The sequence below is a fragment of the Bactrocera oleae genome, chromosome 3, assembly GCF_042242935.1.
Source record: "Bactrocera oleae isolate idBacOlea1 chromosome 3, idBacOlea1, whole genome shotgun sequence".
In the NCBI taxonomy this organism is placed as follows: domain Eukaryota; kingdom Metazoa; phylum Arthropoda; class Insecta; order Diptera; family Tephritidae; genus Bactrocera; species Bactrocera oleae.
Window position 1 is genome coordinate 75,781,638 of NC_091537.1, and position 241,589 is coordinate 76,023,226.

At 33.9% G+C, this 241,589-nt stretch overlaps 5 protein-coding genes and 1 long non-coding RNA gene across 12 annotated transcripts; 2 read left to right on the plus strand and 4 right to left on the minus strand.

Annotated features, from left to right (window-relative positions):
• The first annotated feature begins 8,799 nt into the window (after positions 1-8,799).
• Positions 8,800-100,773, plus strand: stol (voltage-dependent calcium channel subunit stolid). 3 transcript variants are annotated; one of them, XM_014239928.3, is made up of 18 exons: positions 8,800-9,425; positions 21,751-23,101; positions 40,738-40,819; positions 69,614-69,724; positions 89,510-89,986; positions 90,048-90,329; positions 90,408-91,115; positions 91,181-91,278; positions 91,352-91,467; positions 91,533-91,744; positions 91,890-92,104; positions 93,528-93,560; positions 94,885-94,989; positions 95,134-95,395; positions 95,458-95,931; positions 97,090-97,245; positions 97,304-97,460; positions 97,535-100,773. In XM_014239928.3, the coding sequence occupies exons 2-18, from the start codon at positions 22,992-22,994 to the stop codon at positions 97,726-97,728; spliced, it is 3,792 nt and encodes a 1,263-aa protein (XP_014095403.1). In that variant the 5' UTR covers positions 8,800-9,425; positions 21,751-22,991; the 3' UTR covers positions 97,729-100,773. The 3 variants fall into 3 exon arrangements, with proteins under 3 accessions (XP_014095403.1, XP_069963007.1, XP_014095404.1); XM_070106906.1 differs by having other exon boundaries at positions 97,304-97,451; XM_014239929.3 differs by lacking the exon at positions 93,528-93,560.
• Positions 100,774-115,268: 14,495 nt separating this feature from the next.
• daw (activin beta chain dawdle) lies at positions 115,269-139,814 on the minus strand. 2 transcript variants are annotated; one of them, XM_036376563.2, is made up of 5 exons: positions 139,047-139,814; positions 119,891-121,289; positions 119,527-119,784; positions 116,113-116,495; positions 115,269-116,027 (listed from the first exon to the last, which is right to left on the minus strand). In XM_036376563.2, the coding sequence occupies exons 2-5, from the start codon at positions 120,927-120,929 to the stop codon at positions 115,857-115,859; spliced, it is 1,851 nt and encodes a 616-aa protein (XP_036232456.1). In that variant the 5' UTR covers positions 120,930-121,289; positions 139,047-139,814; the 3' UTR covers positions 115,269-115,856. The 2 variants fall into 2 exon arrangements, with proteins under 2 accessions (XP_036232456.1, XP_014095405.1); XM_014239930.3 differs by lacking the exon at positions 139,047-139,814 and adding an exon at positions 122,942-123,147.
• Positions 139,815-160,699: 20,885 nt separating this feature from the next.
• Positions 160,700-161,860, minus strand: LOC106625867 (uncharacterized). Its single transcript, XM_014245686.3, has one exon. It carries the CDS (start codon positions 161,769-161,771, stop codon positions 160,953-160,955), a length of 819 nt encoding a protein of 272 aa, XP_014101161.3. The 5' UTR covers positions 161,772-161,860; the 3' UTR covers positions 160,700-160,952.
• A 4,707-nt stretch (positions 161,861-166,567) lies between these two features.
• On the minus strand, positions 166,568-168,072 carry G6P (Glucose-6-Phosphatase). The gene is made up of 5 exons (XM_036376561.2): positions 167,981-168,072; positions 167,733-167,897; positions 167,194-167,665; positions 167,019-167,137; positions 166,568-166,926 (listed from the first exon to the last, which is right to left on the minus strand). The coding sequence occupies exons 1-5, from the start codon at positions 168,058-168,060 to the stop codon at positions 166,740-166,742; spliced, it is 1,023 nt and encodes a 340-aa protein (XP_036232454.2). The 5' UTR covers positions 168,061-168,072; the 3' UTR covers positions 166,568-166,739.
• On the plus strand, positions 166,872-169,383 carry LOC138856301 (uncharacterized). Its single transcript, XR_011395472.1, has 3 exons — positions 166,872-166,973; positions 167,028-167,680; positions 169,199-169,383. It is a non-coding gene; the product is annotated as an uncharacterized lncRNA (long non-coding RNA).
• A 1,334-nt stretch (positions 169,384-170,717) lies between these two features.
• Duox (dual oxidase) lies at positions 170,718-213,683 on the minus strand. Of its 4 annotated transcripts, XM_070106907.1 has the most exons (14): positions 212,878-213,683; positions 205,369-205,412; positions 204,666-205,296; positions 180,191-180,271; positions 177,489-177,838; positions 177,205-177,409; positions 176,741-177,144; positions 176,405-176,682; positions 174,402-176,050; positions 174,220-174,343; positions 173,900-174,150; positions 173,005-173,837; positions 172,809-172,937; positions 170,718-171,442 (listed from the first exon to the last, which is right to left on the minus strand). In XM_070106907.1, exons 3-14 carry the CDS (start codon positions 204,817-204,819, stop codon positions 171,314-171,316), a joined length of 4,587 nt encoding a protein of 1,528 aa, XP_069963008.1. In that variant the 5' UTR covers positions 204,820-205,296; positions 205,369-205,412; positions 212,878-213,683; the 3' UTR covers positions 170,718-171,313. The 4 variants fall into 4 exon arrangements, with proteins under 4 accessions (XP_069963008.1, XP_036232452.1, XP_036232448.2 ...); XM_036376559.2 differs by lacking the exon at positions 205,369-205,412 and having other exon boundaries at positions 212,975-213,683; XM_036376555.2 differs by lacking the exon at positions 205,369-205,412 and having other exon boundaries at positions 204,666-204,846.
• Positions 213,684-241,589: the final 27,906 nt, after the last annotated feature.

Sequence of the window (241,589 nt, forward strand, 5' to 3'; positions counted from 1 at the left end):
ACACATATACATACATATGTGTTTAAACAACGTTGCGGCCAGTTGTCCGATCACCTTTGCTGCTGTTCGCTTTAAGTGGCATAATTTATTGCATTTGACCTTTCGTGCAACGGCTTTTCATCATCCACTCGGCTCGGTTCAGCGCAGCTCATTATGGCGCGCCGCTACAAGTTTGACTACTATTTATACTACAAGTATAATACAATATTAGCAACAACATGTGCGTACAAGAACATATGTACATGTGTGTGTGTGTGAGTGTGTATGTGCATTCAATTCCACTTGCGCATTGTTGTGGCGTTGGCCAAGTTGGTAAAGGAATTTTTCCGAACGTTTAGTGAAAATGAAATAAAAAGTTGGCATCGCAGCGCTTAAATGCTTCATATCGGGCTTTTACCTACCACATCGGTCGGTTAATCATTTTGCGCGCTATTTATTGTTGATTTTGCATGCACACGTAAACATACGTACATATGTACAATTTTATATATTTACATTTGCCTTAACATGCAAATTAATTGAGCACTAGTAAAACATGTTGCAATTTAATTTCATTGCAAACAGCGGCTAGCAATAGAGATCTTAAGATCTTACTGAACTTGCAGGAATTCTTAATTTTGTTGGATTTTACAGAAATTCTACAACTTTGTTTTCTTGGTCAGGGAAATATATGTACATATGAGTGTACGTAAAAATATTTATATCAATGCGTCTTAAGGAGGTGTTCTAGTCTAGAGATATGAATTTTATCGTCGTAAAAATAAGGCTATCAATGTTTCTGTTATCGATTTTTTTTATCAGTTATTTATTATGAGTACAGAAAAAAATTTAAAATCTAAATTCTGGCAGCTGATAAAGTGATGATTTCAACCCTCCTAGTCATCTGAAATGAAAAAAAACAGATTTTCAATCTGCAATGACGTCGCAATTGTATAAACTAGTGTAGGTAAAAAAACTAATTTAGACAAAATGGCGACTGTTTTTTTTTTAACCATTTTTTTTATTTTCGCGTATTTTTTTAAAAATAGTAAAAATTTAAATTTGGAGATGAGGCTAGTACATACTCGAGAGAGGTATATAAAGAAGATTCTTTGAAAATTTTAAGTAAATCGGTCCAGTAGAACTCGAGAAATCGTGAGAAGTCTAGTCTGAGAAAAACGCATTTAAAGTTTCGCGTAAAGTCTTTTGTTCGATTAGACCCAGCCGAATCAGTTTGGTGGCCGGGTCAGTAAAATGTCTATATCTTCGAAAATATTTTAAATTTTCAAAAATCCTCCCGTAGACATATCGATCATAATCGATCTTTTGAAAATTCTACACTAGAATACCGACTTAAATGTAAACACTAAACTAATTTTATTTTGTTTATGATAATGCGTAATGCGCTGATGGTTTAAAAAACGCTGAAGGTTGCCACTTTGTTTTATCATTTATTCAAAGCAAGAAAAAACTTTTATTTCGGTTGCACCAAAGCTATACCTTTCACACATTTTACCCTTCACAAATAAAAATGTTTTCTATACAAGGATTTTATTTTGTTGGCGCAGTTTGTATGGCATCTATATGCTATATGGTAGTACTCCGATCTGAACAATTTATTCGGAGATTGTTGCTTTAAACAATAATCTATCCCAAATTGACATTTACTTTTAAGAAGACTCAAGTACTCAATTTGAATAAGATATTTCAATACTAACCCACATATTGGGTATAAGTCTTAAATAACGAAAATCATTATATATAAATAGTATATGGGAGCGTGGCTAATTCGTCGTCCAATTTCATAAATTTTCGGCGTTAAACTGTAACTTATATTGTACGTCATTTTAATTTTGCTATGGGAGCTGAAGGGATGACCAGATGTTATCAATTTTAGGCATAAGGACACTGTTATTAGAAAGTGAGGTTTTCTGAATGATAACACACATATTGAACAATATATAAACTATACTATCAACCGGAAATTAGAAAATTTTTTTATATCAGGTATATAGACTCGATTTGATCCAAGTTATTATCGGAAAAAGATTCTTCAATGATATATTTTACAGATTAGCCGATACTTTCTAAGGTGATTCCAGAAAGATTTGTCCACAGCATATTTGGTTGATATAGCTTTAATGGTGTGTGAGATATATGCATTAAACATAAACAAACCACAGTTGTTTCTAGTACCCTGATTTGAAGCTTAATTACGACACTTTATAGTTTTTCGATTAATAGCAAGGAATATGTGTATCAAGATGTCTTGATTTCTACCCAAGTCATTGCTTGCACGAATGGACGGACTGGGACTTCTTCCCAGTGCCTCAACCCTCAACCTTAAAAAGTCAGAAGAAGTTTCTGAAGTCAGGCATTGCTCGCAGTAAAAGCACCCTAAGGAAACAAACTAATACCCATGGTTAACGGTGTACAAAATTTGCAGGTCGAAATTCAAAAATAAAACGCAAAAACTTAAAAGCGCATCTTTTATGAAACACTATTTCCCAAACACCATTTCATTTCCTATATTAAGGCACGAACCGAAGTTATAGAGCCACTACTGCTAGTTAGAGAATAAGAAATATTGGTCATAGCGTGAAAAATTAAAAGCAGCAAACCGGCTGAAATAGATGGCATACCAAAGAGAGCCCTAAAGGAAGCGATGACATTTAAACCAAATTGGGTGAACAGGGATACTCCCCGATCCCGATGGAAAGTACAGCGATTGGTTCTACTTATTAAACCAAAACAGCCACCGCAAAAACCTTCATCATATCGACCGCTTGCATGTTTAACACGATTGGCAAATTGTACGAAAGCATAATGAGAAATCGCTTGGAGTTAGCAATCCAGAAAGCCGATGGAACAAATTCAATGAAGGCATAAAGAATATGTGCCTATGGTTCTTCTCGGGGAGTTTAGAACTGGCTGAGCACAAGAAGAACCCTTGCTCAAAAGCATTAAGATAGTGGAACAAATAATATTGGTCATCATAGGGAAGTGTCCGATTACTTAACAGACACAACAGTATCTGGAAATAATATTGGACTCAAGGCTCAAATTTAATGAGCACCTGGAGTACATTTAACATATACACGCTTTATCGAGAAATATGACAAATAAAGGCTGCGTGAGTTCTAGCTAGCGATTTTTATGCGCAAATGACTAATATAGATCCACGCTCTAGACGCAGTGCAATAAGTTTGTAAGCTACCATTAAAGATTCATGACTTAAGTTCATACTGTCCGACGTGTATTTGACAGCACTTCTGTGTCAAACCACTGATAAATGAAAAACTGTCAACGAAGTATACCATAGAGGAAGTCATACTTAATTTGGTAGTTCCATAGGAGAGACTTGAGTTGGAAGTGATTAGTTTGGCAAACTAGTAGCTATCTATGACGGTGAAGAAAAAGGCGAAAATAGACTAGTTACAACGTAACAACAGCGTAACAACGAAGAAGCAAATAAACGGAAAACCAGCAGAATTTAGGAGGAAATATTTTAATGTTGTTTTTTGACAATTAAATTTTTAAAATTATTATAAATTACACAAAATAGACATAGAACAATAATTAAAATGGAATAATCAAATATGCAAGTAATTCAATCTCCTAGTACTTTTAAACTAGTTCAAACCGGTAATTAATTATAATATTATTATAATAAATTTTATTTAATATATTGGATATATTTAGAGCCTTGGGTCCCACCAAAAAAAAAAAACTGTACGCAATAAACAAAATACGTAACGTAAGTTTTAATATTCAACTAAATGGAGCCAATTTATTCATTCATATTTTTTTATACTAGTGACTTGGACGATTTACTCACAGAAAGAAGGTAGCAACTCGGCGTGTACAGTGGTTGAAAGCACCTTGTGTGTAAAAGTGTGTGAAGAGGAAGCACTTTCCAAGGGCTCGAGGTCATACCCCAGGTACTTACTCACACATATAAACAGATAATATAATCATTTAAAAACATCATCGTTTATTAAAAAACTCCGAAATCCACAAAAAAGATAATTAATTACATCTACAAAAAAGTTTACGATGTATGAGCAGTAAATTGTTTTAGGAGAATACTTCGGAAAAGACGAAACAGCAGGCAAGTGGAACATGGCAGAAAAGAGAAGGAAGCAGGAACTGCTAAAAATAGTAATAGAGAAATTAAAATGATTTTACATAAATTAATATAACTAAATATGACATGTGATATACTGTTATGTAATAATTAAAAATAATAAATTTTAATTGAGTTTCTGCAATTTGAATGGAATTTGATTTGTTATTTAATCTTTCAGTAAATCAAAGTTATTAAAAATTTAACTAACTAATAGCATTTATATAATAATGTCTAAATATTTGTCTTAATACAACCACCTACACCCTTACTGCATTTGCTCTTAAATTTGGTGTAGTTTGAACATTTTCCTCGGTACCCTCTTGTGTTTCGGCAGCTCCATTCACACAAAATTCGAGATCATCTTTACAAAGTGCATGAAGATTGTTGTATTTGCTCGAGTTTCAAAAAACACGATTCTCTTTAGCTGATCCTGGGCAGCCTACACAAATACTGATATTTTTCGCTCGTCACAAACATCTTTCAGACATAAGCTCATATTGTATTTTCTATCAATGTCGTCGTGTTTCCTAGATTTTGCGGAACAATTATAATGTGGGTTTCATCAATGCAACCTAGATTATTACAATTTTAAAATTAGATCTCTTAATTGTTAACAAATTACCTTCAGCTTTAGTAAATCCAGATTTCTACTCGAAGAATTATTTTGACTGCATTTGGCCACTTCATATATTAAGATTTTAAAGAGCTCATATACATCGAGGCTTGTACAATCATAATCGAACCGATCACCTACATCTCTTAAACAGCACACCTCATGACTGAGTGAATTGGACGTGTTTCTTTGAGGTCTTAGAATATTTGCTACTAGATTTTCACCGTTATAAAAAAATAGTTTTGTTTGTGACTTGCCTGCCTCTTTTCGCGGCAAATTTGTTAAAATAGATTTAACTTAAATTAGAATTTCTTTGATCAATTAGCTGCTTCTCCGTTGCCTTTCTCCTTTTTCGGTTTTGCTTTTGCTTTTGGAGTTGAGTCAATGAAATGACAAGCAAGGTTTTAGCGCAGAAGACTACACATATCCACTGACAAGTGTTCCCAACTCTTTTCTAGCAGCGGTATGGCCTCTGAAAATAGTACGGGGTGTACACCAGATATTTTGGAGGAATTCTAAAATTTTGAGAACGCCTCAAAGAGACAAAAATGAAGAGTCCACTGCTGTTTTACCAACAAAAAATTGTAAAAATGCCGACCAAGCAAGCAAAGGGGTTCATATGGCAAAGAATCAAGTCGTATGGCAAGGCTTTTTTTGAGGAGGCTTGCACCTACTTGAGAATTACCATAGAATATAATATGAAACATAAAATTATAATATATCTGGTTTTTTACTCACTATAAGAATATTCAGTTCCCCGGGATGTGAATTTGCTTGAGTTAAAAAAAGAAATTAAACTATACAATAATCACTATTATTGAGCTCTATAGAACCGTTACAAATCCAGCCTCTCTAGCTTGCAATGCAATCGTTTTGTATTCTCGAATTAGATTAAGGTTTGACGGCAATCCACTAACTAATTGTAAGTCTGGGCAGTGATTAATCCGCTCCAGAATTGTATTCACCTGATATGAGGCGTTGTCAGCGTTAGGCAAAACTACACAAATTAGCGTGTGAAATACGATCGAAAGCAACTTCGATAAAAACAAAAATGCATATCCGAGAGGGTTTGGTATGGTACTCTGATAAAATAAGACTGTCCTACAGACTAATATATATGGCCTGTTTTTCGCAGACAGTGGAGGGGAATTCGAAGGATATCAGTATTTCTTATTTAAAAACGCTCTTTATAAGTATTATTTAGTATTTGTAAAAACTTGCCAGTTAACACAGTTTTGTGCTAAATTTTTACAGATAGTTTAAATTTCCATTATTCTCATAGCTCTTAATACCGATTGTAATGTGTACCACCCTTGTAATTAATTTTATCCCATATATATTGGTTGGTTTATGAGTAATCTTCAAACAACTGTTTTATTTATCATTGTTTATAAATTTACAACGGAATCATTTAATGACCATTATGTATTCCTCATAATCGCTACATGCTAACTGCATTATCATTTCTCTACTTCAACTGCCTTAGCAACCTTAGCAGAGTTCACAACCCATCTTAAACACGACCTGTTGTTGTCGGTATGACAGTTTTCGGCGCAGCATACAGAGTGGCCTCGAGCAATTACATATAATTATTATATTTTAAAGTCAAACAGATAAAAATAAAAATTTATGTTAATTAAGTGATTCATAACTTTTATCAAGTTATACGTTGATATCAGGTTTATAACGTATTTACCGTAAAGTATTTATGATTGTTTTAAATTTTTTCTTATTTCATAAGCTAATATTCTCGCCTTGAGCTCCAAGTTACAATAATATAATATTTAATTAACATGTATAAAATATTGTTGAAATCATTTATTTATTTTACTTTGGATTTCATTAAATACATTTCGCAAGCATAGACGTCTGAATCCGCTACTGAAACCACAAAAAGTTCAAATATAGCCAATTAGTTACTTTGCCTGATAACACCTACCACTATCAGTCACATACATACCAACTAGAATTTTTACTAATTATGGACATTGATAAGGTTATTAAAATTAATTAGTGAACACATATGCAGTGCATTAACTTTTAATTAAATTGCATTAGGTACAACGGAGGAACTTGATTTGTAAAATAATGAGTATAAAGAGATTAACAAAACACACAAAAATAAAATAATAAAAAATAAAACATTATTAAAAGCCAAGTAAGAAAGGGCTGAGTTCGGGTGTAACCGAACATTTGATAACCTCAGAATTGGCTGCAAGCAAAGCTGAAGCAAACTGCTAAGAGCTCAGCATGCCTACAGCAAAAGCAGGTCGGTCGATAATGCCTTCAACTTAGTAATGTCATGGGCCTTCAATAATGTGCGACCGGAGACTGTTATTAAGGTCCTCGAGGTGGAATCGCGTTCCCAGCAACTCATTTATTGTCGCCTTTGTGACAAAGCGACAGAACCGTCGTAGCAGTGTGGGGTAGTGCACCTGTAATAAGTGCTTACTGAAAGAACTCGAAGAGCGTTGCTGTCGGATGATAGCATACGCTGACGACGTTGCTATTATTGTATTGTAAAAGAAAAATTTATTACTACCGTCGACGAGCTAACTCTAGGATACCTCAACGTGATGTCCAACTGGGAGGTACGGCCTAGCCGTTAACCTAAATAAAACTGAAGTAGTTTTATTTACGTCCCTTTCCTCTCATTCGGAGGTTCACGCTTCCTTGGATAGGAAGTATTCATTAAGGAGAGGGTAAGACAGGCAGTAGCGCTGTGAGAATCACGAATGGGTCGACCGACGGAGGGAAGTTTTCAGCAAGCTCTTCGTAAAGTTTAGTTCTGGCCTACTGTATTAATGCTGTGTCTTTCAGGAAGTGCCTGCTATTAAGGCAGCAGTAGATGTATTGCTCAGAAGTGCAGCTTCTTTCTCGGAAGTGAACATTTCTTTCGTCAGTAGAGCGGCAATACTAGCTTTGAGCTCGCCCACTGTGCACTTAAAGTTAGTCAAGGAGTGTCTGTCCTCACTAGAAATAGCGAGATTCTTCTGGCTTACATAGATTAGAACGTAGAAAATCTACTGAACTAATTGCTCTCAGCAAGGTTCATCTTCTCACATGCGGTAAGGGTAAATGTCTTATTGGACGCCAATTATCAAAGTTGTATGGAGGAAGGTGAGGTTGAAACATACAAGCACTTTCTTCTCTATTGTTCAGCTTGTGCCAGACTGAGACTAAAAAATCTCGGCAGTCGTGCTCTTGACAACCAGGAGAGATAGCCAAAATGAATATTGTCGCGACAAGAAATTTGTTCAGGTTCAAAGCGCTTAGTCGGTAAAAAGTTGACTGAGTAGGTACTGGGTAGGTACTGGGGTTCACATGTTTGATACCTGGGGGCTTCTTATCCGCTTTCGACTAAGTTTAGACATGATATGGCATACCTTCTAGGCAATATTACTTATATAACCAAGTTTAGAAGGAGCCCATTTTGCTGTTTGCTAGTAAACTTCATAAAAATGTATTTTATGTATTCTCATTGCTATATATATAATATCACATCACACTTTCTTCCCGATTACGTTGCTTGATCGGTGATTGTTTAAAGTATAATTCTTATTGCGAAATTTATTATGGAAATTTGAAAACTTGGACGGATTCGAAGATCAGCTGCAATAATTATTACAATTATATATTTTTTTACGATTCTGCAAACCTTTATGAATTAAATTATTATAAAGTTAAGAGCGTGTTAAAATTAATAATTAAAATTAATTGAATAACCTTAATTAAAACATAAGGAATATCAACACTGGCAAATATTCTCAGTTTCGAAAATATTTATCTTTTCAACCGGATGCGTACTTAAGAGTTGCATTATTCGACTTCGAATAACAACTGTAATCTCTGCTCAAACAAGAGCCAATGCTCTCCACCATTGTCTTTGGGTGGGCAAAATAGAGCGAGCAAGTTCGTTTTACAGCGCCGCTTGTGTTGCGGAATTCGACTAACGGTGCATGTGTGCGGCAAACGGTTTGTGTGAGGGTAAGCGCCAACGACGAGCGGCGATTGCTTTGAATGCGAGTTTATGCCACACAGCAGCGTAATGCGATTCTCATTTAGTACGGTGCGTAAACCCCTCGCGAATGGAAGCCTTTTCGAACTGAGGCGCTGGTCAAACGCAGTGAACGTGACACCTAAGCACATATCATACCACTACAGCACAGCAAAGCACAACCAAGTGATTTTTTTTTGGTGAAGAGGAAAAATTAAATTTCACGCTAGTTGAATAAAAGATTGTGAAAAGGCCGAAATCAATGGATGAAAACGCATTGGAAATGTGCAACGAAGTGAAATTTAGCCGATTTTCAACACGAAAACGTGTGGAAGGATAGTGAAATTCGTTTTTAAAACGTCTAACTTTTTTTCGGCATTTGCTCGCTTTGGCTCTGGTTTTGTAAAGCGTGTAGTAGAGCAATTTCAACTGTAATATTGTAGTACTTTTATGCTAGAATTTTCGAAATCACCAAAATATGTGAAACGAGTGTGAAAAGTGAATTGTAAATTGGAAAAACGAAAGGAATGAAATTAAATTTCTAAAGCGAAATTCATTTAACAAAAACGCGAAGAAAAGTTGAGCAGAAAATACGAATGTGTGTGAAGCATGAAAAAGGCCATTAATTTTCGAAATAAATATCTTTCGGCAGTGATGTGAATACATATGAAAATTTGTGTGCGGAAATTTTGCTGGAGCATTGAATTGTAAGTCGTTTTCGTCGTTTTATTATATATTTCATACATATCGTTTCATTTCTTTTACTCGGCTGCTGCTGCTGCTGCTGCAGTGCAGCCCCACAATTCCGAATGAGAAAATCTCTGTACACCACAATTTCTTATGCGTCGGGCGAGTAAAGCAATGTTTTCGGGTTGGCAGGCAACAAAGCCAAGGGAACGGACATGCACATACATACAAACACATAAGTGTGTTTGCGAGTTAAACCCAACACGACATACTCGACTTCGTCTACGCTGGCTTCTTTTCGTAAGCGCCAACCGCGACCCCGCCGTTAGTCAGGCGTTGCTTCTGGGCCGAACGGCCGGTGGGGGTATGCTTGTAAGGGGCTGGTGCTGGCAGGTGTCCCATTAAGAACAGAGGCGCGCCGCTTTGTGCTGACAGTGTATGCCACAATTACATACACACACACACACACAAAGGTACATAAACAATTCGTAATATATTGACTGTGGGGAGGGTTGTAAGTTTCAAACCCCAAGGGCTGAAAACAAGTTAGGGAGCAAGCATGAAATGAAAAAGTACGCGTTCAATGAAAAACATTCGAAATTTGGCATTTTCGAATATTTCACAGATATTCGGCGAAAACGGAAGTAAACTGTTTTGGCATGCGGATTTTCGGAGATGCAGAGGCGCAACGGTAAAATAAAAAGCGAGTATAGGGGTGAGAGCGAATGCATAATGAGGATGATGCAGCTAAACGCGCGCAAGCACGTGAGCGAAGTTAGGTGTGCAGAAAGAGAGACAGAAGAAAGAAATGTATTAACAGTTAACTTTAGTGCGAGTGGGACGGTAGTTGTGTGTAAACATATTTACTACACATTGTGTGAGAGCGCAATGTTTTCTACTAACGAGAGCGCTTACGAGGGAGAACGCATACGAGCGAGAGCAGATACGAGTGAGAGCACGTACGAGCGAGTGTCCTTACATGCGAGCGCTGCGCTCCGAGAGTGCGCAATTTGGAGTGGGATTCAATGCAGGCGCACACACACACAGCCATCGTTATGTGTGCGTAAAGGCGCGCGTTCGGGAAAGCTCGATACTTACTTACTACTGAATGAGTCGTTGCATTATAATTGATTTCATGCTTTGACATTTCAAGGATTAAAAAAGGAGTCGACAATGTGCATATGTAACGGTGCCACAAATAAATGCGAGTATGATACTTTAGCGCCACCGTTGCGTATGTGCGTGTGTGTGTGTGTGTGCGTATTACATATTGCCATTGTGGGTAATAATTTACGGAATAAAATAAAGATATTTTATTTTAATGGCGCTGAAGCTGTTGCTTTGTTCACACCAAAAGCACAAAAAAGCAGTGGTAAGCGTGTAAAGGAGCTAGCGGGTAGCGATGTGGCGTGGCATACGCAATGCTGAGGACAACGGGCGAAATTGTGTGTGAAGTGTGATGGGTATGGCAGCGTGTAGAAGTGTGGCAAACAGGCACATAATTTTCGGGTTAGGGTGGGCGCACAAACACACAGACACAGCAAGGTCGTGTACAAGCATTGCTATTTGGCCGAGAAGATGTGTCCAAAAATACGCCTCCTACCAACGACTAACGGGAGCTCTTGTGCTCATAACGCTTGCTGCCAGCAGACCGCTAGAGGTAGTGTGATCGATGAGGCGGGGTGTTGAAGGAGTGCCGGAATATGCATACGTATCTATCAAGGCGCTGCAAAACAAAGCGCAAAAATGTAATAAGAATCAACTGTTCATTTGTGGACAAAAATATACGTTTATTATATAAATTATCAAGCTCTTAATGTGGCATTAGCAGGCGGAAGAGAATGGGAATGTAGTGTGCACGTAACTGTTGTTGGTGTAGTGTAGTGTAGCTGTGTGTAGTTGTGCTACTATGAATGCCAATACTAACAAAAGCAACAACAACAACCATCACTAACCACACCACTACCAATACCGTTACGCACTTGCGACCATATGCGCCTTTTCGACTATGCTCAGCTACTACACTGACACTACTACATATACAACTTTAACTACTACTACTACTACTATTACTACTACTATTATAACTAAAACTACAACAACAACAACTATGACTACAACTACTACCACCACTGTATACAATAAAATGCATGAATATGCCTACACATATACATACAGACATATATATATATAATAAAAACTAACAACGACCTGCCGAGGACAACTGCCATTATGTAGTGCGAGTACGTTACAATAACGGTTTATCGTAGTACTCATCTGCGAAAGTGGCGATGCTGCTGTATTCAAACAATATGGCCAAGTTTTTGACGATATGAACGACCTGAAGGATGGATGGACAATTGAATACACACACATGCACTCACACATACATATGCATATACTTACATATGTATGTATATACATATATTCAGCTTTGCGTGAATTTGTGTGCGCTTGTGGCCTTTACAAGTCCAGCATAATGACAGTTATAAATTTTTTCCCGCTTCCGCACACACACACACAAGCATACATAGCTTAATTTGTTATATATACATACACACACTTATATATGTACATATATCTAGCGTGTAGTAAAAAAATTCAAAGTTTCTCGCTTTTCGATAACTTTTCATGCGGTTTTAGTTTCTTCGCCCATTTTTGTCGTCGCCTTAACTTCGTATTGTCTTTGTTGCTGCCACTACTCTGCCTTGCCTTATTGACTGGCATCTTCAGTGGTGGTTTCAGCTTTGCCAACTATTTGCTCTGATTTTTTTCCAACGGCCTCAAAGTGCCAAAGTAAAAAAGTTCGATTGCACCTGAAATATTTTCGACTGTGGTCGTTTTATGGTCCCGCAAACCGCAAAACTGAAGTAATATGGCATTGTTTTTGTTTTTCGTAACTATTAAATCTCTTCGCCTATTATTATCCATTGCCAGCAACGTTTCTTGAATTATCATTTTTGTGTTGATGCGTTTTGAATATATTTACCACTTTACCGTAAATTTAGTTCACATTTTGTGCTTGCACTTCTTCAATTGTTTTGCTTCCGCTTTGAACGTTTTATGCGCACACACAAACATACATACATACAAATAAACCTGCGTACTTATCTATGCGCTGCTCCTTCGAGAGTGTCCTTCGTGGTGCAATGCACATTAACTTGCTGTTGCAACAACAACAGTAACAACAACAACACGTTTGAGCACAATGATAGTTACAACAATCATATGAATATGATATAAAAAGTTGTATATTATAAGCTATTGCTGTTTTTGTTGTTGTTTGTGTTTCAATTAAAACTTAAATTTCCCCAAGCAACTGAATGGAAATTGTGTGTGCGCCAGCATAGCGTAAGCGAGGTACTCAAGGTGGTCACCTCGGCTTTCGGTTTGTTGAGTTTGGTCCAGTTGGTTTTTGGTATTGTTGTTGGATGCAGCATGCCATGCCATTTGGGATATACTTTGTGCAAAATATTCTTATGAAAATAGATTTAAAGGTTTTCGTTTTATAACATCTTGCAGTTGTTTTTTTTTATTTATTTTTTGGTTGCGTTTGCATTGTGTGTTTCCTCGGTAATTTACTGCCGGGATTTAATTTGAAGAAATGTGTATATGTGGTGGTGTATTTCTTTTTTTTTTTTTCAATATTATTTCTTATATTGCTATATGTTTGGGTTGGGACGGTGAAGCGAATACTACTCACAAAATCTGCCCTTTGGTTCAACTCAAATTGTTAAGAATTTTGACAGGGTAATAGTAATCTCACAGGAATATTTATACTTATTCCTGCCATAAGTTCTGTTAAGGTTTAGCTTGTTATAAAAATATAAAAGAAGAAAATATTTGGTTATGCATATATTAAATGAGCGATGTACAGAATTTTATTTAAAATTGTCACATTTTGCTTTCACACAACCTTCAAACGAGTCGGCCATTGTTCAATAGCAGCGCGCATAGTTTCTATTGGTATTGACGAACAACGATTTTTTGAGACTCTTCAAATTTCTATGAGGTATACGACAGGCCAATGTTCTGCAATTCTGACCAGAAACTATTTATAATCCAATGAATTCAACTCTGTACTTCAGCACCAATGAAACCAGGAATTTTGCTTTTGAGCCACTACTGGGTGGTTTTTGTGTGCTGGCGTAGAATCTTGCTGGAAGATCCAATGCTTTCCATTCAAGAAAGTATTCCCTAAGTATTTTACCACGTCTTCTTAAACGTCTTGCTGGTGCACTTTCGAACGTGTTTTAAGCCATTTTACACAGAAGTGAAGAGATGTAACAATAAACTTCACATTAAACCATTACTACAGCTGGATGGTAACCACGTTGAACCCTTGGAATAACATTTTGAAAGTTTTTGCAAGAATAAGTATAATAAATTGCATGTTTCTTTGTTTTCGAGCTACTTAAGGTATATAATATTTGTTTGTGCTACTTTAAGTAAATGAAGCCATCTTGGAATCCATTAGAGCAATCTCTTGGAATAGTTTGATAGGAGACTAGTATGTTGTAGCCAGTTATTTACTTGATAACTGCTGGAAAGCTTTACTAAATTCTTTAGATGATAGAGGATGGCGTCTAATCTTTTAGTATAGTCGCTGGGATTATGTCTGAGTAACTAAATACTCGTACCTTTCGCCGTTTATTTTGGGTACTATGGCGAACCTTATACTGGCTTATTGTCATGCCATACACTACCATACACAGACCGACGAGTCTTTTGTAATACCAGATGAAGGTTCAGTTTAATTCGAGGCAAAAGTTACAACATACCGAATGTCAATAACTTATGTGAAGTTGAAGTGAGACTTGATATAATTTTAATATTTCATCAAGTAACTTGAGCTGCGAAACTCCTTAATATCTGAGATGTGTACCAGATAAGCCTGATTCCTTCGATCTTTTCGATCCTGTACGTGCTTAAGGCGTTCCATTTCACACTAATCCGTTATCAGCTCTTTCGAAAATTTCATTGTATATCGTTTTTAGCGACTTGCATATTTCCTGTACTGGTTCGTTAGCTAAGAGAATAACATCTTTGGCAATCTCATCTTGCCGTCGTTTTTTGGCAGCGACTATATCTACTGCCCCTGCTTCTTAGGACATCCTCTGCCGCAATGCCATGTGAGATTATTGTTTCAACTACCGCTGGGATATCGACGTACATATCGATAAGCAAAGACTTTTGCCTGGCAAATACTACAGTATTTCCGAAGATTGAAGACCTAGCTCTGCGCAATAGATTTTTTTGCCCACTGCAACAGCCGTTTTTGATCAGTTATACTTTCTAAAAGCTTTTATGGCTGTTTTATGTCTCTTAAAGAATAATAGCGTTAAATTAGTTGAGTTTTGTTGATAATACGTTGTTCTTTTGAAGGCTAGTAGATCTCTTTTTTTTCCAAGCAAGTTTGATTACAGGAATGCAACAAGGCATTAGCTAATGGATTTGGTTGATCCTGGAGTTAAATTTCATATATATTTCTGCTGGGCTCTTTTTCTTTCTTTACAATAGGAATACCAATATCTTTGTGCATGTACCATTGTGAACCGGTTATCGTTATAAAATTTTTTACCTGCAACCTTTGTATTATGTCAATGATATCCGTTTACAAACGGACTGTTTTGTCGCCCAAACCCGGTTTTTGGTTGCTGAGGGAACTATAAGGAAAGTCGAAGGAACCGTGCTGCTCGTGCTCGGATTTCATGCTTTGTGTTTTTGTTCGTAATTATTCGCTGCTAAGCAATTCGGCATTCCTTTTCAATTTGAAACTCTTTCCATTGCTGCAATTGCGTTCGGATTCAAATAAAGATTTACAATATGGTCGACAATTTGATTTTGATTTTCTACTTTTAGCATGTTATATGCAAATATAATAGAAAAGAAAAATTTTAGAAAAGGGTGTATGAGAATAAAAATTAGATAATCAAAAATTTTGCGTGCACCTCGTACAAGTGAATAATGTGATATGAAAACGAATGTAGAAATTGTCCCGATGAAGTTGGCGAACTCGTGTCGCTCGCGTGTACGCAACGAGCGACTCCAAGAGACAATTTGCCAACAATGAGCGACGACAGAGTCCGTGTGTGAACGTAGTCTAAGACAGCTGCATTTGTCATTATATCATTGAATTCGCTATGTTTTGATCAATATCTCTAGCAGAGTTGAATAGTTCTTGAGTGGGGTTATGTTTCGAAACTTAATTTGAAAATAACATCGATTATCATCAATATGGTGGATTAAAATTTTATATAAATATAATTTGTTCAGTTATCTTCGCTTTCAGCAATTATTCAGCTGGAAAGAATGCTAGCTGAATACGGCATTTTAAGCAAACATATCAAAAAATTTGCTATGAAGTTGAATTCTTATATCCAATTCATATATGGTAGCACTTTTGCTTCGCTTTGCGTTAGACATTTGTTTTGACAAAAAAGTTCGATGTACGCTTTAGTATGAGTTCGTTTACATTAAAAGTGTTCGGCGCGAAGTCAAGCAAAATGTTCGGCTTCTCTTTTCGTTTTATGCTTTGCTAAGCAACAGTCGCCAGTTTTATCAGTGAGAAATACAGAAAGCAAAGCCTTCATTGCGACATACCCTTTCCTTTCTGCGCTTCGTTGTTTCAGTATTCACTGTCACGCAAAGCCGTTGTATGTGAATGGGGATTTAGAATTTCTGGACTCTAAGTGCAGTTTTGTAAGATTTTCGTGCTCTACGAAGTATATTCCCTAAGGCAAAAGCATGATTTTAGAGTAATACTTAGGCACTGTGGGATATGTGTACTTCATATGTATGTAAAAAAATGTTGTTTAGTCAATTAATAAATAATTGAGAGCACTTCTGCTCATGTGCTTTATATATATATTATACATACTGTTCCTTATACTCATATTATATAATATATGCAGGCTTGCAGGGATTCTGTGCGTTCTTCTTTAGCTATATTTGTGTTTGCTTTGAATTTCATTGAAATATGCGCACCATGCGTTCATAAGCTATACTTACTATATGTACGTATGTATGTATATATGTAAATCTTAGCTTTAATGTGCCATTCTGCATGCGATTGCTGGTACATTCATCCTGTCCATAAATGTCTTTCCCACATATACCATATACATATATAAAATATACATACATGTAATGTATGTAAGTGTGAGAGTTTATTCGCATTTATCTTATATATGCCAGCACGTTTGTGACACTTTTATTGTAATGGAAATTATCATGCGATATCCGTTAGGATGTCCTCGGTCTCATCAACTAACGCAACCATATTCACACTCACTCTCAATTATCTACTTTATCACACTCACTTCATCTCTCCGACTCTCTTTCTCCTTCGTCCATGTGTGCTTTAAGTAGTTTTTGTTTTCAAATTGCATTCGTACGGTATAGAAAATATGCTTTTAGGGCGTTCCGTGCTGCATTTTTATCTTCTTCATAGTTTTTTACAGTGAGCTTTGGTATAATTTTTGATTAAGATTATACGTTTTTTGCTGTTTTATTGGTGGATATGCGAATATTAGAGTTGAATAGTGAAAAGTTTGCACTTTGCTTGTTTTGGTTGATGTGAGTATAGTTCCACTGTACACAATATGGATACTGATCTCCTATTTTCACTTTGCTATTAAGGAGTTAAGTTTAAAAATGTCAAGCATCATAAAGTTTTGAATCTCTAAAATTGAAAGTGTACATACATATGTATACACTTGAAATTAATTTATTACTAGCTTATATTTACTTTTTTATATTTACTAATTTTGAGAAGAACAGGAAAAAGTGGTATTTTTTCACTTCTTTTTATCCCCAATAATGACCAAAATGTTTCCATACTTAAGAGCGGTTATTGTAATCACAGTGGAAATATTTTCCATATTCGTTTTAAGCTTTGAGGCTCACTCAAATAATGAGCAATTTTTCTGCATTGAGTACTGCCGCTCGCAAGACCTTTATAATTTGACCAACTGGATTATCTTTCGAGTAAAAGTATAAGAAATTAATAAAGAGTTTGACAAGCAGTACCTCGTAGAAAAATTATTTGGGGTTTGAAATCGTTACTTCGTCGTGATGGTATAGAAATATGTCCATTGAAGCAGAAACACTCTTATTCATTGATTTTGTTATTTACCATGTTTTCCAACAACGGCCATTTTTAACTCAACTTGCTTCGTGGGATGACAACTGATATATTTAAGTTTAAACAAGAAAATAAATAAATTTCGGTTGCATATAATACTCCTCACAAATACAAAAGATTCCCTACACAAAACAAAATGATTTCATCCGTCAGTTTATATAGTAGCTATATACTATAATGAGTGTATCTGAACAATTTCTTCGGAGATTGTGCCGTTCCTTTGGGCAATAACCCATGAAAATAGCTTGTAAAATAAAAAAAGTTTTCCATACAAGGACATGATTCTGATAGTTCAGTTTGTACTGTATCTATATGCTATAGTGGTCCGATACCGGCGTTTCCGACAAATGAGCAGCTTCGTGAGAAGAAAAGGACCTTTACAAAACTTTATATCGATATGCCATAAACTGAAGTACTAGTTCGCGTACAAACAGACAGACAGACGGACACACGCGCATGGTTAAATCAACTTAACTAGTCACCCTGAGCACTTATATAATGAATACTAGAAGACTATAACACACGTTGAATGCAATTTTTCCGATTTTTAAGCTACATAGTTTTGCATACATAACATATACATATAAACTAGTAAATAGGTGGTTACATACCTCTGTTATAGCGCTGTGTGAAAAAGAATTTGCCTATTAAGCGGAGTACAAAACGAATATTATAACAAAAGGATATGTGGATATGAGCTGAGTCTCACATGAAGCACAAAGTATAATAGCTAATCTCGAAAGAGCAGCTAATCGTATTGTTAAGGGTAAGGTTTCGATCATTATCAGGCAGGTGTCATTGGGGTGTCCTTTTTATTGGAAAAAGACATACATTTTTATTTAAACTATTTAGATTTCAAACATTAACCACTTGCTTTCACTTTATAACACTTTTTTGATTTCACTTACGTCAAATTCATCCCACCCTAATGTTTAAATGCAATTACTAATACGTGTATATGCTTTTCATTTAAGCGCGTGTGGTTTTTTTGCGTATTTTTCTATGAGCTTCCTCCACAATCGCACTCCTGTCAATACAGGAATGCTAAAGCTAATGCACATGCGTGCAACGTGGTGCACATACAAACACATTCAAGTTGCGAGTTTCTATAGATGCTAGTATGCTTTTGCAGCCACTGCGCCTGAGGGTATGCAATACAAGTGCAGCGACTGGTCGTTGTATTTATAGGTATATGTGTTTATGACCATTTTCTAGGTCAACTTTTTTTATTGCGACGAATAAATGCTTATGTAAAGACACCATATGTATGGAAGTGTAAGCATATATTTACATATACTTGTATTGCTTATATATTATATAGTACAAGTTATGTGATTGTGGCAATTTCCGTCACTGCCCGATGTAGCGTTGCAGCGTGTGTGGAGGAACGAAAATAGTGATGAATTTATTAAATTCTAACAAATCAAAGGTTTTTTTTAATACTATATGTATTGACTTATATAAATCTTGGAATATATTTATCAATGCATCAGAAATAAATTTCTTTTTGAGGCGTTAAGTAATAGTGTTCTATATCACAATGAGCACGCCATCGACGATAGCAAAAAGAAAAAATGGGAGGAACTACGCGAGGATGTTAACAAAAACCCCTGGACACTTGGGCACTTGGGTAAAAAATATTAATGAAGAAACTCGGAGTTCGAGCAAAACCAACCTGACTTAACCGCTGCCAAAACGGATCACACCGTAAGCGTACTTTTCCCCACACATGAAAAAAGGTTTAATACTCCAGAACACCGGCAAGCTAAAGACTAATAAACCACCCGGCTCGGACGGGAAATCCTTAAAAAAATCGCAGTATTTTTGAATATGTACAACGCCTGCTTCGATGCCGGAATATTCTCTGAACCTTGGAAAAAACAACGGCTGCTAATCAGTAAGAGAAAAGGTGATCCCAACTTGCCATCAGAAAGGCTACTTAAACCCAGACTCGAAGCGGCCATCAACTAAGCTGGAGGACTCTCCCCTAAGCAACATGGCTTTATAGATGTAGAATCCGCACAGCGTAGATGCCATAAGTACAAAATAGTAGTTTTGCTGGCGACTCATCCATTTTCACACTGTCGGTAGTATTTTAGCTAAAATGGTTTGGGAGATATCTACAATAAACCTTTCAGAGGGCGGAAACCCACCCATTTTTTAAAAATGTTTAAGATGTTAAGACTTTCTATTTGTTGTGGACTTTGTGGGGTTATGGCTCAGAGCTGATCTGGTCGGAGTTCAGTTCATAATATCCTTTTTCTTTCTTATGGAGCTGCGAAATATAATTACCATCATTATGCTAGTGACAAATTCCGCAAAATCTGGTGGCGATTGTGAAAACTTTCCATTCAAAATTTGGTTCTGACAGTCATAACATCGAGGTTGAAGGCAATTTTATATCATGAAACCAGCTTCTGTATTCAAAATAATGACAGTTTTGAAATTCTATGTAAAATAAATTCTTGCTATTTGTAGATTAGTAGATAATTGAGAAGTACCTGAAATGACACTCTCGACAAATAAAATTAGAACACTCATCATAAACGTCAAAAAAAGGCAATAATTCTTAGAAGGAAAGAGTTTATTAAATATTTGTGAATAAAGACATCAGAAAGTATTCAGGTGTAACATGTAGAAGGTTGTAGTTGATAAAGTAGGTATCCCGTTCATTGATAAGATCAGATGGAAAGGTACTTTGCTTCACTTGTTGTTTGAAATTGGTTGTCAACTAAGAAGAAGAAAGGTGAGCCAAATTGTTCTCAAAATAGCTCAGGCGATAATAACAATAATTATTAAGTTGGAATAATTTTGGTATACTTTTTGGCTAAGTGGAAATGTTTTCCCAGCCTTAATTTGAGGTTGTATTTACAGATTAGCGGACTTGTATTTTAAGGCATTACTCCAATAGTTTTCAAAAGAAAATATGCTTCTTATACCCATTTAAATAGAAATTTATAATTATGGTTGGCAATACCGTGTCATTAGTAAGCACTATTTAAACGTGTAACTAAAAAAATCTTAGTTGATTGGTTGTTTGAAAAGGAACGCGCAGAAGACCGCAGGCGGCCGCACTTAAACAATCTTTAAGCCTGTTGTGCTCCCAGGTGATAGCCAAATTAAGCCTTATCCATCAACTAGGTAGATTTGGTAAAACACCAAATTTTTTTCCACACCAGCTGCTCAATGTTTCTTAAATTGAAGCATTAAGAGCCGTGTAATATATCATGTCTTACCCGGCTTATGGCTGGATATTCGCAAAGATAATGTTCCAGCATCTTGTTGTCCTCCGCGCATGCCATGAATTCCGCCGAATCCACTGTTCCAATTTTCAGAAATTGGAATCTTAAGAGTAGGTACCCTGTGAGGACCCCTACAATATTATATTATATTTTTGTGTGTTGTTAGCGTTCCGAGACCTGATGTCTTCCTCTCGGCTCCACTGTTTCAAACAACCCATGAAGGAGCTGAATGGTCTGTTCAGCTTGGGATAATTATGTTAACAGCTGCTCCCGAGCGGGCTAACTGCCCGTCTGAATTTTCGTTTTCTTCTATTCCTATATGCCTAGGTACCCAGATAATATTAACCGAGTTGCCTGCTGAGAGTCTAGTTTTTGCTTGCTTGCTAAACCTATCCCATTGAGACTTTGTACTGGGGCTATGGATAGCCTCAACTGCCGCTTGACTGTAGAATTAATATGGAAGTAAAATTATTTATGTACAAAATGAAAAAAAAAATAATAAAAAAAATGTATAAGTATGCGAATGCTAAGAGCTTAAAATGTTGACCGTAAGAGACAGATGCCAAAACAATCACAGAAGATCTAGATCTTCTCAAAATCTCAAAGACCCGTACAAAACCTTTTTAGAATAGTTCATAGAGGAATGTCAGCATGCGCTTAAAACAAAGACACCGTACATTTCTACTACACTACAAGACAACAGAATTTTCTCCAAATTTTAATCTGTTTCACAGTTGCTGCCAATAACTTTGTGCTGTGAAATTTGCTTTAAATTTTTTTTTGTAAATTATTGAAATTCCTAAAAATAAATAATAATATATAATCCAAAGAACATTAACTGCATCTGTCATATTATTCCAATAAAAATTGTAAACATTAATCAATTTTTAGTGCACAATTCCTGAGAAACTTGAAATCAACTGAAATCCAATTTATTTTTCATTTTTCTATTTGCAGTTTCACCGCTGGTACGCAGTACACCCACTAAACTAAAACAAATTACATGTCTCTAAATGATTATAAATCAACTAAAAACACATATCGGTTTATACAATAATATTATATATTAAAAACATTAAACACACATATACATATATATAAGAACTAAAGTAAAATTAGTGAAAATATTTTCGAACCTTTTTGCTGAATGTTTCTTAAAAATATGGGCAAAAAGCGAGTGGGTCAAGTGCTGACATCTAATTGGGTACAACAGTCCAAGGATTACAGCATGGCGAGCAGGTGTGCGTAAATTACAACTCGACAAAACATACATAAGTTTATAAAGTGTGATTTGAAGTGTGAGTGTGAAAATTATTAGAGGAAAATATAAAGCACATAAGCGAATATATGCGTATTTGTGCTCAGTTGAAGGCGTTGAATAAAAAAATACCTTGAAAACACAGTGTAAAACACATAAAAACCGCACAAGTGCAACAACAAAGAAAAAAACACAACAAACACCAACCGCAATACCACCCGCTGTGCAACTAAATATGAAAATTACACAGTTCACTCGTTCACATTTTTCGCTAGTTTGCTGCATGTGAATGGTCGCGCACACATTTAACTCACATTTACGCATTACGTATACGCACCGGTGAGCGTGGCATTACAGATGGGCCAGTGCGTGTCGAGTGACAAAAGGTAGATAATAAACAACGTAAGAACAATAAAAACAATCAAATAAACAGCAGGCCAATAAAAATACAATAAAATAGCCAACAACAACAACAAATAACAACAGCTAACTAATTATCTACAACCGTGTATGCCTAGTGTTGGATAATGACAAAAATTGTCCAACAACAAGCATAACACGTAGCAAGCAACGATAAATTGAAAGCAAAAACAACAACAGCAACAATTAGCCGCTAAATACACAACAAAACATCATCAGCAACGCTTACACGCGCTCGGTGTCCGAAAGGCCTACTGTCTATGAAAACAAAGCAACAATAAGAGGCCGTAAATAAAGCGTCAAAAGCAATTTGCCAAAACTATAAAAAGCGCATATCGCGAAAGCGCCAACTGACAACAACAAAAAAAAACAATATAAACATACATAAATATTGCAAAAATAGTGTTGTAGCGCATATATTTAAATTATCAAAACAAAAAAAACAACAAAAAAGCCAGAAGTCATATTCACACACAAACACTTCCGCTTTCGCCGCGACACGCGACGCTACGTCCTCATAATGGAGCGCAAACATTTGGGCGCTTTGGCGCTTTGCTTGTTTGTTTTGCTGTTTAAGCTAAATATTTTCGCTGTGGTCGCCGAACAAGATGAGGATATACCACATAATGAGTAAGTTTGTTATAAATTCATATCTATTGTTCTATTATTTACTTATGTTAATATAATTTGACTGGTTTTGTTGTGTATGATTTGATGATTGAAAAAATTTTAAAATAATTATTGCGAAAATTAATACTTATAAATATAAATGGAGTACACACACATACATATTCTAATTTGACTCATTTATCATGTACGGAAATATTTATTATAAGAAACCTAATTAATGTTTTATTTACATCTACATATTTAATCTGATACATTTGGCAACCCTTTTTTAAAATATTTAGAGCTGTAAGGACTCGTTAAGTTTGAAGACTACATTACATTTTTGATAAAAATAAATTTAAAAAATTTGAAACTGGTGGCAACACTCATTCAAAATGCACCTAAGTGGTTTTTTATATGCTTTATTCTTATATTGTAATAATGTCATAATTTAATCAAATAAATTTATTTATCAAAAGATTTGAAACAGGTGGTAACATTATTTGAGAATATTTAAGTATTAAATTTTGACTTAAACATTTCAAATTAGAGGCAACACTTCTCAAACACTTCGACAAAATAACAAAACTTGCATTTTTTGCTACGCTTATTTTAATTTTGCATTTTTAACAAATTATTTTAAATATTTTTAATTTAATGTCCATGTTATAAAAGTTATAAATTATTTTTCGTTTAACATTTTCAACAGTTAGCAACCTTTCACTAAAATTATTTTCACTTATAAGCTTTTTTGAACATCTTCAGTTTGATATCTGTGCGATAGATTGAATCAATTTTTCAAAGATTCGAGTTATAGGGCATATAAGACTCCTATGTACGAGGAAACGAGCATATTGGAGCGAGCCAAATATCATATAATCTGTCGAATTGAAAGAAGTACTTTTATCTTGTTAATATTATATAAATATCTATGATAATATATCAAAATGTGCATCCAAAGATTCAAGATAAAGTTATAATTGAACCAGGTCAATTTATCGACTGATCGGACCCATTTAGCATAGAAATCACTAAATATGAGATTCCATAATGATACAAAAATTTTTATATTAGTTTATGAACGTTAAAGTTTTCCAAAAAGTGGAGGTGGCAGCACCTATTGCTAAACTTTCTAAATGAGACACACTAAAGTCAAATTTTTTGTTTAATAAATTCAGATAGTTTGAAAAATGACGTAAATCCAAGTCTATCCTTAATTACTTGCATTTAAAAGTTTATAGCCAGCGTTCATTGGCTTTTTAGCGAATGGACTCTAGATTTCCATATACTTGTATATGTATATGTAAATATTCTTCTCTGAAAACAAGTAATACTTATCAAGCTCCTTAAGAGGTTAGCGGCCTTTAAAATATAAGTACAAAAATTATTTTGAATACAAAAGAAGCTGAAGCTATACCTAATATTTGTATACTGTTCGAATCAAGTTTTTGACAGACAAAAAAGAACGTATGCATACATAACCCTTGCTACTACTTTATGCCTAGTACTTCCGCTTGGAAGATGCTGTCTGAATTTGGTAGACGGATAAAGAGAGAGAGAGATGTCAAAATCAAACTTTGGACCCGTTTGTATAGATTGAGTTAGTGTTCTCCACCCCTACTAAGCCTCTTCTCCATTCACATGTAGAAGCTATCCTCACCGGGAAATCAAACCTTGTGAGAGAATTGTCTGATTTATTTACATCTGTGAGCTGATTGAGGATATTTATATAATATGATATGACATAATCCTTTCGCTTCCAACCACCTAACACCTTAATTCTTAAATCAGAAAAAGCTGCTACTGAAAACTTTTATGGGCAGTTGATGCAGAAGCATACTAAGCGCATCAGTCGGAATGATTTAATAGCTCCGATAACTCCTACACAGTCTGCTCTCTGTATTCCATTTAATTTCTTGATGTATGTAATATAGCGTATCTTTAATGCTGGCCATCGAAGCAGTGCTCCATATGTAGGAAATGGTCTAATGACCGCCGCATACATTCACATGACTATAATATATATATATATATACTATAATATATATATATATACACTATAATATATATATATATATATGTGCGTATATGGTATACCAAAGGTTGTGGGTTACACTTATGGTTTAAAAAAATTAACCGTTTATAAGTAAGTATTTGAATAGTTCAGAAATTAATTTTTCGCAAATTAATGCTTGATTAATATTGGGTAAGATAAGAGTTATTACATCGTCTCCACTTCGATATTAGGTTTCACAATTTCCGTTCATATAATTTTGTATAATTATCAAAGAAGAAGCTAAATAATTTCTAATAAAATGTTGCTATCTAATTATTCTAAATTTTATATGCACAACTACATATATATGCATGTATATTATGTACGCATTACATCTTATAAATATTTTATATGTGCTGTCAACTTAGCTGAACTCCAAAAGTAAACTTCTTACGTATTTGTTCAAAAGAATTTAGAGCAAGAATCAGTGATGTGGAAAATTGTTATATTTATAAGCGCATATTTTGGCAATCTTTATAGCACATCCTCATATGAAAATATATTTGAACATAGTCTACTTATCATCTACCATATAAATATATAAAAGATGTTTGAATATGTAAGTATTGAATATGTATATGGTATATACATAGTAAAACAGCACATACGCGCGGTAAGTGCCCTGTGAGAAAATTTGGGCGCAAGTCAAGAAAATTAACGTCGTTAGCGGTAAGCATTCTCTCACCTATTCGCGACAAAACTTGGTAGAGATGTGAAAAAATATATCCACAATTTTCAAATAAATTATTCCTATTCAAACAAAGTATCGCGTCGATTGGTCGAGAGAAATGTTAAAAAAAAAATACGATGGCGGTGCTTTACAAAACGTCTTTGACATCGTGACAGCTCATGAATCGTGGTTGCCGCTTTTTTTTTTGGAAAAACTGGACATGTCGCAGCCATACCACTACAACACTCTGAGCAGTAAAATACAAACATTTGTTGATGAGTTATCCACCACAAATAAGGAGGTCAACGTTTTTCAACACCTGAAGGGGCGGTTGCTGCGTTCAGAGTGCATGGTTTGGAGATACCTGAATCAGAGTAGCAAAAGCGCTTCGACAATTGATTAAAACGCATACAAAAGTGTAGAGATCTTTATGGAGAATAATTTTCGGAAACAACAAGGCGATTTTCGATTATTAAAATCGTTATCCCGTCAAAATCATTATGCATTTTGAAATTTATTTAACAAATGAAAGGTTCTACAAATTTGGAGTCCGTCAAATTGCTAATGCATAAAAGAGCTTGTCTACACGGCAGAATTTATTTTCCAAAGTGCTTTTCGCACACATTCTTTTTTTTTCATATATATTATTTTATATTTACATACCATATGTACATAAATATGTGTGGTAGTAATTCAGACGTTGACTTTCGTCGAATACTCGTAGTTCAATAGCTCAAAAACTGAGAGATGAGCATTGACTACATGTGCGCAATTTTGGTTGACTCCCGACACGTGCCTATGTAAAAACTGATGTTCTTATTTTTATATATGTACATATAGACGAGATACTTAGAACGTATAAGTAGAATGAAAGGCAAATAATGAATTAGAGGAATTATTAAGATGACAGAGAAAGTGATAATATGATTGTGGCGCACGGTGTGGTGTCAGCGCGACGATACTGAAATACGGCTATAATTAGTGACAAGTGTATTAAGGCTGTTTGGGGATTATATATTTTGTGTCTGTTTTATACGGTTTACTTCTTTGTTAGCCAATGCAGTGACTTATGAGCGCAGCGCTACGCTTGAAGGATGTTTTTGGAGCACATAAAGACGGCTCGTCATGCATGAGTGACTGCTTATGAGTACACAAAGTACAAACATAGAGGCATAAATATGTACTATGTATATGCTTAGGTAATGTTAATGTAAATGCATGTGTTTTTAGCTTTTAAGAAACTTTTTTGCTTATAAACCTTTGATCATAGAGTCCTTGGCATATGTGTGCGTGTGCATGTGTGGCTTTTACTTAGCTACTTTTACTTGCGCATTAAATCAAATACTTTCATGTTTTTACCAACAAATACAACAACACAATTTCATATGTAAACTGCTTTGTTAGGTGTGCTCATGTCATTGTGAGTTCTTATGCGTGCTACTTTGGTCGAGACATTTCGTTATACAAGTATACGGTATACTCGTTTAGAAGTACGGCCATCTGCTTTTACATTGAAGGTAGTTTGACATTGTCTAATGTTAACTGTTAGACCTCTGTAACAAGTTGAACACGCTTTCAACACATTATGGCAATCAAAGGAAACTGTTTAGCGGAATGGTGGGAAATTTGAGGAATTTTTAATTTAATTAATTTTTAATTTCAAGAATAAAACGCATATAATTTAATGTTATGGATAAGAAATTAGCCTTGTTATAATGATAAGGGTTTTGCGATTATGGCCCAATTTTTGACCACTTCTTGCAGCAATTGTAGACATATGATCGCAATAACGCGCCGATTATACTCTTCCAAAACTTCAAGCGACTTTACACAACCCTATAAAAAAAATAGTGTAGCCGTGTTAAATTGCGCGATCTTGGAGGCCATGCCAGAAGCATAAGACGCGAGATAATGAGTTTACCAAAAGTTTCCTTCAGTAAATTAATTGACTGTAACATTATGGCCGGCTTAATTTTTGAAGAAACATGCACCAATGATTTCTTCTGCCCATTGAGCACACCAAATACTGACTCTTTGAGGATGTAACGGCATCTCAACAATGGATTGTGGATTATCATTACTCCGAACGCGACAATTTTGTTTATTAACCCATTCAACCAAAAGTGAGCTGAACAAAATTTTCTTGTGAAAATCGGGATGGGTGGCCATATCTCGCTAACTAAAATTCTTAACAGTAACAGCTCAGTAAAAGCTGTCAACAAGACGAAAAAAGTGTTGCTTCACTTTAAATCACACGTCTAGTGTCTTTCAGTAATGCTATGGTTGAATTTATTTTTCAAAAAGATAGATTTTGCCAATAATTTTATAACCCCCACTTGTAAGTCGGAAAAAATCCGTTTTTTTCAAAAGACATTCTATTCACTTACATACATTTATAGAATTTATTGTACTCGTACTTTAATCATCGATGATTAGTTTGAAAAATTTTGACATTCCTTTGATTCCGTAGCCGATCCCCAGGAGTACGTCCGCAAAAAGATATCTGGCGGTAAGGAAGATTTTTCTGCTTTAAATTATCTCAAATCCAAAACCAAACAAATGTATTATTACTATACAGGCAATGATCGAAAAACTAGTCGAAATTTTTATTTTTGACAAAATGGCGTCTTCCCAAAAAAAAGTCGTTTTTATTAAAAAAATTTAAAGAAATAAAAAAAAGACCACGGCTGTTTAAAAACCCAAATTATTATCAAAAATCTTATTCCTTCGATCATTACCTGACATATATACCTAAGAAGGTCGTGTGAAAATTTTAAGTCGATCGGTCCTTTCGAAAAAATTCGATTACATTAAGTTAAAAAATTCTTACAAATTCATTCCACTGTTTGCCGAAACACCTTCCAACTATAGTTAGTAAAAAGCACTGTCAAAAGCATGTGACATACTGAAAATATATCAAGAAAAAGCTTTCAGCTATAACACACAATAGAAAAACCTTGACAAATTGGCAATCTTGACAAATTTGAAAGATGTGGAATTTGTCAAGCGCACAGAATATGGGTTGCTGTAAGTCTGCGATTCTTTGCAACCACTCTAAAACAGGAACGATGTTGGGCGCAAAAAGTTGATGGCTGAAAGGTCAATGGATCGGGATATCAACTGAATGAACACATTTGTATATCAAGTTAGCAAACACCATGCGAATTTTGGAATTTATATCTGACTTTTCTCTTTGAATATCACTCGAGAAGTTGAGCGAATTTCTAAACAGCCTTGTAATCTAAATCAAACTTGTTTATAATAACAGATTTAGTCAGTTTCTATATTTAGCTAATGACCTTTCCGATAACACTCACTATATTAAACAATTTGTAAAAGAATTAACCATTTCCTGCTGCTATGTTCTTAGAGGTAGACAACCATTTTCGTACAAATCGTCGGTAATTCTTGAGTTTCCTTTCCAAAATTCACAAATGAGACCAAGAATCTAATTATTATTATATTTTGTGGAGCGCTTAAGTACTTGCATAAGCCTAACATACATATTTATAGAATTTGAGGATTGATGATATATGTATATGTCGAAAAGTGTTTATACATATCCATACATACATACAATTGTACATACATATATATATATACTTGTATGCATATGCATGAGCATATATATTATATGTATACGTCTATATACTGCATGCGTTTAGCTAAGTCTTGTGCTACAAAATAACGGCATCGTAAATTTTTTGTGCGTGCAAGCGTATCTAATGGATTCATAATAGGATTTCGCATTTTTACGCGCACGCGCACCCATTCACACGTACAACACTGTTAGCGTATCCATATGTATTCTGCGTACGACTGCTACATAGTGAAGATTCGTAAGAGTTAATGTCGTAATTTTTGAAGGCCTTAATTAACACTAAGTAAATGTGCAGAAAACGCTTTCAATGCAAGCAAGCGTAATGCTAAGTTGCTGTAAGCGAGCGGTGCGAAGGATTGAGCGGGTGGTAGCTGTTTTCAAGCTTGGAGCGTATTGTATTGGTGTGTGTGTGTGTGTGTGTCATCCTCGTGCCTGTATTTCTATTACTTGCTTGTTGTTGTTGTACTCTCTGCGTATTATCGAAATTAACAATTGGTTGTAACACGCTCCACTTTTGCAGCTGACTAGTAGTAGTAGTTGTAGCCAACCATCTTGCCGCCATACCTAGCTGCATTTCTCGTTAGCTGCTGCCCAATGCGCGAATATTTACAAACTTTTCATAGCGTTGAATGCAATTTAAATAAGTAGGCAAAGCAGCAAGCAACAACTACACAAAATCCGAAAATAAGTGCATGAAAAAAGTCACGAAATTTACTTAGTAGAAATGAAAATAACAACGTAAAGTAAAGAAAGTATGAAAAAATATAAAAATTGCAAACTGTTAAGTAGTGCAACGAAAGCGCATACAAAGTGCAAACAATAGCTAACTAAGAGTAGTAAAAAAATATATTTTCTTATTTTCTTACCTTTTAATAAAAGTAAATAGCAAACCTATTTATACTCTTGAAAGAGAATTCAATTACTCCAATTATATGCGCGTCAGCACCAACGCTTAGCCAAGTACATTCGCTGGCTGTAACGTTGCACAGTGGGACAAAGTTGTGCATAGTCAGCCAATATGTGGTATATTTAATGTTGGTCATAGTCCTGTTAAATGAAAGCTTAAAGCTGCAAAAATTAATTTTTTTTCCGCGTATATTACTGTCATAAACAAACGTTTGCCGAGGTTAAGAATATAAATTAATATTTTTGTTTAATAGAAAAACAGTAGAAAAAGTCGGAAACCCTATAAAGTATTTTTATAAATGATCAGCGTGATGAGTTGACTCAATTTAATCATTTCCGTCTGCCTGTCTGTATATACGCAAACTATTTCCTCATATAAACTGGCCATACACCATGTTTGCATGAAACTATCTATCGGTAGTTTCAAAACTATCGCTACTGATTCAGTCCACTCAGTATTTATTCCAATATATACTTGTATATTTTTTAAATTATGTAAGGCTAGATTTGGTCGTAGGGTTGTTGTTATTCGTTGATCTCACTTGGAAAGCTTTGAACGTTTGTTCTTTGTGATACCTAAAAATTTCTATATATAGATCACCAGATCCTCATAGATTCACGAAGTGTTTTGAGCTTTTTGTTAATTCGGTTAATATAATCTCTTTAGTACTTAAAGCCGTTTTTAAAATTGTTTTTTTTTCTCTCTTAATTTTGTTGTTTTGTTATGAGTCATTTACAGTAAGAAATCTAAGTAATTTTATTCTACAGAACCATATACAATAAATTAAGAAAATGTAAAAAATTAACTTCGGTTGCACCGAAGCTATATACCCTTCACGAATACAAAAGATTCAATACAAGAACTTCAGCTATAAGCTATCGTGGTCTGATCATGAACAATTATTTCGAAGATATTTCGCCTTTTCCATACAAGGATTTAATTCTGTATGTTCAGTTTGGATGGCAGCTTTATGCTATAGTGGTCCGATATCGACGGCTCATATGAGCAGCTTCTCTGGGATGAAAGCACGCGTGCGAAATTTCTTATTGATATATCAAAAACTGAGGGACAAGTTCGCGTATATGCAGACAGACAGAAAGACAAAATATGAAGCTTTGAGTAGAACACAGAATAAATTTTTTGCAATTAGAATTTAATGAAATTTTTCTGCACAAATAGAATACCAAAACAGATGATGAATTATGAAATCACGTTGGAAAACCCGAAACTATGCCGGCATTCCCGGATGATCTTTGTTTGTTCGCAAAAAAAAAACGATTACTTGTTTTCCGTTTGAATTGTGATGTGGATACAGGAACGACAGAGACAAAATTGACGTACGCCACGCCATAAACGAAACTAGCTACGACACTTTTATTGTACTTGCAAACAAAGTATTCCGTCTTTCCGTTCATGACGTCACAAATAAATGTGTTTTTCTGTCAAACGTCCTCCAAAAAAAATAGCGGGTGCGAAAATGTCTTAATCTCTAGTTCTATCATTCTTGAAGTGATTGCAAAGGCATAACAACAAGATTGCTAAAAATTAAGTGGAAACTCGGTATATATAAGCTATCAGATATTAATTGTTTTGTATAAAAGTTTTATCAAATATGCCCATAGTGCTTCTTTAAAGTCCTACATCGCCTCTCAATGTTGCCAATACTAAACTGCCAGCTGCTAGACTACAAGCTGCATATTATGGCATTGTCGGTGATGATGACATTACTGCAGCTCCACTAGGGCTACGTGCATTTTCCTGCACTGCTGGCGCTGATGGAGTGACCCAAATGCGAAAATACATTTGTTCATTCATATAAATCGCATAGCAAAAGCAAGAAGAAAAAATAAAGTGATTTCGAAATTATTAACCCTTATAAGTTGTATTGGTATAGCAGTGTTATATTAAACTGAACCACCTTCAATGAAATTTTTTGCTGACTAAATTGTTAATATAGACTCCAGAGACATTTTCAAATCCAGCAATACACACTTTCGATTCTGATCTATAGCTGAGTTTTATCAAGTTCCAAAGAAATGTGCAGCAGGCTCCGTAAAAACTCTATAACGATGGAATATGCCAAGTGCTCATTAATGGTAATGGCGAGTTTGAGTTACTAGAAGTTTTATACATATATAGATTAGTTGTTTTCTAGTAAAGCTGCAATGTCCACTTTCATGTCAGAAACAACGTTTTTTAATAGAGTCTGGTGTTGAGGAAGATTTTTTTTTGTTCATAACAATCGCAAAGCCAAAAACCAAAAAATTTTACTATTGGCATAGAGTAATACAAGTAATAATTGAAAAACTAGTAAAATTTTTGATTTTCAAATAAAATGGCGGTTTTCTAAAAAAGCGGCAAATTTTTGTAGAAATAATGTATGTATGTATATAATGAATGTGTAGAATAAATTTACGCTGCAAAGCGGTTTTAAAAATCAAAACTCTTATTCCTTCGATCATAGTATGGCAAATGTATTTGAGAATGTGGTGTACAACTTTCAAGCTGATTGGTCCAGCCGTTACGGAGATATTTTTCTCACCGACTCTGAAAACAGCTTTTCGAGAAAAAAAAGTTTTAATAGCCGATTACATTTCATTAAAAATTTCTTACAAATACGCTCAAATTTTCACAACTACTTGCCGGATCTACCTTTTCGAATTTTCGGAGAATATTTTCAAATATATATATATTCGATATATACATAAACAATATTTTGAAATTCTCAAGTACAACTCAGTTATGTCAATGCAGATCTCAACTTTTCTCTAGAAAACATAGAACCGTTTAGCACTGACATCTTCGGAAATGCAGTGTTTTGATTGGTTGAACGAAGTCTTCATGCTAGTAAAGCTCGTATAACTAATATAACAAAGCGCTGGAGCTCCATAAATCTTTCATTGAACAAATTAGGGAATGACAAAACTTACAGGGTGTTCTATTTATTCGACTAGGAAGTATTAACATTCAGTCTGAGCTATTTGTTGTAAAGAGGAACGGCTTGTGGTGATCGTTAAAAGGCTTTTAGTCTTCCGTAAACTCTTCAACCGAGTGTGTGAAAAAGCTAACTTGGAGCTTTATCGAACTACCATTTGACCCGGACTAGTCCATTTAAACTGCGCGCGCAAATCGAATCGATTACATTTTTGTCCTAAATTGGCACAACCTTTTTTATGTTCGAGTGAAGTTTGATCGCCATTGATCGTATGTTTGGCTATTACTTTTTAGGAAACGCAAAGTTTGTGGCGCGATTTTTACCATGGAAAAAATTTTAACAACGAGTTTGCTTAAAATTTGTGTTTTTAATGCAATCACAGCTACGAAATCGTTGAAAATATTGCGGACGTGTTTTGATGAATCTACTTTATCACAAACAAAAGTATTTAAGTGGCACAAAGCTTTCAGAAAAGGACGAGACGTTATTGAAAACTTACCGCAGGCTTGAAAATCATCGTGTTGGTATCAGATAGATGGCAGAAGACCTCAACATCATTTTGGTTAATGTTTTTGGTATGAAGCTTGTCAATGCAAATCTCGTTCCAAAATAGCTGAGAACCCTACATTCATCAAAGGCATCATTACTGGTGACAAGACGTGAGTTTATCAATATGACGTCGAAAGTGTTCAACAAACTAGCGAATATCGCTCCAAAAATGAGCCGAAACCAACACAACCAATATTCTCTGAAGACACTGAAGTCGTAGTATGGAAAACTGGATTAAGATAGAAGAGTGATAATTAAGATTTGAATTAAAATATATAAATATGTATTTGTTTTTTGTCTGTCCGGATCAAATTTGATCAGATGGTATGCTGAATTGTCACCGGGTGCTTATAATGAACGCCTATAGACGAGTAACGTAATGAAGAATATATTTTTTACAAAGAAAAAATTCTGCTTAGCTGAGTCACCATTTGCTTTTGCTTCGACCAGCGAATTTAGTTTCTTCATCACGTACGCGGCAGTGGCAGGCGAAAAGAATAAACTTTACTCGTGCTTGTGTATGAGTGTGTGTGTATGTGCTAATGTGGGTGAACAGAAGAAAATTTGTGTTACACAAATTAAAAATCTTAAAGTAGCACAACCTTCATACGGCGCTGCCTTTCGCACCCTACAACGCTTCGCTTTGCCAGCATATGCAACAATTTATGCTCAGAATTCTTGTTGCTGTAGCTGTACGAAAATTGTGAATGTTTTGTCTTTTAGTTTGCTGCCTTCGTTAGGAACTTTAATACGTGTGGAAACTTAAATTGCTAAGTGGCAAAAATAAAGCAAGAAAAAATCACCAACAACAAGAACAAATTATTGAGGCCATCAAAGGACAGATGCAACAAGCGACGTTGCATGTGCGGCTGCGAGTAATTGAATCACAGCGGTGCAGAAAACTCAAAAAAAATCATACATATAAAATCAACAGCAACAATAACACGTGCACAAACAACAAAAGAGCAATAGGAGAAAAGTAGTTTGTGAGCATCCTTGTGCATGGTTTTAAGTGTTTTGCGACATTTTTTCAAGAGTTTATTGTTAAAGTTGCTTTTGCTGATTTCCTCGGCGTTGTCAACTATAAATGATTTTTGCGCATAAATTGCTCGGTTTTATGCGACCCTTCACAGCATGCGCTATGATCGATGAGACCATGATTGAAGGCGGCAAACGACATGTTGCAAAAAATAGGCATTTTAATAATCCTCGTAGAAGTCTTAGAAAGTGAGACAAGGTCGATAAGATACGCGTATATACATATATATATATATATATATATTAATTACAATAAAAAATCAAGAGAAAAGCTTACTTTCACATGTGCATTTTTATAACACAAAATTGTATCAAAAAGATATTTATCTTGATTGTTAACGGTCTGTTTGTATTCCATTTATATGGAATAGTGGACCGATCCGGTCAATTTGTTCGGCGAATGCTGTCTTGGACAATAATCTATGCCAAATTTTGTGATGAGATCTTGTCAAATAACCATACGAGAACTTGAGTGCGATCGGTCAGTTTGAATGGCAGCTATATGATATAGTTGTCCAATAATGGCATTTTCGATAAATGAGCGGATTATTGGTAAGAAAAGAACGTTTGCAGGATTTCAGATCGATATCTCAAAAATCGCTTAGCCTATTTCGATCAATTTGGCATTGGCAATGACGGATATGTGAAACGAAATGTGGTTATGGTGGAAGAGCACTCTATCCGTCTCCATATGTAACCGTTTTTACTGAAATTGAGCATTAAATCGGCTTAACAATTCGGCCTAGCAGATAAGACAGTCTTCATCTTCTAGGAAGCAACTTCGTCGTTGTGGCAATTTACGCAATTGTGACACACGATCACGCTAAAATACGTTAACCAATTGTTGGCAATCGACAACAATTAGTTGAAAATCATTTAACTTAACGGTCAATATTGAGGCAATAACGTACTAGCTCCATTAACTACATTCTGCTTTTAAAATAAGTTCGAACCAATAACGCATTCGGCAAGTAAAACATACCAAACAGTAATTTTTTCGATGTGGAAGGCAGCTTAGAAAGTCTCGTTATATCATCACTGAAAATGATATGGTGATAAGAATTTAAATATTAGGTCAAGCAAAGATAAATTCACAATTTTTGCATTAAATTGAAGCTTTAATTTAGCATAGTAAGAATTATCCGGTTAGATGAAATAAGCACCGTTTTGTTCGATGACTTCTTGACATTTTGAAGGTAACTTTATAATGCCACTTTCATAAAAACCCTCCTTCCTATTGGCAAAGAAAGACACAGTTGATTTTTACAAGCTTCTCTTTAGGCGAATTTTTCACAGCAAACTCATTCACCATAGAGAGGAATAGGTACTAATGACTTTATGACAGGTCCAAACTATAAGGCGGATGCATAAAAACTTCCCAACCAAGGTCCCGAAGCTTCAGGCGAGTCACTATACAAGTAAATGTATGTGAACTGGCGTTGTACTGATCGAACACAATTTCTCTCTTATTGGCCACTTATGTACCTCTTAAAATATTTAAGTTAAGGTGATTCTCTAACATTTCTATTTCTATTCGCCGAATCCTATTTTTTGTTCTAGTGCTAACTAGGCGCAAATTTCGTCCCCGTTAAGTCACATAACAAAAAGAATGTTGTGTTCGACCAGGCGAAGTTGTAGGTTCGAACTATCACTGCGAATGTTCGCTTATTTGGCGCCTAAACATTCGGAAACGTGGTATTCACACATTGGTATCATGAAGGTGTGACTGGATGTTGCCACTTAGTAATGAATCGGTTTGTGCCACACAAATACATGCAAGTCAGTGTTAATATAAAAAAAATAAAATTTTATTCGTGCAACACGTCGATGTGCGCGTCTCGTAAAAACTTTGTTTATTTGTTGTTGTTATTTTCTCCTTGCATTTTCCTTTTTTTTTACCCCTGTTGCTTATATAGAAATACAACAATCAAGCCGCTAACATGCAAACAAGTTGGTTGGCCCTATAAAAAGTCGACAAGTCACTTTGGTAACGACAACAACAACAACAACAAATTATGTGTGGAAATATCACGCGACTAGCTGAGTTTCACTTTCATTGCGCGTCGCTGTTTAACCGCCTACATCACTTTACCTTTTATGCTTTTTGCTAATCGCATTGTGTTTGATTTAAACAACTGTTTGCACACCTACGCATACATACATACACACACATGTGACTTTTTGCTAGCGGGTTTCAAACTGGATTAGCTTTGAAATAAGTGGGCGACGAGATCAAGAGACACCCACGACAATGACGCAATTGTCACCGTTATGTCCTGCATTGACGGATGATGCTTCGCCTGCTCGTCGATGACATCAACTACACAAGCGATTTACGCACTAAATGATTACCTAGAAGGTGGAAAATGTAATGCTATAACTTTTTATTGGCAAACATTATTAATTTCTATTTAAGGTTGATTTCTATACTCGAGCGTAGCCTTGGTTATAGTAGTTTCAGTTTACTTAACGGTTTTTTGTGAATGTGTTACACGCTGGAGCAAAATACATTTTTTGAAAAAGCCTGTCCGTTCATCTTGTACGGTAATAAATCGAGTTCCCTAATTAAATTTAGTTCATTACTTACGGATTGAAGTAAACAGACTGGTCGACAACATTATATTTTATTAATAGAAAACAAGAAAAAAACATTAACTTTAGTTGAAATTAAGGTATAAGACCCTTAAAACATAAAAAAGTTTCTATAAAAGTATTTGCTTTTGATCGATCAGTTTTTTTTCTCAGCTATATGCTATAGCAGTCCGATTTGAACAATCCTTTCGGAGTTATTTTCTCAAATAAAATAGTTTTCCATACAAGAACTTGACAACTGAGCATCTCTTTAAAGGGGAAAGACCATGTGCAAAATTCCAGATTGATATTTCAAAAACTGAGGGACTAGTTCGCGTATATACAGACGGACAGATGGACATGTCTAAATCGACTATTCTCGTCACGTTAATCATTTATATACATTGTGATCAGAAAGCTTCCGGAAATTGTCATTTAAACTGCCTGCGCTGAATATTTTTCAGCATTCTTTTTTTGTTAAGTTGGTAGCACTGTCCTTAATTGCTATGCCAAAAAGAGCGCGATCTGTCAACCAGTTTGTTTGCCGCAGCTGTTGAAATCAGTCGACCTCAGTAGTGTTTTGCGATTTTTACAATTGAAAAAAATATTGAACAAATAATTTGCATCAAATTTTGTGTTTCGAATCAAATTTCGGGTGCGGAATCGGTACGAATTTTAAGAAAGGCTTATGGTGACTCTATTCTATCGAAAAGCCAAGTCTACGACTGGTACAAAGCCTTTAAGGATGGTTACGAAACCGTCGAAGACATGCCTCGTTCCGGCCATACTTCGACGTCTACCGCTGACGATAACATCAAAAAAGTGAAGGAAATCGTGCTCGAAAATCATCATGCGAGTGTTAGAGAGATAAGTATGCTAAACATCGGCAGCTCGTTTGATTTTGATCGATAATTTGGGCATGACGCGTCAATGCTTTGCTTGTTCGAAAAGAGCTGAATTTTTTGAACGATTTTAAGACCAAAAACTCGTTCAATACCATCAATCAACCACCGTATTAACCGGATTTGGCTCCATGCGACTTTTTTTTTTTCTTTCCAAAACTCAAGTTACCACTCCGTGGAACCCGTTTCGCAGATGGAACTGAAGGCGATCCCGGACAACGCCTACAAGGCATGTTTCGATGGAAGGGAATTTTTGGAAAACATATGTTTATCATGTGCTAGCATTAGGAGCCAATGTCGATTAGTAGTTTGTTTTTAACAACAGAAAATGTTAGTCATGTTTTTGTGTGCTCTTCGATTTTTGATTTTTAAAAGAAGTGAATCAAAGAATATGCATTAAGTTTTGCGTAAAAAATGGAATAAAGCGCTACCAGGCACTCGAAATGTTGACTGTGGCATTCGGCAAGTTCACTTTGTCTCAAAAAAGTGTTTATAAGTGGTGCAAGCGCTTGAAAGTAGACCGAGAAGATGTTGATGACGATCAGCATCCTGGAGGTGCGACCACGTCACCAAGCGAAGAAAACATCGAAACAGTGAAAAAAATTGTTCCTTAAAACCGTCGAGTCACTATTATGGAAGTTGCAGAGGAGCTTGGCATATCTATCGGCTGATTCCATTTAATTTTCTTCTTGCTAAATTTTGAACAAAAGCAATGTCATAATAGTATCGCGCAGGATTTGTAAAATGACGTCAGCAAGTATCCCGTTTTCCTCAAATGGTTATGACCTCGGTCCCAAGGCCCAATCATCCCAATGAAAGCTGCGAGATGAGCCAAGGCCGAAAAAGACACGCCAAGTTCGAGTAAATGTGCGGGCTCACTGTTTTCTTTGATTACAGGAATGGTGTGGTGCATTATAAGTTTCTGCCAAAAGTTCGTACAGTTAATAACGAATACTACAAGGAAGTTATGCAACGTTTCCGTGAAGCTCAAACCGGCTCAAACCATCAGAAATGTGGAAAAACAAATTGTGGATTCTGCATCACGATAATTCACCAGCTCACACATCAACGATAATTCGTGATTTTTTGACCACAAAAAAAAAAAAAAAAACGTAATAATGCCTCAACCACCGTATTCGCCAGATTTGGCTCCCTGCGACTTTTTTCTATTCCCAAAAATAAAGAAACCAATGAAAGGAAATCGTTTTGCCACAATTGATCAGCACAAGTCAGAATTGAAGGAAGAACTAATGGCCATACCGAAAAACGCATATCAGAAGTGTTTCGAGGATTGGAAAAAGCGTTGGCACAAGTGTATTATATCCCAGAGGGATTACTTTAAAGGGGACAAAATAGATATTGATGAATACGATCGTAAATAAGTACTTTTTGAAAAAATGTAAAATTCACCTTTTACTTTGAACACACCTTGTATATCAGATTTCAAGGCTGACATTGCTGTATTTTTCTTAATTATTTATTTTCGTATTTTCCACGACAAAACCAGCTCCTATTGTCATATATAATATTATACATACATTGTGTATTTTTGTTTTTGCACCTTTGTGTATTTCTTTTATTACTCAATTTCTGAAATGTGCTCGATTTCTGCTCTTTGCTCCTGCCATTTTCAATATCGCGATTTTTACCTTCTTCGAACCTGTTATTTTGAGTAAGCTAACAGCGTAGCTTTTGCGCGTCTGACGTAAAAGCATTTAAAATAGCATTCGCGGCGTTTATGCGCCTACATACTATATGGGTGCTGCGACAGCGCCGGGCAGTCTGATGAAAATGTACTGCCTTTTTTGAGCTTTAATGGAAGCTTTTTGATGTCGGCGCACATCCGCTTAAAAAATAAAACAAATTAGCTGAAGTATTTTATGGGTTCAGCTAATGAGCATATGCACTTGTGTGTATTGCATGTAATTACATACGTATGCATTTGGGCGTTACAGAATTGTTGAAAACGCGAGCTGCGAAATAATTGAAGAAGTCGAAGACAACATTTATTCTCCTTGAAATAAACGAGTTTAAGTTCTAAATTTTTTTACAACCTTTCACTTAGTAATAACTAACTCAGAAACTCTGTCGAAAGAATTTTTTGTTTATAAAAGAGGAGGATATATTGTTCACTTAACGGTTATACCTACATTTATAGTAACAATATAATCGAGATGAATTCTAATTTAATTGAGGTAAGAAAGAAAATTTCTCACTTGTGTGTGCTTTTGTGCTGATTGAAATTATGTCCTGTGTAAACATTGCTCGTTAAATAAAATAATTGAAAAAAAATAAATCAAATATGAGATCTTTAGTTGTTTAATTTATTTCAAATTACCCAATAAAAACTATTTTGGAATTAAACAAATGTTTATTATGTTTAAAATACTTTACAAAAAACTCTTAATATTTTTTTAACTATTTCCAGAGTGCGAAACTGGGCGCTTAAATTTGGTGTGGATCTCTGGGAGTTCGGGCGACAGTTTACAAAAATGAACGAAATCAAAAATGTAAGTAAAACATATACAAATATATTTTTCACTATTTATTAAAATCAATTGGTTAATTAATACGTACAACGTTAAGATGGTCCAAATTGAAAGCTCGAGTAGTCTCTTTTTGGGTCACGAATTGTCGTTTAGTCAATAAAATCATGCTCTAAGGGAGTTTCAGTTAAAACGCAATATAAAATATGAAACACCCTGTATTTACCATAACTACCATTTATAGGTATAATGTAGAAGTGTTGAGGGGATAAAAATATGTAGAACACATCCTCACATAAATTTTGAAAATTTCATATTTTACATTCAGATTATCTCACACTCCACTCAATTACCTTGAGTCCTGACATATATCGGTACATTTGTACAGATATACATATGTGCTAGTAGTATATTGTTCGCCGTTACCTTTACCAAAAATGTTTAAAAAGGCATTTTGTTTCGTTTTAATTAAATTTTTTAAATTTTAACGAATCTTCAACACTGCAGGCAGTAAACCGTTTCATATTCCGCCATCTCTATATCTACATAACTTTAAACTCACACACATTGTTCAAAGGAGTAGTCACATGCCACAAAAAAAAAAAAAAATCACAGCGCGACATTACTAACCACATACGTAAAAGATTTTCTCCCAGCACAACGAAATCCGTTAAAATTCAACCCCAAAAATGAAAAAAGGAAGCCAAAATGTTATAACATGGAGATTGTGTCGTTCAACCACGCACCGCACAATAAAAATCAACGTCTCTCCTGAGAATATTCGGCTTTATTAAACATTTGTATGTACATATATACATATATATACATATATGTAGAGTTTTGGGTATCTAGGCATGTATGTGCCACACACTGTCTGTGGCAATTTAATTTTTAATTAGCATCCAAGTATTTACATACGAACTCACCCGAATGATTGACTGCAACCCAGCGAGCAAAAAATCCGTCAAATCAAAGACATTCCGACTCAACTTAGAAGTATATATTATACTATGTCGTTCGAACAGATTAAGGAGTGAAACCATTTAGGAGGCCGAAATTCGACTGTTTTTTGTGATTTTTATTTAATTGAGAAAGAATACTTAGAATTCGTTTAAACTTGCAGGGTAATTTATTCCTATTTTTAACTAAACTTTTAAAGTTAGAGGGTGGTGTCCATAGACGATCGCTATCAGAGTTGATTGCTGGCGGTACACGGTACGGATCTGAAATCATTAATTTTTTTTCTTTCGTTAGTAACATATTTTCTAAGAATATGAGCCAACTCTGGCCAAAAGTGTTGAAAATTAAATGTTTTGGAGCAGTTTGAATTAAATGTTATGTTTTTAAATATTTTTTTCACCTTTCTTACATAAAACATTATATTTTACTTAGTAATATAATTCCAGAGTTTGGTTCATATTTTTCGAACTTAAATAAAGGATATTCATATACATTTTCAGATCGATTCCTCAACAAATTTTCGAGCTAGGATTCCCGCAAGTTGAAAAAAAAATGCGCTTCGGCACTGAATCGACCGGTGTTTACCTTAGTACTCATATCATCGGAACAAATTGCAACATATTCTTGCAATAAGCAACATATTCTTGAATAGTTGTACTAACAATTTATGCAATAAAAAAGTCGATTTTTTTTAATCATCTAAACTGGTTTCCCCCCTTAATTTGTTTGAAATAAACGGATTCAACAGCAAAGGTTCTTTCATTTTTTTAGTCTTATATGTTTGACAAGTTGAATTAATTTTTACTCTAAGAAGAAATCGCTTTATTTTCACAAAGTCCAAAATGATGGCATTTTGTGAAAGAACTTAACAATTTCTTGAAAATGAAAAATTCAGGCTTTGGGTTTTTGTTCATAATAGTTCGCTGCTACGCTATTCGGCATTCCTTTTCATTAAAATATTTTCATGGGTGTAGTAGCGCTAGGTTTCAAATGAATATTTACAACATGTTCGCAAATTTGATTTTTATTATCTATTTTTTTGTATTTAATATGTGATTATGTATATAAAAGTCCATAATATAATAAAAATGTGTTGGAAAAGGGACAAGGATACACATTAGCTAACCAAAAATATTTTGTTACATGAAGCCTACAAGAAATTGAGAATGTGATATCAAATAAAATGCAGAAAATTGTCAAACGAAGTTATCGGACTAGTGTCGCTCGTGTGAACGCAATGAGTGGTGTCAAAGGAGAATTTGCCAATAAAGAGCGACAAAAGAACGCAGTTTAATAAGCATATAACGAGTAAAAGCTCGTAACATAAATGCTTGTTATAATAGAGAGTTCTCAGGTTGTTTCCATTAACTCAGATTGAAGCGGTAGTAACTGAAACTGAAACTGGTTTTAAATTAGTTTCACATTTTTAAAAGATAAGTATTTAAGTCTGTTGAAACTTTTGTTTAGAGGTTTAAAGTGTATGGAATTAAGATTGTTTAAAAGAGGGAATATATTTTTCCCTAACTTATTTTCATGTACAAGTTCTTGTTCTCTTTTAAGTTTTTCCGTGTCATAACAATTGTTGGGTTCTCAATCAAAATTCACCAATTTCTCTAAAAACACATACAATACAGGTACTGTGGTTGCAAGCCCAATAGTACTCAATTTTATTCAAATGAAAAGGTTTTTCATAATTGACTGCTGAACCTCCTCAGATGGTATCGAAGATATTTTCAAGTTGAAAAAATTGATTTGGATCAACCAACAAATATTGGATCATATTACTTCTTTAAAAGTATTTTGTGCTCCTGGTGTTGTGAGATTAAGGTTATTGCTGAGTTACAAGCGACTTGAAAACCAGATAGGATATTTATTTTGTATTTAAGCAATCGCAGCCAACAAAATTCGAACCCCTGCAGGTAAGCTGTGGAAAAAATGGTATCACAGAATTCCTTCACATATTTTTCATGTCTAAGTATGTTTCGGATGGACTAATTTGGGTTGACTTTGAAAGCTCTTTGAATAAATACCAAACAGATAAAATCTTCAACATATAAAGTGCTGCCAGTCTCGTTGAATAATTGCAGAGAAGTGCCAATTCCATTAAGCATTTTTTAAGCACTCGCTTACAAATAAAAAAGGAGCCATATAAAACATTTATAATTGATTTCATTTATAAATAACGCTTGCTTATTACTCAGCTCCGTATCCAAGACGGGACAATGAAGGTGAGGTATTATACCTTACCATAATTTTAACTAATTTTTACTAATTTAAGTATATATATCAATAAGTACCCCATTTTATTTTGAAACAACTGAATTTTGACATTTATTGCGCTGTGGGTTGGCAGCTCTATTATATCGTATGCGTTCGGTTGCGACGTGGAATGGGAACGATTCAGTTGTCACCGTGGCATGGATAATGACTAATGTTTCGGGTAGATATGAAATGGCTGAGAGGCTTTATGACATTAAGTGTGGCAGATAAGTTCTAAAGCGTTGGGTAGAGTATTATTTTATTTATGCGTAGCATACTTGTGGAGGAAGTGAGGTTATCTACTTTTAATTTCATGTAATTTACAGTCTGTACACACCAATATACATACATACATACCGCCATTATTATAAATACGATGTATATGTATGCATGCTGTGTAGGGCGCGTAAAATATAATATTTAATGAAAAAAGTTGTGTAAATTTTAAGTATACATAGATATGTTAGGGTTGAAAGAGTTTGGAGCTTGTTCGATTAAGGTAAGGATTGGTAAGAGATTTGTAGATTTGAGTTAAAAGATTTTCAACGAAATATATATAAACTTTTCAATAGAACACCAAATTTTGGAAAAGAAGTGAAGACGCACACCTTTGTAAAGTTTTGTATTCGATATAAATCAATAGCTACTTTTATAAAACGATATAAAATTGTCGAAATTTTTCGTTGGTCTTCGAAATACTTAATTAATAGAAATTATTGTATTATTTGTAGTATTAAAATGGCGCAAGGAAAGCTGGCAAAGAAATTAATATATTTTTGTGTGATTTTACATTCAAGATCAAAGCTTACACGGACTGGCATTTTAATAATAATAATTAATTTAATAAATTCTTTTTTTGCAAAATTTTTTTAACCTTTTTCATGCTAGTGTAAAGTTTGATCTCCATATGTCAATTAGTGTGTATTTAGTAACCGTTTGTTTACGACGCCAATAGTTTTTCTGGCGTGTAGGAGTTCTTACTAGACATTGTACAATAGGCATTCATGCGGTTACCTGGACGTTCACAATTAAGAAATTGATTTCAAGTTGGAAAACACTCAAACTTCTCTACTACCACACTCTCACTTTTTAACTTCAACCATCAAGTCAAAAAATCTGATCAAATAATTTTGAAAAGAAATGCCATGAAATTGTCGGGAATATGAATATTTCGTTGTATCGTTGAACTAATATCAAAATAAAGGTGTATAAATCAATTTCTGCAGAAATTAAAGTGTTTGTGGCTCGCGAATAGCTTACTGTGCAAAAAAAGTATAGTTGAAAAAAGCAAAAAAATGTGGATTTTCAAATTATTCTAAAGTTATTTTCATATAGAGAGATAATCTTTCTCTACTCTTTTCTTATCATTCCATCTAGCCATTAAATTATTTATTTCCGAAAAAACTTTCAATATTTTTAAGTTGTTTCTTTGACAACGGCATCTTAGAACTATTACTGATTGTCAACTTGCTTGCAGCCTATGTTACGACACAGCTGTCAATTTAAATAATTGTTGACAAAGAACAATTTGAATGCGAGTTCATGATTCATTTTGTAGGACGTAAATTTTCAACGACTTACGGAATATGATGCAGTGGAAACTTCCAGGCCCTTTCTCCTTCAATCTACAGCTTTTGCAAGACTAAAGTTAAAATATTTCGACAGTCATACTTTCGATGTACCAGGAGACATGGGTGACACTGACATTAGCCGCCTAAAAAAATTTGTGTTAGTCTTAAAGCGCATTGTATGTTTGCCAGCGTCCTTACGATTAATTTTAAAAAAGTTTTAGGTTCCGCAACGGACATAAAAATGGCAAACTGGATAAATAAGAAATATTTGATGAAGCAAACGCCTTCGTATGAAGAAAAATTGCCTCCCTTTAAAAAAGTATTAACAAAATTTTGCTGGCATTTTAACTCGAAGAGACTAGCATTGCTATATGATTATGATACCTTAGGTGACCTACCAGTTGTTTGCTTGATTTGCTGATCTCCAATTGATACCGGTTAACATTTGGTTAACTCTACTCAAAAAACATTTATAAATTTAATTTTATATTATATATTTGTAAAAATCATGGTCCAGCTACGTTTTGCTTATACTCCTCTATGTATTGTGTGCCTTAATATTATGTGGCAAAAGGGAAGTTTTAAGCTGCTTTCCATGGGTTTTAGAAGAAGAAAGTTAAACTGGACTATACACTCGAATATGGTATATTATAATGAAATTTCTTGCTACTATTGACTTGCAGTTTTACAGTTCATAACTTCGGGCATGCAAGGGTAAAAAACTGATTTGAAAATTTAAAAAGAAAAACAATAATTTAAAAATATTTTGGCAATCGTAAATCTTCAATACAATTTCGCATGCATGTAACCTCAAAATTTTGGTCAACGTTGGAATATATCACGATCTACAAGTATATTATATGATACACGGGTGGCGTGAACTATCGATAAAAATTTCATGATTTTGTGCTTACTACGCTGATGCTACACAGAGAATTAGCGTTATTGAAATTTCTAATAAATTTATGCTTAAAAATACACAATCAAAGCAGTCTAGCATTCTACTCGCGCATAGCAAAGACAATCTGGTGCCTCCACATAACCTCAAAGGCTAGCAAAATATTTTCGCTTTTCAATTAAAAAATCTGCTTGTATGACGGCGTAGTTTGCAAATTAATCCATTCAACTTACCACACGTCTTAAAGGATAAATATTCCAGACTAGACTAAACATGTTATTGGCATTTTCGGCGCCAACCAGCGCACACACCAAGTCTGTGTATTGTAACATAATGAATTTGGCGAAACTTTTGAACTTTTGCATGGCGTTTGACTTAAACGATTATCATGGCAAAATGTTTAACACTAATAAAACAACAATAACAACATTTATAACATGCACAGATTTGCAAAACAGTATCAGCTATGAGGAAAAAACCAACCACCAATGTCCTTGGTGGCATTGAATGAACGCTAAAACCAGAGCCGTAGCAGCGACGGAGGCGGCAGACGCAGATGCAGCGCCAAAAACATTCCTAACAGCCATTGTTGCCGAGAAGTTGCTAGACAAACGAGAGTTTGAGCGCATATTTGATGTGTGCATGTGTATCTGCGTGTGTGTGTGGCGAAATGAGCGTACGCGCTGTTCGGAGTCACCATAAATCAACGCTGCATCAAAGCTGGAATGGCGGGTGGATTTACCAAATAACAATGCTGAATGGGAATTGGGAGACGAAGAAGAAGCAGCAGCAGCATGATTGCGGTGCAGTGACAACAAGCATACAAATCTGAGCAAATGTGCGGCAATCCACGCATACATACATATATAGGTAGTACATATGTGACTGCTGCTGCGATGCCAAATAATCCAACTCCAGCCGATTCGGTCGCAAACTGTGGCCGGAAAGTCTGATCACTGGCATATTTTGAGCCATTTGCCTAGCTTGCTAGCGACTAGCGAACGGCTGGCGATTCAATTGGTTTACTTGGTTAACACATCGACTGCTGCCTGGTTGCTGCCAAGCGATGGCTGTTCGACGCCGACATCACTCTCTCACCCGTTGGTAGCGGCGGCGGCCTTTTCCCACAACAAAGTTCTGTCAGATTATGCAAATATTTACGTCTGGCAGTGTCGTTTTACTAGCGGCACACACCAAAGCTAGCGCCAGTTTAAAATGCACCCGCACACAGTCAAAAGTACACACCAGTATATTTATATGTATGTAGTGGTACGAGTGTAAGGACATTTCGAACTACCGAGTAATGGCGTGTGCTCCATTGTCATTTGTGGAGCAGCCGCTGCTGCCGCTTTCGCTGGCTGTGTCGGTTGAACATTCCTCAAACCCGCCTCTTTGCCAGGCGCTTGTATGTGTGTGTGTAGTTGTAGGTTTAGGTGTTTGTAGTTGCTCTTGACACGCACCAACATAAATTATTTTCTTATTTAAATTTTGGTGGTGAATTCTGATTAGTATAGCTGGAACGTTGTCGCTGGCTTTCAATTAAAACTCCCATCTACTTTTAGTACAATGAACATTCGATGGCGTTCACAATGCCAACAATGTGCACAGTGAACAACATTCCCATTAGGGTAGTACACCAGTTCAAAACTGTTTTCGTTCTTACTTGTATATAAACATTATTAGTTTATTTTCATGTGTTTGATATTATCCAAAGCAACTGATAACTTTACCGTTGCGATGTCTTAAGAAATAACAAATTATATTTTTTTCTAAATATAATACTTATAAAAGGAACTTAACTAATTGTGTCGTAAATATAACAATGATTTATTTTTAAATTTATTGCGTAAATTTGTGTGAATAAGATTTTTTAAATTGGTGGCAACGCTTGCCAAAAATATTTCTGGCAAAGCCCTGTTTAGCTAAATATCCATATGCCAAATCTCACTTATTGATTATATCTAATAAAAATTGCAAACATACATACATATGCTCATATGTTCACTGTTCCAAAAAATAAAAAAAAAAAAAACTAATGTTACGACGTCGTCTTTGTTTGATATACATACCTTATAAATTTGTATACTCTTGCAATATGTTGCTACAGAGTATAATAGGTTGTTCATAGCATCTATAATAATCGAGTTAGATATAGGGTTTTAAATATATAAATGATCACGATGCTGAGACGAGTTAAAATCCGGGTGACCATCTGTCTGTCCGTCTGCCCGTACAAGCGATAACTTAAGTAAACATTGAGATATCTTGATGTAAATTGACATATATATTTCTTGGTTCACAAGAAGAGTTGGTATTGCAGATGAACGTAATTGGAATACTTCCACGCCCACAAAACGCCATTAAACGAAAACCTATAAAGATTCAAAGCTAAGCAATATCTCTATCTTCCAAACTACTCAAGCTAATCCAACCAAACTTGCTGATAGGAAGTCATTATGGCATTTTTTCATACACTGTGAAGATGGCTAAAATCAGAAAATAAGCACACCTACTAGCAATATAATGGTTATGTTAAAAATTACTAAAAGTGCAATAACTCACTGCCTAGAAGAACTGCAAACATTCAATTTTACAACCGGGATAATAGGAAAGAGCTTTATGGGAGGTGTTAAAAAATGGACAATGGGTGAGGCACCGCCCACTTTTAGATTAAATCTTATATCTCCGGAACGGCTCGACCGATTTCAACCAAATTTGGTGTGTGATGTAACCCAAATATTCTTATAAGTCACTGTAGAAATGACAACCACGCCTGCTTACCATAAAACAAACTTTTAAATTCTATTTAATTCTTACACTTCGCCGCATTCAAATCAAGCATCAATGAATTTATCGCAAAAAAAATCTGTGCCCTCAAGTTATTTCATCTTACGTCCAGTAAGTTGTGCAACATGAAATATAACTTGTGCCAAATTGGGTAAAATCGGGTTAACACTTACCTTAGCCCTTATACGCATATATGGCACCTAACATAAATACATTTTGGATTTTTGGGTTCACTTTATACCGCAATAATCGGCCAATATGTATGAAATCTTATTGAAATTCAGAAATAGTCGCTTTCTAATAACAGTGTATTCTCTTGCGCTAAATGGATGAAATCACAGTGATACTTTTCCAAAGTTTAATATAAAATTTTGCCAACACCTGAAGGCTTTGCCCAAGCTTTGATCTTTGCAAGCTCCGAGAATATAAAATGTTCGGTTAAACACGTACTTAGCGCTTGCGATGGCAGAAATGGATAATACCGGTTCAATGTATGCCTAACCCTCGCATAACTAATACAAGAATTTCAAACTTCCGGTTGGTTTTGTATCGTATATGGTATATCGGTCAACTTAAGAAAGTTAAGTGAATTATTGAATATACTATAGTTTAATGCAAACAATTTGTGAAATCGGTTCATGAAATACCCATACACTCCATATAATGATTTTCATTATTCTAGCAGGCTCTTTACTGAATATACCTATCTGTCAACATTTTCTTTAATATACTTGAGTTTAAGTATTATACTGTACAATCAAAAACTATATACAAAACGATTTCACTGTGATGACGCTTTTTGTACTACAAGCGTTACGGAATTTCGTTACGCAACATAATTTCGTTGCAGTTTTTCTAACTAACTACAAAGTCTAAATAAATTTCACCTCAAAATAAAATAGAATTTATCTCACTTTTCTAGTTTATTTATGCACTTTTGATAAATTGCTGATACTTTTGGTCAACCGTTTATTCAATTTTCATTTCTGCGTCCCTAACGTCTGAGCGCGTCCTGATAAATTCATTATGTCAGAAGTAGGACGCACCAATTTAATTCTGGTTGCCATTTTAGTCCTCAGTAAATGTGCGTGCAGTTGGTTACATGTATATGTATGTGTGAAAATATATGCACATGTGTATGTATTTATGCATTATGTATACATATGCATGTATATGTGTGCATGTACGTAGTCCCAGCTTCCGTCGATGTAAATTGTTTTCTTCTTTTTCGTAAACTCAACAACTCAACAATGTTACATGGTCGCAATTTTTCATTTGACAGTTGGTTGTCCTTCAATTTATTACAACGAGAATCGAGCGGATGTGACTGCAACAACTACAACACTCGCATTGCATAAGCGCACACATATGAATGAGGAACGACACCATTGCAAGTGCGAACAAATGTACGAAACAAAAAACGAAAACGAAAGAAAAATACTTCATAGTTGTAGAGAGAAAAGTGAATAGATGAAATGCTGAAAGATGTTTTAGAAAAAATTTTGCAAAAAAACAAAAAAAAAAAACACAAAATACACTAAAAGAAAAAGTAATAAAATGTTAAACAAATGGTAAATGAATAGCTGGCGACGCACGCGCCAACACAGGCACACATACATACATATATAAGTATAATAGAGTGTGAGTATATAAGTGTGCGCGGCACATTCACAGTTGTTAGTTGACACGGTTTCGCATAACATCTACATAACATAAGAGCATATAAACGCACCAACATATATACATACACACAGTGAGTACTCGACGCTGGTTGCTTAGAAAAGTCACAAAACTACATTGACACGCATACAGACTGACACACCTACCAACATACATATATACATGTAGATACATGAGAGTAAAGTGTCATCTTTCTGTAGGTGCGCTTAAATAAACACTTTGACGCGCAAATGGTGAATGGTGGGTGTTGAGTGTTGGCTGGTAGAATGCCTCTTGTCTGTTCTATCTGTCCACATGCTCGCCTTTCGCTAGCCACTCCTTGCACTGCACTTCGGACTTGCTCGCTTGTGAGCAACTGACAAGTTGACTAACAGGCTTTGGCTGTCTGAAAACCCCACATTGTAATTCAATAGTTCGACTGTGTGTTGGCAGCCGCTTATAGAAAATTTCCATTCTTTACTACTATATATGTGGGCGATGGCGCACACCTAAGCGAAAGATATGGAATTTCATAATTTTAGTTAAGTTTCGCTTAGATTTTTATATAGATGGAACGAACCTTTAAGGAAGCACAAAGTTCGGATCGAATAATGAAGGCTCTGTATTATACCTCTTTTACCTATTTAAGGCAACAAATTACTTTATTCTGTGTGTAGCGTTTTTAGTGTAAGGAATATCACTTATTTAAGAAAACGTACCGACGGATGAAAAAAGTTAACTTCGGTTCCACCGTAGCTAAGTGCAGACAAATCAAAAAGTTTGCGATACAAGAGCTTGATTTTGCCAAATAAAATTTTTTTCCATACAAGAACTTGATTTCGATCGTTCAGTTTGTATGGTAGATATATGCTATAGTAATCCAATATCGATGGTTTCGACAAATGGGCAGCGTTTTGAAGAGAAAGGATGTGGTCAAAATTGCAGATCGATATTTCAAAGTGCAGACAGACGGGCATAGCTTATTCGACTCAGAACGTTCAGCTAATAATTTATACATACATATATTTTAAAGAGTTACCGACGTTTCCTTTTGGGTGTTACAAACTTCGTGTCAAATTTAGTATATCATGCGCATGGTACAGTTATTACTTTTCTTTATATTATTCCTTTTCTAAGCCGATGTGTGTTTGACCGTTTGACTTTACTTACGAAAAAGTTTGAAAGTAAATCATAATTATTTCATCACTTTATAAACTTCTTCGAGTACAATTCGAATTCAATATGATCATGTCTAAAACGATGTTAAAAACGGCACTTGAAAATATAGACAACTCGTACTCGTGTAGTTTTACGACTTATTCCAGCCTTATACTTTTTTTCCCATTCTAAATATTGTATATAGAACGCTTTAGAACACGGTTCTAATCGGACCATTGCCTCCTAAATGGTTTAATGTACATATCCTACAAATCACTTAAGTTATATTATCCAAACTTGCTGGAAAAAGTCACTTTGTCACCTCAAATAAAAAATGGGTAAAATCGGATAAAAACCACGCCCACTCACCATATAACAGTTATGTTGAAAACTACTAAAAGTTCGATAACTCACTGAACAAATGAGCCACAAGCTCCACCAGGATCTGGTGTGAAAATGTGACATAGGGCGTAGCACCACCCACCTTTAGATTAAATCCTATAACTCAGGAACTACTCGACCGATTTCAACTAATTATGTGGTGGTGTGTGTGGTTACCCAAACATTCCTATAAGTTATTGCAAAACTGGGTAAAATCGAATGAGATCCACGTGTTATTCCCAAATAACAAACTTTTAAATTCCGTGGGATTCATTCACTTTACACTATACAAATCAAATATCAATAAAGCTATCAGAATAAAACTTTACACAAATAGTGCGCTCAAGGTATTTCATCTTACGTCCAAAAATTGTAGAAATCGAAATATAACTTGTGCCAAAAATTGGTAAAATCGGGTCAACACTTCCCTTAGCCCTCATATGTATATATTACCTAACATATTTATGTCAGGTAATATCCGATTTTCCGGTTCACTTTATACCGCATCTATCGGTCGATATAGAAATCTTAAAGAAATTCAGAAATAATCTTTTTCTAATAACATAATTTTAATAATTTCCCTAAATGAATGAAATCACGGCGATTCTTTCTTTATTTTGATATACAGTTTGCCAAAACCTAAAGGTTTTTCTCCGCCTTGCAAAATTATGAAATGTTCGGTTACACTCCTACTTAGTCCTTCCTTACATCTTTATTAAGTTATTATTTAAAGTGTAGGCTTTTAAAATATGCAAAAACCAAAATCTTTCTTATTTCGAATTTTCATTCAGAGTAAGCCTCTTAAGCAGAAAAGTATCGAAGTACTAACCGTATATATTAGGGTGGCGCGAAAAAAAAAATTTTTTTTTTTTGCTTAGCCTAAGGGTAAAATTTGTAGATTATAAAAAAAGAAAATTTTAGGACAAAAAAAATTTCTTTTTAACATCATTCGTAAAAAAATTTTGATAAGTGTTCTAGAAGATGTGGAGAGTTCTCTTTCTGGCCAATTAAAAGTTAACAACTTAAAAACTTTTTTGTGGTCATTATTGGAGACATAAAAAAAAAGTCTTAAGCGGCAACATGCTTTCCTAACGGGTTAAAATATTTTGAGTCAAAAACCGTCATATTCGGTAATTTTTATATAAATGTAAAGAGTTTAAACCAAAAATAATTTTGGTTGGGTATTGTCCAGCATTTCATTGTTTGTTGCGGGCGTTGAACAATATGCTGTTGGAAGCTGTCATTCTGCTTTCATAAATTTAGGGTCATCTCAAATTAACAGCATATAAACTTTAGAGTTTTTTGCGAAAGAACTCTTGGGACAATCCTCTAGCTGATACTTTCTAACCTTCAGAAGTTTTTGGCATCAAAATCGACTTTTCTTTAATTATCCGAATCAGATGTCCATCTAAGAGATCATTCTAATACCTAATGCGAAGACTGTCGGAAGTATTTACACGATTTTATCTGAAAAATATTTTTATTGCATTCTAATAATAATTCTCATAGTTTGATCGATATTTTCGGTTAAAATTCAGTCACAGCCGCTAAAATAAATATATTTGGTATCAGGGGTCTTGAAAAGTCATGGTCCAATTTTAAAAATTTGTGCCATCATATCTCACTTTTAACTCAAGTTATCACTTACACGAACAGACAGACATACAGCCACGCAGAATAAAACTCGTTTCGTCATCCCGACCATTTCGCTTAGTTTCAGGTGCTCTAAACAACCATTAATGTTAAAGAAATAAATACAATCTCATGTAAATTTAAGCTTCAGGAACTCTATGACGTTGTGGAAATTATTTACTTAACATTGTTCACATTGTTTGTTACCGGCTATTCTAGCAACTCTTTTCCAATTTAATTTAAATATATTCCCTGAACTTCGTTTACAACTCCCATTAGCCTACACTTCACAACATTATTTTGTAGTTTCATTAACGAACGCCATATGCCCCTACGCCACATTGTATTCCTTACCCACAAAGCATTTATCTTGGAGATTTTCTGTCATCTATTTTTCATGCCATTCTCTGGCACTCTTCTGCTTCTACTTACTGCCATGCTGCTGACACGCTGCTCGGTAGCTGCTGGCAACCATCGGTAAGTGCCCAAAGGATTTTACACCTTTCTGACGGCCAACACATTCTTCTAGAATTTTCACTTAAGCCGGTTCCAACAATGAACCAGTTAGTCGAGCGACTAAATGGCCACCTATCACGAAGTGAGGCAAGCTGCCCAAACTCCACTCTGACTGTCACACACACACGTACACACAGAGCACCGACTTGGCTTTATTCCAATGTGTATCGGCAAATCCAAAGGCATCAAAAGTCCCAGCACTGATCGCAGCGCACTTGCATACTCTTCGCTGTAAGTACGAGTTAATATGTCTCGGGCACACAAGCGTACGCCTGCGAAGTTGTTGGCCGACAGTTGTGGCAACTTACCTGTCATTGCTGTTAACCGTAAGGAATCTCATTTGCTGCAGCACCAACTACAAGGACCCAATGCTGCACTAAATCTCTTCCACAGCCATCTATATATGCTTGTGCGTGTGTACTCCATAAGCGAGCTCTCCGGCAGGCAGCTCGATAGTATCCATCCTGCGCCTGAAAAGCGGGCACCCTGAGCAGCTTTCAAGTCCTATCAACCCAACAGAATTAATATACATATAGCCCAAACTTGTACCCGCACTCTTCTCTTACATAACTGCACACACACATACATTAAAGCGCACATATATATGTAGGCCCACCTGAAGCTCTTTAGTGCTTTCCATATGCTGCAGTCAACCTGCCACAAGTAGGTGTATCTGTCGCGTCGCAATGAAGATGCAATGTGCTAATTAGATTTTAATGGAGATATGAATGCACTTTCAACAAAATGAAGATTTTACACAGGTACTTCATACATTCTATGCATTCGAGATAGCAGCAGCGTGAAAACGAGCAACAATCATTGCGACAACTATGCAAAGGACGAACGGCTCCACTCTGTTTGCAGTACCACATACACCATTACGTAGCAGCGTGACGAAGTTGCTCCACTCTCTTCCAAGCAGGAACGTTATCAAAGCTTTGAAAAATATATAAGACGCTGACAAAGACGAGGCAACGCTACAAATGACGCCCATTACCATTTGGGGTAATGAATCTCAATGGGTTGACAGTTAATTGTCACGACATGACACGGTAGAAATGTGAATATTTAATATATATGTGCGCACTTTGCAAAATGTGCGTACAAGGTTTGATTTTCCGCCACAGCAGGAAAAAATTGTCATAAACGTTAAAAGAATGTGATACTTAAGACATTTTTAGTACATTAGTATACATATATAGTGTGTAGTACTGCGACGTACGATACGTATATTAAAGTATTTGAGGGTGATCCTAAATTCATTGGTATATGAAACAAAGTAGACAAAGACGTCCAGTTTTCATACGAAACTCAGTTATTACAATTCTTCATCAAACCAAGGTGAAAGAAAAGGTTACGGACTTTTATCCGGTTAGGCACTGTCAACTCGGCAGCATGAGAATGCTTTGCATACTGTTGCATACAATAGAAATAGTGTCTAGCCAGGTATTCCAAGTATAATTACTGGCTAGTTAGGCTACGACTAACATACCATCCTTCTATACAGAAACAAGTATTATTTGATTTCTTTCCACCATATGTTCGCTATTACATGAGCATTTCCCGAAGGTATTTTTTTGAAACGTCTATATGTGGCCATTTACCCCTAATAATCCTTAACCAATAGGTTAAATGGAATGACTTCAATTTCAAAATTTAGACCATATATACTCACGAATTGAGCTTGCGCCTTGTTAATTGTAAGACTAAGCTGAATTGTATTTATTTAATCTCAAAAGAAACAGCGTTCATGAGTATTGGTATCCGCGGAAAGAGAACCTTCGCATTAATAAATTCTTTTTTGAGTATTATCATGTGTTTGATAAGCGTTAAGTCTCTTAAAAAAGATTAGATCTTCTGGATCATAGCATTTTTAATAATATCACTCATAAAAGCCCAAACTAATCTACCGATATGCTTCATTTAAATTTGTCAATACAAATCGCAGACAAGCTTATAGCTTGTTTATACTGACAGTTAGCGGCAGTGGAATGTTTCAAGAATTCCGATATTTTTCCGCATGTCTGCTTACATAATTGTTTCAGAGTCATAGAGACGAATCGATTTCATAGTAGTTTTTAGTGTTTTTATTTCCATTTCTTTTCGGTAAATATTTCTAATATTTTAATACTCATTCTTCCATTAATAGCTCTTACATAACCTCTACGCTAGATTTCTTTACTACTCAACAAGATATGTTATGGTACATGAGCTGAAAAGTTGTGGAGCGCAAACAAAAAATGATTTTCCTTATTCCTGTCTTAGGTTACTAATCTTAGACTGAACACTGCTCAAGTTTCCTGACATTTCATTTAATCGTTCTCAAGTTATTGGTTTCAAAGTCATGAAACTTCTGCTATTTTTGTTTAAAAAGGAAAAAATGTAAATTTTGTGTCGAAGTTGATAAAATTTTGTTTCTGATGGTCAAAAACACCGTTTATGCAAAGCAACGTTTAGATATGTGTTACGGCCCAGTATATTCAATAGTCAAGTACTGGTTTCATAAATTTCGTTCAAAAGGGACACAAAAGCCAGTAATGCCAAAAAACTTCTGGAAATTGAGCGAGGAAGTTGACTTTATTGGCATCACAAAGACAAATGTACGAACGCAGTCAACCTATGATACCACCGATAAATTGAAGGAATTATGCATTATGCCACACCCGCCATACTAGTATTCTGTAGATTTGGCAGACAGGCTCAAAAAGTTGTGCGCTGAAAAAAGTTTCACTCAAGATGGAATCATGTGGCATAAAAAATTGAAATTTGCTAGCTTCATAATATTGAAATAAAATGTTGTTGAACTGCTATAACAAATGCATTAATCTAAAGTCTAGATGGAGATAATGTCGAAGAGCAAAGCGATATTACGACTCATAACAGTTTTTTCATTATTAAGCCAAAGCGTTTTTAGAGGTAGTAATGTATATTTCAATGCTGCTAACAGAACATTTTTGATGGCTTCAAAGGTAACAATCATATTTACTTAATCTTAAGTTAACTCAGATTAAATAAAAACTATTGATAATAATCCTTTCTTAAATATAGAAAAACTTATTTCATTGATTTTAATATCCTAATCAATCGAAAAGAGATTGCGGGAAAATGTGTCGAAAATCGTTGGCTTTTATACAAAACCAAAAAGTCGAAAAAATATTTGTTAAATCTGTCAAATATTTGCACCTTCAAGTTCTTTATGTTTATAGTTTAGCGCACTTTGAGCATACTACTAGCGTAGTGTGTTGGCTGGGGCGTATGAGCAACATAATAAAACAATAACTTAATGCCGGAATGGGTGACACGCTCAAATTTAGCCAGATACAGTTTTCTCTATAACACATCTGCTTATATATAAGCAACAAATGTGCGTTTATATACTTAGAAGTATCTAAGTTAATACATACATACATATGTATATGAGCATAATTTATGTATATGTATGTGCAGCGGGTGTCACACCGACGCACGTCCTTGCTCCACTTTGAGTTTATTTGCGCTGCAGGGAGCGTTAAAACTTCGCTAAATGTGTATTCCTGCTTACACGAATGTGTTGCACTTTAGTGTTTTTGTTTTTTTTCTTGCTGGCATATATTTCGGTTGCCAGTTTTAGCTGTTGTTTTTTAAGTATTTTGTAGCTTTTCGTTTTATTATTATTGTTGTTGCAGCGACGGCTGCTTTGGACTGCAGCTGACATCGCCACTACCAGCACCGCCAACAACAACAACAGTGGTAGCAACAGCACTTGCTTGCGGCTCATATTCATATGCACTGCGAGGCATTTATATGTATACTTAGGCGCATACCAACAATTGCACTTAAGCACATATTTATTGCATTACGCGTAAATGTGTGTGACAACAACAGCGAACGCAAAAACACTGCGCATACTTCAGCGTACGCGCGCATTTATAGCTTGCGGTTGTAGCGTGTCGTCTTTTGTTGCGGTTGCTCGCTGCCTCATTGCCTCGCACCCAACGCCACACCTTGCTCACTTACTTGCATATACATGCTTCGCTCGCTGTGTGGTGTTAGCCATGGAAAAGGAAAACTTTTCCACTTGCCACATGCAACGCACTGACGCATAAGAAAATGTGTGTGGCAAGCAACTCCCATTTCGTGCCGCGGCAGCAAAATCTCCCTGCAATTCCGCGCTGTGGTGGGTTTCGGCTATGCGTGTGGTGGTGTGGCTTGCGATCACTTTTTGCCTTCATCTTCTACGGTTAGCTGCGCCGTATACCGTTGCGCTGCCTTGCGTTGCGTTGCGCTTGTTGCGGTTGAAGTTGCACTCTGTTGTTGCCAGCGCTGGTGTTGCCACTTCTGTTTTTGTTGTTAATGGTGCTGATGTTCTCACTTCGTCGTCTCTTTTTTGTGACCGTCTTTTTGTGTTATTTTGCAGTTGCTTTCATTTCTTGTGCTACGCCGAGCTCATGTCGGCACTTTCATTGCATTATTTGTGGCTGTCGCTTCCTTGAATCGTCGAAAATATTTTTTTAAAACTTTGTTGTTGTACTCTTTCAGCTTTTTGTTGCTTTTTTTGTTGTTGCATAGTCAGCTACATTTTTTTGCATCGTTCTGCATTCGGCAGCAAGTTGCTCATAAAACAGTTTATATATGTATGTATGTACACAGAAGCCAACTCGTATATTTTAAAGAAAGCAAGACCAGAAGAACACACTCCCAGTGGAGTTAAAACATGCAACGTGGTTAAATTGAAAATTTCGTGTAAGCCAGTATACTCCAGTAGCTTGTATCAAACTTTCATAAATGCGGCATAAATTTCAATAAACAATGCCTAAACACAAATGCGGTATGCAGCTTTTATTAAAAGCCCAAAGACACTCGTTTCCTGATTCAGAAATTCTGCTAATTTATAACACACGAAAGCATCGAAAAAGTGATGAGTATATGTTTCCGATAATTCATTGCAAATTTGTTATTATTGCACCACTACCACACATTCTACAACTTCTGTCCAAAAAATTGTTGTTGGAATATTCAACGCCCTCTTCATATAAGGCATAATATTTCCCCATTCTACTCAGGCAGTACCCTGATAACTTTTTGATTCCAGTAATCCAGGGGACAACTTCGGTTCTTATCTTTTACCTTTGTGGTGTTGTTGTTCGGAATTTTTTCATTTTCCTTTAATAGCGTTTAAAAGTTTTAACTTTTCTGTACATATCGGTTTATTTAACCCTCTTTATCCATAATGACACTCACATGGATAACTTCTATAATTTCTTTTTTACATTTTATCAATATTTTTGTAGATGCATTGGAATATGCAAAACTTTTTTTCCCCAAAAATGCTTAGTTTTGTCTATAGATTAGAAAGGGCGAAGAGCTCACTAGACCATTTGCAATCCATTTAGCCCAAAAAGGATCTTGCGACAGGGCAAGAACTAATGGAAGTCCAGTTCTGGCTAAGTTCCCGCGAGTTCCATCCATCCAGCAGGAATACACGAAGAGAGCACCGACCCATTCCCTTTATACTGCCAGCGGGAGCTAGGGTGCCTTTTCTTGTCAGCACGTCTGTTTTACAGTTAACTTTGACTTTTATGTGACTTGGTATCCATACTAGTCTTATCACAAGGTGTTCTTTAACCCGCCCTCAATGCACAGGTAGTGAGCTCAAGTTTAGTATTATCGCTCTGTAATCAGAGTGAGTATCTTCTTTGAAGAAGGCTGCACCCCAGAGCAGTAGATCAACGGCTACCTAAATGGCAGCAATTTTGGCTTGAAACCCGATGCAGGATTTAGGAAGCCTTAATCTGGAGCTGATATATATCTTGAACAGCCCGCAACAACCTTCCCCCCACTAACCCTCTTCAGCAGCAGCTCCTACCTTACCGCATCTGACTGGTAGGTATGTTGGCAGAGAAAATTTCACCAGAGTTTCCGAGTCTTCATACACATGTTTCTTTAGATATACAGATTCTTTGAATTGGCTAGAAACTTTGAGAACCTCAGTAATTATATTTTTTCGTACTTTATGAAGGTTATTTTAAAATATGGTTTTGCTCACAATTGAAATAAAAGTCTCAACTACGGAAATTTTGGTACCCCAGCATATCACTATTATACACACCATACAGTACGAAAGCCAGCATAATCGGTGTATGACCACGCCTACTACGTTTATAACTGATAAATGTGTAGGTATCCTATCATTGCTCGCATACGAGGCAGAGCTGAGTAATATTCTATAAGAATATACTATATATATAAGCAATACCTGTTACTAAACTCTTCGCTGAAAACTACGTGGTTAAATCAGCGGGACGACTACGGGCTGCAGGAGAAATTACATTTGGAACCTTCCGGAATAGCTCGATAGGTAATGGCGGCTTGACAGGCATTAACTAAATGTTTTCACTATTAAATTGTGAAAGAAGATTCAGAATCAACTCAGAAAGGGATGGTCGGCGTAAAGGTATCACATCATTATACATTTATACGGATGACTCAAAAATGGAGAACGGTGTTGGTCGGGGATATAATATCCGGAGTAAGGTATAAGATAGCATTGAATGCTGCCGAACTAGTATACTTCAAGCGCACCGGGGTGCAAATCGACAAAAGCCATGTGTAAAGCGGTAGATCAGACACATACAAAGGTTTTACTGGCACTTAATAGAAGGGACTTTAGGAAAATGATTGGAATACTCCTCATGAAATACGTAACGACACTCCATTTAATATCGCTAAAGACCAAAACTGATCTATGCATGGCTTATTAGCCTACCAGATTAACCTAATCTAACCTATTGAAGTTGAATGAGACTACGCTCTTCCAAGGTATCTACTCTGGACTGGAAATTAGTACGCTTACTAATAATATGTTCTATTCCTCTGATAGATAACTTAACATATTCGAAGCTTTTTCCGTTATAGGGATTTTTCGTCTGTACTGGCTTCCATAACTTTTTCGTAAAAGAAATATATTTAAACAACTCCGTTTAGGTCCTACATCCTTGCAGATACGATAATTGAGAAAATACCCTCGTTAGTTGGCTCAGCGGTGCAGTGGTCTAGATAATTGCAGTAATACATAAAAATACTACACAAAAACCACTGTAACAAAGATGAATGAAAGAAAAATTATTTTTGCTTTAACATTTATGAGCTATTATTTTGACTATGATGCAGGGCTTTGATGACCGATTGATCTTGAAAAAATTAACAAAAAATCAATTGAAGTCTGATTTTATAAAGTGCACCCTAATATACGTATGTCAAGCAAAGCTTTCAAAATCCCATGGCATTTCAAACACAACTAAACTGAAGAGAAATAGTAGAGAAATCCAAACGAAGCACCAAGAAAACACAAATTGCAACCAGCGCCCTATTCTGTTTAAAGAAAAAGGAGGGAAAGACGTTAAAACCATTGCCCAAGTAACCGGACGAAAAAGGCAACGAAACAGAAATAGTATTGCGTTGGGAAGAACTTCAAATTAAAGAATGTGTTACTCCGCTGGAGATGCCACATTTTAGTTACTATCTCTTGGTATGCACTTGGTTGCATTGTCTTCTTCTCTTATGCATAACTGCTTGGCTGCTGTCGTTCTGGCGTCGCACACGCACACATAGATACATGTATTTACAACAGAAGCATTTGTGATAGGAGCAGTTGCAAAACAAATAAAAAAGTAGAAATTTCAAGAAAAGTTTTCACATCGACATTGCTGCATAGAAGTTGGGAGAATGCAAATGATGACAGAGTGAACAGAAGAGAGAGAGATAGCGGTGGAGGGTCGCAGCAGATAGCTTCAGCTGACACTGTTATGTGTCAGTACTATGGCGTACGGGTCGTATACGTAACATTGCGCCGTTGATAGTCATCATTACAATAAATATTATGTAGATGATTATGTTGATGATGAAAATGAAAATAATGACTACAATGCTGAGCGAAATATGTTTATGCTGTCACAGATTTATCTCTAGCTCCACCAAGGCGTTCAGTTAGCTTCTCTTCGCTCCTTCTATGGGTCTTTCTTCAACTCCTCTTTTTATGTAAGAGTATTTGCATATGCGTGTTTATATATATATTTATATATATATATTAGTGTGGAGCGAAAAAAAATATATATTTTTTTGCTTAGCCTGGGGGTAAAATCTGCAGATTTTAAAAAACAGAAAATTTTTGGCCAAAAAATAAATTTTTTTTAACACCTAGAGACGTCGCACTCAGCTTTAAGTTTCGAGTTAAGAGCTTTACTTTAAAAGTGATTGGGCTGCCTCTAGATATTAAATCAAATATTTTTTTTGTTAAATTTTCTTTTTTTATAATCTAAAACTGTTACCCCTTTTTTTTTGGCCAAAAATTTCTTTTTTTTTAATCTACAGATTTTACCCCCAGGCTAAGCAAAAAAAAAATTTTTTTTTTCGCTCCACCCTAAATTATATGTACCTATATATATCTATATATTATATTATATATACAATAATCATTCAAGGCAGAACGACTTCAAAAACCTTTTAAAAACTTTTTTCGATTTCTATTGTACTGCGCCCATGACACACCAAATGTCACTCGCCCAATTTAATTATGTCCTATTAACTTTATCTTTCTGCTGATTATGATGACGGTACTAAATTCAGAAATTCAAAATAGCTAATTACAAGCTAGAAAGGTATTTCATTTAAAGATTATTTTCCTACCCTACGTTTATACTTATGTAGATTATTGTATTGATGAGGCTTCATTGGTCTATAAAATTGTCTAACATCTTATATGTACATAAAATATAAACGCTATTTCGTTATGTACCCGTAGAACGTCCGAACCACAGCACGGAAAGACATGAAAATTTGCACATTCGTTTATTCTTGCAGAAGGTCCTAACGGAGGTCTTTTTTTTGCAAAATCACCGTCAATTTTGCAATATACATATGTATTAAAGAAAGTCGTGTTCGTTACACTATTTATAACACAAGAACGGCTGAACCTATTTGTTTGAAAGTTGATGGGGAGGATACTTTTTATCTTTTTATATTAAAAGTCAATAATATTCATATGTATCTACAAAAATTATATTTCTTATCATAGCCATGTGTTCATGTAAAGGCTCAGTTATGCATACATAGCACAGCACTATATACTCGTAGACAAACACTGCATGTAAAATATAGCCGCACACATAAATGTCAAATATCCCAAATAAAAATGCCAAATTTAAGTGCAGTGTTACCAACGTAGAATTTTTCCCCTAAATTTAGGAGTTAAGAGAGTCGAAGGGTATTTTTAAGGGTATTTTCTTAACTTTAAATATTAATTTTGTTTTACTGAAAAATTGCTTACAAATAACGTTAACAAGTTATTGGGTAACTCTCATTTTCTTACGCTGTGACAATCTGACATATTTCTATTATTTTCCAATATGTTTGAAAGCGATAACGTTGATATTGCTAGACTATTTGAAGCTCTATTTTCATTATACAACAATTTGTAGCACCGACTTGTTGTACCATGTTATTTAGAGAAATTTGTGGACTCGGAACTGATGGAGTTTAATTCCAAGAATCATTTGATGTACCTAATTATCTTATACTTCAATCAGATCTCAATAATATTTTGTTTGCTGCCATCTTCAACTAAATATGAAGCCATCTTTTCTTATTTATTTCCCAAAATCTCGATCCCCAATACCACATCGTATTGTATAGAGACCACGCGTTTAGATATCGAAGAGAATATTGCTTAACTAACATTTTTGATAAAGTATTCGATCTTGATACTTAATTATACTGAATGACTATTCGAATTATGTCATACTTGTTTGTCGCTTTTGTCCACCGTTTCAGCTCAAAATCCGTCTCCATATATATTGAAATTTTTAATTAAATCTCTGGTTCGTTCTAATTATGTATGTGGAGTATTGATTAGGAGATCTTGCTACATATAAGTGTCACAAAAAATCTATTGAACTCTATATCAGTTGTCAGTTACTTAACTTGAAGTATTTAATGATGTTAATATTGCATATATTACAAGAAACGTAAGACTTGCCATTTTTTCTCAAAGTTTCTGGATTAATTTCTCTTCTTAAAGTTTAGAGAACAATTTTTCGTAGTCTGTGGTGTTAGAAGAAGCAGCAACTCTAATTAAGCTGCTTAAACATAGATACCCACAATAATGATCTCACTCTCCCACCAGCACAGGTCGTACCCCAACGTTGTCCTATTCTAAACGCTCTGAAAATTTTCACTTGTATCTTCTAATATTTTTAAAGTAGAGAACGCTGTTGAGGACGCCAGATATAAATTCATAGTCATCCGTGATATCAAGTCCTACGAGCAATGGGCAGACTATCAAAGAGCAATGTATTACTAAAAGGGCTCATCCACATCTTTGAGTTTGTTTAGTTGAAAATAGATCTAAGACTGCTCAAAATACTTCTGCAATATTTTCAACGATTTTGTAGTCGTGATTCAATTGGAAACACAAAATCTCAGGCAAACGTTGCTAAATTTTTTTTTATGGTAAAATCGCTAGACAAACTGCTCGCGGCGCAAACAAACAGCTGTCAAACCCACATTAATTGACATATGGAGATCAAAATATTCACAAACATAAAAAAGTTTGTACCAATGTAGGATACAATTTTTTAACGATTCGACTTGCGCGCGCAATTTAAATGGGCTCACCCGAGTCAGATTTTATCTGGAGTGTATTACTGTGAAGAAGTAAACATTAAATCCATTTTCAAGTTAAAACTATAATGGAACTATATGATATCATATTCATATCTATGCTAGTTTCGGTGAACTTAAGTGTTTTTCGTACGCACGCTGTAATTACCACCAAAATCAATAACGGTTAGTGGATAATTCGCTCGACTGTTGGGTCTACATAACTGAATCAGACCCCGATTCGTAACCTGTCAAGAACTGTCAACTGGGCAACATTTCTTAAAATTCGTTTGGCAATATTTTCTGTTGCTAGAACTAAAACAACAAACTTCACGGAGCCACCTACTCGACAACTGTTGTGCGTCAGTGTTGAGCCTTTAAATTTAAATTTTTTGTTGAAAAAGACATATATTGTTTTTTGTGAATAATGACACCTTTATGTAGCAGACGCGTATTTTCAAGAGAACTTCCTACTCTAATATACTCACGCAAAACATGAGCGTGTGTACCCGCCTACTCATGCACACATCATTCATGCGTACGCTTATTTGCGCCGGTTTCATTTCTATTAAAATTTTTTGTGAATTAATTAGAAAACTTTTCCCAACTGCCAGCAAAAGAGTTCTACGCATTATGTATAGAGATAGCGAAGAGCTGTGAAGGCAGGAGAAACATAGTAAAATGATTGAATGAATGTGGGAATACAGTTATGCCTGCGTGGCACAATAACAAAGCGAGATATGTATGTATGTATGTATGTTTGTGTGAATATAGTGTTAAAGTAATGAGCTTGCTCCAACCAAAGAATTATCCTCAGAATCCCTCCAGCGCTCTTTAGTATTCCAAATCTCTTTCTATTGCTTTACGCAGTGCAATCGTTAACTGTGTAGAGTATTACACCTTCTCCTCGGTAATCCAACTCAACTTGAATGTGGAGTTCAAAATATTGGGTTGACTTGAGCGTTGAGTAGAAATGAAGTGTATATTTTGTTTAAAGTCTGAAAGACAATTGAAATGAGCTAATTTTAAATTGAATAAAGCAAAGTTGAATCACTATACAAATGTAAAAACTCTCATATAACCATGTGCATGAAAATGCCTCTCAGCTGTTGAATTGAGTGACGCCTCAAATAATGCCAACGAAATTCTCAATAATCGAAAAATTCATCTGAAACCATTAGGCACGTCTGCAAGTTTAGTCATGGAAAGATTTATGTTATTATTTTGCGAATATACTTGTATACACAATAACAGTGAAAGTTTAAAGTTGAGTGGAAGTAAATAATTTGCGAAATACTCAGACAAATTGGTGATTTTCTCTGTCTGGGCTGTCTAAGTTTAACATTACATAAAGTACATTATGGTATTATTTTGAATGCCCGCAGCGTGTAGCCTAAGTGTTTAGTGCTAAAATTTAATTTTACCTCAACTGATTGGGTGTGGCACTTGTGCGTGGCGTTTGACACCACAGTGCGCCAGTTAAGCAATTACTCGCCTAATTAGTTAGTTTTACAACTTTCATTAGTCAAACAAAAGATAAAGTTATTTCCAAGCAATATTTAAGACTAATGGAAGCATTTTCATTGATATAAGGTTTACCGTACATTTACTTAACCTCTTTTACACTGAGAACATAACCTTCTTTAATTGAATAAGTGAAGAGCGATGTTGCCAAATCGTTGGCTAAGCTTCAAATTTTTAGTCTTAAAAGTACTAATGGATCTATAACTATATTCACGTGTTTTTGTTTTTTATTTAAAATGTAAACATATACTTAACAAACCATTATATAAAATATTGCCCATATAAAGCTATATATTTTCTCATCTCTCTGACAATTTGTGGATTTTATCCATCGATTGGCGATCAAGACCAAATCAAGCCTATTTTTGATACCCGGTTCTGATGTGAACCGTTTTTCAGTGAGAACGTTCTGCATCGACTAGAACAAACGGTAGTCAGAGAGGACAAGGTCAGTTTTAAACCGGTCTTGCAACATTAGGCCGAACGTTATCATGATGGAAAACTATTACCTCGTCTCTACTCGCATATTTTGAGTATTTTTCGGCAAACGGTCGCTTCAATCAATAATGATATGTTGTCGGTAGCGTTCGCCATTAAGCGTTTTACCGGGTGTTAAAAGTTCATAATGCTGCTCCTTCTGCAACCTTCAAATGCAGAGTATTACCTTGACTTCATAAATAGCCGGATTTGCCGTTGATTTGTATGGTTGGCCAGCTTTCACATATGATGTTTTGCGTTGGGTTGTTGTAATGGATCCATTTTTTGCTACCAATCACAATCCAATACAAACACGATTTTTTTGTGGCGTTCAAGCAGCATTTCTGTCATTCAAAACCATCTCTGAACGTCTCTTGGCTTTAATTCATATGACATCTAATTTCCTTGCTTTCGAATGTATCCGGCTGCTTGAGTGACTTCCAAGATTATGGGAGCTCTTATTGGGTTATTCTTTAATCTTTAACAAGTAATGCTTTCAGTTCGTCATCTTAAAACTTTTGGCCGCCCACGACTAGAACATATTTATACATTCATCATAAACTTCCACCAAAATACGATGACTTTCGGCTGCGGTTTTCCCCTTTAAAGTACCAAAGACAGTGGCTTTTAACATAAAAGCCATGTCTTAAATATCCAACAGTCATTCGAAGGCGTTTTGGAGGGTAATTTAGTTTATTTTCCGGCCTACACCTGTCTCCGTACTTGAAACAGGCACGACATCGAACATTTTCTGGTTTATACTAAAGTAACTGAAATAGTTAATAGAATGAAGGTAAGGAAAGTAAAGTGAGGCTGATCTTCACTTTATTCATATCAAAAAGATTATCACAAACCAGGTTACTCAACCGGTGGAACATATCACTCTCTTTGGCTTGAAATAAATGACGTTATGTTTCACAGCTTGATAGTTAGAATAAATCAATTTCAAAATGCGCTGGTTCTCCCGTATTGATTCAATTCTGCATAATTGTGTGATTTTAATTGTTTAATTAAAGCAACCAAGCGGAAAATAAAATATATGAATGATTGCTTGTATAAAAGAAAGTTATTCGATTTCGATGTTTCCGACAAATAATCAGCACAATATCAGAATACAACTTTGTATCAAAATTCCTTCGGATATCTCAAAAATTTACGAATACATTTTTTTTATCCCTAAAAGCTAAACTTTGCTTTAAAAATCACTGGCTTAAAATCGGTTTTAGGCACATAGTTTCTCAGAGAAATTTGTTAAAAATAATTTCCAGAATATTTACCGCATATGTGAAATAAAAGTAGATCTAAAAGTGCAATATGAATACTGTTCTTAGAATGCAATTAGGAGTACCAGTGCATATCTGATGACTACTTTCCCATAATATTAGACTCTCTCACTCTAAAATTTAAAAAATTTAAATTCAAATAGCACACAGGTCGAATGCGGAGGAACATGCCTTCCTGTAGTAATGCTTTGGAATCTCACTTACTGAAACAGGCCGAAAGCGAAATTTGAAATTATCAGTAACCAATTATTACAGTCATTAATGTATATTATTTTGGATCTCCAAGCTTTACCCACCTTTAACAGAAGATTTGATTCTATTAATAGTACAATTATTTTTGCCATCTATGTAGTATATGTATGTGTGTATATCAAATACAGAGGCTGTGGTTAAATATATTTTGCCGTAGCCTAAAATTAATATCATTAAGTTTTATTTTGGTTTATGATGTATCAATAACTGCAGATTTCTTCTCATTAGAAATCGAAGTATTTTTAATATAACCATAAACTTTCGAAACCCAATAATGGATTTTTATACATTAAATTTAAGTTTGGCATTGTGAAAGAAATGAATTAAAATCAACTCCCAAGGTTCTGTAATTACACTTCTCTGGAAATATTCTCACTAATCAGGTTTACGTAAAAATCTTGTGAGTGACTAATTATACAGATTTTGTAGCCTCTAATTATGAACAATTTGCTGTGTTGCAGGGCAGAGGTCAGTGACAACAGTCGATGAGAGAGCTCTGAGGCATTGTGACTGTTAATAGCAAGACTATAAAAAAATTTATGTATATTTATGGATCCAATGACGTCGTTAAATATCTTGTAATATGCAGTTTTTCAAGTACATATTATTGTAAAGAATGTTATTCTTTTTTTATGAAGACTCTGCAACATATGCGTCTTATATACCTTAACGGATTTCACGAAACAGCAGGAAAATCAATGATAAATCAAAGTTTCTTAATGAAATCCAACCAATCAAGTTAAAATTTTAATATCCTTGCACATCTTCATAAGCGTACAGTTTTCACTAATTTTTGCTTTCATTTTGCGCTCTTTCCTCCTCACAGCGTTTTAAGGACAGTGACATCGAAGTAAAGCGAAAGGATGGCATCATGTTGCTGCGCGAATTGGCAGCTGAGGTGAAAAATTTCATGGATTTCAAACGCAACGCTGTAATGGTAAGTTCACACATACATACATACGTACATTAATATATTATCAATAAACGTAACTGTAAAGCTACATAACACAGTTATGCCGAAGCCAATGCCAAACTAATGAAGGCGGAAACGCCAAAACTGGCAAAGGCGTCGCGAGGGCGGAATGAAAGTGCGGCGCGTTGGCGCTTAAGAGCGACGTAGGTTGGCAGCCAACAAAATGTCCTTATGGCGCTCGAAAGTAGGCAAAAGCGGGAGGGACGAACGTCGCAAAGCACTGTCGAAGCAGTGAAGTGTTTAAAAATTATAATTTCTTTGATATCCGCGAGCGATTTTTTGAGAAATTGTAACAGAAAGCAACGTTTTTGTTAGTGTGCTTCACGCTGGTAGTGTAGGCATCCATATTATATGATAGTATGGGTATACAATTTTGAGGCAAGAACATGTAACGTGAAAAGGGGAAAAGTGTCCAAATAAGCTGCAACTTCAAAATAATGCCGTTAGGCTTTTGTGGCGCGTAATAAGAAGAATCTTAAAAGTGCAGCCATACAATACAGTGGTTAGTTGTATGCCAAGAACTCTTCCACAGATTATGAAGCTTCTAAAATTGTTGAGGCAATCTTCTGGAGTATATGCATGAATATATAAGTATATGCATATATACAAATATATATCAACAAAAGTTATGAAATAGTGTAAGTAAAAGCTTAATACGATTCCGCTATTTTATATAGCTGCGAGCGCTTACGCTTGCGTCGAACATAAAACGTAAAGACTCAGCTTTCCATGATTTTGCCATTATGTTGCGTATTTATTGGGTAATAAATAAAAAAGGTATGCATAAACTTTAGTTACCTTAAGATAAGCGCGCGTGTGCAAATTTTATTTATTGGCTGAACGGCATGCCTTTAATCACATACAACTTATTATTAGCGGCTGGTCAATCGATTGCAGTAACTAACAAACGCTGAGGTGTTTTCTCGTTTTTATGACTAGTATAATATTACTGCTTACTTAGTGCGTAAATTTTGGGTCATTGATTTATGTTTCTGCTGTTTTATTTCAAAAGCTCACCTGTAGTTAAAAGATAACAGCGGTTAGTTTTGGATAATAAAAATTAAATAACACATGCGCGATATGATACGGTTGTAAGCCGTTTTACTTTTTAAGAAGTGTTGGGTTCTGAAAAAAAAAAATAGTATGATATTCATAGAACAGTGCGCTGCTTTAATACCATAGATATATTTCCCGTACATAAATTAGGCCCATTGCGAATTTGTAAACGCCTTACCGTTTACGCTCAAAGTTCCTTATACTTGTAGGCATAGCGGTCTAACGGGCTGCCCTATAATCGCATGTAGCATGTTGTATTTAAACTTTCAGTATACTGTGAGATACAAGTATTTTCCACGCTATTCTGGAGACAGATTCAAAAATCTGACCAAATTTATTGCCAAAATTATCATATGTATAATATATGGCGGAAACGTGCCATGAAAAAAATTTTTTTTTTTCCAAAAATTTTCTTTTTTTATAATCTACTGGACGCACAGGTTAAGCTGAAACAAATTTTTTTTTTCGCTCCACCCTACTCCCTATGGTTCTAGGAAAGCCATTTTTACCATCATATCTCAAGTTATTGTTTACAGAGACAGACGAATGGACGGATAGACAGACAGCCATGAAAAATTTAACTCATCTCGTCATCTTGATCATTTATATATATATAACTCTATATCTCTTTAGTATAGTTTTCGGTGTTAAAAACCAATGTTGATTGAAAAAAACTAATATACTCTGGAAGAAAATATTGCGAGAGTTTGAAAAATATACATAACTAGCCAAACCTTTGCATTTTAATACGCAACACTAACTCATGTAACAGATTAGGTAGAGTTTAAAGTTAAACGCCAAATTATTTTGCAACTTCACATCGCTATAGTGTATATTTTATTCACGAACAAATTTAAATATTGTTTCAAGTTGAGAAAGTAAGCTTCGTTAAGCTTTTGATGAGCCAGCAAATATTTGTATATAACTCATATATGATTTAGTAATTGTGGTAGAAATAACTAAAACAGTGTGGCATGCAGCACTGAATCCTTAAATAGATGGCTGTTTGCGAAAAATAAACTAAAACAATATTCAAAGGCAGCTAAATGGCAACAACTGAACCCCATAATATGTGTATATAATATTTTTAAAATTACAACAACAACAACAAATATACACTCTTTGCACACCAATTTCATTTTGCACCTTTATCCTCCTTATGATATTTTGCCTGCATTGAAGACATTACTTTACTGCTGACACGGTCCAGCAACACCACAAACATCTGCCACCCGCAGCCGTAGTCGAGCCGCATCCGCATCCGCATTTTATATGCAGAAAACTTTGGCACAACTTTTCAGTTTTCGTTCGTTTGCTTGCCTCTATTTAATATTAGGAGAAAAAAAAATTCCGAATTTTCTTACGGTGCCTCTACTATGAAAAGAAGCGTTTGTAACGTTTGTATATGTATATAGTGGTAAATACTCGCCAACAACAGTGGTCCCATGCCACACAACTGCTTCCACTCACACGCTTTCATACCCTTTTCACATATAACACTATTCTGTGAAGGATTATGGTGTCGCTCTTCTTGAAACACCTATCCGAACGTACGGAACCAACTGTGAAGGGATATGCATCGGTTAATATATACACATGTCTTTAGGCATCTATTTGTACATGTTTAGGCGCACACGTGAATTTGCGGCTGCCATTGCTACGAAGCGGGAGGGGGAGCTATCGCAAGCTACGCTTACCTAAATTCATTGCCTTCGTCCATCATTTTATGCGGATATATTTGCCTCCAGGCTCTGTTATGTCTATAAGTGTGTATTTACTAATACATATACAAAATTTACCTCAGTCACATTAATATTTATTGGCCCAAGTATCTTTAGCATTTTTATTATGCATATTTGATAAATTTTACAAGCTTTGTTTTTTTTTGTTGTTGATGTGGCTATGTCCGCACATTACTTTGGATTGAATTATCCAACAAATCTACAAAAAACCTTTAAATGCGTTTACTAGGGATGCAGAAATGAAATGCTTACATAAATACATTTATGTAAGTTGTGAGTGTAGTTGATAGTTCTAAGTGTGGAAAAAATTTCATTAGATTTGAAAAAAAGATCTCAACAAATATTTAGAATGTGTTAATTTAGGACTAGGCTAAATAATACAATACATTTCTTTAAAATACCCTGAAAGTGTTTAAAAATGCTGAAAGAATTTTAGACGTAAAATTTTTAATTTAAACTCTTAACCTGAGTTAGAGTACACAAGTTGTTTCGGTAGAACAAGATCAATTAAAAGCGTTTAGCATGTGTACATGCATTTTAGGACTTCTGTTAGACTTCTTATAACAAATTTTGTGAGAATCCTTTAAAAAGAGCACATACCTTTTTGATAGAACTAAGTTTTATTTACTCCCAAATTAATATTAGGCCAGTTATATAGTAATTGACTAGTTGTAAGATATTACTACAACTAAAACTAAAACAAGGACTGGTCTGGGAAATCCGAAACGCTTAATTTCTTTATAAACGCTGCTCGAAAGAAAGCGCGTTGCATATAAAAATTGCAATTAGTCAAATTTAAAATAAATTAATCGCGTATTCAACCCGGACTTGTTCCATTTTTTTTTGGCGATAACTGTTTTATATTCTAATTGGATATGTAAACAAGTAAGAAACTGCTAAGTTCGGGTGTAACCGAACTTTTCACACTCTTGCAACTTGCAAGGGTCAAAGCCGGCTAAATACCTTCAGGTGTTGGCAATATTCAAAATGGTAGCGAAAGGGTTCAACTTCATTGCTCAACGAAATCGTAAATGGGTTACAATCAAGTTTGGTATCATATGAACTTATTTTAAAAGTCATAGACTGCCTTAGTTTTATTACTTATTTATATTGAAGGCCAAGCCATACATATAATTTTAGAAATTTTAAGATAACGTATCCATTTAATTTCATTAAAATATCACACATTTTGTTTAACCTAAACGGTTGAAAGTCATTACACAGGACATATTGGGTGCAGAGAAATGGAAGTGCTAATTGCATAATTTTCGATATTGCACAGTTATACTTAAGAACTTATATTCATGCAATTTTATAAATATATAAGTATATGGTAAACATATATATGAAATAAAGTCAGCCGGACGTTTAAAACACCTAAAGATCAGTTATATATGGGTCTAAGGTAAGTTTTTGACCGATTTTATTAATTTTAGGCAAAAAGTTACGCTGTTATAAGAAAAACACCTTCTATCAAGTTTATTAAAATAACTCCCACATTGGATATTTTTGGAAAAAAATCAACTGGAAGTTCCAAAATCTTTAAATCAGGTACACAAGTATAGTAGGATGGAGCGAAAAAAAAAATTTATTTTTTTGCTTAGCCTGAGGGTAAAATTTGTGGATTATAAAAAAAGAAAATTTTTGGAAGAGCTGCCTATTATTTAAATAATAATTTAAATTTCGAGTTAAAAATTTTTTTTGGCTTAAACTCTTTACACTTATATTAAAATTACCGAATTTGACGGTTATTGAATCAAAATTTATTTTAACGCTTAAAGAAAGCATGTTGTCGTTTAAGACTTTTTTTTAAAACCCCAATTATGACCACACAATTTTTTTTTAAAGAGGACTTTTCACAGCTTCTAGAACACTTATCAAAAACTTTTTACGAAATAAAAATTTTAACTCGAAACTTTACTTTAAAATTGAGTGGGATGTTAAAAATGTTTTCTATAATCTACAATCTACAATCTTCTTTTTGGAAAAAGAAACAATTTTTTTTATAATCTACAAATTTGACCTTCAGGATAAGCAAATACAATTTTTTTTATTTCGCTCCAATCTAGTCTATAGTTCTAACAAAAGTATTGACCCAATTCAACCCATTTTGGACACAAGGGTATATTATTATCATAGAAACATTTTTCCTGAATTTTAATAATATATCTCACAGATTGATCAATACAAATATTTTCGGCAAAAATTCAGCCATGCGCACTAGGTCCTCAATACGGTATGTGGGGTCTTAAAAAGTAAAAGTGCAATTTCGACAATTTTTGGGCGTAAGATGAAATACGGACTTAATGTATTTGTGCAAAGATGTGACTGGATACATTGATTGCTGCTTGATTTGTATACTGGAAAGGGAAGGAATCTAATGCAATTTAAAACGTTGTTGTTTGGGAAGTAGGCATGGTTTTTGCCTGTTTTCACCCATTTTCACACTGGCATGGTTTTTGCCTGCTTTCACCCATTTTCACACTGTAATGAGGCATGTCAGGATAATATCACACAGCATTTATTTGAAATCGGTAGAGTAGGTTCTGGGTTTTTCACCTTAATTGTCCAAATTTGATACCGAAGTTCTGTAAAGTCTGCTCGTGCCATCTCGGGTGTAAAATTTAATGTATCTGAAGAATAGATTTGATTTATCGCGCTTTTAGTAGATTTTAACAAATCCGTTGTCTGGGGAGAGGGAGGAGTTATAATCCGATTTCATTCATTTTTGCACTATTGGTAGGAGTTTTTGAAGAATTTTTCTCAAGCGAATTTGATTATTATAGCTTTAGTTATATCAAATCTATTAGAGGGCGGAGCCACGCCAAATACCAAATTACAGTTCTATTTCTTAATTTATTGCTTAATTATGGCATTTTATGGCTTTTCGATTAATGGCGTTTTGTGAGCGTGCCAGTGGTTTGATTATGCCCATCTGCGCACTCGCTAAGGTATACGTGTACAAAGTTTCATGGCGATATATAACTTTTTACTCAAGTTACAGCTTCAGGGCGACATCCGTATTTCAACTCGTCTCGTCATGCTGATCATTTTTATATGGTATATAAACCTATATCTATCGCGATTAGTTTTAGGTAATACAAACATCCGTTAGGTAAACAAAACTACAAGTATTATACTCTGTAGCAACATATTGCAAGAGCATAAGAATCTTAAGAAAATTTTAAGAAGGTGGTTAATTAACCAACAGCTATGTATTGCCATTGATCCCAAAGTATCATTTGTAGAAAAACATATGAAAGACGGTTAAAGGAAACCAATTTTAAATTCATGGAAAAGATACTGATTCATAAAAAGCGATACAGATGTTGAGATGATAGACGATGCGTTTAATTAATTGTACAGTGAATAAAGTAACAGAGACTACTTTTTATTGTTTCCAAAGAGAGAAAATAGTATACATATCAAGAAGGCAGTGATGATTGGAAACAATAAAAATATTAGAAAAAATAATTATTGTGAGTTTGCAAAATGTGATTGGAAGCCCAGAGACCCTTAAGTAGGGACAATATTGCCTTCCCACAAATCATGTACCAGTAGAGCTTAAACAGCCGGAAGGCAAATGAACTAGAAATGTACAACAATAACGAAATTTAATATTTTGCATAGCAGCTATAGTTATAGCTTCTCCGAAAGAACCTAATTAAGGATCTTCCAAATCTAAACGAATGTTCGAACTCGAAAATTTGCTCTGGTTATATATACGTTTTCTTTAAGATCAAAGTATACCTTTTAATATGGATTTCGTCGTTATTATTGATCTAAAATAGGTCAAATGTTCGCATAGGTCGAGTTTCGCATAAACTCTAGCTAAAAGTATTATTGAACGGATTTCTTCTTTGACTATAATTCTACGAAATTTGATTGGTAACAATATAGCTTACAAATAGCTAATACCAAAAAATGAAACAGGCTACTGCCAACTTCAACGGAATTAGAGCATTTTTTGTGCTTGTTTCTTAGCTTCCATAGACTATAGAATCCGTAACAAGAAAATTAGTTCCGGAAAGGAAAATACGATAATACACAATGAGTGAAAAAATTAATAGTTCAAGGTCCTTATTATGACGTACTACCAGGTTCTTTTAAGATTTAGAGCATCATATCTTTTGAGCGTAATGAACTCTTAACCTTATATACGTTTTCGAACTACTGCAGAAATGTATACAAATATTACAAGAATTTTATTAATACAAAGACGTTTCACATAACCGAACGTTGGGGGTAAAGTCCATTGTAAGCTTTTGGACAACGTGTAAAACGTTTCAATGAACCCACAACCGCTCACCACTCCGTTTCAGTATTTTATTAACGATATTTCTGTTGCTTTCTCAATTAAAAAACCAGACTGTGCGACCCAGTCTACAATAACAAAAGCAAATCAGAGAGCGTAAATAAATAATTCGGCAGTTTATTTGAGCATCCACCCATTTACCAAAGCAATTGACGCTCGGTTTGGTTATTACCCGCACAATTGGTATTTAACAGAAGGAACCCCTGAAAATGGAAGGCAGCGAGTGCGGGGATCTCTAGTGGCTTGTGTTGCTGTTGTCTGTGTGAGGTTGTGTGGCAGCCAACTATTGATGAAACCACGGCAATCGACAATTCGATGACTGCCGAATGAATGGACCGTTCGTGGCTACCACAGGCATGTTGTTGTTGTTGTTGTCGTTGTTATTGTTATTGATGCTTTTGCACGTGCAGCGTGGTCATCAACACCGCCAACAAAAAATAAGCGTCGCGTCGCATCAACATAACCGCATAGCTACCCGCCTGCTCAAACGTCGTCCTTACAATTCACCCGCTTTTCCCACCTTCGCACCACCGCAACCGCAAATGCCACATTGGCAATTTGCACTTGTGTTCAACATGAAAGTAATGAAAAACAATTCGTGCATGCGGTGAGCCGACTAGACAACGAACGCGGCGCGGCGCAAATGCATAACTTCGCAGGACTTTAGAGACTCTAGAGAGATTCATGCCTGTTGCCGGGGTAGCGGTGTCATGGGTCAGCTGTCTGTAACAGGCGCCCATAACGAGCAGCCAACAACTGCTGCAGGTTGCACTTCCGCTTCGTATGTGGCGGAAAATAACAACTACAATATGCTACAAAATAAAACAAACAACAACAAAACAGTAAGAAAAAAAGTAACGGTAAATACAGTGAAATGGTAACGCGGCTCGCGCGGCAAATGCCACCTGACAGGACAGCAGAAAGCTACAGCGCCGTAGTTGGTAGGTGGACAACTTTATGGCCAGTGCAAATTGTTTGCCTGTGGGCCGACCGAACTATGGCAGCCACGCGAATGCACCGACAGACAAACAAGCGGACAGGTAGACAAATGTGCAGACGGGATGGCAAGCGCGCGTGTAGGCGTGTGTGTGTGAGTCTGGTATGTGCATGAAGCTGCTTTGCATTGCGTGCGAATCGGGTCAATGCAACGTGGCACTGAGTACATGCATCATGTCGGAGTGGCAGCATAACACCTCAATGATGGTGGCTGGGTCCAAAAAAAAAAAATGTTGCATACAAAGCAGAATGCATGGAGATGAACATGCGAACAAAGAAGGATGTGCAAGTCAGTTACTCAGTCAGTCGGTCGTTTGCTTTGGTTAGTTCGTTGGTTGAAAGTCAATGACTGAGGAGTCTTTGTGATTCTTTGCTTGCGTTTTGTTGTTTTTTTGAACCTTAAACGAGTGGAAATAATTGATTTAAGTCATATAGTTCATGAAAATTTAGCTGAAAAAAGGTTTAGTCAAAAAAAAAATTTTCCGTTTATCGTACTTTGTATTTGCAGTTTCGTATACAGGTTCTGACTTATGTGTATCAACAACTATCCAAGCATTTGAGTTACCCTAACTTCAGCGATTTATTCTTTACAAATCTTTGAAAAAATCTGGAAAAAAACAGCAGTGAGATGGTAAAAAGCCAACATTTGCCAATAACACAATTCTATTATCACTTTTGAGCTCAATCTTTGAATGCCTTAATATTCCCCATAATTTTTAATGCTTAGCAATACTGGAAAATCCGAAACATGAAAAAAGACATTGTATTTACATTATCTGTTAGGATACCCACCAGACATTTTATCCGAGTATTTATATAGTTAGAATTATATTCTACAAGCAAGCTACAGTGATGTGAGTTCGCATAAAACTAACGAAATTATTTAGTTCAATAAAACTTACAATCACCATATTTTTTTTTTTTTAATAAAATATTACGATCAATTGCATCTTAATATGTTGTTATAGCAATGCCTTTCATTTATCCATTAGATGCTAATATTTAGTGGCTTCATAGTTTCCGATGTGTTGTCGACTGGTCTCCAAATATCAAAATAGCTACTTAGAATTTTGTCTCTAAGAGCAACTTTAACCTCTTGCCATCAGTTTTTATTAACCAATCATAGTATTTTGAAGGTATTAAGGCATCTTTTACTACCTAGTCATAGCGTCCGCTACTATCTATTAAAGTTAATTAATGGCGTCCTAAATACTGAAACACAAATGACAAATTGTTATTTTCATCTGCTTCTTGGGCCCATTTTATCGCATATCACTGTATTTAATTGCCAATTTCGACTATTGCAGCCGCAGTCGCTACAATATTTACACTATTGCTGCAGCCAACGATATCGGAAAACTTTATAGAAACCATATTTTCTAAGAAGGTGCTCCTAACACTGTCAAATACCCAAATATACTTCGGTAATGGAAAATGTCTCATCAAACCCAACTGCTAGTCGGCTGAACTGTTTCAGAGCCATTTAAAAGACAATATCGAGATGGGCACGCAAAATACGTTGCCATCGAAGCTATAATATCCTTCACAAATAAAAACATTTCCAAAAAAGAGCTTGATTTTGATGAGGAAATTTGTATGGAAGCTATATGCTATAGTGGTCCGATATCGGCGAATCCGACAAATGAGCAGCTGCTTGGTGAGAAAAGGAAGGACGTGTGCATAATAAATAGCATATATATAGACGAACAGACATGTATATAAGCGAACTAGTACCTCAATTTTTGATACATCGATCTGAACGATCGGAATGAAGCGCTTCTATGGAAAACTTTTTCATTTGACGAGATATCTCACGAAATTTGGCATAGATTTTTGTATACGGCAATAATGCAATCTCCAAAGAAATTTCTCAGATCGGAATCAAGTTCTTGCAAGGAAACTTTTGTAATTGTGAAGGGTATTCTAGCTTCGGTGCAACGGAAGATAATGTTTTTTCTAGTTCGTTCATGCAAGCATCACGTGATCCTTATTCTCAGGCTCTTTACCGAAAATTTGCGAAAAATTAGGCGAAATGCTTTAAGGCTTTACTAAAAATCAAACGCGGGGATACCTAGAATTACAGTCTACAAATGTTCTGTTTTACTCAATGCAAATTTCGCTTTCATTTCAATTGAAATTTGCACGGACTACTCAAAAACAATGATGTCGCCAAATATCCAGATATTGATACAGTCTACCAATGGATGTAAATAAGAGGGTGAAACATCTACACCATCAAAATGAACTCAGTGATTTAATAAGTGATCAAGTTAGAAATTATAAAACAATTTGTTAAAGCGCTGGACGTGGAAGGATATTGTTTTAGTGACTTTTGTAGAAAATTTCCGAAAGTATGGAAAATCTGAAAGGTGGACTCCTTGTTGGTCCTCGACTATGTCAATTCATGAAAGATACAGTTGTTTCAAAGTGAAGCTGGAAACCCCTGAACATCTGCTGATGAACTGCACAGCAGTCTGCAGACGCAGAATTAAGGCCATGGGATCCATGTTTCCACACAGGGATTGTATCACCTCACTAGCACCCAGCAGAATTTTGGAATTTATCAACATGCTGGGCCTAGATAATACGATATGACTTAGAGGAGGGCACAATAGACCATAGATCGCGGTGCATACCTCAAAACTAATATATTCTATTCTATTCTATTCCAAGTGTAGCTTGGAAAATTTTAGTGTTGACAGTCGAAACTTTCCTAGGTAATCATAAAGCACCAAATTAAAAATACATTGTCCAAAATATGTTGACAAACATTTACATTCTAAGAGCAAATAAGAGTATTAAGTGAGATTATATTTGCAATCATTTGTATAAATTTTCGGATACGTAAGACAATTATGGTGAGAAACCAAGAGAGCTGTTGTTGAAAGAAGTAAAAGTGATGGCAGAAAGGTATCAAGATTGTTGAGATTATCATATGAATATTAAATATATATAAAACTATTTATTAATACTACTAGTATTAAAAAGATATTGTTAACTAGAAAATCATAAAAGAAAAACTCAAAGAAAACGTTTAATAAAGGCATGACATATGTTTTCGATATTTGTCTCTCTGTTTATTTCGATGCATTCTAATTTTTCAAAACTAAAGTGATACTATAAATTTATATGTATTTATTTATGTTCATGCTTTTTAATTTTTGTTATGTAAAATGAAAATAAAGATTAAAAATAAGCGAGAGCAAATCTTACAAAATCATTGATAGTTTCATGAATTGTGAGCACAAATGTATCCAAAAACGACCTTATATCTAGGGCAACAAAACCACTGTAGACAGTATAAGTTATATATGTTGATATATACTTTATAATGTCTCCGACGTTTTCTTTTAAGTGTTATAAATATCGTGGTAAACTTAATATATCCTGTTCAGCGTATAATACATATGCTTAGGAAAAATGATAATTTACTCAGGGTTTCACACTACGTTTCTGAGCATCTGGTTGTATTATGCACAAAACATAAACCGGAACAGCTTCACAAAGCTTAAATTAGAATTTTTTATATGTTTCTCCAGTGCGAAAAATATATTTCATTCACTGAAACTACCAGGCAGGTTATAAAGTACTATGTATCGTTTTCTTGAAAGACCACAACTACAAGTCAATACAAATACTTTATAGTTAGACTTTCAATAAATGAGTTTATACATTTTACAGTTATCGGGCAATTGGTCCGCGAGATATAGCCCGTGATATAGAAATGTAAGCTCTTGGAGGATAAAAAACGCTCTTGCCTAAAAGGTCTCGAATAGCGTCAAAATGCACTCTGAGCTTTGATAAAATTCAGTCAGAAACCGTAAGCAAATACCAAACTCTTCAATATGTTATTTTTCGTTATTAAAGTCAACAACATCATCCCCACCCACCCAGACGCACAACCGAAAGAATGAAGAGTGTAAAAGTGATGAAAAAGTTGTTTAGTTCGCATCTTCGCAGGCGACATAATTATCACCAAGAAAATTATTTCCTAGTACAACTCAACATGCGCACAAATTGACACCCACCAGAGTGCAGAAAACCAACAACTCGACACCCAAGAGCAATAGGACAAAAAAGTGTAAAAATATCTTGACTGACTTGTTTACATGCACTTTTCCAGTGATTCTTAAATATGTGTTTATTTGCGTGCATTTATTCGGTTTTTTCGGGGTGAATATGAACTGTTACGCAATTGCACAGACAGTGCAATGGCATAGAGTGCTTTAAGGAAGCATCCACAGCAAACACAAAGTGGATGGAATTTAAACCTTGAAAGTGTGCATCATCCACAGCGAGGCAGCAAATGTGCAGAAAGAAGCTTAAAGTGGAAGAAAGATTTAGAAAGCAAACGGCAAGATGGTCAGCTTAGACGTAAGCATGGCAGCGCCAAATTGCAAAATTTAAGGATGAGAAGGGGAGGGGGGGCTGTAAGTTTATAAAACAAACATGAACAGGCATACATACAAGCAAAGATTTTGAAAATAAAAAATAATTTAAAAGCCGGGCAAATGAACACGCAGACATCTTGCAAGGCAATCGCAGGCAGATGAGCGTAAGTGCGGCGAACCGAAGGAGGATACGAAATAGCTGTGTAAAAACACAACGCCGTGTTTGTTGGCTGTTAGTTTTGCGCCTTAACACGAACGGCGGATGGGTGATTATGGGACAAGCCTATGAACTGCCGGGCAAACGGACAAAACGTAAAATAACAGCAAACAAACAAAGTAGCAGACAGTCAGACTTGCAAAAGTAAACGCTCTCCAACGCCTCCGGTGCGACTACGCTACACGCAAGGAGAAGCAACAACAAAGCAACAATAGTGACGCTACAGGAAGTCAATGCGCACACTCACACACACACCCAACTACATGCACATGCACACAGCTAAGCAAACGTAATGCAATTCGCATGCGTGCACATTTATCATACGTTTCGATGTCCTACTCCGCAGTACGTTTATCATACGCCCGGGTGTACCTTCTTTAGCACAAACAAATGTAGACATGTGTTGGCGCATGCATTACGAAGGCGTCGACCCAGCAGCATTTGCTACGGCTGTTGTTGTTGTTGTTTGTTAGCTGCCTGCCTGCTCGACTTGTTTGTCTTACATGCGAGTTTTTGCTTTGACGCTTTGACTATTTGTGCAACAGCAAGACGATTGCATTAAAAAGCAGGCAGCATGTTACACTTGCGTTGACTTGGCCTCCGACATGGGTCGCTGCTGCTGATTTCTTCTTTTCTGTTTTTTATTTTCTACTTTTTGCTGCTGCTGCGCCATCTGTCAGCACACGACATGTCGGCAGCAGGGCAACGCATGTTGCCAACATTAAAATGCACTCACTCAGTCGCATCGCATCGCATTTGGTGAGCATATTCAGACAAGTGCGGCGTAAAGTGCACAGCTCCGTGTTGGACGCCGGCGTCAGCTTTACAAATACACCATTGTCAGTCATTATTAAAAAAACACACACACACACACACATAGAAAAATGGTGTTGGCGAACAGGATTCCAACGGTGAGTGTTGTTTGCCAACGGATTTGCAACAAGATGTTTTACTTGCAACATGACGCATTCGCACTGTCCACACTTACACTAGAAGCTACATTTTGGCTGCGAAATGTTAACATTTGAGTGAGTGTTGGTAATTTTAATAGACGGCTTCTTATACTCACAAATGCGACTTTTCAATATTTACAAAGTTCTCTACACACTAAAGTGGCTTTCTGTACCAAATAACTTTCCAGCTACTTAAAAATATAGTGACACGTTTTTTTTATGAATATCTTCAAATACTTTTTTTTATAGACGTGCACTTTAACGCTTCAAGCGGTAAGCATAACGATAGCAATGTCAAAATTTTAAGATCGCTTGGCTTTCACAGCAGCATCCTAAAATATTTGTTTGAATAGCGCGCTCTTCATTATTTATTTCATGTCCAGTAGCACTATTAGATATACTTCTATAGCATTCCAAGGTGATATAAAAATATCAGGGGGAAATAACTGGCACATCCCTTATCAACTCTTCCTATATTGCTGACAAGTAAGACGGGCCAAGTAGATAACTGAAATTATTACAATCAAATAGGTCAGAGAGTCACTTAGTTTAATTACTTAATTTTACTTATTTTAAAATCCACCGAATTAATTGAAGTAAAAAATGTATGATATAAACTTAATTAAATGAGCTAAGTTTCATATATTTGATCTGACACTTAGGTCTAGGTCTAGACCAATTCATTATTAACACTACACCACATTATTTTGAAGAAATGTATTATATTTAATTTCATTCAAATGTCCTACACTAATTTACAGAATTAAGTTGTAGTATGTACAATATATTTTTATATCTTACTGATCGACAAATACGAGGTGTGTACCATGGAAAAGGTGAATTTTGATTTTTCGTGAAACATACGTGAGTACATACGATTATCGATATTTTGTTGTTATTATAATCGGACATGTTTATCATGTGTTAGCATTAAGAGTCAATTTCGATTAGAAGTTTGTCTTTGACAAGGTTAGTCATGTTTTTGGGTGCTCTTCGATTTTTGTCTTCTGAAAGAAATGGATCAAAGAATATGTATTAAATTTTGCGTTAAAAATGGAATAAACAGCTCCGAGGTACTTGACATGTTGACTGTGGCATTCGGTGAGTCTACTTTGTCTCAAAAAAGTGTTTTTAGGTGGTACAAGCGCTTTAGAGAGGGAAGATGCTGAGACGATGAACCTCCTGGAGGTACGATCACGTCCAGAAGCGAATAAAATATCGAAACAGTTAAAAAAAATTGTTCTTGCAAATCGTCGAATCACTATTAGGAAAGTTGCAGAGGATATTGGTATATCAATCGGCTCATGCCATTCAATTGCCTCGAATGTTTTGGGCATGGAACTTGTGGCAGCGAAAAGTTTTGGCACAAGTGTATTATATCCGAGGGGATTATTTTGTACGGAACAAAGTAGATATTGCTGAATAAATAAATTTACCTATTCACTTGAAAACACCTCGTACGCATTAAACTCGGGAATAAGTTTAAAATTCGTACATTAGGTAGCTTGAGGCTAGGATTATTTCTTGCCCACACTGTTGCTAAAGAGTGGCCATCTGATATTTTCTTTAAGTTATGTCACATATTGACTGTTAAATACGGTATAAAGTCCAAAGGAGGTTCGAAAGTTCTTCTTCTAAGTGTATGGTTGCTAGGGGAAGTATTGAATCAACGTTATCTATTTTTGGCATCACGACATATTCTTTCTAGAAAAAGATGTTTTCTGATTTTCAATGAGATACCTCACAGATTGACCGATATTTCCGATCAGAAGTCAAACATAGACACTAAAGTCCACATATTTGGTATGTGGGGACATAAAAAGTTCTGATCCGATTTCGACTATTTTTGGATGTCAGATTTCACGCCTTATAAAGAATATATGTTCAAAGGTTTATATCAATATATTCTTTGGTACTTGATTTGTATACTATAAAGTGAACGAATAAAATGGAATTTAAAATTGTTATATATAGGAAGTAGGCGTGGTTGTAGCAGGATTTCAGCTAAACGTGGGCGATGCTCATTGTCCGATATTTACACCGGCACAACCGACCATTTTATACGTTCGTGCTTGTCAGCGAATCAGCTAAGAAAATATTGTCAGGTGTTGACAAAAGTGCAAATGCAATCAATATTCGTTATTCGATCAAAGTAAGAATAAATTACAATCATACTAACTTACATCGTATATCAAATGTTTACTTAGTTTCATAATTGTATTTTGCTAAATGACTACTACATATAAATATTCTTACTTAATTCTGTGCAGGCATTTTCTATTGAGCCAATTTTCGATGTGTAAACTCAGTCTATGGACGAAATTTATTATTGATTTATATTATTGGTTATATGGAAGAAAAGTCAGCAAAGTGCCGGAAATTATTTTACCTAAATATTCGCGGCTATCATACACAGCGCTAATTCAACTGGAAAAGGCTTATTATATTAAATACATTTGAAATTTGGATTGATGGCATTTACCTTTTCCATTTAAGGTGTCTGACTACTCTAGTGAGTGAAAAATCAAGTGCAGATTCATTAATTTTTTTCGTGATCTATTCATTTATGCACTGAACTAATAAAACATTTATCAAGTTTGAACATCGAGCTGATGAAAAATTATTATTTTCGGTAAATTTTGTTGACTATAATAAAAAATTCATCGCACTGCGGCGAGAACAACCACAGTTGGGTTGCTGGAACAAAATAAAAACGTCCCGAATCTACATGAAAATATCCATATAAGTATGCAGGGAAATTTTAAAATATTGATACCTTCAAAAATTATAGCCATTTGAACAGAAAACTTAAATTTTTAGTCAATACTTTTGTAATAAACTCGTTTCAAGTTTCACATATAATATTATTGAAATAGTCATACCATGTATATGTAATAAAGTCGAGTAGAATATGGGGGTTGGGATAATTTAAATGTATATGGAGGTCGAAATAATTCATGAACCGTTTACAACTATTTTCCTTATAACCAAGATTACTCGTTGACTTAAATTTGCTGAAATATCCGATTTATACGCTTATAAAGTCAACTGTCAGCTTGGAAATTCTTATATAGCATATAAAAGAGATGCACTGAATCGATTTAGTTCATGTTTATCATCATGGCAGAATATTATCCGGAAAAGATATTCTCTTCATTTCTTTGAAATATATTATAAATTGTTCGATATTTTCAGTCATACTTTTCGAGTTAGTCCTATTTCGTCATATATATCATATAGAAAATAATCCTGAACATAGCATAGGCGGATCAATAAAGAGTACTAAAAATAATTGTGTCGGCTAGAAAACAATAGGCACAAATTCATGCTCATGATATTTTAAAATTGTTCCTGTATTTTGTTAAAGAGTTAAATTAGTAGCCAAGATAACTAAAAACTCTTAATTTGAATGCAAAATAATTTTAAATTATGCGGAGTTTGTATGTATGGTTACCTCATTTATTTCAAAGATTGCTTCAAACTGCGTTGTTTTAATTTTATGGTAAACTCTATTTTACTTCAATACCTCACATTTTAGCCATTTCTTATTTCCACATAAATAATAGTTATCGTTCTGAGAGGTTAATGTTTTTCCTTACGTACTCAAAGTTCACAGATGCACTTTACTGGCTTCGTAAAATTATAGCAAAATTCTTTATATTAGTTGTAGTAAAAAGAAATACATTATTTTTGCATAAAATTGCATGCTTTAATAATTACTCCCGTCTTATTAATATATTCGGTTCAGTAGTTTGGAAATCAATTGGAGTTTGTATAGCCCCTATGTTGTGTAGATGGTTTACTTCAAAAAATAGGATCAGATAACTTATATAGGAGGTTATTTTTATTCAATTAAAAGTGCGTAAGGAAATGAAAGAAAGAAACTTTCTATGGAATAATGACAGTTCGAATATTTTAGGCCGTACCCTTAACCGTTACATAAACATTCAAATGTCCGAAAGTTTGAGTTCAACATCATGATATCTAGGTTTGAACTTAATAGTAAGCTAGTATAGCTATGGTCTAATTTCCTAACAATTAAGCGACCCTGTGAAGAAGATTTCCACATCTAACTAAAATATAAGCGCAAAAATGTTTTTTGGAAGTGTTTATGCCAGACTTACTAAAATTTACTGCAACAAAATGTTGTATAGAACGTTTCCCAAACCTTACCTACATATATTTTGCAAATCTAATAGAGAGAAATTTGTGTAGATAAATGAAACTCGCCAAATCACTTAAATACACACAAATAGTATTACAAGTGTTATTGAACTCCCAAAAGTAAAGCAACTCAAGTGCCAAGTATATGCGTTGTTACATTTGCTGCGTAACGTAGTTTGCCGGTCAAGATACAAATTTTATGTTGCAAATTTGTTTATGCAACGCCTAGACATTGAAGTGTTTCTGCAATATATTGCAAACATAAATAATTGTATATGTTCGAATGCCTGCAATCAAGCGACATTGGCCACCGTTTCCGCTTAAGTGTTGAACGATGTTAGCGATAAAAATTCATATAAACAAAATATCGGTACGCATATTCGAAACGTAATTTTGATGCATGCCTCTTCAGTACTGTTAATATTTATTATACATCTAATACACTCGCATATATTAAACTAAAAGCTTAAGCTTCTTATAATTTTAATTATGAATCCATTACAATAACCCTAAACTCAAAAAATCATATGTTACACCTAGCCAAACAGCCAAATCAAAGGCGAAGCCGAATATCCATGACGTCAAGGTAATATTCTGCATTTGCTGATACCAGAATGGCCGGTTGAAATTATTAATGGGGAATGCTGCCGACAACAACTAATCATTGCAGCGAGCAATTACCGAAAAATTCCCGGAATTCGCGACTAAATACGGGGCAATAATTTGATATCATATTATTGCTTGGCCTCATGTTGCAAGATCGGTTAAAAACTGGTTAGAGAACAGTGACTGGAAAGTTTTACCTCATCCGCCTTATGGCACAAACCTTGTCCCTTCTGACTACCATTTATACTATTCGATGCTGAACACTCTAACTGGAACACGATTATCATAAGAACAACAAGGTATCAAAAATTGTCTTGATTAATTGTTTACGGCCAAGCCGGCGAGGCTCTTTGAGAATGGAATCTGCAAATTGCCAGAAAGAAAGGAAAACAATATAGCTTACTTCGAATAATACTAAACTAACGTTTAAATTTAAAAAAAAAAACAGAAACGCACGTATATAAACGTTAGCTTAGGCTTTCATGGGAGCATTTTGTAGTACGATACTTTGTTGTTTAAAGATAGGACCTAGTTTTCTAGTTTTTCAGCAAGTTGTAGTAGTAAAGTCCAATTCATATAAATTTGCCGTAATTTTCATTTACTCTTTACCGGTGTTTACGATAATCAAATATTCCATTAATGCTGCATAATGCATATGTTATAGGTTAAAAACATTTTTCCTACAAAAAAACTAAAACTATTTCAAGATTATCTACCTCAAGCTCATTCCATTTAATATTAAACTTTTAAAACGGTAACTTTTCTCGAGGTTCTTACAGTAAGTATATGCTACCGCAAATGTTAAACACCTATACCCTTCCCCGAAAAATTTTAGTGAGTCAGCTGAAAAGCGATTATATATACTTATCTTGTCATTTATGGATCTTTGCCTTGAACTTGATATAAAACCAGTAACCTCTAAATAGTTGCTCTATCAGATATTTTACGAGACCCTAACAAGAGAGTTTATGTGTAAATCACAGCGTTGTACTTGGGATTACTGAGAATCAAAATCTCGCTCTTTACGTTTTGTTAAACTTTTTTTGATATGTACCTTCTATTTTGGTTCAATGTCTCATATGATATTAAAATACATCCTTATTGGACTTAAAAAATATATCTATGAGTTCTCCTTATCAAATCTCTAAAAAAATTCCAATCAATATTAACTGCATTTAACTAAAAACTATTTATTTCCAACAAATTTATGTTTATATATAATATCGCCATCTTTGGAAACTTATTCACTTGCCTAAAATCTTCGACTTTATTTGGTTACTAACTTTTTAATTGCTTTCTTCTCTTGCAGCGTATTATGGACTCCGCAGAGCAGGCCGCTCTCTCCGAGTTGGAATCACAGAACTCTCACAGTACTTCCGCGACGATAAACAATCAGCACTACGATGCGCGTCGCATCAACGAATACAATTCGGATGGCAAATTGGCGGATGGCGCACGGCATATGGACATACGTTTTATGCGTCGTTTTGAACGATTGCCCGTCAATCTCAGTCTCAGTTCCATTCTAGTGCCGAACTCTGTCTCACTTGATGAGCCTGATGTAAAGTCAGCACTACAATGGAGCGCACATCTCGATCCACTCTTTCAAAACAATCTCGAACGCGATCCAGCACTCTCGTGGCAGTATTTCGGCTCATCAACTGGTTTCCTACGTCGTTTCCCCGGCACTGCTTGGCCACCGGAGGGTTCAAAGGGCAGCAAACAAATACATGACTTCCGCGCACAAAACTGGTTCGTGCAAGCCGCATCGTCACCGAAGGATATTGTAAGTTTGTATGTGTGATTAAAATGTTACATTTAACTTATTTTATATTTGCGCAACCCAGATGATTTTATTGGATTCATCGTCGAGCATGTCGGACAAGTCTTTCGAACTCGCTACGGCTACAGCTTTTAATATACTTGACACGCTAGGCGAGAATGATTTCGTCAACTTGATTACCTTTGCGGAGGATGTCAAAACGCCGGTGCCGTGCTTTAAGGATCGCATGGTACGCGCCACCCCAGACAATATACAGGAGATCAAATCGGCCGTAAAGGCAATTAAGCTAGAAAACAATGCTAATTTCACCGCTGGCCTGGAGTACGCGTTCAGCTTGCTGCACAAGGTCAGTTGTTTGTCTTTAACACATACATCTTGTCTACAACTTTTTCATCGGTGTGATTTTCTTTATCTTTCATTTTAGTACAATCAATCGGGCGAGGGCAGTCAATGTAATCAAGCCATTATGCTCATCACTGAGAGTACGTCCGAGACGCATAGCGACATAATCAAGCAATATAATTGGCCTCACATGCCCGTACGAATTTTTACCTACCTAATCGGTTCCGATTCGAGTAGTCGTAGCAATTTGCATGAAATGGCCTGTTCCAATAAAGGTTTCTTTGTACAAATCAACGATATGGATGATGCACGCAAAAAGGTTATCGACTATGCACTAGTAATGGCACGTCCCATGATAATGTACCAGGCCGATCATCCAGTACACTGGAGTCCCGTCTTCGTTGCCGGCAAGACTGGTGGTTTGGCACGCGACTCTGACTACCAGCGCAGGCTGGTGACGACAGTTTCAACTCCGGTCTTCGATAGACGAAACCATTCGGTGCGTGTGGCGAATTTACTCGGTGTTGTTGGCACCGATGTGCCCATCGAGGAGATACGTAAGATGATACCGCAACATAAATTGGGACCGAATGGATATTCGTTTATCGTTGATAATAATGGGCGTGTACTGTATCATCCAGATTTGCGTCCATTGAGTGATGGTAATCAATATATCGACCAGTTGCGGCCGCGGTACACGTCAGTCGACGTAACGGAGTTGGAACTGCCGGAAACCGAAGTGGGTAACGAGCATGAAATTGTCGAAATGAATAAGAATCTCTTATACGATGTGAGTAGAGCGCGAATGTAGTGTTTGAAGCATCGTATATATATTAAATACCGTTATTTTAACAGATGCGCAATGATATGCTCATGCCCAAGGAGGGTGAAACCGAATTCACGGTATTCAATCATTTTGACGAAATGAAACGAGTAACGGCGCGTACACAAAGGTAGGCTCCATCTCAAGCAAAGTATCTGATAATTCAGTACATGATAACTCAATGATATTCTCTTCAATTTCAGGTATTTTTATGGACCTATTGAAGATACGCCCTTTACCTTAGCTGTTGTACTCCCTGAAAAATATGGCAGCCACGAATTGGTCTCCCAACAGGAAATAAGGCACTCGCGCAGAAATGGTATAACAATTATAAGGCTTCTCCTTAATCTTATAATTTAACTTACATTACATATTACCTTACAGTGACCGAGTACTTTAAGGGAGACAATTGGCGCGTACATCCCGATTGGGTGTATTGTGAGTACAATAGTGTTAGCGATTTAGAGAAGGAGCGTGAAAGCTCTGGCGAATATCTCTCAGCCTCACGTGAACAAGAATTAAGTTTCGGCTCACCGGAAGAGCAGGTTTTACATTTCTTGGGACGTGCAGGACGGCCAGGCTGGAAGTGGATGTCGGTAAGCAAATTAATGGCAAAAGTTATTAGTACAATAGAAATATTAGAATCCAGACGGGTAGTATTGTCTGCTAAATTATTCTATGAAAAAAATTAAATAATTCGCTGCACAGTTTTGATTAAATTTATCATTTTATTCTTCATAGGTGCGACCGAAACCACCGCAACCACACCATGCCATGCATGGCGTGACACCTGTCGGCCATTTTGCTCAGCATCTAAATAACGTTCAAGGTTCTCGCAAAGCCGAACCCTACTATTGCGATCGAACCTTGGTACAGAGTTTAGTGCGTGATGCTATGGTAACAGATGGTCTGGACCGAAATTCAACTGGAACGTCCAATGGGAAGGAGGATAAACAGTATGTGTCTGACAACACGTGCTGCATAAGGAAGCATGCATTTTTTCTTAATTTTCTTCTAGATTTACATACATATCCATTTTTGATTTGACTCCGCACAATGAAAAGACGTACAACATATCCAGATTGCTAGTCTAAATCTGACCTAGAAAATTATTGAAATAATTTATTATTGTGGAGTCTTACATGTTTTGCCGCAGAAAGTTGCCATCCAATTGCTTCTTTCTAACTGCGGCGTCGAAGAAAAGCAGAAAATTATACCCATTTGCAGCGCCTTCAATAGCCGCTCTACTAATACGAGATCATTGTCTTTTGTCACGTATCTTCTATGGTAACTGTTTTCGTGACAGCTTGGTGTAGGACATCAGAAACCGAGCATTCAGCACTCTTTGATTTGACTACGGAATTTTCCTCCCAGAAACAAGAGTCGTATCACCGGTCAATATTTCTATTTTCTTAAAATCGCGGATTTGCCTGCTTTCACACGTGGTCGTAGTCTTTTACGAGAAGGAGTAAATTTCTCTTTCGATATTGCCAAAATCAAACGGTAAAACTTAATTCTTATTGATCCGCACACGTAGGTTAGTTGCAATTGCCCATAAGTTTAATTTTCCGTTCAGGAAACCCGAGTACTATGACATAACCTTCACTTTACTCGAATATTTTTTGAAACGATTCCAGTTAGAATGACTTCCATAGGCTTTATAGAAGTATACAATCTTATCGAATAAACTTAGTCCTGCCATAGTTATGTTACAAGTCCAGCCCGTTTTAAAATTGAAACTATAATAATTTTATTTAATAACGCGTATATTAAATAAGCGATGTACAAAATTTCAATCAAAATGGTCACTTTTTGCTTTCATAAAAGCCCTCAAACGATTCGGAAATAAAACACTGTTAAGTGGTTCTGGGTTTGTGTACCTTTTGCGTCTTTGTCTTTGAAAACCATAATAGGGTTATAAGTAAATAGTAAGCTCAACTCAGCTCAACAACTGGATATAAACAACTTCCATATGTGCAGAGTATTAACGATATCGTTTTTAGCTAATTATCTTTGATTTAATTCGATTTAAAGCACCATTTCCAGCACAAATATACCATATACTCTTTGATTATAATTTCATATCAATTCAAGTCGTTTAATAAATTGAAAATTATTTATTTGAAAGCAAAATCTTTATGCACTAAAGCACAAATTTCTTTTATATTTGTATTTCTACTCTTTTTTACTTTCTGGCTATTTGTTTTGGTTACTATCTTAATGGTCTATATTTCTTATAAACATAATCACTTAATGGATATACGCTTGTGTTGTAATGAAAATAACATTACACACGACATAATTCCTTCTCATCTATGCAATTTATATATTTATACATATGTTTTTAAACAAACAAAAATCTCATAAACAAATCTATAGTCCAATAGCCACATTAATGGCAATTTTGAAGAGGTAAATTACACAAAATTCTCGTATCGAATAAATTTTATTGCTACGCTGCTTTCGAAAGCGATGCTAATGTAAGCTAATGCTGCCTAGAGACGCGTTGGATATTGTAAGCTACACATTCACGCTAGTTACGACGGATATTGTAACATATTCATAACTTTGAAATATGAAAGTACAACGCACAAGTAGTGAAAGCTTTCGTGGACTACCCAAATCTTCTTAGATCAACGACATATTTTAGTTGCCTATGTTATCAATAAGTGCTTGAAAATTATTTCTTTTTAACTCCAATACTATATTGCATCCAATCATTTAATATCTTTCGAATATGAAAAGTTGTGTCGGTTTAACATTTGATTAATTTTATTACACAGATTTTTTTGTTCCATGTTACTGTTGTTTGCAACCCTTACCCAAATCCTATTAGAATGGGAATGAGGCAGTGTTCTACTGGCATTCACATGTCAAAGTTGAATGAGGGAGGATGAGATGGAAACACGAACAAGGCGACCTGGTTGGAATTGATATTAGCCATCTCAATAAATTTGTGGCAGGCTCACGTCGCTTTGTAAATATGCGCCATTCGTTTTGATACATACCTAGGAGTTCTGGGCATCATAAAGAACAGGCATCTCTAGCAGTCGAAATGAGATTATTCATGGCCTCATGAATATCTGCCTTTCCTAACCTACGGTTGTTAAAATTCATTAAATACAGACAGATCTTCGTTTTGTGACTAAGTTTACAAATTATTTGTTGCGTTTCTTTTAATTTAATTTAGTTGTTTGTCACCGAAGGTCTGACTAGTGCTGTCGTAATAGTCGGAATGTTATCAAAAAGTATTCCGACCTCTATTTAATCAAAAATTTAGATTTTTGAAGAATCTTCAAAACTTCCAATTATATTTTCTATTTTTATACTAACTTTGTTTACTACTTTAAGCTCACGTCTGGAAATACGTTTTTTTTTCTTGAAAAAGATAAAACTTTTAATCTGCCATTGAATTATTCAATTATTGGGTTTCTAAGACTGTTTTGACAGCTTGTTGTACTACTTTACAAATACAACAAACAATATTTTGCATAGGTCGTTCTAGGTCAGAAAAGCTCTAACGACTAAGCGCTTTAAAAATCGTATATCTCGTATCATTAATATAAACTTTAGCTCTCACAAAAGACCGACCTCCTTATTCGCAAATAGTAACTGGAGTTAAAAAAGAAAGTCATATGCACAAAGCCCTTATAAAATTTCCAGCTTTGGCGTAATATTTTGAAAAAACGCCTATTTCCATTTTCTTTATTAAATCAACCCTTAAATATAATTTCAGACAAGGCTATCAAAAGTTTTTGGTTGCAACGTCTTTTGTGGCCACACGTTCGGGTCTGCTGCGTTGGATTGATCACATCAAGAGACCTGAAGACTCGCCTGATCCGTAAGTGCTTAACTCATAATACCAATGGACTTAACCATTTGATTTGAGTCTGAATCCCAGGTTGATTCGACCCTATTTTGAACCATTAAAGTTGACTTCGATTTAAAACTTGCAGAACTCAACTGACAATTCCTTTCCTTGCAGCCACTTCAGTGAAGACAACGCACGTGCCATGGATATGCCCTGGTACAAACGCGCTGTCGATCAGCATACCGTCGAACAAGATAGCTTTGTCTATAGTGTACCATTCGCCAATGGGTATGCACCTAAACTGAATACGACGCTTGTAACCGCATCGCATGCTATATTTGTCGAACATCGTGGCCACAAAGCTATAGCTGCGGTCGTGGGACTGCAATTCCAGTTGGACTCACTTGCGAAGCATTTCATAAACATTACCTCAACCGTAAGTAACGCAAATATAATTTCAGATATATAAATACAACATATATATTATTCTGCCTCCAGTGCACCGGCATGACAGGCTGTCGTCGCACATGCGCTTCCGATGATCTAGATTGCTATGTTTTGGACAACAACGGCTTTGTGATTATCTCCGAACAGAGTGAGCAATCAGGCAAATTTTTTGGTCAAATCGATGGTACCATCATGGATTCCTTGGTGCAGGATCGCATTTACAAACGTGTCACGGTCAATGATTATCAAGGCGTTTGCTCTGACTCTGACAATCCGTATACGGCTGCAAGTACTTCACTACAACCACATCGTGTCTCTACTTTTTTAATGAAATATTTGGTATCGTTGAGTGCCACTTGGTTATCGCTATTACCAACACCTTTAAACGCATGGCCACAAGATGATTACACCTACAATGAAGATGTCTTTGAGGAACCTACATATACAGATGAATACGAACCCTTCGAGGATTACAATGCACAGATCGATGAGGAAATGGATGAATTCTTCACTACCGCTGATGTGGTAAGTAAAGTACCTAGGGTAATTTAAAAAACCTGGATGAATTGTTATTATCAAAGAACGTTGATACCTTAAGCTTTTGTAAGTGACAGTTAGATTTATGTGAGGCCTTTTTAACTATTGCTAATCACTACGATATATAGAAATACGAATGTTGACAGGAAACTTTCAAGGAAGCCATAGAGAAGAGAAAGTTGAGGAGAAGTCGGTTGTCTTCGTATTGTATAGAACTTAGACTTCTGTTATTGTTCATAATAAATGTCAATGAAACTACGTACTTGTATAAGGTGCGTTCCAAAGTAAACGGGACTTTTAAAAAAAAGACAGAACAAATGAGCATGTCGAACGAGTGTTTTAGCTCGTTGCCCGGTATGGCCGCCAGTATGCCGGTGCAAGCCTTTTGAATGGCCTCCAATGCATTGCAGGCGCATTATCGTGCAACAAACGCCAACTTCCATTTTCTCGACATTCGGGCCCGTCAAATACGGCGCACCAAACGCTTCAAAACTCCAAGGTAGAATACCGCATTAACGTTTTGGCCGGGTGGAACAAATTCTTTGTGGACAATACCCTTGGAATCATAAAAAAAAATCACCATTGTCTTCACATTTGACTTCTCCAGGCGCGATTTTTTGGGTTTCGGCTCGTTCAGCGCCTTCCATTCAGCACTCTGGCGTTTCGTTTCGGGATCATATTGACAACACCACGTTTCGTCACTAAACGAAGAGTTTAAAATTCAATAGGAAGGTTGGAGGCTGAGCAAATTGTCGCGAAATATCTAAGAACTCTACACCAAATATGGCTTACGACCCCATTTTGAATACGGTAAGTTTTTTAAAACTCTGAAAATCTGAGTGTTCGGTTAGATCTAGAATCAAGAGGACTTTAACGTCATCTCTGATTGCTTAAAAATTCTATAAAAAGGGTCCGAAGATATCTACGAACTCTAATTTGAGACTTTCAAAACATCGAGCTTCATTCGAACCACTGACTGTTGTCTGTTTGCAACCTGAATAGGTAATATTTTTGATGCCGGAATCAAAACTATAAAATATGATTTTAGTTTTATTTTATAGGTCTTTTAAAAGTTTCTCAATACTATTGAGCTGGAGTATAATACATATGAAACTCTTTTCTAAATGGTCTTAATTTTATAACTAGGAATACACAACACCAGCCCCTAAACAACATAAGCCACACACCGGACCACGCGCCTCTCCCGACCCTCAGCATGCACGCCGCTGCGACCTGCGTACAGATCTTTATATGCTGCAACCAGAGCGTCTCAACCAAGGCGGTCAAAACAATCCGCTTAAGGTGAGTTTTGCAAGTACTCGAAAGTTATAGGAATATCGCAAAGATTTCTCATTTCCAGGGCAAGCTGACAAATTGTCATGTGTCGGGTTGTGAACGCCCCTTTAGCGTACAGAAAATACCACATAGCAATTTGATATTGTTAGTGGTGGATACCCTATGTCCTTGCGGCTCCAAACAGTTGGACATTGAACCACTTGAGGAGTCGGGTACTATTGGTATAATTGGAATTTAAAAAAACTAAATCACAAAACATATTTTTTTACCAAATTTTCCCCAATCAATTTTCTAGGAGCCTGCAGCGCGCGTCGCCAATCGCAGGAGAGTACCAAGCGTCGCCGACCCAAAAAATGCATCAATTATCATCCCGAGGAAATTGAGATACAGCAATGTGGGCGTGCCACAGCACTGCTGCAAGCGCCCGTCTCGATCTTTGTAGCGCATCTGCTTATGTTGGTGGTGACATTTACGCTGACAAACGCGTGATACTAAGTGCAGTACTACTAAGCCACTAAACCACTAAACATCACAAGCTACAGGTCAAAAAAGCTCTACGCATAGGTGTAGTGAATAGTGTACTACATACCATACAAATACAGAAATGAATGACTACGAGAAACAACGCAAAAATACTTACAATAGTTATGCCAACAAAAATTCAACAACAAACCCACTAATTAACACAACAAAACAAATGTATTTACGAGTATATTTTAACAATAGCAACAGTTTTGTCTTAGAGTATTCATATATTGTATTTATAAGTATGAGTATATTAGTATGTTTGTGCAAAAGTAAGTTTTTTTAAGTTTCGACTTAGACAAATATTAATTCTAGATTGATTTTTAAGAGCGGAAAGAAATTTTAGACGATTCATGCCCCGGAATACTTACATATATATGTACGATACTCAAAAAGCAAATTTTTTTGTTTCAGAAATAGAAAAGTTTTTTCTCCTTAGAAATAAAAGAATCTAGACATACTTTTGAGTGTAAAAATTATTGGTTTTGAATTACTGTGAAAGTCATTTCACATCTTTATTTCAAAAAATTATTACCGTTATACTCGTATGTGCAGTATGTCAATGACTTCCCAAATTGATTTTATATTTCAATAGTAGCTATAAGTATAGCAACTATATTGTAGAAAACTCTACATTACAGACAGTTGCTTTATAGTGTACAGTATTCTGCACATAATCGATCTGCTGCAGGCAAACCAAGAACAATTTTTTCTAGGTATAATTGCTTAAAATGTGTGTGATTACAAAAATGTACTTTCACCTTGTCCATTCAATGCTGCAAAAATCATTACAAGGAAGTACTTTATTCAAAAAAAATTGAAACAGAAATTTACGTTTAAAAAAAAAGAGATAAATTCTACACATTCCTGTGGCAATAAAGAATATACATCAAAATTGACTTTAGACGGCATCCACTTATATCTACCACCTTAGCAGTCCAAAGTTTGAACCAACTGAACAAAATATTGATACCTGAAATTGTAAAGTCTTTTATCCCGCGGCTGCAACTGTTATTAAATATGTCATAGCTGCTGTCATTTATGTGATTCAATTTTGAACATGATAGAAGAAATAATATATAGGTATGTCGTAACATTTCAGTTTCAAACTGGCTTCAAACGGATCACTTCGTTTAAAGTCGCACTGGTATTCGTAAAACATAAATTATTACTTATTCTTAAAGTACCATATCAGCAGAAAGTTCCATTTCTAAATTGACAAATCTTGATTTGGTATCTGTCAAATTGCAAGCCAAAATAAAAATTGAATTGTCAAACTTTGGAAAGATATCTCCAATATTAATTTATTCAATACAAGGTGTATAGAACTAAAACCCGTTTAATGTGGTCAAAAATTGTTCGATATTCAAAGTTATATACAATTAAGTAGAGAATATTGTACCTTGAGCATATATGGTATGTGTTCTTTAGAGCTTCCTTTTTAAAAGTAATCAACGAGGCATTTAAAAAGAATTAAGGAGCGAGTTGCCTTTCCCACGATTGTACTTAGTTTTTACAGTAAAGATGAGATGCATGTCTTCCGAAATTACTTCTTATATCGCTCCAACTAACAATGGAGGGCAATTTCATTTCATTGTATTCTAATTCTACCGCATAATCTACAGCCTTGAATTCAAGACTATCACTAGAAAAATCGTTGAAATAACGTTTTCGGTGAAATCTTAATTATATTGGTCCTAAAGTAGTCCAAGATGTATTAAAAACACCAACATGCTTTTAATCATAAGTAACTTTCGAAACTTCTTGTCCGTAGATATAAGTATTGAATGTAAGGCTGTGTCACTCTGGAATTTCCAAGAACAGTCACACCTTTTATGAAAAGCAACTTTCGAAAGTGAAGTAATAAATACTTTCAAAAAGTAACTTGCCAAGCAAGTGCTTTCTCGCTGTTCAAATTAGCAGGTGTTTCTTATTATTCGCAAGAGGCTGCCCATTTGTCGGAACCGTCGCTATCGGACTACTATAACATATAGCTGCCACATACAAACCGAATGATCAAAATTAAATTCTTGAATGAACATTTTCTTTTATTTTATGAAATATTTTCATGAAGCTTAGCATGAATTATTGTTTGAGGCAAAGCCACAATGTCTAAAGACCTTTTCCATATGGGACCACTATATAATATAGCTGTCGTACACACTGATCAAAATCAAAAGAAACTTCTTTATTTGTGAAGGGTATTCTAGCTGCAGTGCAATTGAAGTTAACATTTTTTATTGTTTTTTTATTTTATTACCTAGTAGGATGCAACAAATACCGCACAACCCAAGCCAAATGTAAAATTAAAAAATACAAATTTCCGCTCTATATTGTGTATTAATTTTTTTCGAAAGCAAACCGAAGTGAATTTCATGATATTGAGTAATTAAATGCAAATGATGATTAGTAATCATAATTTGTAATTAGAATATTTTTTGTAATTAAATAGAAAACATTGGAATAAGTTTCTTAGATGCCTCCTACTATATTAAATTTTCATATAAGCTAGGACGTAGTTAAATTGAAAAACAAATAAAAAAAACGATTTTGTGTAAGTTGGTAGACAATAAAAACTTAATTTAATTTAAATAATTTATAAATTCATAAAAAATTAGATCCAATTAGTTGTATTTAAACTCTTGTTAAAGAACAGTTAAGATGGAGTAAGCAAACTTAGTTTATGTAAATTAGTAAAACAACAAAAAAAAAGAATATCAATGACCAGTAATGTTAATATGATTAGTAATAATTAGCGGGAAAATTATATAGACATATTTAAATAAGTACAGTGGTACTATAACGTAAACGCGTAACAAATATTACTCTAAATTAAATTTGAATAAGAATTATTCGTTATTGCAGATATATTTATAAATTTGTGATTTATTTTGTTTTCATATTTTTTGGAGAGAAATAATTGTTAGTTGTTACATTGCGGTGTCATATTTTATATATGAAATTTTATATCGTAAGCCATATAATTAACACAGGGTTGCAAATAATGCTTCAAAAAACATTTGAATTATTATTATTTTTTTTGTTTTGTAATTTCGAAAATCTTCATTAAAAATAATTTTTTAACCCTAAATACTGGAATGAAGAAAATATTTATTACAAAAAAAATAAAAATATAACTTTAAATCCTTATCCCAAATACCGGATTTAAAGTAATATAATAAGAATTATTAAAGAAAATGGTTTTAGAATTTTTATTTTGCACATTTGCGTATATCGTGTTCTACCTTTATGGTTATCTTTTGAAAATAAAAGCTTCTTTTTTGTAAAATATCAACATAGTTTGGCTTTTTTTGTCTTATCTATATTTAATTATTTTAATTATAGTATTTCAGTTGGACATATAAAATCGTTCCCTTTTATCTCTTTTCATCCCAGCTTTTATTTTGAAAAAAAAATTTTATTTGTTACTCAAACTTTTATATTTAAAAATTTTTCATATGCAAGCTGTTTGGAATAAAAAGTTAAATTTTAAATTTAATTTTTAAAGTGTGATCTAAGCTTTGGGTATAAAATAATTAATACTGAAATATTAAATTTTTTTATTTAAATTTTAAATTAAATATTGAAAATTTTAATTTATCGTTCTAAACATACGGAATTATTAATTAAATTAAATATTCAGTTTTTAAACCCAAAATCATAATTAAAACTAAATTTTTAATTCCAATATTCCAACATATTAGAAAATTATATTTAGAATAGAAAATTTAATTTTTAGTTTCAGAATTGGCATAAAAAATATAAAATCTAGTGATTAATTTACAATTTTTTAATTGAAAAATTCGCAACCCTGAACTAATATAATATTATATTTTTTTAATGTTTTACAGATTTGTTTTTGTTATTATTTTAATTTTATTTTAACTATTAAAAATATTGTTATTTATTGTAAATTTTTTTTTATATTGATTTTTTCCGCTATTGTTGAAAAATTAAAAAAAAAAAAAAAACAATTTACAGTTAGTACAGTGTCATACATTTAGCGTAAATGTAGTTAAATTATTGACGTTAAAAATTTGAAATCAAAATTTTGAATGAAATGGCAACAATTATAAATAGTAAAGTATTTGCCGTTATAAACATTAAAAAACACTTTTTTGTAAATATTGTTGACAGCGAAAAAGAAAGGAAACGCAATTAAACAATTTTGAAGCAAAAAAAAGTAACAAAAATTCCTACCGATCCGTTTTTAAAGCAAAAAAAAAAAAAAATAGTGGTAATTTTCTTTATCAAATTTTCTTCGCAATTCACGCAACAAATATCAAGTCAATAAAATTTGAGAATCAAAAAAAAATTGAATGATTAAGTTAATATATTTATAAGATTGGAATTAGTAAGAAAAAAAATATATTTATATTAACAAGATTTATTTATAAAACAATTTTTATTTTAACTTAAATTTTTTTTTTATGAAATTGAAGTTAGTTTTTTTGTAAATTCAGCATTTTGTTGTCATTATTTCCTTGCACCAACTACAAAAGCGCACAAATACTCGTATTCACTGCAGTGTTAAAGTTCACTTTTAAATTTATTTTGCAATTAAGCTTAACTGATACCATGAAATATACTATATTTAAGCATAATTAATATAAAAGACACCACAGTAACAAAATTACATATGAAAAACGATTCAAGCAAAGTTAAATGAAAAGACTTAATGCAATTATTGAGCGTCATATCAGTTTAAATATATATATATATATATAAATGTGTATATGTATGTATGCAAATATTGAAAATATTGATGGTACTTATTACCATACTGACAATTTATGCCACACAAAACAAAAAAGAAACAACAGCTGTTGCAGCAAAAACATAAAAAACGTTTTCCAATAAATCCGGTGAGAAGTAAACGCAAGTGTTTAACAGGCGAAGAAAACGGTACAGCAATAAAAAACGAATTATATTATACTAACACTACTAAAATGATATGAGATAACATATGAAGCATTTTTGTTGGTATTTTTACTGAAACGATTTATTTTATATAAAACTTTATACAAAACGAAATGCAGAAGAGAAAAAATGTGCAAAAAAAATTTAACAAAAATAATAATAAATTTTCAATAGCAAAAAAGATTAATAATAATAATTAAAAGCATTAGTCCTACATAATAAAAATTAAAAACTAAATTAACAAGTAAAAATTAGCAATGCAGCAGCAAAAAAAAGTCAAAAAAAAGCTGAGTAAAATTAAAAAATATATATTTTTTTGACTGTAATTGCAATTGGCAAAAATATCCAACTTTAAATAAAATTAGAACTAAAAAAAAAACATAGTAAAAAGCGAATTAAGCCAATAAAAAAAAATTAAACATATCGACTACTTCATAAACTAATTGCGTTTATTGTGAGTTTACTGCGAAAATTTTGCTTTACTTTACATTTTTATTGTTGTAATTTTTTTTCATTAAAAACTAAAAACTAATACAAATGCATAAAAGTCAAAAACGAAATTAAGTGTGAGGTTTGGAGAATATAAAATGAAAACAATACGAAAACTATAAAAAGATTGCAAGGCAGCGTTGAGGCGTTAAAAAATTCACACACACACACACACAAAAACATTTTCTGTGTCTTAAACTTGTATAAAAGAATGTCTTCCATTAATTAATACTAAACAAAAAGTAATAAATTAAATACTAACAGTAACAAAAAATAAGAAAATTATTAATTAACTATTAAATATTAAAGAAAATACAACAACATATGCATACAGGCTTCATAAGTAAGCTCACACACACACATACATACAAACATCACAATTTTACTTACACACACAGCCACACAATTTGCATCGGAACACTTGCATACTTACTACTAACTAGTAAATAACAAATTATAATAGAGTAAAAGTAAAAATTATTACAAAAGAATACAATTATGAATATTGAGTAAGGAATTTGTGCAATTTTTTGAATGTATTGTATGCGAGTTAAACTAAAAAGTTGTATATATGTAAGCTAAGAGTGTGCGTGGCTTTTGTGTTAGGCAACAAACAAATCTTGTACTAAAAATTAAAGAAAAGATAAATGTTAAAGGTTTGCAAAAAGTGATTTTTCAGAGTGTTTGAAGAAAGGAGTAAGGTATCGACATTCAGGAGCTTTCAACGGTAGGCTGAAACTTTGAGGCGAAACGAACAAGCGATTGGTATAACTATAAAAGACTCGCATAAACAGATAAAAGATCAAAACTAAGTTCGATATTGAATATATGTGGAAGAATAGATACTCAATTAAATTGAGTAAAAAATTATTTCTTCTTGGTCTTGGAAAAATAAAATATATTTCTAACTTCATTTATGTCGTATCGTAACAATTCGTTCTTCGTAACTTTTTCTTAATAATTCGCTAACTGTTAATATTATATAAGAGATCCGATTTAGCTCAAATATACACCGTTTTGTTCGACAGCTTGTTGCCATTATAAAGGTAATGCATGAAGCCCCTGTCATAGAAATCCTCATCCCTATTGTCAAAAAGCTGAGATAGTCGATTTTCACAAGCTTCTCTTAATGCCAGTGTTTCATCAGCAAAATCATTCGCCATAGACAGAAACAAGTAGGAAATCAACTTTTCATAACCAATAACCACCCGTTTCAGAAATGGATCGATTTTGTTGCGATTCAATGGCGATTCCCAGATAGAAGTTCGATCCATAAGGTTTTATTGCGTTAATTCCTGTGATACACATACATCGAGCTTCTTCTTGTATTTCTGCAATTTTCTTCAGGATTGGAATAGACGAAGCTATGCACATCATTAGCATTACAGTGTCAGGACCTTAAACACTATTCACATTCTTAGTCGCTTGACTTAAAATATGGTGTTTATCTCTTTCTTGTTGTCCATCTTGGATGAGAGCTCTAACAATACTGAGACAAATAATCGCGAAACTGTTTGAGAATTTATTTTAGTATGAAAAGCCATCTACTGGAAAAAACAATGAATTTCTTTTTACTAGACCCAATACATATTATAAAGTAAATTATTCGCCTTATTCGTGGCGTTAACCGACATTCGGCTCAAAAATTGCAACGGACTACCACATTATAGAATGAATCAAGTAGAAGATATAAAAAAATTGTCCAAATTTCATTGTTATTTTATGCATCAAGTACAAAATGCAAAGCTGACGTCACCATACTTTTTTCTTAAATACTATTACAAATGGCAGCACTCCTTATTGCGGGATCGGGAAATTATTGATACTCAATGTAGAGAGTAACTTCAGGTATTATGAATACTGCAGAGAATAGTATGCTATACTGCCATTTGAAATCACAAAATCTATACCCACTCGTGAATACCCTGAGCACTTAATTCAATATTCAGTGATGAAATGCCACTTTCTTCAAGTCAGACATACTCTCTATTTTTGTTCAAAAATATTATATTCGTTTTTTTTTTTTTATTGTTTAAACTACTAATTTCTTCACTAGACGTTTCAGACATTATATATACAGATGTTTTTAAACCCCGCGCTAACCTACAGAAATAAAGTTGTGCCGTTATCGTATCGTAAAATCGTATAACCCAAAACAATACTCGTTTTGTCTCTTTCATACTGCATTGTGACTCACTAAAAAAATATCAAATTAGAAAGTATACATATCTCCTTACTGAATGTAAGATGGGGTCCAAGCATAAAATGTATATGAATGCTAGAAAATCGTACTAGTATATTTTTATTGTTATAAAATGTTACTGCGAATATACAAAATACTTCCGATATGTGTTAAAAATTGCAAAACATCAAATTTTTTTATGTTTAACTAAAGTTTTTGATCTTTTGAGTTATGGCACTATTCTGATAAACCAATGATATTGTCGTGGAAACACCACTTAGAAAATGTTAGTGAGCTAGATGGTCGATATTGTTTCGTAATACTGATACCAACTTGTTCGGGTATACACCGGTTCCTGTACTCGTATTGCTTTTATTAAAACAAAAATTTATGTTTCTTAAAAATTTTGTTTATAGAAAATCTACAATATTTTTTGTTAGAGTAAGTTTCATCAATTTTCTGCTAACTAAAAATCAACTGAATGTCAGTCACTTGCTGCGTAGTGAATACACATGGAAAAGTGCAAAGATAATTGCCAATAATTAGGTTCAAAATGTTAGAATGATGTTTGTTACAGGATTTGAGAATGTTTGAGCAATTGCAAAAGACAAAGGTTGAACTTAAAAATGCGAGTAAATAGCATAAGTAACTGTAAACTTTAGTGAATGAGTCCGAATTGTGTAGTATTAATGAGGTAATTTCCAACGCGAAAGAGTGCGAATTTGAGCGAAAGTAATGGAAATGTATGTAATTATGAGTAATCATTACAGGTGAATGTGGTTACAATATGTGGCATAAAAGCAAAACTTAAGCATATTTGTTATTAAGGTATGTATATGTAATTTTCATTGAAAAAAATTTACCTGGTAACACTAGACATAAGCACATACATACTTACAATACATACATATATACGCGCATACATATAAATGTGTAAATTAAAAAAAAATATAATGAAGACAGAAATAATGCTAGCATAAATAACGGAATGTATACATGCATATATCTGATGAATTCTAGTGTATTAGGTAATGCATTAAACAATTGAAAATGTACCGAAAAGCAGTTTATTAAATACTGGCAAGCAGTTGAATGAGCATAAAACAGAATTAAAAGATTTATGTAAGATAAAATTTTGCAAAGTTGTATGCAAAAATGTTTTTGAGAGATTTTGCGCAATTGTTTGATAGTTGTTTTTATTGAAACGAACTAAACAGAGATTTAAAATAAAAAACCAAAACCAAAAATGGAACAAAAAAAAATATATTGAATAATGCAGTTTTTTGAAACTAAACTAAAAACATACTTCTAACCTATCATAGACATACATATATACATATATATATATACAAAGAAGACATTTTCATGCGTTTCATACCGAACTACACACATACACACCTACATAGATTTCTACGGCATTAGCGTATTCTTAGATTAAAAGGAAACGAAACAAAAGAACAACAAACACTCTGCTCTCAACTAAAGTGAATTTTTAAGCTTCATCTACTAAAAAAAAGAAAATACGAAAAATACATACATATAATAAAAACATACATTTATAAAGTCTTTCCATTATTACTCGTATATTTTGCTGCTAAAAATTGTAAAATATATTTATAAAAATAAAAATCTAGCAAAAAATTGTGAAATCCAAGAACTCATTACCAATCTCGAATTTGCTAATCTGCATGTAGTAAATTAATCAAGCTCAAACGCAATTTGGAAATAAATTGAATACACACAGCATTAAATGCATTTCCATGCAACACTTTGTTTTATAAAAGTAATATAAAATAATATGAAAAATAATAAATTACACTATACTCTCACGCAGTTGTTAAAAAAAAAAATTTGAATTTCATTTTCATTAAATATGCAATGGCTTTGTTAGTTATGGCTTGGAGCTGTCGTGGTATCCGCTTTCAGCATGCCAAGATGAGGCTGAATTTTAAATTCGATATGCAGTAGTGGTGGTATACAAACTATTATTAGAGGAAGTGGAAATTTACCATTCTTTTACAATTCTGCAGATATTTTTCTCCTCAATTTAGTAAGGTAAACTGGTTTATAGTTTCCGATCTACTTACCTTACTACTATGAAAGAATGCTGCATTGCGTTTGGCTAGTGAAAGCAGTATATTTCTAAAGGCAGATAACAACCTTGAGTTGAATTTTTGAAAAGCACTGCTTTAGGCAACTGGCAGCATTGCTCAAATGCAAGCCAGAATTCATAAACATAAAATTTATATTTTTAGTCCCGATTTTGTAATTTTTGTATACTAAAACAATTTATATATTACCTTTAGTTCAAAAATTGGCAACTTGCTGGTAGCCGGTGCCATGCATGATGGAAATAGCGTTGTAACATTAGCGTTCCCTGTCTTAAATTCAAAATAATTTCGCTTGAAGTTTGGTATAATCAAATAAAGATTGGCTCCTCTAAATTACACAACCGACAACAAAAAATTTGACTAAAACTTATTGACAAGAAAATATATTAACAGAGAATATGCCGCTGTTTGATGTGCGCAAAGAAAATTTGAAAAAAATGCACAACAAAAATGTCATTTCTGGAAATAAGCATTAAGAAATCTGCTCGGCAGTTGGCATGAAAACACATACTTTTACACAGACCATACGCGATCTGTGAGTACAACCCTTGCATATGAAGGGGCATGCGGCAGTACTTCAACTTTGACACAACGGCTTCTTCTTTGCTGTAGATTTTCGTGATCCTTCTGATAATTCGTTGTATATCAGAAAATTATTTTCTTAAATAGTTTGTTTGTGAAAATTTCATTTTCAGTACTTCTAATAATATACACACCATATATACATATGTAAAAATTAACCGTTGTTGTATCGGCACAATATATACTCTAAATTACTATGGGAAATGTTGGTGAGACGACACAGCTTAGACGAATATACCATAAAAAATCGGTTTTGGTAGACCAAATCTGAATATCGAGAAAATTTTTAGAAAGTCTCTCTCTTATTAGTTTTAGTCAATTTAAAAGGCCCGTTCTAATAATTTTAAACTTTCCCGAATTCTTTGGATGCTAAAAAGTTGTTACAGACTCACTTGCGTGATCCGAGAGTTAGTTGCCATTCAAAACCATGTATAAATAATTTTCTGGCATTAAGGAACCATTGGAGTACCCATAATAGTAATATGAAATTTCAGTTTCCTAAAGCATCTTAATCGAAAAGATGCACTACTCCTCAAAACAATTTGAGGAAAGTTGTCTGTCAATGCGACGGGAATAACAAATTATGATATTTAACAAGCAGTAGTGTTGGAGATATATTTTTTTCTTATATTTATTCACGTATTGCAAAGTGTTTATAGGTAAGAAGCCAAGAGAATATATATAGTAAATAGTCAATTTCAATTCAATTCAAGAGTATTCAAGAGTATTCAGTCTCCATGAAACGACATTTATATTAGGATTTTTAAATCAACTGTTGAAGTGCAGAAGTTTTCTAATCGCCGCAGCTGAATATTTGTATCGTCGCTTAATATTAACTTGGGTTATTAAGTAGTAGTTCAACTCTTCGGAAAAGTTTAGCACTCTAGCAACAACTTATAGGCTTAGGTGTAGTCAGAGACATGAAAAAATGATAATTTAAAATATTCTTTTTTGTCAGTAAATATTTTTATTTCACAAAAGCATCAATAAATAAGAGTTATGTTAGGCTTGACTTAACAGAAATTAAAAAAAAAAAATTTATAATTTTCCCCAGTTTCAACCGAAGCTCCTTGCGATGACTGTAACTATTCTTTGAAGATTCATCTGAAATCAAATGAACAAAAAAAAAATATTTTTAATTATAGATAATCTAGTGCTGATCTTAGCTGTTTTCAATTAACAAAATGGCAGCATCAGAGCAAATCTTTCCAGAATTCTCAATACTTAATTGTTAATAAAATATTGAAAATAAAACTTACTAGTTTCTCATCTTTAAAAAAAATGGAGCTGTTTAAATTTTATTGGAATCTATCGAACGGTTTAGGAGGTATAGTGGTCACCAGTTCAAAATGCATAGTTTTAAGAAAAACGCATTTGAAGTTTTAACGTTCCAGAGCGCCCGAGAACTCTTTGCTAATTAAAAAATAATTCGAATAAACTTTGTGGGACTTACTTCAAACTTTTATATTTAATTGTAGGGCGCACATTTTTTGTTGACAACATTTGGTTGAATTTTAATTCTGTATTAGAACAGAATGGAATTAAAACAGTGTGCAATTATAATAAAAAAAACCGTTATAATTATAGTTATTAAAAGAGAGTGAGTAGAAAAGTCACAGTTTCTCCAACAATAAACTTATAATTCAATCATGTATATTATTTCTCGTCTACACCTTTTGTTTTGAAAGTTCGTTAGTGAGATTAAACGCCCGAATAAATGTAACCACGCTAGAGCTAAACAATTTGGTTGAACTTGAACTTTCTTTGGCCAGCGGGTTTTTTTTTTTTAGAAAAATATTGACTTTAACTTTAAGTTGTTGTGCTGAAAAGCAAAATAAATCGTTTAATGAAGTGATTAAATTCTTGAATGCAATTGAAGGAAAAGAGGCGTGAATCACTAAAGAAGTAGTGAATTTTATCGGCAGTATGTTTTGTAGAAATATGATATGACACATTTTAATTTTTGTTTTTCTGAAATTCAAAGGAAATTAATGCTGCTTATACATTTTAACACTTTGCTTATCACATATTTTTTATTAACTAGTTACACTAACTTTAAAACTGATGAATTTAGTTCAACTACAAATTCTATAATATAATAATATCTAAACAAATGCAAACATTTTATGATGAAAATTTACAGTTACACTAATTTAACTTAAAAAGAATATTGATAAAAATAAAATTTTAAAAGCAATGCATATCTATAATAAAATATCAGAACAATTTCATAAATGTTTAAAAAGTCAGCAAAAATAAATTGTACAAAACAAAAATTGCAAAAATTATTAATTAAATAGTCACAAATTTGTCATTTTGTCTCTTGGGCTAACTTAAATTTTCACAGTAATTAAAACTAAACGAAAATAATGTATATATTGTATGTACTTAAGTATACACACAAAATTTGAAATTAACCTTTCTGTCGCCTAGCGAGGCACAACACCAGAACCCACAATATTAAAATGACAAACTCACAATTCTAAAAATATGCACGAAAACTCAAAAACTCCCATGCACTTACACATTCACACATAAGAAGACTTACCATACATTAAGAGAATTTTATATACAGCAAAAATTGCATATTGAACTCACTTACTTAATAAATAAAACAGAAAAAACTGTAATGCAAAATAATGAAGTTGCAAAAAAATTTCGAGGCATCTCATATGTAATTCTAAAAACAAAAAAATTAAAAATAAGAAAAAACATGTAAAAGGATTTAACTACAAAAGTCTCATTCAAAACTGATATATAAAAAGTTCATTCGAGTTAAACTACTAAACATTATACGAGATAATTATTTATACATAAATATTATAACATTAAAGTTCATTACATTGCTAATACCAACTAAATACAATTACCAAACCAAAAAATCCAAAAAAAAAACAAAAAGCGAAAAAGTAACAAAGAAAATAAGAAGCATGTAATAAAAATAAGTTAATTAAAGTATTGAGAAAAAACACAAAGTGATTGCTACCTAACGTATATTATTACAAAAACATACATTTAAGACAGGGAAGTGTGGGTGAAGAGCACATTATAGAACCATAAACAATGAATAAATAAACAGGTGAAAGGTGACGTTAAATGATAATGAAGCTGGAGATTAATTAAATTTAAAAAATAAATAAGAAGAAAACATTACAAAATATTACAAAAAAAAACAAAAATCCAAAACTAATTTACTCATTTAATGACGCGAAACAAAGAGGTAGGTATATATAAAAAGTCTTTCTCCATTTAATTCATTTGGCATATGGAAACAAATTCAGCCTCCGTGGGGAAACATCTCCAAATGGATTGAGGCTCATTGACTTCAGCGGGGCGCGCACAGCTACAATCACAACCGACTCCCGAACGAGTTTGTACTCGACTTGTACTACTGCTCTCTGAGAGTACTCAGCAGCAACTCAGAACTATAGGATGGTGTCTCAAGCTCCTGAGGTACAGCTGCAAACGACAATATTGGTTTTTGGAAACGTCAAAAGAAGAGTTGGTATGATGAGTATTGTGGTGTCAGACTGACTGCTTACCTGGCAACGTTGCGATCGCTTACACGAACAGGATGAGATATACCGAGAGTTGAAGAGAAAAGCGAGGCGCATATGCAAAGAAAACAACAAAAAACAGTAACTTCGGTTGCCCCGAAGCCTATAATAACCTTTACAAATACAAAAGATTCCTTACAAGAACTTGATTTTGATCGGTTAGTTTATATGGCAGCTATTTGCTATAGTGATCCGATCTGAACAATTTCTTCGCAGACTACACCATAGGCAATGACACATGCCAAATTTCGTGAGGATATCTCGTCATATTAAATGGCTTTTTATATAAGCACTTGATTCTGATTGTTTGTATAGCAGCTATATGGTATATGGGTAGTTTCTTGGGGAGAAAAGGACGTGTGTAAAATTTCAGATCGATATCTCAAAAATGGAGGAACTAGTTCGCAAGTAAAATCGACTCAGCTCGTCATGCTTTATACGGTCTCTAACCTTTCCTTCTGGGTACTAAGAACTTTGTGGCAGATCTAATTTACCCTGTTCAGGGTATAAAAACTAAGGGTCCAAAATGCGTTTTCGACGACTAACATAAGGTTTCAAGACCAGTTCTGATTTTTCAGACTTGCTAAGGATGCGGAAATATCTTTGAACCAGCATTATGTAACACCAACAACAATGTCAGCTTTGAATTCCAACGCAGAATCACTCTTATCAACAAGTGCTGCTTAAGTCATATTGTCTGGATGGAAGGTTACCTCCGATGAAAGCAGAAAAATATCAACCCTCCATTGGAAAAAGGACTTAAGTGCACTTGGCATCTCAAAGTGGCGCCAAATAGCGAAAAGCAAAACGGCTGGCCCGCTGTTATTAACTCGGATATAGCGGTGTCTTGCCAGTAAAGAAGAAGAATATGGAAACAGATATTTTAAATTTACATTCCAGTAAAAGAAAGTACAAGTTCCGAAATCAAAAAATTATTATATTTTTGTAGATTCTTGAAATATTTGAGGAAAGAATGGCACGATCCCGAAAACTTCTTGGTTAGAATACAGAAATAAAGCTGAATATATAGTTTTGTGTGCATCAAATTCACTCCGATTGTTAAAAAGCGTTAAAATTTAGGTGAGAAAAATCCCAGTCGCTTAATAGAATCTGAAACTACAGATCTTGCTTAACTATGACTTACAACAATTTAGAGCGATTGTTAGTCATACGATACTCTTCCAAAGACCTCATACCAAAATAGTGCTAAAAGCAGCCTATTTCACTTTTGCCTGCTTTATCAGATATACATTTTGTGGGTAACCACTCAAAGTTTGGTATCTGATAGAATATAAGTACTCCCTCTCTGTTACAGAATCAGGCATTTTCTTAGAGGTCACAGCTACGACAATGATTTTTACTATGAGGTGCCAAAGCCACTATTGTGGTATGGCCTTTTGTTCTACTATTCTCTCTGACTTCTCATAATGGAGATAACCACACTTAACAGTTTCTGAGTTCGATGTGGAAATCTTTGCACGGAATCACCAAGAGAGAGTTATGTCGCCAAGTAGTCAGCTCTATCAGTTTATCGTTGGCGACGACGACCATTTTAGATACAATCTAAAGCAATCCGGTACTATGAACAATTGTATGACAAAATTGGAAAAATTTCAGCATTTAACATTTGTTCAGTTGAACTTTATTGAATACAAATAGCAATAAAAGCAGTTATTAAAATAACAGTAGTATCAAAGTAAGATAAAAAAATTTAAAGGCTCCAAAGATTATGTTAATATTGGAGAAGGCGGGAAGTGGTGTCCTTATTTTCAGAGTCATTTGAATACAATGTTTTCGAAACACCTTCTTGTTTATACTAAATTTTTTTTTCAACGTGATTTTAGATTTCCACAAATTTCTAAATCTATTTTTTAATACATTGTATCTGCTTAGCGTTTATATGATTAACTAATAACAATTTTTGGAATTCGGCATTCAGGTTGGTAAAAATGAACGTGGGAACTCCACTCAGAACCTTTACGTCATTATACCCGCTTCGTCAACTGACCCAATATCAGAGAACATATTATTAGAATGTTTTCTGTCCAAACTTTCTTTCGTAGTTCTTTTTTTGAAACTATTATGTTTACCACGAAGTTTGTAAAACCCAGTGCCTATAAAATATATGCATTAAGACCAGAAAGTTTGTGGAAATTGTTAATAAAACGAAAAATGTTTACTCTTCATCAATATTTATTTTGTCGCCTTCAAAATATGCTACTTCTGAAGCGATACACATATGCCAACTCTTTTTCCAAACATTGAAACATACCTTGTAGGCGCTGTCGGGGATCGCCGTCACTTCTCTCTGCAAATTTTCTTTTACGGCCTCAATCGAGTTGAAACGGTTTTTACAGTTATAACTTGAGTTTTGGGAACAAAAAAGTACGTGAGGCACTCGGGGACTGGCGCGGTAAAGCTATTGCATAGCATTTTTTGTCGTCTTATGCAATTATTGTTATTTATTTATTTTTTATGCAGTATTTTTTTTTTCTTGGAAATTAATTCAGGTTAAACTTTTTGAGTGTGGTGATCGATACGAAAACATTTTTTTTCTTTTATTGAATAAATGAAAAGTTAATATTGTTTAAAATATAGGTTACACAGGAATTTTTATCATTGAAACTATAGGTTTATTGTAACTGAAATAAAAAACATAAGTTCGATGTTGAAATCGCCAGCCAAGATAAGTGTAAATTTATTACCATTGATAATCTGATTGAAATACCTAATTTCAATTGCAATGTTCAATTCAAACGAGGTACTGTTCCAAAAGGTGGGGTAGCTATTTACCAAAATAATAATAATGTTACTAATATTATGACTCCGAATATTGAATAATTTATTTTTTATTAATTTATATCTATTAAATTCTATATTTTTATTTGCCATTAAAAAAATTTTATTGTAAATGTTATTATTTTTGAATCACCCTGCTGCTTGTTCCGCTTGAGATATACGAAAATATGCCTAAAAGTATGCAAGCATTTTGCCTTGTTATATCTTGTAATCGTGTTAGTTTTATTTCCGTTACGAAATTTCTTGATTCAGTCGTCACGCTAAAAGCTCACCATAAAAGCTATGCAATAGCTTAAAAAAGTCGCATGGGGCCAAATCCGGCGAATACTGTAGTTGATCGTTGGTATTGGTCTTCACATCGTTCATTATACTGTATAGCAACATGTTGTACCATAAAACCAGAAAGTTTCCGGAAATTGATTTTTTTCCATACTCGCGGTTTGGTTCATAAATTCGTTCCAACGGGACAGACAGTCAATAAGTAGAGTACTATTTGAGCGTTTTAAGGCGTTTGCGCGAAAACATCCGCTTCCGGAAACTTTCTGGTCCTAATGACGCTAGACGAGCTGGGTCGATTAAGCCATGTCTGTCCGTCTATGCATCAGTCGGTCAGTTTGTCTGTGAATACGCAAACCAGTCCGTCAGTTTTTCAGACATCAATCTGAAATGATGGACATTTAATTTTCACCCCAAGGAGCTGCTCATTTGTTGGAGGCACAATTTCCTATGCTAGCAAATGATTCGTTTAAGTAAAGATGCCTAAATGTAGGCAACGTTTACTCCACTTATCGTTTAATGTCCGTTAATGCTGTGGAATGGATTCTGAATGAGATGGACTACCAAGTCCGAAAAAAAGATTACATATTTTACAGTGTTTACAAAGTACATTTTTTGGTTTTATTTTTTCATTTTAGTTAATGTTACTTTTAATTCTATATTTTTTAAATATACTAATGGCGCTCGAGCTGCCCAATATAACTAAGCCTTAAAAAAAGTAATTAATTAGAAATTGAACTAAATGTGTACAATTCCAGAGCGTAACTACTTAAATTATTTTTGGTAAAATTCTAATTAATACAACATCTTAACAGATATAGTAACTAATATCTCTTCGAGAGCTTAAGTACTGAGCAGTTCTTATAAAAAACAGCAGAAAAAGATAAAATCACTTAAGCCTACATATAAATTAATTTAATTTATGGCAGCGATTTAAGTTTGATGAGCATTTGCAACAAAAAAACTAAACGGTTTAACAACGATAATGCTATTGGTTGGATGGAAAAACAAATGATTACTTAAAGCTAACTGAATGAAACTTATAATTACAAAACGGTCATGAATGCAATGTTTATGGATTTTCAAATTAATGCGAGACATTTGAGACAAAAAAAGCTTAGAAACTAACGCGATAATACAGTAATGTATTCAGCTGGTGTCGCAAGCCAGTGACGACTACCGACAGCCGCACGACTCAATAACCATGTTTGGAAATGTTTTCTGTGTCGCAGTATTATTGCTATCCATAAAGACGAGCTTCAGCGGGGAATACTGTTTGGCGGTGCAGCATGGTACCAGCTCAAGCGGTTGGCTGTCACGGTTGTTGCGACGCGACAATGCAATTTTCTACAAGAAACAACAATACAGCGAATAAGTACAAGTTAAACGAAAAAGAAAATGTCTATCTAATAGTGGAAGCAATATACAATACCTGCAAGAAGGCACTGTGATGCGTCGCCGACTGTGCTACACTGGCTACGCTGCCACAGGAGCCGCGACAGAAGTAAGCATCATAGCCGCGCGGTTGAATGATCCAATCACCCCAACCAATCTCATCGAATGAGATGTAGAGCTTCTCACGGCAGCACTCCGTCACACCGTCGGTGCAATTGATGCCACGTTTCTGGCGTGAAGCGCGACGCCGATTACGTGTATCGACCATTATGAAGGGCCGATAATCCTTGTCAACGGATATCATTTCCTCCATTGAGGCCATGTCGCATGTGCGGCATGAGATGTGTATGAGATGGCTGAGATCGTGATTGCCGAACCAACGTTTAATAGGCCATTCAATATCGATCTTCATCCATTCGTCTGCAATTAAAAAAACGAAATATGTATGTCATTATTAAATTTATTTCATAAACAGAAATCAGGCGATATATACTTGTAATATGATTAATAATAAACTTAAGGCTGTGCTAAAACACAGGCATAAAAGGGAAAAAAAAATTTTTAATTTCGCTCTATAATAATTTGCTGAAATTTCCTTGGTGTTGCGCAACTGATAAAAAGGTCTACCATATAAATAAAAAATGAACTACTTTTAATACTTTTTCGTCTTTTGATAAGGAGTTCGGCGCATCGGCAAAGTGTTGAAATATTCAAATTTTAATTACTATATTTTAATCTAATTTTTTTACTGCCTATTTTTGTACAAATTTCCATAGCAATTCAAACTTGGAAATTGAGGGGAATATATTTCACTATAATTCAAGGTGCATATTATGTAACGGTATGTCATTGTCATGTGTTGTTATTTTAATAATATTGGTCAGTTCGAATGAAAATAGTCATAAATGTAGGTTATTCGTTCCTGAGTGAAAGGTATTTTATTAACAAACTATATACTAAAAGGTATTTTATTAAAAAATATTTTTTGTTAAATTTTTTTTTTAATTTAGGTCAAAATAATATAAATAAATCTTATTTTTAATAGTTTAAAGAACCTTTGTATATATTGAATTATTATTTAATTATTTAGTGTTCAAAAAATTTATGAAAATGTTTTTTTAAACTAAATTAATTTTCCAATTTTTTTTTAGTTTCCATTAAAAAAGACACCTGAGGTATTTTTTCTAATTGCCTAAATAACCTCTCCGTAATTTTTTAAACAAATTAGAGTGCAAGTGAAAGTTTTATCTTTGTAATAAAATTTAGGAAAGCTTCGAAAGCTCTGCAGTTAACGTATTCTCAATGGCTTCAAATAACATAATTTAGGTTTTAAGGCAAGAACTACAAAATTACTTAATTTTCAATAAAAATTAAACTTTTTTCAAAACTTACATTAACTTACTTTTTTAATTATATAATATATTCGATAGCTTTATTTTCAATAATTATGGAAAATTTTTGCTGATGAAGCGCTAAAATCCAAAGAAAGTGCTTCCGGATGTACTTTTAATATACCATAAAATTATATTTTTCTTAATCAAAGAGGTCAAATGACCAAACCAATGGTTCTTTAAATTTAAGAAAAACATCTGTTAGCGTGCAACTTTTAGAATTTATTAGCAATAATAGATAACGTGAAAGCTATTAATTTAATGAATAATCACATATTCGGTTATTTAATAATCAAAGTGTTGTAGTTTGTTATTTATTCTTTGTTTTTTTGAATAATAATGCGCTTTCACTATTCCTTTCTGCGCTTTATGATTTCGAATTTATCATTGTTGTTGCAAATTGTTTTCATATTGTTTAATTTTAATTTTTGCTTGTTAATTCTTTTTTTTAGAAAACAAAAATTATCTCTGTTTCAGTTCATCATTTCTTTCATTATTTTAAAATTTTTTTTTATTATTATTATTTTTTTTTTGTACACTGTTCCTTACTCTTACTTGTTTATATGGTATATTTTCTTTTAGACTCGTGATCGGCGAAAGTCCAAAAGTGAATCGGTATTCGCGGGATTTTTGTTAGATACGAAAAATGTAACGTGGCTTATTTACTCACACTTAAAAATAGCTTAAGTCTGTCCAAATTAAGCGAGACTCAAAATTGTTGTTCGTCTTTAACTATAATTTAGTATTATAGTTTTAAATTGTAAACAGGAATTGAATATAAAGAAATTAAAAGCCAAAAATCAGATAAAATATTCAAAATAAATTTTAAATATTAATATGTCGGATTGAAAAAAAAGTTTTAATCCCAAGCTTGAATTAAAATTAAAAAAAGAATATTTTTAGATTTAAAATGCTAAATTTAAATTAAAAAAAAAATAGAAAAAAATTTGAATTAAAAAAAATGTTTGTTTAGCCTTTGACAACTTGTGCTTTTTAATCATATCAAGCTACATAGTTTAGCCCTTTTTGTCTTATTTTTATTTAGTTACATTTAATTATAGTTTTCAGTTATAAATGTGTAAATATTTCCTTTTTTAACCCTTTTCATTATAGCTTTTAATTTAAAAAATAATTTTTTTATTTGTTACTCCAATTTTAAATCAAAAAATATGTCCAAAATTTTAATCCATGATATTTGGGATTTAAAATTAAATTTTCGATTTCTAGTTTAAAAATGAAAAAATAAATTCATCAATAATCAATGATTAATTCAAAATTTTTTAAAAAATTCGCAACCCTGAATTCATGTATATATTTCAATATTTTAATTATTTTTAATCTTATATTTAATTCCATTGACTTATTGATAAAAAATGACACTTTAAAGACCCCCACGTTATGCTAAACCAATTATTTTTTTTTTAGTATATAATTATTGTTTAAGTGTAGGTAAGTAAGACAAGCATAATTATTTTTGATAGTCATCAATCGTTTCTTTGTGCTTAACTGACTTAATGTATTTTTATTGAATTACAAATTTTTACAGCTTCATGAATTTATATGCTTACAGAGATAATACAAGCGCTGGAAATAACCGGTTTTATGAAATAAAATCAACTGAACTATTATCAAGTTCAACATCTCTTAGAATATACTTTAAGTTGGGTGCAAAATATATATACGTTGAAATATACACTGTATACAAGCTTATTATTTAAACAGCATATAACGGGTTTCCGGTTTATTGCGACTTATCAGTTTAATAGTAATTAATCAGAAATATATTTGACTAATTGAAAATGTATCAAAAGTTTGAAAATTCGTCTCAAATTTAAAATTTAAATTTATATACACATGTAAATGGTTTTTTCGGGTCAATATGACCCAATATGATCACCAGCGTATTAAAATGTATTTTAAAGCCTCAAAATCAATATTTTTTTAGGCCCACCGTCTAAAAACATTTCATAATTCTTAAATTACTCGATTTTGTTTCTTTGTCTACCGATATTTTAAACTCATATACCATAATAACACAGTTAAAATGATCTCACACTCACCTTGCACATCGATCGCCTGTATGGCGATGGTTTTCACGACTGGTAAATACGTCGGGTGTGTGTTTTGCTGCACTTCCGACACGACAATGGTTTGCGGACTTGTACGCGGCCTCTTACGCCTATGTGCGCGTTTGCTTTTACTTTTGAATAGCCAGAGCACAGCGGTATTGACATCAAAGCCATCGGCATCAGCATCGTCGATTTTGAACGAGAAGCACATGGATGAATTCGTGCCCAACCGCTGACATTCGCGTTTTTCTGCAAACGAAAAATGTTTGTAGGTGAGTAAAAAATTGGCTAGAGAACATTAAGTTCAAATAGTACAATAATATAATAGTTTACTCTACAATTCCGTTACACTCACCTCTCTGTAGGAAGATGAACTTTTTGCTCGTACGCGCATAGTAATCATCGACTTCCTTATTTTTAGCGCCGTCATCTTCCTCTTCATCGATGGTTGTACCCTCATAAATGGGTTTTGGCAAACTGACCGCCGACACATTGGGACGCTCTTTCAGTCGCAGCTTCTCCAAGATCTGTTGTTTCACATACTCGATGCGCAGCAGTGTCAGCTCCTCCTCGCTAATGTGTTGGACGCGCCGACTGCTCTCACATTTCGGGCAATCCGTCTTGCCGCTGCGTTCTTTTTGCTTTACAGCCTCTGAGCTTTGCTCTCTCTCTACTGACTCCGACGATTCCAGCGAATTGCTCTGCTCTGCTTCCACCGTAGGCGCCAACAAATCATCAAGCTCATCAGAATCGCCTGTGTTCTCGGCCAGCGGCAGCGACACATCGAAACGTTGCGACTCCACACTGTCAGAATTCGGCGCATCACCGAGCATTACATCCGCGGTGCCGCCTAAGTGCTGCCAAATACGTGGCATGCGCATATTGAATGGATACAGCGGCACTTCGCCGCGCTGCTGTTGCTGCTCTTCGGACTGCCACTCTTGCGAGCGTCTCAGCGTTTGCTTTACGTTATGGCCGTATTCTTCTTGGTGATGACGCAGATGCTCCTGCTGATGCGCCATGTGACGCTGTATGTGCACGTAGCGTTGCAGCGCCGCTTCGGCTTCTTCGCGTTCCGCACGTCGCTCTGCGCTACTTATACTATCTAGCGGCACATTCTCTTGCCACGACGACTGTCGTATGCGTCGCGCCTTAGCAACACGCGGCCGATTGTTCTTCACATGCGGCGTACGCTTGTCTATGTGTGGCAATGTGTGTGCCGGCAGTATTTGGCGGTGGTTGTGGTGTTGTGCTGGACGCATGTGTTGCGCAATCGCTTGCCGGCTGTCAGTGTCGCTTGGACCGTGTGTGTCACTATGATAACGTCCATAGATAATGCTGTGATCGAGCACGACGAAGGCGATCAGTATGAATAGGATAAAACATTTGGCCATGGCTGTGCTTTTTAGGTTGGACGGTGTGCGTTGGCGGCGTTTGCTTTGGTGTTTGAAATTTTCGTAGTCTAAATCACTTATTTACCGTTAGTATTCACTTGGTTTGATAGCTATTTATGCTTTGTTATTGTATGTTCACTAATTTACTATCTTTTTGGTAACATTAAAAATCCCACTTTAGTCCGTTGTTGCTTTAAAAACATAGAGGTGGTTTACACTATAGTTTTGTTTTAAGCTGTTGCTTTTGTTGTTTTTATATGTTTAGCACTTTTTAAAGCAAATTCATTTAGATATATTTATAAGCACTGAGATTTTTCACTTTGTGGGCTTTGAAAATTTTTATGTGTCATGAAATTGCGCCTGTAAAGAGAGGAAGCAGATAATTGGTTATTAAAAAGCACACTTTTTATATAAAAATATTAAAAATTTCATTTATTTTAATTTGTTAAATATTTGCAATAATTAACATTTCTTCGCAGTACAGTGAGTGTCAGAAATAAATGTGTACTCATATACATAGCTGTCGAGTATTTATTTTTACTCTTTAAAGTATATTCGCAATTGTAATGTTATAGTAACGTTATTGGTATTCGACACTAGACACCGCTTCGTTATTGGCATACAAAAAAGCGCTATGACGCCAATGGCGCCAACAGTCACTAAATTCGTCGCGAGTTCAATCTATTATCAATTCTGTGAATACAGAAATGTAATTTGCATAAAAATTCCGGAGAAAAATGTATTTGATTTTTTTTATTGCAATATTTTTTATATATTAATAACGATAAAAATGCAAATTTCTAGAAGAAATGTTCAAAAAAAAATTTAATAACCATTATTTAACTTAGTTCACTACTAAAATTTTGTTTTATGCAAAAAAGGATTCTAAAAATTTTTGTTGGTACTTTATTACTGTTCAAAACTATTTCTTAGTATTTTCTTTTTCGCACTGAATATTTTTTAATAATTTCTCATGATTTTTTTCAATTCTGTTTTCCAAAATTATTTATATATTTTAAAAAGCAATTTAAGAAATTATCTTATAAAATTGTATTTTATATATTCTTAGGAAGTTTTTCTATAGTTTTTTTCATAATATTGCCTTATTTCATTTCCTATTTACTTTTTCGGAAATCTGTTAAATATTTTTTATTTTTTTCATAATTTTGTCATTTTTTCATATATATTTATTTTTAATCACTTAAAATAATTATTTATATATGTTATATTGCTACAGGATTTATTTATAACTTTGTCTTTTTATTAGTTCTTATTAACTTTATTTGAATAATTTTTTCAATATTGTTTACAATTTTATCCCATTTAAAAATTATTTAATAATTTTTTTTGTGTTTTTAAAATATTTATTTTTTTTATTTTTTTATATCTATTATCGGTATATATATTTTCTGTTCTTAATTTATTTATATATATTTTTTTATAATAAGTTTAAGGAATTATCTTATAACATTTTATTTTTTATTTTTTATGAAGTTTTTCTGTAATATTTTTCTGATAACTTTTAATTTTTCGTTTCTTATGAACTTTTTTGATTAATTTTTTAATAATTTTTATAATAATATTTTATATAATTTAAATTTCTTTAATTTTTTTTCTTTTTGTATTAGTCCTGATTTTATTAAATTTTTTAAGTAAACGTAATTTTTCACATTTGTTTCAAAATATACTCAAAGTATCATCACCAAACCAGTTAGTGCGCATTTAATAAATTAAACGCTCGCATATCGATCACACGTATGATTAGAATACTATCAGCTCATATTCAGCACACATTTCGCTTAATTTTTCGGAGCGTAGTAGTGCATGGCAGCAATTCTTTTTAATATAAATTAGCTGCGTAATTTCTCGAAAAAATTTTAAGCAAAATTTTTAGGTGTGTATATATTTTTAACTAATACTTGAAAGTCGATTGTCGCGCATACATTTCCTCATATTTAATGTAAAGCATTATTGCTTCATCTATAAACTACCTGAGTGCACTTATTGTATACCTTTGAGGAGCTACAAGCTTATCTGCATTTTTGGTACTTGAAATACTTTAGAATTTACTTCCTCCAAACAGTTGCAATTTGTTGCTAATTGTTAAGCAATCCGTTTCAACGCGTTTCGACTTTGTGATTTATAGCTTTTTAAATAGACACCGCAGCGACACGCGTTTTGCCACCTTGCGACACATTTGATGAATGAAGTGACAGACTAACGAGCGTACTAGATTTATTAATAAACTACGGAACGCTCTGGCGGCAGCAGCAGCAGCAGCACTAGCAGCGGCGTCACTAATAAGTGATCAAAGCAATCACTTTGCTTACAGCTACAAAGCAATTGGGCGAACGCTATACACCCCACACCGCGTAACCGCCCTTTATCGCTCAGCCCACCGGCTACTTGAGACATTCACAAACTACACACTAAAAACTGTTTATGCATATGTGTTTGTGTGTAAGTTTGTCTGCGTGTAAGTATGTAAGTATCCTCGTATGTATGCATAAATTGCCTTCTACACTTTTTTGTGCACACGTGAATGTGTGTTTATGCAAAAAATATACAAGCTTGCACTATGCAGACAGAGAGCGATTACCTTTCGTCATGAAATTACTAATGAAATTGCATCAGCTTACAAAGCACAACGCGCTGAGCGTGAGCGCTTGGCCCAAACATTGAAATATCAAGTATGCGCGTATACCGCGCTGCAGACATTGCTTGTAATTTAGAGGCGCACACACATACAAACGTATGCGCTTAGCTGGCGGCCAAGCAGATAGTGACCAAAAGAGATCGTCAAACATTTGCCACACACACGCGCCGCGCACACATTTCGGCTGTGTATCTATAAGTAGTATAGCATACGACAAAGTCATATAAAATGCATGAACGCGCGCAGGTATGTGTGTGTGCGCATTGTAAGAAATCAAATCTCGTACGTCAGCCAGACGATCGTGATTACGTTTGGGTCGCAAGCCAACCCATTCAACGACTCGCATTACTACGCGTCACTGCGCGTGGACGACGGCTTCGCAATGCAGCAAAAAAAATAATGTAGTATACGCTATTTATGCAAGCGTTGGCAAAATTACATAGCACATATACCTTGAGCGCGGAGCGGAAGAAAAGGTGCAACAACAAAAACTGAATACAAGAAGTGATCGCTGCTTTAATTACATCGCCCGCAAGAATTTGCAATTCGTGGCGCTAACACAGTCAGACACGTTTTTGTGCTATTTTTACTCAAGCCGCAGCGCAGCTGTTGCATTCAAGAATATTCCCGGCGCCCCAGTAATTTATCTAAATTTAGCGCGCCGATTCACCACAATGAAATTCCCAAGATCAGGAATGCCAAAAGTGGCGCCTACAAACAAAAAGCAAAATAATAGAGTTTACTGCTCGCGGGAATAATTTTTGTGCAATCATTATTTCAATTAACGAATGAGCAATTAGATCAATGATCTCACGTAGATCACGTCGTGACATTTGGTTGCTGATGCTTTGTACAAATTGTTATCATTACAATTAAATACACATTCGTACGTGTTTCTGGCACGCGGCAATAAATGCGCGCATACTCGCATGCTTAGGCATATGTATATATAATATATATGTTTTTGAATTTGTATATTTAACTAAATGCGTGATTAATTACATGAATATGATAATGCTATCAATTTGAATGCCATACTGATTGAACCGATAGAGTGCTAAAGATCACCATTGACAGGTTCGTACGCTCTATTCATGCTAGCAAGCTAGTAAGTTTACATACATACGTGCTAGCGCATATCGATTTCATCAGCTGCTGACATTAAAAATTAATTATAATAAAGAATGTCCGCCTCAGCAATTACAATTGCTTGACATTGATTAGGAATGGAATTTTTTTTTCGACTTTTTGCTTTCGTAAGAAAGTCAAAAGTGACCCTAAGTCGTTTTGGCTGATAATTTACAAATCTTTTACAAAGTAAAAAATTTTATTGCAATATTGGAACGAAATTTGCGAAATTTACTATGTTTCCTTGAACTAATTTTATTGAATTGAAAAAAGTTTATAAAATAGTGATCAGCATCCAGCTGAGCTGCTGACCAAATGCTTTAAAGCTATACATTTGAGCTATGTTGGAATTGATTAAATAACGGAATATAAGTGGATCATAGAATATATTAAAATAATCTTTAGACATTTGTTAGTTTTAAAGCAAATCTGCGGCAAGTTTACTACATATGATTAAAATTAAAGCTAAACTAATTAAGATTGTATAAAATGCGTTAAATTTCCAAGAAAGTATTTACTTTTTAAAATACATCTTATATTATATATATACAATTTGACACATCAGGACTGTTAATAAGTTCTTATGAGGAAACTAATTCCAACAATTCAATTAAATTCTAAAAATAACGACCTAAGCAAGATTGCAAATAATGCATTAAAAATATAATTGAATTAACTTTTGAATTTTTTTTTTTAACAGCCAAACCTTAACTGAAAATAATTTTTAAATTGTTTAATTCAAAACACCGCATTGAAAAAAAATTGTAATGACAGCCACCACAATTTTTTTTTAATGTGTTAAAATTTGTTCTTTATTTTTAATCCGATTTGGAAAAAAAAAATTCCAAACATGTTCCACCATTTTGAACTAGAGCTCGTACCGAGCCATCATGCACTGGTCGGCAAACTTACACATTTAAACGATTTCAATTTAGCTATTTTTAATTCTGATTATGGGATTAATAATATTAAATTTTTATATTAAAAAATAAACAAAATGTTTAATTAAAATTTTATATTAAATAATAAAAAAAATTTTCAATTTTTAATTTTTAATCCCAAATAGCTTGCATTGAAAACTAAATTTTCAATACCAAGCATCTTGGATTAGAAACTAAATTTTCAATTTTAAATTCCGATTTTGGGATTAATTTTTTTTAATTTAAAAATTCGTAACTTCGAACGTAAATATGTTAAATTTTTTAGCTGAACTAGTAAAAGATTTATAATTAACAGATAAGTAAAATAGAAAAGGTTATCAGGAAAACCAAAGGCACAGCTTTGACAGTCAAGAAGGAAAAAGCAGCTTTTAAGAAATATAATATAAACAATGAAACTTTAAAAAATGTTGTTTTGTTCTCATAATAGCTTAAACACTTCATATTTTATGTTAACAATTAAGAAATGTGTTATTAAAAGATAAGTCAAATACAATATACTGTCGTCTCTTAATAGAAGTATAATTGAAACTTGATTCAAAATCCTTACACAATAAGCACTTTTATAGCAAAGTTCTTAATAAAAGATTTCTGGAAAGATATTGATGAAGAATATTAAACTTCTGAAGCTCAATAAAATATTTGCTTACTGCCATCTGTTAATATAATATATAATTGAAACTGAAAGCTCACATCGCAAAAATACATACTTGTTGTACCAGAGAATGTTGATGAGTAGAGAAGGAGCAAATGTTAGCAGTACCAGAGAATGTTGATGAGTAGAGAAGGAGCAAATGTTAGCAGTACTAAAATGTTAATTACGATGGAGGAACATCGAAAACGCGCAAATTGGAAAATAAAATTTCACCACAACTATCAGGGTACGAAACGAACTACACCACTCTATAAGCAAAATGTATACACATACATATGCACAGATGTTCTTTGATATGCGCATAAACAAAACTTAAAATAATAAAAACGAAAGAAATTGACTTCTGACAGGAAAATATTAATAATCAGGGAAATAATATTAAAATAGAATTCAAATATCATTTCATAAAAAAGGGTTATAAAAATAAAAAATAGTATAATATATAAAAATATGATAGGATTTGAACTTAGGCAAAACATTTTATTGCAATAAGGAAGTGTGCTATACAAGCAGCACCAGAGATGATATTAGAACATATTTGTCTAATCTGTGAACTCAAACAGCTATTGTTGCTTACTTGCTTCAGTGTTTATATGTCTATATGTGAATATTCTTGAAATTGCCTTCCTTCATTCGCATGTCCAAATATATTTGCATATATGTACACATATGTACACATATGTACATATGTATGTACCTCAATATGTCTTTCGCAAAAAATCAAACATTCGCGCAAGTGACAAAAAAACGTAGACGCACCATCATCGACCAATAATATTCAAGCGAACTCGCGGCTTATTTTCTAAGTATTTCATATTACAACGACAACAAATTCATTCATAAGGAACGTGCGTCTGCTTCAAAGCAAAGTGCGCTCGTTCATAACTCTGCGCCGCGCTATTTTTTCTGTGCGCCTGGTAAGCCACATTTGGTTTTCATATAGAATTCCTACCGCAAATGCGCGAAAATAAAAATGAATGAAATTGAATTTGAATGTCTTCAGTAAAATTGAAGAATCAGCAAAATTTCAATTTTAGAATTTGTATCACTGAAAATCCTACCATCCCCCTCGCATTTGTATGTTGCCCACAAGCTGCTGCCTCTCAACATTTGCTAAAAATCAGAAATTGAAGAATTTGTCTGATGTTCACTTCAGAAAGGAGAATTGGCAACATGACCTATTAGCGAGTTTAAATAATATTTATATTTTTGCATATTATGCACTATATATGGCATTAAATTAAAAAATTTATATAAAATTGCCATTCATAAGAAATCTTTAACTACTTCTATATATTCTAAGCACAGTCCATATAGTACTTTTATATGTTTATTTATTATCATTATTTCATAGTTTGTCGATTTAGCCCATTTATCCAAATACGACGCTATGAAAATGCAGCCCAATTGGTAATCGCAATATTTCAAAAGAGCATAAGTCAACTTTCAACAGCAAAGCCCTGCAAAAAGGACAAACGAGACAACATAGCCGATCGACATTGTCGTAAAATTGTCGATTGAAACAAATTTTGTCAACTCCGCCACGATGCGCAAAATTCGGCGTCAATATGTATGCGAGCTCATATGTATATATGTATGTTTGTCGTCATTTGGTTACTTTCAACAACACAATGTCTGCGCGAACTCGCCGTTATTTCGTTGGCTTGCCACTATACACAGAGGCGTTCTAACTGAGGACTCTTAGTATATTATTATGTTGCTTAATTTGTATTGAAAAATACTGATGCATTTATGAATTATTTTCGTACTATAATATATATTATATATATATATAAATACACATAAACGCATACCTATAATCGTTTTTAAACTAAATTCGATAAATAAAATATATATCTGAAATAATTATGTGGCAGTGCGCCCCAATCCCTCCTTGCCTGCGATCGTTCTACTCGCAAAAAGCAAAAAGTGTGGACAAAAGTCATTGCTTGTGCGGGGCAAGAAGAAGCAAGCATCAGCGTACGTGTACTCATGAATGTATGTGTGATTATCACATTTGTGTAAATACGCATAAATAAAGGAATATGCAATAAACCCAAACATATGAACATATTTTCCTGAAATATTTTAATTATCTCAGGAAGTTAAATATGCTATTAAAGTAATTGAATTATGATATGCTTAGATTCCAATTAATAAAATAAAAATTAAATAAAATTTCAGTTTCATGAGTTTTAGGATTCGAACGTATAGGTTCGTATTCGGATTGTGCTTAACCCCTTCCCGCTTACGACCTCAGCCACCACAAAAGTGGAAACGTGGCCGCTTAGCCACCGTTTTATTATTATCATTTGTTTAATAAGTATATTGCTTACGCAACGCACATACATAAGTTGGAAAAATAGCCTATTAAATGTTTATTTTATTATGAATTCTGGGGTTTTTACCGGTAATACAGATTTTTAATTCAAAAGGTTTTTCATAATTATAAATTTGTCATATCATAGAAATTGAAAACATAAATCTAAATAGGTATGCGCAACGATTTTTCATCATTCTCTGATACTACTTTGCTACACTTTGTAACGGTTTATTTAAATATGTGAAATGCTTAGGCGAATACTTCAGTATATCGTATCGTCTAAGCTGTTAATACTCAACTACAAAACATGCCAATTGTAATCTCTAGAAATTGCGGTAATGAATTGCTAATGACGTCACTTAAGTACTTTCAATGATTTGCAATTTAAATACAGCTTTGTTCGTTTTTGTTACACGTGATTTCTGTTTTGTGAACTGGAATATTGATTTTGAAGAATAAATGTTTATAAATAGTGAATTGAGCGGTCATATTTATAAACTTCGTGGGAATACGGAGAGTAACGACTTTATTTAAAGCATTTTAATTAAATTATTTTTAATAAAACATTTAATTGTAGAAAATATATAAGTTATTATATGTATGTATATACATACATAAATTTGAAAGTTCATTTTCTAGAACAGCTGCGCGAGTTGTTTCAATCACCAATTATTCATGTTAGAGCAGCTCTTTACTGTTGAGTATACTCAAATATTCTTGTGGTGCTCAAACTAATCAAAATTACTTGCTGTGCTTTTAAAGTACCGTTATCATATGATATTATTAGTATACCCTGAACAGAGTTAATTAAGTTTGCCACGAAGTTTGTAAAACGCAGAAGAAAAAGTCGGAGACACTATAATATTTATCTATGTATATATTGTATGTATTGTATAAATGATCAGCGTGTCGAGCTGAGTCGATTTAGCCATGTCCATCTATCGGTCTGTTTATACGTGAACTAGTGCTTTAGTTTTTAAGACAACGATCTGAAATTTTGCACATGTTCTTATCTCTACAGGAAAGTACTCATTTGTTAAAACCGTCAATATCGGACCACTATAGCATATAGCTGCCATATAAGCTGAACGATCAGACTGAATTGCTTGTATGAAAAACTTATTTATTTGGCAAGATATCTTTACGAAATTTGTGATAGATTATTATCCAAGACAACGCTATAATCACCGAACAAATTGTTCAAGTCGGACCACTATAGCATATAGCGGTCATTCAAACTGACCGATCAAAATCAAGATCTTGTATGGAAAAATTTTTTTTAAAGCTTCGATGAAAAAAAAACTAAACGTTTTTATTTTATTAAATATGCCAATAATTTTATATATTGTATAGATCTTGTATGGAAAAATTTTTTTTAATGCTTCGATGAAAAAAAAACTAAACGTTTTTTTTTTATTAAATATGCCAATAATTTTATATATTGTATATGTATACAAAATTTTAACCGAAATGCATATTGATCCTCTTTTTAAACTTATCAGATGTAACTTTATAAAAAAAATGTGTTTAAGAATTAAATATATGGAAAATAATTTAAAATCGGCAAATTAAGCGGAGAATATATGTTTTTTTTCTCATAAGCGCCTTGTTTCCACATATTTCTCTCGCTCTCAGCAACGGTATAGGGACGTCATGTAATAAATTTCTCTTAAAATTTGTACTCAACATATTTATGAGTACCTGAGACTCCAAAATAACGAAACAAGCTCTTTTGAGAATAAAAGTGCATTTCAGAGCACTTTAACGATATTAGAAAATGGTTAAAGTTACAAAATACACATCTTTATAGTTACATATTTTCATTAGGCTTTGTGCTCTCTCAACGATGCTGTACCGACGTCCTAAGAAAAAATGTTATTTTCTTTAACGCTGTAGAAGAGAGCTTACTATGCAACTGTATAAACTTTAGTACTCTAGTTATGATTTCTCACGAAACCGGACCTTATGCGCAAAAATAACCGTATTTTCAAACCAACCACTTGCACATACTTATCTCTGCCACATTGTATGGCGTCATGTGTATTCGGAAAGTCTATTGAAGCTTGTGAATGACCTAGAGAACTGAATTTGGACGCAAATAGGTGCGTTACGTTGCGGCAAATAAAAGTTTATTCACATTGTTTGCGAAATTTCAAATCACATGGTCCATAAAATTCCCATAATATACAAAACAAACCATATTATTTGCAGCGCCTTCAATCACCTTTTCTAACCTTTGAAATGGCCGCAACAAAGATTGTCAACATATAAATGGGCGCAGTTTTGCACTGTAGTACTGTATGTGTCCCAAAAATAAATGTTAAGAAAAAATTTGCGGTTTCGAATATTTGCGAGTGCATTGAACATTTGAGCAGAATTGCAGTGAAAAATATGGCACTTCGTTGCGGTAAATAACCTTCAAGAATCCGTCGCACATTCAAACATACATATGTTGTTATTATTGTTGCAGATTACGGCAATCAGACAAACGGCGCGCCGGTGTAAATTGAGCTTGTGACAATACCTCAAAAAAAAGTTCATCATTTGACATTAACAAGCTACGCCTACCCACACAATTATCGCGTACGAAGAAGTGACCAATCAGAGATCGGCAACGAATGTGCGTTAAATAAAATGGCGGCTTGTTTTGCATGTATGCTCTCGTTTGTGTGACTTACAGCAGGTCGCTGAGATTCCATGGCATAACTGTAGTTCAAAAAACGTTACAAACGTACCAGTGTATGTGTGTATATATGTATGTGTGCATGTAAGCAAAAGCCTCCTTAAGCCACAAAGAAGATAAGACGAAGAAGGCGCGTTGTAAATACCAAAAGAGAAAAGTTAAAAATAAATTTTTTGTTGCGTGAGGTGGTGCAGAGGTCTTACAAGTTTCCGAAAACAAATTTTTGTTTTTTAATGGTTAATTTTAATTTTCAAGACTAAGTCCACGCTCATTTATATAGCTACTCATTTTAATAATTCCTAGCTACAGCTGTTTTCGAAAATTTCAATGCTAGTTACACTAGCTGCTTAATCTAGGCTTAAACACAGTTTTCTAGTTAGTAGTCGCAGTTTTAGCGAATGGCAAGCATCAAAGTGCATTTTTACCTTAAATCATTTGAGTATTTCGTAGCCTGCTTGAATCACTTAATCCTTAAAATAAGAATTTAAGCCGCACATTCCAAATGGAAATATAATAAATTTAATATTGATTTCTTACACCTTCTTCTTATATACCATTATGTAATTTTATGTAATCATCTTTAGTAATGAAAAAAATATTCAATACACATGTAATTTTAATTAATTATGAAATAAATGAAAAAAACCGATAGCAATTTACATATACCTATATTAATTTGTATACATAAATTTCGTTAAGAAGTGGCCTATCACTCTATATGCTCTCCAAACTTAGGCAATCTGCACCGAAGCTATAATAAGAGTATTTGTTGTACAAATGTTAATTTTTTTGTAGCATAAAAGCGTATAAAAAGAGCTTTATGTAGACTTTGATCGAGTAATTTGTTAAGTTTGCTATAGTCGTTTGATTTGAGCAATATATTCGGAGATTATAGATTACAGTCATTATTGCTTTAGATAATCGATGCCGGTCAGATCAAAAAAGTAAGTAATACATTTCGTTCAAGTACTCCTGGCGCTATACTTGACTAATCTGTCATGTGTTTTTGTTTTAACTGTTTTAGTGCCACGAATGCGCTGATTACTTCCTACAATAGCGTGTGTCTCATTCTCAACTTTTTGATAAAAATCTGCCAGTTAATTGTATTTTTCTAGCGTGGCCAAGTAAAAAGCCTAGTAAATAATATTTTATCAAACAAATTACGCTTTTTCATTTTTGTCAACCAATTGATATTTCCTACTGATTAAGTTGATGAGTTCTGTACATACATGGGTACAAACAGTCATATGTGTATAAAAAAATACTCTTTGCTCTACTTTATCAGTTAATACTTAAATTAAATTTATAATGAAATACATTTTACACCACCCCTCTGAACTTTTTCATGCCATAATCTTCTAAAATACCGGCACGACACATTTTCTCTTTTTAAATTCATGTGGTAACGGCTTGCGAATTCACGCAGCCACCGCATTGTCAGCATATGTTAGACACGTGACTTTCGCATGCTTACCACTAAACAGTTGAATAAGTAGCGCTAAAAAATAAAATATATAAGTTGCTTTAAAAGCTCCTACATATGTGTTTGATTTTAAAATTTTTATTGCCAACAGTTTTTTAGTTTTTTGCACACACAAAGCCTAAGCATACAATTAACAGGTGTGATAATGCCGACACATAACTATATGTATTTGCTTTTCTTAAGCGAGCACTATCATATCAATAAAATAATTATATACTCTTTGTGGCAGCAAATGCCATAATCATTTAATTCGAATTAAGTGTATTAGTCATTCAGATAGTTTGGTGTGCTATGTTGTATTATGTTATGTTAGGGTTGCTGTTAAATAAGTACAAATGTACGCATATAATTTTATTATAAACTTAAGCCACTCTCCAACATTTGGCTTATGGAGGATTTCTAGACCTTATATTATAGTGTGAAAAAAACATGTTGTTAAATATATGGTACTCTCTTCTGTGCCATTCAACTATAAAACACTCTGCTTGCTTTCTCCAGAGAATGTTGATGAGTAGAGAAGGAGCAAATGTTAAATGAAAACTTTTTGAGTACTAATTTGTAATTCCACATGAAGGAACATCGAAAAATATAACTTCGAAAAAGAAAAATACACCACACAATGTGCGAAATGCTATAAATAGACACAACGAATATTCCTATATGAAAAATCGTTGCGCATACCTATTTAGATTTATGTTTTCAATTTCTATGATATGACAAATTTATAATATAATCAACATTCTCTGCCTTTGCCGAATTAAGTAGATTATTTCTAATTTGAGGAAAGATGAACTATGACCAGAGACAGAGAATGTTGATGAGTAGAGAAGGAGCAAATGTTAAATGAAAACTTTTTGAGTACTAATTTGTAATTCCACATGAAGGAACATCGAAAAATATAACTTCGAAAAAGAAAAATACACCACACAATGTGCGAAATGCTATAAATAGACACAACGAATATTCCTATATGAAAAATCGTTGCGCATACCTATTTAGATTTATGTTTTCAATTTCTATGATATGACAAATTTATAATTATGAAAAACCTTTTGAATTAAAAATCTGTATTACCGGTAAAAACCCCAGAATTCATAATAAAATAAACATTTAATAGGCTATTTTTCCAACTTATGTATGTGCGTTGCGTAAGCAATATACTTATTAAACAAATGATAATAATAAAACGGTGGCTAAGCGGCCACGTTTCCACTTTTGTGGTGGCTGAGGTCGTAAGCGGGAAGGGGTTAAGCACAATCCGAATACGAACCTATACGTTCGAATCCTAAAACTCATGAAACTGAAATTTTATTTAATTTTTATTTTATTAATTGGAATCTAAGCATATCATAATTCAATTACTTTAATAGCATATTTAACTTCCTGAGATAATTAAAATATTTCAGGAAAATATGTTCATATGTTTGGGTTTATTGCATATTCCTTTATTTATGCGTATTTACACAAATGTGATAATCACACATACATTCATGAGTACACGTACGCTGATGCTTGCTTCTTCTTGCCCCGCACAAGCAATGACTTTTGTCCACACTTTTTGCTTTTTGCGAGTAGAACGATCGCAGGCAAGGAGGGATTGGGGCGCACTGCCACATAATTATTTCAGATATATATTTTATTTATCGAATTTAGTTTAAAAACGATTATAGGTATGCGTTTATGTGTATTTATATATATATATAATATATATTATAGTACGAAAATAATTCATAAATGCATCAGTATTTTTCAATACAAATTAAGCAACATAATAATATACTAAGAGTCCTCAGTTAGAACGCCTCTGTGTATAGTGGCAAGCCAACGAAATAACGGCGAGTTCGCGCAGACATTGTGTTGTTGAAAGTAACCAAATGACGACAAACATACATATATACATATGAGCTCGCATACATATTGACGCCGAATTTTGCGCATCGTGGCGGAGTTGACAAAATTTGTTTCAATCGACAATTTTACGACAATGTCGATCGGCTATGTTGTCTCGTTTGTCCTTTTTGCAGGGCTTTGCTGTTGAAAGTTGACTTATGCTCTTTTGAAATATTGCGATTACCAATTGGGCTGCATTTTCATAGCGTCGTATTTGGATAAATGGGCTAAATCGACAAACTATGAAATAATGATAATAAATAAACATATAAAAGTACTATATGGACTGTGCTTAGAATATATAGAAGTAGTTAAAGATTTCTTATGAATGGCAATTTTATATAAATTTTTTAATTTAATGCCATATATAGTGCATAATATGCAAAAATATAAATATTATTTAAACTCGCTAATAGGTCATGTTGCCAATTCTCCTTTCTGAAGTGAACATCAGACAAATTCTTCAATTTCTGATTTTTAGCAAATGTTGAGAGGCAGCAGCTTGTGGGCAACATACAAATGCGAGGGGGATGGTAGGATTTTCAGTGATACAAATTCTAAAATTGAAATTTTGCTGATTCTTCAATTTTACTGAAGACATTCAAATTCAATTTCATTCATTTTTATTTTCGCGCATTTGCGGTAGGAATTCTATATGAAAACCAAATGTGGCTTACCAGGCGCACAGAAAAAATAGCGCGGCGCAGAGTTATGAACGAGCGCACTTTGCTTTGAAGCAGACGCACGTTCCTTATGAATGAATTTGTTGTCGTTGTAATATGAAATACTTAGAAAATAAGCCGCGAGTTCGCTTGAATATTATTGGTCGATGATGGTGCGTCTACGTTTTTTTGTCACTTGCGCGAATGTTTGATTTTTTGCGAAAGACATATTGAGGTACATACATATGTACATATGTGTACATATGTGTACATATGTGTACATATGTGTACATATATGCAAATATATTTGGACATGCGAATGAAGGAAGGCAATTTCAAGAATATTCACATATAGACATATAAACACTGAAGCAAGTAAACAACAATAGCTGTTTGAGTTCACAGATTAGACAAATATGTTTTAATATCATCTCTGGTGCTGCTTGTATAGCACACTTCCTTATTGCAATAAAATGTTTTGCCTAAGTTCAAATCCTATCATATTTTTATATATTATACTATTTTTTATTTTTATAACCCTTTTTTATGAAATGATATTTGAATTCTATTTTAATATTATTTCCCTGATTATTAATATTTTCCTGTCAGAAGTCAATTTCTTTCGTTTTTATTATTTTAAGTTTTGTTTATGCGCATATCAAAGAACATCTGTGCATATGTATGTGTATACATTTTGCTTATAGAGTGGTGTAGTTCGTTTCGTACCCTGATAGTTGTGGTGAAATTTTATTTTCCAATTTGCGCGTTTTCGATGTTCCTCCATCGTAATTAACATTTTAGTACTGCTAACATTTGCTCCTTCTCTACTCATCAACATTCTCTGGTTGAAGTCTAGAAAGCGGTTTCGCAAAACACATAATCTTCTTAAAATAATATTATATTTTCATAAAATATAGTGAGAACCAAATAAAAGTTCTTAGAACCCCATTTTTAAATCCATAAACTTTAATTATAAAAAAAATCAGTATAAACATACTTGAGATTCGTTAGTCAAATATTCAATGGGATAACAAAGCTATTGTTCCTCCCCACCATTCGTTAAATAATATAGAAGTCCAGACTTACATTAGAGTATTTGGAAAGCTTCATTCTATCAACACTCTCTTTTACGAGTACACATGGCACATACATAGTTAGAGAGATAGCAGAACGCTCTCTTTTTGTTGTGATAAGCAAAGCTTTTATGTTGCCACATACGAAGTCATAGCATAGATGTAGCTACAAATGTTAGATATAGCTACAAATGTTAGATAAAGCTACAAATGTTGGCAATGATAGTCCTTCTGGGATTTCTGAACCCATGGAATTGCGCGCTTCAAAACCCCTTTATTGTCTAGAACCAAACTTCAAAACTTTACCAAATTTTCGAAAAAGTCTCTAACTTTACTTGTAGGATGTAGGTAGAAAAAAAAGTTCCAAATATAGTTATGTTACAGTTATGCACAGAGAAATAGCATACTTTTTTATTTAAATATTTGAGATAAAATTGTTTTTATTTCTAATAAAAGTCAAAGATTTATTTTTCACTTGAGTGTTTACGTTGACCAGTATAATGTGTAAAGGCAATCAATGTATTACTATTCTTAGTATTTTCTTGCTGGTTTTTTGAAAAATTTGCATATTGCAGGTGTTTAGCGAAATATCACACTTGGTTATTATTGATCATTACTCCTTTCAAAATCGGAAGTTGTGCAAGGATTTGTTATCTATCAAAAATATGTATGTATTGGAATGGCCAGCGCAAAGTCCCGATCTTAACCCGTTAGAGAACTTATGTAATGATGTAAAAGTTAAGATCGGGCAAAAAAAAATTTAAAAATTCGGACGAGTTTTGGACTCGAATTAAGAAAGCGTGGTATTCCATTCCACAGAGCAGATGTCACAAACTAGCGGAGAGCTTAACTCGCAGATGTTAGACTTGAAAAATCGGGGCCATATGACAAAGTATTAACATGGTAACAAGAAATATAGTGCTGTGTGCAGCCGAAAGCGGTTAACGTCGACTTAAATAAAAGGCAAATTAAAATTGGTTCATTTTATTTAGTGTTTATTCTTTCTTATATAAAATCACATCGAAAACAAGTTTCTAAAAATAAGTATAAAACATATGACATAAAAATGGGCAAAAAACCATGGTTTGAAAAAAATTTTGTAAGTGTGCTACTTTTCTGTGCATAGCTGTATATATGAAAATATATAAAAGATAGTATATACATGTATGTATGTATGTGATTACAACTCCTATTAATACATAATAATGTATAAAGAACTATTTCGTTTCATTGCGTTAACTGAAATTTTTAAAATATATAACTTCACATACATACATACATTGCTGTTAGTATAATAACATATTCTAATCAGGCGTTTTTAAGAAATTATCATGATATATGGTTACAAAAAAGATAGGAAAGTATTTTATGCTCAAAAACTTGATAGTTTGATAACTGTATTTAGAGGCATCTGTTGTGAGCTTTTTGCAGTACATTGTAAACATTGCTTTATCAGTTTATCTTAGCCATCCTAAGTAGATATGTATATGATAAAATCCTGATTATTTATTATAAATTATCCAAAAAACATATAGATCTTTAAAACAGTTATAGTCGTAGCATAGTTTAAGGAAGTCTACCTAATTATCTACTTCGCAAGTTTTCACTGAAAGCTCACTGCTGTTTCTGTCACAAAACTTACTACGTATGAAATTATTAATATTTCAAAAGAGCATTTAATAATGAAAATGAACTTTTTATATTGTGTGTTAAAATAATAATATTATCGTACAAATAGAGAGTTACAATAGTTATAAACATTTAAATAATATGTAATATATTTCTAAAAAGCTCATCCTTTTACAAAAATATAATAATAATTGGGTTTATAAGCTTTTCAATATGCCTTTCACTATTACTAGGCTATTATAAAGCCCTACTAGTTTGGGTTTACCAGTCGTATTAGCGATTATAAAAACAGCATAATATAATATTTTGCATAAGAAACATTCGGATTTATGATTCACATTCTATGAAATTAAAAAAGATTTTTTAAAAGCTTTTAATATACAAAGTTTATGAAAGCTTAAATAATACTCATATTTTAGGAAAACAATATATAACAACACGAAGAGATTTCCTTAACTTTTTTTTACTGAAATTTTACACAAATATGTTTCTATAAATTATTTTTTTCTTTATATCACAAAAATTAATTGAGACTATGGAAATAGCGCCGTTTATTGATTAGCACATTATATAAATATATAACTATACTACTATATTCCAAAAATTATATTTGATTTTAAAATATTGCTTCCAAGAAAATTAAAACAAAAAAATGGTTTCTTGAAAACCAAAGTTTGTTAAAATTGATCGATTTGCACAAATTTTATGTATTCAAAATTTTTTATAATATATATCCGTTTTTTTTCAAAAAATATTTTATCTTCACTTACTTTTATTTATATTAAAAAATTTAATATTTTTTCGAAAACCACAGAAGAATAATTATTTGTAGACATTAAAAAAATGTTCCATGATTTTATACATGGACATTGCAAAAACTAAACCATCGTTTTAATAAAACTCAGTTCAAAACTTAATTTCGGCACAAACATATATTTTATTACATTACCAATTCACTTCACAGTGTTTTTTTCTAATGAAAATAATATCCACTCACCTTTATAAACAAAAATTGTTTTAATAGTTTTTAGTCGATTTACATATGTACATATATATGCCACGAAATCATTTTAAACATATAAACTTTAGAAATCCGTTATGCGTTTTTAAAATGTTCAACTCATATTTCTTATTACATTTTATTTGTCGACTTCACGAGTTTAATTTTAATTATCAGCAGAAAATGACACTTGAAAAAATCTTGCTTTGCACTGTTGGCTACTCGTTTTTTGAAATTGTGTAATTTTTTTTACGTATTTATGATTAATTAGTTTGCGCGTGTCCACCTTTTAGCCTCTTGAATTTTTTTTTAGAATTGTTTTGTTTTTCTTTAATGTTTTTTATTTATATATCATTTGCTATTCGGTTACTCCTAATGTGTGTAATTAGTGTTTAGTTTTTTTTACTATTTATTTATATTTGTGTGCAGCAAACTTTGAACTTTAGATGCATGCATATATTTATTTCTTCTTATATATATATAAGTATGTACGTATGTATGTGTTTTTATTATTAATTTTTATTGTCACTTTTTAATTAGTTTACTAATTTGTTGAATTTTTTGTTTTTTATTCCACAACTCTTGTGGCACACTTTTGACTTTCACTGATTGCTGTTGCTGTTGAAATCACTTTCATTTAATTATTTGAAAACCAAATGCCGTTTCTATTTATTTCCGAAAGTGTAACAACACGTCCAAACGCTGGGATCTCCTACGAGTGAATAATTTGCGAGATGACTTCCCCGGCGTACATTGGACACAAGCAGACTGTATGAATTGGCTGTGTCGCTGTTTGTAGGCTCAAAAGCTGCAGCAGCAGCAGCAGATGCTAATCATAAATGCTAGTCTGCAAGTGTGTACCTACGTGTGTGCGTGTGTGTGTGTGCGTATTTCAATCAGCAACTGTCGAAGCGCCTACTCGTGGGGTTTTTCAACGTCGCGTTGATACGATCAGCAGCAGCCACAGTTCGTCAAAACCAAAAAAAAAAAAAAAAATATATATATATAGAACAATAACAGCGTTAATACGTGCACAATGACAACAACAATAACACTCGAAGCTATGAAGTTATTGGCAATAGCTTGTGCGCTAAACGCGTTGCGGGTGTGAAAAGCGCAACAAGTTTGGAGTGATAAGACCGTTTCGGCAGTAAGTATGTGAGTATGTACGTACACACTTGTGTTTCGAATAGTAGCAATGCTCATATCAATTTCATTTTAACTCAATTTCTTTACTGATGCTACGACAGAGGCAAATACCGGCATATAAATATAAATCAAAATTGGGTCAAAACTTCTGTTCATTAAAATATTTGTGAAACGACTAATGGATTGTAATTTAAAAAATATTTTTAGATATTAATATACAATTTTGGGCACGTCCTTTTCTCCCAAACAAGCTGCTCATTTGTTGGAACCCTTCACATTGCTATAGGCTACAAACAAATCGATAAAAATCAAGCTTTAGTATGGAAAGTTTTTTTATTTGCAAAGATATCTTCATGAAATTTCGGACATATTATTCCTCTAGGCAACGCTACAATCTACGAATAAATTGTTCACATCGGATCATAATAACTTATAACTACCATAGAACTGACCGCTCATAATCAAGTTCTTCTACGAAAAACTTTTTTTATTTGTCAAGATATCTTTACTAAATTTGAAATTAGTTAACGGTCAAAGTAGCGCTATATTCTCCGAACAAGAGATCAGACCTCGGTAGCATATGGTTTCCATTTAAATTGAACAATCGAAATCAAGATAAAATTCTTTTTATAGCTTATAAGAACTACACCTGTAAAGTGTACTTTTCAAATAAGTTTATGGAGACCAAGCTTCCTTTTATGCTTTTTAATTCTCTCACAATTAGAGACACTGCTATTTTTTTGAACACAAATGTATAAAAATACACATTAGTATACGTCTGCCGGCCGACGTACGTGTGCTAACTTTACGAGTAGGCATATGTACCCAAACACACACACACACACATTTATGTATGTAGATAAGTGTGTTGGCAAGTTATTGCTCTTTGACTGTAAGTGGGCAGCGAATGTGAACTATGATCATTGTCGTCACAAGGCGCATGTCTTGTACATTGCACAAGCCCGATAGTTTAATCATTTCAATGAATTAGTCAACGACTGATAGCATACCCATAGGACCAAGTACGAGCGTAGATATTTCGGCGTGTGAGTAAGTGCAATCCTCGATAGCAAATCGCCGCCGTGCGGATATTAAATATTACAAATGTGAATGAACGTGCAGTTGGAGAGCGGTTAGCTGAACTTCGCAGTCATACCGCAGAGTTAGCGCGACGCACACACATGCACAATCGGAACTCTTTCAAAACTTACGCACACACACGTACCTACATACGATTAGGAACCGAAGTAGTTCGTTTGAATAAAAGTTCTCTGTTGCGCTTTCGTTTACATTTGATCATAACATGATCGATTTCTACGATCGTCTCGGCGCAATTGTTCACGCGTTGTATTCGGCTTGATCCGTATTGCCCCTCGTTTTATTGCTTAGCCGTTTTGATAGCTGTACGTTGAGCAATGACTCCCTTAAGTGTATTAACACCCACCCACCCACTCGAAGTTGACATAAATTTCGTGCGGCATAAATGAACGCCGGCGTTATAATCTAGCCAGCCATATCTACGCAGTACGTCGTAGCAGTGATCTTTGCACCTTTTGCAATCGCGCAATAGACGCCGCAATAAAAAATCTTTAACACAAATATAATCGTATTTACAAATATACTCGTATTTATAAGTATTAATCACGCGCAAGGTAATTGTGGGTACAAATTTATACAGTTTCTTCTTTCGACCGAAGTTTCGCCTTTGCTTTCCTGAGTTCCTCAAACATCAAAGTTATTTATATTTAAAATGAAGAAACGACTTGTTCGAACCGCATTTTAGAATTCTTTACACATTTTGAGTGACTTCTGGAATACAAATAAGAGAAACAATATCTATGCTGTGGAGCTTTTAAGCTCTGAAGCTCGATTTCTCATGCCTGTCCCAATCACGCTAAACCATTAGAATTGTGTAACCGATATTAGAAAAGACACAATAAATATAATAATACAATTATAATGATCAGGGCTGCAAACCGGTTTTGAACCGTACCGCCTCTTTTCGCCTGCCTTGAACTAGAGAAGAGCATGCAGTTTAAATTTTTTTTTTAAAGTGGGCGTGGTCCCCTGATTGGTTTAATGTGCACATATCCTAACCCGCTAAAGCTTTAATAACTAAATTCACTGAGAACAAATGTTTTTAGCACATCTCTTGACAGTGTGAAAATGGGTGAAATCGGATGACAACCCCGCCCACTTTCCATATAATGGTACTGTTAAAAACTATCAAAAGCGCGATAAATCAAGCACTAAACACGTCAGAGACATTTTATCTCTGGGATGGTATGAGATGACTTTATAGGAACCGCATTCAAAATTAGATAGTGGACGTGGCCCCGCCCACTTTTAGGTCAGAAGCCATACCTTGGGATCTGCTTAACCGATTTCAACCAAATTCGGTAGATAACTTTCTTCTCAAATTTCTATGTTATAGTGCGAAAATCGGCGAAATCGGATTACAAGCACGCCTTTTCCGATATAACACCATTTTAAATTTCATCTGATTATTTCACGTTCCATTATGCAAATCAAGCAACAATGATTGTATCGGGGTAAAATCGGTAAATTGAACCGAACCGAACCGCGGTTCAGAGATACTCATAAGCCGGTTCTTGAATCGGTATAAGTGTTTTGAAACACTGAACCGAAACGCATCGATTTTTGTTGTGGTTTGCAGCCCTGATAATGAGTAATAATAATAATGAGTGATGCTAGCCACGTCTGATAAACTATTTTTGTTTATACTGCCAACAATTTTATTTGGAATTTGACACGACGAAATTAATAATTTTTTTTTGCCGATAATGGTTTATCATATTCATTGAGTGTTATTGAGTAGGAACGTCATTTTCGTTTTATGCTTTTGTTACCTTCATACTAGATATACCAATTTGTAAAACTCAGCGTCTGGGTAAACTAGACTCATGTCCGTTAGTAATAAGAAAATTTGGATCGTAAATATTTATAATCACTAATAATTTTATATACGTACTATTTTATTTAAATCTTAAATAAGCATTTAATTAGAGAAATATTTGTTTCTTTAAAAATGTAAATTATAATAATTCGACATAATACAGCCCGTTTAGCCCTTCTCCAGATATTCCATGTAGATTACATTTTGTAAAGTTTTACAAACGGTAACAATCACTTTACCGACTGGTAGAACAATCTTCGTCGTCCTCGAAATTCTTTTTCCCAAGAGGAGGTTAATATTTTTGACGATTTCTTGGTCTCTGGTGTGTACCAGTGTTACCGTCTCGAAGCTATTTTTGATTTCAATGTTCGATTATTCTTCCGAAAGCAAAAATCAAATTACCGACCAATGTTTCTATATTCCGGTTTTCCGAAAATATACCAGGCGATAGTAAATAATCAATGGCAGAATTGCTTAAATTGCACTTCTTATTCTTCACGTTCACTGAAATGATTCAGAACTTATCCCATTGACGCTTTGCTGGACTTATATCTCAAAAGAATGCGTGACAAAAAAATTTAACGACAATGAAAATGTAAATGACGGGCAAAGAACGTCATAGTATCTTTTTTTAGATAAAGAGATGAATTAAACTACAACAAGTAAGGGGGGCCTAAGTTCGGGTGTGCCCGAAACTTTTTTACTCTTGCAACTTACAAGGATCAAAGCCAGGGAAATAAGTTCAGGTGTTGGCAAAACTGTATATTAAGAAATGTAGCAAAAAGGTTCAACTTCATTGTTTGACGAAATGGTGAATGGATTACAATCACATTTGGTATCATATTAACTTAATTTGAAGGTCATAGACTCACTTAGTTTTATACCTATATTTTAATTGCCGTCAGCGAAAATTATAAAAAATACTAAAATCATTGGGGGCATAGAAATGAAATAGATGATTGATTTAATTTTTTACATTGCTCAGGTATACTTGAGAGCTTACCTTCAAGCAATTTTATAAATATTGTCATATATATGGAGTTAAGTCAGCCAAAGGTTTCAAAATCGTGAATATTATTATGATAGTAAAAAAAACACGCTTTCTCAATTTTATTAAAATAACTAGCACATTGGACGATATATGTGGCATAAAGTCAACTGGTTGTTCGAAAATCTGTATTTAGGTATATGGAGGATAAGGCAAGTATTAATCCGATTTAATCCATTTTTGACACAAGGGTATATTATTATCAAAAAATCATTTTTCCCGAATTTCAATTACTAATATATATCTCACAGATCGACCGATATTTTCGGCATAAAGTTAGCCATAGGTTCTGGAGTCCACATTACCGATATCTGGGGGCTTAAGTAGTTATGGTCCGGTTTTAATAATTTCAATTCTTTCTTGAATAATAAAATCAAAATTGCCAAAAACAATATGTTTTAAAAATATTTTCTTTAAGACGATAAATATCTGTTAATATCGCAAAATTTCGATAAATTATATGTCGTTGTTCAACAAGACGGAAATTTGTGAGTAGTATATGTTTTTATTGGTGTAAAAATTTCCAGGAGCTATCATAAACCGATAGCATGGTATTTTCATTGCAACCCTATGCTCTCAAATGTCATGACATACTTACGTAGTTAACCCAAGTTAAAAACTCAGTTAGCCCAATTTGTTCAGCCAAAGGCTTTTCAGCCAATGAGGTATATAAATATGACTTTTATGCTAATGTAAAATTAAATTTATAAATCATACCAATTACATAATGCTGTCAATACAAGTACAGTTCAGAAATTGTCCGTATACGCGATTTCTCTGTTGGAAAAGCCTTATCTCTGTTTGTAAATCCTTAAGAACTGGGAACTTAAACTTGCTAATAACTGCAACAAGAATGTAGAGCAGGTTCGCTTTCGCGTAGTGCATCCCGGATAACGTTAACGGATTTGCGGCCTCTACGGCCTTTTGACGCACGCTTTGTTAAAGAAAAAGAATCTCTTGTTCTGACGCGCTTTTTACTACGAAAATTATTTCATGCACAGCTACGTATTTAACCTTACAAAAGCCCGAATGTGCTTACTGAAACAATTTTATGCAGCTAATAATCATTAATATAGCATTAGAAAGTGAGAGTAATTTAGAAAACGAAGCACACCGATTTTGTTTACATTTTCACAGCTTTTCTACAATTTGTCTGTGTATGGTATTTGTGTTACTCATATAAACAAAATTGCGTGAAAGCTTCTCAGACGCCTTACGAAAGCATATAGTATTTATATTTAGCTTTAAAGGTCAAAGACTCAGTCCACTCAATGGGTCTGCTGTGTAAATTCTAATGAAGTGACACAAAATGCACCGCTGAAGCAGCCGAAGCTGTCGAAGTTGTGGGATATATGCTTTCGCTGAGCGTCGGCTGGCCCAGCTTTTTAAACAGACACTACGTACATACCTATGTATGTACACGTCGGTTTGTGCGCTTACATACTAAACGAGCATCTACATTTGCATGTAAACATAAATTTAATTGAATGGACTTAGTACAGCGGCTGCTGGCTGCCGCACCGATGAGAGTGCGTCTGCTGGGCAATTCGCCTACGATTGCCCACACACACACATATACATATAAGCATATACGTAAACATACATACAAATTTGTGCATATGTTTGCATGTATTTGTAACACGCACAAAAGTAGTTTACGTGTAGCACTCGTCGTGTGCATGACTCGCCGTTGGACTTTGCACTTTCCACGAGCGGGAATTGCCTAAATACAAAAAAATAGAAGCTTAAAAAAATAAATTTGTAAATAAAACATTGCAATGTGTGCTGAGGCATGCTAATGAGTATAATTGTGCGCCAGACAAAAATGCATGCTGAAAAAATCAACAGCTTTCTGGGCGAACGACTGCAAAGCATTAACAAAAAATAAGAAAAAACCGCAAGCTATAATACCCTTCACAGGTGCATTTCTTATAACATAAAATTACATAAAAATATCTTTATCGTGATTTTGATCGGTCATTTTATATAGCAGCTGTTTGCCATAGTGGTGCGATCTAAACCATCTGTTCGACAATTATAGCGCTTTCGTTGACATAAATCCTTACTAAATTTCGTGAAGAGATCTCGTCGAATAAAAAAGGTTTCCATACAAGAACGTGATTTCGATCGGTCAGTTTGTATGACAGCTAAGTATATCTTAATGATACGATATTTTCGGTTCCCACAAATGAGCAGATTCTTGGGGAGAAAAATACGTGTGCAAAATTGAATTTGATAGCTCGAAAACTGAGGGCCTAGAGTTCACGTATATACAGACGAACAGACGGGCATGGCTAAATCGACTCAGTTCGCTACCCTGATCAGGGTATAAAAGCATTAAAAACGAACGTTTACTAAAAAGAAACAAATCAGTAAATCCAAAAAGAGATCACTTCTATATTTGAATGATTATGTGCACATATTTCAGTTTTTAGCGTTATCTCTATCGATACACGCTAATTAACTGCCAATTTGCTTGGCAAACTGAAAGAATTAACAAATTTTTATTTATACAATAATTTCGTATTTGCCCACTTGTTAGCGCCTACATTGGAAGCGTTTTTTGATTTTGCATGCATTATCTCAGGGCAAAGGCTTTTCGTTTATTGCCGGTCTTGTCCACTGTGTTCTACTCCAGTTGCTTCTGGATTAGTAATCACCTGTTTGGCCACCATAGCCGGCCGGCAACAGTGGTGCAATATTTCTACACATAGATGTGCATATGTATGTCGCCATGTGTGTGTGTGAGTGTGGGTGTGTGCAAAGCATTTAAAGATGGCGACCGTGTTCAAAGTCTATCAGTAATTTCGTCGCACCGGTTGAAGTCGCCGCTTACTAGTTGGCACGAGCATATTCTACAACAATGCTGATATTTTCTGCATTATTGATTGGTGTACTTAAGCATTACACTACTCAACAAATCTGAAGGAAAAATTTGCGACTGATGTGCTAAGAGATCTTGAGGTATCCTGATTACGAATTTGAGTTCAAAATTTTCCAACACGTACAGCTATTATGGTCATTTTAGTAATTGTCCTCTTCTGTGATTTAGGGATAACCTATGTATGTAGCCACATATGCATATAACAAAAACTGCCGTGGGGTTAAAACAACCACGTTTCTGTACCTTAGACATGACTAAAAGCACTTGTTCTATTTTGCCAACCGTAATTGTAACTGACACATCTTAACGACGGCGACGTGAAAGAGACCCCTGCACGGCTTGACTACAACAACTCTAAAAAGTAAACTTTTCCGGTTTATGGCGTTTTAAACTTTTATTAAGAACAATTTAATATAACTTAATTTTATTTTTTCAAAAATAAAAAAAAATTATAACTCAAAAATATTACGTGTTAGGGAATTTTTAAATCAATTTCGGTTTTAACAATCCCAAATTAGCAAAAAACAGCCTCAAACATCACAGTCGCATAATTACTGTGAACTAGTGTTATTGATTGTTTTTTGTTGTATTTGTGCGCTAATCAGCCACCCCCACACGCATATACACACAATTTGTTTGAAAAAATAAAATATGTCCTTGCAAGTAAATGTTAGCCTTGCTGCTGCGGTGAGGGGTGCGCGGAGACCAAATATGAAGTCATGGCTTCATCACGTGAACAGCTAAATACTCGCAATGGAATATTCCATTTGACGAAAAGCAAGGTGAAGCAGAAGCAGCAAAATTTCTTTTCCTCGTATCAGTCAGAAGCTTGGAGTTCTTTTAGCTTTTTTTAGCATTTTCAAGGTGAAATTGATTAAATTTTGATATTGTTTTTATTAATAGATAGAGATAGATTTAATTAAAATTTACAAAAATAAAATCCTATTTAAAAAGTATAAACAGGTAACTCTTGTTATCACTGAATGTTGCTACTTTCGAATTGTAGTACATTAACTTCCATAATATGAGTATGTGACAAAAGGTGATATGGAAAAGTGCTTTTTCAACTCTTTTTTTTACTTTTCTTGAAATTAATAAAGTAAAAAAAAATACCAAATTAATATAATTTGCCGATATATTTGGCATGAAGTCAAGCAGAGTAGCGAAATTTATTATTAGATACTTATATGGCGGCTTCAGCGATCAGCCTAGTCAACTACTTTTAACTACCTAGTATATGGAGAATGTGGTTGATTTATGGACCGATTTCACCCATTTTCGACTCCAACCTCTTTTTGTAAGATATCTTAAATAACCACAACCGAAATATCGAAAATCATCTATTATGTTTATGGCAAGTGCTGACCGATTTTTTGCATTGTTACCGTCAGGTCATATTATTATCATATGCATTAAGATATAACAAATTTATCGTTATTTTGGGTATAAAGTCAATTGGAAATTTTAAAAATCCCTATATTAGCATAGGCAAGTGGGAGTTAGGGGAAGTATTGAACCATACATTCTGACATGCTCATATTGGCGATCAGCGGCTTAAAATATTATAGTCTGATTTGGACCATTTTATAATAAAAGTCTATACTTACTAGAAGCACTATTTGTGTTAAATTTTAACTCTTCTTCGTTGAAATTTGATTTATATATTGTAAAAGATAATAATCTGGCCTCGTTGAAAATCGTGACATTTGAGAAATAGGAGCGATTTCATACGAATTCGCTTTCATTTTTAAACTTTATTTACTGTAATTGCTGGGGACAAGTCACAAAGGGGTAGCCGGGAATGAACTGGCTGACGCGTTTGCCCGCTGTGCAGCTGCATCCAGAATGGTAGGACCGGAACCCTGCATTGCGGTTGGTCCACATACCAGAAAGAAGCTGCTACGCTAGAGAGAAAGTGTGGGTGGGGAAAGATATTATCAAGAACTCATAGGCATGCGCCAGGCAAAGTTGCTAATAGGTGGTTACATCCTCACTAGGTTTGAAAGTATAATTAACTTCATCAGAGACAAGTTCCGACTACTTGTGGCATTTGCACTCCGCACTGCAGGCACAAGAAATACCTGTTTGACATGGATATAGCCTCTTAAGCAAAGAGCTGCTTTTGCGACATTGAGTCGGAAACTCCCAAGCACCGGATTCTAGACTGCACAACATTCTGTAAACGCAGGATCAAGGGCTTTAGATATATATATCCGAATATGGATCACATCGTGTTAATATCTCCCGGCACGATCCGAGAATTTATCGGATTGCTGGACTTATGTGAATTTGTGTGACAGAAAGGAATGTACAATAGAACTTAGGTCACGGCCAAGCCTTAATTTATTTCCATTTTTATTTGACCTGCCACTTAAATCTATTTATATGTGGATAATAGTACGAAAATTCAATAGTATTCGGTTTATGACTTTAGTTAAGCAATTGTCCTTTGGAACTATTGTGCTTGTGGTATATTGCCAACCATAATTCTAGATAACCAATTTCTAGCGGTACCTAATGCTGAATATGGCCTAACCTCCTTTCAAAATAGAATACAGTCATGTAACTGTTACTAACTGTCCAAAATCTCGATTTCGTTTTATCTTGCACACAATTATACATACAAATACATATACACATATGTATATATTAGCGAGTCGTTAGTAGGTTAAGCTGTCTTTATATTAGATCTCTTTAATTTAGGTTTAACACAGGTTTCATATATACACATATCACTTTTAACTAGCTCGTTGCATTAGTATCAGTAATAGCTCTTAATCTAATATATACTTAAGCATTCTCTTAAAAGTAAATATTTATTCTTTTCTTTGCGGATGTTGTGAGAGCAGTCTCGCATATTCTTCGTTCGTAATGGACGTACGAGTATAGTGGGTGTTATCACTGTATCAATGTAAAAACAATGCAATTAAAACTGGCTTTGAGGTTAAGTACGCTGTCAGTGAAGTTTTTGATTTATTACCCGCTGATTTAGTTCCTTTTTGTATATATATGCATTAATATACATGTATATTAACTGTATGCTATCAAGCCTATACCCGTATTTATGCATACAGGTATATGAATAGTTTATAAGGACAAAACTTTTAGCTAGAATTATTAATATTACAATTTAGCCTAGGTTAAAAGTTAAGTAATCTTCAAATTAATTGCGGATATTATATTATTGGATAGTACAAGTTTTACTACTATACGATAAAATTGAAGTCGAAGAAATGGAGCTCTGCGTCTTAATGCGGTCGGTCGCATTTATTTCAGCCTTGAATCCCTTAATGTCAATGTGAAGTTTAATGGAGTTATGGAACTATTTCTTTATTCATCTCAAAAGTTCGTTTATTCGTTAGAAAATTTCGGTCGACATCAAGGTTGCGAATTTTTTAATTAAAAAATTTGGAATTAAAAATTAGATTTTCATTTTTCAATATCGATGTTTTGATTAAAAATTAAATTTTCAGTTGCTACCCCAACATTTTTTTGATTAAAAATTGAAAATATTACTTTTTGATTTGAATGAACTGGAAAAAATGTTAATTCTAAAACAAATAATTTTTTTAATTCTTAATTATATGCTTAACACTAGAACTACGAACCGATCAAAATGACCGGTTGCATCATTTATTTATATCATTTCCTCTTTACTTCTATTTAATTATTTACGATGTCATGATTTTTATTAAATTTGTGTATAGAAATTTATTATAGATTTTTTTGATCTTACGCTTCTAATTTTTAAATTGTTAAAATTGATTTTTTTATTTTTCATTTTACAGTCCGGTAGTTAGGACTAAAAATTAGACTTAAATATTTAAAGTTATATTAAAAATACCGGATTAAAAACAATTTAAGCCCAAGAACCGGATTAAAAATATACATACTTTTAATTTAATTTTAATTTTTGATCTAATTCTTGGGATTAAATTTTTGTACTTTTAATATTTACTAAATTTAATTTCAATCAACTTAAAAGTAAATTTTCAATCTGGTAATTGGGATTAAGATTTTTTTTCCATTCCGGTATGTGGGATTCATGTTTTTTTTAAACCCCGTATTTTGGATTACAAAATCAAAAAAATTCAATTCAAATGTTATTCCAATTATTTTTTTAATGCATTTTGCACATGATCCAAAGCTTATTCTATAATTTATGAGCATTTGTATGATACAAAAGTAAACAATACAAAGATGTTGGGGGTATTGGAGAAACTATATTTATACTCTCGCAACCTGTTGCTACAGAGTATAATAGTTTTGTTCACCTAACGGTTGTTTGTATCACCTAAAACTAATCGAGTTAGATATAGGGTTATATATATATAAATGATCAGGATGAAGAGACGAGTTGAAATCCGGGTGACTGTCTGTCCGACCGTCCGTCTGTCCGTCCGTGCAAGCTCTAACTTAAGTAAAAATTAAGATATCTTTATGAAACTTGGTAGGCATGTTTCTTGGTACCGTGAGACGGTTGGTGTTGCAGACCGGCGTAATCGGACCACTGCTACGCCCACAAAACGCCATTAATCAAAAACAAATAAATTGCCATAACTAAGCTCCGTAATAAGATACAAGACTTTGGTACACAGGATCACATTAGGGAGGGGCATCTGCAGTTAAACATTTTTTTAAGTGGGCGTGGTCCCGCCCCTAATAGGTTTAATGTGCATGTCTCCTAAACCGCTAATGCTATAATAACAAAATTCACTGGAAGCAAACGTTTTTAGCACTTCTATTGACGGTGTGAAAATGGATAAAATCGGGTGACAAGCCCGCCCACTTCCCATATAACGGTACTGTTAAAAAATACTAAAAGCGCGATAAACCAAGCACTAAAACATTAAATTTAAATTTTATCTCTGGGATGGTATGAGATGATTAATAGGGACCGCGTTCAAAATTAGACAGTGGGCCACTTTTAAGTGAAAACCCATATCTTGAGATCTGCTTAACCGATTTCAACCAAATTCCGTGCATAACGTTCTTTTCATATTTCGATGGACGAAATCGGACTACAACCACGCCTATTTCTCATATAACACCATTTTCAATTCCATCTGATTCTTTCACTTTCCACTATGCATATCAAGCAACAATGATTATATCGGGGTAAATCTTTGCGTGAATAATACGTTTAAAGTATGCCACCTTGTGACCAAAACTTGTCTAAATCGAACCAAAACTGTTCAAGCCCCTCAGTACTAAATATGTGGACCCCAGTGCCTATAGTTGACCTTCTACCGAAAATATCAGTCAATCGACAAAGAAATCTGAAACGAGTATTCCATTTGACTTTGCGAGAGTATAAAATGTTCGGTTACATCCGAACTTAGCCCTTCCTTACATTTCCTTTATAATAATAAAATTTTTGCGGCTAAATATAATTTATAGTAAGACAAATAAATAACTTTTTCTTTAATGTAGCGTCCTTCAAAACAAAAATATGTCCTGAGAAAATATATGCTATTGGTATATTTACATCGTGTCAAATGAGACTAAGTATTCCATCGGTAATATTTATTTGTAAATAAGAAAAATAGTCATTTTATTTGTAAGTCCATATTTTTACAATTTATTTATGATATCACTTTTAAGTTGCAAATAAGCGCGATGGTTTTCCCCATAATACGTACTTTTAAATTGGAATCTTCATTAGGTAACGAGCCTTCATCAGAGAATGGCAGATTGAAATCCTCACTGTCTAACATTTTCAAATTATTTTTATTCTTTGCATCATTATCAGAGTTGCTTGTAGATTGGAATCTGAAATATATTCCGTATCAAACACATGTAACATCGCAGCCACTTCGTCTTCGGTCACTCTTCCACCAAAGCTTCTATTCATTCTACAAATGTTTAAACACAAAAATAGATTTAAAAAATAATGCAGTCGTTAAATGAACCAGAAATAGATGACCAGTAAAAAAACATTTTTACAACTGCAAACTGTATTTTTGTCGATTTTTTGAATTTCTGCTGGCACAAAATCTATGTCTGTATAAGAAACAAAACAAAAATATTTTATTTAATGATAAGGATTATTCATTAGCTATACAAATTTATTTCTTTATCAGGTAAATATGATACTTTCGGAAAATGGGTCACATCAAATTGCAACCACGCCCACTTCGTATGGGAAACTAATTTGCTTTTACAATAGAATCAATAAAGATATGAAATCACAATTTTGTATACATTTAACACCTGACATATGGCGATTCTTATCCAGAAATTGTAAAAATCTTTTCAACATCCCATATAGTACTTATGAAAAAACGCTGTTTGGTTGATATTTTCTGTATAATATTGTACGTGTGCTGGCATCATACTTCTGTCATATACTCTGATTAGTTTCAAAATATATGACGGGTAGAGGTTCCAGAACATCATTATCAATGGGTATAAAATCATCAGTTGAGCCACTTTATTCCTTAGATTCGGATTCCGGTGTGTTTTCCTCTTCCTGAGGAAAACAACTGTTACCAATGTACAAGTATTAAGCGGATTTTTCAGCATTTCAAAAGTTAAAGAAAGCCAAAGACCAAAACATGATATTGAGATAAACCCGAAAATGCGACAAATAATAAAATGAAACGGTAAAATTATTTCAATCTCACCAAAGACATCTTTTTGATAGTAAGCATCATCAGCATTGTTAAACGACATCACTGGGACTTTTATAAGTACGGCTTACTAATACATTGTTTCACTACTTTGAAATATTAAGCATATTGTTGCTGAGGCGGCATTATGTGACCCAACTTTGTATAATCACTAACATACGGTTATTTTATTTTATATGGAAATCAGATCTTGATTGTAGACAAAACCCAATACTTTCTATGCTGGCATATATACATACATAAGTAACAACCATAAATATAGAACTAAACGATATGCATCTAAAGTAGTGAAACTCGACTTCATACATATTAAGTATATCACAAAAAGTTGGTGGGTGGACTTGAGTACTGAACAGCAAATATTCTTATTTTAACAAGTAAGGAAGGGCTAAGTGTGGATGTAACCGAGCATTTTATACTTTCATAGATTGCAGGAATCAAAGGCGGCGATATATTTTCATTATTCGACGAAACAATGAATGGATTACAATCTTATTTGATATTTTAATAAGTTCTGATATAAGTCATAGACTTACTTAGTTTTATTACTTTAAAGCCAATCAGATAATCGAAAATAATGACTAGAGATATACATATGTGTAAGGCTTAAACCAAAGGTCTAGATTAACCCAAAGGTCTAGATTAATATTTTAATTTATTACATAGAAGTAGTAATAATTTTACCCATTTCTGTCACAATGCCACATTATTATCAGGAAAAGATTTGCTTTGAATTTCAATAATTTATCTCACATATTGATCGATAATTTCGTCAAAAGGTCAACCATAGGCACTGATGACTGGGGACTTCAAAAGTTATATTCCGATTTCCACAATATTTAGGCGTGAAATAGCTTACCTTAAGGAGGTGTAGGATTACATAGTGTAAAAACAAGGCCCATTTTTTTTTATGATTTTTTTTTTAATGAAACAGTTTTTAAAAAACAGTTGCACATTATAGTATAACATTTGAAGAATATTTTGTTAAAATTTAATGGAGAAACATTAAAAAATACGGCAATGACAGTAATTACTCTGAATCGTTTCGGAAAAAAGTTGAAATGCGGTGCCCCTCATAACGCGGAGCTGGATCTTCTGAAAGCGAAAAATCAAAATTATGTCATTAGATAGTCGCTTTGCCTATGCTGGGGGGGTTTTCTCGAAGTATTTCACAGTTTTTTACGAAAAAACGGTTAATTTGTTATTATAAGATGAAAAATATTAATAAATTTGAAAACAATTCATCCAATCAAAAAACTCCAGCGTTAAATTACACAGCTCAACAAAAAAAAATTTTTTAACGTAGAATTAACTTAATTTTTTACCATTTTTGATTTTCGCGCCCATATATTGTCGATCTTCGCGGGCAGTTGCCCTCAAAAGAGAGGAAAGAGCAAAAAATAATTTGTTTCATTATTTTGTTTTCTGTAACAACTAGCACCAAATGTCTTTGAGAAGTTGTGAACAAAACGCTGACTCCTTTTGCTATATTTGCGGCGAATTTATAAAAATGAGAGAGAAAAGGTATGGTTTAACTAAAAATTTAAAGATTTCTGAAGCATATCAAGCTTACTTAAATCTACATGTTAAAAATCTGTGCAAAAAATCGGCTTAAAATGTGTCAAGTAACTCTTGCAGATATATTTTATTTCCTCTTTTCTTATAATATTTAATTATTAACTATTTTGATAACATTAACATTAATTACGTTATAATATGTTACGTTTTATTGTAGGCTGGTACCGAAGTAAAAAAATAGATCTGCAGTTTGGAGCGCTGAGAATTTAGAGGCTACCAGCTGATTATCTTTCAAATATTTGAAGAATTTTTTTCAAAGCTTTCAGAGTTGAAAATAAAAGCTGGAATCTTTATATGCCTTCAAATAAAAAGTTATGGATTTTTATATGTCCCCGTAGTTGCTTAGCAATAAAGATAAAAAAGCCTGGAACAGTTATAAGGCAGTAGTGCATGGTTTCCAAGGAAACCATAGATCTGACAATTATGACGAGCTGATCACTGACATGATGACGATTTTCTCCATCAACGGATGTAGAATATCTCAAAAGATGCACGTGTTATATTCTTAGATATACTTGTAATGGAATTTGAAAGACGTTACCAAGACCTGTATACAGTATTGGGGACTACATTTAGGGTTTAATAAGAGAAACTTCTGCGGAACATGCTAAGAAAAGTAAAACTATTAATTTTTAAACATTTAGAGTTTATTTGTGTTTTAATTGTCTATTGTAAGAATGAATCTTAAATAGATGATCGGTGTTTCTTAATAAATTATTTATATGTAAAATTTTTGTGTATTTTTATTGCATTGAATTTTTCTGTTTTTTATACATAAAAGCAAATACAGAACTTTTTTTTATACTTATTCTTGTTTTGCGATATAAAAGCAAAACCTAAGTTGTGTATACCCATGCTCAAAAATGCTGTTCACAGTGTTATATATTATATAGAAATAGAGTTCAAAATTTCAAAACGATCGAAATCAAACCTTCATAAGGCAGGTAGAAAAATTCTCATAACTCCGTAAATTTTGCTCTAATCGCCTTGAAATTTGGACACGACATTCTTAGTATAATATTAATAAATTTACTTTCCCCTTAGATACACTATTTGTGCACAATTTTTTTCCAATAACTTCAGTTGCTGAGCATATACACTGTAAAATAAAATATTCATATGAAATTTGAAGTTGTTATTATAGGAATTGATTGTACAATAGTTCGATTTCGTCCATTTTCATATTGTTATATAAAAATATCAAGATACAAAAATTTAAAAGTAGTTAAGTAGTTGTTAAAATATAAGATTACACTTAACGGTACAATGCTTATTATCCAATTTTATCGCCGAGTCTATAAAGTCATTCCGTTCCATTTTGGCTGTGAAATTAATTGCTTCTCTAGTTTTCAACATAACCGGGAAGTGGACGTGGTTATCTAATATCAACCAAATTTACCAGAGCGAAATTGTTCTGAGCAAGTTGGATCGATTTAGCTATCGTATTTTATAAGATATGCACATTAAACCTATTCGGGGACGGAGACGCACCCCTCTGTTCAGGCGTCTGCAAAATTTCGTTCTTCGCATTTATATATATTTCTTTTTTTATAGACATTTCACTCTTACAACTGATTGGTACGTTATGAAGACAGTCAGATAGACAGGAACATTTATAATAGGTTGTACCGCCATATTAAACTATTTCCAGAAGCATGTTCACTTAAGTTGATTAAGATATATAGCAAATCGACAAATATATACGGATACGAATAGATAAGATTGAAGGAGGAAAATAATTGTATTTGATATATACGAAAATATTGGTTTTATTAATTTTGGGTTAAAATTTATGTGATTAGATTATTTAATTGATTTATTAGCAGATATAGTCACGCACACGTTTTAAAAAATTTGAAACCAAACCTGTCCGTCTCGACCTATAATTCAACAGTCCTATATACGCAAGGAATTCGCGCATGCGTTTCTTGGAATTACTATAATTTTACTCAAATTAACTTTTACAAGGACAGATAGACATTCTGAAATCCGAAATCTATTCAGCTCGTCATCCGATCTACATCTAGTATCTACCTCGCCTTAGGTGTTACAAATAACCGTTATGTAAACAAAACTAGTATACTCTATACAATATGTACTGTAGCAATAATCAAATTTTTCCTTATCGCCCTAATTTTGTTAACTATTTTATGAGCAGCAATTAAATGCAGACAGCTTTTGATAATGAATCTATTTGAAAATGTGACTAACTTTTTGCATTTATGGTTGGTTTGTAATTATAATTTTCTGTATTTTAGCTTATGTCTGGGTTTTATTTTGAAATAAAAACCGTATACAGAAAGTCATAAAGGTTGATCGAGAAAAGGTTAACACAACTTTGAAATCATCATGATGAAGTTGGATCAAACTGGTTGGTTGCCATAGTCTTTTAAGTATGTTTGTGTTATCTTTGCTTTTTCTAAGTTGTGAAATGGTAATGTACTTGCAAGCAACTTAATTGTTGGTCACAAAAAATAGAAATCGCACCAGTAAGTATTGATGTTTGATTTCTGTACTGTAAAGTAAAAGAAATTATGTGTGATTGTCATCCGATTTCGCCCAGTTTTCGGTAATCTCACACACCAAATTTGGTTAATATCAGTCAAATAGTTGCTGATATATATAAAGGGCTGTGAAATTTAATGCTTGTGGCGCATTTATTCAGTGAGTGATCGTACTTTAAGTAGTTTTCAACATAACCGTTGGATGAAGAGTGGGCGCGGTTAATATCCGATTTTACCCATTTTAACAAAGTTTGAAGAGTTAATAAAATAACTTCTTCCAGGCAAGTTTGGTTGATACATCTTAGGCGATTTGGAAGATATGTGCATTAAACCATTTAAGGGTCGGAACCACGCCCACTTTTAAAAAAATGTCAGCCCACAGATATCTCTGGCTACGACGAGCTCCTGCAACAATTTACCGTTTTGTATCTTAATTTGCGGCTTAGTTATAGCACTTTAAAAAATTTCGTTTAGTTACGTTTTGTGAGCGTGGCAATGTTCCGATTCCGCCCATTTGCAATACCACCACCCTTGGGTGTCAAAGAATATGCGTACCTAGTTTCTTGAAGATGTCTTAATTTTTGCTCAAGTTATGTACGGACAGACAGTCACCCGGATTTCAACTCATCTCGTCATCCTGATCGTTTATATATATATAACTACATATAGGTATATCTCGATTAGTTTTAAGTGATACAAACAACCGTTAAGTAAACAAAACTATTATACTCTGTTGCAACATGTTGCAAGAGTATAAAAAGTTCCATACCTACAATTACAATTACTGATACCTATACCATACATACATACATACATCAAAATGTTACTTGTCATCAGAAGCGAATTCGAGGCTAAAACGGATCAACAAACTCCAGCGATGGAAAATACCCAAAGTAACTGACCACCCATTGGTGACACCATACACGTCCATATGTATATAGTATTGTATATGAATGTATATATGTAAGTAAGTATCACGTAAGATCTATATAAAAAGGTGATAATGGTCCACTCAATTAACCATTCAAAGAAATGTGCTACATTTGACAGCGTGAACACTGCGTGGCCACAAGAATACAAACAAGCCGAGAGACTGTGTACAAATAGTTACACTATCTCTATCAGCTTTAAGCATAATATGCGCGTACACTTCAGCGCTCTGCCGTGAATGAAGATGTTAATCTGCCGAAAAATTAACATTTAATCAACTCAATAGTTTCGGTAGCGTAACAAGTTCGCATGTCGCTTGCGTGCGATATCACCCACTCGGATTCAAATTTACATACATATGTTTGTATGTATTTAAGTATGTAAATATTTAATTATTTATTTTTGAGTGCACACGTGTTGATAACAAATAGACATATATAGATATCTCATTGAGAAGTTAAGTGCGTAAGTGTGCCAGGGAGATATTGCGTATAAAGTATTCAGTTTCACGGAAAAATTTTTAGTTTAGTTTCGATTAAACTTAAGTTTAAATTTTGTAGTCAGCTAAGCAAGAAAAAGCTGTACCGAAGCTGTAACACGCTTCACAGGTGCATTTTGAAAGCACAAAATAATATAACACAAGAAAAAACGTTAACTTCGGTTGCACTCGAGCTATAATACCCTTCACAAATACAAATGGTTCCTTAGAAAAACTTGATTCCGATCATTCAGCTTGTATGACAGCTATATGCTGTAGGAACCCGATCTAAACAATATCTTCTACAATTCTATAATTGCCTAAGGTGATAATCCATTCCGAATTTCGTGAAGAGTTCTTGTCAAATGAAAAAAATTCTCCATACAAGCACTTGCTTCCGATTGTTCAGTTTGTATGGCAGCTATATACTATAGTGGTCCGATATCGATTCCAACAAATGAGCAGCTTCTTGGTGAGAAAAAGTTATATGCTAAATTTAAGATCGATATCTCCAAAACTGAGAGACTAGTTCGTGTACATGACGGACATGGATAAATAAACTCAGCTCAACATGCTGATCATTTATGTATATATATACTTATATTATAATGGTGCTAATATACGGACCAAAATTGGGTTTAGTGCCAACATCAAAGGTGCCCTGCTTCGTGGTAAGAATCGATTGGTACTTAGCGACTTCAACGCGAAACACGTTCTTTGGCATTCCTGCTTATCAAACGATCGTAGGGAGATCAATGACAAAGCACCCACCAGAATTATGGGTAACTGTATCAGCTCGTTTGACATCACCATCGCTAATGGAGGCTTGATAAAAAGCACCTACGATAACTTTAACAAAGCTAACTGGGTCGGCTTCACAGAATTCACCTACTGCCCGCTTCATTCCAGCTGGTAGAGTCTAAGTATTACGACGTTTCCAAGCTGAAGCAGCAGTCCTCGCAAATTAGCGCGACACCTTACGCCAGGGCGATTTCTGTGATGCCCGTATAAGGCATATCAATTTGGAGATTCGATAACTGGAAGATCAACATAAGCGGAAGAAATGGTTGGCGCACCTGAAGTCATGTAACCTCTCCGCCAGAGTGAGCAAGCTTTGTACTACTGTCAAATCCCTGTCCAACCCGATAACCTCGAAATCCAGGCAGATAGTTGTGATACTTTAAACAAATGTCATTCATTACAGAATATGGAAATTAAGCGAAATTAAGTGAAAAGTCCGGCTTTGAAAGAGTGAAAGTTCTTCTCATGCTATTCAAATGGCACTTTCAAATGACATATTTTGGTAAAGCCCACAAGATATCTGATCGTTTATGATACGTATCACGAAGCCATTGTTATAGGTATATATTGATTTACGGAATTTTGGACTTGAGTCGGATATAGTATAGTTTGTAAGCATTCATCTAGGCAATTGTATAATATGCGCTGCATTTATAAAGAAAATATAATTTACAAACATTTCGAGCATTCTAACTAAATTCAAACTCATACACAAAATAACGCGCATCATTAGTTTTAATTACAATTTGTTCATTATTATTTTACTTTTTAATTACAATTATTAACATAATATTTACCTCCAGCGCCCATTACTGTAAAATTTTCTTTAACTAACTGAGTTTTTCTTACTTAATATTAATTAACTTAATATTTTCGCATATTTGAATACAATCTTTAAACAATCTATGCAATATGAAGACCTCTAAATAATTACGTATATATTTATATATATTATATAATAAGGAAATAAGATTATTTCAATTTAAGTGCTCGTGCGAGGGTTATTTTGTAACAAACTCCGTCGTTTTTTCAATTGCCTCGAAGACTCCATTGACCGTCTTTTTCTATGCTTTATTCGCTCCTCTAATTGAAATTGCAAAACATCTGGCTTTGTATGTAAAGCAAATTGTATTTCTGGCATATTATATGAAGCCAGTAGAAAATTTATGCGGACACGATCCTCTGCTATTTGCTGTAGTAATGCTTTAGTTTCATCTGACGCAAGGAACTCAGCACAAACATCAGGTAAATCCTCACCGGTTTTGTCTGCCTGTGGTTTAGCATTAAGTATTTTCGGCGGAGTCTTCTGTAATTTTGGCGCCTTATTCTGTTGTATACCATCGGTACTGACAGTTGTTTTGTTTTTGGTCTTTGATGGCGTCTTATCTTCCTCATCATCTAGGGCTATTGTTTCAAATTGAATTTCCGGGCTTGCACACAGAGGATGATGCATACTCTTGCGCCGACTGCGTTTAGTTTGTAGTGCTAGAGCTGCGTTTGAAGTGCTAGCTGCGACTTTAGTGCTGGTGGCACTAGTACTTGTAGACGGGCTCTTTTGTATAGTTGATGTCGCTGGAACTTGTAAGGTATTTAAGGACGAAACTTCCGAAATTATTAACGGAGGAGGGGAGTTACTGCAAGAAGGAATACTTTCCCGTGGCAAAACTTTCTGTATATGTGAATCTGTAGTAGGTGGAACATTATTTGGCGCAGTCGAAATAGAGTTGTCTTTCACTACATGATCACTTTCACCTCTTTCTGATTCCTCCTCTGAATCAGAAATCTCTATCACTTTCGACATAATAAATGTAATTAATAAGAGGATATCTTTGTAAATACCACAATTTGTTTATCAACTATTTTCCGGCGTTGCTTCTTTAACAATTGACAATCAGCTGTTATTAGCAAAGACACATACCATAAAAATATCCCAGCTGGGATATTAAAGACAAAACAAAATGCCAGATTAAAATATTTTTCAAAAATATTTTCATTTTGCAATAAGGTCAAAGGTTTTAATAAGCGATACAGAAAATGAAATGAAATAATGGAAACATATAGTAACTGCTAACCTCAAATATCGAAATTCAAATAGAAACACATAACTTAAATAAGAAAAAATCTATTTAAATTATACTATAGTAAAGATATTTTCATTGGAGTACGAACTTTCTGATATTCTTATATCTGCTGACCGTAGCCTCCCACTTTCTGGCGTTGAATATATTTTAATACCTTTTATTTTTAATGTAAAATCTACTCCTGCAATCCCACTATTTGTTAAATCCCCGGTGAATTGCTTAAAAGCGCCACCAGAGTCTGGTACGAGTTTCTTAAAGCCCAATTTAAAACTCTAACCAAAACGCGTGTATATGTATGTTAGCTCATCCCTTTCTTACGCAAAGCATTTATCATATGATAATGTATGTAGGTATATATGCGTTTTGCACAATTAGGGTAATGCTTTTGGTGAACTCACCGTTTAAATAGCTGAATCAGCTACCGTATAAACCGGTTAGACCAAACCATAATTACGTATACAATTTCTGTGAAGGCTCGCAAAAAACACCAAAACTTGAACAAACATTTTTGTTAGTCCTAACGTTTAAATCTCGAATGAAAATTTATTAACAAAGTAATTAATTGTATTACATCAATAATGTTATTAAAAACATGTTTAATATATTTTTGTTAAGTCAATTAGAAATTGCAATATCTCACTTGATATACACATCTATGTTACACATGCAAGCTTAACAACAATTTAATAAATTTATAAACCTTCATAGGAGTATAACTATATTCCTAAAATAAGTTAAAGATTCATTCTTACATTTTATTTTTATACTCTCGCAACATGTTGCTACAAAATATAAGAGTTTTATTCACCTAACGGTTGTATGTATTACCTAAAACTAATCGAGATAGATATCGAGTTATGTACAAATAAATGTTCAGAATGACGAGATAAGTTGAAATCTGGGTGACTATCTGTTCTTCCATCTGTCTGTGCAAGCGGCAGTGAAGCCATTAACACCTTCCCCGAACTCCTCTCAATAAATAGCGTACTTGGAGTCAAACCACCACCCATTGCAGGCGAAGAGTTCGATTTGTCACGAGAATATAGAGTGACCCTTGCGCAACTTCGTTCTGGATACTATAACAGGTCAAACTCCTACTAATCCAAAATAGATTCCAACATACCAAATACATGTCCAGCGTGCAATGGGTCCCCGCATGACTCTAACCACCTCTTTGCATGCCCAGCGAACAGCACTCATCCAACACCCCTCTCCCTATATTCTCCCTGTAGTTTGGAGCAAGCGTACGCAATAGTTAGGCGCACCTGTGGACTGAAAATTTAAAAAAGTGATCTGATTCTTTCCTTTTACAGTATAGAAATCAAGAGATAATAAATATATGTATTATGATAAAACTTTTTGCAAATAGTGCCCTTAAGATGTACCCTCTTAATTTTGAAAATTATCAAAATCGGATTATAACTATTTAAGTCCTCAGATACTGAATATGTGTACCCCAGTATCTGTATAGTTGACTTTTTACCAAAAACTTATCGATATGTAAGAAATCTGAATAAAATTTAGAGAAAATCTATTATAGAATATTTTTAGAATAATACGTATAGCATACTCTTGTGTTAAAAGTGGTTATATATATTTTTCGGTTGACTTTATATCGCATATATCGGTCAATATGTAGGATGACTTAATTAAACTCAGAGAGAAGGTATTTCTAATATCAGTGTAACCCTGTGTCTAAAATTTATAAAATCGGGGCACTACTTCTCTATTTCTCATATCCCCCATATACCTAATATAAAGATTATAAATTTCCGACTACCTGGAACAATTTGTCTTTCTGGTGATGGTAAGTCATAATACCAATGCTGGATAAAATCTGGTCAATATATACCCTAGTTCTCATATACCTTCTATATATATATCAATATGTTAGCTATCTTAGCAAATTTAAGTGAACGTACTATAATATTGAATATACTATAGTTTTTATTAAGTGTGCGAAATCGGTCTACGCATTGCGCCAGCTGTCATATATTACGACTACATATGTATAATGATTTTCGTTAATTTAGCAGACTTTATGCCCAATATGTCGGCCAGTGTTATCTGCACAAAATTACTTGAAAATATGCTCGGGAGTATACTTGAAGAATACCAGACGTTAATTAATTCAGTCCAGAACTTCTCCTAGCCTCAATATATGTGATATCGTGTTTTCATGCATTTTGACTTTCCATCAGAATTTAAAGCATTTTTTTCGGTCAATTGGTGTTATATTTAATTGTAATTAAATGGACAATTTTTCAAAAAAAAAAAATAATGTGGTTTGGCGGTAATATGAATATGAATAAAATTTATATAGACCACGGTCAAACCTCATATCCCTAATATAGTGGATTATGTAACATCCGATTGATATTTTCCTCTTAGACCGCTGAAAGTATTTCCTCTTCATTGATCCTTGCAAATTGCGGGAGTATAAAATGTTCATTTACACTTGATCTTGTTAATATTCTAAATTCTGTACATTAACGAAACTTAGTAGGGATGAGACGATTATGATATATTATGAAGATTAAAGTGATAATTATACAAATTTGCATTAAAGTCTTTACATGGTTTGGAAAACTATTCGCTTAAAAGAAAAGAATTATCGAAACTATGCACAAAAATGATGTTGGTGAATATAAGAAATTCTTATTTTATGGGCAAATGCTTAATTGACGATAAATCTATATGGTGCGGAACAGAGTTGTGTGTGAAGTTGAAGTTCGCAATTAATAAATTCTTACCTTAATACGAAAAATTCCTACATTACTAATTGCTTATTTCAATTACTGAATCGTCCCTCAGATGAAGTACCCACACAGAGTCATGGGATATCAAAAGCAGAGCTATAAAATATTAACTCATTAACCATACAAGTTATGCAAATGTTGAAAAATGTAAATGCAAATGAAGTATTTGAGGACATTAACTATATGCAAAATGTATTTTTGGCAATTCTATCTGCTATTAATCCTAACATTATAAAACAAGATATAATTGCCTCCACATTTCAAATAAGCGAGAATAATATAATAATGCAGAAACACTGGTGTAGTGATGTAGGTCTCCTATTTCAACTATAAATAAGAAAAAAGGCCGCAGCGAAGCTATAATACCCTTCAAGGGTGCAGTTTTTATAAAGGGTATAAAAAGGTCTTTAAACTGATTTTGATCTGTCAGTTTGGATAGCAATTTATTTGGAAATTGTTGCATTGACTTAGCTTAGGGGTTAAGCTAAATTCTTGATCATAATATTATATTAAATTATATGCGTTTTATTTCTTCTTGAAAATCACATGTTTAAAAAAAATTAGCCTTTAGAACACACGGTGCACAATATATTATCTTTAAAAGTTATTATTTAATCAAAAGAGGTTCCATTAGACTCAATTCATCGTTCGGAAACGATCAACCAGCAAATCCGTAAATTTTTTCTGTTGCCATTTAAAGCAATGTGCTTCACCACCTGAGACATCATCAAAAAACGCTCTTTCATGTTGGTTTTCAGTTTTGAAATTAGAAAATATTCACATTGCGATAGGTCAGGAGAACACGGAGGGGAACTCGTTCGTTTTTTATACCCTGAACAGGGTATATTGAGTTTGCCACGATCTTTGTAAGATCCAAAAGGAAACGTCAGAGACCCTATAAAGGGTATATATAAATAATCAGCTTGACCAGATGAGTTCATTTAGCCAAGTCCGTCTGTCTGTCCGTCCGTCTGTATATAAAGAGAATAATCGGAATCAAATGCTTGTATGGAAAACTTTTCCATATGACAAAATACCTTTAAGAAATATAGCATATATCTGTCATACAAACTGTCTGATCACAATCAAATTCCTGTAAGGAATCTTTTGTATTTGTGAAGGGTATTATAGCGTCGATGCAACCGAAGTTAACTTTTTTTTTGTTTTTTGGTCTTCGTTTATTTCATGTGAAACAAAACGTGCACACATCTTTCGTTTACCCAAATCTTAATTTCAAATTCTCCAAATAGTGTTTTTACTCTTATTTAATATCTCAGCCAACATTCTCGCAATAAAATTTGCATCGCTACCAATTATAAATTTTTTCTTTTACTGAAGTGACAGTAACTTTCCTCCGATTTTCGTGACATTAGGTGCGTTTGAAAGAGGATGAATGCATCTTTTTAATGCTGCAAGTTTTCAATAATTAACGCTTTATATTGTATGTTTTAAATAGAAAGTTTAGTTATTTTTGGAACACACCTTGTACTAAACGATTTATAAATAGTCGATACAAAATAGTAAGGTCGAATAAAAGGGTTTATCCTAAATCGACAGTGAAAAATTCTTGGTATTATTCGGAATATGAAAAAAATGTCAAGTTTTCTTTGCCATTCAAATTATAAATAAATATAACATAATTCGAAAAGTTGGCATCAAACGCTTAAGTTTCCATGGCTTCGATGACTCGTATGCGAAGTTTGGTTAGTCAGGTTAGTTTAGGATTTATTGCTTCTTTTGATTAAGTAAAAAAAATATTTTACACTTGAGGCTAATACTTATATTTTAATTTTCTTCTTTTTAGTTTTTAATTCGGCAGCTAATTTTCAATTTTCGAAATTCTGCTGAAATTTATCTAAATAACTAACAGCAATTGAACTAAAATTCTTTACAATTGAATCATATATAATTATTTCATAGCGTTCTTCATTATGTCGCACAATTCGGCACGACTTTTAAAAGCGTAAATGAATGCATGGCATTACGTACAAACTCATATGCCACAAATGCAACCCGACCGTAAGTCTTCGGCGTTTCCAGACGCGCGTAGTAGTTGAGCATTTCCAGCACCAAAAGCAGTGGCAGACGTTTGGTGATAACAGTTTTGTTTGCCAAGCTGTAAGGATTATGTTTTGTAACGGTATAATAAAAAATATTTAAACGGTATAGGAAGACAATTGCTTATATATAAATAGCATTAATACACACCTTTTATAGATTGGCAACGAGAGCACTACACCGGTTAGATGTCCAAAATCGCGAGCCAGCACGAAAATTGCACTATCCTCATGGCGCATTTGTGTTGGATCCATACACCACTTGAAGGCCTGCAAATGAGTGATAAATATTACATCCTTCAGTAAACAACAATGCTGACGTTTACCATGCGCACCGACCAATGCGGATCCATGTCAATACGCAGCATGCCAAAATATATTAACACTGGCGAAATGCTCAGGCAACCGAGAATCAGGATTGCCTTAAACCGACAAAGAGTATATAAACTTTTGGCATATTTGCGGAATGTGTGTATCGTAAAAATCGTGAAAAAGCACGATAACAGACATTGATGTGGAAATTGTGCAGCCAAATAAATGCGACTTATTGACATGCCAGTCCCGGCTAGTATAACCGCTAACATACAACATGCGCTCATATATCGATTGGGCAATTTAAAACGCTGCCAACAGGCGGGCAAAAGTATCAAAGCCATTAAGTAAACAGTTGTGCTGAAGGATACCAAATGGCTCGAAGGAAAAGCTGCTGTCGTTTCACAAGTGCCATGATGTTGCTGTAACGTAGTCGTGGCATTATACTCACGTAACCACCAGTAAGGTCGGTTTGCCGGCGCAGACCTAGCCACAGCAGCAGTAAGTAAACATTTATATTATATAGAAAACTTTTTGAATATACTACAAATACCATTTGACTAGTGAGGAGAGCGTATTAAGTACACCTAACACGCTTACAAGTAGCACCATAAGCTGCTGGCTAAATACACCTATCACTGGAACATAGATGTCTAGTAGTTTTGCTGGCGTCAAATGCTCGCTGAGCAGCAGTAGTATCGGCCCCACAGGCGCAAAACTATAAGAAAGTAAATATGAGTAGTGTGGTTATATAAAGCTTACACTTTGGCACGTAAATTGCACACGGCGATATTGACTTACAAATTTTGCACCCATTGTATGATAAACAGCTCCTCACGGTAAAGTGCTGCTAATGGATTCACTAGTAATGACTCCAACATATTTTAAAGAAAATTACCTTAATTTGTGCTCTAAAATCACATTATTTATTACCTTTACTTGCTAGTCAATTATTATGGATTTTGTGCTTTGACATTTTGTGGGCATGCGCACTAACTATTGGCACCCTAGGAGGAATTTCTTTATGCAATAAAAAAATGGGTGAAATCAGTTAATAATCACGCCTACTCTTCATTTTCGCCTTCAAAATTTGTGCACTTCACGTTGATTTTATACCGCATCTACTGGTCAGTATGGAAGAAATTGAAATGAAATTCCTAAAGAATCTTTTTCTAATAAAAGTGTTTCTTTTTGACTGTTATTGTAAATAATGAATGCAATACAATGCTTAAATGACCTTCCTTATTTGTTTTTCTTTAAACTTTCCATCGTCTTCCCAAAAGTAGTGTTTTTTATTAAAGATTTGGCACGATTCTGAAAAAACTAAAAGGTTTTCCAATAAGAGTGATATAACACTAATTGTTAAGGAAATTCAAATGCTTCTTATTTAATGGGAAGTACAATCGATACAATTAAGTTCTAATTGTAACATCAATCAATTGGCCTCCGCAACTTCTTATGCAGCAACGAACTTTATGAACCCAATTTTCGAGTACTTTTTCCACTAAATCAATAGCATTATTGATTCTAAAGCTTGAAGAGAGTCTGGTTTATTACTAAAGACCAATGATTTCAAATAACCCCACAAGAAGTAGTCTAATGGTGTTAAATCACAACTTCTTGGAGGCCACTCAATGTCATAATTTCTTGAAATTATCTCGCAATAATTGGGTTGTTGCACATGATGTGTGGCACGTAGCTCCGTCTTGTTGGAACCAGATGTTGTCAAGATCAGCTACTTCCAATTGCACCAGACCAAAAACCACACCAAACTATTCATTTAGGTGAATGTAATGATTGTTTATGATAATTTGTGAACCTTCTTCGCACCAGAATCGACAGTTCTGTTTATTGACCGCACCACTCAGATGAAAGTGAGCCTCATCGGAATTGATTTTCTTAAAAAGATTGTATTTGGAAAACGATTATTTTGATAGTAAAATTTAATAATTTGTAAACATTATTCTTGTGTATATCTTAACAAGATGAAATTGTAAACATTACTGGAAAAAATTGCAGATCAAAACATATTTGAAATGACCGAAACCACACTTAAAAATCATATCATCCCTATTCTAAAACCCGGAAGATAATCGAAATCTGTGAACTGTAACTGATTCAAAAGACATAATGGATTAAACAACATTTTGTGCAAATATATAGTGTAGTTTGTTTGTAATCAATTGTTCAAAATAGCAAAATAAAACAGTATAGAAACGGTTTCAATTGAGTTACATGGAATGTGTGAATCTGTGGAGAGAAATATATTTGTTTTCAAAAGAGCACTACAGAACGGTACTCTGAAGATTTTGAGACATATCATAGAAGTACTGCATTGAGCAGAGTTTATAATAGAAATGTTCCAACAAGTTGCTTTAACATTTCTTCAATACAAGGGCGGGCTGCTAATACCATAGCCCACAAAAAGAACCGAAATTTCGATAAGATTACGATTTATTTCTCAACACTGCTAAAAGCATAGCACTTAACTCAGCGATGCTGAAACTTCTTTAACCCGCTTGAATTATACGTTTTTAGGAGATCTGAAAAGTTCATTTGGCTCAAATTTCTCCGCAGCAAGTGACTTTTTCAAGTTTGGAAAAAAGGAAAAAGAAGTCGAACGGTGCCAATTATGAAAAGTATTGAAACGGGGCAGCATTACTAACTTCCTCAATTTGGCCGGGACGACGCTGAAAGAGTATTTATTCGCCCAAAAATGAAACCGTTTTTTCATCACCTGGGCGTCGAATCGTCCCAATATTGCGGCAAAGTAGAGCCCTCTGTTACCACGTATCTGGTTTATACCAGTTGATCCATATTTCGCACGGTTGCGCTTGTTTTCTGGAGTGAGCCCAATGTTTCATACGAGAACTCGGTTGTGGTTCTTGTAGCGGGTATTTATTGGGTCGTTTACTAAGTAATTTCATCCGTTCGGAAAAAAGGTGTTAACTGAGTTGGTTTCATAAGGCATGCAAAAAACGTGGTTAGATACTAGAAATGTAATATGCGTTCAACGTTATCGGAAATGACACGGATTTTATCCGGCCACGTACGTTTTTTCCGGTAATTTCACCCGGTTTGGATCGGTAAGTAGTAATGACTTAAGCGGTCTTTTGAGCTGTCTACTGTCTTAGCTATTTCAATACGACATCGTCAACTTTTGTCAGGCTATCTTCGGTAGAAGCCGCTTTCGAAGTATTCGGACGTGATTACTCAAAATCCGACATGCGACCACATGGCTCTTTACTCGATAGTAACTTTTTCTTTCCACAGTGGTATCATCGGGTATTGTGGCTAAGTACTATGAAATTTGTACGTAGGTATGTATTTTGAAGGTTAGGTCTACCTATAATCTAACAAAAATATATCGGATCATTTCTAGTGAGTGTTTCACTCGGAAAGTATGAGCAATATTGAGACTTCCTCATAATAAATATATATACAAATTCCCTTGATCTATTAAAGTTTGTGTTGCGCTACAAAAACTGGATTGTCTCTAATGTTCGATGCATGTTATAAAACAACAACAATTTACACATTCGTTTTTTTATCTCATACAAACTTATTTAATTCATATAATAAATAATTACATAAGATTTAATTCGTTTTTACAAAATGATAACAAATAAGATTCAATAAATAAACTTCAATTGAAAGAAAGTGTCATAATTTAATGGTACAGTTATCGTATATATACATATACATAGAGCAGAATATAGTAGTGTAATAGCAGTAGTAGTATGTAGTAGAAGTATCAATACTTATATACAAATTATGTGGTAAAATTACATATACATATACAAGCAGTCCACACAGCGACAATACTTCATTTCTCCAGACAAATTCGTAAGTGATAGACAATTTCCATACTGACGGAAATATTGTAAAAGCGCTAATTTGACTAACAATTTTTAAATTACGTTTAATTTAGTTTTTGCTTAACTCATTTTTCGTACGTATTTTTGTGCAAAAGGCAATGAGTTAAATTAAAAATTTACTTAAATATTAAAAATGAGTAGATCCCAGAAGATTTCATAGTTTTTGGTGGCATTAATGTTGTCGTCCTTTCTTTGAATGATTAACCGTAAATGCATTGATGTGTTCCACCAGAAACTAATTCAAAATCCGTCACAATTAACCGAAATTCTCGAAATGATGTATAAAATATGGGAGCTTTCGCGTTTTGTTCACTTCGTCACAAGCCGACATTATGCTCTTCGTGAGCGGTCGCGGTCCACATGAAAAAACGCCAATTTTGGAAACCTGTTTAAAAGAAAATAATTTTACTATAATCGTTTTCTTAACTTTTATTTGTTAGACCGCTGCAGACCCCATAAAGTTAAGAAAATTTGCAAATCGTATTAGGTCGATTGTATTATTATATCTGGGTTTCATACATTTATGAAGATTGGGGAGCATGTGTTGTGGTTGGGAATACTGAACGGTTTATTGCTAATATAAAGCGTCTTTCTGCTACAGCGCTACAAAGATGATATTAATGGAATCATAGCTTTTTTTTTACGAAATTGTCCAACAAAGGCAATTCGAGTAAATATGGCGAGCATGGTTGAACGTAGAAGATAATGTTTGGTTGCAAGTACCTAGTTAGAGCCTTTAAAACAAGGCGATGTACATTAAATATTAAAAAGAAATATAACCTTTAAGTCTACATCTAAATTCAGAAGTTATTGGTTGAAAAATAATCAGATTTGGGGTAATACGTAGAAGGAGTTTAGTTCGAGCTAAACCAATTCAAAAATAATAACTGATGGTGGATACCTATACCACAATGATCACAGTGATAATGGCGATCACACTTCGATATACATAATTTGTCATACCAAAAATGTCTAAAGTTGTCCCTCATATATCGGCAAAGTGCTTTGAGGTATTAACAAACCTGTGGCTGCGACTAATTTTAAATCCACAAAATTCGCTAAGATGACTGAAGATGTGACATCCAATATGAACCTTGATCGACTCTGAGCTATGAGCTCTGAGGATCTTGTAACCACACAAGTTGCGTTAGTTGGAAGAAGCTCTCTGAACTCGCGCGAAGCTTAAGCGTCCATAATTAAACCCTCGTGTGAGGACAAAAAAGCTTCGTTGTATTCTTGAAAAAGCTCACTGCGCCGCTACTTCATCGGTTCCACTCTGGCAACAAGACCTTCGTGTTGAGATGAACCATAAGTTTACTAAATAAACAAAGTCATCTAGTACACAATAAGAGCTAAAGTTACGCTACAAATGCTTTTCAAAATCCTTCACTATTATTAGGGCTTTTTTTGCTGAGAGCAATGAACTTCTTGCGATCGATTCTGACTAAGAAGGATCTTGTAACCGCGCAATTTACGTTAGTTGTCAAAAGCGCACCGATCTCGCATGAAGCATAAGCGCCTAGTATTAAACCATATGAGGACAACGGAGCTTAGATCCATTCTTGACAAAGCTCACAGCGCGGTAACACATTGAGAAAGTTTATTAGTAAGCAAACGTACATATGTATAGGAAAGAACAATATTAAGTGGTTTATTTCTAATAAAGTCTTTGGCTATAAGGTGCTTCATACTTTCTTAGACCGATGGCGAAGATTGATTTAAATTAACCCGTCTCTCAACTATTTACTTACATATGAATGTTTCTTTTGAACGAATTTCAAAAAACTTGACATATCAGGTCGTCCAAAATGATTCACCGCCTTCAGACCCGTAAATATTGAGGTCTTCGATAGGCGCTGGAAGTGATTCTCACAAATGTACTGCAAGAGGAAGAGGCAAATTATTGAAATTAATTGTTTTAAATTTTCATTAACTTGAGTAATTTACCAGCATGGTGGTTCGCAGATCGAATTTGTGGAAAAATTGTGTTATGAAAATGTGTATTTCCAACACATTTGTGACATCCTTCTTCTCCACATCGCGCAGTACATCGATGAACCATTCGAAATGTTTGTGCGAGGGGCAAATCCAAAGGAAATATACCTTCTTGCATGCCACACCCGAGTACCGGTTCGTGCTTGTACCGAACACCAAATCGTTAAGCATTGATGCATAGGGTGTAACACCGATGCCACCGCCCACCATTACCGCTACCTCGAATTTGTACCAGTCCTGATTGCCACCACCAAAGGGTCCTTCAATGCGTATTTTAGGTTGATCCTCGGGATTGTAATTACAAGGATCAAAGTAATTGCGCAGCTTCCACGTCCATGGACCTTGCGCTTTTATATGACAACTGAGAAAATTCTCATGAGGCGCTGAGGTTAACGTAAAGCTATGCATTTCGTGTGGTCGAAAAGCAGTACACGACAAACGCACCCACTGCCCGGATAGATATTTTAGATTAGGTGGTCGATAGAACTTAATTTTGATAACATCGGAAGGCAGCAAATCCGTTTCGATAACATCCAGCGCCATGTATTTGGTGCGCAGCGAGACGATTTTATCCAGCGTGTATATAATGCCTGGACCTAGGAAGAACATCCAAAAGCGTGGTGGTCCAGTGATGCGCGCCAAACCGTGTATCAGGGACAATAAGTAGAGTCCCACGTAAAGTTGATGTGTATTCCAGAAGAACTTGTACGCCTTCTTGCGTACGGTCGGGTGTGCAAAAACGAAGATTATGCACATGACAATAAAAAGCAGTATGCCAGTGGTGCCTTGGGAAAGAAGAATCCACATTTATTTCTAAAAATTGTCTACTATATTTCAGACAACTTACCGGTAACTGTCTGGAAAAGCCAAAATGTAATATCCGGCTTATAGTCGGAGGCAAAGTGCACTTCCCGTGTAAGACACCGTAAATTCTCATGAGATTGTGTAGAGACATGGTAGAAATTAACGATATGACCGATGGTATGCAACACCGAGAAGAAAAGCGCAGTACAAGCCGCGATTTTGTGAAATTGTATGTGTGCATCAAGTGGAATATACTGTTGTATGGGGAACTCCTTCAGTTTGGTGATAAGGTTTCTGAAATTAAAATTATATTGTACGGTTATTCAATATACGAAAAAAGTGTTTCCTTTATTGCAGCCATACCTGGACATTGTGAGTAGTAATAACGAGTAGCAGAAGGAAAGCGAGGCTGCTGAGCCACGTGTTATGGCAATACCGACACCCATAATATGTCGCAGATCCGTGTGCTCAGCCATGAATGAGTAGTCTGTAATTATTTTCCGTAATTAAACAATTATAAAACTCTACTTCCATCGATTACTCACGTATGAAGCGCTCTACAAACAACACTATCGTGATGACGTAGAAGAGAAACAAATAAAATATGTTCTGTCGATTTTCTTCCAAGAACGTTATGTAGCTGTCCCATTTCTCTTGCAACCAATGTCGTGGCTTTTCCTGCATTGGCTCGATGTTGAATGAGGTCATACGCGCCACATTAGTTGAAGTGTCGAGGAAATTCTGTTTAGCACCTTTGCAATCCAAACCGATAGCCACAAAGTCACCCTTATATTCTTTCATCATTAATTTAAAATCCTGATAAGTTAAATGATTTTTATGCTCTAGTCCAACGTCTTGGAACATGCCATCAATCAGCTCGGTCACCTGATCATCACCCAAACTGGTGGTGCGCGCCATCTCCACTAGTGAGCGCATCATTTCACTTAATTCACCTTTATCGATGACACCGTTACGATCATTGTCGCACATATCGAAGATAATACGCAGCTTATCGTCGGTCTTGCCACGCGAAAATAGCACCACAGTCTCGAGAAACTCCTGAAAGCTTATGCGCCCATCTTGATCCTTATCGACAATATTGAACATTTTACGGACGAACATGTCGTTCGGCTTCATGCCAAGCGCCGCCGCAAACTCCGCTTTTGAGAGACTAGTGCGCATTACTGTCATTACTTCGCCATCGGTGGAGGCGTCCGAGCGTCGTCGTCGCTCGCCAGGTCGTAAGCCAAATGTTAGCGCATATGCTTCACGGAAGAAATACTCCAAACGCTTCTGCCGTCTCTCACGCGTTTCAGCACGCGCTAGCATAATTTCACGATTCACTTCAACCAGCGTCATTTCTTTTTTATGCAAAAAGAGAAAGTCTTCCAACTTCTTAACGAACTTACGTCGCGCACCATAAGATTCTAACTCCAGTACCAAATCATGATCATTCGGCACACGCAGTAGTATATATGGCTTCTTCTTAATGTGATTCGTTGATGATTCCTCCACTGTGATCACTTCCACATTTTTCAAATTAAAACTACGCAATTTCTCACCCTTCCTATCCACTGTGTAGATAGCCGCCTCTGGACCGAATTTTACAGTCACCAAACGTTTGTGATTCGCATGCAGCCATTCGCGCGCCAGCATTTTGTCCACCGAGCCTTTATTTTGTGCAGAACGCAAGGCTTCTTGGCGTATTTTTAGCTTGCGTCTTTTACTATTTTGTAACTTCACCACACAGTATCCAGCGCCTGCGCATAGTATGGGCACAAATCCGAGAAAAACGCAAGCATAAATGAACATCAACTCCGAACCAGAAAAGTAATCGTATCCTTCGAGGTATTGACAGGGCTCCAGCTCTGAGGCGTTTAGTTGCATGGGCTGTGGACAAGGGTCACCTTCGTGCCACATAAACACATCGCGTTGTATATCGGAGTCGTTAATGTCTGTGCTGTTTACAATAATGTCCCACATGGTTATCTGTCGTAGTTCTTCGATTTCTTCGCGCGTAAAAATACCATTCCGCTCATTTTCAAACCAAAAGCGATCGGCGTCACGCAAACGCTCAAATTGTTCCTTTATTACAACTGTGAAGAACTCGCCTGGTTGACCGTATGATTCCAACATGCCACCAACATAGACATCCACATTGTCTAGACGATCATCGTAGGCAGTAATCAGCATTCTGAAATAATATAAACCTTCCTTAATGATAAACTTGCAGACTCGGTTTAAATAACAATAAATAAAACTAAAAAAATCTTGAGCTGCTCTCAATTCGTGTTTTTTTCTACTAAGATGAATGTGATTCTGGAGAGAAAAATCCGAAGTTTTCTTTGGGCACTAGCTCAAAACACATGTACTCGTTTACCAATATTAAACCTAAGAAGATTTGACCGGACGAAACATGCATCTTAATGGGTCATTCCTATAACATAAGATTTCTTTTGAAATGCTTGAGGTGAACACTATCAGAGTAACTGTGAGATTTAATGTGGCGATCTTCTAAATCGTGGGTGATTCCATGAAGTTTACTAACCTTAATAATTCGGGATTTTTTTCAAATAGTTCCGGATTAATTTCCTTCCAATCATTACGACGCGACAACCCAAAAGCCTCACGCGCTGTATTGTAGTCAGGCAAACCATTATCACGACCACGCATGATATTCAAAGCACCCAAGTCACGTCGTGTGAACTCCATCGGACCGAAAAGTTTATCACGGACATCTGTACACAACACGGGATCTTCACGTTCAGCAATCTGTGAAGACATACCCAATAGCACCTCCTCGACTGTGGTGTCCGTGAAGAAATCCTGCGGATTAAAAGTCAAATACTTAAATAATTAAAAAACAAGTTTCCAGAAAACTTACACTTGAGTCCCACCAAGTAGAACATAATCGTATTGCAGGATAGCCCATAGGTGTTTTTTTGTAATTACATTTAGTGTCCCGGCGATAGATGCCAGGTGGTATCATTGTATGACCGAAGCGGAATGCCGCCGCTTGGAAGATGTGTCCAACACCAGGATGAATTTCCTGCTTGTAGCCTTCGTAAGGATTTACTTCCGAACCCAAAAAAGCTGGCAGATACTCATACATAATAACATTTTGCAAACTAGCGATGACCATGTGACGCGCACGTTGGAAGATATCCTCATCACTCCAGTCGGAATGAGCGCGCTTAATGCGTTGTGCGAGAGTATTATGCCAACGCAAGAAGAGTATGGCGAATGAGAGCACAGCGGGATTTTGATTTGTACGCGGGTCACCAAGTACTGGCGCAAAATAGATTAAAATTAATTTACAGGAAGAATTACAACAAAAAACTAACTTACAAAATAAACGCTCTGGGCTAAGCATCTTCATAACATTCGGCGCTGGGTTGTTGAAGAGCGGTACTCGCATTGTGTTTTTAATGGGCATTTTGCCACCCTTCTCCGTAAGCAGTGTGCCATTGTGGAACGACCGCATTGCATTGAGCCACGCCTCTGAAGTACTGTAAATGAAACTGCCATCAATCCATGCAGTCATTTGATTTATCTGCGGAATGTAGATTTTTGATTGGGATCAGGCATAGAGTAAACTTAAATTGAGTCTCGATTATTCGTAACATAATTACCTGTTCACGCGGTGCATTCGGACTCTGCCCAGTATCACGATCGTATGCAGCACGATGGAATGGTATATAACGATCACCACGACACTCACGATCGTACATTGCGTCGCATTTTTCAATCTCAATACGATGCATCTCGATAGGGCAACCCGACTCTGAAGCCATCACTATTTCGTTCGCCACTACTTGTCCGAAGAAGGCCAAGAATGCGGTGCGATTGTGCTTGGATGCCAAGCCATCGCGGCCACCCATGAATAAGCGACTCAGTCGACGTGTAGACGGTCGATTTGAGCCAGCCATAGCGTAAACTCCGTCCGAATATGAGGGAGGTGCCTTTCGCACCAAGTGACTATCTAAAATTTCAAAAATTAAAAGGTATAAGAAATAAACTTTTATAAAACACAAAGGATATTAAAGTACCAAAATATAGGGATTGGATTAACGGGAATATAGAGCAAGGGCAGTTTGATTTTTTCCCATTATTGAAGTAAAACATTTTTTAACTTCTCTTTGAAAGAAAACATTCTCGAACTTCTTTGTTAAGATGATTCCACAAATTCTCTGTGGGATTTGTGTTGTTTGATTGACCAATTTGAGTGGCCGATTTTTTGATCTATGTCCAGATTTTGGGTGGTGTTCTCATACAATTGAAAAAAATGCGCTATAGGTTTTGTGTTTTGGTGTTAAATAAAATTTCCACGCTTCTTGGTAAATTTACTTTTAAAATATCAAGGGAAGTATTTTGATCCATTATTCCTTCAATAAAATGAAACGACCCGGTTCCAGCACCTGAAATTGAGCCACATCTCATAACTGATTCTCCGCGGTGTTTGGCAGTTGGCTTTAGATTACTCAGTTCTAACTCCTCATTTGACTTCCGACCCAAAAACGCTAAATTTATTTTCTTCGGTAATCAAAAGGGTTTTCTTAAATGAAAAAGTCTTTACTTTCGAGCTATTTTACAAACTTTGATTTCGCTTGTTAATCAATGCCATCTACATTGGTGTCCGAGTTTGGCTTGAAGCCACTGTATGTTTTATGAGAAAAAAACTAGTTAGATTAGAATATATCACTGTTTTGATTTCGGTGTGAATATTTAACTTTTTCAAAGAGATTTTATCTTGAAATAGTTAATAAACCACTGTCAAAGATATGAGAAACGATCAATCTTCGTAAAGTTTGAAACTAGAGCTGATAGAGAGAGTTCAACAAATTCAACTTATTCACCATTATGGTATATGAAGTCTGTGCAAAAAATAATGGAAATTTTCGTTTTTTGAAAAAAATATTTATTCATTTGTTTACATTAATGTTGTCACCTTCACAATAGCCCCCATTCGATATTTTGGTATGCACTCATGCCAGCGTTTCTTTCAATCGTCGAAACACTTCTCAAACTCGATTTTTGGGATAGCCTTTAGCTCTTTCAGCGATTTTCCTCTTCTTGTAAAAAGGCGGCCCTTTAAAGTTATCTTTAGCTTCGGAAATAGGAAAAGGTCACACGGAGCCATGTCTGGCGAGTAATGAGGCTGGAACAACTTTACAGTATAGTTTTTGACCAAGAAATCAACAACAAATTCTTTGATCTGTTTCTTTCAGCAACTGCTATAAAGGTAAGTAACTAATACAGCTTAACATTTTATCGTACTTCAGGGGCATATACATATGTATATCAATTGAAAATTGAACACTCCAAAGCCGCAAAATTTTAATTTTAATTCCAATTTATTTTTTGAACACACCCCGTATGGTAAAGAAGCATGAAACAAATTGGCTTTAAAAGGAGTACAATTCAGTGAGGCTAAGGAATCGATGGAACATTCATTAGAATAAAGTCTTAATATTGTTATCAATGCAACCATGTGCATCTAACAGTGGACTAGCCGGAGACCCTTTAGCTTACAGCAACATCACTGTGTATTGACCTGGGTCCTTTGTAGCAAAAATTAATTAAGGCGTGTTTTTTCCTGCTTCGATTTGATTTGCTCAAAACAAAAGGTAGAAAAATAGTATTTATTGGGCACCCCTAGTCTATAATTCACTTTACTAAAGTGGAATGATAGTTAGAATCAATTCACACCATAAAGGGTTTATTAACACTGTGTAACTATTAACACCATAAAAATAGTAATTTAAAATGTAAAATAAATGAATGATACTTTTTTTAATACAAACTACAATGAAGTGAATAAAAGCGGTAAATTAAAATGGGCCCTTCAAAGGCAAACACATTAAAGATATTTAAAAATCTATTAGACACCCACATATATTTCAAAAGAACAGTATGAATTGTAGCTAGTAGAAATATTCAGCTCACGATCAGCGAGCGATCACTACACACGAGCCACGTTGTACACGAATATGCAAATGTTTTATGTGCGTGGGAGTGTGTGTATGTGTGTACAGCATGACGCTATCACCGTAGGGTGCATTGATCAGCTGTGCGCAGTTAAGAGGGGCTTTGCTGGGCATGAATGTTGTAAAAATAGCTTTGTATATTAAGTGCAATCTTTTCGCTAGAAAGGGAAAACGGGTCAACGTCACGAGCAACTTTTGGCTTTGAGATATTTCATAATAGTTGCTGAATTGCTAATCTAATACGTGTCTCGTCTACCAGTTGTATACCTATTTACATACCGGCAGACATGCCCATTTATAGGCTTATAAATATTTATCTCCTTGTCTGTGTTTGCGGTTGTACTCACCAACTGATCCCCAGTCTGGATGCGCTAAATTATTGTACCAGCCATCGTAGCGCTGCTTCTCTGTTAAACTGTACATTTTATCTGTAAAAAAAAGATAAACGTGGAGCAAATATTAATATCAATTATGCTTTGTATGTACATATATAGAAATTATCTGCAAGTTCATTGATATATTAATTTGTTTTATATTAATAAATTATCTTTATATTTACTTGAGATTATGAACACGTTGTATTTACCTAGTTTTATCTATACAAAATGAGTTAATATTCAGTTAAGAATTTAGAGGATTTCATGGTTAAAGAAATAAAAAGGCTTATTTAATCCCGAAAGTTTTAACAACTATAATGTACTTTGAAAGCAGTTTAGATTTAATACTTAGAAAAACGTATTTTTTCTGGTATACTAAAGTAATGACTTTAGTTGGCTAGCAAAGAAAGTATTGAAAAATTTGACTTAATTTGCTCAAAGCGCAAAGGCCACCATCACAAAGTCTTTCTTGTAATGACTAGACAGAGTGGAGAGATATATCTATCAGCCAGTCACTGCGATAATTTGTCAATGCTATTCATTAACTAAAATGTCAACAGGACGCTCAGAGGGCCTTTCTCTCAATTCCCACGACAGCCGATTCTACGTTGGCCGCATTTTACCAGGCCAAGGGCTCTCTCGTCGGCGATTTAACCCTGTTTGGTTCAGGGAGGACCAAATTTATAACGAAGTGTGTTATTTCTTTATTATTGGAAAAGAATACGACTTCATAGCAAAAAAGGAACATACACACAGCACAGAATTGCGAAAGATTAACATTATCAAATAATGCAGCTCTACAAAAAGAAACATTTTTGGTTGCTCTATATATATTAGAAAATTTTGATGTTTGGAAGTGTCCATGTTAAAAATCAGACATAGAGATATCTAGACTTACAGTCTTGTTTGTTTTACTGAATGAAAATCTCAGTTTGCGTTTTAAACGTGTTTCGCATGTTCTCAGCAATGATGTTGCAAACAGAAATCTGTTCAGTCTACCAGTAAAAGTGAATGGGGGGAGGGGTAAAATTTACATAAAAGTTATTTTCCTAAAATGTCTTCAGCGATTTACTATGTGTTCAAATTAGGAATGGCAAAGCAATTTGTCAAAGCGTTGGCCGTGAAAGGAAAGTAATGACTGTTTTGAAAATTGAAGCTGGGAAAAGTTTTGTGTTGGTGATCGAAAATCCAGCACAAAATTCTGAAAAATATGCTGACAAACTTTCAGACTCTAGGGTTTGCTCATTAGAATTAAGTTAGATATCTTTGATAATATTTGAAACTGTAATGAGGAACAAAGAGTGCGGTTCCAGCGGGAGCTAAAAGTGACGAAAGGTCAAGGTGGATAGTTCGTCACATGATAACAGATTACCTAAGGTCCTTGAAAAGAGATTGTCAGCTGGAAAATTATAAAAGAAATGCTCATAAGATGGTTTGCTGAAATATATATGTTTTCGACATTTTTGATTCTGCTTACTTCGATATATGTTCATTTTTGAAAACAAAACTGCCATTATAAATATATTTGTTATTTTGTTCTTTTTTTCTGATTTTTATAGTGTAAAATGAAAATAAATATTTATTCATTAAAAAATAAGCGAAACTTTTAATTATTAAAATTAATGTGCAACAAAATACAAATTCAATTAACACCTTTACTCTCAGTAATACATGTTTATGGATATTAGCAATTATTTGGAAGGGCATAGTTGGCTAAAAACATATGTTTTCGAAAAAGTAATTAAATGACAATGCATTCGGAACTGCAAATAATTAATTACTCAGAAGTGCGAGCGCTCTGCTGGCATTGGCAAGTGGTTTTCGTGTAACCACATGTGTGCACTCGTGTATGCATGCGTTCGTGTCTGGCGCTCGTGCATGAAAATCGTATTTGGTCACAATTTAACAAAAACTAATAAGTTGACGAACATAAATTATGTCGAAGCGGTGTTTTTTGAATTTTAAACTTTTTACATTACAGCGTTAATTGCCGTCACTAATGATTCGGCTTCTGTGTTAATAGCGGCTTACTAGTGCCAATGCCACGTTCAATTATTCCAAAAAATTTTTTTCAGAATTTAATTTTGCTACTTCAACGGGTGTGCCTATTGGCTCATAATTAATTCATTTTTCTTAGTATTATTTGCTCTAAATTGTCTACCACTTTCAGCAATTACGCTACGAATGCGATTCATGGAACTGCTCTAGAATTAAAAATTAGATAACTGAGTTGGTAAGAATTTGTATTTTTTTCGCAAAATACTTTAAGTAACTGTATTGCGCAGGTGTAACAGTAGATTCACTGCTTCCAATTTATACAGGGTGTCCCAACTTTTATATCAGTACGAACAACTTGAAGGTTTACTAACCGATTTAATTGACTAGATATGTTACAATTCAACCACAATTCATTTAACACCGAAACCACTCGCCGAAAAATTTAATATGTATGTACATTGAAAATGGTGTATTTAGGAATGAAAAAATCCATTCGAGATCCATGAAACGCCATTGCGTGCAAAAAAGTGACTGTTTGATTTGTTACACTGCGTCAGGTCACACACCAATCATACTATTCAGTTTCGGAGGTGATATTTACTGAACATAAGCAAATCCGGGACTATTTCTTCAAGCTAAATATTCGTGTCGAAATTTTTGCGACAGAATATTTTTTTGGAAAATGGGGTTGGCGACTGGAGGGACATAGGGAGGTCGGTAAGTGAACGCAGGTCACTGCCAAGACTTCAGGCCTATCAGTATCTCCTCTGTTCTTGAAAACGTTGGATAGGCTCGTGGACTTTTACATTAGAGGCCGACTTTGAAGAAAAAGGCTATCAAAGGGTCCACAATCCGTTGCACTCCGTGGTGTCATAGCGGGAACATTTATGCATAAAGACTATGCGGCGAAAACACTTTTCGATATAGAGTCGGCCTTTAGTAGTCAACGGCCGGAGGCGGGGTTGTCGCAAACTTCAAACACATCATTCAAAGTATCCTTTGTAGCAGAACTATAGTGGCGGATTAAGATAGAACGCGTTCTCGAGACTTGAGAAATGAAGTTGTCGAATGAGTACATACACGAACGACGCAGCTCGTTTGGTAAAAAATTCGTAAAATTCGTAAACACCACCTAGAATCTTTCCAAAGGGTACCTGAATGAGTTAATCCGTTAAGTCGTTAAGTGGACAGATTGAAGTGGTTTATCCCAATCTGAATAAAATTAAGCTAGTTTTATTTACTAGAAGGTATAAGATCGCAGATGTTTCTCTCTACTCATTGAGAGGCTCCAGTCTGCAACCTGTGCACTTTGCATTTGCTTATCCTGGACAACCCCAAAAATAGCACTCAATGCTTGCTGACAGCGCGCTCAAGGCTAGTCATATCTTGTTATATGCAAACTGCTAAAGTTGTATGAGAGAAGGCGGGTAGAATCATCTAGACACTTTTTCCCCAACCATCCAACTAAGGTCGAACATCTAGCTAGACACACTTCTAGTGAACCTTGCAAAGTAGCTGAGATTGATATTAGCCGCCCAACACTTTTTTGGTAAGCTCAAAGTCTTCGTCGATCTGTAAGAGTCTGGTGATCCATATCTGGAAGTTTTTCACAAAGCACCAGCGTTTGCAGATGTCTAAGGGGGTCCTACGCTAACTTTTGTGCGAGGATCAGCACTACGGTCTGACTTAAGCAGATGTTTGGGAAGTAATGGAAATCACGATAAAAATATTACACTTTGTGTTCAAAATGTAATCCCACTAAATTGTGAAGGTTCGAATTAAATAAAATTATCGTAAATATAAAAGCCGGTTTTATTTTCAATATCAACATTAAATATGTGCCACCTCGTATATATTATATACATAAATACAAAATGCACTATTCTATTTTAAACAATAATATATCGATTAATGAAATCATTTGTCAACATAATTTTATAGACCTTGCTTTTAGTAATTCAACATTTAGCACATAGCTGCATACATGTTGCTCATATAATAATTAAATTAATTACAGCTAAAAATGTTAAACATTCGGATAATTTATGTAAGCTTAAAGTTTACACGTTTTAAGCTATTTGTCAAAAAATGATTAATGAGCAACAATTCTGTGGGCTATTTATATAGTCCTGAAATATATTCATTACCTATCTTACCACATAGGCCACCGCTTCGGTTCAGTAGTTATTTTTTTTTTAAGTTCAACCCTGCAGTACGCCATTCGAATGTGATAAAACACTTGTGAACAAAATGAATATGTTGACCCCGTATCCGTTGTTTTTACGGCTAAAGTGTTCAAAAAAAATATGTACCTAAAAAGTCTAGTTATATATTTGAGAAACATCTTAATTATAGTTTCTTCATTGGTTGAGTTGGTGTAGAGAAACACAAAAAAATTGATTATATTTTAAAAGAGCTAGGTTATGTTAGTTATATGTCTATAATAATCTAAATTCAAAGTCCGCAAGCAAGATACAACATAGTTTACACGTTGGAAAAGCTTAGCTTTTAAAGTGTCTGTTATAAAAGTTTTCGACGCAGCCAGAAACATCACTCGCTTAATTATTTTTTAATAGACTTGAAATTAGGCAGTATTGGAAAGCTATTGTCCTTGTGCATCTTTTTTAGCATATTTCATTTATTTGGAGCATAAACAACAATAATTTTTTCACTCAAATATGTCGAACTTTGTGCTGAAAAAGTGTTTTTGTGGGAATTTCTTCTTCATTACTTAAATATGAAGAAAATCTCCGAACGTCGAGAATCGTCGTATTTTGGTAGAAGTTTATGGTGAACATGCTATATGCTATAGCTGAGCGAACGTGTCAAAAGTGAACGTGTCATATGTGAAGCCTGGCCAACCATACAAATCAACGGCAAATCCTCATATCCATGACGCCAAAGATCTGTTTTGATGGGTTCAGAAGGACAAGCAGTATTATGAGCTTCTAACATTACCATTAATAGGGAACGCTACCGACGACCACTTATCAAATTGAAATCCGCCGGAAGTCGCGACTGGACACCAGGCAATAGTTTAACATCAATTCTTGGCCGCAAGAAATACTATTGTATTTGGAAAACAGTGGCTGGGAATTTTCACCTTATCCCTCTAATAGTCTAGACCTTGCCCCTTCTGACTATTCTAATCTCACTGGAATACGCTTCACATTAGAACATGGCCAGAAAGATGGGAAAATATTAAAGCTTCTGATGAGTAATACTTTGAGCAACACTATTGTACATGTTTTTTTTTTGTGAATAAACGTTCAACGGCTTTGCTCTTCAACAAATAATGGTCGGCTGCTTTCCTTCATTAGCTAGATCTTATCGGTTCCCAACTCTGCTATGACTTTTTGAGAGTTTGAAGATATGAAAAATGCTTTGAAAAAGTTTTAGAATAGGGTGTATTTGTCCTTTTTTACGTAAAATATTCAACGTTCTGCCTATTGCCCCTAAAAGTGTTTGAGTAATTGATGTAGTAGTTGTCATACACAACAAACGTACTTGATATTGAAAACATGAAACAATGACATTTTTAACATAAATATTTATCCTACATAGACGGCACTCAATAGATCCGTAGTAAAAATTATTACACACATGTCGTTCAGATGTATATATACATATATGTATGTATGTATAATTTCGAGCTTGTTATGATTTTAATAAGAATTTAAAGTGCACAGATATCGATCGGGACGAACGTAAATATATTTGCGATTGGGTTTTGAGCAAGTCAAGGGACTCAAAAATTCAATCAGCCAGTGTAATTTGACCATCAAACAGCAAGTTGTTCACATTCAAGTGGGCAAGCGTAGACAACGCAGGTGTATTATAAGAATGCGCAACAACAACAACAACTGCGGGTTTAATTGAAAAAGGCAAATGAAATCAAAATTTGCTTAATTTATACTGTTTGAAATTTGAGAAGCCGTTTTCGTAATTACACTCATTGCTGTTGGTGTCGCTGTTGTCATCTTTGTTATTATTGTTGCATTAAACGATAACGGCGACACTAACAATTTGTTAGCCACTTTTATCGCGTTTTAATGAATCGCATTAAGAGATTTGAAACACACAGCTGAAACTGATATATATGTTTATTGCTTACTATTTATGTGGAGTAATGGGTGGTCCAAATACAAAAAATATAGGTTATATAGGTACATGTTCTATCCTTATTTAATTATCTCGCTCTTTTGGATTTAAGATAGTTGGTTGATCGATTGGCTGACCACCAATATTTTTTTAAATTATAAACTAAAATTAATTTCTTAGTTTTTATTCCAAGTTCGATGAGAAAAGTAGGCATTTTCGTGAGAATTTATGTTTTTTTCAAAAAACTGTCTTCAGAGATATGCCTACAAAAATTGTATTATACAATACTTTTCCATTGCATTTGGTTCAAATTTTCATTTCCGATGAAAATATGTTGTAATTTTTATTCATCGTTTTTTTAGACCCTGAAATGATGTATGACATCTTAAGTAGAATATTTGCCCAGTGGTCGGCCCGAAGCTTATCAGACTGTCATACAGTCGAGTCCTACGGCATACAGTCCTCTCAGACCCATTGTTTTTGAGTTGTCTTGAAATGACCTTTATAAGATCTGTTTTACACTTGGGAGTTTTCAAGAAAGTGTTGGGAGATTTTTACTCTTTTAACTACTTTTAAATACTAAAATTAGTCTAAAATTAATTTTTAGAGCAGGAAATATGAGAATTTTATATTAGCTGTTGGTTCATATTAGAATAATAATACTTTAAATATTTAAAATAAAAATTCTGGGAGAGTCGTTTGAATGCGAATTTCTTTACTAAACACATTTTGTTATTTATACTTCTTTTCTCTTATGGGTACATATAAACGAAAAATCAGCTGTTTTCAATACCAGCTTGTTCTAATTAGTGTAGCTTTCGCGTAACTTTGGAAACTTATCCCTCTTGGAGAGAGAACATACTTAACGGTTTAATAGAATGCTAAAAGTTACTTTTCAGTTCATATCACGAGAGTGGATTTGTTTGTTTACGATTAGTATTATTTGATCTCGCTGCATTGAAAGAAAAATCTCCAAATGCAAGAATAATACATTCTAGAGATAATAGTAGTAAAAGATCACACTCAATTTCGAAATTATCAATCTACCAATTCTGCAAATAACTTTTAGAATTTCCCTAATAAAAAAAACGTGCATTCGAACCACCCATTTCAGTTGCATAATGAAGCATGACAGAATAGTAACAAAGTGGCAATTAAAGCAAATAAAAATAAAAAATTAAATATTTACAAAATATAAATCGTTTTGTAGCTTTTTTAGTACACACATAGTTGACTATTCGATTACGGTTGTTTGCTATAGATTTACGAGTAGTGTTGCCATACGCGTACGTGTTCGTATTTCAATTTACCTGATTTAGCGCCATTCACTACCCAATTAAATTTTACGATACCAATTTGTCTGAAGTAGCCATAGAAAAGTAAATGCAAACAAGATATAAAAAATGTAAGTAGACTGAGTAGAGCCAAAAACACTAATTTTGTTACTCAAGTGCGAATCTTTGGCGATTTTCATGAGAATCAAGATACTCTACAAATGTTTGCATACCATAGCAGCAAATCAAAAAAAAATATATATATATTTAAAATAAAACGTGCATTCATTTAAAAATAAACTAAGCCAAACTGTTTTTTGTTTAAATAAAAAAGTAGATACAATACATACAAATGTATTTGAAGGAGATTGTGGAATTTCGGTGGTATGCAAATTATTTAGTTTCTATGTTAAAATAAATGGAAAATCTGAATATACAAGTATATTATTCTGTTTTGGACCAAATACAAGGTCTACCTTATTTTCTGTCAGTATTTAAATATTGCATAACTACGAAAGATCTTTTTCATAACATACATACATACGATCTGATCAAATTTGACTTCATACCTAAAACCATGAGAGATTTTGAGTTCTTCTGCTATCTCTCTGATGCCAACATGACGACATTCTTTTAACTTTTTCGATGTTATCGTCATTAACAGAGGTGGATGGAGAACACATGAGGCAAGTTTTCGTTGACTTCACCAACTTCGCTGAATGAAATAAAAAGGATATGCGATTACACTTACACAAGAGTTTTGAGTAATTTTCTCGATTCCGTCTTAAGAACTCAAGGAATCTGGTAGCGCTCTCTGCTAATTAACGTATGCTTAACTGATAGTTCACTTGCAGGAAATACCCAAATAGCTTCATGGTCAAGCTCTGTTGATGGTTATTTCATTGTGTATCGTTAGAAGAAAGGTTTGAAATTATGTCTGACGAACCATTCATGTGGCAATCAATATTTCAGATTTTATTAAAACAAGTTATGTACTGAATTTCATACTTTAAGGATTGCAAAAATTCCGGGAAATTTTGACTAACAGCAGGTCGTTATTTTAATTAAAAAAGGTTCTAGAATTGCTTGGAATAATTTAACTTTTAATTCAATATAATCCTTAGAATACACATTAGTGAATAATGTGTTTGAAAATCGTCCTTTTAAGTTCAGGAGAAACGATAAAATTCACAAATAGAGCCGGATTTTGAAGCTGAAAACATCCTGCTTAAACAAGCACAGCTATATAAAAGCTTTTGAGGATTTGCACGGACATCTGGAGACTCCAAAACTACTTGGTTAATTAAGTTCCATTTGGAATGTCTATGACTATATTTAATATAAGAAATGTAGGTCTAAATGTAGTTAGTAAGGTACTAGTTAAAATGGAAATTTTATAACAAAGTAAGGTGAAGTATAATTCAAATACTGCAGAAAGAGAATCTTCATCATCTTTTTATAATAAGCAGACCTACTCCGTTAGAACTTTTGAAAATCGTGCTCATTTATTATAAAATAATTTTTCGGTTCGCGCTACGTCCAATATTCGATTGACATAAGCGCCCATTAGAGTGGGTAATTTGGTCAATCATAGATCGGTTACGCACTACGTTTACTCTAGTGGATAATGCGCATCTTCAGAGATGCCGTACAGTGCACACCGAAGACGCTATTGCTGGTGTGGAGCAGAGTAGCAAAGAGAATGAACTCATCCGCCATCGCGCGCAACAAATGAAGCTGTGCCACTCCACTTTATGGAAGATTTTTTGAAAGGATCTTGGTTTGCGGGCATACAAAATCTAACTCGTGCAAGAATTGAACCCGACCGACCATCAAGCGCATCGCACGTTCGGTGAATGGGTCCAAAAGGGGAAGGCCACTGATCCCGATTTTCACAAGCCATTGTTGAGACGCTATTACATCCTCAAAAAGTTACTGCTTGATGTGCTTTATGGGCAGAGGGAATCACTGGTCCATATTTCTTCAAAAATAAAGTCGGTCATAAGTTTACAGTCAATGGGGAACGCTATAGTGCCATGCATAATGACTTTTTCGTGTCTGAATTGGAATTTAACACCGCTAGACTATTTTTTGTGGGGTTATGTGAAGTCGCTTGTAGTTGCTCGAAATACAAATTTTTAAAACATAATGGTAAGCCCTTGTCTTGATAAAAAAAGCTAAATGCTTGGCCGTAACATTATACATACGCGTTTTATTTTTCCTTAAAAACCACATTTCTAAAAAAAATACTTTATTACAAAATACGGCACAAACTTAAGAAGATTAAGGAAACCATTTGAATAGTATTCCGCAAATCCACAATTCAAAATTATTTTGGAACAAAGCTGTCACCTATCGCTCAAAGTGGAACTGAAAATATTCAAACTTGTGCGACAAACGTGAGGCATTGAATAAGAGCTTTAGGAAATTAGGAAATATTGTGTAATGGAGTTGCCACCTACCTAAAATAGCAAAAATAAGCAAAGTATTAAAAGCTTGTGTTTAAAAACTCCTATTGAAGAAGTCTCAGAAGTATTTCTGCACGCTGAAAGCTCAATTCTCTGTACACCCAAAGGGGAAACGAAAAATGTCAAACTAATATGTCCAACAACTCAATTTGCGTCAAAGTAACAATTTTCTTAAAATTCAATAGAAACACAAAAGTTTCGAAATAATAGGGCGCACTTGTCGAATCTTGTTTCATTGTTACTACTTTCATTTGCGAAACGAGTTACACCTATCTCATTTAAATGAAAATTAAAAAAGCTTAACACAAAATGTAGCGTCAAGATCCGGTATCTATTTGTTGATTCTTTTATGAGACCTTTGTTAAACAACATTTGCCGGTTGTTGACTTTTATAGCACTTCCTCTACAAAATAGGCAAATATTAAAAACAAAATAACAACTCAAGATAAAGCAAATGTAAATTTAATGTGAAAACAAATGAATAATCCGAAGTCATCACCAAGCGATGTGTTTATAAATTAAGTAGCAAATAATTAAAATCAGCTAAGATAAAACTAGCCGACAAAAGTGAAGGGAAATTACGCGATAACGGACTTTTTAAAACACACACGCGTGTGTTGATGGAATTAATAGGGACGCCTACTTTCCGAAAAACTAACTGAATCCAACAAGCTTGGCAATATTTTGTGTGTGTCTTTTTTGGCTAACAGTGAGAGCATAAATCAATAATGCATATCAAAAAGGCGTGGACGAAAAGCATTCTTCGTTTTGAAAACTTCGTTTTTTAATTAATTACTTTTAATAATTTTTTTCATTAAGCTTTGATGCCGCCAGATATACTAAATAGGCTTAAATTGCATGAATGAACTACCTGTTCTGTTAAATATTTATTTGTATGTATGTATATATATACTTGTATGCCTGTATAGTTCGTTGCTAGTTTCGCTAATCTCAAAGGCAAGATGGGATTTATAACGTCAGATCAGTTGATTAGCTAATCGTACATAGTTGAACGGAACGTACTAAAAGTGAGCTAACGCTACACAATAAACCTACTTAAATATACAACAACAAAACCACTGTATGTACATATATGTATATGGTAAATATGTATTTATATGTTTGCACGTTTCTTACTGATCATAATGCTGGAATGCATGTGCGCATTAATACAACTAACCATATAAACCTACAGTGCATGATAAAAATATAGCACATCTAATGGAATTTTAATAAGTATTTTATATTTTTGGCAAACTATATTCGTGCGGTTTTTTCGAATTTTGAACGTTTATATAATTACAATAGTTTACAGTCATTTGGCGACTGTGATGTTAGAGACTGTTTCTGGCTGATTTCGGGTTGCTACAACCAAAAATATAGTAAAAATTTCTTAACAGGTAGGATTTATGTGTTGTAGTCAAGGAGTGTAGCAGTCAAACCACCTCAATTTACTAAAATGAGAAAAATAGTTGCACGTGATGATTTTTGAACTCAAATTCGTAATCAGGACATCTAAAATACACCCACAGATTTCTTAGCACATTTTTCGCAAAATTTTCCTTCACATTTGATGAGTAGTGTTATCGTCTAAAGTAGTGCCTATCTGCAACTATAACATTTTTCCAACTTTCTGAGATGTGAGGATTCCATCCCAAAAGAACTGCGCCGGCTTGGCGGTCAAGAGTGACTGAAGCCAATTCTTGATATTCTGTTCTAATTTGAACCGTATCCCAGTGAGAACGAGGTGCATCGACCGGAACAAATTGTAGTTAGAAGGGTCGGGGCTGTAAGGCGAGAGATGCAAACTTTTCAGCAGCTGTTTTCCAAACGGAGCGTTGAACAATTGCAATTGAAAGTTTTTGCCTCGTATCTAGTCGCCATCGCCAGCATATCCGATTTCCTTGCTTCTGAATGTCAACCGGTTAAATGTTTTAAAATGTAAGTATCTGCGAGCTCCTTTAAATTTGGCAACAATGTTTATTGTATTGTTTATATTATACTTCCAGTTTCTTATCTTCGAACTTTTTTGGCAGGAGGTTCTTCGTGTTTCAAGGCAAAATCACAACTTTTAAATCCTGCAAACCACTTCCGGCAAATTATTTTTATAGACCCAAATAAATTTTGTGGATCCAATATAATCTTGCTACACAAGAATTCGTGACAAAAATTATGGAGTTTGATGTCGAAATATTTGGTGGAATAACATTTCAACTTTTTTCTGCCCAACTCAATAATTTTTATACTAGCGTATATAGTATATTTTATACCGGAATAGTTAATAAAAAGAGGCTTAAATGCAGAATGAAATATTTTCAAAAGTGATTAAAATCAGTACGATATCAAAATAATATTTACAAAATTCGAAACGTTTTTATATTAAAAAAATCAAAAATTAAGAGACAAATTAACTACATTTTTGTTGTGCACTGTACGCCTGCCTAAGCGCACACAAAGCAAATGTAGATGACGATTGCTCGTAAGAGTGGCTTTAACAAACCTGTTTGACTGTAGTTTCCGGTAACAGCTGATTTCTTTTCTGACATAGAGTTCGCTACATTATAATATTTAAATAAATTAATATTGTTATATAAAACATTCCAAAGCTGACGTGAACTCAAATGTATCACATTTGCAATAATATAACTATAACTATATATAACAATAAAACTAAATATCAATCAGAATAAAGAGCATAACAACCCCGGCGCTTTAGGAAGAAAATTTCAGGCACATGTGGCTTAACAACACGGATCTATAAGCATTGGATTCCCGAAGCAGTGAAATCCCATTATGAAAAGCGGACTTGCAAACATCATGGGAAACACCTAAAGTTCATTTACTCTAGCCTACGGTAGTCAATAAATAATAATGTAATATTGATAAATGCTATGCATATAAGTTATTTATGAAGAAAAATGTATGCAAAGTGTATGGAATATATACACACATATTCTTATAAGCTTCTTTATCGCTTATATGTATCTGTTTAATTCTCGCTAAGCCAACATGCTGAAGTGACAACCATAAGCTTCCTCATACCGATATAAAAAATTATTATTATACCCTAAACAGGTTATATTAAGTTTCCCACGAAGTTTATAACACCCAGAAGGAAACGTCGTGGACCCTATAAAATATATATATATAAATGATCAGCGTGACGAGCTGAGTTGATTTAGCCATGTCCATCTATTCTTTTCTTCACTAGAAGCTGTTCAATGACAAAATCAAATTCTTGAATGGAAAATGATTGTATTTCACATGGAGCTGCTCATTTGTCGAGACCGCCGATATCGGAATCGAACCACTAAAGCATATAGCTACCATAGAAACTGAACGGTAGTAATCAAGTGCTTGTATGGAAAGCATTTTCATTTGACCATATATCTTCAAGAAATTTGGCATGAATCATTGTTAAAGCAATAATGCTATCTCCGAAGAAATTTTTTAGATCGGACAACTATAAATTATAGCCGTCATACAAACTGATCGATCGAACTCAAGTCCTTGTATGGAATACTCTTATATTTGACAAGGTATCTTTACGAAATTTGGCAGGGATGATTCTTTAAGGCGAACGGAACAAGTTTTTCTGATCGAGCCACTATAGCATATAGCTACCATATAAACTGAACGATCATATCAAGATTAAGATCATTTTATACCCCTTTAGGCTACATATATGAAATGCACCTATAAAGGTGCAGCTGAAGGTGGCTTTTTTTCAGGCTTTAATATATTTCTATTAATATGAATTCAACATTGTTAATTACTTACGTCAATGGTGTTTTATTATGTGCGCCACGCCATTTATGCTGCTGTTAATTTGCAGCCAATACATTGTATGTTTGTGTATATATGTATGTATATGTAAGTATAGTATTGAGGTAAATGCCGCTTGAAGATCACACGCTTAGTAGCGATAACAGATGCTCGCGTCAGTCTTTAGTGCAACAGTAGCTCCGATGTAATGATGCGATCAGATAAGTGCATAGCTGAGCGTGGTCGTAGTGCAAAATTATTAAGTAATATAAAAACCTAAGCGAAGTATGAGCAAAAAAAATCAAAACACCCTATTGCTTACGTCTGAAATTAATATAAATTGTCAGCTATTTCGATTTGTACTTGCCGCGCATTATCTTAGTTTTTACAGTTAAATCAATATGAGGATGAAGAAGCTTGTATGCAAAGCAATTCTAAGAATTCGCTTGCATATTTATGTATGTGTGTGTGAGTGCTTGTCTGCAGCATGCCATGTCTGGACGCGCCCCTTTTAACGCAAACCAGCCATAGTAACTTTTGTTTACAGTTTACGCGTCGCAGATTTTTTTCTCATATTTTAATTGGCTATTATTTATTGCCCATTTGTTGCTGCCGCGCTAAACGCTACCTGTATATATGTTTGCATTTGCAAATAAGGTGCTTCTTTGCAATTCTATGTTTATGCATATTCTAATTTTTTTACGGAATTCTAGCGAAAGTTAATTTGCATGAATAGGTGTAGGAGTATATACCTACATATATGGATCATTTCATAGAAAATTAACATTCAAAAATTTGTTTCGTACAAAATACTATTTTTTGTTGTTTTTGAAACAAAATATTGAACAGGTATTTTTATATTTCGATTCAATATGAAAAATTTAGTTTTGCTGAAGATTAAAAATTTATTGCGAACGTAGTTTTTACCGGTCCATTTCCAAATTTATACAGTAGTGACTTAAGAGTCTAATGTACATTTTTCATTAAAAAAAAACTGAAAACAAATAGTCCTAAATTGAAAAGAAATTCTTTGTTTATAAAAATGGACTTTTTTTTTATAAAAAAAAGTTAAAAAATTTAACATTAATCTCATTGGAAAGCTGAAAAAAAAGCATAAAAAATAGGCCGACTAGTTAATTTTATAAGAAAAAAGTTTTCTTCGTATACGCAAATGTTTAAAGGTATTTTTTTTTCAAAAGTTTGAATTTTGAATTTTCATAATTCCAAAAGTTTTCATATTGAGTCGAAATAAAAAAATACGTGTCCAATATTTTGCCTCAAAAAACACAAAAGAAAAAGGTTTGTACGAAAAAAAATGTTGAGTGTAAATTTCAAATTTAAGTAGCATATATGTTTATATATTAGGTTGGGTCATAACAACGAATTTTTTTTTCGCTTCGTACACTAAAAAATTTTAATTTCTATTTTTTCCTATCTGCTTCTCTCGCTTTTAACAGCTTGAAAAAATAAAACGTTTCATAAATTTTGTATAAAATTGAATGCTCCATAAAATCTCTCTTACAATTTGTTCCTAAACTTAATCATTCAAAAGATATTATATTAACGGTTGAAAATTTACTATTTCAAAACAAATTTGTTTTTCTTTTTTTAATTTTATAATTTAATTTAAAAAAAAATTATTTTAAATTGCAAAGTTCATAGACTCGTGTGAAATTTAGTGCTTTAGAAAAAACGAAAAATTATACAGGGCCTTCCGTTTACAATTAACAGCTCATAATTGGAGAGCCCTTCTTAGAGGTGTATATCAACCAATTTTTCAGAGCACGGAGTAAAGGAGTAAACATAATAATATAATATATATCTGTAGTTGTATATAGTATATAGTATATGTTAAGAGCAAAAAACAAACCTATGTACAAGTATATGAAGGAGTCAACTGTCAATATATTCAATAGTAAAATTTACTTAATACTCTTCACTAGTACTTAACTATAATACATATATATATTTCCTACTGTGAAAAATATACATTTAAGCACATATGTATTCACACACTGTAAGCTATATTTAACGCTAAGGAGAATGAACCCGATATTTTGTATTATTCACGCCTCAAGCTAATTATAATTAGCGCTCGCTTAGAATTATGTAAATAAATGTAGAAATAATTAAAGTTCTATTTCGATGTTGTGTTTAAACTTTTATAAAAGGGTGGCCGCATGTGTGTTTAGAAAACGCTGAACAAAGCATGGAGTGTTGGCAACGAAAAAAAATGATATAATGTGGTACGCTGTTGTTCAGCTGAATAAGTTCAAAAAATCTCAAAAGGTAAAAATACATATATTTGAAATCTATTGGTCGTTCTTAATATAATATTATAATTTCGAGCATAAAAAGTTAAACGTTTTTTCTTGTTTTTAATTAAAAATACTATTTATTATAGTTATATTTCATGAAAGAGTATTATATAATAATAGTTTTGAATTAAAACAAAAAAACATTGACTTGGGTTGCGCTGAAGCTATATATAATATAATATAAGTTAGATATATCACAACCAATATCGGTTCCGACAAAGGAGCAGCTTCTTTGGGGGAAAAGAACGTGTGCACATTTTCAGATTCAGATCAAAAGATGAGAGACTAGTTCACGTACATAGGCGGATATGGCTAAATCGACTCAGCTCGTCATGCTGATTATTATGTATACAAGTATATAGGGTCGAAAACTTATTAATATAAAAATTAATCTCAATTTGCCTATACACTTCTGCGCAAATGTATGTGTTCAGTAATTCCCAAGATAATGTATTTAATATTATTATATACAATAAAAATAAAGAAAACGTAAGTATTTTTTTCTTGGAAAAACGTGCTAAATAAGAGTGAATTAGTTTTTATTTTTTCGTCTAATTTCTTATAACTACAAATGTTTGGGGTTTTAAAGACAAGTTTTTAAAATTCTAAGCTGTTCAGCTTTTCTTTGGGGTCAAATGGATTCTTATTAAAATTCAATTGTCTCGTTTACTTTCCAAGCCAAAAATTTCCAAACATTATAAATAGCTTTTTGTAAAGAATATTATATGATACAAACGATATTTGCACAATGATAGGAAAAACACTGTGCAACACAGTTTTATACACATGCATCCCATGACCTAGTTCACAAATATATAACGCAAAATACTTTTGTTTGTAAACATATGTAATTAAAATGTGAAGCTAAACTACGTCAACTTTCGTAAAAATATCTTGTCAAATAAAAAAATTTCGATACGACGACTCGATTTCCATCGATCATTTTGTACGACAGCGTTTTTAACGTTTTCTTCTGTCCTATATTCCATAATCAGCATTTTAACTGAGAATCAAAATAATGAACTAAGATGCCTTCAAGTTCGTGCCTTAAGTCTTTTGCTTCAGATATATTTGTATTATAATCGCTGCTAACAACTTAATATATGGTATATGCAGTTTAAATAAGGGCCAAATGGAGTTCTTCAGTTTTAATCAATCAACTGATTGTTTAAGTTTACTTAGTCTTTTTCGGTTAATATAGTTTCTAAGTATGTTACATAGAGTATAATATAATATTTTGTTTCATTTGATGTTTCCCTGTATCAAACCTAGATAGATGAAGTTATATTTGCGAGTAGGTATATGAAGAACATTCTTCAAAATATTTGTTATTTTAAATGACTGTTTACTCTTCCACACAGTTTATATTTATATTTGCAATTGATAGTTAAATTTACGTTAAATTATTATTAAACTAATATTTCCTTCTCAAAAGCTAGGATAATATAAACTTAAAGCTTTCTGAACAACTAAATATCATATTCTGTGTCAAAGCATTTTAAATTTTTTGTAGCTGTAATCGTTTGGATATAAAAGAAGAGAGAGACAACCGAAGACCACAGAGGACAAAAGTAAACCATTCTGTGAAAATAAGAAATAGTGACAATATTGCAATTGTTGATAAGATCATTGAAGTATATTATGCAACAATACAATATCTTAAATGCTACTTTTAAAAATCTTTTAACATTCAAATCAAATGAATTGCAGAAAATTTGAGAATTTACGGCCAATTGCAATGAACAACGGCGACAATGACAATGCAGCACTTGCCAAAATAAGTCAAGACCTTCAATTACTTTCCACTTCGAACGCTTTTAGTAGACTTGGAGGCCAACAAACTGCTCGCGAGCCATGAATAGTATACGAACACCGGCTGGAGTTCTCTTTATCGGTAGTTTTGGCTTTCAAAGATCGCCGTTTGTCCACTTTTTGCCAATACACATATTTTTCGGTGCCAACTTTTGTGTCTTTAATGAAGTGCATACTTTCGTTAAGCTTAAATGGGAGCAATTAACAGCTACAAATAAGAAAACATGTGGTATTTTTAAATTGCTACGCAATCCCCAGAATTCATGCAAGCATTACTCAAAATCGAACTTTACTATGAGTCGCCATGAGTTGGTATGGTATTCGTGTCGGTAGTTACGCGCTTGGGTAGGTATCTACCTACATTTCGGCTACGAGTTGTTAATTAAAACTAAAGCCATACAAGTACAAGCGTCACGAATTTGGTTATACGAGTATGCAGTGCGAATATTTTGTTGAACGATGACAAATGTTTGTCACGCACGCAGCTTGCACATAAATTGGCTCCTTCTCGATTGCCGATTAATGAAAATACATAGACTTATATAAACTGCATGCGTATACATTGACCCTGCAGGAAAAGTCGAAATGGTTCAGCATATCCGTGGTTCGAGTGTTGGACAATAGAAAGAGTTAGAAAAAAATATTATCTAAGTATCGTCTTGTTACTTCTTTGGAGTGGGTTTGACAGCCAAATACATGACTTCGTAATGGTTGTATAGGTTTGAGTTTCTTTTCAAACATATTATTGTACCCATTTCCCGTTTCTATCAAAGTTAATGCATGCTTTATTATTCATCAGTATTAATTTTAAAAAATAGTTTTGCTTGCATTTTTGACACCTCTTTTAATGCTTGCTTGTCTTTGTTTCTAGAAATCAATTTTCTCTCAACAAAATAATCGAGACTCATAAAAAAAATTTTTTTCTTGTATATAAAGCCTTAAGAAAGTGTTGAAGTTATGTAAAACTCGTTTTGTCATACATATTTCAATCGTGTTTGAATTTTTGCAACGATGTACTTGTAGCTCAGATATAAAGAAACGCGCTTGAAAGTATGTTTTAGGAAAGTCATATATACATATATGTTTCAGAAATCAAGCAGTGAAGTAATATCTTAAAAGTTAAGTTAAATTTGGGCAACAATTAATTATATTGTACTTATATTATGCATACATTATAGGTATATAGAAAATCTAGAAATCTATCATCTATCTATTATTTTTCCAATATAGTATCTCGTAGTGCATAAGTGTGATGGTGTTCCACTATATGACGTTAGAAAGATAAGATTTCGTGCCAAAACAGCCACTCAGACACTTATTTGAATGCTAGACTCAGTGTTAGCTTGCATCTAACATGATTAAAGAGAATATACACAATATTTTACAGTTTTTTAGAACAAAATTTCTAGCTGCGAATCGCTACTGAATCGCAAAAAAAAAGCATTTCTGAACGAATAGTTACTGGTGATGAAGAATTGGTCACTTACAATAACATCAACTGAAAACAGTTTCGATTAGACGGGGCAAGCGGTGGCCCTGCCAGGATTGACGGTCCAGAAGGTTTTCCTATGTGTTTAGTGAGTTTGATAGAGAATCGTCTACTATGAACTAATCCCCTACGGTTAAACTTTCAATAACCTGTATTAAGTTGGACCATTTAAAGTAAGCAATTGCCCAGAAGTGGCCAGATGAATTGTGTTCCAACAGTATACTCGCTAGAAGGCTGGCATCAAGTGATTACCATCTCAAAAATTCTCATCAAGAAAAGCTTGTGAAATTCGACAGTCCCTGGTTTTGCTATTAGAGATGATCGTTTCTATGAAGGTTTTCTGAGCTGTCTGTATATACACGAATTCGTCCTTTGGTTTTTGAAATATCGATTCGAAACTTTGTACACGTCACTAGTCATTTGTCGAATTCGTCGCCATAGAAACACTATTGCATCTAGCTGTAATACAAGCTGACCTATTAAAATTAAGTCTTTCTATGAAAAACATAGATTATTTTCGAAGACAACGGTAAAATCTCCGAGCAAACTGTTCAGAACGGACTACTATAGCGTATAACTGCCATACGAATTGACCGATTAAAAACGATTCCTTGTTGTTCGTGCTTAGGTTAAACCGAAGTTAACGCTTGTTCTGTTTGTTTTTTTTTTTTTTGTTTAATGTAGATAAGAACAATTAATCAAAGGTTTTGCAGTTGAAGTACGTTAGTAACCGTTCTCAATCAATTTCTTCAACGATTTTCCCACTTTTAGAACTCAGAATTATGAATGAAATGGATATTCAAATACAAAAATGTATATAATCTACATACAAGTATATACATAAGTTTATATAGTTTTTCCATTTTCGATGACTTCCGAATCATTATGTCCGTAAATATCTCTTTACCTCTAACAACAAGTGATATTGTCAAGAGAATCGAAATTGTGGAATGAAAGCTAAAAAAAATCTTTTCTTACTCGCATTTTTAGGGGATTGAAAGTTTTTGTCGCTACTTCTGAAGTGATCAGAACCTTAACATAAGACAGAAGTAATAACAAAGTCTATAAAAAAAAACGTTTTGAAACCAAGGGAAAGAGATAAAAAATTGATAATTGCAATGATTACAAAAGGAACTATTACGAGACTGTTAGACAGCAAATTTGGAAAGATAGAGAGCGGAAATGAATATAAATAATGACAACGTACAGATTAAAAATAAAACGAAAGTGAAACGGAAGTAATATTACTTCTCAGACCAGCCAGATATGATATAGAATAAAACTGCGGATTAACAACAAGATATTGAGCGAAAAAAGTAAGATATTAGATGAGGTTATACACTCCATCAGTTTAATAATCAAGCAAGTTCACATTTTCTCAATAAAAACAGTAAAATATTCGTGTGAGGTATAAACTCAAATTTGTGGGGCAACTTTCAGAAAAGGCTAAGAAATCCCAAGCGTAAGAATTAATGACCAAATTACATATTGCAAATCATGTTTATTACAATAAAAGCATATTTTACGATTTCCTTCAATCTTAAATTAATAAAAATATTTATGAAATAAATGAAATTTGCTTAATGCGCCACACCGAAGCGAAAAATAGAGAAAATAGTAAGAGAAGCATCAAAGAAAACCGCCAATAAATTTTATTCACATACATATGTATATAAGCATACAAACTTTCATATATGTATATTTATAAAAAATGGGTAAAGCAATAACCTTTTTCCCTCCTCAAATCATTTCGGACCACAATCTATTTGAGGTAGCAAGTAATTTGTTTTGACTTCTAAAATTAGTTAGAAAATAAATTTGTGGTTATTTGAAATTGACGTATTTGCCCAAATTCCAGAATAGCTTAAAATATTTTTTTTGTACCGCTTCCACAGTTTTGGTAAATTTTATTTGCGGTAATAGTTTGATATTTTAGATTGGTTAAAGAATCAAATGAAGCGCTTTCGAGAAAAAGCTGAAAGTTTTAACGCTTTCAGCACTGAGTTAGATTAAAAAACCGTTTTATTTTGCTAGTACCATATGCTTTGTTTAGTAAGCAGTGTTCGAAAAGAGGGTTTAAGTCCCAACACATTGGCTTACAGTGACAGTTATCTGACTGCTCTATCGTTACTTATGCAAAGATCACATTGAATTTTGCCTAAGTGCAAAACTGAAAGTCTTTAGTTGGAAGACAAGGGTTAAGCGTACAAGCAAACTGATTTTCATCAATCTTGCTGTTAGCTCATACGTCAATTATGAGGGTATCTTCTTGTTTCTTTCATAGCTTTTTGTTTAATTTTTGATTCGCGCTTTTTAGCTGATCATTCATACATATCTACATGCCATTGAATGTAAACACAAAATAATGAGTTTGGAATTCCGCAGAGAAAACGAAATTCCAAGGAAGCGGATACAATAGTTAAATGTTTGCAATGCATTGCTGAGTAGTGTAATTAATAGTATATGTTGCCACAACGGTAATTTAGCATTACTACCAAATGTCTTGAATAATCTTTTTCATTTGTTTGTGTTTGTTTTCTGAAAGTACACAATTTGATGCATTTGCACTTAAGTGCACAGTTATTTGAAAGTTTAATGAATGAGCATCCAATTGCCCCCTTTTGGTAGTGAGCACATATTCTCCGAATTGTTCATTTCTTGGAATGATTTGTAGAAAGGTTGTAATTAGCACTAATTATGAAAATTATGCTAGTCAGATTTTAAACAAAGTTTTTTTTTCTAGTTGTATGCTATTTTTTTGTCTTGGAAAATGATTTTAAAGCTTTTAGAGAAGCGCAATTATATACTAAAAATATATGCTTTAGTACTCCGAACCAAACGATATGTTCAGAGTTTGTAATCTTCTCTTCAGCAATAAACTGTGCCAAACTTCGTGAAGATATTTCGGCAAATAAAAAAGTTTTCCATATAAACACTTGATTCAGATTGTATGGCAGCCAATACTGTAGTGGTCCGATATCGGCGGTTCTGACAAAAGAACTTCTTGTGGAGAAAATAATGTGCGCAAAATTTCAGAACATTTTTTTAAAAACTGAGGCACTAGCTCGCTTATATGCAGACACACGGACAGGCAGACGGACATGGCTACTGTATAGAGTATCAATTATGTATGTATGTATGTAGTATAGCAATTTTTATATACCTTCTTATTATATACCTTCTATATATATATAAGGCGCATTTATAGTGAACTATTAAATACCCATCCCGCTTCACTAGAACATAACATAACAGACAAGCTAAAATAGTTCGCATCGTTTTCTACAAGTATTACTAATAACCATGTTAGTCACCTCTAGAATTCATATTTTATTGTTAGACCTAACATTTATAAACACGATATAAATTTCCCTTTCTGCCGAAGCAATCATTCGTGAGTGGTTTTAAATAAGATTTAAAGTGACGATTTCCAAAAGCGACAATTTGGATAATGAGAAAAATTATTATGAATGATGCTTAAGTGAAGATGGTGAAGATAGCTAACACTTTCAAGAATTTTTAGGTATTTTTAGTTAAAAATGTATGAGGTATGGTATCCAAAATTACTGAAAACAATAAAAAATTGTATGAGTGGTGCTCCGAACTCACCCTATGAAATGTTTTTTTTTCTTTCTCAGACCTCTAAATAATGCTCGCTGTAAAGAATTTGGCGACAACAATAAAATAATCACCGCAATTCAATCCTATTTTGGAATAGAGTATTGAGCCTTTGTTCTATATTTATGTGTACATTTGTTAGGTGCGATAGATTCGAATTCGGTTATACACGTTTCTTTGAATCCCCCTTTTGACTACTATTTGTTTCAGTAGTAGCGGAACATCCTCACTGGAATACGGTTCACATCAAAACCAGTTATCAGAAAATGGCTTAATTCATTCTAAGCGTCTTTTTGGGATTTAATCAACGAATTGTCAGAAAGATGAAAATTAAATTGTTATAGCTTTTAATTGTTATAGCTTCAGATGGGCAATACTTTGTATAATACTATTGTACATGTTTCCTTTAAATAAATGTTCTAATTTGAAACAAAATGCACGAATATAGTTATAAAAGCAATTCTGAATCAAATAATTCGTGCAATTAAGCCATTCGTCACTAAAGAAATGTAATTATGTCTAATTTTGCACTAAATTAGGGTCTGTTGGCCGTTTTTTGGTAAAAAAAAGAGCCAATGCAGATTATGCGTACGTTGAACTTTTTTTTATGATTTTTTATATTACTTTGAATAAGTTTACCACAAAGTTTGTAACACTCAGAAGGAAACGTCTGAGGCCCCAAACAATAGTCGAGTTAGCCATGTCCGTCTGCTTGCCCATCTGTATATACAAGTACATACGTGAACTAGTCTCTCAGTTTTTAAGATATAGATTTGAAGTTTTGTACACGGCCGCTCTCCACAAAAAGCTGCTCATTTTTCGGAACCGCCGATATCGGACTATAGCATATAGCTGCCATAAAAACTTTGTTATTTCTAAAGGGTGCAACCGAACTTAACGTTTTTTTCTATTAAATTTGCTTATTATTTTTTGCAAGATTTCAAAGAGGGGCCAGTATTTTTGGACTATAAAATATATATTTTTTTTCGAAAATCCAACTTTGATCACATATATTATAATAATTTTCAATTAGATTGATACCGAAAAATATACGAAACCCTTAATTTATTACATTAATGAAAAGAAATTCCTAAAAAAATATCTCTAAAGTTGTAAATTTCGTTTTTGAAAAATATTACTACTTAAGAGGTTATTAAAATTTCCAAAGATTTTAATGCTAAAGCTGTTTTTTTATTGAATGTGTGAATTAAAAAAAAATTTTTCGAGTGACAGAAAAGAATGAGCTTTTGAAATACTATTTATTTTTCAAACAAATTTACTAAATTTAATTCTGCGTGTTCATAGTTGATTTTTTATATATTATTTATTAGCATCTGAATTTCAAATCATGTAACTTTGAAAGTAAGTTTAACATTTTTTGTACCAAAAAATTGATAATTCATTAAATATTTGTAACTTTTTCAAAACAGAGTATGTTTAAGGATTAAAAAGGTACATACTTATATATTCAAAGCACATAAAAAAGTATAAAATAATTTTTCAATGAAACAACATTCCAGTTCTAATGTCTGATGTATTCAAACAAAATGTATAAAAAATTTACGTAATTAAATATTACCACTTTTTTTAATTTTGACTCACCTTGACAATGCACATCCAAACAGATGATAAATATGATGGCTAATGTAAACCATATTTTGTTGCTAAACACAATGCTGTTGGCAACATTAAAATATTGCAACCGTCTCGACTGCCGCTGATGACCCCACGCTGGGGCTAACCTTTTAACACTCATTTTAAACAGCAGGTAGAAATATTCGCGCTAATACAAAAAAAAAATATTTCCTTTTTTTTGCGATTTTGCACAACTTAAAATTACTATCACTTTTTTATTTCGATTTCCCTGCGCTTTTTATTCACTTATTTTTTACTCTGGTATTTTTATTTAAATGAAACACACAAAGAGGTGCCAGAAAAGAGCCGAAGAGATGGATTGCAGTGAGCAAGAAAATATTTAGCAAGTTTCCTTGTTTGTCATCGCATCGCGAAGATGAATTGTTGCTAAAGCACTGTAGCTGTTGTTGCTTGTTAATGATCGTCGTTATTGGTAGTTGTGGTCGTTGCTTTGTTGCGCGATTTTTTCACTTTTGTTCGTAGTCGTCGTTATTGTTTAGTTAACTGCCGATGCTACTCACAACGGCAATGATGACGCTTTGCTCTAATGCCAACACTTCCGTGTTGCAATTTTACATTCAAATTCACATATGGAAAACTACGGAAGATTTTTAATTATTATCTATCTCTGTCAAAATCTAAAGTAATTCTGATGTTGCAGAATTAATACCTTAATGACGCTGTCAATTTGGTGATTTGCAAAATGTAGCACGACTGAATCAAAAATAATAAATTTCTCTTATAATTACTGTTATTTGTAATTTTAAAATTGTTTACTTTATATATTTATACAAGATTGTATTTATTTGATTATTCTTAGATCAGGTTTTTTATTAATGTTATTTTTTAATAATTTATATATGTCAAATATATGTATTGTAATTAATTTGATTTAGTCTGTTGTCTTTCAAACTTTCTCCATCTTTTACTAATGTTCGTCTATGATTTTGATGAAACTCTGAATGTATATCAGTATTTTTTTATTCTATAAAGTAACTAACAATTGGATAAGCATTTATTCACAAAAATAGACATTTTCGTACACGTTTCATATAATTTGATACAAATTTTAATATTTTGTTTTGAAATTTTTTTTTTTTTTATTCCCATACAGCGCTAAGAAAATGTTTTCAATATATTAAAATACTGGAAATAATATACCATATCTATATTTCAAAAGGGTACCCCTCCGTTAATATTTTTAATGAGCACGCACTTGTGAAATTTTGTTGTAACGATTTTTTAACACTCACCAGAAATATCCTTGGAAAATGAATCGATAATGAGCTCTATCATCTAATTTCTAATAATCTTACCCCTTGTATCTATATGCAATATTTATTGTCAATCAACTGTCAAATATATTGGCAAAAATTACTTTTATCATTGACAATATTTTTATGTTGGCATTATGATGTATAATATATAGCTGCAATACAAACTGGCCGATCAAATAAAGTTCTTGTAAGGAATCTTTTGTATTAACTTTTTTTCTAGCTTTTGTCACCTTGTCGAATTGCGGCAAAAACCCAGAACCGAAAGAAATGGTATATATCCTCATCTCCTACGTATATTACCGCTACAAATTTTTGTAGAAATTAAATCATAACTGTCAGACAATCAAAAATAAAGTTTATTAGCTGATTTTATTATCAGTATAACTATAATAACTGATTTTTATGATAATTACTACAATCCACACAAGCAATAGCTGCCAATTTTTGGGAAGATATCTCGTAAAGTAACAGGACATAATTTTGATCATTCAGTTGGTATAGCAGATATATGCCATAGTTTTCCAATACTGGCGGTTCCGACAAAAGAGCAACTTCTTGGTGAGAAAAGGACGTGTGCAAATTTTCAGAGATATGTCTAAAAAACTGAGAGACTAGTTCACGTATATACAGACTACTAGACAGATAGAGAGACATACAGATATGGCTAAATCGACTCAGCTCGTCACTCTGATCATTTATTTAATCTGATGTCTGATTTTGACAAGCATCGAGGGAGACTTAATAAGTAATTCGAGCATAAAAAATCAACTACTAGGTTACTTTGTTAAACGATAGAATGCAAAACCATCGCTGGTACTATCAAAACAAAGTAATGGTATTTATTGCAAAGTTGGCTTATAAACATTGTCTCAAAACTGATGTTTGAATTTATTAAACTCATAATAACTTAGACTCAGTAATTCAGTTCACATAGTAATTTATAAGGTACTTGCACTCAGTACTTTTGATGCATAGATATGACTGCGTACAGCTTTTAGAGCAATAGCTTATGGAAAATATCCTTCAGACATCTTTTGTAAAGCAGAACATCTCAAACTAGAATTTTATTTTTTCAAGGTCTATAACCATTTATGTTTAATGCAAAATATATAAAAATTAATATAATTTAGACACGGTTTAAATTGAAAATAAAGAGCTTGTTTACGTTGGATTCTTTGTTTTGAAGCAGAAACTGAAACTTAAAAGCGCATTTGAAAAAAAAATCTACTTGGGGAACATCGGAACATTAGGGTGGAGCGAAAATTTTTTTTTCCAAACATTTTTTTTTTATAATCTACAAATTTTACCCTCAGACTAAGCAAACAAAAAATTTATTTTTTTTCACTACACCCTAGTATACATACACCCACACATTCAAACTTAACGCTTTCCTTTTTATAGCACTATACTAAAGGCATTATACTTGTTCACCGAAAAAAAAAATTACATTAAGATCTAATTAAAACCGAAAATCAAAGCAAAAGAGGCCATCTGTGCGTAAGTCAAACAGTTATGCGCAGACTCATTCATTCACACAATTTGTCGGTCAGTTGACTCCGGCCGCTGTGTCTATGATTTAATAACCCAACTGTAGTACCTTCACTGTTAAGTCCGTTATCTAAATGGATTTTACGAAAAGCAGCGTGTACATGCATACATAAGCCCGTATAATTGGCGGGTATGATCCGCCATCCTCTCCTCAGCCACGATTTTCATTTCATTTGCGTTCACAAGCAATTCGTGTAAGCTGTATTTGTATGTACTGCGATTATAATATTTGAAGTTTGAATATGGATTTATGTGTGTAGGAAATTAGAATACTAGACAAGTACCAAGTCGTGAAAGTACCAAAACAAATTCGGTAAATGATGTTATTTGATAAACTATCCCTTATTTCATTTTAATATTGCGGTCTTTTTTTCAATTATTCAATTCGTATACGTGGTGCTTTTGTTGTAATACAATATGTAAGACAATTTACAAAAATTTCAGATCGATATCTCACACCGATATCTTTGCGACGACGTTTGTAAACCCTAGACGGAAACGTCGGAGACCCTATAAAATATTATATATACAGATTGGTTGAAAAGTCTTTGCGCTCGAAATGAAAAAATACTGTTTTTTGTATGAAATATATTTTTTTATTCAATATAGTCTCCCTTAGCTTCAATACACTTATTCCAATGATCCTCCAATAATTTTATGACTTTCCGGAAGCTCTGCAAAATACAAACATATTCATGTGAAATATGAAGTACTCGTTCGTCTGTGATGCCCATGGCATTAGCAATTTCACGCTTAGTCAAACTTGGATCTTCACTAACAATATTATGAACTTGCTCAATGATTTCTGGTGTGGTTGAGGTTTTTGGTTTCGTCCTACGCGTGGATCGTCTTCAAGCCTAGTACGACCACGTTTAAATTCACCAGCCCAAACTTTAACGAGTCGTTTTGAAGGTAAAGACTCCTTATGCACTTCTAACAATTGTTCATAAATTTCCTCTGCTTTTAAACCTTTCAAAACAAAGAATCTAATCACTGCGTGATATTAATTTTTTTCTATATTAAAAAAATACTCTAAAACGTCAACTTCAAATGGCTTGTAAACTATGAATTAATTGACAGAAGGACTTGTAACTTTGCACGTATTCTCGCGACAGATGTACCAACTTGAGAAAAGAAAAATTTGTAGCACTTTTCAACTAACCTGTCTAATCGGACCTGACCTCGAAAGCCACCTTAATCACTTCACTATTTTTTATACCTTCACAATAAAAAATTCAAAAATTCTATTTAATTCCAGCAATAAAATATAACTAAAAATATATTAAACTTTGACTAGCTGTTAGTTTATTGCATTTTTTGTTCTCTCGAATAAAAATACCTACAACTAAAGCGGTTTTTTGCATTTTCTGCTCAGCACTTCAAAGAAGACCTTTAAATATGTTTGTGTGTTTTACCGTCAAATGAGTAATAATTAAGCATATGCGTGAAACATTTGTTGACGTTCGAAATTCACAACACGTTTGAGTCACAAAAAGTTGGAAAATATGCACATTTTTAATGTTGGAATGCAGCGGCAACATAGATTTGTATATACATATGATAAATGACACACAAAAACAATGACAAATGCTCAAAAAATTTACGAGCATTTAAACAAAATTAAACAGAATAAATTTGAGAAAATAAAAAATAGATTGTGCATACCTCAACTTGGACAAACATACACACAAGTACTATGGCGGCGAATGGCATGGCATTGTGCATACATACATACATATTATACATATGGTACATATGTACATACAGTGCGGTGAAATGCGTATTTGGGGGTCAGTAAGAATGATGAAAATATATTATGAAATGGGTGAGAGAGATTATGGCTTATATTTATATACCGTTGAAAAGCGTGATAATTAGCTCTGAATAATTTTGCTGTGTTTACATCCGCTTTCATTTCCGACTGAAACATTTCTTTGCTTAATCAATGGAAGCTGATTAAACGCAATGAAGTTGCAGAAAAAATTGTTTTCTTTTCTAATATTTATTTGGTAGGACTTAGCTTAACCCAAATTTATAACATAGATACAATTTATCATTAATTTTCTTAGAAAATTGCACAGTTATATCGACCGTAAGGCAGATCAAAGATTACGAAAAAATATATACAATATAATTGCATAAAGAGCCAGCAAACTTTATCGCGAATCAGTATCATATCACATTATGAGGGGACTAAAAACGAATTAAATCGTTATCATAATAGGTGATTTAAAAAATCAAACTTAAGTGCATGAAATTCTGTAAAATATTAAAAACGTATGGACACAGCCGACCGAAAGAGACTAAAATCATTTAATTTTTATCAATCAGTTTGTATGGCAGCTATATGCTATAGTGGTCCAATAACGGCGATTCTGACAAATGTACAGCTTCTTGAGAAGAAAAGGACGGTGCGCAAAATTCCAGATCGATATCCCAAAAACTGCGGAGCTAGCTCGCATATATATAGACATACAGACGAACAGTGAGGCGGACATTTCTAAATCCACTCAGCTCGTCACGCTGATCATTTACACATATGTATATATTTTGTCGGGTCCACGATTTTTCCCTGTGGATTCTTATACCAGGTAACAGATATAAATATCGAACGAAGAAATTTTTTGTTAAATTAGACTTTAAAACTGGCATCTAGGTATATGCGCTATGCCAGTAAATTAAGCTTAGTAACTGTAAATGTCTGCGAAATAGAAAATTACAAAAATTCGTAGATATTTCAAAATCTTACGTAATAATTTTAAGTAATTCGGATCGTCCCATGCACCCTTAAATTGAGGCATTTTACGGTCATTAGATAAACTGAGTTTTTTGTCATCAGAAGTATAAATCTAAGACTTAAACACTCTATGGTTTTGACAGTTTATCCCGCCATGCAATATTGTTGATTTTTATTTATTTGTGATCACATATGAAGTAGAAGATATAAGTTGCTGATGACAAGTAGTATCTAAACCGCATTAGGCTAATTAAGTCTGAAGTTTTATTTAAGAAAAATATGTTAGAACGTGTCATCAGATCTTTCGATATCGAAAAGATCCCCCTATCCCTACTTGAAAATCAAAAAACCCTCTTATTAGACTTTTCAGACCATATTGAAATAAGGAACAAAGGAACAGATCTTTGGCGTAAATGCATTAATCCAATTTAGACAAATTAAATATAGTCAAAAAGTATTATATGTAGTGGTTTAAAGCAGACATAGTAGTTTAATATTTACTTATTAAAAAATAATAAATATTATAAAAATAAATATTGTTTAAGAGCTGACTTCTATTTTTTAAATATTATTCCAATTTACTTAAACTTTTTCTATTCTTTGATAAACGTATACATATTTTGGCACAATTTCTAAATAAAATTTTTGTTCAATTCAACTAAAAAAATTTCATCGAAATTATAACTCGAAGTACATAAGTCTGAATTATATTAAGACAAGTATATGACAAAGATTCCGAGTTCTTTTGTTTCTTCTGAATATGTTTCTTCTGAAAATGAACTCTGAAAGAGTACAGAAAGGGGGCATGTCCATACTTCGATGTTCAAGTCGCAACTAAACAGAATCTTTTGATTCTGCGAATAGCGCTTTTCACTTTGACGCAGAGATCTTATTGTTCCAAATTTTTAAATCGCCGCGAATAATTTTCTAATTATCTTCCGACTATATTAAGCGCCTATTGTCAATAAAAAATTCCATTTCAAAGCTTTATTCATAATTTTTTTTACACAAAAATTATCAGAGATATTTTCATAAATGTTTTTTTTTTAATTTTTCGCAATATACGCAGACAATTGCGGATTTGCTTTTTCCATTCACTTGCCGCTAACTATTATTAGCGCATTTCGGTTTAACTCCTTTTTTGGTTTCGCTGCTCATATGAATTAATATCTTCCATTTCTTGTCTCACAGCCACTTCCGACACGATTTTTTACGCAATGCATGCTGATTGTTTGTTGGCGTTATTCGCGTTTACATACACATATGCAAGTATGCATGTATATGCATAAATAAATATTCGTAACAACATTTTTAAGATTTTTATTATATTTTTAAGTACTCGCTGACGGTTGGAGCGAGTTGGTTTGGCGGTGTTCAAGGAAAAAACCACACAAATGCAGAAAACCGAAAAAAGCTACGAACAACCGTAAAAAGTTATGCAAGCATAATGACGACCATTAAAAAAAGAAGTTGGCAAACACGCAAGCGCAGTGTACAGCTGTGCTATGTGGTGCTGCCCGCCGCGCAAGCGCCGCGGTAGGGACCAACGACCCGCAAAGTAAGCATAATGTGAAAAAATAACGCACTCACGGCGAACAAACAGCGAAAAACGCGTGAATAAAAAACGATTGTTTTCTTTTCTGTAAAGAAAAATGAAATACATAAAAGTAGAGAAGACGCAAGCGCTTTACGAGTTTGGAGAGCTTCGAACGCGTTTTTGTTGTAGTAGCGGGAGTATACGTGTTGTCTACCTTGTTTTTTTTTTTGTTTTTGGACATAAGCTTGACAAACGGGCAAATTGAAACCGGCTCTCACCCATTTCATTAGCGGCGCTCACTTGAAGCTTCTTCAAATTTTGAAAGTGCAAGGCGATAAAATTATGGTTTGGATAAATATAAAAATTTCGGAATATTTCGTTTATGTTTGGTATAAACAGATTTTACTATTATAGTAAATAATTTTAGTTGAGTTTATTTCGATAATCTATCACATTCTTGAATATGGTAATTTTTTACGAATATTTTTCTTATAATAAAACTTTTTATTTTAGTGTATTTGTAGTTATTATAATTGTTTCTGTATCGCGTCTTTTTTCAAAATCAATTTTTTGTAAAATATTTATGTATTTTTTATTTGAATAAATTTAAATTTTATGCCGCTTAAGTTAGAAAAAGCGAAACTAACAAGTTTCTCGCGCCGCATTCGTTCAGGAAGTTCCGTGTTCCATATAAATGCTGCTTGTATGTAGGTATGTTTGTAAATTTGATTCATTGGCAATTGGTACGAAGTAGAAGTCAGCGCCAACACAATAAAATCATTGCTCTTTGAAACAAAAACAACTTCCTAGCATTTTTTGACAAATTTTGAAAGCACGTAGCATAGTAAAGTATGGAAACGGCTTACTGAGTTGGCGGACACGTTATGCTCTTCAAATGCGACGAGACTTCTTCACACTTTCAGCCCAAGCTTTGGTTTCACAGCAACAAATAATTAAATAGATTTGTTATATGAGCAGAAGCATTGTTTTAAACAATTTTTGTTTGTTTATTTCACAGTATTAAATGTGCTCTACAATTTTTTTTTTACACAACACTAATATTCAAATATGCACACTCACTTTACTTAATGCAATAACAAAAGGCATGCAAACTACACTCGTTGCTTTGTTGCTATTTTGCCCACTTTACAGCTACTCAAAACACAAAGGTACACACATTCGTTTGTATCGCAAATTTCGAGACCGTCCGCATCCGTTAAGAGTCCGTCGAGCACTGAAGATTGACTTGAGCCACGGTTAGGTTTTGAGCCACAAGCCACAAACACGCCGAACGTCGACGAATAATCCGGCGAGCAAGTGCCAAGCAAACAGTCGGCCAGGCCACGACAACACAACACAGAACAACAAAAAAAAAAGCTCCAAAGGCGAGGGTGAGCTGACGCGAAGTTAAAGTCTTCGTCGTTGTCGTCTCCAACCTGTATGCTGAGCCAACTCGCTCTGCCGCTTGCCTGTGTCGACTTTTTTGCTATTCATGCTGTTGTTGCTGACTCGTGTTTGTCATGTTGTTATTGTTGTTGTTGTTATGGCTTGGTTGTTAACAGCTGTGTAGGTACATAAGCTTGTGCATTGCGGCTGGTGTAACCGGTGTTGGAGCTGGCTGTCAGCTGCTAGTCAACTCGGTCATCTGACTTCTTCTTCCTCTTTTTTTTCTCTTATTGCTGCGGTTGTTGTCATTTGCTGTTTCTTCGAATACATTGTTACTATCGTTATTGTTGCTGCTGCTTGGTGACTGCCGCCTCTTTTGTTGTGGTTGCTGATATTATGGAAGTAGTCCACATTTTGATGAGCTTTTGTGCTTTCGGATGCGTTTAATTTCGTTTGCCTTGTCACGGTCTTAGCTGGATCTTATGCAATTGTTGTAGTTGTTAAAATAAATACTGTCTTTGCTGTGTTTTTATTTTCTTGCATTTCTGTTCGTTGCCATGCATTTCTCTGCGTTCCTCAGTAGTTTTACTCACTTAATCTAGTCACACAGCACCGATATCACTTTCAGACTGTCTGTGCGAGTCTCGTTCGATTTGGCTCTACAAAAAAATTAATTCTTTTTGTTGCCCTGTATGTCTTAGCGAATGTTAACCTCACCGAAAATACGCGGAAAATTATGCGGAAGGTTTTAATGAAAATTAAACGGGGAGATATGGTAGACTTACAGTCTACTACATATCCTGATTTTGTATTTCAAAAGTCATTGGCATACACTCAGATACAATGATGACGATAAATTCGCAGAAATCGGTACCGGTGGAAGTGAAAGGGACGGCAATAAAGGAATGGCAATTCAACATACTATTAACAGAATAAAATGCTCCCTAAGTTTGAAAGTTCTGATTTGATTGATTTATCGTACTTTTAGTAGTTTTTAATAAAACCTTTATATAACAAGATTGCGGGGTTATCAGTCGCGTTCACCTATTTACACACTATTATACGACGGCTCAAAAAGATTTGTCCAAATTTGGTTCATATAGCTCGAATAGTTAGGAAGATATATACATTAAACTTATTATGGGTAGAGACCACGCCCACTTTTAAAGGATTTTAAAATCGCACGTGACACACCTTAACGTAATTTTATGGAAATTTATAGGCCTTCGGTTAATAACCCGATTACGCCCATCTACAAAACCAAACTTTTTATGGTGCCAAGGACTTAGTTTTTACTCAAATTACAGCTTGCACGGACGGACGGACGGACAGACAAGCAGTCACCCGGATTTCAACTCGTCTCGTAGCCCTGATCATTTATATGTATATAACCTTATATCTATCTCTGAATAGGTTGAAAACTGCGTTATAAGGAAAGTAGTGACAGATCTCTTAAAATCTTGAGTTGTATTAAGAGCTAAAGCTTGCCATTTTTATTGCCGATAACTCCTAAGTATGGATCTGAAAGACCGTTCATTTCAAAAAAAAAAAACGCCTTAAACTTGATACAAAATTTATTAATAATATCTATTCCAGTTTAGTCTGTTTCGTAGAATGTATAAAAACCGAAATGCTTCAACCTTAGTCTAGCGAACCTTAGTCAACTAATTTTCTTTCATACATCTTTGACAAGTGGGGTCTTCCAAAATCTTTAGCCACACAGCGTAAGCTCCAATAGGAATGTGTTCAGTTAGAACTCCAATCACGTTCCTCTTACGTTCCACCCTAGCCAGAAATATTTCGCACCAACACATATGCTGGTTGCTGGCCAACACTTGCTGAGCACATACGAGGTAGATAGATCCATGGCCAAAATGCAAGAGGACAAGGAAAACCAACTCGTTCTTATCTTGATTGGATTGGGGTAAGGATGTCCTTTCTTGAAAGCTCATCGGCTTCAGTTTCCAGCGATTCTGAGGGGACCTAGCACTCGGATAACTCTAATATGGAAGTACCTTGATGTTAATGCGATCTCCCATCAAAAACTTTATGAAACCGTGGTTACTCAATTTTTAACTGATTTATACGTCAGCCTTTCATATCATTCTTACTATTGAAGTTTCTGGCTTTCATCATTTTCTAAAGTTTTGCGGAAAAAAAGTCTCCTCACTGCTCAAGATCAGTTCGGTGATGGAAATATGTCATGCAAATACGCTGATAAACAATTTATCTGAAGCAATGATAATGGTAAAGCAGTTTTCAGGTAGATATTTTGTAAGCTGAGGAAACTTGAGTATAGCTTGTAGAACCTGACGGAACTCTTAATAATTTAGCTTACAATTTGATTAGTTTAGAGTCATCGCAGAAAATTTGTAATAGCAATGAAGCGTATACTAAGAATTTACCTAACTATTAACACTACACCTAAACTCCTTAAGCACTAGTAGAGTACATTTTTGTTGCGCAGCTGCAATCTCATAAATATTTACATAGATACAAAAGTATATGCATATATAAGCATGCGATTATATACATATATATATATGAAGTACACACGCTAGGTAAAGTAATTCAAAAAGTTACATGCAATCTCAACTGATGGCTGCTGGTGGTTTTACACTCCCCCACCATTTTATGCGGCATGGCATGTCCGCGTGACTGACTTTTCTCACCTCTTTTAAATATTCATTTAACTTTATTTGCACCTTTTGCTTGTCTCAACTGTTGTACTTGTGTTCACATTCTCACACATATGTACGTGTGTATGTGTGCCGAATGGCATCCAGCTGTTCGTCGGTTATAAAATGATGAAATGACACACATAACAATTTGTTTTGGTAATTTTGTTTACATATTTGATTCGGTAAACGAATGGCTGAATGAACGCTTGAGTGACAGCCGAAAATTCTCGCATTACAAGCCAAATAATTTTAATTACCACTGTAGAAACTTCTATGTATCCTTGAGGTGTTTATGTATAATTATTAATTAGCCACCCAAAAGCGATTATCTTAAGGTGAAAAAGCAAGAAGTTACATGTACCTTAGCTCAGGCTTAAATATGTATATAGATGCCTATATAAATATATATATTTGTGTGTGTGTAAGTACATTCATGCTTAATCTGGTGACCACATGTGGCATTCCAGCAAGTTTGATTTTACAGCCACGCAACGCAGCCAAGCACAACACCACGGTCTCTACATATAAGTCCGCATACCTATGTATGTACATATCTATGTAAGTACGTATACAACATGTGCTCAGGTGCATGCGTAACTGGCATTGGAAGGCCTTGTAAGTGCAAACATAATAAATTTGGATGCCAACTTGAATTATAAATGAAAGTTATCGCAACATAAATGCACGTATGAGTTATTTGTAAGTATGTTTTTTAATATTAACATGTCAGGCTTCAGAAAACCACTTGTCTATAATATATGATGGAGTATAAAATCGCCTCTTATATCTAAGCTGTCAATTATTTAGTTGCAGATTACATTTTTAATATAAATTAATTATATTATTAACAAAAAAAATATATATATGTACAAGTATTATATGTTATGCAATATCTGATATAATAATTTGAAGTAGCATGTCTACAGCTTAATATCTTTTCATCCACATTTGCACCCGAACGCACAATGTATGTGAAGGATACTCTTAACATAAAAAACTAGAGAAAACCGGTAAGGAATGTCTAACTTCGGCCGTAGCCAAACATTTTGTATTCTCGCAACTTGCAGGGGTCAAAGCCGGGAAAATACCTGCAGGTGTTGGCAAAACTTTTTTTTAAAAACGTTGCGAAAGCATTCAACATTCTGTTTTCGGCGAAATCCTGAATGGATTACAATCAAACTTGCATCTTATTAACTTATATTATAGATCTAAGTATACTAGTTTTATAACTATATTTTACTACCCGTCAGCGCAACTTATACTCATCCACAAATAAGATGTAGTATTGACCCGACTTTATCTATATTGGCATTACTACATATTATCAACACACAAAGATGCTCTATGAGTTTCATTATAGTAACACATATCATCTCTAATATACAAGGAGTAAAGTCAATCAGCTGTTTGAGAATACTGATATTAGTTATATGGGGTCTCGAGCAAATTTCCGATTTTATCTATTTTAGGCAGAAAAATCTACCGTTACTAGAAAAAACTCGCTCTCTCAATTTTATTAATATAACTCTTATATTTGCCGATATATTGGATATAGTGTCACCCGGAATTTGGAAAATCATTCTATAAGGTAAATATGTGGGAGCTAAGGAAATTATTGATCTGATTCAACTCATTTTTGACATACTGGCAAACTATTATCAGTAAAGGATTATCTTCGAATTTCAGATCGACCGATATTTTCTAAAACATAAAAAGTTCGCAATATTAACTGGAGTTCACATATTCGGCATCTGGGAGCTTGAATAGTTTTAGTTCGATTTGAAAGTTTTCGTCATAAGGTGGCACACCTCAAAGGCACAATTCGTGCAAAGTTTTATCCGGTTTCATTAATTGCTTCTTGATTTGTATACTGGAAAGTGAAATAATCTGATGAAATATATAATTTGTTTATATAAGAAGTAGGCGTGACATAAGACTGGCAGGATAATAGATGACACACCGAACTTGGTTGAAATTGATGAAGTAGGCTGGAGATATGCGATTTCAGCAAACGGTGGGCGCTGCACCGCCTGTCGTTTAATTGTGACAACGGCTCCTATAAGTCCCTCTTGTACCATGCTGAGTTTAAAATTTAATGTCTCTGACGGTTTCATTTATTGATGCATCGCACTTTTAGTAGATTTAAACATAACCGGTATATGGGGAGTGGGCGGGATGATAATCTGATGCCACCTATTTTACACTGTGTAAAAAAGATTTTTCCTGTGCATATTTGGGTGATATACCTTAAATGTTTTGGGAGATATATACGTTAAACCTATTAGGTGCGGTGGCGAGGCCACGCCCACTTCTTTAAACTGTTTAAAACCACCACAGATGACCCTTCCTAATGAGATTAGTTGTTCAAATAGCAGTCTTGTATCTTATTGCGGAACGCAGTTATGGTAATTTAAAGGTTTTTGATTATTTGCTTTTAGGTCCATCTGCAATTTACGGTGCCAAAAATACTTGTATGTATACCAATTTTCATTAAGGTATCTCAATTTTTACTCAAGTTACAGCTTGCACAGACGGACGAACGGAAGGACAGACAGACATTTGGATTTCAACTCGTCTCGTCATCCTCATCGTGTTCTAGAAGCTGTGGAGAGTCGTTTTTCTGGCAAATAAAAGTTATCAACTTAAAAAATTTTTTTGTGGTCATTCTTAGAGTTCAAAAAAAAAGTCCTAAATGACCACATGCTTTTCTTAAGCGTTAAAATAAATTTTGAGTGAAAAACCGTTACGTTCGGTAATTTTGATATAAATGTAAAGATTTTAAACCCAAAATAATTTTTTCTTGTCCAAAAAAAATATTAACTCGAAATTTACTTTAAAACTGAGAGCCTCTAGATGTTAAAATAATTTTTTTTCTATCCAAACATTTTAATTTTTTATAATCTACAGATTTACCCTCAGGCTAAGCAAAAAAAAATTAATTTTTTTTTCGCTCCACCCTAATATATTTCTGTATATCTATATCGACTAGTTTTTGCTGATACAAACAACCATGAGGTTAACAAAACTATTATACTCTGTAGCAATATGTTGCGAAGGTAGATTTATAAGCTCTTGATTGTTATATAAAAAGACTAAATGCTAGAAAGACTTTTATTCGACATTTAGTTTTAAGTCCGAGTCCCGAAGTAAATCAAATTTGTTTAGCGGATCTCTTGGAACGACTTATCTAATATTAGTTACAAACTCTCAATAAGAATGTGGAGAGTTTATAACATGTTATTAAAATAGCTTACATATTGGCTAATATGTACGTCAAAAAAGTAAAGGGGTTATAAAATCTTTCGGTTAATTGAATTGGGGAAAGCAGAAGTAATTTAAAATCAACGAGAGAAGTGGAAATCATTATAATGGGTACATCAGAGCCAGGAGGTTATTTCAATCTTTTGTAGCACAAAATATTCCGTATAACATATTCACTTAATTTTACTATTATATCTCACATATGGGCGAATTTATTAGAAAACAAAAAGTCTCACATATAAGGTCAAGTCAAGAACACAAGTTAGGAGCACTTAAAAATTGCAAATGTTGTTCATCAATAATGTTTCATAGTAGACGAGTTGTATGGGATGTATAAATTTTTGCGCAAACTTGAAAAGTGGCTTCCCCATTTAATTTTTGATTTTTGCCTAGCCATCTCAATATTAATAGGTTTGAAGAGTGTGTGCCTTTTGGCCAAGTTACAGCATAGCACAGGAAAGAAAAACGCAATTCTGCTAGAAAGTCTTAAAGTGGCAGCTAACATAACTCATAGCAGGCATAAAAAAATTAAAAACACGTTTATTTCGGTTGCAGTTATAATACCCTTCACAAATACAAAAGATGCCTAAAAAACTTTATTTTGATCGGTCAGCTTGTATGGCAGCAAAATGATGTAGTGGTTTAGACGTGTGCAAAATTTCGTTTCCTCCAGGGTGTTACACACTTCGTCGCAATCCTAATATACCCTGTTCAGGATATAAAAAAAATTATATGACTCTTAACTTAAAGAACTATACAAGTTGAATTACTGTAATGTGCAAAAATTATTCGAAAGGACTTAAAACAGGCCTTCGTGTTGGCGACAACCTCCTCATTTGACCTGAAAAATACAGTGGATCGGACAGTATTTCAAAATTTAGTTTGATAAATTTTATTAACGATTTTTGTTGTTAATGGTTTTTACTGGCTATTGCTGTGATCTGCTACATTAAAAAATTTCATTAAAGATCTATCAACTTTGCTCATGGCGCTGCTGTTAAAATGAAGTAAGAAGGCAAAGTCTGAAGAAAGATATGGGCTTCGGTCTCTTTGACTAAACAGCAGTTTTAATGACAATACAACATAGGTATTGCGCAGAAGTTGCGTGAGTTTCGATTTTCGAGTTGATAGCTTTCATCTTATCCCTAACGAGACTGAAACGAACTGATGTGTTTCGAAATTTGAATATCCCTATATTCAATTCAAAGTCTAACGTTGGAAGAAGATCCCGTTACGCTCTTCTACCAAAGCAACATTTTAGCCCGGCTTAATGCAAATGGTACTTTAAAATTTTGATGATTTATACTCGTAATATTTAGTTATAAGACTTGACATAGCATTGCTAAATTCTGAGAAGTATTTTATAAGTATTTAACATGAATCCATGCACTTTAAAATTACTTAACCATCATATTAGTATATTTTACGTTACTGGCAATTAGGAGAAACGCTGCGCTGTTTAATATATCTTTTCTACGCTACTATAACGGTTTCCCGGAACTTCTTTAGTTGTCACACAAAGTGCTTTTTGTCATTCTCCGCGTAACCAAAGCTAAATTGCTTTCTCTAACAACGAAATTAAAAGCAATATTAGAAAATATTAAGAGAAAATAATAGTGAATTAGTAAAAAAGACATATAAAAAATAATAAATAGCTATAATTAAACAGGTCTTAATATTGACAAACGTAATGATGACATGAAAATAATTTGTAATTAGTTGAAATGTTATATGTAATATTACCAAGTGTTAGTGGAAAACTTACATATGACATTTCAAATGAAGGAAACAGAAAAAAAGTGATATGTAAAGATTCCTATGAAATTACTGCAGTCATCGAGCTAAAATTTGTACTTGTTAGTTAAAGTCCCCGAATGGGGGATCGCTTAAAATAATCATCTTATCCCTAGTAATTGATTCGCGGTAAATATAAACATATATTTTTTACTGAGCTATTAAAAAACCGAAGCCGAAATTGTGCGAAATTTCAGATCGATATCTCAAAAACTGAGAGATTAGTTTGGGTATATGCAGACAGTCGGTCAGACAGACGGACATGGCTAAATCGACTCAACCAAATAATGCAAGCAATCATTCAGAATTATACTTGTACCATACAAGTATAACGGCAGAGTAAACGTTACGTAAATAAATAATAGTTTAAAAAAACTTAAAAACACGCTTTAAAGGAATTTTTACACCTCCTCCTATAAAGCTCTTCCCTACCATTTATTTCGTCAGTTATCGCACTTTTAGTATATTTTAACATAATTGTTATATGGGGAGTGGACGTGGTTATTATCACAGAGTATGAAAAAGGCTAAAAGGACTTCCTCTCAGCTCTCATTTGGTTGAGTTAGCTTTAGCGGTTTGGAAGATATATACGTTCAACCATTTAAGGGGCGGGGTTACGCCCACCTTTAAAGTAATGGAAAACTTATCAAATTATTGCATTGTCATGGGTCCTGGACACTTCTGGAAAGTTTCAAGTTGATCAGACTTCTGGAAACCGGTGAAAATTGAGCTCTAGGATTCCATTACATACATACAACCCAAGCTAATACCAGCGTTTTAAAATTTATACTAATTCTCATAGTAATTTTAAGATAATTATACCCTTCTATTCTTCAGGACATCACGAACTAAAAAGTAAAGAAAAAAAGGTCGTATCTTTCATTTTATCATTCTACAACCTTTGAACTTATCTTATTGTGGGTTTAGTTTTTTATCAATCAACGCAATATCGTCGGAATATCTGACAAATGTTGATGTATTGGAGAATATTAATTTTGGAATTCAAGAACTTCATCAGTCGGAACTGACACTTGAAGGTCCGTTTCATATTCAGTGTGGCAGAGTATTTCATTGTTCTGAAAGAATGATTCCTGCCAGTTTGTCAATGCGAGGTCGTGGCCGCTTGTCACATTTTCCTCCATGGCAATCGCTTTCGGGGCATCTCGGAGGCGCTCATCAAAATCCAAAAGGCAACGAAGTTAAACCTTGTTTGACAAATTTTTGACGATCGCCAATGAAGTAAGATACTTCATATCAGCGTCCAAGCTCTCTTTGACATAGACTAAAAACGAATATCAACCGATATTGCTTTCTTTTTCCAATTTTATGAAATCCCCTTATCCGCCGGCTTCTGCACGCAGTGATATTAAAAATGTGTCGAATATCGAATAAATATAGCGTATAGCGGCCATACAAACTGAACGATCGGAATCAAGTGCTTACATGTAAAACTTTTTCATTTGACAAGGTAGATTCCCGAAATTTGTCTTAGTCTCAATAATGAAATTTTCGAAGAAATTGTCCAGATCGAATCATTATAACATATATAACATATATCTTTTGTATTTCGCTTCGGTGCAACCGAAGTTAACGTTTTTTCTTGTTTTTTCTGCAATAGCGACTATATTGGTTGCTGAGGCTAAGTCATATTCGGACGGCCCGGCAAGCATCAGCTAAAATAATCGACATCGTAAAAAAATTGGAAGCGGTCGGACACTACTATTAACATATCCTCTTCTCATACTCTAATCAGTGTGTAGAGATCGTCTTAAAGTTTTTGACACATTCAAATTTATTGCATCGAAATACTCAAACAGCACCAAAGCGCAGAAGAAAATGAGACTGAGTGAATTAATAGTACAACAGCCGTGAAGTCGGCTGAAATAAGTATCTGAAAAAATACCCATATGGAAATCGATTGAGCTCGCTTTAATATACTGGTATAGTTTGACTTTGTAGATATTTATCTTCTTGCTTATGCATTCAGTCCAATTGATTGATTGATTGCTCTTTGAGGTCTAATTACAACATTTGTCAAATTGTGGTAAAACCAATGACTGGGAATTGGTGAAGTGTGTGTGTTTCCACTGTATACAAAAATACGTATATATACTCTATAGTACATCGACATTTGATTATCTTGGATATTCATATGTATAGTTGTTATTGTTGCCGAAATACTCTCTGCTCCATTAGTTTTATTATTAAGGAGGAGCATTCGATAAGACGACAGAAATATTTAACCAATATAATACCAAACCAAAATATTGTAAATAAATCTAAAGAGATATGCAGCAAACTTCTTGTTCACGAATGGCTCTAAAGCATATTATTTTCATTGACAAGAATAATAAGAGAAATTAGGAAATGATTCGAGACGCTCCCACCCACCCAAATTTTATATGTTTGTGTCAAATTTGATCTCCATTGGTCAATTGTTGTGCGTTTGGCAGCTGTTTGTTTAAGACGCGAAAAATTTGTGTGTCGATCTTAACGAGTTTGTTTGTTTTCAATGGATTCTTGGTCAAGCGAGTCGCCCATACCCTGCTATTAATGACGATAACATCGATAACATTAAGCAAAAACAGCGCTTGAAATCGTCATGTTGGCATCAGAGAGATAGCGGATTATCTCAACATCTGTTGTGGCTCGACTCAGCACATTTTGCTTAATGTTATGGGGATGAAGCGTGTCAATGCGAGATCCGTTCTAAAAGACCTAAGTCTTTGCCAAAACAACGTCGAGTAGTCCTAAAAAAAGGATACCTGACAACCTAGCTAAGGACCCTACATTCATTACTACTGCTCCACCGGTACACAGTGCAGTTCAAATTCAGATGTTATAAAATCGGTTCATGCAAATTCGCCATACAGATACAATTATTTCTTAGCAAGCAATATTTCAAGTGCTATTTCGATTCTGTTCACATTAAACCTTAGCAAACTCAGTGATTCCAGCAGTTAAGGAGAATATTGCAATTAATTTTGGGTAAAATGGATCACTTGTAAATATTTTAAATCATAAAACGACTAGATAATAATTTATTTCCAACTAAAAGAAAGTTTCCGCAAATTGTAAATAAAACGAAAAAAGTTTAATTTTCATCAATATTTATTTTGTCGCCTTCAAAATATAATATGCTCCTTCTGAAGCGATACACATATGCCAGCTCTTTTTCCAATTATCGAAACATACCTTGTAGGTCCGGGCCCGGAATCGCCTTCAGTTTCCTCTGCGAATTTTCTCTTATAGTCTCAATCGAGTCGAAACGGGTTCGACAGAGTGATAACTTGAATTTTGCAAACAATAAAAGTCGCATGGGGTCAAATCTGGTGAATGCGGTGGTTGATCGATGGTATTGGACGAGTTTTTGGTCTTAAAATCGTTCATTATACTCTGTAAAACGATAAAAATATTAAGACCGGAATGTTTCCGGAAATTATTTTTCTTCGATGTTCGCGGTTTGGTTCATCATGAATTCGTTTTTTGATTATTATTTGAGCGTTTTGAAGCGTTTGCGCGAAAACATCCGTCGTAAACGGCCGGAATTGTGGGCCAACAATTTTCGGAAACTTTTTGGTCTTAATGTATATTGGATTAAATGTCTTAGAAACTTTGAAAAATTTTATTCTAATACAATATACAGTAGTACCATGTCGTATGAGCATTTCAGAATTTAGAAGGCACTTGGCAACTGCATATACTTTACTATAACTTTTGAAGGAAATTTTTTTTGAAAAAAGTTATTAAGACCTTTCTGTAGTGAGGAAAGTAGTGTTTTCGAAGTAGTGTTTACTTTCTTTGGGGATACAAAATCAATTGCAAAATATAAAAAAATATCTGGGCAAAATAAATTCATTTAAGAATGGGGTAAAGTTAAAATAAACCGTTTGTTTACGTTGAACCCTTTTTTTAGGTCAGAAACTAAAACTTCAACGCCGTTTTCAAAAATAAAATCAACTTGGGTCTACTATAGTAGACACTTTTATACCATATATATATGGTATATACCTATGTATATACTGTAAAGCTCTAATCGTTCCAATACTAATTTTTGTAAAATAATTGAGTTTGAGCATGGTTGCTATCAATATTCGATACTTCGAAACACATATTGTTGCCATCTTCTAAGTTCGCGGTGTTATTTCATTAAAACTATATGGTTTTTTGATACTCATTCCCCACGATTATCTTTTCCTTTTACCTTTTTTTTTGTCAATGTCATTGGAGCGAATATTCTCTTGAGATTTGGAAACAGGGAAAAGTCGGTGGTTATTAACTACGGATAATACTGTGATTGCGGAAGTAATACGAAGCCCAAATCATCCAATTTGGCATCATTTTCATTGATTTGAGCTACTGTCACAATCGGTTGATTGTAAGCAATATCCACTTTTTATAGAACTTTCGGACTTTTCGGTATTTTTACGGTCACTCGAAATCATTTTGTTTTCGTCCGTAACTCATCGTTTTCGTTGCTTATATGTGCTAGACACACTACCTACCGATGGCCAATCATATAGTCACTTGTTGGTTTCAGCAACATGTTTTGCATAGTAAAATAGTGTTGATGTTCAAATTTCGTTTTATGCATACTTTTAAAATACCAAAACATACCTCAGGTAAATGCTATAACCCACGAAAGAATTCTTTGTTAGGTTGGTTTTCATAATTTAACTATGCAATCACAATTCTCAATAATTTTAATAAAAATAAATAATTTTAAGTTGATTAGTTAGACGATAAAATAAATATTGTCTTAACTTTTGCAAATAAAAGTTTTCGAAAATAAAAAAATATTACTTTAATGTCGTAAATTTTTTTTTGTCAACTATTCTCGTATGTTAAAACGAAACCCAACAATTCAGTTTAACGCATAGTCAATCAGCGCAAAACTGGCATCTGTTCTAATCTCGCATTACAAAAACTCTGTCAACATTTCTAAGCGCACTTATAAAAGCATTTATTTTTATTTAATAGACAATATTGACAAATGTTATGTAATAACATAAAATAATGCGACTATAAATGATTGCAAGATAAAGACAGAACGGCAGCGGGGCATGTGCTGACATTTCAAATTGAATGGAAGTGAATGTACACATCAACTGCACGAATCCACTTAACCTGCGTAGAGCGCATAGCATTTTTGCTGAAGACCTAGATTCATGCATAGATATATGGGCTAATACATACACACACATACACTTGTGCACACATGCATACGAGTATGCTGACTATCAGGTGTTGCCGTGTTTAAGTCTCGTAATTTTCGAAAATTGATTAGTTTAATTGTTGCTGTGTGGAAAATCAAAAAATAAAAGTTTATAAAAACATTTCATAGCTGTCAAGATCACTTTTTTACTCGCTCTATGATTTTTTATTATTAACTCGATAAATAGTGGATGTTCAGTCATCGGATCATCATCTAATCGCTTAGTATACTCTTGAAAAATGTTGCCTATATTATAGTACTTAGCTGTCTTCACCCAAAGCTTGTTTTAAAACTTTTTAGGGAGTTATCACTATATTATATAGACTATTTATATTTTAAAGTTTAATGTATTGCATATATCTCATAAGCTATTGCAGTATTCGGTACAAAATCACAATACTGTACAACTGATGAGTTGAGGTCTGCTGAGATAACTATCTACAATACATTCAAACACCGGAATTATAAATTGAGAGATAAGGTTAGTATCTATATACACAAATAAAAACTTTTATGAAATTTTTCAAAAACAATATTTTTATATAATCCACTTTGAATGTTATACTCGTATGAGAAAATTAATTTTTGCTTGGTTATCTACAAGTTTTGAAAGAGAAACACTTTTTGTAAAGGCTTTATTCTAAGCTAATTAGTTTTTTAAGTATTTTACCAGTTTTAAATTTGTCTTCGAAGCGTACGTGACGTCTTTTACATTTGAAAGAAATTCCATGGCAAACAAACTAACATATTGATTTCAATCAAATTTGGTATATAGTATCTGATCAAATTTGGCTGGGACTGGAAAAAAAAACATTTTTAAGTATCTTAATGAAAATTTTTATTATCCTCTTAAAAGAGGCGCCTTTTAAGCAATAAAACTTACACTATACACTTGTTATAAGCCTCGCCTGAGATGGCCTTCAGTGGCTTCAGAGAATTTTAATTTTCTCGGTTTCGGCTCATTTTTACCGCGACATTTGCTAAACTGTTGTACCGTTTCGACGGGATATTCATAATCCTACGTCTTGTCTCCAGTTTTATGTATTTTTACAAACGATCTAGATGGTGCGAGTCTAGCATTGACACGCTTTACACCCAAAACCTTAACTAAAAACTGTTGGGTCGATCCATAAAAGGTGTCCATATCCTCTTCTATCTCTCTGATATCAACATGATGATTTTCAAGCACCGTTTATTTAACTTTTCGAAGTTGTTGTCATTAACAGAGTTGGACGGGCGACTTGCATAAGACAAGTTTTCGATGACTTCACGACACTCCTTAAATGCCACATGTGCCACTTAAATACTTGTGTTCGATAAAATAAACTCTCCCAAGCCCTTCAACGATTCCGTTTCCGTGATTTCATTGGAAACATAAACTTTGCAAATGAAATATTTAGTTGTTCAAGTCTTTTTCCATGGTAGAAATCTATGGAGATCAAACTTTACACGAGTATAAAAAGCTTATATCAATATGAGAAGGTAGGTTTGCGAGCGCAGTTTAACATAAAGGGATCAGTCTGAGTCACATTCTAACTATGCGTACCCTCTAGTGGAAGGTATATCGGTAATCGATGTGCAAGATCTAACCTAATTGCAATTAACATTTTATAACGAAGGCACGAGAAGATGCGAAACATATTCTAAGGGGCCTTTTATAGAATTGGTTAAGTTTAAACTCGGTTAAACATAACTCACAAAATATTAAATATGAACGTTATAAAATGTATTTTTTCATAAGTGAACATGAACACCAAGAAACATCAAATTGCCTGAAGCTCATCAGATTCGTAAACATACATAATTAATTGCATTGGCTTAACACAAGCTATCTTGAAGCTATCCTGGGGTATATTGAGCTAGAGACATTGTCAGTTAATTGTTTTTTTTTCCTTTCATAATAGTTGGTTTAGGCAAAAAAAAAAATCGATAAACCTTATTGTAGACCAACCAAAATTACAGATTTTGTAGATGGTTATTGGGTTTAAATTAAGATAAAATTAAAACTTTTATTTTCAGGTTTTTGTATGCTTGACCTCAAATAAACAAAATCAATATATGTGTAAGGTGTGTAAATAATCCGTTTAGAAATTTAAAATTCAAACTAATCTTCTCTTCATGTCAGACATTTTGAAATATATTGAATTTCTGTTGACTAATCTTAAACGCATTGCAAACACAATTCATACTTAAGAGCTAAACTATACAATAAGCTAAGAAGAGTAGCCTTAAGCAATACAAAATTTCGCTATAACCAGTAGACCGGTAGCTATAATAATATATTTTTATAGGCTAAAAAGTGTTTGCGCTGAAAATTCTCTTAACTATCTTAGAATACTAAGCTAGCACATAAATATTATATACTACTTTCTAAGTTTTATTCCAATTAATAAAGTCGTTCTCCATTTATTGGTCTAAAAGCGGCAAAAGAGGTAGTTCTGCTATTTTTGTTTACAATTGGTAAAAATGGTAATGGAAGTGAATTTCCTCTTTTCATAAAATAATCAACACTTTATCGAGCCGCTGTCGAAATGTTTAGAGTTTATCTCGAGTAATCGATATATATTTTCATTCAAATAAGCCTTCTGTTACTGTTATGCTAAAGTCTTTTCCGCCAATATAGCTGTATCCATTCATAATAGGCGTATTGAGTTCAATCGCTTATGGTTTCATGAAATAAAGTTCACGCGCACAAAATCATTTTTAGATTCGTCACTCTATTTTTAACTCAAATTGTTCCGCTTCTTACATCATTCACTTCGGCTTTACGTGCAAACTGGTGAACAACATCTGTCTCTGACTGCTGACAACTGACAGCTACGGCTATTCACGTTACACAGACATTAAACAAAGCTTTATAGCATAAATGAATTGGAATTGTAAGAAGCGTGTTGGCGGCACATTTCTATATTTAATGAGTAACAAATGAATGTACGAGTATGTATAAACTGCAAGCACTTAGTTGTCATGCCATTGTCAATTTACACCAAAATGTGATGCCAACACATTCACGCCGCGTTAACCGCTGAAGCGCTAAGCATATTTACAACTGCACAAAAATGCATTGCATTGCTTTGAATTTTTATTTTTAATGGACAAAGCGAGAGCCAGTTTTATGCCCGAACGATGTTTTAAAGTTTATTGGCGAGTGCATTAAATCACCGTAACATGGCTAAAGTAAAGTGTAGCGTCAAATTGCAGAAGCAGAAGCATTCGCTAGTCATTGAAAGGCAATTAAAACTCAAGGCTTCCGCATACATTTGTGCATTTTAAACAAGCTGCATATATATGTATGTGTGTTATAATAAGTAACTACATAATACAGACAAGCGAGTATCGACTAAGCATTATTAATAGATCAAGTTTAGGTGCTTAAGCGCTTATAAGCACCGGGCAGTTGTCATGTGCAAGTGCAGTTTCTGTTGCATGAAGGATGTGTAGTCACGCATTTGCATGTTTTACATATGTACTTTTGTTGGCGCCTAGAATGAATGGGCAGCTAGTTCATTACCAAAGTCAATGTTGCTCATACGCCATGGCGGTTATACATACCTCAAATATGTTGTAAAATTGAAAAGCAATAAATTGCTTTAATATCAAGATCGAATAATAAATTGATATGAAACAACGCATAACGAATTTTTTGTTTACTAGAGCACTAAAGTGTTTAATTTTTTTCTTTTAAATTTTTGATAAATATCCTCCTTTTTTCAGATGTTGTTGAGGATGCAGTTCCGGACTGCCAAGAACCGTTTAACCACTTCAATTGTTGATTATAACAATAGAGGCTAGTGGAACCCATCAAAGGTATTTTGGAATTTTACGAACAAAGGGCGTGCTAAAAAATTACTTTGTGCTGGTGTGGTCAAACCAAAAATTTCTACTTAGACAATAATAAAAAAGTCTCACAATGTAAAATACTGGGTATGAAGAATCCCCTAGGCATGATAATGATGAAACGTTGGGCCATAATATTATAAACTTGGATTGCCAAAGGAAAATAATCTCTAAGCTTTATTAAAATAAATGGTACGTTGAATGATGTCTAGTTCCTTATTGACTTTTTACGGTCGTAACCTTCTATTAAGGTCAAACAATAAGTAGACAAATCCAAAGAAACAAATAAATAAACAATTACTTATTGTATAATAGTTTTGGAGTTTATGTGGGCAAAAATGTATTATTTGATTGCAACTCCGATTCTGAATTTATTTATTTGGACTCAAATATGATTTAAATCGGACCTTGTTTACCTCTAGCTTCATTTATTTAATGCGATGGCCCTTCTGGTTAACTTTGTCAAGCTCAATACCGAATACCATATATGTTTAACACTTGCATAAGGGACACTGGAGGATAAATTTGAATTCCTTTTTTACGCAACAACACACAGCACTTACATCTTTTTCTTCAAATTGAGTAATGTTATTCACGTTGACGCTTTAAAAACATTCTAATGCGATATAATAATCACTGTTGGTGGGTTTTCTCATACCAAATGAAAATTATCTTTTTTTTGCCTGATAGCTGCTGCATCTTTCCACGCTTTGGATTCGGTTCATCGGATACAGTCTCTCGAAAATTTTATCTCGAAATATTATCCAACGTTATGTTCAATAAATTTCTTTTGACATATTTAAAGTGTTGGCTATGCCTATGTAATCCTCGCTGTTTTCCACCTTCTTTGGATCTGCACTGTGTTCAACATATTCGAAGTTCGTATGTCCCGACAGAACTTTAGAAAGCCATTACCGAATTGTTGATTTCCCTGTCGCTAAGCGCCAATCATTTTCGTATTCTAAGTGACTTTTGATGCACAAAATTGCTTGTATCCATTTTTTCAAAATACCAAAAATATTTCGACTTAAGAACCAATTACGTAATAGCTGTGTAATTTAGATACGTATCTTTTGAAGGTTAGGTCTAAATTCAAAACATATGAATGAATTTGAGTAGTGCATATCATAGAAACATTACGATCTAAAATATTTAGGTTTTATTTATGCTAATGTATTGGTCTCCGCCCCTACTTTATAATTTCTCTGTCGAAAAAATAAAACAATAACTTCATTACAAATCGACATAACAAACTAAGTGTTCTCGCAAATTGAATAGTTAAAATCGAATTATTCGACAACACTTTAGATTAAAATGCACAAAATTGCTAATTGTTTTATAAAATTTTTTATATTTTATACTCTTGCAACTTGTAAGAATCAAATGCCTTCAAGTGTTGGTAAATCTTGTTGCTAAAATGTTGCGAAAGAATTACGCATTCATTATTCGAAGAAATCGTGAAAAAATTAATATCAAATTTGGTATCTTCTTGACTTATATTGAAGATCCCTAATTTAGACTTAATTTTAACGCAATATTTTAGTTCGCCTCAGCTGAAATTACATTAAAAACACCTTTAAATGAGATATATGTATGTGATATTAACTCTCTCAATTTCATTAAAATAACTCACATTTTGCCCGTTTGATGCGGTATAAAGTTCGAAATATTTTCTTTAGGTATATGAGGACTAAGGGAAGTATTGACCCGATTCAATACATTTTCGACATTCAGATGTACTATTCTCGGGAAAGTATCCTATCTGAATTTCAACTATACATCTCACACATTGACTGATATTTTCGGTAAGAAGTCACACATCCACATATACGGTACCTAGGGGATGGAACAGTTTTAGTCTGATTTAGACAATTTTTGGTCATAAGGTGGCATACTTTAAAGGAATTATTCGTGCAAACTTTTATTTCGATTCATTCAGTGGTGATTGTTTTGTATACTGGAAAGTGAAAGAATCAGATGGAATTTAAAATTGTGCTACATGGAAAGTGGGCGATTTCGCCAATTTTTGTACTATAACATAAGAATGTTAGGAGAATATTATATACTGAATTAGGTAGAAATCGGTCAAGCAGGTTTTGAGATATGTGATTTTACCTAAAAGTGGGCGGTGCCACATCCATCCAATTTTGACCGCAACTCATATAAAGTCCTCTCATACCATCTTGGCGGTAAATTTTATTTCTCTGGCGTATATAGTTATTGATTTATTGCGCTTTAAGTAGTTTTCAACAGTACCGTTATATGGGAAGTGGCCGGGGCTATCATTAGATTTCAACCACTTTTACAGTGTTGGTAGAAGTGCTTAAAAGATTTGCTCTGAGCGAATTTGGTTATTTCAACATAAATGTTTTTGGATATGTTTTTTTATACATTAAACCTGTAAGAGGTAATTTAGTAATTAATAAGTGCTCAAAATTACAATTACAACTTAAATTGATGTAAGTAAGTGTTGATAAACTTTAATATAAGATAATTTTACAAACTTAATTTTAAATTTTATGATATAAAACCATTTTATGAAAAAAAACTTAAGTGGTCCCTTGAGAAAATATCAGCTGCTCATCAGAGAAGTAGATTTTGTTACTTCAATATGCAAAATTATAATAAATAATAATAAAGTGCCTGGTAAAAATGTAAAAACGCATAATTTGTCTTTACCAATATATAATGTCACATAAGAGTCATCGTTTTATTAATTATGAAGATCTTTAATGATTTCGATTGATCGAATACTGACATTTGAAACTGATTTTTCTGACGACGACAGCATCGCTGACTCAAATGTCACCATTTCCGCGATTCGACGTAATTTGGGAACAGATAGTGAAGATTCTATTGAAGAAGACCCGGAATGTGAAATATCCGTTCATAACAATATTATTGATGGCAATATTTTACATACAAGTACTAACAATGACGACAGTCCAGTAATTATAGGAAATCGAGCACGATGGCCACAATATGCCACGTTTTTCTTGCGCACAAGATAGATAAGATTCTATAGAGTTTAAAAAACCACTTAAGAAGCGCTGCAACATGCAATTGAAAGAAATTTTGATTCAGTTTGGAGGTAGCGACCACCTTACGCCCGAAATGATATCGTTGCACACATCCTATCAATTCTTTTCTTATATTGTATCAGAGGTTATTATTTCAAATATCGTAGAACAGAACAACTTGTATTCTATACAGCAAGAGATATTGCACCAACGTAACACCACAGGAAAAGTTGGAGGGGGGGTTTTCTGTAAAGAGCTCTCCGTCAATCTTTGGTTCAGGCTACCTGATCACTGTAGCGTTTTTCAGGCGGAAGTGGCCGCGAACAAGGTGGCAGTAGAAGTACTGTTACGTAGTGTAGCTTCGTTTAGAGAGGTGAGCATTCACTCCGATAGCAGAGTGGCAATACAAGCCTTGAGTGCGCGAACCATGCATTCAAAGCTAGTCAAGGAGTGTCTGTCCTCGCTAGAATTAGCATCAGGCTACTTCAATATCAGGCTCGTTTGGGTGCCTGGTCACAGCGGAATCGCTGGGAATTGCAAGGCCGATGAGCTGGCCAGGGGGGTACCCTTGCCCCGCTCACATCGGAATGGGATCGAGTTGGTTCTCCCCTAACGTCTTGCATTCTGGCTCTGGACCAATGGAACTCGCATGCGCTCAGCAGACGCTGGTCGACGACCAGCTCCTGCGCGACTGCGCGATCCTTCTGGCCGAGAGTGGATCGCAGGAGGTCGGGAGACCTTCTCGCCTTGAACAAAGTTCACCTCGCCGCCATGGTAGGAGTTGTCACTGGGCACTGTCCAATGGGAACTCATGCGGTGCGGCTTAGAATACTACCTGATGGCAGTTGTCAAAGCTGTATGGAGGAGGGTGAAGTGGCAACATCCCGGCACTTTCTCCTCCATTGTCCGGCTTTTGCTAGGTTGAGATTGAAACATCTCGGCAATCACACTTTTGGCGGACCAGAAGATCTGGCCGAAACAGATATTGGCCGTCTCAACAAGTTTGTCATAGGCACAAAGCGCTTTGTCGACATGTAAGGGTCTATTGATCCGGCTCATAGGAGTTTTGGGTACCACAACGGACCGGCGTTTAAGCTGTCTAAGTGTGATCCTTCTTAGGATCGACCCTCTAACCTAACCTGACCTAACCTAACACCACACCTGATGAAATTAAACGATTTATGGGTATTATCTATCTCATGTCAGTAATTAAATATCCTAACGTGTGTATGTATTATGGTAAACACAGCAGTACTCCTATCATTGCAGCTATGAGAAAATTCGACAATTTTTGAACATTAACAACAATTACGAAATGCCTCGTTGGCGTAATAGTGAGCAGCAGGGAACCAGCAACCAACTACAACAACTCAATTATCGGATATTGGAGATTTTCTTAAATTTATAAATGCTGGAATACCAAGATGCGAACATCATAATTTTTCATCACCTACGCAAATTTATTGCAAAAAATGTAGTATATCTTTTTGTTTATCATCCCCGCAAAATTATTTTCTAGATTTCCATATTAACTAATACATATTTTATCAGTTAATCATCAATTTTAATCAAATTTCCATAAAATATCGATTTTTGTAAAAATATATATTTAAAATTAATTTTTCTAATGAGCACCTAGTAGTTCTTTAAAGAACCAACCAATAAAACAGCGTGTAAAATCTAAAAAAAATATTTAAAAAAAAATCGTAGCACAAAAGTGGTCTGTAATCAACAATACATATCAAAATTTTGAATCAATCGGAGTTATCAGGCTTTTAAGGATTAAGAAAACGTCCTGAGGTTTAAAAACTAATGGGACTTTTTGAGTACATTTTGTCAAACAACGCAAGCGAACCATTTTAAAATTAAAATCAAGCAAAAAGTTATACCAAATTAAAATACATATTGGTGTTAGGACAAAAAGATTTCTTTGGTGCATAACGTTGTTAATTAGTTGCCCGTAGTTGTAATCGTATCGATCAAAATCAAGTTCTTGTATGGAAATATTTTTTATTTGAAAAATTATCTTTATGATATTTTGCGTGGATTTTTGTCCAAAGCAACTCTACAATTTTCGAACATATTACTCATATCGAATTACTAGAGCACATAGCTGTCATAGAAACAGATCGATTTAGATCAAGTTCTTGTATAGAAAACTTGTTTACTTGACAAATAATCTTTCGATTATTTACCAAAGCAGCGCTGCAGTCTTCGAACATATTATTGAGATCGGCCCATTATAGCATATAGCTGCCATGCAAACTGACCATTCAAAATCAAGATACAGAAGTTAAAGTTTTTTTTTTCTGTTTTTCACTTCATTACATTCAAAACTGAGTGCCTTATCTTAATTAAGTATTTAGCGCCATTTTGGCTTGTGCTTAATGAAAACATGTGTATCTAAGCACTTGTATACGTATTTACATCGAAATATCGCCATATCAATCATCTTGGCACATTGTAAGTGTTTGTCATTTTGACATTTAAACAGCTAAATTCATGTTTCGTTCCAATTTGGTACCCACTTCCCTAAAAGCGTACTTCAACCAAATTAAGAGCGACATACGACAGTTTCGTTTAACCGCATTTGATTATCAACTATCCTCTGCTCTTTCAGTTAAGCTGTCAATCAAGTGAAGCGGCAAAGCAATAGCTGATGACAGCATTGGTCAGGCAATTTAAAAGATGCGTTGTCAAAGCGTAAGCAATACATTCACTTTATATGTATAAAAAGCCTAAAGGCAAGGTTGCGATTATAAAAATGAAGAAAAAAAGCTTTGGGTTAACCAAATTAAGCTGCCATTTCATTTTAATATTTTCGCTAATGTTCAATTATCGCTGAAAGGAATAATAATTTAATAAATGTAATAATGCGAAGTTGATGTCTTAGATGAAATGATGAAAGCCACAATTACACTTGACTTTTTGGCCGATTAATGCAGCGTTCGCAAAAAAACGTGTGCAAAATTATCGTTAATTCATTGAAGGTGATGTGCCGTTTTCTTGTAAGAAAAAAAATGTCTTTAATTAATAAATAGCTTGATATTTTTGCACGAGTTATTAACACGTTGGCTGCCAACGCTGGATAGGGTGTCTATATTGTATAAGAAAAATGTAATATTTATTGTCATATGAGTATAGTTTGAGAATAAAAGTATATTTAAAATACTATATAGATTGCATATAGAAGCAAAAGTAAAACTATCGACAGACAGGGAATTATTCGGATTTAAAAACTAGTTTGTTGATGTAAAGGATATTATGTTAAGATTATGAACTATAACAAAAATGTCGCTGAACTGGTATTTGTCGTTTGAAATGTCATCCTTTGTAGAGATCCACAGCCGTAAAATAATATTCTCCAATTTTATTTCTAGAGCAAAGTTCCAAATCATTTCAATTTAAAGTGCGAAAAGCTCGTAACAGATGTAGAATTTGAAAAAATATTCCTTCATTGTCTAAAAAAGTATGTAATGGTATTAATGCAGGCATTTTGAAAAGGTTTTCATCTCATAAATATTGTGTCCTATTTTTAATTGTAAGCGAAAAACACTTTTTTAAAGTTATCCAATGAAAAAAGAATACAGTTGGATTACGACAGCGGCAGCTGTTATTAAATGACAGAAAATGAAACTTCTGTTTTAAGAAACATTGAATTTCCAAATTGAAATTTAAATATCTGAGCCTTAGCGGATACGTAAATAATTAAAATTCTGTATTTTGAGTGATAACTATCACAGAAATACTATCTAAGCTCCTTTAAAGGCAAAGTAGGATACAGTCTGATGTTATTTTTAGGTCGAAGCCATTATTAGTTCAGACCTTTGCAAAACTGAAGATGAAAGTAACTCAATGGTGAACACTATATACCAGGCTTGCCTTGAGACCTGTTGTTCGTTTACCGAATTATATGAATATCTGCTAATCAACCATCTGGAACATGTGATTTATCTACGTTAAACTACTTTCTCTGGGTCTACGTCAAGCAAGTGCTGATAAACCAGATATATCCACCAGTTGGAAAACATTTTTTGGTGCGTTATTCATGAGAAAAAGTCGCTTGTGTTGACTAACATCGATTATGAAAATGGACAAAGTTTAACGCAACCAAAACTTAGGTGCCTTGCATATATTGAAATTACATGTAAATCAATGCTGTTAGTTTCCTTAAGATGTATAAATCAACATAAGAAACAACAACATATTGTATCTATATTTATAGTATCATTTAGATATCTTACTTTGACTATATTGAAAATAATCAATAAGTAAACGAAACCATATTACACCTGGAACAACATATTCTTCTCGAGTACATATAAGAAACGAAACGAATCGACTCTCCATTGAAACTCTTACAGGCGCAGGCTCAATTAACTGTGGCAACCTAGAAAAAAAATATAGCTAAGCAAGCCTAAAGTTAAAAAGCAGCCATGCTAAAAGCACATCATTATATAAATGACAATTCCAGAACTATGTAAAAATTATGCACTTTATAAATGCGTTTGGAAAATGTCAATAAAATATCAATTGTCTGCAATTCGTCAATGTCAATGGATGGCTTGTGTACTTTGATAATTGGTTGACTAATTAAATCAGAAATATCTCAGAAATGTCGTCTAATATTTGGCGAGTTTTTATGTTTAGAATTTCAGCGATTGGCACTTGCATTGACTTGTAAGAAATTCGATGTTACGAACAATAAATAAATAATTTTTTTAAATTTTCTTTTCTACTGCGAAAAGTAATCAATTTACAATTTTATCGTATTATTGGGTATATTTTGTTTTATAGGCAAAAGTTTTACAAAACCTCACAAAACAAAAGTGTCTGGTCGCTTGGTGTTGACAGTCGCTACCTAGCCGATAGGTCACTAATAACGTGTTTTTCAACTCCTTTATATCTGCGAATCGATAAGAGTTGTAAATGATTCCTCAATAGATGGTGAAATACCAAAAAATGCTCAATTCGATGAGCCTGTTAAAAAAAGTTGTAGTGAAACTTCTTTAAATGAGTAAAAAATTACGTATTCAATAACACTCATACTGTAATTGTGTAACTATTATACATATATTTTAACATATAGTATATTCTACTGTTTGCCTTTTTAAGCAGGTTTAGTGTATAAAGTTTGGTTATAGATACTATAAATTTTATTACTCCAAAAATATTCAAAAATATGTAAAGCGGCAAAATTTCTTAAGTTTATTGTATAATTTGTCACTGAACATCATTAAACAGGTGGCAACCTTCGAACTTTGTTTTGCTTTAAACACTCCAAGTATTATACTGTACAAAACACTGCACCGAAGCTATAATACCCTTCACAAATAAAAATAATTTTATTTTGATCCGTCGGTTTGGACTAAATCTGCAGACGGACATGACTAAATCGACTCAGCTCGTTACGCAGATCATTTATATTATACATACAATATTTATAAGGATGGAGCAAAAAAAATTTTTTTTTTGCATAGCATGAGTGTAAAATATGTATTGTAGATTATAAAAAACCAAAATTTCTCAAAAAACTCAGTTTTAAAGAAAGTTTCGAGTAAACATTTTTTTTTTTTGACAAGAAAAAATTTATTTTTGGTTTAAACTCTTTACATTTATATAAAAATTACCGAATGTGACGATTTTTTACTCAAAATTTATTTTAACGCTTAAGGAAAGCATGTTGTCGTGTAAGATTTTTATTTAAAACTTCAATAATGACTAAACAATTTTTTTTCAGTTGATAACTTTTAATTGGCCAGAAAGAGGACTCTCCTAAGCTTCTAAAACACTTATCAAAAAATTTTTACGAAATAAAAATTTTAACTCGAAAATGTACTTTAAACCAGAGATGTTAAAAAAAATTTTGTTTTTTGTCCAAAAATTTTCTTTTTTTTATTTAAAGATTTTACCCTCAGGCTAAGCAAAAAAAAAATATTTTTTCGCTCCACCCTAATATTTATACTCATGTATATATTTCATAGGATCTAGGACATTTCCCTCTGGTTATTACAAACTTCATGGCAAACTTAATATATCCTGTTCATGATATAAAAATATTCAATTGGTTCAAGCCTCACTATTGTAGCGTTCGGTGTACTGCAATGATGACGCTACAAATTTCGTTGGGGTCTATCGATTTTACTACACCTAACGAAGTGCCGCTAAAAAATTTAAATACAGTTTAAATAAACATGTAGAATATATATTTTAAAAGTTATTGTCCGCAGCAATGTGAACTCGATAAATTTCGTGAGACGAAAATGTGTATTGTACAAATTTTTCCTACAGGGTCATTGTATACAATGGCAATGCATTCATAAATACATTTTTGAAGTACAAAAGCAATTTTAATCTTTGTAGTAAATATCGCTTTTAAATGTCTATTATGCGGTTGAAGTAAATCTTTAATGTAATTTTAAGTATAATAAATAGTGGCAAGAGCGCCTGAAACTTATAACGTTTTTTTCCAAAATGCGCAAACTTGCTTTTCACTTTGTTTTCTCTTTCAAAAACTAATAGACTTGCAAATCTGGAGCAAACGAAGTGACAGCGAATGGCACTTGTCGTCTTGTGAATTACTTTGTGTGTTTTTAATATCCAAATGGTATTTTTTTTGTCTTTACGGCACATACACGTGTATTTGTGTGTGTCCACTTGAGACTCCGTTCGACTTTTGCTTTGTAATTGACAAGGTCAATTACACACATTCATACATATTTAGGCGGCTCATTAATTCGCAATATAAGCAGTAAAATCGCCCAGCAAGTGACAGTTAACAAGCAGCAACTGTTTGGTTCGCGAGGCGAACGCAGAGAAAGAAGTAGGAGCCGCACGCATAACCGAGGCTTGAGGCAAAAAATACTACGCCGAACGCATGCGCAGACACGCTGCCAGTCAGTCAGCCAACTAAACGAACCGAACTGCTTACTTGATAGTTGTTTTATTTGTATGAGGCAATCGTGCGTTTTGAACATTCACGCCTCAATCGGTGGCCGACATGGCTTTTCGTAAATTAATTTTCAAATGCCAATCGAAAAGACACTACCAACATTTAACTGTCTTAAAGTAGCTGCATGTATAACCAGGTTTCTGAGAAAAAAGTTTTATCGCAAAAAAATAAAAATAAAACTGCTGAAATAAGCTAACGCGCCCACGAATTTTTTATCGTAACCAATTTTAAACAAATATATTTATTACACTATTTTCGCGCAATAAATTAGTAAATGATGAAAGAAACAGGCTTTATTACTTGGCAGCACAATATCAGAACAAGCTCTCAAGAGGCAAAAAAACGCAAATTACATACATAACTAGAAGCCGTAAAATTTTAAATAAAATATATTTGAAATAAATTACAAAAAACAAGATAGTATTTGAAAAAAATTCAAAAACTTGAAAGTTTCCATCTATACGGTTAACGTTTTTGAAAATCCACTTTATGTCCAATATTATTGATTTGAGTGTTTACAGATATCGCTGGTATTTATCAAAGCTTTTTGCACATTTGCACCCGCTAAGCAGACATTAAGCACAGCTGCCATCGTGGCTGTTGGCGCGAGAATTGGATTAATACTTGCAGCAATGTTCTAATGAGTGGTTAAGTATATGTGTGGCAGACACTTTTTTCGCTTTGTCGGCGCGAATGCGTGCCACGCAATTCACTGCACAAACCATTAGTTAAAGTGTAAGCTAAACATTCCAATCAATTACTGGTGCGTATAGTTATGTGCATTGGTTCTTAGTAGCCTCGTAATCGTTTGAGTAATCAAAATTCAATTGTTGTTTACAAAAAAAATTCAGGGCGAATTTATATAAAGAAAAATATTAACTTTTATATGTAAAAAGTATTTGTACAGTTTTATTTTTACATAAATGAATAAATATTTTTATTTTATCTGTAATACCGAAAATCTCAATAAAAAATAAATTTTATTGCCAAATAAGAAAATGAATCATCCGAAATGGCAGACTGAAAATAAAAAAAAACAATTGAACACCAAGCTTTTAATAAAAAACTTAAAAAATTAATGATTTAGAGTTTACAATTTTTCGCATTTGCGTATTCTTGTTCTGCCATTTTGGTTATATTTTGAAAAAAAAGCTTATGTTTAATAAAATATCAGCATAATTTAGCTCCTTTTGTCATATTTATATTTAGCTACTTTTAAATATAGTTCTTCAGTTCAATTCAGAAATAAATTTAATATTTTTTTATCCCTTTTATTTTCAGCTTTTAATTTGAAAAATAATTTTTTGTTTTTGTGCCTCTAATTTTAGATAAAAAAAATTCTTACTCAATTTTTAATCCAATATGTTGTATTTTTTTTAAATTAAATTAAACAAGAGAAGATTTTTTATTAAAAATCAGTAAAGTTGAAAAATTTTTTTAAATTTGAAATATGTGCGAAAATGCCCATTCATAATTTTTGAGCTTAACGTGCACTTTGATATATAATTAAGATGGTAACTCTGTTCCGATGAACATTTATATTTAAACCTGTTCTTCATCTCATATCTTCACAATGCTACAAATTCTTAATATTAACATAATTAAAATACTAATTTTATTATTTTTTATTTTACTAATATTATTTA

Excerpts from the sequence above, each read along its gene's own strand:
- stol (XM_014239928.3), top strand. The coding sequence starts at position 22,992 with ATGGAGCGCAAACATTTGGGCGCTTTGGCGCTTTGCTTGTTTGTTTTG. Across the intron at positions 90,330-90,407 it reads CGTTCAGCTTGCTGCACAAG|TACAATCAATCGGGCGAGGG; the intron begins GTCAGTTGTTTG and ends CTTTCATTTTAG. Across the intron at positions 95,396-95,457 it reads TCATAAACATTACCTCAACC|TGCACCGGCATGACAGGCTG; the intron begins GTAAGTAACGCA and ends TTCTGCCTCCAG.
- daw (XM_036376563.2), bottom strand. The coding sequence starts at position 120,929 with ATGGCCAAATGTTTTATCCTATTCATACTGATCGCCTTCGTCGTGCTC. Across the intron at positions 119,785-119,890 it reads GTTCATCTTCCTACAGAGAG|AAAAACGCGAATGTCAGCGG; the intron begins GTGAGTGTAACG and ends TTTCGTTTGCAG. Across the intron at positions 116,496-119,526 it reads ACAGGCGATCGATGTGCAAG|ACGAATGGATGAAGATCGAT; the intron begins GTGAGTGTGAGA and ends TTTTAATTGCAG.
- LOC106625867 (XM_014245686.3), bottom strand. The coding sequence starts at position 161,771 with ATGTCGAAAGTGATAGAGATTTCTGATTCAGAGGAGGAATCAGAAAGA.
- G6P (XM_036376561.2), bottom strand. The coding sequence starts at position 168,060 with ATGTTGGAGTCATTACTAGTGAATCCATTAGCAGCACTTTACCGTGAG. Across the intron at positions 167,666-167,732 it reads CTCTCCTCACTAGTCAAATG|GTCTGCGCCGGCAAACCGAC; the intron begins GTATTTGTAGTA and ends TGCTGTGGCTAG. Across the intron at positions 166,927-167,018 it reads TCGTTGCCAATCTATAAAAG|CTTGGCAAACAAAACTGTTA; the intron begins GTGTGTATTAAT and ends TAATCCTTACAG.
- Duox (XM_036376555.2), bottom strand. The coding sequence starts at position 212,904 with ATGCCTTTTGTTATTGCATTAAGTAAA. Across the intron at positions 177,410-177,488 it reads CGAATGCACCGCGTGAACAG|ATAAATCAAATGACTGCATG; the intron begins GTAATTATGTTA and ends TACATTCCGCAG. Across the intron at positions 177,145-177,204 it reads TAGCCCAGAGCGTTTATTTT|TACTTGGTGACCCGCGTACA; the intron begins GTAAGTTAGTTT and ends ATTTTGCGCCAG.